This window comes from Momordica charantia (assembly GCF_013281855.1).
Source record: "Momordica charantia cultivar OHB3-1 chromosome 1 unlocalized genomic scaffold, Mcharantia_2.0 BLBB01000001.1, whole genome shotgun sequence".
NCBI classification, from domain to species: Eukaryota; Viridiplantae; Streptophyta; class Magnoliopsida; order Cucurbitales; family Cucurbitaceae; genus Momordica; species Momordica charantia.
The window spans coordinates 1,300,772-1,557,687 of NW_028275157.1; the positions used below are offsets into that span (position 1 = coordinate 1,300,772).

The window sequence follows — 256,916 nt, forward strand, 5'->3', positions numbered from 1 at the left end:
AGAAGGAAGAAACACACAAAAATACAGAGAGAAAAAATACGTGGAATTTTTTACCATATCTTTCCATCTCTCAAAATTCCATTTTTAACGAAATTTCTTTCTTTATTATCTCTCCAATTGGTACACTGTTAAGCCGTCCGTTCATTTTTTGGTTCAACTCAACATCTCCATTGCGAGGTATATGGAAAAAACACACGGGGAGAGTGGGGTCTCTATCAATTTTTGGCGGAATATCAAAATACAGAACGGACTCTATTCAAAATCTCTCTAATCACTACTCCCAATATAATCTTTTTTTTTTTTTCCAATCGGGGGAGGGGAGATGCAGAAGGTATTCTCCAGAAAATCTCTTCCTCGTAGGTGCCAGTCTCTAATCTACCAAATCCTATTGTAATCAACATTTATGGAAATGTTTGAAATTCTCTTTCGTTTCGTTTTCTTTATTTAATTATTGTTATTTTAAATTAGAATAGGAGGAAATGCAATTTTGTTGCACTTTTATTTTGTGGTTTTATTTTATGGAACATATTTTGACTTACACCACAATTTCAATTTCACATATTAGTTAATGTGTTTGAGATACTGACATCGTTTCTATCTTGTAATGTGTATCCATTGAACTACATTTTTACTGTTAGTTTCATTTAAATTTTCTATTGTTAGATAACATGGAAGATCTAATTTATTTTCTTGTTAATTATTATTTTATATGAATTAAAATCATGATGTTATGCCATTTATTGTTATATATATTTTTATATTCCTTACCTCCATGAAATTCAATGTATCTAAACATAAAATGCCAAAATAAAAATAGAAAATCAAGTGCATTCTTTTTCTAATATTTCAAAATAAATTAAAAAAATAAATATTTAATTTTTTAGATTGAGTAGTGTTCTTTTATGGATTTTTGATAAAATCACGGAAATACATGAAATTCCTTCCAAAAATTAATTTTTACAAAATTCTAAAAACCAATTTGTTGACAAACAATAGAAAACAAATTTGAGAATCAATACTGTTTGGATTTTCTTAAAATTCATGAATACATGAAAATTCTCTTGCAAATAAAAATATAAATTTCCACGAAGTAGTGTTCTATTTATGGATTTTATAAATTCCATAAATACATGAAATTTTCGTTTTAAAATGAAATTCAATAATTAAAAGCAAAAATTTTCATTAAACAATTAAAAATGAAATTAAAGTCACTCACAATTTTTCTAAACAAATAAAAGGGAGATTGAGTAGTGTTTTTTTTAAAGAATTTATTAAATTTCTTAAATACATGAAATTTTTCTTAAAATAAAATTTTATATTTTGAAGGGCATTTATGTCATTCATAGTCATTAATTCATGTTTTATTTCTAAAATGTGTATTAATAAACATGAGACATTTAAAATAAAATAAAATAAATCTTTGTGGATCTTTAATAATTTAATAAATTGGATAATAAAAAAATAAAATAATGGTAATTGTTTTCATGGGTGTTGTAGGGTTCTAACACCTTCCCTACACATCAAGGCAACACCTTCCCTATACACAAAGGACTTTTGAACTCAATCTGATATGCATAGACTAATTTACCTTTCTTCTAATTGGGTTACCAATCACACCTTCAACATGATTAGTGGCCACTTCAAATTCTTTTATTTTAAAATATCTAAATAAAAAAATATTCATTAAATTAAAATCTATTAACAAAATTTAAATAAGAGAACCATTATCAAAAGTTGTAAAAAAAGACAAATTTAAACAATAAAATCATTATTGAAAATGATACACATAAATATTAAAAAAGTATATAATAAATAAAGTATAATTAGAAATATAAATACTAAGAACGTGGAACAAAGAACTAATATGGTGAATACATGAACATATACGTGGACCACATGAACAAATATCGTGACCACATGAACAAATACGATGAGCAAATAACAAATATGATGAGCAGATGAATAAAAATAGTGAACAGATCAAATAAAGTGAACAGATAAATGAACAAATACGGTGAACCGATAAGTTCTATTTTTGTGACACAATTAATAAAAAAAAATAAAGCATTTCACATTACGCCTCTGCAAATTCTGTTTATACACGTATATATATTCAAATATATATTTGAAAGTGAGAAGGAAAAATTGAGAACCTAAGAGGAAAAGTAGTATTTTGAGTTTGAAAATAATAAAAAAAATAGAAAGGGTAAAATGGTAAAAAACAAACAAACCTGTGAAACAGCTGGAAAAATACAAATACACATTTTTTATTCACAAAAACCATTTGGCTATTTTTTAAAAGGAAGTGACAGATAGAGACGCCTACTATTAGCTGTATCATATTAGCTTTGGATAAGGTAATGATCTAGCGGTCATGTATTGGTATTCGATAAGGTAATGATTTTGTGGCCACACTTTTGCCCCATTGTGCACTCTAGTGGCTTTTAGTGACTTCAATTCTCAAGGAATCCTCTTACTTAACAACTACTGTTCTTAAGAAACAAACATGTGGGGATGGCAGTAGCAATTTCTTGATGACGCATAGGTGAGACAACGACGATCTTCGACAACCAAGAAGAGTGGCGACACTCGGCGCGGTGGGTTTTCGTTGGAGGAGGAAAAATGACGGGATCGGAGGAAATGAGAGAGAAAAAAGAAAGGAGGGGGAGTTATACAGTGAGGAAGAGAGGGGGAAGAGAGGGTGGCAATACACATTGTTAGCAATCTTTGAGGACAAAAAGAGAGAAAAATAGGAAAGCCAAGTAAGCCAAACAAATATTTACTCATTTTAACAAATATTTGCCCTAAAATATAATTACAAAAATGTTTTCCAGCAAAATTATAATTCAAATTTTTAGGCTGAGTTATTTTTATAATACCCTTGAATTAGATAAGTTTTAATTACACCCATATCGTTTAAATTGTTTCACTTATACTCTTAAAGTATAAAATTAATCCAAAGTGTGCTCTTGAAAAATTTTGTCATTGAAATGAGTAATGAAAACATAAACGATGGTAGAGTTGTAAATAGAATTGTCGCAAAAATAGCTTTTAAAAATGAACGACAAACTTGGTACCAATAATCGTTAGACAATCACTAATGTGAAGAGTAAACATGCCTTGAAAAGTGATTGTCTTAGTTGCTTCAGGAAAACAAAGAATTAAAAAAAAAAAAAGAAGAATAAGTCAATTCGAGCATAGTTCAGCTAGATAAAGATACATGTTACTATCATTTACTTTGACGGTTCAATCTCTCGTCATTGCAACTCTCGAACTCAATTGTTACTTGAAAACAAACAAAAAAAAATGTGACACCATACAAAAATTTACTTGACAACTCATTATGTCATAATATAATGGCGTAATAGCATCATCATACCTTTTACATGATGGGATGTGAACTTTTTCTAATTAGTTAACATAATACTAATGCCAATTTTCTAGTGTTTTTTTTTTTTTTAAGGATATCAACTTTTCATTCTAAACTAAAAAACACAATTAAAATTAGACTTAAGTCATTGTTATGAACAAACATAAATAAAAATAAATATCAATATATATTAACCAAACACAAAATTGAGTAAAATTGGAAGAGAAATTGACTAGCTCTAAAGGGTGTTGTTTGGTTTACACATGGCTTGAGTGAAAATGTACATTGTCGAAGCTCAAAGAAAAAAAAAAAGTGTGAGAGAGCAAAAATGACTTCTCCAACTTTGTATCATTGGAGTAAGTAAATTTTGCAACAATCAAAACTTTTGAATGATCTGCTATTGAAGTAAATGTTTTCTCCCTCATCCTATACTAAATACTTGTCAATGGGAAACCTAGGTTCCAGGTGATTTTCTTGATCTTCATCAATCTTTTGTGTGTTGTTGCACAACCAAGATTAAGGCATTGCCCATGAAATTTGAAGAGGCCAACACCTCCCCAATTGCCCCAAGTTCTGTATCTTCGTTCCAAAGTATCAACCCTTGAACTAGAGGTGAACTTAGGCAATGGCGTCTTCCTACCATTACAAGGTCGAAATTGTTCTCCATCGAACGGAGTATAGAGACCGTTCCAGTGCCGTTCGTAACCACCTCTTCTATGTACATTACTCTGTAGTTGCCTACCATAGTTTGTCGAAACTTGCTCACTGCCTCATCGTCAAGCCTCCTCTCTTCTAAGTTATAGCACGGGACATTTCCATCCTCCACTAGACGGATCATTGTCAAGTTGATATTGGGGTGTCCAGCCATTCTTGCCCCAATGAACATTGTCTCTCGGTCGTCTGGTCCACCTATGAAGACCACGACTATGTGAAAATAATGCAAGTTTGTTGTGATAGAGCTTGAGATTTTCAAGAGTCCGCGGTCAACAACAAGGGCGATAGAGCAGGGTGCCTTGTCAAGGATGTGATTGTTAACTGTTCTCATTTTACTTTTGCACAATGACAACACACCATTGGAATGAAATCTCTTGTGAAAAGGAACAAGAACCAAAGAAGTCTCTTTGTCAAATGCGAGCGAACAAACGTCGTGGTGCATAGTCGCAACACGAGATATAACAGTGAAGGGATAAATTTCAACTATGTCACGGTTGCTCTGTCCAAAGTATTTGAAGGCATTAACGATATGCTCAGAAGGGCAAGACCTTGAAGTACCTACCTTCGTACGCTTGTGGGCAATGAATTGTGGGTTAGCACGGCCAAGAAGCTCAACCAGATGAAGCATGTAAACAACAAGATGGCTTTGTCTCGTTGGATTCAAGGCCTCGAGAAGTTTAATGGCATTAGGAACATCGTCTTGGTCATGAATGCAAACTAATAAATGAAGATCAGAATTTGATCTCGAGTGCATCATCGTTCTTTCGTTGTAAACTACATACGTACTTGAATGATCATTGAGATATCTCATTATGGGAGTGATAACTGCAACCAAAATCACCATGCATATGCACATAACTGAAAATGTTTCGTTATCAAATACCTGCACAGATTTAGAGAACAAAATGTCAGTGAATATATTGATCCAATGCAATTAGATGATAATGATGATCAACGATGAAGGCTTGTTCCTACCTTTTCTTTCTTCCTCGAATAAAACAAACCAAGCTCCATAGCTCCTTGACTATTCACAATAAGGCCGAGCAATACGGCATCTCGCACACATAGTTTGAAGTACATTGAAATCATAAAGGTGCCTAAAAACTTTCCCAACGCAACAACAACGATAGTGCACGACAACACTATGAAATTTTTGAGTTTAATGATAAAGATATTGATAAACCAGCCTATTTTGACAAAGAAGATTGGCATGAAAACCCATGAGGTGATGAGATTAAGCCTTTCTACCAATGTTGATCCAATGGGAGGCCCCGGAGGTATTGCAATCCCAAGTGCAAGGGAACCAAAGTGTACATGCAAACCAGTGGCCTGGCAATAGAAGCTAGTCACCAATACCCCTAAAAGCAAGGTAATCACATAGCCCTCCGTCAATGACTGCCCGGCCGGATGCATCATCCGAAGAATGGCAGGACGAAACACGTAAATGATGATGAATATGAGAATGACAGAAGAAAAAAATATTGAGAACATCTCATATCTTTGAACATTGGGTGCATTCAAGATATCTCCTAGAAACATAATGCAATAGCCGTAGAAAGCAGAAGCCATAGAAGATGCCAAAGCGATTCTACCCAACTCAGAGTTCATTCTATGAAGCTCGGAAAGAAAGCAAGCAATCGTGGGAAAGTCGATAAAGGACTCTATTGCAGCAACAGTGGAAATGGTTTTTGGGATTTGAGAGTCTATAATGCAAATGGTGTTAAGAACCAAAGGTAAAGCCACAGTACAGGACCCAATAACAAATGCCCTCTTGTCAATCTTCTTTACTATGGAAGGATCTATTTGCACCCCAATGAGAAAGAAGTAAAATGTATATCCCATTGAAGCTACTATGTCAAGTAATATGAATCCCCTCATGGGGAAAAAGGTTTCTCTGAATCTCTCGAACTGGCCCAGAACCGAAGAACCTAGAACTAAGCCTCCCTGAAAAAAGCAAATTCAACAACAGGAATAGAAATCATTGCAAGTAATCAAGAGAAGAGAGTGAGATAGAAAGAGTTACCAAGATTTGAGAGACGATGAGGGGTTGGCCGAGGGGTTTGAGAAGCTTAGAAAACAACATAATGACCCCTCCAGAAATAACCAACTGAATTAGAAGAGAAGGTACAGAATACTCAAAAGGGTTTGATCCGCCGAAAACCCCATGGGAGCGAATTCGGTCACCATATATGCAGTTGGTGGTCAAGTTCTCGAGTGACTGCCCAAATTCACCGCCGATGTAGGTAGCAATTTCGTCTGGTTCCATTGCAACAAAACTCAGTTTTTCAAGTTGGAAAAATTGAGTGAAAACTGAAAAGATCCTTCCGACACAGAAGAAATCAAAAGGGGCGATGGAGAAACGGAAGAAAAATGTAATGGAACCACTCTCAGAACTCAAAAATCAAAAGGGACAAAAGAGAAATGGAAGAAAAACGGAATGGAAAGTGCTGAAATCAAGGAAGGATTGGGAATGGAATGGAAATGGGAATTGGGGATTGTTTTCTTTTAAACCCTTTTGTAAATACTAAATTGAGTGATTATGCTTAACTTGGAAGATGAACGGAAATCAATTCAAATTTGGAAGAAACCCAGCTTGTATTGTATTGGACCAAATCCCCCAATCTTCAATATTAGACGCTCCAGCTTTATTTTAAAATGTTCTGAGTTGAGAATTATTTGTTAATAATTTATGTTGTATTTATTTTTTTAAAAAAATTTACCATTTGACAACAAAAATACAACCAACAATAAATGTATAGAAATTTTAGAGCACTATTTTTACTTAATTAATATTATTATATTGTAATATCTCGAGGAAAAGAAATTGATAACACGTGGTATTTTTAGTTTTTATTTATTTTTTTAGTACAACATGTGGGGTGGGAGATTAATTACCACAGTGTTATGCTCGCTTTGATTTTTAGTTTTTATTTTAGTATATAGAAGATATCTTTCAAAATTTTATATTCTCTCATAGGTTGATCATATTATGTGAATTAGAAAATAGTAGATTTGATTTTAGCATCATCCTCCGCCGACCCCATCCTCCAAAAACACCACAAATTGAAATGATTGGACTCAAAGAAATTGAAAAATATGAATTCTTTTCTTTAAAGCAATATTTTTAAGGAAAGAAGAAGAAATAAATACAAAAATAAATCTCTATTTCATATCTAAAAAATGAAAATCTTTTTTGTATTTATTGATAAATCATACTTAGTTAAAAATAAATAAATAAATAAAAAGGTAAGAATTTTTTTTTTTCCTGTTTGCATGGACAATAATTTCCCAATGAAAAGAAAAACCAATCATGATATATCTTTTAAGTCAAAAAAAAAAAAAAATCATGATATGTTTTTCTTTATTTTTCTTTCAACCCATTGTAAAACAAAAAACAAAAAACAGGGAAAAAAATTATCTTTTAACTATTGCTTTCTTTTTTCTTCATCTTCTTTACGAAGCAATGCATTTTCCTAATAGAGTCTACTTCTCCTAACTTTGATTACTTATCATCTTATATTGCTTCTTGAGCTGCTTTCAACTCAATCTAATATACTTCCACGTAAACTTCCGCATGTTCAACAATGTGGATATGCAAAAGTGAAAAGATAAGAACATACATTTAATGGGTGCTGGAACCACGTAACTTAAGCAAATTGTAATTGTAGTTGATCTTTATGACGATGGTGAACTTATTATTGTTGGTAGCATGCAGTTGGACTGACAGTGAAAATATTGATAGGAAATAGAAAACATATGGTCCAAATTGTTGCATGAATAACTAATAATAGTATGTGTGTGTATATATATATATAAAGTAATTTTAGAGTTGCAGGAATGGAAAAGCGTCTAATATTTTTAAAATTCCAAAACTCTTGACATTATAAAATTGAATATACTTAAGGGTTATAATTATTGAATTAATTAATTTATGCAAGATACAAGGGTTCATATTACATTTTATGGTTTAAATTAAATTAACGTATTTTAATAGTTATTGATAATTAATTATAAGCAACATACTTTTTAAATTTTAAATTTTATGGAGAAAAAAAAGTTTACAAAAGTAGTTTTCAAAATATGGTAGTTTTTTAAGAGATAATATCATCGGAGGACTATTTTAGAAATTTATTTAGATAAATGTCTAAATTTTTTAAATTTACACTTTTAGATTTCAGGTATGATTTTATTTTAATTCCGAATGTACCCCTATTTATTGCATTTACATTTATTATAGTTATTTGCTTTTTTGAAATATAAAAGATTTAATTCCATAAATTAATATCACAATCGTTTAATTATTGTGGCCCATATTAATTTTCAATTCAAATTCCTTAATTCACTCCTTCAAATCCTTCAAAAAGATTGATTTTCTTTATTTACCAATATTATTAATTAGAAAAAATCCAAATCTTAATTATTGTTGGCACGTCTTCTCATGATCCCCATTTCTACTGATTTCTGCTACTCCTCATTCATACCTGTTCGTCCATTCACTCTCTATTGCTACGATTCTTCTTTATACCCATTCTTTGGGTTTTAGTTTTTTTTTTTATTGCTTCAATATTTCACATTGGTAGAGTTGCTTTAATACCCATATTGTTTGAAAAACTATTGCAGTTCACATTCTTTTATTGTGTTTTTGTTTTAAAGAAATCAATTTTATGATTACAGTTTAGCTATTTCTTCTATGTTCGAGGTCCAAATGTCTAACTAGTATTTTTTCTTTTGTGTTATTTATCCTTTAACATAAGATATTAACGGGAAGCACGTATTGATTGACGTCAATATTGAAAGGAGAAGAAAATCACAGTTTATTTATACATTGAAGGAAATATGGGTATGAATGAATTTACAGTTTAGCTATTTCTATATATGGGTATAAATTATGTTCATGTTTTTTCGTACTTATTATAAAATATAATTTATTTGTACTATTGAAATCTACTATTTACATTATGTATAAACGCCTTTTAAGTAAGATATAATTTATACCCAAGATGAAATTATATCCATGAAATTCTATAAGACAGGGTATTAAATATAACATATTGAATATACAATATATTTGGTATAACATAGACTAAACTTTCTGAGATATAAAATTTATTCGGATGTATTGATTTACATCAGAAAGCCAAGATGTAAATCACTAACGGTATATATCCACCAGATTCTTAATTTTAAATCACCAGCAGTATATATCCAGATACATAAAACTTGAGATATAATATATATCCTACTCTAAACACTATACTATATGTCGCAACGTCATCGCGACGAGGAGCGGCCGACGTCATCCCCTGATGGGTCTCTTTAGAGATAAGGGTTTGGAGTCGCCACCAATCATCTACGAGGTGTGATTGGTCACCTAAAAATAAAGACAAGATCTGCGAAAAAAGATTGTTGATCGGGAGTCGACTGAGCGTAGGGAAGATGTTAGCACCCTACGACACTTGTTCGAAAATGGTACCATATTTTGTCAAAAATTATCCTATTATTTTTATTGGTCCAAAAGAAAATATTTTTGTAATTTTATTTAAATGTCTCACGTTATATTAATTCAGACCTTGTTATAAGATTTGAATTAATAGGTATGAGTGGCACGAAGGCCATTAGAAAAATTTATCTCCTCAAGAATATTGGAAGGTTCCAATTTTCGTCATTGGAGTTTTCGAAATAATTATTTAGTAAAAAAACAATGAAAATAAAAAAAGAAATAAAACAAAATCATAGAACACATAAATACTCGAACTATTATTGTTGTCGTCAATACCCTAAGCTCTTGTCTGAATAATTGCTTTTTTAAACTACAAACGTTTTATTTTTTAATTTTGTTTAAAAAAAATAAACCAAAAAAAAATCATTTAAAAAGGAAAATAACATTTTATGTAAAATGATTATTTAGTAAAAACAATATTTAAAAACAAAAAATTTTTTAGACATGCAAGGATTCGATCTTGGGTTATGTATATTAAAACTTAAATGTCTTACCACTATGCCAAGACACTAAGATGCAAACATTGTATCCATTTACAATGACAAAACTTTTAATTTCTTTTTTTAAAACTAAAAAAAATTTACGAATTTTGTTAAATTAAAACAAAAAAAACAACATTTTATTTATTTCAAAATTAAAGAGATTTTTTAAAATAAAAAACTTTTATTTCAAAATTTAACAAAATAAGATCAAATTTACTCAAAATTGATTTTATGGGCTAAGATTCCTTTCAAAATCATAACCAGCAAACCATTAAAAGAAAATTTAAAAAAATGAGATTTTATTATAGAAAGACTCTATTTTTATCTCCTCTTTTTTTTAAAATCCTGCAGCATAAGGTGACTCTTTTTAATTAAAAAATAAAACAAAGTTGACAAAAAAAAAAGTAAACGTTGTTAAAAAATTTAAATTAAAAAACTAACTTTTAAACTTTGAATTGAAATTTAAAAGAATCCAAAAACTTTTTAAACAAGATTTATTTTATAAAACACCTTTTTTTTAAGGTATTTTAACCAAGATTTTAAAGTAATATCTTCTATTTAAACAAAATTAACTTTATATTTATTAAAAAAAAAAACTTAAAAAGAAAACCTTTTTATTTTAAAGCAAAATTTAAAATATCAAAATCTTTATTTTCTTTTCAAAAAACTTAGTTTAAAATTTCTTTTATGTTAAAAAAAGGTTTCTTATTATAAAAAGGTTCTTTCCAACGTATTTTTTACTCACTTAAAGCACATCATCAGGAAAGAGGTTACCGCAGTGCAGCGGGCTTGGAAGAAGTTGTGAAGAAGGCTGTTACTGCTGCGTACGTCGCCGGAGGCTGGAGTTCGTGGTTGGAGGTCTTGTCATTCGCTTGCATCGCCGGTGGTAGTCATGGGTATGAAGGAGAAAAGGTGGTGGTGGTGAGATATGAAAGAAGAAGAGATGGAGTGGTGGTTATGGAGGAAAAAGACTGTTTTAGAGGGGGAGAGAAGGAGAAAAGGTGAGGGGTTTGTAGTGATTATTTAAGAGGGGAGGTGATTCTCCCTAAAAAGAACTTAAAAAAAACTTTAACGAGGTTTCACTATTTTCTTTCTAACTTTCTCCACTGTGTCCTCTATGTGTCTCTGTGTGTGCACCCCTTTAAATACACAATACTCCAACAGTAACAATAGGATGGTTAGAGAAAAGAGGAGAAGGAAAGGAAGGAGAAGATGCACGTTACGTGCCTTTGAAGAGGAAAAAATCAAAGAGAAAAAAACGGTTAAAAATCAAACGTTTTGTTAAAATAAAATCTTTATTTAATTAAAACAAAATCTTTTTAAAATAAAATTATTTACTTTAAAACAAATCATTTTTATTTATCTATTTTTTATTTTAATATTAAAACAAAATCTAAACAAAACCATTTTTATTTTCTTATTAATAAAATTAAACATTTAAATAAATCTAACCTTTTTAATTTAAGTTAATTTAAACTTTATATTAAAACTAATAATAAAGTAAACTTATGTTATTTTTTAATTAAAATAAAACTTAATAAAGTAAAATACAATAATATAAATTAAAATTAAAAATGAGCCGGACCAAATACGGTGTCTACACTATATATCCCCACGTATACATTATTTAAAACAAACGAAATAAAAAATATATACTCTTATAAGCAAACTAATCTTTCGCAGCAGCAATAATAGATTTAATTTTTTTTTCTATTTAATTAAACAAAAAATAAAAACTATCGGATAATCCAAAATGAAGGAATGAAATGCTCATGTAATCGAAGGTTTCAGAGGAAATTAGAGCCGTCGGAGACGAAGGGAGACAGTGACGATGTCGGAGAAGATGAGCAGAAGTTTCAGAGGAAGAAGAAGCTCGACAATCGGAGGAATGAAAGAAAATCGAGGGAGAAGAACAGAGGTTATGAAAATTTGGGGGTTATGAGATTTTTCACTTTTGGAAAGCGTAATTAGCACAGTTTGAGGGATTTTCTCCCAATTTATCAATTTTGTATTTTGATAATGATTTAATATTGAGAATAGATAATATATCCATTTGTGTCATGGGTACCATCTAAGTGTAAATGATATAGTTTTCCATTATGTAATTAGAATTCCTAAATAGACCATCTATGTACTAATTTTTTTTAATCTATTCTCCTAAATTTTAAAATTAATTTTAGAAAATAAATTCACAAAAGTTTTTCATATTCAAAGGTTTTAGATTTTTTTTATTTCAATTTTATGAATGCGCCAATTATTAAATTTTAAATTTTGTAGAAAAATAAAATTATACAAAAAGTATTTTTTAAAAATATGATAGTTTTTTAATCTATTTTCCATAGTTGCGAATTTTTAAATTATTTTTAAAAAATAAATTCACAAAAGTCAACGATGTGAATTTTTTTTATTTTGTGAATGTACATATTATTAATTTCAATATATTTTATAACGTTTTCCTTTAAACATTATTTAACCCTTTTTTTAATATAATAAGATTATCTAACCAATAAAACACTATAACTTTTGAAGTTGCATTCTTGATTATACTTAAACATAAAATCATTAATTAATAAAGAAGCTTAAATGAAGGTATAAAAGGACAAAATAAAAAATAATAATAATTAATAATTAAAAAACTTAGATAAATGAGAGTGAAGAAGCAACGTGAGGGTGGGAGGGAAGCGGAGGATTTTAAATAAAAAATAATAATATAGTAAGGATAATTTAGGTATTAATTTTAAAATAAAGAACAAAATTGTCTAAAAAAAATTTCTTCGACATCGGTACCTTTCTATATACTAGTTTGTAACACGTGCCATGCCATACACATGATAGGTAGAAGTTGCAAAGTAGTAGTGTTATATTTTTGTTCTAAAATATACTTATATTAAAGAATTATAAACAAGCATTAAATTATATGACAAAAATAATTATAAAAATAGTTTTTTCAATTATAAAACAACTTTATAACCAGTAGACTTGGTACCTATGTTTGAGAATTGTTTTGTTGAAACATCTTTATCTACCATTTTAATACAATGTTATATAATTGGTAAACAACGCTTACTAAAGATATTAATTGGATGTTGGATATACATCGTCTTGCTTATTGTTCCAATCTCATCTCTTTTGAGCACATTAGTTGGCAAAATAAGCAGGTAGCTGATTTTCTTGCAAAAATAAAAAATGCTGCTAATATTTTGTCTTCGTATTTATTGTTGGACTCCCGACTCTTTTCCCTTTTGGTTATCTATCATGCTTGAAGATGAGAAACTTACCCATATAACCAATTTAGCAGTGTTCCTATTAGTATTTAATTGAAGCTGACTTTCGTGTAAAAAAAAAAAAATACTATCTTGCAATTCATAGGAAAAAATTAGTGTGCTATACTATTATATTCTACTCCACTAAATCTAGAAACTTTAGAAAAGTAAAATTATGAAAATAATTAAGATATACTAAGAATAGAAGGTAGAAACCTTTTCCGAAACAAAAGAATTAAAAATGAAGTAAAAAGATAGGGCTCCTAGGAGTGGAAGCAGATCTTAAAACTATTAAAATTTAATTATTAATTATAACAAAAGATGAACTCATATTAATCTTTCGGATAAAATGTCCAAAATATTTAATATTAATCTTCTAATGAGTATAAATTTTTTAAAATAAATTTGACAAAAATTTTCATATTCAAATCTTCTCTATTCCAAGTTTTTACATTTTTGTCCTTGATTAATTTTATGCATTTGAATTATTCATAATTTCAATTTACATTTATAATATTATTTTAAAAAATTATTTAACCGTTAAAATTATTAAACTTTTGAAATTTATCCTTTATTTATTATAATTAAAGAAAAGGTAATAAATTTTAGAGGTAAAATTAATAAATTATGGGAAGATGTAAAGAGAGTTTATTTTAAGTACAAAAGGGTGATAATTTATTTATAAAAACTCTATTTATGGTATTTATGTGAGAATGTAAAAGAGTGTAATTTGAGCGGAAAAAAACAATAGGTGAAGTGATATTTAAATTATTTACATGAATTAAATGTGAAATTAAATGTGAGAAATGATTTGAATGTGCAGTGACAATTGTGGAGAAGTTTGTGGCAGTAATAATCCAGAAGGTGAATGAGTGAAGGTTGAAGATGGAAAAATAGACCGGAGAGATTCATGGAGTTGATCTGCGCATAAGGCTTGAGCCATGGATAACACAAACATCTAAATACTCCGAAGTTTTTCATAATTTGGAATGGTACAAAAAAGTTTGAAAATGAGAGGTGATGGAAACAATTGGTGTCGGCATACGATTAATTAAATAAGCAGAGGTAAGAAAAGCATGAGATCAGAATGTGAGAGGCAGAGAGGCTTGACTGAGAAGTGTAAGACCAGTTTGAACAATGTGAGCATATCGACGTTCAGCAATCCCATTATGCTAAGGAGTGTGAGGAGGTGTGAGAAAGTGAGAGATGCCATGAGTTTCAAAGAAATTGTACATTTTTTGAAATTCACCTCCATTATCAAAGTAAAAAGATATAATTGATCGCTAAAAATATTTTTCCACGGCATATTTAAATTTGTTTCATGGGATATAACCAAATATATTTGGTAAAATGATCAACAAATATGAGAAAGTATTTGAAACCATCAGTGCATTGAATTGGTGACAGATCCCAAGAATCATAATAAATTAATTATGGAGGAGCTAAACTAGTCAATGAAGAGATTAAAAATGACAATTTTTGCAATTTATTGCCTTTGCCATAATTGCAGTGCACAAAATTCTTTAAAGATGAAGAAAGAGGAAGATTAAAGGTTTGAAGAACATGGTTCAAAATTTTGATGGATGGATGCTCGAGACGATTGTACCAATCTTGAGCAGAGGTTTCGAGAGCAGCAAGAGCGAGGATTGAAGGAGAAGAGGATGGTTCTTTGGTTGGCCATTCATAGACTCCATCTTTATTCAGCCCTTCTAGTAGACGTTTCCCGTATGAAGATCCTTCACCACAAAAGAAGGCGGTAAGAATTCTATTGAGACATGATGTTATTTTTCATGCGAGGAACACATAAGACATCTTGCAATAGAAACGTACAGGAAGGGGAAGGAAGATTAGCATTGCCTGTGTGTTTATTATCTCGAGAGTTTTATCATCACCAATTATAATGTCATATGAACCATCATAAACTGAATGTAGTGATAGATTTTGAAGATCTGAAGAGACATGGTGAGAAGCACCCGAATCAACATGTCGACCGCAAGAGGACTTGGCATACATAGTTTAAAGTTTGACCCAAGCTTCACGAGAAGATTTTGTCGGGGCTATAAAAGGATCAATAGACGGAGATGAAGTAAGAATTGCACTGCCAAGCAGATGATCTTGACGGATCCATAACGTACGTTTAGGATTGACAACTTCGACATCACTGGTTATGATTTTTGGTGGAGGAGGTTCGCTGGATCCATCAGCAGATATATCCCATGAGGTTGTATCCAATTAACAGAGAATAAAATTGGGCATGCCAGGAGGTGTAATTTTCTACATAAGTTTGAGAGGAATTTGGGCAGCAACCTTGATAGAGATAAGATTATTATCAATGTTAAATGGGTTTGAGAGAACAGAGTTGGCATTAGTAGATTCAGCCATTGGTGAGAAATAGAGGAGAAAAAAAAAATGAAGATGATCGAGATAGCAATTTCTCAAGATACCATAATATAACTAGAAAATATAGAAGAAGAAGATTATGATTCATTCGTCAATTGATGTATATATGGTACAGTTAAATTGTCTCGTAAAGAAATGATTTGGAGATCTCCTACATTATAAGAAATATAAAAGGAAAATCTAAACTACAAGAATGGATTGATTAGAGTATATTTTCCTAATAGCACTTACCTCCTAAGTTATCTCAAACCATAGAAAGAGAGGAGAGTTTATCTTTAGTTTTATCTTCCATCATTCTTCCTATTTAAGTTTCATATATGTATATTTCTTCTAATTTCCTCCAAGAATATCACTAAACAAATCTGAAAATTTTCTCTCTACCATCTATCATATTTTTGTAAATCACACCTTAGAGAAATTGTGATTGCTTTTCCAAGTCCCTTCAAAGACCACTCATCGATTCGCCTTTTCGGTAGGAAACAATTTCTTTTTAATCTATCTTTGGTGGTGGGTCTTTCTTAATAATTTTTATAGAACCTAAACGTGTTCATATCCATTTTTCTAAGGCTTCTATCATCATTTCAAGCTCTCATAGTTGCTGGAAATTTGGTTATTGTATCATTTACGGGAGAGAAGAAAGCACACTAACCGTAAGCATTATGTAAATTAGTTTTAGGGTTAGTTATTAAAAATTATTGTAAAAACAACAAAAAAATTATGGCTTTATGTATACATAATTTAATATTAGTTTGTTAAAAAAAACTATGATTAAATTGTCTATATAAATATAGAAAAACGATAATAAAATTTAAAATATTCAATAAAGTTTTTTTAGTAAAATTAAATTTGTTTTGATATAAATAGCTTACAGGAAGAAATAATATTAAAAACTATAATACTATATATTTGTCATTATTTCGTATTTTTATCTTCGGTATGAATTTGAATTCATTGAAGAAAATATGATTTACAATATAAATTTCTTAAATATAAAAGTCTAATTTATTTGTTCTAGTAGATTCTAAGGACGGGGGACATGGAAATTACGAACGTAGCAGTCTCTTTTTTAATAAAAGTCTAAATAGATAAAATTTATTTTAAAAATTAATTAAATAAAAGGATGAAAGATAGGAATCTTTTTTTTTCTTTTGCACCACACATTTAAATTGTATATTAACATAATATGTTGCGCCCTAATATTACAAATTTTTGATAATATAGATTAAAGTCTGCACTTGACCAAGTTCGGTCATTCTCCTCGGAGCCCAAAGTTGTAGGTCTATAAATTATAAGATAGATAGTGGTGATTATTTAATTTAGAATTAAAATGTTTAATTTGGCTTTTAAATAATAGATTAAGTTTATTATTAATTTAATGAAATATGACTTGGCTAGTCTCGTGATTGAAACCTATGAGTGACAGTTAAAAATGGTCATTAACATAATTCATGATAGTTTTTTTTATTAAGGCATTAAGAGAGAGGAGAAGATGACAAATTTGAAAAATTATCATTAATGCATTTACAACTACAGTTATACTTTGTCATGAATAGATCTTCCATAAAAACTTAATGACGACAGTTTATAAATGTTATGAAATATTTTTTAACGACAGTTTATAATTGTCATGAAATATTTTTTATCGACAGTTCAAAATTGACATGAAATATTTTTTAACGACTACTGATAAACGTCAAGAAAAACGTAACAATGATTATTTATAATTGTCATGAAAACTTTTACAGTGATAGTTTCAATGGTCAATATTGATAGTTTTAACGGTCAATATTCATAGTTTTAACTGTCATGAAAATCTTTATATTGAAAATTTTTAACTGTCATTGAAATCTTTATATTGACCATTTTAACTATCACGGAAATTTTATATATGACAATTGACTAATTGTGACAGTTTGTTTTGTCACAATTTGAGTTTAATAAAGATTTGTAATGTCAATAAAAGTTTATATATGACAATCTCATAACATCCATGAAATACATTTAATAACACCATACACGTTTCAAAAAAAATTATCTATATCTGTAAATTATAAAATGTAACAAAGTTGCATATAATAAGATCACAGTCTGATCAAATTTGTATATTAGGATATTTTATACAAATACTATACTATAAGTCTATGACTACAATAAGAGAATATGCCCAACGAACTATATTCACATTACATCAACCTCGTACATGTCAAAAATACGCCGAAACTCTTCCCTATACATTCTCCTTTCTCAAAATATTGCTCCCGCAAGCTACTCCTTCAACAAAATAAAACGAACAATTAAGAAAATATTAATATTAACTTCCATTATTTTCTTTCTAACTCCAACATGCATTATGTAATGACACATATAAACACTAAGTCTTAATTGGCTATCTTTGCTGCAGGATAGCCACACAATTATCCAACTAGATTTTAAACCATATGCATGACACAAATATAAACACTAAATCTTAATTGGCTATCTTTGCCTGCAGGATAGAAACATAATTGTCCAACTAAACCTTAAACCACACAATTATCCAACTAAACTTTATATTATATGCATGACACATATAAACATTAAGTCTTAATTGGCTATATTTGCTGCAGGATAGCCACACAATTATCCAACTAAATTTTAAACTATATGCATGACACAAATATAAATACCTTGTTGCAGGATAACCACACAATTATCCAACTAAACTTTAAACCACCAAATTATCCAACTAGATTTTAAACCATATGCATGACACAAATATAAACAATAAGTCTTAATTGGCTATCTTTGCCGCAGGATAGCCACACAATTATCCAATTGAAATAAGCGCAAAGGGAATGAATTCATTTTCATGAAGTTCATGTGCAAAACAGCTATACGCTCAGCTACATACTCAAACATATTAGTCCAGACTTCAGAATGTATCAGTGTTGAAAGAAAATAATCTAATAAAAAAGTTATATTTAACAGTGAACACACAAAGTATTAATTATTTACAAAAATTGATGTACTTATAAGTCGAAACATAAGCAAAATTTTATATGCACTTCACTAGAGGAACAAACCAACAGTTCCATTAAGTATTAAAGATGGATGAGAAGTAGGCTTAGCTAATAGTCCTAAAATAAGCGACCGCCAAAACATGAAAAATGAATCTATATAATTATAAATATCAAAGCACAACTACATCATGACATTGACTCATTACTTGTAACTTCCTTAGAAAGAAACATCCAAAATAAATAGATATTTGGTAGACAATACTAAAATAAATTTACAAACTGGAACGAATGGAGAAACGACACGATACCTTTCCAGTTGATTGTCCATAGCCAGAATAATCATACCTACATAAAATACAGAACAAAGGATCATGAGCCAATTCTGCAGTTGGGTGCAATGTGTATAATATTTCAAGAAATTCACGGTGTTATGAAGGTAGCAGAGCAACTTTCCTTGCTTTCAGCAATTACAAATGGTAAAGGGGTATTTTTTTTTATTTTGAAAAGTCGAGCTTTTATTGAGATGAATGAAAAAAAAAAACCAAAATAGCATAAAAAAACAGCTCAACAAAGGGGAGCCAAACTAAAAGCATATCTAAATGTTAAAGCATCCCTTACTCGAAGGGTTACGCACAAACAACACTCTTATCAAGAGAGTTAAAACGACATGCTTAACAAATCATCATGCTTTACATATAATAGGAATAAAAACATATCTAAACGTGCAACCTACATGCCAAAACCCAAGTCTCACACCATAAACCTTCCTAGAAGCTCTCTAACTCCTTCTAAACCTTCCTATTCCTCAAAGACTTACTCTTTCGAGTCATGCCGACCCCTGACCATTTTACCCAGAGCCTCGATACTACTCTACAACGCTTAGCATTCGACCCTTGACCATTTTACCCAAAGTCTCGAACTGTTGCATCGACTCTTGACCAATTTACCCAAGGCCTCGACGACTTTGCAATGTATTGGCCCTTGACTGTTTCTACCCAAGGCTCCAATACTTGCATACCAACTAGACTAATTACATCGATCCCCGACCATTTTACCTGAGGTCTTGACATGCAACTAGTGACGTATCAGCCCCTTGGCCCTAATACTCACCCATCACTTCAACAGAACAACTCTTACACACAAGTCCTGCAGCATGCCTTCTATGCCATGCCTCAAGCATCAAGCATCACACAATATTCCATTATGTAATATACCCAATACAAACATAGCTTCTTTCAACTTACCACAATTCAGCAACACATCCATATTTGTTTCTCAACATTTAGTATCTTCAGACTCAAACAAAGAAATCCAGCATCCATGTCCCAAACAACTTATAGTCTAAACATTAAGTTTTCAAGGGATCATTCCAAACATTAAACCACAACAACGCCAGCAGGATTTAATAAGACAATCAAAGCTTATAAACACATTCAGTCAAAGCACGTCAACAATCCCATGATACCAAACAATATTATATACGTCATATCCAACTACAACATATCCATATTAGAAATCAATACATTAGCTACCCTCGATAACACAGACTCGCAATCACATATAATCAAGTAACACACCTACTCATAATGACAAACACGAATTTCAAATAATTTATCATCCATTACCAATATTAATAGTAACAAGAACGTAAATCAACCAAGGCATATAGGCAAGAAAGCAACAACACATACACCATACAACAAACATCCCTCCAAGTAGGAATTACTTACAAAATGATCCTAACGCATCACTAACACCTTAACATTCAAGACCTAAACACAAGAGACCAAACTTGGGTTAGAATCCAATTAGAAACACCTAAATCCAATTGGAAAGAAGGTTTAGGCGATTCGTTACCTACTAAATCTCGTTGAAACAATTTGGGTCTTTGTTGGATCGATGTCGGATGGGTTCGGCACTGCAAAACTGAGTTCGAGAAGGCTCTAACTTGCTGGTCCGATGTCGAAAAGCGATGTGTAACTCTAGTTTGAGTCCGAATAGGGGTGGGTCAACGTCGAAACAAAGTTGTAGGGGTGGGTAACTCAAACCAAGCATCAAAAGAGTGTGGGTTAGCGCCTAAAGTGCTAGAATGCTACGTTCGTGTGCTAGCCATGGGTTCATGGGTCGCTGCGGGGTCATCTTATGCAGAACGAGCGCCGCCGTTGCAGCGAGGTCACGCTCCATCGTCGTTTGGGTCGGAATCAAACCGACGCCGGAGGACGAAGATAGTCCGCCACTCGTGGGCAGAGATCATGCTGCTGATTTGGTAGCGGGATCTCGCCGAAAACATGAGCGTTGCGTCGATTCGTCGATTTTTTGTTGCAGAACTCGCCGCCACTGCTGTTGTTTGTAGATTTCTACTGCAGGAACGTCGGAGGAACTCCGTCGCAGGTGTTGTCCTGGTAATCGGGTGGCCGAAAAACTGACAAGGGGCGGCGGCTCTAAAAGGAAGAAGGGAGGAAGAGGAAGAATGGGAGACCTAGGGTTTCCTTGTTTTTAATTTCCTTTTGTTTTGTTTTCTTATTATTTCAACTTCGTTGATTTTTGTTTTAAACTGAAAAACCCAAATTCTGAACTGTTATAGAAGGCCCAAAACAAAATCCTGAAAAAAACACTTTAGTAGTTAAATAAAAGAAATAACGTCTTTTGGATGACTGTTTTAAAAATTTATTTACACAAACGTCTAAAATTTTCTAATTTTACATTTTTAAATTTCTGCATGTATGATTTTATTTTAATTTTCGATTTTACCCTTATTTATTGCATTTACATTTATTATAGTTATTTGTTTTTTTGAAATATAAAATATTTGATTCCATTAATTATTATCATAATCTTTTAATTACTGCGGGCCCATACTAATTTTCAACTCAAATCCCTTAATTCACTCCTTCAAAACCTTAATTTACTCCTTCAAAAAGATTGATTTTCCCTTAATTCACTCCCACATTGGTACTCAATCTTCAAGGACAATTCAAAATCACACAAACATCTTTTGAAGTCTTAATAAACATATATCCGAATATTCAAAATTACAATATATATCCACTTATATATCTGCATATATACATTTAAAATCACTATAGTATATATCCGCATATCCACATATATACAAGTTGAGTTATAAGATATATCATAATCAAACTCACTGTAATATATATCCTCATATATACAATGGTTCACACGAAATCAGAAATCGAAAACAACCATTGGAATGCAAATCTTTCGATCGGGATAAACGGAAACGAACTGCTCTAGCGATGGAGAAAAACGGAGGCGACCGGAGATGAAGGTAGATAGACATCCGTGGAGACGAAGGCATGCGAATCCATCAGAGAATAAGGAAGGATGGAAATCTCCTTTCGAACGGGATGAACGGAGATGGGTGACGGAGAAAAATGGAGCCGGCCGGAGAGGAAGACAGATAGAGACGGACGATCAGAGATGAAGAACGGACGGTCGGAGGAAGAAAAGAAAAACGGAAGGTCGGAGGAAGAAGAGAGGGGGTTCGAAAATGGATGGTTTTGGAGATTTTTAGGGTTTTGGGATTTTTTTTATTTTGGAATGTATAATTAAATACATTTTAAGGATTTAAATTGTAACCTCCCAATTTAGATTTTAAAAATTATTTAATATTGAGGTGGATCTTTAAAAAGATATACTACTAATTTGTGTGATGGGTATCATCCTAATTAGTGTTTTTCATGACAAGAGTATAAAGTTTATACATTTCAATCCTTTTATGTAATTATGATTTTTAAATAGGCTATCAATGTATTAATTCCTAAATAAAACCCACAACAACCCAACATAAAATAATTAACTTAAATTCTAAAACCTAAGAATAGAATCCAAAAATTAAAAATCAAATTTCCCAACAACGGATTTAATTAAAAATCTCCCCCAAAGTTCGAAAACTTAATTTATCTTAATTTAACGAAAATAAACTTAAGTCTAATTTACTCAAAATTAGAACTACAAATTAAAAAAATAAATCCAAGAATTAAATTATCAGCTTAGGGGAAAAATTCAAAGGGACAAATTAAGTCTTAAAGTAAATTAGCAAGAGAACGCGGGGCGTTACAGAAAATGCCCGAGCTTGCTGGGTTCATGCCAAAAAGTGATGCGTAACGCAAATTAGGCTTGAATTGGGTGTGGGTAAGCACCGAAAAACCACCGAAAAGCTGATGTCCATGAAATCCAGCAAGGGAGACGAACTATCGACGCTATTGTGCGCGGTCTAGGTGACGGGGACGTCGCTGCCGCCGGAAAAACACCCCGAACTGCCTCGATTTCTGCTACAAATCGCCCCAAATCGTTGCAACTGCTTCTGGTTGACGAGTTCGATGACGAAAACTTCGAGCCTGCTTGAAGACACCATAGATCAACGCGTGGAGAAGCGGTGACGTCGGAAACCGTGCTTGGATGAGGTTGCGCTGTTGCCAAATATTTGCTATACGGGGGTTTCGCGAATCTGCCATGGTTGTGCCGCCGTACGTTCGTTGGATCTTAAGCATAAACTATCCATTCTGCTCGTAACACGCCAAAAGGAGCCGCACGCACTGCTGGGTCGTCGAAGAACGTCATATCTGGGCATTTGTTTCTATCGCGCCGGTGCCAAAAATGCTACAACCCGAGGGTCACGCCGCCACAGGGTTCGTTCACATCGCTGTCCGCTTGGAAATACTGTTGTGGAGTCGCCGCCGGTGATGAAGAAGAATGGAGGCTGCTATGGAGGAAGAAGAAGAAGAACAAGAATGTGGGTGGCTACACATGAAAGGAAGGGGAAAGAGATGGGGGCTAGGTTTCCTTCATTTTTTTTCCTTTTTATTTTCTTTCCCTTTCTCTTTTTATTTTATTTATTTCACCAAAAATAAATGGGCTCAATTAAACTAAAATAGTAACACAAAGTAATGTTTAAGGTCTTATAGAAAAAAAAAGAAGAACGTTCCATAGTCCTTTCCCACTAAGAACTCTCTCTAAAAATGATTTGGAAAATTTATCTAAAAGATTAACTAAATTTAAAACATAAAATTAGAACTCCAATTTAGAAAATGCATGAAATTAAATATCAGCTTAGAAGAAAAATCCAAGGGCACAAATAAGTCTTAAAATAAACGAGCCAGAGAACGCGGGCATTACAGAAAATGTAAAAATTTCAAAAAGTGAAAATTGTACGTCTACAAAGGCAACGACAATTTCTTGTAGTAAAAATGATATTTGAATAAAAAAATTTCGGTTGAGTTGAACTAGTTATTTTGTGTAAACCAAAAAATCAAACTCAATCATCCAACCAACATCCAAACAACTAAATTTAATTATATTCATTTCAAATTATTTTTGTTCCAAACAAGATATGATAAATAATAAAATTGAATTCTATTTATAGAGATGATCTCCGACAAGACTCCCGATAATGGCTTAACTGTCATCCGACCACTCGTAAAACGCGACGTGTTGTTTGATTAATGTGTTATTCAACACTCCTGCGGACATCTTCGCGTAGGTCGGTCGATAAAATATAATGAACAGTTTAGCTCAACAAAATATTCCGACCTGAAGAGACTTGCACACAGTATCATGATCAAAGATATTCTTAAATTGACAATACCTTTCTTTGGTCGACACGTAGCCGGCGATAAGTAGTCTCCAACAAACCTAACTAGTTCCAATTTAAACCCAAAATAATTCCTAAGCATTGGATTAAGTTGACTACCTTTCATTTCAATAAAAAAACTGGGGTATAATTTAAATATGAATATTTTGTTTACGAAATGCTTGGTGAAACTATAATTAACTTATATTATTTTTATAAAAATATATTAATAGAGGGTTGAAAAAATAATTTAAATTCATAGGGCTCAAACTTGGGACCGAAGAGAGGAATGACACAATTACGCAGGATAAACATACTACTATACGAAATACCATTTTCTACTTGTTCATGGAGTATTTGGAGAAACTACTAAGCATAAATCTATACTCGATGCGACCGGAGAATCCCGAAATAATTAATATCGTTAACAAAATTGCAGTTTTTCTGATAGAAATGAAACTCGCTCAAAATCATTTGTTTTTTTATGTCATAAATTCTCAAGATGATCTAGGTAATTGTTACGAAATACTTGAAATTTTTTTATTTTTCTTGACAATTATTAAATGTCATAAAAGCATGAAAATTTTTGTAAATTGCTGTTTTTTCCTGCCAAAATCGCGCCTCCACCATTTCGTGACAGTTTTCACTGTCATTGAAAATTCGGTTTTCGTGACAATTTTTAAATGTCATAAAACTTACAAATTCCGAAAAATAGCATTTTTTCCCGCCAAAAACGCGCCCCCATAATTTATGACAGTTTTTTTTCCTCCAAACTTTTTTAGTGTTCACAGGTGTCATGGAAGACTACTTTTCTACTAGTGATTTTTTTATTTTCATAATTAATTAACCTATTAAGATTTCAGAATTTAGTGAGCGGTGCCAAATCTTTCTATGGATGGCTTCTTTCGCCGTTGAAGTTTTGAGCCTGGCTCAAAGTTTATATAAAAAGACAGCCAAATCTTAGGGCATGCTAATGTTATCCTCACTTCCCTAGTAGCCAGTAAACGAGTGTTCTTCTCTTTGACTCCCAAGAAGTGCCCACATACCAATTTGTTATAGATCATAGAAGATCTCATGGAGTACACAAAATCTAAAAGGTAATGGATTCCATCCCACTTTATTACTTTCAAAAATGTTTTTAATTAAAAATTGTCATGGAGATCTGCTTGATCAATTTCTAGTGCGTGCTTCTACTACGTCCAGCGGCAAGATTCGTTACAACTTCCAACAATCAACAATCGCCACGGTCCAACCACATCAACAACATTTGTAGCCAACCTCAGCAAAATAGATCTGCACTGATAGCACAACTCTTTAGCTCATGGATAGCAGCAGCCATGCATTTAAACTGTATTACTTATATAGAAATGATATGAAAGATGTTGCATAAAGAAACTAATCAATGACTATGCATATTTATCCCCATTTGCAGCAATCACCTTGATTTCTGATTGCCCTCGAGTAAAATGCAGTTAAATTCATGAGTTTCGGCTTTGTTTTCCATAGGAAAAAAAAATTTGCCTTCTGAAGATTCAAAACCACCATCCTCCTTATTATAACATGGCCCAATAGAAAATTGACATTTGTTGATTTCATATTTTTCTATTATTTTGTTAAAATTCAAATTTCATGCATATCTCTTCGATATTTGTTTTTTTTCCAAATATCGTTTTTTTTTTCAGAATATACTTTTTTCTATGCTAAATATTGTTTAATTTTTTCTTATGTTGTTTAGTTTTGTCTTAATTGTCTTCTAAAAAACTAACTCACTTGTTCAAAATTAGTCGTTCATTATTCTCAATTATTGGAACTTGTTGATGCATTTCTCACGTTGTTGCTATGGACCTCCCAATGTAATCAAACGGCTGAAAACATATGTAGTATTTCATTTTTAAGATGACAAAAAATCATAAAAGAAAAATGAAAAGCAAATCAAAATTGTGTAGCGTTCAAAAGAGAGAAAAAAGTGGAAGGTGAGAGATTTTAGGGAGGGAGAGGAGGGAGGAGAAAGGTCAAATACGTTTTGAAAAAAGAAAAAAGTAAAAGAGATATGTATAAGATATGCATGAGATTTGAATTTTAATAAAATAATAGAAAAATATGAAAGCAACCAACGTGTCAATGGGTCATGTCATGATGGGAGGAGGGTGGTAGGAGGCAAGTCTTTCCCTTCCATGGGAATGAGTTTTTTTGTTTACTTTCCTGACTAATTGATGTTAAGTTATGTAAAGTTTTGGAAATAATTAGAGTTGAAAATATGATGAAAATTACATTTTCGTGTAGAAAACTACACCTAGGCGCCACGTTTCCCGGACCAATTCAACAACTAAATGAGTCGAAAAGTTGGAAAGTCAATGGTCGAGCACGAATTTCTCCACTGTTCAACCAATTTGGATTTTCCTATAAATTTCTGCTTGGTGCACTTTCATTATCATCAAACTTTATCATTTGATCATTTTACATAGCTTCCATCATTGCTTTCTCAACTTTTACTTAATTTTTAAGTTTTTCGTTTTTGAAACAAGCTTTTATTTTTACTTTGCTTAAACTAAATTTTTGTATTTCTTATTCATTTATAAAATTTCAGCACCTTTTATTTTCTTTCATCTTGATTCTTCATTGGTCCATCAAGAGAATCTTGTGATAACATACGAGTTCTCCCTCCCTTAAGCTCAAGTGAGAAAAGGGTAAAGTTCATTCGTATTACAAATTTCTTGATTTATAGCTTATCTTAAATTCCATTGAACTTTTATCATGTCTTTCAATTATCACTTCATTCAATCCTATTTTTCACCTAAAATTATGAACTAAACTTGTTTTCCAAACCCGGTTATGGATGATTAGCTATGTTTTTTTTAAAAAATATAGTAAGGCAAAATGTGTTTTATCACTTCTTTTATCACTTAAGTTGGTTTCTAAAAGTTAAGAATTTAATTTTGCCAATTAATGATTTAACAGAACTCCAATACCAAAAGGGTTGAGTTATTTTTATAATTAAATGATTTAACTTTGGAGAGAAAGGCTTTAAACATAAAGGTTTCACTCTGGTAGTCTAGATATAGGAACCTCAACCCAATGGTACGGTTGATTTTTATTAAGCTAAACTCCCTTTTTTCTAATACACATATTAGGAATGAATTTAGGCCTTCAAAATCATTTAGACATAAGAGATTGTGAAGCACAACCAATTTTTAACCAAGGGAACCACCGAAGCCTAACTATAAAAGCCCAAATCCATGGTTTAGTCCAAAATCACCCAAGCCCAAAGCCGACTATAGCTTGTGGCAAGCTCTATAAATAGGGGTGTCTCCCTTATTTTCAAGGGTTCATAAGTGAAGAATTGAGAGAATTCATACATCAAATTGAAGACTCCCTCTAAAGACTTGAAGATTTGAAGACCAACCTGAAGACTTTGATGACTTGAAGACTTTCGAAGCATATAGAACTTCAATCCCAATTCAAGAACAAGTATCTCAATCTTCACATCAAGTTCGAGAAGAAGAATCAAAAGATAAAGACTAGATATTAAATCCACTACACAAACATACAAAACCTAAAAGTTCAACTCTAGGAAATACAATTTCTTCGAAAACTCGAGTGAACAGATACCAATGTTGGGAAATTAATGGCCCTCAATAATTTCTCCTTCCACAGAAATATCCAAACACATACCACGATATGCAAATAAGGAAGAAAAAGTGTAAACACAAGAATACGACACAACAAAATTATACTGGTTCACCAACTAAGGGCTACGTCCAGCCTTCCACTCAGATGTGGGTAATTCACTAATATTATCAAGAACTGGTTACAATAAACTCACCCCAAAAATATCCCCTAGAAGTCCCAACAGAAGTCCCCTAGCTCCTAAGCAATCTAACACAATTACTTAAGTACAGGAATCAGAACTCACAAATATGATAAAGATACAATACCCCGAATAAGAAGATCTTGATCTCCCTAATCTGCTGCCAACAATCCTAAGTCACTGCCACAAAGACGCCACCAAACTGCTCTCAAGTTCGGCTGTACAAAAACCCAATTCGCAGCTGATCCTAAAACGAAGAAATAAGGTGTATTCAAACACCTTTGCCGCAACATTGAGACATTGTACACGGCGTCTCAACGCTACGGACATTGCAGCGGAAAAAGACGCCTCACGAGCATCTTTTTTTTCTGGATTTCGATGTAGCGTCGCGGTGCTGTGCCCGCGGGCAAGTGGCCTCTACAGCAGCTCATTCACCTACTTTCCATTCTTGCTTCGTCCCGACGCGTCCCGAATCGATCCTGACTCGACCCTAGCTCATTTTGACGTCGATTTGGCTCCACCAATCCCAATAATCTCTCACTTGGAGACAAAGCGACAATCATCTGCCTCCCACTACATCAAGTCACATTTCTAACTGCTCTGTCAACGAACTTATCCACAATGCTCGGCCCTACCCAAGCTTCATCTGACCCTACCCCGAGACTGGGCAACTCTACGTGGTCTTGTCCCCCAGACATAGAGACATAGCCACGTACTCCAACTTGATCTATGTAGTTCTCGCTGCTTGTTTCTTCGATCGAACCCACTAACCTTTGAAAGAAGATTTTCTCTCTGCATTAGGCTTGGCACTCCTACGCAAGCATGTCGCCACGCTAGAAACCGAACTCGTACCCTTCGATGCACTAATTCGCCTATGCGACTTCACTAGTTCGCCTGAACGTTTGACAGCTGAGGTATGAACTCGATGGCCTATCAAATTCCCACTTCCCTTTTTTGTACTTCCCAACTTTTTAACTTGAGCTTATGGCAGATCCTTATGATCTTTTCTGGTCATCAATGCTGCTAGTCCTCTAAGGTCTCGTCCTCAACCGTATGCAGCTCCTATGTGCATTCTCTATCTCAATGAACCCTTAGCAACCCCAAACTCTGACACATAAACGAAATCTCTTGCGGCATGTAGCCACTACCCTGGATTCCCTCTTGAGCTTCCAGCAAACCCCAACAAACTCACTATTGGGGCCATCATCATTTAGCTTTCATGTAGATAACAAATTCAATCTAAAGCTAGGAATATACCCGACGTCTCGCATCACCAACTCGGCCCCTTCACTTGTCTTCAAACAAACATCTCTAATTCCTCTCACCTCGGAGACACTCACATTCCCTATCCTCATTGAGCCATAATTACCTGCAGCAAAGGATGAGAACCAACATCTGTCTGAAGTAACATGCGTTGATGCTGCAGTGTTCACTACCCACTCTGAAGAATGGTATACAAATGAGTTCGTCTCAACACAAGCTAGAAACTCTTCAATCCATTCTTCTCCTTTTACAACATTTGTAGTGTTGTTCCCCTTCTCAAAATGTTCTTTAAACTTCCTGCAAAAAACGTTTAATGTGCCCCTTTTTGTGGCAGTAATAACACTCCACTATCCCTGTTATTTTTATGTTACTACTTCCCTAATTCATCTTGACCTTCCCTTTGTTCTGAACTACCATAGCTAATTCAACCACATTTCTGCCTCTGAAGTAGATGCAGGCATTTTACCCAATTTCCTCCTGGTTTCCTCAAATAAGGCAGCATCACAAATAGCTGAAAATCTCAGACTATTATCCCCCAATGAATTCGACACTGCGATCTTCATCGTCTCCCAACTGTCAGACAAAGATGTCAGCAGCCTCATAGCCTTGATCTCCTCATCAATTTTGATGCACATCCCTTTTAGTTTGTTCAATATATCAGTGAGCTCATTAATGTGGGAATTCATTGAGGTTCCCTCCTTCATTTGGATATGGAAATACTTCGTCCATAGAAGTATTTTAGTGTTGGCAGAAGGTTTCTCATACCTGTCTTGCAAGGCCTACAATAATTCTTTCGCAATTATCTCTTTCCCTGCGGTTTATGTAAAATTTTTATATTTCAATATTTCTTCGAAATATCGATCGAATATCGATATCTCAACAAAATATGGTGATATTACAATATATCGATGATATAAAAGGAAAATCGATTTTTTCCTTTGTAAATATATCGAGCACCTCGATATACCGAAATGTCGACATGTCGGTCGATATTTAGCACCAAAAATATCCCCTACCCCTAGCTCCTAAACAATCTAATACAATTACTTAGGTAAATGAATGAGAACTCACAAATATGATCAAGAAGAACTCACAAATATGATCACTACCCCGAATAAGATGAACTTGATCTCCCTAATATGCTGCCAACAATCTCGAGCCGCTGCCACAAAGATGTCAAATTCGACTGCACAAAAATTCAATTTACGGCTGACCCTAAAATAAAGAAATAAGGTGTATTTAAACACCTTTGCCGCAACCCCATTTTGTTGGAAAATTTTGGTTATGACAAAAAATCCAGTTTACTATTGACACGTTGTACATGCGTCTCAAGGCTACGGACATTGCAGTAGCTCGTGCGAATCCTTTTGTTTTTGGGATTTCAATGTAGCGTCGCGGTACTGTCCCTAGCGTTGTGGCACCATGCCCGCAACAAAGTGGCCTCTACAACAGCTCTTTCACTTGCTTTCCATGAAGAGATGTGAATCCCAGAGCAGAAGCAGATCTTCGTTGCTGATTTTCGAGATACAAAACCAAAATTGAAAGAAGGAAATAGAGGGGAAAAATCAAACCTTTGAAGAACGTTTCTTCAGTGAGTTCCCCTTGAACACCACCACCGGATCTTCCTCGCTATCCTCTTGGGTCTCGAGATCGTGCTTGTGGTAGCACCTTGATAAAAGAGAGGGAGAGATTGAGAGAATTTTGAGAGAGAATTGATGGATTTCTTCTTGGTTCTATTCTGTAAAAACCCTGCTCTTTCCATTCTCCAACACTTGGAGAAGAAGAAGAAGGGTGACGTGGGGTAACTCCCCACGTCACAAAACCTCCCAGTCCCCTCCAATTTTGCAGGGGAGTTTAATAATAATACATATTATTACTATATTAACATAATTAATATTAATAATATATATATATTTATAAATAATTAATATATATATATATATAATATATATATATAATAATTAAAATATAAAAATAATTTATTAATTAATCATATTAATTATTAATCCAATTAATAATTAATTAACATATATATATTAATCAAATAAATAATTAACACTTAATTATTTATCATAAAAATAGAATCATATTCTATAACATTTCTCTCGTATAACCTATAGTTCTAATGTACATCTTATGCACATTATTTTTAACCTATAGTTTTAACATGAATCTTATTCATATTAATTTTATTTGATTCTCATTCCAATAATTTCTCTCATAATATATAGTTTTAATTTATAATTAACTATATATTATAATGTATCAATATACATATAATCCCTTAAGTAATTTGAACATTTCAAATTCTTCCAAAAACTTGATCCTCGTTTTATCCATTATGAGCTAGTAAGGGGACCTAATGGACCTACAGATCAGAAGCTCCAACGATGCGAGATTAATCGGTCAAATTCATTGACCGAGTTAATCAAGATTCGTTAACTACGGGTCATTCCACTAAAGACCCGCAGTTGCACTATTCTCATTGTAGAACGTTTTCGTGTCCACGGATATACGACCATAAATGACGAGTCAATCCTTCACGAGTGCTCGTAATTCAAGTTGGGTCAAATTACCGTTTTACCCCTGAGTTACATCTTACTCCTTAAACACCACTGCTCCTCTAATGAACAACCCAGTTATGGTCCAACCAATAACCGGAAGTCCCTCTCGGCCAATGAGAGGGTGGGGCCCCTTGTTCAAGTTCCGGAGTCAGCATTTAAAGCAACAGTCATCTACTCCCCTAAAGTCGGGGATGAGTGAATTCCATCTTGTGAAGTTATGTTCCCAGCTCCTCATTTGGTCTCGTCCCCAAAATGGTAGGAATGTAGAGTCGGTGACTCGGGCCATTCTCACCCATACAGATCAAAAGACGAGCCCTCACGGGCAGGAGTCCATAACTCAGTCAGGATTGAGAATGAGTTGCCTGGTCATTCTAAGAAATAATAATCTATTAGTTAACGGTGTTACGTCTAAAGATTGTCTATTTCGCGGTCCGATCTTATACAAACTCATTGTACAGGATACCCCTACTCGCATGTCTACACACGAACGACCTGGATCAAGTCGTCTGTAACCTTTACAGAGTGGGCCGTATCCATAGTGTTGCCAGGATAAGGTACCCAGCCTTATCCATATACTATAGACCCTTTAGGTTATTCACGGGATATTATCCATTCATATATCAGGGGTATATCAAATATATACTCAGTATATATACTGTCCCGATTACATTCAAATAACCTTGGATGTTAAGTTTATTGGATTTGGACAATGCAATGCTATGTTTCAACAACAAATTTATTGAATAAAAATTTATTGATATACATTTGTTTTTACACAATACAAACTACAAGTTTAGGGCAACACACCCAACAAACTCCCACTAGAACTAAACTCGAGTGGGGTGTACAATATCATAAAGCAAAGGGAAAATACAATAAACTAGGGCATACACTATACCCATAGCATTTCTCCCACTTGCCCTAGACTAACTGTACAATGCTCGTAAACCTAGACTTTCTAGATGGCCCTCAAACCCTTTAGCCATGAGTGCCTTCGTAAAAGGATCAGCAATATTGTGCTCTGTAGCGATCTTTGTGACAATCACATCTCCTCGCTGCACTATCTCCCGTATAAGGTGGTACTTCCTTTCAATGTGTTTGCCTCTCTTATGGCTTAGAGGTTCTTTAGAATTTGCCACCGCACACTATTATCACAATAAAGTGTGATGGGCAAGTTCATGTTTGGAACGACTTCCAAATCTGTCAAGAACTTTCTAAGCCAAACCGCCTCTTTTGCTGCTTCACAAGCTGCAACATATTCAGCCTCCATGGTGGAGTCTGCAATACATCCTTGTTTGATGCTTCGCCAAACTACCGCTCCTCCGTTAAGGGTGAATACTGACCCCGACATGGATTTCCTTGAATCCTTGTCTGTTTGGAAGTCAGAGTCAGTGTATCTTGTAAGGATCAAATCCATAGCGCCATACACGAGCTTGTAATCCCTCGTTCTCCTTAGATACTTGAGGATTCCCTTAACAGCAGTCCAGTGATCATATCCTGGGTTGGATTGGTACCTACTGACTATCCCTACCGCATAGCAAATGTCAGGCCTCGTGCACAGCATAGCGTACATCAGGCTGCCCGCTGTTGAAGCATAGGGTATACGTCTCATATTCTAAACTTCTTGAGGTGTCTTAGGACACTGTTCCTTAGACAGATGAATTCCATGCCTGAAGGGTAATAAACCTTTCTTGGAATTCTGCATCGAATATCGAGCAAGAATCTTGTCGATATAAGTTGCTTGAGACAGGGCTAACGTTCTGTTCTTGCGATCCCTTAAAATTTGGATGCCAAGAACATACTGAGCTTCTCCCAAATCCTTCATTTGGAACTCAGTCGCTAGCCACTTCTTTATGTCAATAAGGTATCCTACATCATTCCCAATGAGTAGAATATCATCCACATCCAACACTAAGAAGGCTACGGTGTTGTTGACGATCTTCCTGTATACACAAGGTTCATCAACGTTTTAGTCAAAACCATAAGATTTGATCGCAGTATCGAACCTTGTGTTCCAAGATCGAGATGCTTGTTTTAGTCATATATGGACCGTTTAAGCTTGCAAACCTTTTGCTCTTGACCTTGTTCTATGAACCCTTCGGGTTGAGACATATAAATACTTTCTTCAAGATTGCCATTAAGAAAAGCAGTCTTGACGTCCATTTGCCATATCTCATTGTCATAATATGTGGCAATGGACAAAAGTATTCTAATAAACTTAAGCATAGCTACAGGGGAGAAGATTTCTTCATAGTCCACCCTTTCACTTTGTGTGTAGCCTTTTGCCACAAGTCTCGCCTTATAGGTCTGTACCTTTCCTTCGGCGTCTCGTTTTCGCTTGTAGATCCATTTGCACCCTATGGGTTTTACCCCATCAAGTTGATTTACAAGTTCCCAAATGGAATTGAAGTACATCGACCCCATTTCCAGGTCCATTGCTTTGACCCATTTGTCCTTGTCAGTATCTTCCATTGCCTTCTTATAGGTCAATGGATCCTCGACGCCGTCATCAGGTATGACAACTTGAGTTTCAGTTAAACCCACGTAGCGGTCAGGTTGTGACACAATTCTCCCACTACGTCGAGGCACCGTCAACACTTGAGGTGGATGTGACTGACGCGTTGTGCTGGCTTCATCAACAACTCTTGTTGTAGTGCCAGTTTGATCAACAACTCTTGTTGACGTGTTTGTAGCCTCTTCGGAAATCTCATTAATTATTACCTTACTCCGTGGTTTATGATCTCGAACATGGCCTTCTTCTAAGAAAGTAGCATTTGTCGATACAAACACTCTGTTTTCTTTATGATCGAAGAAGAGACCACCTCTCATCTCTTTAGGGTAACCTATGAATAGTCATACTTTTGAACGAGGTTCCAGTTTCTTCGGGTTAGTCATGAGCACGTGTGCCGGGCATCCCCAAATGCGAAAGTGACGTAAACTAGGTTTACGACCCTTCCACAGCTCAAAGGGTGTTTCAGAAACACTATTTGATGGAACTACGTTCAAAATATAAACTGTAGTCTCCACTTCATGACCCCAGAACGAGTTAGGCAACTGAGCATAGCTCATCATTGATCAAACCATGTCCAACAGGGTTCTGTTTTTCCTTTCTGATACACCGTTTTGTTGAGGTGTACCAGGGGCTGAGAGTTGGAACGTGATTCCATGTTCTATCATATAGTCCTGGAATCTCAAGTCCATATACTCTCCACCCCGATCTGATCGAAGTGTTTTAATGGTTTTACCTAATTGATTTTTAACTTCAGTCTTGTACTCCTTGAACTTTTCAAGGGCTTCAGACTTATGTTGCATTAGGTATAAATAACCATACCTTGAATAATCATCGATAAAAGAGATGAAGTATTCATACCCTCCTCGAGCTCTAACATTCATCGGACCACAAAGGTCTGAATGTATAAGTTCTAAGGGCTCTTTGGCTCTATAACCTTTTCCAGTAAAAGGTCTTTTAGTCATCTTGCCTTTAAGACAAGACTCACATGGTGGTAAAGAATCGTCTTCTAACTTACTTAGAATGCCATTCTTAACCAACCTCCCAATCCTATTGAGATTAATGTGACCTAATCTTAAATGCCAAAGATAGGTATCTTCCTTTTGAGAAACTTTTTGCCTTTTATTTTGAGTTCTAGCATTTTTAAACAACTCGGTATTTAAAACTGTTTTCGTTATGGTTGGTCTTAGCACATACAAGTTGTTTTCAAGTAAAGCTGAACAAATATTAACACCATTTCTTGAAATGAACGCTTCATTTAAATGAAATGAAATTGAATACATCTGTTCCAACAAACAAGAAATTGAAATTAAGTTCCTTTTAATTTTAGAAACAACGTACACATTATCTAATAATATATACATATTCTTGTTTGTAAACAACTTGAGCTCCCCTACCGCCACAGTTGAGACGACCTCTCCCGTTCCGACCTTGAGAGTCATCTCTCCGGCGTCAAGCTGCCTCCGTTCCACTCAGCCACATTGAAGTGAACCATCAGGTTGAGAACGTGTTCTCGCACTGAGAAGCCCTCCTTCATGCGGGAGTTGTAAATGAACTTAAGGGCTTCATGTCGAGCCTGTGAGGACGATTGTCCAAACATGCTTTGCAGCGAGTCCATGATCTCCTTAGCGGTGACCGTGTCCTCGTGCTTCTTGGCAAGCACATCAGATATGCTCGCCAAGATGTAGACCTTGGCCTTGTCATTGGCCTTGATCCACCTGTCATAGGCGTTGCGCACCGCCACAGTGGCGTTAGGCGCAGGAGCTTGAGGACAATCCTCTTGCAAGACGAACCTAAGATCATCTATCACGAGAATGTTTAGGTTTGACTTCTATTGTTTGTAATTTTCGCCATTAAGTCTTTGCGCGGCTAAGAGTGCAATAATAGAAGTAGACATGCTGAAAGTAAAAACAAATCTATACTAGTTTCATGCATTAGCCTTTTAAACCCAATCAAAATTTTAGCAAAAGTAATTAAGCACCCTAACAAAATTGTTTTGCAACGACGCTTCAGTGATTTAGAGCAACAGCCACCGTAGGGCGGACAGGTACTCCTTCACTGAATTGAGACATTCTCAACTAAATTTTACACCAGAATAACTCTTATTCCTATAAATTTTAGTCATCGTTTATTTGGTCAGGAAATTGCTAACTAACTTAACAACTCCTCGTAAGTGTGACCCAACATTTTCGGACCTCAGAGGTCCACCCCAATAATCCTGCCGTAGGGAAGGAAAATATTAGAGCAAAACCTAAGAGACTCCTATCCATTTCTGGAGTTTGCCTTGGTTTTGGTTTCCATACAATGAACCCTCCGTAGGGATGGTCGCTCCAGGACGACACGCAGGTCATGTATGAAACCTCACGATGCAAACCAATGGCGGAGACCGCAGGATGTGTTGTCACACGTCCTTCTCCCACTTACTATGAACACTATCTCCATTCACCTCAATATTGAACCATGCAAACACCTTCCGTAGGGAGGCCGCGCCCAAGGAGACACGAGGCCCAGCATGGAACTCACAGCGTGAATTTAAAAGAGAACGTGAGAGAAAGAGTAAAGTATGTTATATATACTTTATATATCAAATATATACGCTGTATATTATATATTCTCTTTTGCTCCCACATAGTATTCTAAGACTAGGGTATATTACTTAGATAAATCCCGGCTAAGTGAAATTAACTAAGTGAATTTTTAGTCGGCCCAATATAACTATTATATCGGAAGTTTTACAATAATGTTTTAGTTCGTTAAACACTTTAATAAACCAACGACATTATTGCTTGTATATAAAATATAGACTAATTCAACCCCCAGGTCGGTTCCCAGGTAGAGGTATTCCCTTACGGTCAGCTTAAATACCTCAACCTAGACAGAACCTTCCTTAGACAGGGTTCCCTTATAGACAACATTTTATATTTAGTCTTTTATTATCTCATTTTAAACATAGTTAAAACAAAATAAAAGACTACCCCCTAATCACATTAGAAGATATAACCTAAGGTCTAGTTAATTTTAAACCCCTTTAAAATTAATTAACTTAGACCTTATGTTTGCATGCAACTCTTTATTATAGATTTTAATTTCTATCTACCACATTTTATAACTCTTATAAAATTTAAGAAATTAAAACTATAAACATGCATTGAAAGCATACATTAATATAACAATTATATTATCCAAAACAATGTCATGCTCAATGCAACTTTATTTTCATCTAATTAATACAACACTTATATTAATTATGAAAATAAAACATGCATACATACATTATAACATTTACAACTATATGATGCATGACCATACATACATACTATATATCAAACATACATATTATGCATGTAACCTATGGTGGGATTTTAAAACTATATGGCATACAATATGCTATATGATTTTAATTAAAATATACGTTCATAATGCATAAAATAATTAAATAGCAAAGTTGGAACGGTTTTTGGCACCAAAGAAAACAAAATAATACAAAATAAGAAAACCGACTGCATCCGCCCTCGAACCGCGAACCGGAGCTTCGGAACCGGGTCGAAAGACACTCGGGACAGCGCCTCGGCGCCTAATGGCAGCAAAATGCTGCAGCAGCAGCGCCGCGGCGCCCTAGCATGGCGCCATGGTGCTACACAGCGCCGCGACGCGACAGTGCAGCGCCGTGGCGCTGTGTGCTGTCTGTGCAGTCTGCTTCGTCTTCTTTGCCGTTTTCTGCAACTTTTTGCCCAATCCGACGCCACGAACGACTTTCAAGCGACCCGAACTTACAGAAACAAAGCAGAAACATAATGCCCAAAACACCGGGCCCTTACATAATCGAATCACCGAGAAAAACGCTATCTAAGTGCCAAAAACCGGAAATTTTCCAACCCGCAAACCCATATTTCAAAAATATGAAATGACCCACCAAACACAGTGATTTTGATCCCAAAAAATCAGAACAGCAATCTGGCTCTAATACCAATTGAAGGGATGTGAATTCCGGAGCGGATGAGGATCTTCGTTGCTGATTTTCGGGATACAAAACCGAAATTGAAAGAAGGAAATACAGGGGAAAAATCAAACCTTTGAAGAACGTTTCTTCAGTGAGTTCCCCTCGAACACCACCACCGGATCTTCCTCGCTATCCTCTTGGGTCTCGGGATCGTGCTTGTGGTAGCACCTTGATAGAAGAGAGGGAGAGATTGAGATAATTTTGAGAGAGAATTGATGGGTTTCTTATTGGTTCTGTTCTGTAAAAATCCTGCTCTTCCCATTCTCCAACACTTGGACAAGAAGAAGGGTGACGTGGGATAACTCCCCACGTCACAAAACCTCCCACTCCCCTCCAATTTTGCAGGGGAGTTTAATAATAATACATATTATTATTATCTTAATATAATTAATATTAATAATATATATATATATATATATATTTATAAATAATTAATATATATATATATATAATAATTAAAATATAAAAATAATTTATTAATTATTAATCCAATTAATAATTAATTAACATATATATATTACAAATAAATAATTAACACTTAATTATTTATCATAAAAATAGAATCATATTCTATAACATTTTTCTCGTATAACCCATAGTTCTAATGTACATCTTATGCACATTATTTTTAACCTATAGTTTTAACATGAATCTTATTCATATTAATTTTATTTGAATCTCATTCCAATAATTTCTCTCATAATATATAGTTTTAATTTATAATTAACTATATATTATAAGGTATCAATATACATATAATCCCTTAAGTAATTTGAACATTTCAAATTCTTCCAAAAACTTGATCCTCGTTTTATCCGTTATGAGCTAGCAATGGGACCTAATGGACCTACAGATCAGAAGCTCCAACGATGCGAGATTAATGGGTCAAACTCATTGACCGAGTTAATCAAGATTCGTTAACTACGGGTTATTCTACTAAAGACCCGCAGTTGCACTCTTCTCACTGCAGAACGTTTTGTGTCCACGGATATACGACCATAAATGACGAGTCAATCCTTCACGAGTGCTCGTAATTCAAGTTGGGTCAAATTACCGTTTTACCTCTAAGTTACATCTTACTCCTTAAACACCACTGCTCCTGTAATGAACAACCCGGTTATGGTCCAACCAATAACCAGAAGTCTCTCTCAGCCAATGAGAGGGTGGGGCCCCTTGTTCTCCTAAAGTCAAGGAGGAGTGAATTTCATCTTGTGAAATTATGTTCCCAGCTCCCCACTCGGTCTCGTCCCCAAAATGGTAGGAATGTTGAGTCGACGGCTCGGGCCACTCTCACCCATACAGATCAAAGGACGAGCCCTCACGAGCAGGAGTCCATAACTCACTCAGGATTGAGAATGAGTTGCCTGGTCATCCTAAGAAATAACAATCTATTAGTTAACGGTGTTACATCTAAAGATTGTCTATTTCACAGTCCGGTTTTATACAAACTCATTGTACAGGATACCCCTACTCGCATGTCTCCACACGAACGACCTGGATTGAGTCATCTGTAACCTTTATAGAGTGGGCCGTATCCATAGTGTTGCCAGGATAAGGTACCCAGCCTTATCCATATACTATAGACCCTTTAGGTTATTCACGGGATATTATCCATTCATATATCAGGGGTGTATCAAATATATACTCCGTATATCAAATATATACCTAGTATATATACTGTCCCGATTACATTCAAATAACCTTGGATGTTTAGTTTATTGGATTTGGACAATGCAATGCTATGTTTCAACAACAAATTTATTGAATAAAACTTTATTGAATATACATTTGTTTTTACATAATACAAACTACGAGTTTAGGGCAACACACCCAACATTCCATTCCTGCTTCATCCCGACTAGCCCCTAGTTTGTTCCGACGTCGATTTGACTTCACCAATTCCAATAACCAAGTAGCCATGAACCAAGTGTCTGTCATTATTGATCCAATTGGAGTATGGATTTGGATCTGTGTTTCCATTCTTGTCTTCTACTTTTCATTTTCATTGGAGTTGCCAGCTTCAAGGTGATAGTCGATCTCTAGACTTCTCACTAGTGATAGTGAAAAACTTTGAGAGAATTGATTACAGATGTAAAGCTCAGAATATTGAGCCATTGGATTGTATTGACTTAAGTAGAACATTTACATCAAAGGAAATAATGTAGATAAAGGCAAATATCTGTACAATAGGAAATTATCCCAACAATTAAGCAGTGCAGTATTGACCCCCAATTCACTCAATCAATCTTGTTGTGCATTCCATAAATCACTTACATAGCTATCTTGACATTCCCTCTCAAACGAGTGGGGAAGGAAACCACACCGAGTTTGGTTCTGAGTTCTGTCACAACGTCATCGCGATGCGGAGCAGCCGACGTCATCCCCTGAAGGGTCTCTTTCGAGATAAGGGTTTGGAGTCGCCACCAATTATCTACGAGGTGTGATTGGTCACCTAAAAATAAGACAAGGTCTGCGAAAACAGATTGTTGGTTGGGGAGTCGACTGAGCGTAGGGAAGGTGTTAGCACCCTACGACACCCGTTCGAAAACGGTACCACATTTTATCATAAATTATCCTATTATTTTATTTGGTCCAAGAAAAAAAATATTTTTGTTTTGATCGAAATGTCCCATGTTATATTAATTCACACTTTATTATAAGGTATGAATTAATATGTATGAGTGACACGAAGGCCATTAGAAAAATTAAGCACCTTGAGTAAATTGGAGGGTTCCAATTCCCGTCATCGGAGTTTTCAAAATAATTATTTAGTAAAAAAAATAATAAAAAAAAATTTATTTTAAAGCACATTGAGACTTGAGCTTTGACATTTAAACATCTCATCAATGTTCTAACACATTGGAATATAAGCTATGACTCCTTTTACAATACAAAGTTTGTTTTTTTGAATTTTGTTTAAAAAAAAAACTCTAAACGAAATCTTTATTTAAAATAATTATTTAGTAGAGACAATGATAAAAAAAAAAGAAAATAAATAAAATAATTTTAATTTAAGGCCTGCAAAGACTTGAACTTGGGGTCATATATATTATAACCCAAAAATCTTACCACTATGCCAACACCATAAGATGTACACATTGTACACTTTTACAAAATCAAAGCTTTTAACGTTTTTTTTAAAACTAAAAAAAAACTTACGAATTTTGTTTAAAAACAACTTTTTATTTATTTCGAAATTAAAGAGATTCTTTAAAAGAAAAAAAAAATTATTTCAAAATAAAGTCAAATTTACTTTAAACAAAATTTATTTGCTAAAACTGATATTTTTGTTAAGATTCTTTTTCAAAAGATAACCATTTATAAAGTCTAAAAGATCGTCTTAAAATCCTATTTTTTATTTCCTCTCTTTAAATCTCTGCAGAAGATAATTAAAAAGAAACTCGATGTTAGGAGAAAAAGAAAAAGCCAGACTTTGAGAAAGAGAGAAATTTTTTTTTTACTTTTTACACTTTTTTAAAAACTTATTTAAAAAGAAAACTTGTTTTTTCAAGCTTTCTTTATTTACCTTAAAAAAATCATTAATTTTAAAATAAATTATATTTATTTAAAACTTTGATTTTGAAAGGCTTATTCTCTTCAAAACTTTACCTGCTATTAAACACAGTCTTTTTATTTTAATTATAAAACTAAAGAAAAAACATAAACGGTAAATTAAATTCAAAATCTACCAATTTAAAAAAGAACAAAAGAAAAATCTACCAATTTTAAATAAAAACTACCAAAAAATCTATACTCAAAATATGGTATTTGTAACAAAATACAACCCCTAAATTTGCTCCAAAAACTGCCATTTATAACAAAACACAGATCATAAACCTTCAAAAATCAACAATGAAAAACAACCTTAAATAATGGGGAAAAAGGGTTCCAAAAGCAATTGAAATCACAATGAAAGCAGTGATTATAAAAACACAAACACAATTTACTCACCTTGCTTACCAACGTAAGGGAAAATGGTGATTCTAGAGAGAGAATAAGTGAAAAAGAAAGGGAGAAGCATAGGGATGACTGAAAAAAAAAAAAACTCTTTTGTTTTGCTCTTTTCTACACTCCTCTATGCTTACTCTCTATATCCCTGCTCGTCCCTCTATATCCCTGCGTGTCCTCACTCTACAACTTCCCTCCCTCTTAAATAAGATTAAGTTGTAACGATAACATTTGGGAAAGTCAAGTAAAATTAAAGAAAACGAAGGAGGAAAATAAGGAGGGAGAATAGAGGGTTTGACAAAATAATTCAAACCGTTAAAACAAATAAAGAAAAAACAAAATCTTTTACTTAAAATAACTTTTTTCTATTTCTTATCTAAATTTAAGTAAATAAATTTGTAGTTATTTTCTTTTTCTTTTAAAATTAATAATTAAAAAAACAAATAAAAACTAAAATAAACATTTTTTAATAAATAATAAAAATATATAAAATAAAGTGAAAAATAAAATAATACGATAAAATAAATTTTGAGTCGGACCAAATTTGGTGTCTACAGCTTGCCCCCCTTTATGTATTCTTGCAGAATTAAAAGGATAGACAAAGGCAAAAAGACAGTATTTGGGCAGCGAAAATTTTATTAAAGCAAACTAAGATAGAGATAGACCCCACTTGACACTAGGTGGGATCCCAACATGCAAAGAACCTCGTACTTGATACAGGCTTTAACCTCGATCTTGGATCGGGTTTGATTTAATTGACATGATAAGTGCGATGGCTTGACACAGGCTTCGACCTTGATCTTGGATCGGGTTCGATTTAACCAAATGATAAAATGCAACAGACCTAGCTTTTAACACAGGTTTCGACCTCGACTTGGATCATGTTCTATTTAACCGAATGAGGAAATGCAGCGGACCTGGTTTTAACAACATGCTTCGACCTCGACTTGGATCCGGTACGATTTAACCGAAGATAAAATGCAACGGACCTGACTTTAACAACAGGCTTCGACCTCAACTTAAATCGGGTTCGATTTAACCGAAGATATAATGCAATGGACCCGGCTTTAACAACAGGCTTCAACCTCGACTTGGATCGGGTTCGATTTAACCGAATGAGAAAATGCAACGGACCTGGCTTCAACACAGGCTTCGACCTCGACTTGGATCGGGTTCAATTTAACCAAATGATAAAATGCAACGGACCTGGCTTTAACAACAGGCTTCGACCTCGACTTAGATCGGGTTCGATTTAACCGAAGATATAATGCAATGGACCTGACTTTAACAACAGGCTTCGACCTCGACTTGGATCGGGTTCGATTTAACCGATGAGAAAATGTAACGGACCTGACTTCAACACAGGTTTCGACCTCGACTTAGATCGGGTTCGATTTAACCGAAGATAAAATGCAACGGACTTGGCTTTCACAACAGGCTTCGACCTCGACTTGGATCGGGTTCGATTTAACCGAATGAGAAAATGCAATGAACTTGGCTTCAATATAGGCTTCAACCTCGACTTGGTTCGGGTTCGATTAAACCAAATGATAAAATACAACGGACCTGGCTTTAATAACAGTCTTCGACCTCGACTTAGATCGGGTTCGATTTAACCGAAGATATAATGCAATAGACCTGGCTTTAACAACAGGCTTCGACCTCGACTTGAATCGGGTTCGATTTAACCCAATGAGAAAATGCAACGGACCTAGCTTCAACACAGGCTTCGACCTCGACTTGGATCGGGTTCGATTTAACCGAAGATATAATGCAATGGACCTGGCTTTAACAACAGGCTTCGACCTCGACTTGGATCGGGTTCGATTTAACCGAATGAGAAAATGCAACGGACTTGGCTTCAACACAGGTTTCGACCTCGACTTGGATCGGGTTCGATTTAACCGAAGATAAATGTTTGATCACAAAAGAAACGTGTTGAGCAGGAGACCTGCAAAAGAAAATACTCCGACGCAAGTCTTGAAGAATCCAAGTTGTCTTTGAGAGAAAATACAATGGTAGCGTACCTGGGATAGAGGCAAATGATGTCTATATATAGGCAAGGTCTCTGATAGAATTCCCGACAAGGCCTAAACGACTCTTCAAGGTAAGCGCGAATCATGGCGTGCTGTCGTAGAGTTTGTCTGAATATGTGGCTAAACAAGAGAAATCTTGGTCGGTTCAAACAAGGAATGGGAATGAGACTAAAGGAGATCGTGTCGACTTGACCATAACGGGCGCTGGCTCGGTAGACAGTCGAAATACCTAGGTGATAAAATTTTTCTCTTCTAATAAGAATGTGCCACCTAAGTGTAGGGTGGTTTAGAGATTCTTTTAAACTTGCTAAGTGCATGAGATATGCATTTGACACATGACGATAAGACTAACAAAAACCACGTGTTCATGCTAATGGAACTTCCAATGGCAGTATGCAGTACTTATTGTAGTGGGACTTTGACATCTGTACGAGAGGTCAGACCAATTCAAATCATCCTGGCAACCGACACTACACTACGTAGGTAACTGTGCAGGTGAGGCGCCGATCGGTCCTAGAAATGACTGCACAATGTGAGGAGTTAACAATTGGAATGCCCAAAGATCATGGGATAAGAATGGCAGCGGTGGAAAGTTGTACTCATGGTAAATTGAGTCCCCTTATAAACGAAAGAGCTTCTGTCAGAAATAGCTAACGAAAAAAATCGGGTACCCTTTCACTGACAAATGAGCGTGGCCTATCAACTAGCTTTAAACTCTATAGGTCGAGGAAAAGCTAAAAAGATCTGCAGGAGGCTCCACGGGAAGCTGCTGCATGACCTCTAGTGCAACTATCTTATGATGGATGTGTGCATCTAAAAATGTGTATTGCTCCAATATCATGAATGACAAATGATGCTCTTTTTTTATTTTCCATTTATTTTTATCACTTGACAATGTGTGACCGTATATGATATGTTTTTTTTTATTTAGCTTAACCAATGAATTTGACCCTCCATACATGATGCAATAATGTACATGCATTCTAAAAGCTAAATGGTTGCAACATGTATGCATCAGACTCATTTTTATTTTTGTCAAACACTAGACTGTGACTATGAATGCCCAATGCATAATATTTAAAAATTTTCATAATTTACCCATGATGCAAAGGACATTGACAAATGATATGAATGCATGATTTGTGAAAATATGGTCGAGAGAATAAAAAGTTTTTTCATATTTTGCAAAGATGTTACTTTTTTTTTTCTTTTTTGCCTTCACTCGATAGGAGATATATATATCAAGGTAACTTCTCAACCATCTAAAGTTTGGTGGGAGATTCTTTTGTAGAGGTGGTAACTCACGTGCCAATTTAGAGAACTATCAAAAGTAATTCGTAGCATTGTACATATTGCTTGATTAAACTGCTTCATAAACTCAGCCTTGTAGTTGACAAGAATGTTGGATACAAGAAAATAGATCTGGCTTTATGAACAAACGAGGATGGAAATCATGATTTTCCATTAAGCTTAACGATGAGAAATGTCAGCGAGCTTCTTTTTTAAAGAAAAGGAAACCAAGAGTTCAAGGATATTTTGTCAAATCTCTCGAACAATAAGAGACTATAATATGATTTTAAAAGTTTTGGTGAGAGATTAGAGCATGATCAAATGAATAGAAGAGTAAAAATGATTCAATTTCTTTGGATAGATAACCTTGAGAAATGGTTGCGTAACTCCTACAAGAGTTCATCTCGTGTATCTTGCCTCTTTTTTTGGGTTTAGCTGAAGATCTTTGATAAAAATCTTCTTTCTCGCCTTTAGCTTCACTTTTTGGCCATGTTGTTGCAACCCACTTTTTGAATGTAAGGCTCCCTTTAAATCTTGGCTTCCAATTGTAGTTCTTCATGGGAAGTTCAATTTTTGAATGTAAATGACCTCTCTTTCCATCCTTCAACTTTAAAGTCTAGTTTTCTATGGAAATCTTGTCTTACAGCCCACTTTTTGAAGTGAAGGATCGAAAGATTTCCTGTGAGAGAAATGAGACCTTATCAATTTGAAGACGATCTTTGTTTCGAAGTTTTGTAAAATACAATTACAACTTTGCCTCAATGTAGCATTGCTTGATTTTGCCCCAATTTGAAGATTTGTAAAGAAGACCTTGAAGCCTTTGAAACTGACGTTCGTGATCTATATTGATTGCCCCAGTCGTTGAACTAAAGAATTGTCATGGTCTTAAACATTTCGTTTCTTTCTTTATTTTTCTTTTTCATTTTTTTCATTTTTTTTATTTTTCATTTTTTTTTGCTTTTATTATCCTTTTTTTTTGCCAGACATACTCTTTTTACAAGCAAAATAGGGTGCAATCACATATAAAAAAAAGTTGGTCATGCATAGTCGCCTCTGCTGCTGTTCCAAATTATGTATTTGTTGCTGCTCCAGTAAAAATTGCTCTCAAACGAAACTCATCAAAGGAGACTGAGATCTTGAGACTATTTGTCAGGTTGCCAATTTCCCAATTCTCAAAACTACTATCATCAATCTTGAAATCACTTTTACTCAAAAGAAGATAAGAGACCAAGAATTGAGATTGGAGAACAAGATGAAATAGAAAGTGAAAGAAGGAAGTCTTAGTAGGGAAATTTTTGAGCAACTACAAGTACCAAATCATGAAGTAGTAAATCATAAGAGCCTAATGTTATTTTATTACCCTCAAAGTTCTCAGGGTAATACTAGGTGGATAATTTTGGACATTTACCACACAATTAGATGTGGTAGTCTTGGTAAAAGACTTTTCTGGTAAGTAGGCAAATATGGATATTCATCACAAAAATTTTATGTGACGGGTTGAGCAAAAGATTTTTGCAGTAAATGGTCAACTCTCAATGTTGACAATATTTACCATATATCGGTAGGCTAGGCTCAAGGTAGATTAGACTTAAAGCAGGCTAGGCTCAAGGTTTTATAGGGAATGAGTAATTTTGGATTCTCACTTCAAAAAAGCATTCTTGCCCAAGAATGGAAATTTAGTGGCTTACTGGTCTGCACATGAGAGGAAATAAGGAGGCCAACATAAAGCTGCTTTGAGTTGGGGTTTAGCCCGAGAACAAAGCTTGGTAAAATGGTTGAGTTTTGAAAAAGATTATATCTCGTTGAGAACTTTGAAGGCATTCATTTTTTCATTTTTCATTCTTCATTTCTTTTTTCACTTTTATTTTTATTTTTTGTTTTTTTTTTGTTTCCTCCAAGTGACTTACTATGATTGTTTGATTCTTGCTAAATTCTCAACTAACAAGAATGATAAGAGTAGACCATCTTAAAACATGTCATTTTACTTTATGGAGAGTCTTTTCAAAGAAAACATTTTTTTTTTAACAAATGATATGCAGTGATGTATGTATGAATGAATGTATGACTTTGACTTTTCTTTTCAAAAAATAGCTCAATTTCCACATACTAAAATTATTTTTTACAAGTACTTAGCTAAATCATGGAAGACTAAAGCTTCATTGTGGTTTTAACATTAGCAAGCAATCTCAAAGATGACTTCAAATAAGAAATAGACTTTATTGATAGTGCAAAGCAATAGGTCAACATTGATTTTGATAATCTTGTGAACTCATGATTTTAGTGCTTCATGTGTGGGTCATCTCCCTTTGAAAACCTGAGCCACCTTGCTTTCATTAGAACTTGCACTTTATGCTTCAGTGAAGTACAATTCTCAGTTGAATGACCTACAACTCCTGCATGGTAAACACAACGGACTTGCGGGTCGTACCACTTTGGATAAGGTGGCTGCAATGGTTCTACAGGTACCGGAGCTAGTAGATGACTTTGAAATAATTGTGATAACAGCTCGGTATAGGATATTGGGATTGGATGAAAACACTCTTGCTTTAGTTGCCTCCGACTATTATGATTGTTAGGTAATGCTGAAAATCTTAGATGTGGGTCATTCTGCAGAGCCGATGAGTTTATGGGTACTGTAAACGGATTGTTTACCGCAGATCCTTGTTGGTACCTCCACTTGCGTTTCAAGATTACTGCCTGGACTTTATTTTTCCTTTTAATGAAGCTTTTATTTTGTGGCTCTTTATCAATTAAAGGCACTGTCAGTTGTTCGTTTGCCTCTCTCCATCTCCATGCAGTTTCTTTCCCTACAGTTTCTTCAGCATTTTATTGGTAGCATTTTCTTTTTCTTTACCTTTTAACTTCTCTGAGTATTTTGATGTTTGTCCATCTTGGAATGTGAATTTAACCTGACAGATTGTAGGAGCTTGTTGGCATTTCTTGAAAAACTGATCTTCATGTGATAAATTATGCTGAGGGAAGCGCTCTGTTGGTTGACAAAGAGGTGAGTCCACCTTAGGTGATGAATTATTATGAGGTTTGACTAAATTGTTAGGTTGAGAAATGTCCCCAACAATATTCTTCAAGACATTGAAAATTCCTGTGATTTGCCCCTGAATCTTATCAATGTTTTGTCTCATCTTCTTTAGCTCAACATCCTGCACCTTCATGATCTGTTCTTGAGTCTCGTCTCTTATTGTCTTTAGCTCAGCATTCAATTCTTCCATGATCCATTCGTGGATTTCGTCTCTAATATTCTTTAGCTCAACATTAAATTCTTCCATGTTATGCTGCTTTATGTACCTTGTATATAAAGAATAGTAAATATATGGTTCTTGAGCTATTTTTTCTAAGAGTTCGTGTTATTTATGATGTAGTGGAGAATGCACAAATTTTGATTTTTTTTATAAATAGAAATTGATATGTATGAGACGATGTGATGCAAATGTTGGATCACAAATTTAGGGGGAACTTTAAATGATTATGTGAAACAATGCCTGCGAAAATATTGCTTCTATATATATATATATATAAACGGATGAAATGATGCATGAGAACGATAGATGTTCTTTTTATTTAATTTATGTCATGGACATGCAAAATGATGCATGCATAAGGTGATATTTTTTAATTTATGCTATGGAATGCATAATTGGAAGAATAAATTATTTTTTTTTAAATTAATTTATGCCATGGACATGCAGAATGATGCATGCAAGATATATTCTTTTAGTTTATGACAGAGTTTTTTTTTAATTTTCCTTACGGGAAAAGAAAAAAAAAACTTATTTAAATATGCTACAAAGTGTCCTAATGACATGATACATATTTCATGCAATTATTTTTTTTAACAATATTTCACACAATTATTAGTGCATGACTACAATGCTAGACTCTAACTCACTCTAAGAGAGAGATATAAATATGCATGACATTTAATTCTAGGGGTTAAGACTTAACTCCTAAGTTTTGGATAAAAAATGAATGAATTTGAAAGTCTTCGGTGGGCCTACATAGGGACATTTATAATCCTTTTGAAAGGGAACGCTTCTACCGAAAACTTAAACAAATAGACAGGAAGAAGTAAGGTAAATGCTTTTTTTATTATTTTCCTTTATTTTTTTTAAAAAAGTGGTTCATTTAAAACCTTATGGTTAAAACTCCAAATCAACCCTAAAAAACAAAATGCCATGAATGACTAATGCATCTTATAGGATAATGGCCCTCAAATCTTCCATATGCTTTGACAATATAGTCGACTTAAGTGGAGAATTTCATGCGCCTGCACGGGAACCGAAATTCCACGAAGGTCACACTACTCAGTCTCCGATCTAATCCTAAAGGTAAAGCCCGAGTAGGAGGCTTGTGAATTTGTGTGATATGCATGAATAATGCAAACTTAAGAAACAAATAATTAAAACACAAAATGTGCAATAATAAAAAAAAGGAATGGACCAAAATATTTCTTAAACGGGATAGTAAATGACAAAAATAAATGGCTTGACTCTCAATAGTCCCCAGTGAAGTCGTCAAGCTGTCGCAACGTCATCGCGACGCAGATCGACCGACGTCATTCCCTGAAGGGTCTCTTTCTAGATAAGGGTTTGGAGTCGCCACCAATCATCTACGAGGTGTGGTTGGTCACCTAAAAATAAAGACAAGGTCTGCGAAAACAGATTGTTGGTTCAGGAGTCGACTGAGTGTAGGGAAGGTGTTAGCACCCTACGACACCCGTTAGAAAACGGTTCCACATTTTATCATAAATTATCCTATTATTTTATTTGGTCCAACAAAAAATATTTTTGTTTTGATCGAAATGTCCCATGTTATATTAATTCACACTTTGTTATAAGATATGAATTAATATGTATGAGTGACACGAAGGCCATTAGAAAAATTAAGCACCTCGAGTAAATTGGAGGGTTCCAATTCCCGTCATCGGAGTTTTCAAAATAATTATTTAGTAAAAAAAAATAATAACAAAAAAATTTTATTTTAAGGAACATTGAGACTTGAGCTCGTGACTTGAGCTTTGACATTTAAACATTTCAACAATGTGCTAACATAATGAAATATAAGCTATGACCGCTTTTAAAATACAAAGTTTGTATTTTTGAATTTTGTGTAAAAAAAAAATCTAAACGAAATCTTTATTTAAAATAATTATTTAGTAGAGACAATGATAAAAAAAAAGAAAATAAATAAAATATTTTTAAATTAAGGCCTGCAAAAACTTGAACTTGGGGTCATATATATTATAACCCAACATCTCACAACTATGCCAACACAATAAGATGTAGACATTGTACAATTTTACAAAATCAAAGCTTTTAACTTATTTTTTAAAACTAAAAACAAAACTTACGAATTTTGTTTAAAAATAACTTTTTATTTATTTCGAAATTAAAGAGATTCTGTAAAAGAAAAAAAAATTTATTTCAAAATAAAGTCGCATTTACTTTAAACAAAATTTATTTGCTAAAACTGATATTTTTGTTAAGATTCTTTTTGAAAAGATAACCATTTATAAAATCTAAAAGATCGTCTTGAAATCCTATTTTTTATTTCCTCTCTTTAAATCTCTGTAGAAGATAATTAAAAAGAAACTCGATGTCAGGAGAAAAAAAAAGTCAGACTTGGACAAACAGAGAATTTTTTTTTTACTTTTAGACTTTTTTAAAAAATTATTTAAAAAGAAAACATGTCTTTTCAAGCTTTCTTTATTTACCTTGAAAAAATCATTAATTTTAAAATAAATTCTATTTATTTAAAACTTTGATTTTGAAAGGCTTATTCTCTTTAAAACTTTAACTACTATTAAATACAGTCTTTTTATTTTAATTATAAAACTTAAAAAGAAAACATAAACGGTAAATTAAATTCAAAATCTACCAATTTAAAAAATAACAAAAGAAAAATCTACCAATTGTAAATAAAAACTGCCAAAAAATCTATACTCAAAATATGGAATTTTTAACAAAATACAACCCCTAAATTTGCTCCAAAAACTGCCATTTATAACAAAACACAGATCATAAACCTTCAAAAATCAACAATGAAAAACAACCTTAAATAATGGGGAAAAAGGGTTCCAAAAGCAATTGAAATCACAATGAAAGCAGTGATTATAAAAACACAAACACAATTTACTCACCTTGCTTACCAACGTGGGGGAAAATGGTGATTCTAGAGAGAGAATAAGTGAAAAAGAAAGGGAGAAGCATAGGGATGACTGAAAAAAAAAAAAAAAATACTCTTTGCTCTTTTCTGCACTCCTCTATGCTTACTCTCTATATCCCTGCTTCTTAAATAAGAAAAAGTTGTAACGATAACATTTGGGAAAGTCAAGTAAAATTAAAGAAAAAAAAGGAGGAAAATAAGTAGGGAGAATAGAGGGTTTGACAAAATAATTCAAACCGTTAAAACAAATAAAGAAAAAACAAAATCTTTTAGTTAAAATAATTTTTTACCATTTCTTATCTAAATTTAAGTAAATAAATTTGTAGTTATTTTCTTTTTCTTTTAAAATGAATAATTAAAAAAACAAATAAAAACTAAAATAAACATTTTTTAATAAATTAAAAAAATATATAAAATAAAGTGAAAAATAAAATAATACGATAAAATAGATTTTGAGTCGGACCAAATTTGGTATCTACAAGTTCCACGAACTTTGATTCGGTGAGTGCTTTGGTTAAACAATCTGTTAATTGATCATATCAAACATCTAATTGTTTAGCAAGTACTTTGTCACGTATAAAGTGAATATCGAGCTCAATATGCTTACTTCGAGAGTGGAAAACTGGATTGGCGGCCAAAGATAGAGCGCTAGTATTGTCACACCAAACTAAGGAAGTTTTGGATGGAGGAATCTGAATTTCTTTTAGAAGGGATTCAAGCCAACTTATTTTTGATGCAATAAGAGCAAGAGCTCTATATTCCGACTCCGTACTCGATCTTTCAACGACATGTTTTCTAGATGTCCAAGAAACAAGTGTATTGCAAAAGAAAACACAATATGCTGCCACTGATTTTCTATCATCCAGACAACAGGCCCAATCCACATCGCAATATCTGTTCGGGTTGACTTTTTACTGCAGAAACATGTGTCGGTAGCTCTGTTTGACCACGTTTTTTTACCCATTTCCCATTATTATTTGCCAAAAAGGACCACATATTCTTAAAGTAGAACATGCATAGATTATTGTTGCATAAAAGTCAAACTATGGTACTTTAGGAAAAATATGAGATAAATGGGGTCAAAGTTGGAAGAAAATAACATAATTTTGCTTTTTGCATAATTGCGCCTGGCGCATTTTTGGAGGGCAATTTGTCAAAACGCATGTTTTGATTAATGAAGGGCAAGGAGGACATTTCCCACATGTTCAAAACCGTGAGTCCAAGTCAAAGTGAGGTGGTTAGGTGAATCTCAACCCTTTTCCACCTAAAATGGAGGGGAGTTTCAACCAACCTATGATGCTATAAAAGGAAGTCATCCATCCCTTAGCAAATCATCCCTTTCAAGCTTCATTTCATCTTCTTCTAGATGCTCTCTAGTTGTAGAACACGTTTTTAGGGTTTATGTTCATGTTCTAGTTGTTCATTTCTTCGTTTTTGATGCTTTTACCTTTCGTATTGCTTTTAATTCAGTTTCTTACTTCTGTTCTTTGTTCATTCTGTTCTTTTAAAGTTCTTTAGCAAGTTTCAACTCCCCTCACGCTCGAGAGAGAAGAGGGTCAAGCTAGAACTCATTGTACGACTTATTTATTCATTTAAATTCAATGAAAAATACTTTCTTTATGTTTTCGTGCATTTACTTTCATTTAATTATGTTCTAAATTAGTTATCAACCTCCTTGTGGAATGCCTTAGTCAAATGATTTGATTTTCAACACGCTCGGGATTTTGGCCAGATTGCGCCTGGCAGTTTTTTGGGTTGGTTTCTAAAAACTTCTCTTTACATCTTTTTTCCATTTGGCCAGTGGGAACTTGATTTATACACCAAAACCCAACCTTCGGAAATGTGAGTTAGGTAAAATAATAGGAAACCAATATGGGATGTGACTTAGGAATAAGCGCATAAAACATGGTCCTAGGCATAGGCCCTCTGACCCATAATGCAAATGAGTTGGTAGATATTCTCTAGGATTGTAATCACACATAGGAATATGATTGTAGGCTACCCTAGCCTCTGCAGCAACCAAAAGCGGTAGTGAAAGAGTAGAACTCAAATCCCAAGAAAAGTTAGGAATTGCGCTTGGTGCATTTTCCCAACATAGTGTGTTTTCCATGTTTTGCATCAAAACTAAGGTAGGAGACAAGGAGGTTGAGTTTCATTAAATTGCTTGTTAGTTAAAACCCCAAACAACAACATTTCACCACTATTTTCTTCCTAAATCACAATTGCATATTTGAACCATTTCACTGCATTACTTGATTTTGAAAAGCAACAAGTCCCTGAGGATTCGACCTTGGATTACTTCCGAGTATTACTTGTGACCGTGTGCGCTTGCACGAGTCTCTAATCTTTTTAAAGGTAGAGAAAGTACCAATAATATCCTATCAAGCTTAAATTATTTGAAGGTTGAATAAGTAGAGCATGGTGAAGAGTACCTTTCAAGTATCTTAATACTCTTTTTGCTGCCTGCCAGTGTGTGGTTGTTGGGTTCTGCAAAAGTTGACTCAACCGATTTACTATGAAAGAAATTTCAGGTCTTGTGTTGGTGAGATATTGGAGAGCTCCAATAAGGCTTCTATATTCAGTTGGATTTTTAAGAGGATCACCATCATGAATTGAGAGAGCTTTACCAGAAACTGCAGGTGTTGGGCAAGGCTTTAAATGTTGTAGCTGCAACTTAAGTAACAAATCAGTAATGTACTTTCCTTGTTTAAGATAGATACCACTCTTGTCTCGATAAACCTCAATACCAAGGAAGAAATTTAGATCACCAATATCTTTCAATGCAAACTACTTATTCAACTCACTAATGAAGCGTTTAATCACTTCCATATCATTACCTGTCACCACTATGTCATCAACATAGATTAGAAGGAATAAAAGTGTGGTACCCGATCTAAAGTAGAACATAGATGTGTCGGCTTTTGAGTTAATGAATCCCCAATGAATGAGAGCACCTTTAAGTTTATCGTACCATGCCCTTGGTGCTTGTTTGAGTCCATATAATGCCTTGGTCAACTTGCACACATGATCAGGATGTTTTTTTGTCAATGAACCCTTTCGGTTGTGACATGTAAACCACTTCTTCCAATTGACCATTGAGAAAAGCATTATTTATATCTAATTGGCGTATACACCAATCATTTGTCACTGCCACTGTGAGTATAATACGTATAGTCGAAGCTTTAACTACAGGACTAAACGTTTCAGTGAAGTCTATACCTGGTGTTTGGTGGAAGCTCTTGGCAACCAATCTTGCTTTATATCTCTGAATGTTGCCATCTGGGTTATATTTCAAGTGAAATACCCACTTATTTCCGACTAGATTGTACGATTCTTTGTATGGAACAAGTGTCCAAGTGGAGTTTTTGTGTAGAGCCTCCATCTCCTCACTCATCGCTTGTTTCCATTCAGCTACTGTCAGTGCCTCATCGACATTCTTTGGTTCTGAAAAACTAATGCAGTTACTGTGAGGCAAATTAGAAACTTGTGACATGAAGTTCCAAATCTTTGGTTTAACTATGCCACTCTTAGCACGTGTCTGCATTGGATGTGAAGAAACCAAAGTTTGAGTTGCTTCTTGTACTGTGGAGGAGGTCTCATTTGCATCAGTAGAATGAGTTTCTTGTTCAATAGTTACTGCAACTTGTTCATTTGTAAGCTGATCATGGTCTGCTTGTTGCTCAACATAATTATCACTAATACCTTGCTGTGAGAACAATTGTGGTTGATTTTCAGAACCTTGGTTTGTACCAGTTGGACTTTGCATGGAATTTAAATTAGAACTATTGGTTGAAGGACTAGGACTTGGACTATTTGAAGATTTATCAACTGAAGGATTGATCCAAGTTATTATAGTTTCATAACAAGCTTGGTTCGTAGGACTTGCTTTTAGGAAACCATATTTGAAGGGGAACTCATTTTCATTAAACACCACACTTCTAGAGATATAGACTCTTCCACTTGAACTCAAACATTTGTAGCCTTTGTGGGATTCACTATAGCCTAAGAAGACACACTTTGTTGAGTGATATTGGAACTTATGAGATTGATAAGGGCGAAGACATGGAAAACAAGCACTACCAAATACTTTAAGGAAATTATAGTAAGGTGTTTGATGGTAGGCCATTTCCCAAGGAGAGAGATTATGCAACACTGGTGTAGGCAATCGATTTATAAGGTAAACAGCCGAATAAAAGGCATCCCACCAATATTGAAGAGGCATTGAGGCTTGAGCCAATAAGGTTAATCCCATTTCTACTATATGTCTATGCTTTCTTTCAACTATGCCATTTTGTTCACTAGTGTGAGGACATGGATGTCTAAACTCTATTCCTCTTTCTTTTAGATATGGAACAAACACTCTAAACTCTGCACCCCAATCGGATTGAACTATTTTTATTTTTCTCTCAAATTTATTTTCAGCAAGCTTTTGGTATTGGAGAAAAGCAGAAAAAGTATCAGATTTGTTTTTCAAGGGAAAAATGGAGGTTAAACGAGTATGGTTATCAACAAAACTGGCATAATATTTGTAACCATTAGTTGATGGAATTGGAGAAGGTCCCCACAAGTCACAATGTATGAGTTCAAGTGGTGTTTCAGTTTTGGATTTAGAATTGGTGAAAGGAAAAGAATAAGATTTGCCATATTGACAGGCATCACAAAAATCTATATCATCCTTGGTTGGAACTTTGACATTGCAAGAATTTAAAACAATACTCAAGACTCTTTTTAATAGATGACCCAATCTTTGATGCCACAAGGTATTCAAAGACTTACAGCTTTGAGCTACATGGACTTTGGACTAAAAGATTGAAATTGACACTGGTTAGCAACTTGGACAGTAGGTTGCTGACTTCTTTTATTGAAGGATGGTTCTGAACTTTTAGGTTGGGGAAGATTCAACTGGTACAAGCCTCGGTTAAGCCTCCCTTCCAATAATGTTCTCCCTGATTCCTTGTCCTTTACATAACAGCAATTAGAATCAAATTCAACAATAGTTTGGTTATCAGCCGTTAATTGTGATATACTAAGCAAGTTTCTTTTGATTCTTGGCACATGTAATACATTGTTCAAGAAAACAGGCAAGTTATCATGCTTCGAAGATCTAATAACAGAGGATCCAATGTGAGCAATAGCCAATTTAGAACCATTACCTACTGTCAAGGTCTCACTTCCATTGTATTCAGTTTTCTGACCAAGATTGGTACCATCATTTGTTGTGTGATTTGTAGCACCGCTGTCCATTAGCCAACTCGGGTTAGAAACAATATTTGGGCCGGCAACATATGCATTCGGCTCTTGATTTCCACCTCCTTGTGGTGCGCCTCCCATGTAAGCTTTGTTGTATCTGTGATAGCATTGATATGCAACATGACCGACCTGTCCACATACTTGACATGTGAGTCTTGGTCCACTATTTCTTTGGCCTTAAGATCTTCCTCCCCGACTTCTTCCTCTTGTATTTCCACCTTGTCCTCTCCATTGATTTTGATATTGTGGTTTCCAGTTTTGGTGTGTACCTTTATTATAGGCATAGTTTGCTGATGGATTTATTGATGGATCTGTAATATTGCCAATACTATTGAGATGGATCAATGTGTTCTCAAATGTGATGAGAGTTGCGTGAAGCTCCTGCCAAGACATTTCTCCCTTATTGGCATTTATCTGACATGCTACTGGTAGATACTCAACATCAAGTCGTGTGAGTACACTTGAAATTGAGGAGGTTTCACCAACCAGTTCTCCTGCAAGAGTTAAACAATCAGCAAGTTGTTTCATTGTTGAAAGATATTCACTCATCTTGAGTTGATTTCGTCTTGTTGTTTGTAGACTCGCTTTTAGTTGATTCACACAAGGCTTATTTTCAGATCCATATAGATTTTCTAAGGCTATCTAGACATCTCTTGAGGTTTCTAAGCTCAATATATCACAAGCTATCATTGGAGTCATTGAGCCATATAGCCATGCTAGTAGTGACTGATCTGTTGTTACCCAACTTTCATAAGATGGATTTGGAATTGGATGTCTAGTTTCTACATCTTGAATCGTCTGCAAGGGTGCAACTATCGTTCCCAGGATGTATCCTTCTAGTTTATGTCCTCTTAGTACTGCCGACACCATTGATTTCCATAGGAGGTAATTCTTTTCATCAAGCTTGACCGTGAGAACTGCATTGAGGGGATTTCCGAAAGGAGTTGCAATCATTACTGCAGAACCTGTTGCAGATTGGCTAACAGAAACATTTGTATTGGAGGTAGAGCCTTGGCTTGTCATGGTGAGCTATGAATCCTGCTCTGATACCAAGTGAAAAACTTTGAGAGAATTGATTACAGATGTAAAGCTCAGAATATTGAACCATTGGATTGTATTGACTTAAGTAGAACATGTACATCAAAGGAAATAATGTAGATAAAGGAAAGTATTTGTACAATAGGAAATTATCCCAACAGTTAAGCAGTGCAGTATTGACCCCCAATTCACTCAATCAATCTTGCTGTGCATTCCTTAAATCACTTACATAGCTGTCTTGACAGTGATACTACTTGAGATTTCTATAGGAGAGAGAGAGTTGGTGTTGCTCCACTTTATTAATATTAAGCTGAAGCACTAGTGAAAAACTTGGATTGTGAGTGTAGGTTCTGTTTTTGTCGTGTTTTTTGCGTGAAGCTTTCTGATACCTTAAGGTAGTTTTTTAGAACAAAATTATTTCAACCACATTACAGAAATATATTTCTATGATTTTATGGACCGGCTCGAAAAGAATAAGAAGGAAATGCTGAATTACATTTGACATAATTAGTAAAAAGAAGAAATCCTCCTACGATTGAGGACTAAATAATTTGCATAACAACAATTTTAAATAAAACAAAATAATAATGATTACGTGGATCAACATGAATAATGGTAAATGTTAATAATTTATGAGGGAAATTTAGGTTCATTTGATAGTATTCTCATTTCTTCTTTCTCCTCTTTTTTAATAAAGAAAAATATAAATTATTTGATAACTATTTCTTGTTCATTTTTATTTTTTAAATTGAAAAAAAAAGAAAGAAACTTGATTTTGGTTGAAATGAGAATAAGAAACAAGAAATTTGGGATTCATTTGGTAACGTTTTCGTTTTCGTTTCCTATTTCTCGTTTTTTGTTCCTAATTCTTTCAGAACTAGAAATAGGAATACATTTGAAAATCATTTATATATTTTATCTCAGAGGAAAAAGAAATAGAAACAAAAATATATTTTCAAAAATATGTTTTGAAAAATATGTTTCATGGTGTTTCTTATTTTTATTTTTAGTACTTTTTAGTATAAAAATATAAGATGTTAGGAAAATTTTGCACAAGTTATTCAACCAAGAAAAATTGTTGCATCTCTTAATGGGCCTAAAACCAGTAGCCCACGTTTGTTTTACTTCTAAATTTCTTCCACCGCCTTTGATTCTTTTGAACAAACCAATACACACAAGCGGAAAAAAACAAAGAAAGAAAGAAAGAAAGGAAACAAGTAGTAGGCGGCCATCTTTGGTAGAGAGAAGAGAGAAAGTGAGATCTTGTGTCGTGGAGCGTCGTTGGCAGCTCGTTCTTGCGATTATTGTGAGGTTTTCATTATGTATCCCTAAGTAGCTATTGTTGTAGTGCTTAGAAGCTAGGTGGCTATTGTTGTAGCATCTAGAGAGTGTTAGAACGAAGTGAGGCCGCTTGTAATCTTCTCATTATAGTGGAACCTGCATATTGCACAAGACTAGACGTAGCTCCAAGCTTGGAGTGAATCAATATATTTGCTAGTGTTTGCTTTTATATCCCTATCTCATATTTCCTTTATTACATTTATAGAATTATGACTTGCTCATAACTGTGGAAGGGGAAAAAATACTAGTTAGATCCTATTGGATTGTTCTTCCTTGAGAACCACCGATATTTTATTATACTACATATTTTTTCCCAACAACTGGTATCAAAGCTTTTGGTTCAGAGTCATTGGACTTGGTGACCAGTCAAGTTTCGAAGGAATTATAAGGTTCGATGGAGCCAACTTTCGGTATTGAAAAATGCAGATTAAGGATTACTTAACCTGCAAAAAGGTTCACAAAGCTTTGAAAGAATGACCAGCTAGAATGAAGGCTGAAGATTGGGAAAATATGGATGAACAGACAGTTGCAATTATTAGGTTGTGTCTATCAATGAATGTGGCGAGTCTTGTGGCAAATGAGACAACAGTGATAGGTCTGATGAATGCACTGACAAACGGGTATGAAAAACCATCTGTCAATTAATGGAACTTTAGACATGCGCAGCAGAAACTAAGGATCATAATACACTTAATGAAGCAATTTAAGTAAAATAAGTATGCTGGAAAATATGATGAAAAAGATAAAGAGGAAGTGATTAACTTTATACCTTTGAAGACCTCCACTATAACTTCTTCTCCTAACTGAATGAGACCACTAACGGCAAACCCGTGCTATCCTCGGGTTGATGAACACGGTTGTGGGACCGAATTATAAGTGAAAGTAAAGGGAAAGCACTAATGGCTAGGAGAAAACAATAGAAATTTGAGTGGAAAAATTATGCACTTATGCAAGGAAGCATTAGCCTTCTCCAAGTGATCTTCATTACCTATATAAAGACCAAATGCATGCAAGGACAAGCATTGCATGGAAAAGCCTTGCATGGCTTCCACTTCAAACCTCACTAGCATGTAAAAGATATGTGTCATTGACTTGAAGAAACACTTCAAAAACAACAAGTTTGTGGAAAAATCCAACTTCTTGATTTTTTAAATAAAACTTTTATAAAAGTAATTTTTATAAAAACAAAAATTGAAATATCAATTTTCTATTAAAACAAAAACCAAGCCAAATTAATATCTCATATTAATTGGTCTTTGGCACCTAAGCTTGATTAATCATTAATCAAATTACAACTCTTTTTCATGTTTTAAACTTATTTAAGATCATACTCTCCATAATAATTACTTCTCAATTAATTATTAAATTATATATTATATCTCATATAAAATACAATATTCCCTAAAAAACCGAATTTGAACTCTTCAAATTCTTGCTTCACCTAGTCATCAATTTTATCCTTTATGAGCTAGCGTGGAGACCCGATGGACCTACAGATCATGGGCTCCAATGATTCGAGACTAACCGATCAAACTCTTTAACTTAGTTAATCAACATTCATTAACTAACATGACTGTCCATTATAGCCTGTAGATGCACTCCCCTCACTATAGAGCCCTTAAGCGAACAACCTCTCTACTATCCCTAAATCGGGTAGGAGTGAATTCTGTCTTGCTAATTCTATGTCCCCAACTATCTACCTAGTCTTATCCCTGAAATGGGTGGCATATTGAGCAGTGCTGATGAGCTTACTCTCACTTATACAGATTAAGGGAGAATCTTGAATAAATAGGAGTTCATAGACGACTCAGAATTTAGATCAAGTTATCTAGATCATTGATAAACGAAATTAATCAGTGTTACACGTAAATGGTGTTAATACGTAACAATGATTATTTCAGGGCTAGTCTTACATAATCTCATTGTGTAGAACACCCCCGCTCACATGTTTCTACATGTACGAATTAGGATCACTTCGTTTATGACACCTTACAATATTTGTAACAATCATAAAATGGGTCGTATTCAATAGTGTCTCCAGGAAAAAGTACCCAACTTGATCCATGTACTATAGACTGTTTAGGCTATTTATTTGAAATTCATCCAGTTTATGTCTCCACATAAAGTCCAAGTACTCATTATAATAGTCAAGGGTTCCTAGTTTATTGGATTTAGAGTTATTAAAAAACAAATTCAGTTTCATTTAACAACACTTATCTGAATAACCTCACATTAATGTTCACTGTTTACAAAACTACGAGTTTTAGGACAAAATATCCAACAAAGTCCCACTTGGACTAAAACTCTTACTGGGGTTGCAACATGGTTGAGTTAAATGCGAGAAATGTAAATACAATAAACTAGGGCATCTCATACCCAATTTCTCCCACTTGCGCTATTTATTCTAATCGTGGTCCTAAACTCTTTAAGTGACTCTAAAAAACACTAGCCGGGAGGGCCTTCATAAACATATCAGCAATGTTCTGCTCAGACGCTATTTGTCTTACATTTACGTCTCCTCTCTACACAATTTCTCTTTGAGGGCCATCTAGAAAGTCTACGTTTACGAGCTTTGTACAGTTAGTCTAGGGCAAGTGGGAGAAATGTAATTGGGTATAGTGTATGCCCTAGTTTATTGTATTTTCCCTTTTCTTTATGATAATGTACACCCCACTCGAGTTTAGTTCAAGTGGGAGTTTGTTGGGTGTGTTGCCCTAAACTCGTAGTTTGTATTTTGTAAAAACAAAAGTCTATTTAATAAAGTTTTATTCAATAAATTTGTTGTTGAATCGTAGCTTTGCATTGTCCAAAATCCAATAAACTAAACATCCAAGGTTATTTATGATGTAATCGGGACAGTATATATACTGGGTATATAGTTGATATACGGGGTATATATTTGATATACCCCTCATATATGAATGGATAATGTCCCGTGAATAACCTAAAGGGTCTATAGTATATGGATAAGGCTGGGTGCCTTATCCTGGCAACACTATGAATACGGCCCACTCTGTAAAGGTTACAGACGACTCGATCCAGGTCGTTCGTGTGGAGACATGCGAGTGGGGGTATCCTATACAATGAGTTTGTATAAGACCGGACCACGAAATAGGCAATCTTTAGATGTAACACCGTTAACTAATAGATTGCCATTTCTTAGGATGACCAGGCAACTCATTCTCAATCCTGAGTGAGTTATGGACTCCTGCCCGTGAGGGCTCGTTCTTTGATCTGTATAGGTGAGAGTGGCCCGAGTCGCCGACTCAACATTCCTACCATTTTGGGGACGAGACCGAGTGGGGAGCTAGGAACATAACTTTACAAGATGGAATTCACTCCTCCCCGACTTTAGGGGAGTAGATGAGTGTTCCCTTAAATGCTGACTCCGGGACTTGAACAAGGGGCCCCACCCTCTCATTGGCCGAGACGGACTTCCGGTTATTGGTTGGACCATAACCGGGTTGTTCATTAGAGGAGCAGTGGTGTTTAAGGAGTAAGATGTAACTCAGGGGTAAAACGGTAATTTGACCCAACTTGAGTTACGAACACTCGTGAAGGATTGACTCGTCATTAATGGTCGTATATCCATGGTCACGAAAACATTCTGCAGTGAGAAGAGTGCAACTGCGGGTCTTTAGTGGAATGGCCCGTAGTTAACGAATCTAGATTAATTGGGTCAATGAGTTTGACCGATTAATCTTGCATCGTTGGAGCTTCGGATCTGTAGGTCCATTAGGTCCCGTTGCTAGCTCATAATGGGTAAGACGAGGATCAAGTTTTTTGGAAGAATTTGAATTGTTCAAATCACTTAAGAGATTATATGTATATTGATACATTATAATATAGTTAATTGTAAATTAAAACTATATATTATGAGAGATATTATTTCAATGAGATTCAAATAAAATTAAGATGAATAAGATTCATATTAAAACTATAGGTTAAAAATAATGTGCATAAGATGTACATTAAAACTATAGGTTATACGATAGAAATGTTTTAGAATATGATTCTAATTTTATGATAAATAATTAAGTGTTAATTATTTATGTATATATATATTTATTAATTATTAATTGGATTAATAATTAATTATATTAATTAATTTGATTAATTAATTATATATATATATTAATTATTATATATATTTTAATTATTTATATATATATTAATATTATTATTATTATTAATATTAATATTAACTACCCTGCAAAATTGCAGGGGAGTGGGAGGTTTTGTTACGTGGGGATTACCCCATGTCACCCTTCTTCTTCTTCTCCAAGTGTTGGAGAATTAGACAGAAAGTGTTACAGAACAGAAGGTAAAAAAAAAAACTCCCAGATCTCTCTCAAAAAATTCTCTCGATCTCTCCCTCTCTTCTATCAAGGTGCTACCATAAGCACGATCCCGAAACCCAAGAGCATAGCGAGGAAGATCCGGTGGTGGTGTTCGAGGGGAATTCACTGAAGAAAAGTTCTTCAAAGGTTTGTGTTTCCCCTGTATTTTTCTTCTGTAAAATTCGATTTTGTATCCCGAAAATCGGCAACGAAAATCCGTTTCAGCTCCGGGATTCACATCCCTTCAATTGGTATCAGAGACAGGTTGTAGTTATGATTTTTTGGGATCAAAATCGTTGAGTTTGGTGGGTGATTTCATATTTTCGAAATATGGGTTTGCGGGTTGGAAAATTTTCGGATTTTTGACACTTAGATAGCGTTTTTCTTCGTGATTTGATCATGTAAGGGCCCGTTGTTTTGGGCATTATGTTTCTGCTTAGTTTCTATAAGTCTGTGTCGCTCGAAAGTCGTTCGTGGCGTCGGATTGGGCGAAAATTGCAGAAAACAGCGAAGAAGACGAAGCAGACTGCGCAGACAGCGCCATGGCGCTATGCAGCAGCGCCACGGCGCTGCACTGTAGCATATCTTAAAGGTAGAAGACCTATCTTTTGGAATCCTGAATCTTATACTTAGACAACGCTTTATGTATATAAGATGTTTGAGACTTAGCTAGCGTTCTGTTCTTTCGGTTCCGAACTATTTGGATACCTAGAACATACTGTGCGTCTCCAAGATCTTTCATTTGAAATTGGGTTGCTAGCCAATTTTTTATGTCAGTTAAATATCCTACATTATTCCCAATAAGTAGGATGTAATCTACATACAGAACAAGAAATGCTACCGTGGAGTTGATGATCCTTTTGTAAACACAAGGTTCATCAATATTTTGTTCAAAACCGTAAGATTTGACTGCAACGTCAAATCTCATGTTCCAAGATCTGGATGCTTGTTTTAATCCATAAATGGATTTTATAAGTTTGCAAACTTTTTGCTCCTGATCCTGTTCTAAGAACCCTTGTGGTTGGACCATATAGATACTTTCATCAAGATTACCATTCAGAAATGCAATTTTGACATCCATTTGCCAAATTTCATAATCATAAAAAGTGGCAATTGATAAAAGTATCCTAATAGATTTAATCATAGCAACAGGTGAAAAGGTTTCTTCATAGTCTATCCCCTCCACCTGGGTGTAACCCTTTGCTACTAATCGGGCTTTATAGGTTTGTACCTTTCCCGAATGGTCTCTTTTACGCTTATAGATCGATTTGCAATCGATAGGTCTTACCTCATCTAGTTTGTCTACAATCTCCCATACCGAATTGAAGTACATAGACTCCATTTTGAGGTACATGGCTTTGATCCACTGATCTCGATCAACATCATACATTACCCTTTTATAGGTCAATGGATCCTCTAAGCCATCATCAGGTATGGTGACTTCGGTTTCAATTAAACCCATATAGCAGTCAGGCTGTTCCACAACTCTACCACTATGTCGAGGCTCTCTCATCTCTTAATAAGGATGTGACGGACCAGATGTGCTTAGTCTATTATCAACTCTTGTTAATGGACCAGCCTGATCAATAACTCTTGTTGATTTATCTGTAGCATCTTTTGAAATCTCTTCTAATACTAGTGTGCTGCGGGGTTCATGATCTCGTATGTGGTCTTCCTCTAAGAATGTGGCGTTTGTCGATACAACTACCTTTTCATCTTGAGGATCATAAAACATACTACCTCTCGTTCTTTTAGGGTATCCCACAAAAAGACACAATTTTGAACGATGTTCCAATTTCTTAGGATTTTGTACCAACACGTGTGCCGGACAACTCGAGATTCGAAAATGACGTAAACTAACTTTACGCCCGGTCCATCACTCATAAGGCATTTTTGAAATACTTTTAGAGGGAACGTTATTCAAAATGTAAGCTGTAGTCTCTACTGCAAACCCCCATAACGAGTTAGGCAACTAAGCAAAACTCATCATGGATCGAACCATGTCTAACAATGTTCTGTTTCTTCGTTCAGATACATCGTTCTGCTGAGGTGTTCCTGGTGCAGAGAGTTGTGACTGGATTCCATGTTCTATCATATAGTCTTGAAATCTCAAATCCATATACTCCCCACCTCGATCTGATCGAAGTGTCTTAATTGTTTTACCTAATTGGTTCTCAACCTCAGTCTTAAACTCCTTCAACTTTTCAAGGGCTTCAGGCTTGTGATGTATCAGGTAAATGTAACCGTACTTAGAATAATCATCGATAAAGCTGATGAAATATTCATACCCTCCCCGAGCTCTAACATTCATTGGTCCACAAAGGTCTGAATGTACGATTTCTAAGGGTTCTTTGGCTCGATTACCTTTTCCAGTAAAGGATCTCTTTGTCATTTTTCCCTCAATACATGACTCACATGGCTGAAAAGAATCATCTTCTAACTTGCTTAGAAGTCCGATCTTAACCAATCTCTCAATCCTATTGAGATTAATATGTCCAAGTCTTAAGTGCCAAAGATAGGTACTTTGAGAAACACGTTGCCTTTTAATTTGAGTTTCAGCTGTTTTATACATTTTAGTATTATAGACAACTTCAACTTTGGTTGGTTTTAACTTATATAAGTTGTTTTCTAGGTATGCAGAACATATTTGTACGCCTCTTTTCAAAATGAACGCTTCATTAAGATTGAAATTTACGATGTACAAATTTTCTAGCAAACATGAAATAGAAATCAAGTTCCTTTTGCAGGAAGGTACATAAAAAACATTTTCCAAATACAGATATCTATTTCCAAAAATCAACTTAATTCCTCCCACTGCTTTTGCTGAAATGAGCTCCCCTGATCCAATCCGGATAGTGACCTCATCTTCTTCAAGCTGTCTCCAGGAACTAGTTTCCTTAAAAGAAAAACAAACATGATTAGTGGCTCCTAAATCTAGTATCCAGGTAGAATCATCATTCTCAACTATACATGTTTCAATGACCAGTAAATCGAATTTACCTTGCTTTTCCTTCTCAGGTCTTTTCTCGGCGAGGTATTTGGGGCAATTTCTTTTTCAGTGCCCATTTTCATTGCAATGGAAACATTTTCCTTTTGCAATCTTTTCCTTGCCTTTTGCCGCAGCCAAAGCCTTCCCCTTCCCATTGTCCTTCTTATTCTTCTTCTGATAAGAAGGTCCAGATTTACTCCTAGAGGAAGATCCCTTGTGGAATTTCCTCTTTGAGATAATAGCAACATTTGACTCAGCCACAGAACCTTTGTTTTTCAACAAAGATTCGTAAATTTGGAGTTCATTAAGAAGGATTGTCAGTTTGTACTCAATTTTATTCATCATACCATTCGTTTTGAAATGAAAATAACTCTTCGGAAGAGATTGCATGATGAATCCAACCTGACTTATTTCATTCATGACTGCGTCGTTCACTTATGCAACATTGAAGTGAACCATCATGTTCAAAACATGCTCCCTTACGGAAGATCCTTCCTTCATTCTGCAGTTGTAAACATACTTAATCGCATCATGCATGATAGATGTTGATGGTTGTCCAAACAGAGCTTGTAGAGAGTTCATGATCTCTCTTGCAGTAGCTAATCTCTCATGTTTTTTAGACAATACATTTGATATAGTACTAAAATGTAGATACGAGCTTTTTCATTAGCTTTAACCCATCTATCATAAGCATCCCGAACCGTTCGGTTTGTATTAGGGACAGGGGCTCGAGGATGCCCCTCCGTTAAAACGAACCTCAGATCGTCAATTACTAGTATTGTGTTTAAATTCGACTTCCATATTCCGTAATTGTCTCCGTTAAGTTTATCGGAAGCTAGGAGTTGTAAAATTGATGTAGATATTGCTGAAAAGTGAACAAAACTATTAGTGAATTGTATAACTCTTAATTATTTCAACCAATTTTATTTAGCAAGAAATAATGTACCCATTCATTATTACTTTTGCAATGATACTTCAGTGAGTCAGAATAGCCCCCACCGAAGGGAAGTCGACTACTCCTTCACTTAATTAAGACATTCTTCACTAAATACAAACTCTGGAATAACTCTTATCCCTATAATACTTAGTTATCGTTAATTTGGTCAAGAACTTACTAACACTTAGCAAGTCTTGTAAGTGTAGACCCACCATTTTCGAATTACAGAGATCGGAATCAAACAAGCCCTCGAAGGGGAGACAATTGTTGAAAACGAACCTATGTAACCCAATCCATTTCAGGAGTTCACGGTGTTCCGAATCCTATGTTACAACCCTCCGAACGGATAGGTGCTTATAAACACCAAGCAGGTGCAACATAAGAATATCACGATGTGATCTAATGGAAGAGACCGTAGGACGTGTTGACACACACCCTTCGCCCACTTACTATGAACTACTTCCCCTATTCACCTTTTATTGACCCATGCAAATACTTTCCGAAGGGAGGTTGCCCAAATAGCAACTCGAAGCCGAGCATGAATCTCACGGTGTGAACTCTTAGGGATGTGAGATCTAGAAATAATGTATCTAATACACTATTAATCTCCCATTAAAGTGTTCTATTGTAAAAATTGGGTAATTACTAGGCTATATACCGGCTAATTATATACAACCTAAACGTAGGTGATTTTCTCGAGTATAACTCTTATACTGGTTATTGATTCAGACGCCGGTTTGATCTCCAGGTAGGAGGTGTTCTGTAAGCCGTCAACTTATGTATCCCCAACCTTAGACAAGATCTCATCGGGTGAGTAAACAACTTTTGTTTTACAAGTTATCGCTCTATTTTAACTATTAAACGGAACGAATTGCTCTGCACCGGTTAACCCTAGCTAAGCATGCAAGTTTATCTTTTTTATAAATTTTAAAAGTCTAAGTGATTTTATAACACTTATCACATCCTTCTAAAGAGATGAGAGAGCCTCGACGTAGTGGCAGAGTTGTGAGACAGCCTGACTGCTATATGGGTTTAATTGAAACCGAAGTCACCATACCTGATGATGGATTAGAGGATCCATGAACCTATAAAAGGGCAATGTATGATGTTGATCGAGATCAGTGGATCAAAGCCATTGGCCTCAAAATGGAGTCTATGTACTTCAATTCAATCTGGGAGCTTGTAGACAAACCAGATGAGGTAAGACCTATCGGTTGCAAATGGATATATAAGTGTAAAAGAGACCATTCGGGAAAGGTACAAACCTATAAAGCCCGATTAGTAGCAAAGGGTTACACCCAGGTGGAGGGGATAGATTATGAAGAAACCTTTTCACTAGTTGCTATGATTAAATCTATTAGGATACTTTTATCCATTGCCACTTTTTATGATTATGAAATTTGGAAAATGGATGTCAAAACTGCTTTTCTGAATGGTAATCTTAACGAAAGTATCTATATGGTCCAACCAGAAGGGTTCGTGGAACAGGGTCATGAGCAAAAAGTTTGCAAACTTAAAAAATCCATTTATGGGTTAAAACAAGCATCTAGAACCTGGAACATGAGATTTCACGCTGTGGTCAAATCTTACGGTTTTGACAAAATATTGATGAACCTTGTGTTTACGAAAGGATCATCAACTCCATGGTAGCATTTCTTGTTCTGTATGTAGATGACATCCTACTTATTGGGAATAATATAGGATATTTAACTGACATAAAAAATTGGGTAGCAATCCAATTTCAAAGGAAAGATCTTGGAGAGGCACGACATGTTCTAGGTATCCAAATAATTCGGAACCGAAAGAATAGAACGCTAGCTATGTCTCAAACATCTTATATAGACAAAGTGTTGTCTAAGTATAAGATGCAGGATTCCAAGAGAGGTTTTCTACCTTTCAGATATGGAATACATCTGTCGAAGGAACAATGTCCTAAGACACCTCAAGAAATTGAGGATATGAGATGTGTTCCCTATGCATCAGCAGTCGGGGGTTTGATGTATGCAATGCTATGTACCCGACCAGACATATGCTTTGCAGTAGGGATAGTCAGTAAGTATCAGTCCAATCCCAGTTATGCACATTGGACTACCATTAAGAATATCCTTAAGTATCTTAGGAGAACAAGGAACTATGTCGTGTATGGAAATAAGGATCTGATCCTTACTGGATACACTAACTTCGATCTTCAGACTGATATAGACTCAAGGAGATCTACTTCGAGATCAGTGTTCACTCTTAATGAAGGAGCAGTAGTATAGAGAAGTATAAAGCAGAGTTGCATGCCGACTCCACAATTGGGTATGAAATGCCCTAGTTTATTGTATTTACATTTCTCTCACTTAACTCAACCATGTTGCAAACCCATTACGAGTTTTAGTCCAAGTGGGAGTTTGTTGGGTATTTTGTCCTAGAACTAGTAGTTTGTAAACAGTTAACATTAATGTGAGCTTATTCAGACAAGTGTTGTTAAATGAAAGTGAATTTGTTTTTTAATAACTCTAAATCCAATAAACTACAAACTCTTGACTATTATAATGAGTACTTGAACTTTATGTAGAGACATAAACTGGATCAAGTTCAAGCAAATAGCCCGAATAGTCTATGGTACATGGATCAAGTTGGGTACTTTTCATGGAGACACTATTGAATACGGACCACTTTATGATTGTTATAAATGTTGTAAGGTGTCATAAACGAAGTGATCCTGATTCGTTCATGTAGAAACATGTGAGCGGGGGTGTTCAACACAATGAGATTGTGTAAGACTAACCCTGAAATAATCACTGTTACGTATTAACACCATTTACGAATAACACTGATTAATTTCGTTTATCGATTACCTAGATAACTTGATCTAAATTCTGAGCCGTCTATGAACTTCTATTTATTCAGGATTCTCCCTTAATCTGCATAGGTGAGAGTAAGTTCATCAGCGCTGCTCAATATGCCTCCCATTTTAGGGATAAGACTAGGTAGATAGCTGGGGACATTGAATTAGCAAGACAGAATTCACTCTTACCCGATTTAGGGATAGTAGAGAGGTTGTTCCCTTAAGGGCTGATCCCGGGTCTTGAACAAGGGGCCCCATCCTCTCACTGGCCCAAGAGGAATTAGATTTAGTGATTTGTTCATAAATCAATTATTCATTAGAGGGATAGTGGTACTTAAGGAGAAAAGATGTAACTTAAGGGTAAAACGGTTTTTTGACCTAGCTGAGGTTACGAACGGTCTGTGAAGGATCAACTTACCGATGATGGTTATATCGAAAGGACACAAATATATCTACAGTGAGGGGAGTGCATCTACAGGCTATAGTGGACAATCATGTTAGTTAATGAATGTTGATTAACTACGTTAAATGGTTTGATCGGTTAGTCTCGAATCGTTGGACCCCATGATCTGTAGGTCCATCAAGTCTCCATGCTAGCTCATAAAGGATAAAATTGATGAACTAGATGAAGCAAGAATTTGAAGTGTTCAAATTCGGTTTTTTAGGGAATATTGTATTTTATATGACATATAAGTTATAATTGAGAATTAATTATTATGGAGAGTATGAATTATTTAAATTAGTTTTAAATAAGTTTAAAGCATGAAAAAGAGTTTTAATTTGATTAATGTGATTAATCAAGCTTAGGTGTGAAAGACCAATTAATATGAGATATTAATTTGGCTTGGTTTTTGTTTTAATAGAAAATTGATATTTCAATTTTTGTTTTTATAAAAATTAGTTTTATAAAAGTTTTATTTAAAAAATCAAGTTAGTGGAAAAATCCAAAGTTGGATTTTCCCACTAACTAGTGGTTTTTGAAGTGTTTCTTCAAGGCAATGACACCTATCTTTTACATGCTAGTGGGGTTTGAAGTGGAAGGCATGCAAGGCTTGTCCTTGCATGCGTTTGGTCTTTATATAAGTGATGTAGATCACTTGGAGAAGGCTAATGCTTCCTTGTATAAGTGCATAATTTTTCCACTCAAATTTCTATTGTTTTCTCCTAGCCATTAGTGTTTTCCCTTTTCTTTCACTCACAATTCAGTTCCACAACCGTGTTCATCAACCCGAGGATAGCACGGATTTGCCGTTGGTGGTCCTATTGAGTTAGGAGAAGAAGTTATAGTGGAGGTCTTCAAAGGTATAAAGTTAATCACTTCCTCTTTACCTTTTTCATCATATTTTCCAGCATGCTTATTTTAGTTAAATTGTTTCATTAAGTGTATTATGATCGTTAGCTTCTGCTGTGCATGTCTAAAGTTCCATCACCCCTCTCAAGATGGAGTGTGTAAATTTCAAACAACAAAAAATTCTTCAAAACTGAAGCAGAAATTGCCTTTGTGAAGATATCAACGAGCTGTGAATGAGAACACATTGGAAGAAGCTTAAAAAAACCAGCAGTAATTTGATCACGAACGAAATGACAATCGATCTCGATATGTTTAGTTTGCTCATGAAAGGTAGGATTAGAAGCGATAGACACAATATCTTCATTATCACAATATACTAAGGCAATAAGTGGTGAAATAACTTGTAAGTCATTGAGAAGATGTGCTACCCAAACCAACTCACTGAAAACAACAGTTAGAGCTCAGTACTCAGCCTCGACAGATCGAGAAACGGTACCTTGTTTCTTCAATTTCTAGGAGACCAAAGAATCACCAAGGAATATACAAAAACCATATACATAATGTTGTTTATCTAAACAAGCTCCCCAATCTGCATCAACAAAGACTTTTAGTTGGAAAGAAGCACGAAGGTGTAAAATGCCTTGGCCAATAGTACCCTTAAGGTAACTGAGCAAATGATGAGCAGCATCCAAATGACCCATGCATGGTCGTTGAAGAAACTGCCTAAGGCGATGTACGACAAATGAAATATCAAGGCGAGAAATTTGAAGATATAATAAACGCCCAACTAATCTTCTATAAGAAGTAGCATCATCAGTGGAAAGTGGAATACCAGAAGAAGCACAAAGCTTACAATTGGATGTCATAGGAAAGGAAACAGATCCCTCACCAAGAAAACCAGAATCTTCAAAAATCTGAAGACAATATTTCCGTTGAGATAAGTAAACTCCACGTGAAGATCGCGATAGTTCAAGCCCGATAAAATATTTGGCAGTACCAAAGTCCTTCAACTTAAAATGAGAATGCAGAAGATGCTTAACAGAAGCAATAACTTCAAGAGAAGGAGCTGTAATAAGAATATTATCTACGTATACAAGCAAAGTAACAAATGAAGCACCAGAACCACGAGTAAAGAGGGAATAATCAACCTTAGATTGAGAAAAAAAGTGAAGCCAAAAGTGCAGCTGAAATTTTCGAAAACCATTGAAACCATTGACGAGAGTCCTGTTTGAAACCACATAGACTTATTAAACTGACAAACCAAAGACTGACACGAAGACTTTGAATCCCGATAATAGCCCAAAGGTATTATTTATATCAATTTGGGTTAGCCAAGCAAAGGAGGTTGAAATAGTTAAAAACACTTTAACTGTGACAATCTTAGCTACGGGAGAAAACATATCAAGAAAATCAATACCTTCCAATTGATTGTAACCTTTAGCAACGAGTCGTGCTTTGTACCGATCCATAGAGACATCAAGATTATATTTAACACAGTAAACCCACATGCATCCAATTGCATGATGACCAGCATGGAGAGAGACCAAATCCCAAGTTTCAGTTCTCTCCATAGCATGCCTCCAATGCGGTATAGTAATAGCCTGGTGAAAGAAACTTGGCTCATATTCGGTAGAAACAGCAAGTAGGAAGTGGCTATGAGCATGTTAAAAGCCATCATGAGAAATAAATTGAGCAAGCGGATAAGGTGTTATAGAATCCAACAAAGAATCATTTGAAGGTTGCAAAAGATTGCAATGGAAGTCACGCAAATATCTGGGTGGATAACGATGCCTCTGAGATAATGTGCAAGACATCAAATTTATGTTTCATCAAATAAACCCAAATAAACTGGAACAATCAACTATTGTCAGGACATATGAATAGCCATTATATGTAGACATATGAAAATGTCCCCATACATCATAGTGAACCAAATAAAAAATAGAGGCAACAACTTTATTATTCGAAGTTAAAGAAAGACAATGCTTCTTAGCTAAAGGACAAACCGAGCAGAGGTTCGAAACACAACAATTAGAAATATCCAAATGGTCCTTTAACAACATTAAACGGGCAGAAGACAAATGCCCTAAACGATTGGGCCATGTAGTAGGTGAAACCTAACAAACAGTAGATGCAACATGAACAAAAGTTGCCTCGAAAAGTAAGTATAACCCATTCGAACAATTAGCCTTGTCAATCATCCTCAATTGTAACTTTCCCAAAGAAGACAAGAATCAATAGAGAAAGTAATTGAGTATACACTAGATTGAAGCAAAGAACTGACAGAGAGTAAGTTGTATGTGAAGTCACGAACAAATAGAACATCATGAATCCTCTGAAATCCATATATCACCAATATAATCTACACGGACTCGTGCAAGTGTTGGAAGGACAATTGTAGTGTTGTGAGTACGACCATAGTTGTAAATAAGTCTTTGACATGACAAATATGAGTTGATGCACCAGAGTCAATCACCCAAATATTCGAAGCATTGGTTGTAAAAGAAGATAAAACCTAAAAACGTGTACCTGCTATATGAGAAATTGGTTTAGCAGTGATAGGTTCTGATTTGGGAGTCGATAAGTGCAAATTAAACATTTCCATCCATTGATCATATTGAATTGAATTTAGACTTGCAAAAAATGCTGGTTGATTGGAGGAAGCTAAGGAAGAATTAGCAAATGTGTTAGAAGCAGTATTTGGCCTGTCAACAAAAGGAGTAACAACTGAATTAGGTGCCATTGGAGAAAATTTTGTTGTTTGTAGCCTGGTCGATAACCATGAAGCTTATAGCAACAATCAATGGTATGTCCTTTGATGTCGTAATGAGTGCAATGAAGACGTTAGTATTCCTTTTTGCGAAAACAATCATTTCACATTCTTTTTAGAGGCTTCGACAGCAGCTAAAGCAATTGAATCTGAAGAAGAAATCAATTGGCGAACAGATGTTTTTCTTGAATAATGAGGGAGAAAATCTTGTTTATAGTTGGAATAAGATCCATAAGAAGAATTTGTACTCGTACACTAGCAAATGATTCATTAAAGCCCATTAAAAACACCATAACATACTCAGAGTTAAAATAGTCCCATGCTTTCCTTAATCTTCCACAAGTGCAAGAATTTGAGGGACGATACTCACATAATTCTTGCCAAATTGTTTTCAATTTGGTGTAGTAAGCCTCAACAGATAGGTTCTTGTGTGTTATGTATTGAACAATATAGTAGAAGATTGGGCTACATCAGAAAAGACAATCGGGATCATCGACAAGCAGAGCCGGACCAAGGCGTCAGGAAGGGTAATCGGGTCCATTGACAAGCAGAGCCGGCCCACCAAAGGGACGACCCCACCTCGGCGCCGACCCCTTCGGCCCTCGGCGCTCTCCTTTTCCCTCTCAGTCCTTATTTCAAGCGTATGACATTTTGACCCCAAAGTGGAGCCCTGTACCTGTTCCTCTACCGAAGCTGGAAGTCTTCTAGCCCAAAGCCCACGAATAATCCAACCTAGGGTTGACGTCCTGAGAAACCCTAGGGGGCAAATCGACTATAAATAGGGAATGAGGTCACCCCTTGAAGGTAAGCCAAGACTACACTTTCAAGTCTCTTACTTGTTTAAGTAATCTCTCCTTTTACTAACTTAGGCATGTCACACCGGGTTAGGGTTTTTGTTCAGTTTTGCAGGTATTTGGTCTTGAAGTATTCGAGTTGGTGCATGGAGCGGAGAGAATCGATCTACCAGAACCTAGTATCAACATTGAGTAGTAGTCACAAAATCCTTTCGCAATTGGTAGATTCACGATCCATTGCTTTGTTGGAAGCAATCTTTAAGTTCATCCCAAATATCTTTCGCAAAATCAAAATAGACCAAATTGGCAGCAATTTCCTTTGAAACAAAGTTCATTATCTGAGAAATTACTACGTCGTTGTTGCATTTCCAGGCAGGTAAAAGGCTTCCGCTCGGTTTGTGAATAGTTTCATCAACAAAAAAACAGCTTTGTTCTTAGACGATAATGCAATCATCATTGCTCGGCTCCAAGAATTGTAAGTATTTGTTCCTGTCAACTGCTGAGTGACAAGAACTGTTGCCAGTCCTAAGGAATGATGAAGAAGAAACATATTCAATTGATTCATCTGTGAATCAATAGTTGGAGATAATTGATCTTGAATTTGCGGTTGAGGAATAATTTGTGTTTCCGATGGTTCTTGGGAAGTATCAGATTGATTTGCCATGAGATTGATTACAGAGAATCAAGATGTTCACAATCTAGAACAAATTACAAATCAGCAGAAGAGAAGAATTTGAAATCGATAACATATTACACAGTATAAGAGAGAGAAAGTATTATTCTAATAATCAACTATTCAGTCGGTCGGTGGAACAGCAGCAACAAAGATCGGTCGGTTACCATTTCCGTAAACCGACCATCCGTCGCTCAGCATCGATTTACGCCTGAAAATCGAGCCGACCGATCGATGTTCACCCCTAATTTAAACGAAGAGAAACATCGTTTTTCCTCTTATGTCATCGACATTTAAAAATGTCGATAACAGTGCAAAATATCAACCAATATCGACAAATTGTCGTTCAAAATATTTATTTTACTAATGGGCCCGTAAAAGCAAGCCCATGTACCAGCACAAGTGAAAAGAACCTACACATCTACGAGATATTTTGGTCATGAGAGTCGAGATTTTATAGAAGAGCCACTAACACTCCTCTAGATGCATTTCCAATGTGGGACGAAGGTATTCCATTTGTTTCCTTCATTCCTTCTTTCTAGGTTAAGTTTTTATTTTTCTTTTTTTTAAGAAATATATTTATTTCTTAAATAATGGGATGTGTTCGTGAGTTTTAATTTATATATATATTATAGCGCTATTATCTATATTTTTTATAACTTTTTTTCTTTTGGTTGAGTGCAACCATAGTGAATCGAACCATCAAAATTTCAGATGATAATAGATATCTTATTTATCATAAATATTGTTATGGATGAGAAAATTCATATTCCTTAGGGAAGATATATCTTGATGGCTTTATGATTCAAGAGAAGATATCCTATATTCAAAAGGAGAAGATATCCTGATTGCCTCAAGATTCTCCCTAGATTCAGATAACCAGATTTCCTAGATGTATCAGGATTCGAATTCCACAATTCCTAGAGGGATCAGGATTCAACTTCTATAAATAGGTAAGTAAGTCAAACCCTAAAAAAGGGCGACAAATCTCTACTCTTTGGTATGCCAAACAACCCTACTCTTTATACCCGACTACTTCGATACTAACTTAGGCATCGGAGCCTGTGTGGCAAAGGCCACACCAATCTTAGTGTTGTTCTGTTTTGCAGGTCTCATCAATCCCTTTGTTCTAGAAGATTGGTGCGAATTCAGGGAAATCCCAAGAAGCAGAATTCTAGCATCAACAATTGGCGCCGTCTGTAGGAACGACTAGATATTGCAGACTTGTCGACATGAGTTCGGGAAGGAGTCCACAACATTCTGATGAAGAATGCCGCCACAGGAGGAAAGTTCATAAGGGTACACTCCGCCCGAGACAGTCGAAGGAGAGAGTGACCGATCAGTTCTCAGACCGAAGGATACTGACCAACCAGATGACGGACAGAAGGGTACTGGCTGACCAATTCTCGGACAGAAAGACAAACCGATCAAGATTCTGGATCAACAGCGTGACAAGATGGCTGTCTTACAAAAGAAGGTTGAAGGAATGCACCAGAGCATGTCCCTACTTCTGCAAAAACTTGAGCAACATGAGATGGAGCAACTAGTGCTTTTTCACGATCCACGAAAGGGTAAAGCTCTGATGATTGAAGGAGTTGGGGAGACAACCAGCAATGCATGGAGCACACTGAAGATTGGAGGAAACGACAAACCTCGAACCGACGTCCTCAACCGGTCAGGTCGGCAAGCAGCTGATCAAGAAACTCGAACTGGGACAGACCTAGGAGCAGGTCGATAAGCAAGAAGCCAGTCAATGAAACTAGGGAAGAGAATCTTGAGGTGCTGAAAAAGGCATGCGTACAGGCCCAGCAAGGTTAAAACAGAAAGCAGGCAAGCTTAACCAATCAATGAAACCTACGGGTAAAAAACCATGTGGCTAAAGCCAAAATAGGTTAAAAACCCGAGGGTGTTGATTTAACTTGGGGTAAAAAACCGGCAGAAGCCAAATATGTTAGAAACCCAAGGGTGCCGACTAAACTCAGGGTATAAAAGTCATTGGCAAAAGCCAAATGGGTTAGAAACTCGATAGTAAACCCTGAGGTATAAAACATGGGCAAAAGCCAAAGAGGTTAGAAACCCAAAGGAAGTACTATCGGCTCTGTTGAAAGTTAGATCCCAAGGCCAAAATCTAACTGTTAAAATTAATCGTATAACAGTGCCTAAGAGACTTGATTGCAACCAACTACAACAGAAGAGAATGGGGACTATGACAGCCAGCCCATAAAACGACAACCGACAACAACAAAAGGGTATCGACTGGACTCATGGTATAAAAGCATTGGCAAAAGCCAAGTAGGTTGGAAACCCAAGAGTAAACAAAGAGACTTGACTACAGCCAACTAAGACAAAAGGGGATGGGGCTACAACAGGCCAGCCCATAAAAACGATAACTGATAATGACAAATACTCTCAACACTAATGGACTCGATTGCAGCAAACTATAACAAAAGAAAATGGGGGCTATGACAGTCAGCCCATAAAAAGCGACAACTGCCAATGACAAGTACTCTCAATGCTAAGAGACTTGATGGTAGACAACCACAACAAAAAAGAATGGGGGCTAGGAAAGTCAGCTTAATTAAGATGACAATCAATAGCGACCAAAAAGAGTCTATTCCACAAAAATAGTCAACCAATGAATGACAAAATACTCTCAAAGTGGAACTTTGACAATTTTTAACTTTGAGAGTGGGGGCTATTGTTATCGATGAGAAAATTTCTATTGATTTAAGGAATAGGAAAGGGAAGATATATCTTGATGGTCTTATGATTCAGAGAAGATATCCTGATTGCCTCAAGATTCTCCCTAGATTCAGATAACCAGATTTCCTAGATGTATTAGGATTCGAATTCCACAATCTTTAGAGGGATCAGAATTCAACTTCTATAAATAGGGAAGTAAGTCAAACCCTAAAAGGGGGCGACAAATCTCTACTCTTTGGTATGCCTAACAACCCTACTTACTATACCCGACTAGTTCCATACTAACTTAGGCATTGGAGCCTGTGTGGTAAAGGTCACACCGGTTTTAGTATTGTTCTGTTTTGCAGGTCTCATCAATCCCTTTATTCTAGAAGATTGGTATAAATTCGGCGAAATCCCAGGAGGTAGAATTCTAACATCAACAAATATTATCATGATTACTAAACGTTCTAAGAATATTTCCTACATTTTTTATTACTAAACATTCTAGGAATATTTCCTACATTTTTTTAATTATGTAACAAATATTTCATATTTTCTTAGGTATGAATGTGGATTCTAAGTGGTCAATTATATTCTCATTAAACTATGAATAAATCTTAGATCAAACCATTTTAACCAATTTCTATGATTCTTTCCAAGTTTCTTTTTTCAAATTTTCATCAAGTTGGGAATAAATCATCAAACCATCAACTTTTATTTAGAAGTTTAAATTCACATAATATCTAAATCTATTTATAAATCCCTCATCAAATTTTTTTTTCCAATCAAACTTACAGTTACACAACTTTTAAAACTATTTTTCAATCACTCAAATTACTTTTTCCTTATTTTATATTTAAAATTTTCTATGATTATTTCATCTATATGTCCATATTTCAAATCTTGTTTGTTCAATTATGTAACTAAAAACGGATTTGATTTACACAATTTTTAAATATATTTCTAAATCACTTAAATAATTAACCAACTAAAAACTATATCTGATTCTGAATTATCACTAAAACATAGTTAAGCAACATTTAACTTTATTTTACTAGTTCGAATAGTTTTTATCAATTTCTCGACATATACACCGACGACATGGACATTTCCATAGGTAAGTTAATCATATTTTACATATGATGGTTAAAGGTAATTAATTATAGCCTAATTAAGTTACTCATAATATTTTATTTACAAAATTAGAACAATTTCCATCAATTTGCACGATTTCCATAATTTTTCTCGAAATATCCGTCGACATCGACATGTTCATAAAATCGGGACCTCAACATTTCCATCGACATCGGCATTTCGAAACTTTTTTTATTATTATTATTTTTTAATTCTATTTATGTTTTTAATATTGTTTTGTTGTTTTTATCGTTCTGTCTTTTTCGTAATGTTTTGGGTGTTTTGAGATTTTTTTTCACTGGTTTTTTTTTCTGGGATATATTTTTTTTTCTCATTTTTTTTTGCTGATTTTTTTCTATTATGTCAAGGACAGGTCCCCACAGGAACCGTCCTTGTTCAGGAAATCGTCGGCCCCAAAAATTTGGGGACGGGGTGAGGATGGGGGCAAATACTCCCACAGGGCGGGACGGGGATTTCTTATAATTGTCCCCACCTCGTTACCAACCCTAATTGCAAGAACCACCATGCATTACATCCTCAAACTTTTAGTTGTGAAAATATGAATTTTACACCATTATGAAAATTTAATAGGGTTTTGGCCCAATTTTTCCATCATTTTTAATTAAAAGTTGTCATTGCAATCTGTTTTATCAATTTAAAGCGCAATATGACTTTCAAATTCAGCTTTGAATTAGTGGAGCGAGTTCAAGACCAAAGAAAGCCAAGACATCTCTTTCTTTTCGCCTTGCCTCGAGGGGCTTACGGGTCTATGGGTGAAATTCCTGCTGAATCAGTTTCAAAGATCAATGAATACCTTCTAGCAGTTCAAACTTGGTGAAATTAATTCTCAAAGGTCCTGTTTACCTACCATGAATTGGAATGGAAATGAGTCAGAATGAAAATCAATCGGAATGAGAATGTTATTCCTTTGATGTTGTTTACTAAAACTAAATGGAATCGAAATCAGATATATGACAATTACTAGTATACCTCTATCTTTTTTCTAACTAAACACAAATGACTTGAACTCAAGACCTCAAGCATATTTCTTGAAGCCTTAAGCTACCCAAGCTATCCCTGGGGGAATCGTCTGTCAATTAACTTTTCTTTAACATCTATTTTGTTTATTACATCAATTTATTCTCTCATCCAAATTGATATAATTCACTCAATAAAATTTAGCGATTGTAAAATATGATATTTAAGTGAGCTAGGAAACAAGATCTAGAAGATAAGACATTATTATTTACTTATCATTATATTAAAACTTAACTCATACACTTGCAGTAAACAAATTTTGCTACATCATTCCATCAGCAAGCTCAAAAGTGACATAGTCTTCAAAACTTGGAGGAGTGGAAATTAAAGGTTGAGGTCCTCCAACAAATGCGGTTCCCAATATTGTTGGAGTAGGCACGATAGCAAATGTGGCTTTGGAAGTTGCTGGATTAGGTGCTAGAATGGATGTAGTTGGAGCGGATACTTCAGCAGATGTGTTCAAAACATGTTTCACATCGAGCATGGCTCGAGAAGTTACCATGAGCGTGGAAGGAGAAGACATAATAAGGACGGAGAAGTAGATAAAAAGAAAAGGGCTACGTCGTAAAGCCATTTACAGGGAATGAAAAATTGCCAAGAAAAGAGAAATGAAAATGACAGTCAAGGTTTTGGGCTTTTTATATATTGAGGGATTGATGAGTTGTGAGGGTGTGGAGTAGGTCTTAAATAGGATGGTAGATAAAAAGAAGAGAGAGAGTTTATTGTAGAAATTTAGAAAATGCAACTGTTTTATTGGTTTTTTATTTTTCTTATTTCTATATTTGTGTATTTCATAACTGCATTTCTCCTAAATTTGAAAAAAAAAAGAAGCTAGTTACCTTTAACCGGAAACATTCCCATTTCTTGTTTTTTTCGTTTCTAAACTTTATTAAGAAATCGAAGTATTTGACAACTATTTATGTTTCTTGTTTCTCATCTTTTATAAACATTCTTAAAATTGTATGAAATTTTAGGAACAACAAAAACAAGTTATTGTTTATTGTTCCCGTTTTCATCTTGTTCCAAAACATAAAGAAAAATATTTTTTTATCATTCTGGTGTTGAGGCCATGCAATTCTATTTTTTTATCTTTATTAAAAACGAGGAAATAGAAACAAGAAACGAAAACATTATCAAATAAGCTCATAATGTTCAAACTTATGGTTTATTGTTTGTAGTTTTATTGAGAAACTTAAACATTTAACAACTATTTATGGGCCCATTTGGCAACATTGTCTTTTGTTTCCAATTTTATTAAAAAACCTAAACACTTAGCAACTATTTCTGTTTCTTGTTTCTCATTTTTTTAGATACATCCCTACAATTGTATAGATATTTTGGAAATAATAAAAAAAAGTTTTTTCTTTTGTTTCTATTTCCTATTTTCAATTTATTCCAAAATATAAATAAAAATATTGTTTTATCATTTCAAAATTCATGAAGGTTAAGTCATGCGATTATATTTTTTTTATTAAAAAGAAAAACAATGTCACCAGAAAGGCTCTATATTTCTTTATTTATTTTTTTTAGTAACGTTAAAAAATTATATAGAAATTTTCGAAACAAAAAAAAAGAAAGCTCTTTGGTAATGTTCCCATTTAATGTTTCTTGTTCTTGTTTCTCATTTTTTTTGAAAAACAAACAAGTTTGGTAACCCATCCAATTTTTCTTTTCTAAAATTTTAGAAAAGTTTCCAAAAAAGATGTTAAATTTTGGAAATGACAAAAATTAGATTCATTTTCGTTGTTTCCGTTTCTTAGTTTTAGGTTATGTAATAAATTGTGTAATTGTAAGCAAAACACCAATATTGCTTTGTTGGTCCAGGCGCAGCTAGTTTTAATTTTAATTTTTTATGTTGGGAAAAAATATATATGTAGTAATAATAAAAAATCTCTAGTTCTCCAGCAAGAGCAATCCAACAGGATTTAACTGGTATTTTTTCCCCTTCCACAGTTATGAGTAAGTCACAATTCTATCAATGCAATAAAGGAAATACGAGATAGGAATAGAAAAGCAAACACCAGAAGATATACTGGTTCACTCCAAGTTTGGAGCTATGTCCAGTCTTCTGCAATATGCAGGTTCCACTATAATGGGAAGATTACAACGGGCCTCATTTCGTTCTAACACTCTCTAGATGCTACAACAATAACCATCTAGCTTTTGAGCACTACAACAATAGCTACTTAGGGATACAGAATGAAAAATCTCACAAAAATCATGAGAACAAGCTGTCGACGACGCTCCACAGCACAAGATCTCACTTTCTCTCTCTACCGAAGATGGCCTTCGTCTTCTTCTTCTTCTTCGTTTTCTTCTTCTTCTTCTTCTTATTTCTTCTTCTTCTTCTTTCATCGTAGTCGTCGTCGTCGTCGTCGTCATCATCCTCGTCGTCCTCTTCTGCTTCTTCTTCTTCCTCGTCCTCTTCTGCTTCCTCCTCCTCCTCCTCCTCATCTTCGTCTTCGTCCCTCCTCCTCGTCGTCCTCGTCTTCATCCTCGTCTTCGTCCTCTTCATTTTCCTCCTCTTCCTCCTCCTCCTCGCCGTCGTCGTCCTCCTCTTCCTCTTCCTCTTCCTCCTCGTTGTCCTCCTCTTCTCCTCCTCCTCTTCCTCCTCTTCTTCCTCCTTTTCTTCTTCTTCCTTCTCTTCTTCTTTTTCCTTATCTTCCTCTTTTTCTTCCTCTTCTTCTTCCTTCTCTTCCTCTTCTTCTTCTTCCCTCCTCCTTTCCTCTTCCTCTTCCTCCTCCTCTTCTTCAACCACCAGCTCGGATCCACTACTGAGTTTCCACATATTTCCAGCAAACTCACTTCTATAACCATCGTCATCTAACTTACCTGTAGATATCAGATTCATTTTAATGCTGGGTACGTACCTGACATCATGCAGAACCAACTCAGTCCCACCGTCGGTGTTTAGACCAATATCTTCAATTCCTCTAGTATTGGAGAGTCTACCATTTCCCATCCCCACCATGTCATGATTGCCTGCAATGAAAGATGTGAACAATCTCCTTTCTGAAGATATGTGTGCTGAAGCTGCATTGTCTACTACCCATTATAATGACTGACCTACTGGTGTTGTGTTACTATCAACACAAACAAGAGCATCATGCACAACTACATTTGCATTTGCATCAAGCTTTTTTAGAACCTCTTTCAATTTTCTATAGCGCCTTTTATAGTGGCCCTTCTTGTGGAAGTAATAACATTCGATTTCACCACTCTCATTCCTCCTGCTATTTCTATGTTGTCTATCATCATACTAAACATTTTTTTACCTTTCTGAACAGCCAATATTGAGCTAGATTCAGAACCAGAAGTGGATTCTTTTCCACTCTCTTCAATGCGAATTTCCTCAGCAGTTGCAGCATCACAAATTTCTATAAATTTTCAACTCCAATCTCCTAACGAATTAGACACAGTTGTCTTCACCATTTCCCAGCTTTCAGGAAAAGAAGTCAACAATAAAATAGCATTCACCTCATCACTAAATATAATCTTCAGAGAAGCTAACTGATTGATTAAATTAGTGACTTCATTTATATGGTAATTAACAGAAGCATTCTCAGCCATCCGAATATTAAAATATCTTATAACAAGATATATCCTATTATTGGTGTTGGAAATTTTGTCCGAAAACTCGTAGTTTGGTAAACAGTGAACATTAATGTGAGGTTATTCAGACAAGTGTTGTAAAATGAAAGTGAATTTGCTTTTTAATAACTCTAAATCCAATAAACTACGAACCCTTGGCTATTATAATGAGTACTTGGACTTTATATGGAGACATAAACTGGATCAAGTTCAAATAAATAGCTTAAACAGTCTATAGTCTATGGATCAAGTTGGGTACTTTTTCCTAGAGACACTATTAAATACGGCCCGCTTTATGATTGTTACAAATGTTGTAAGGTGCCGTAAACGAAGTGATCCTGATTCGTTCATGTAGAAACATGTGAGCGGGGGTGTTCTACACAATGAGATTGCGTAAGACTGACCCTGAAATAATCACTGTTACGTATTAACACCGTTTATGTCTAACACTGATTAATTTCATTTATTGATGACCTAAATAACTTGATCTAAATCCTGAGTCGTCTAAGAACTCCTATTTATTCAGGATTCTCCCTTGACCTGCATAAGTGAGATTAAGCTCATCAGCACTGCTCAATATGCCTCTCATTTCAAGGATAAGATTGGGTAGATAGCTGGGGACATAGAATTAGCAAGACGAAATTCACTCCTACCCGATTTAGGGATAGTAGAGAGGTTGTTCCCTTAAGGGCTGATATCAGGTCTTGAACAAGGGGCCACATCCTCTCACTGGCCCGAGAGGAATTGGATTTAGTGATTCGTTCATAAATCAATTGTTCATTAGAGGGATAATGGTACTTAAGGAGAAAATATATAACTCAAGGGTAAAACAGTTTTTTTGACCTAGCTGAGGTTACGAACGGCCTGTGAAGGATTAACTTACCGATAACGGTTATATCAAATGGATACAAATATATCTACAATGAGGGGAGTGCATCTACATGTTATAGTGACAGTCCTGTTAGTTAACGAATGTTGATTAACTAAGTTAGAGAGTTTGACCGATTAGTCTCGAATCGTTGGAGCTCGTGATCTGTAGATCTATTAGGTCGCCATGCTAGCTCATAAAGGATAAAATTGATGAACTAGGTGAAGCAAGAATTTGAAGTGTTCAAATTCAGTTTTTTAGGGAATATTGTATTTTATATGAGATATAATATATAATTTAATAATTAATTGAGAATTAATTATTATGGAGAGTTGTCATTTGATTAATGTGATTAATCAAGCTTAAGTGTGAAAGACCAATAAATATAAGATATTAATTTGGCTTGATTTTTGTTTTAATAGAAAATTGATATTTCAATTTTTGTTTTTATAAAAATTAGTTTTATAAAAGTTTTATTTAAAAAATCAAGGTAGTGGAAAAATCCAACTTCAAAGTTGGATTTTCCCACTAACTAGTGGTTTTTGAAGTGTTTCTTCAAGGCAATGACACATATCTTTTAAATTCTAGTGGGGTTTGAAGTGGAAGGCATGCAAGGTTTGTCCTTGCATGCATTTGGTCTTTATATAGGTGATGAAGATCACTTGGAGAAGGCTAATGCTTCCTTGCATAAGTGGAGAATTTTTCCACTCAAATTTCTATTTTTTTCTCCTAGCCATTAGTACTTTCCCTTTGCTTTCACTCATAATTTCGTCCCACAACCGTATTCATTAACTCGAGGATAGCACGGATTAGCCATTGGTGGTCCCATTGAGTTAGGAGAAGAAGTTATAGTGGAGGTCTTCAAATGTATAAAGTTAATCACTTCCTCTTTACCTTTTTCATCCTATTTTCTAGCATGCTTATTTTAGTTAAATTGCTTCATTAAGTGTATTATAATCCTTAGCTTCCGCTGTGCATGTCTAAAGTTCCATCATGTGGTATCAGAGCATGCCTTTTACACATATTTAGCTTGGTGGGGTTTAATTCATAACATGAATTGTTGCATGTATTAAAATGGTTTTTGGTTTTGGCATCCCTTCTTTTAGCTTGCTTTTGGTTATTTAATTATTGTAATTAAGTCCTCATTTTGGGCCTCGTTGTGCTTGATCAAGTCTGTAATTTACTTGAGTCATTTCGAGTTAATCAAAGGTTGTAAACGAAGCTAGTTCAAGCTCAAAAACATGCTGTCTTTTCCGTTACTGCTGCTGTTTTTTGAATTTTCAGCACTTATTCACATTTTGGAGGCCGATTCGAGCACCTTGGAAGGTGGTTTGGGTACGGTTCGAGGCTACTTCAATCTTATTAATGTAATAGTGCAGTTTGTGTGTGTTTGGGATACTAAAATCAACTAATTTTAGTAGTTGTTCAATTATTTATGCATGTTTGATGTTTTTTTTTTTTTTGAAAAAGAGATTCATTCAGAGCCACTTGGGCAGTAATTGATGGGTAATCAACCCGTACAACTTCAAAAAGCCAAAAGGGAAAAGAAGAAAACCAAGCACACGTGTTCTGTGTGGAAGCCCCCCATTTTGCCAAAATATAAGCGCATCGATTACATGAACGAGGGGCATAAATGAAAGAAATGGATTGAAAAAATAGGGCCAGAGATTTGAAAATCCAACTCAATTCATCTCCTCTGGTCTGCATCTCTCATTGAATCAAACTGATTGCTATCAAAGAGTTGGATTCTACCTCTAATTTCAAGCAATTCGTGGATCTTACAAGCTTCAAGAATACCCCATATTTCAACGAGAAGAGGAGGGAAGGGCTGCAGGATGTTTTCTGCCATTGCTACAACCACCAACCCACTTGAATCTTGAAGAACCATCCCTAACCCGGTAGAAAAGTTTCTACATGCAACGTCGGTGTTTAATTTCAAGTAATCCGCTGAAGGGGTGCAGTAGCGATCTGGAGCCGGTGAAGAAGAGGTAACTTGAGCATGCCTCATAGGAAGGTTCTGGGCCATTGCCTGAAGGAAATTTTGGGTGTAAGAGCTAATCCAGTCAGATTTGATTTCTGGAGGCGAGATGACTGAGCCATGAAGGGTTGCATTTCGGTCTCCCCAAATCGACCAACAGGTAATGGCCGCCAGACTTCTTTCTGTCGAATTTAAAGTCGTGATGAAGTTCTGCCAGTAATCTAGAAACCTGAAATTTGTATCTGTAGACAAAATGGTAGACATAGAGAATAATAAACGCCAGATCTTCCGAGCCCTGTGACAATGGAAAAGTGCATTGTGCTTTCTGGTTTTTGCGATCATGTAGTACACAACGCTAAGACATCAAGACCTCTTCTGTTTAAGTTATGTGTTGTGGGTAAATGCTCATGAGCTGCTTTCCATAGAAATAATTTGGCTTTTTGAGGAACAGATAGCTCCCAAATTGTTTGCCATTGATCTCCGCTGTTGCCATTACTTGTAGTTGCTTAATTACAATATTGGTTCATGAATAACTTATATCCACTTTTAACACTATAGTTCCCTCTTTTATTGAAATGCCACAACCATGAATCCTTAGTGTTACTTAGGCTTATAGGCAAAGAGGTAATAAGGTCCCTGTCCTCAGCACAGAAGAAATTAGATAAAGAATTAACATCCCATTGTCCATCTGAAATAATGAAATATGTCACTCTAGTATCACTAAACCCCATAGGAACAATAATTGGCTGAAAGGTGTGAGGCCTTGGAATCCATGGATCGGAGAAAGCCTCAATAGATGAGCCATTTCCAACCCGAATTCGCAAGCCTTTAAGGAGAAGAGTTCTTCCCCACAAAAGCCCTTTCCAAAAATGCGATGATGCTCTGATAGAAGAATCTTGGAGCACAGAAGAGGCAGGGAAATATTTAGCCTTCAAAACTTTTTTAACAAGAAGGTTTGGATTATGAAGGACACGTCAGACCTGTTTGACAATCAGAGCTTGGTTGAAACCTTCAAGATCCCTAAAATTGAAGCCTTATAGCTCTTTAGGTAGACACATTCGTTCCCATTTCATCCAGTGGATCTTACGATGTTCATTTGTTGATCCCCACCAAAATCGAGCCAACATTTGAGATACATCCATACAAAAACCTTTAGGGAGTTGAAAGACACTCATAGCATAAGATGGTATCGCTTAGCCAACAATTTTAATGAGAACTTCCTTTCCTCCTACAGAATATAATGCATGTTTCCAACCTTGCATGGCTTTCCAAATCCTATCTTTTAGAAAAGACCAATCTAAACCTTTCCTTCTAGTGAAGTACGAGGGAAGTCCTAGATAGTGCCCAAAACTTTTCACCAAATTAACCTGAAGAATATTTTGGATATATCTCTACCTCTCAGAGTGCACATTTGGGGAGAAAAGAAGAGCAAACTTCGAATAATTAATGCACTAGCCAGAAGCTCTTCCATAGGTTTCTAAAAGCCTTTTAAGAGTGAGACATTCAGTTTCCAATGACTTAAAGAAAACAATGTTGTCGTCAGCAAAAAGGAGGTGAGAAATGCACAAATTATTATGATCAAATTGGATACTTGTGAGATGACCCATTCTATTTGCTGGAGCGATCAAGGCGGATAGACCCTCAGCACAAAAAAGGAACAGATAAGGGGAGAGTGGGTCTCTTTACCTAATCCCTCTTGAAGAAGAAAAAAATATTCCAGGTGAACCATTTAGAAGTATAGAGAATGAAATCGTGGAGATACATCACATAATAACTGAAATCCAGCGAGAATCAAAGCCCATTTTCCTCATGATGTAATCCAGATAGATCCATTCCACTCGATCAAAAGTTTTGCTTAAATCCAATTTAAGAGCTGCCATCCCATTCAAACCTATTTTACATTGACTAATAGTGTGGAGGTATTCATGGCCAAGTATGATCGAAATGGTCCTAAATGGAACAAAAGCTGATTGGGCGTCCGAGATTACTAGACCAATCATTCCTTTAAGTCTGTTCGCAATTACTTTGGAAATGATCTTATAAGAAACATTGCAAAGACTTATGGGTCTATAATCAGTGACTAACCTTGGATTTTTTTGTCTTTGAAATAAGAGCAATGTAAGTGTTGTTTAGTTGCGTGATATCAACATTATCATTAAGAACTTTGATACAAATATCCACTGTCTTAGGACCCACAATACTCCAGTAATTTTGATAGAAAAGAGTTGGAAAACCATCAGGTCCAGGAGCTTTCGTGGGAAACATTTGCCTTATGGCAATCTCAATTTCCTCTTCCCTGTATGGAGCCAAAAGTCTCACATTGAGCTGTGGAGTGATAGTTGTGGGGATTAAAGTCTGTGATAGCTTCAATATTCGAAAGAGATGGAAATGAAGAAGTGAAGATAGCATTGAAACAATTGGCAAAAATAGATTCCACTTCACACATGTCCTCTATCCAAGAACCATTCTCAGTCTGAATGCCCCGGACGTAAGTTGCAAGCTTTCCGAATGGCTGCCTTTTTTGTGGAACCATTTGGTGTTAGAATCACCCCATTTAAGCCAATCCTCTCTTCAGCGTTGCTTCCAGTAAATCTCTTCAAGCTCAAGGAGACCGCCTAGATCATCTTGAAGGGCATGAATCACATTAAAATCGAGGGGCAGTGGCTGATTATAAGCTACATCAAGAGTAGCTTTTCGAGATTTAATCTGTCGAAACAGCTGTCGGATGTTGCTTCGACCCCAGATTCGGAGAGCCAATGCTGAAGCATGAATGCTATCAAAAAAAGAGTAGATAGCCGCCCTATCATCCCAACGCCCATGGTCTAGAAGAACTTTCTCACAATCCTAATTCCTGGCCCAGCATTCTTCATAGCGGAAAGGCTTAGATCCCCTTTTATTTAGGTTCTGATTGTGAGGAAATAAGTTAAGAGCAATTGCCCTATGATCCGACTTTGACCATTGAAGATGAGAAATATGAACATTAGGGAAGATAGAGTAGAAAGATTCATTGCAAAGGAATCTATCCAAATGCTTCCAAAGTTGAGCATCTGAAAATCTGTTATTGCACCAAGTATATTTGTCTCCATTGAAACCCATATCTAGCAGTGAACAATCATCCATTAGACTTTGAAGAGCCAAAATATTTGATGAATCATAACTGGATAAATAAGATGCTTCATGTGACCAAACAATGGCATTGAAATCACCCCCAATCAACCAGGGAGATTCATCAGAATTATATATTCGTCGAAGAAGTTCCCATGTTAAATGTCGATGATGTATAGTTGGGTGACCATAGAAACTAGTGAACCTCCAAGAAATATTATCAAAAGTAATGATGCAATCAATATGAATATGATTTGAGGAGTAGGTGCAAATTGAAATATCAATATTATCCTTCAAAAGTAAACAACGACCGCCACTTAGTACCTGGCTAGAAACTGTAAAACAACCATGAAAATTGAGCGCAAGTTTAAGTTTAAGAGTTAAACGCTAATTACATTTTGTTTCCATGAGAAAAAGCGCTTGTGGGTTTTCGTGACGTAGAAAGTCACATAAAACTGGGAAAGCCCGAGGGTCCCCCAAACCTCGAACATTCCAGCATAGGGTCTCCATGATGCCTGGCGAGGTTGCTCAGCAACCTTCGCCAATTCTTGTTTTCCATTCAGAGATAAATTTGGGTCAAGAACTGTTCGAAGCTTGTGCTTCTTTGGGGGTGCTGAGTTTCCTTTGAAAGAGAGCTTCCTCTTGGGGGAAACCCAGCATCAAAGCTTGCGAGGGCTACGGAAGGACCAGATGGAAAAGATGGACCAACAGCACGAGGCTTCTGCTTCCATTTGCATACATTGCCTTTGAAAGCTGGGCTCATATCCATTTGTGTGGTTGAGGGGGATGAGTTGGGCTGCAATAATGGTGAATGATTTTGCATTGAATGAGGTTGTTTGTCCAAAGCTTGCTTCATGGAGGAAATAATGTTATTAATTGGCCCTACATTTAAAACATTCAAAACATCCAAGGAAATGGGTGAGTGATTTCCAGCATTTAAACTTGCCATAAAATCCTCATTGGAATTAAATACACCAGAATTTGAAACCGTATTAGCTGTTGGAATATTTGTAACTGCCTTAGTTGCAGCAATATCTGTAACAGTTGTTTCGGCCGTTGAAGGTTCAGTCGGTGGGGTGGAAATCGGTGGAAAAATTTCTGTTGTAGCCTCAGCGACAGATTTGGCATTGCTCTTCGAGCTACTATGAGACGTCGCATTACTTTGTTTTAGTTTTGAAAGAGGCTTCAACGGACCTTGATAATAGAGCCATTGGCCATAAGGATGCTTTGCACGAGAGGCAATGAACCCTGAATCAGTGTGTGTTTCATCACAGTCCTTTAGAATATGATCAATCTTCCCACAGTGAAAACAGAAATCAGGTAGTCGCTCCTATTCAATTGGAATCCAGCATCCACCCATTGGACCATCAAGATTTAGCTTGATGCCTCGACGAAGAGGTTTTGTGATATGGAGAGAGATCCAAACCGCAAACTTGAGTCCCAAGACAGATTAGTGACATCACCATCCACTTCTTCAAAAATTCCTAGAGTATTCCCAAGCTTTACCGCCATAGCTTTAGTCATACAGGCGAGAGGGAGATCGAAAAAGTGTACCCAAATAGATAATTTAGAGAAATCCAGCTCAGATGGCCGAATCATGGAAGCTGGTTTGATGAGGATTACCACTGATTTGTCAAAATTCCAGGGCCAGCACGAAAAACCCTGTTCCTATCCACCGAACGTGTGAAGGTAAAAAGGAAAATATTCCAACCAATGCTTTCTATCTCAAACGAGTTATTTTCTAACTTCCATGCACTCTTCATGGTGGTTTTCAAAACATTGCAAGAGATAAGGCGCTTGAGATGTAGTTTCCCGACTAAACTTTGCTTAATTTTCGATCTAACATCGACGGAAGCAAAGGAATCAATATCAACAGCGATATCTTCCTCTTCCGAGGTGAGTTTAAAGTTTCTCCATTCTTCCAGAAGGTCAAAGGCTGCCATTGGAGAAATGAAGAGGACAATTGGGAGAAGAAAAGAGGCAGAATCAAGCCTAATTCTGAGTTTTCCGTCGGAGACAGACCAGAGCTCTCATTCCATAGAGAAAAAAAGTTTCAATGTCTTTCAACATGCATGTTTGATGTATGTTTTAATTAAAGTTAAATATTTTATGCATAAAGTCTGTCATATAGATTTAAAACTCCACCATAGGATAAGCATGATTGTATGTATGTTATAAGAGTTATAATGTATGTGAATTCATGGAATTAATTTCATAAATTAGATATAAATGTTATATTAGTTTATGACTTTAATTAGTGAATGCATGAAATTAATTTCATAAATTAGATATAAATGTTATATTAGTTTATGACGTAAACAAGTGGATGCTTGTTTTAGATTTTTGTCAATCATATAATTGTTATGTCTAGATTTTATAAGTGTTATAAAATCACTTAGACTTTTAAAATCTATAACAAAGACAAACTTGCATGCTTACCTAGGGTTAATCGGTGCAAAGCAATTTGTTCCGTTTAATAGTTAAAATAAGGTGATAACTTGTAAAACAAAATTTGTTTACTCACCCGGTGAGATCTTATCTAAGGTTGGGGGTACTTAGGTTGACGGTTTACAGAACACCTCCTACCTGGAGATCAAACCGGCGTCTGAGTCAATAACCCTAATTTTATGAGCATGCATGAGAGATGTGAGGTAATAAAATTGGTTTATCACCTAGACATCGTAGGTTAATCCCAATATAAGAGTTATACTGGGGAAAATCACCTAGACTTAGGTTGTATATAATTATCCGGTATATAGCCTAGTAATTACCCAATTTTTATAATAGAACACTTTAGTGGGAGATTAATAGTGTATGAGATACATTATTTCTAGCTCTCACGTCCCTAAGAGTTCACACCATGAGATTCATGCTTGGCTTTGAGTTACTATTTGAGCAACCTCCCTTCGAAAAGTATTTTCATGGGTCAATAACAAGGTGAATAGGGGAAGTAGTTCATAGTAAGTGGGTGAAGGGTGTGTGTCAACACGTCCTATGGTCTCTTCCATTAGGTCACACCGTGAGATTCTTATATTGCACCTGCTTGGCGTTTATAAGCGCCTATCCCTTTGGAGGGTTGTAACAGAGGATTCGGAACACCGTGAACTTCAGAAATGGATAGGGTTACTTAGGTCCGTTTTCAGCAATTGTCTCTCCTTCGAGGGCTTGTTTGATTCGGATCTCTATAATTCGAAAATGGCGGGTCTACACTTACAAGACTTGCTAAGTGTTAGTAAGTTCTTGACCAAATTAACGATAACTAAGTACTATAGGGATAAGAGTTATTCCAAAGTTAGTATTTAGTCAAGAATGTCTTGATTCAGTGAAGGAGTAGTCGACTGCCCTTCGGTGGGGGCTATTCTGACTCACTGAAGTATCGTTGCAAAAGTAATAATGAATAGGTACATTATTTATTGCTAAATAAAATTGGTTGAAATAATTAAGAGTTGTACAATTCACTAATAGTTTTGTTCACTTTTACTTCAATTTTACAACTCCTAGCTTCCGATAAACTTAACGGAGACAATTATGGAATATGGAAATCGAATTTAAACACAATACTAGTATTTGACAATATGAGGTTCGTTTTAATGGAGTGTCCTTCGGTCCTTGCCCCTAATGCAAACCGAATAGTTCGGGATTCATATGATATATGGGTTAAAGCTAATGAAAAAGCTCGTATCTACATTTTAGCAGTATATCAGATGTATTGTCTAAAAAGCACGAGAGATTAGCTACTGCAAGAGAGATCATGGACTCTCTACAAGCCCTGTTTGGACAACCATAAACATCTATCATGCATGATGCAATTAAGTATGTTTACAACTGCATAATGAAGGAAGGATCTTCCGTAAGGGAGCATGTTTTGAACATGATGGTTCACTTCAACGTTGCAGAAGTGAACAATGCAGTCATGAACAAAATAAGTCAGGTTGGATTCATATGCAATCTCTTCCGAAGAGTTATTTTCAATTCAGAACGAATGTTATGATGAATAAGACCGAATATAACCTGACAACCCTTCTTAACGAACTCCAAATTTACAAATCTTTGTTGAAAAACAAAGGTTCTGTGGCTGAGGCAAATGTTGCTACTACCTAAAGAAGAAATTCCACAAGGGATCTTCCTCTGGGAGTAAATCTGGACCTTCTTCTCAGAAGAAAGGAATTCAGAAGAAGAAGAAGGACAATGGGAAGGGGAAGGCTTCGGCTGATGCAAAAGACAAGGAAAAGATTGCAAAAGGAAAATGTTTCCATTGCAATGAAAATGGGCACTGGAAAAGAAATTGCCCCAAATACCTCACCGAGAAAAGAGCTGAGAAGGAAAAGCAAGGTAAATTCGATTTACTAGTCATTGAAACATGTATAGTGGAGAATGATGATACTACCTTGATACTAGATTTAGGAGCCATTAATCATGTTTGTTCTTCTATTAAGGAAACTTGTTCCTGGAGACAACTTGAAGAAGATGAGGTCACTATCTGGGTTGGATCAGGGGAGCTCATCTCAGCAAAAGCAGTGGGAGGAATAAAGTTGATTTTTGGAAATAGATATCTGTATTTGGAAAATGTTCTTTATGTACCTTTCTGAAAAAGGAACTTGATATCTATTTCATGTTTGCTATAAAATTTGTACATCGTAAATTTCAATCTTAATGAAGCGTTCATTTTGAAAAGAGACATACAAATATGTTCTGCATACCTAGAAAACAACTTATATAAGTTAAAACCAACCAAAGTTGAAGCTGTCTATAATACTAAAATGTTTAAAACAACTGAAACTCAAATTAAAAGGCAACGTGTTTCTCAAAGTACCTATCTTTGGCACTTAAGACTTGGACACATTAATCTCAATAGGATTGAGAGATTGGATAAGATCGGACTTTTAAGCAAGCTAGAAGATGATTCTTTGCTGCCATGTGAGTCATGTCTTGAGGGAAAAATGACAAAGAGATCATTTACTGGAAAAGGTCATCGAGCCAAAAAACCCTTAGAACTCGTACATTCAGATCTTTGTGGGACCAATAAATGTTAGAGCTCGGGGAGGGTATGAATATTTCATCAGCTTTATCGATGATTATTCTATGTACGGTTACATTTACCTGATACATCACAAGCCTGAAGCCCTTGAAAAGTTAAAGGAGTTTAAGACTGAGGTTGAGAACCAATTAGGTAAAACAATTAAGACACTTCGATCAGATCGAGGTGGGGAGTATATGGACTTGAGATTTCAAAACTATATGATAGAACATGGAATCCAGTCACAGCTCTCTGCACTAGGAACGCCTCAACAGAACGGTGTATCTGAACGAAGAAACAGAACATTGTTAGACATGGTTCGATCCATGATGAGTTTTGCTCAGTTGCCTAACTTGTTCTGAGGGTTTGCAGTAGAGACTGCAGCTTACATTTTGAATAACGTTCCCTCTAAAAGTGTTTCAAAAACGCCTTATGAGTGATGGACCGGGCGTAAAGCTAGTTTACCTCATTTTCGAATTTGGAGTTGTCCGGTGTCTCAACCCTACTATAAGAGAGTGGGTTGGGTTAAGACCCTCACCAAGTGTGCAAGCGGTGGCAATATGCATATGTCGCCCGTTGGGCCATGTTGATGGCCGAGAGAGAAGTGCCGTGATGCGACCAAGGAGGATGATGCATCACTATCACACCCCATGGATGTGCACAAGAATGCCTAGAGAAGTCATATGCAGAATGCAAGGCGAAAGCGATGTCAGTGGTGTCGGTGACAAGCTCAACGGGGGCTAGTTGGGGCCCCAGGCTATGACTTTAGAAGTTGAGGTTCTGTCGAGAGTTTGGACGAGCAGCTTTAGAGTTAGATGCATATAAATAAGATATGCAAGCACGCCAAGTTTCGTGTCAATCGGAGTTTAGACGTGCGCTCTACGTTGGTGAATGACTCCTCGCCACTTTGCACGTACACGCCTACCAGACCAAGAATACCTTAGAATGTACCTTAGGGGAAGGCATGGTGTCAGCTCTCCACCACCCCTGGGCCCTGTGGCCTGAGTGAGCTACCCCATGGCACTTGCGTGTGTCATGGCGTGGGCGAGCGTTGCAAGACCAACTTGGGTGTCTTCATTCGAGAATGGGAATCTCAAGGAGTGTGTCGGACGGCATGGGTGTGCCGGCATTGCACCTCGTCCCATGGGTTGGAGGCTGAACATAGGGGTCGTTATGCGGTACGGTATGCTCGAACGACACGGCACGGGCACAAGAGTCGTCGTGCCTCGATGGTGTCCGGATGGCTGGATGTCCGAAAGGCCTCGATCATAAATACAAGTCCATGGGTTGGTTCTCGATATGCGTGCCAAAGTGAGCAGTTCAATGACATCCTGATGCTCGGGGTGGCATCCTACAGTACCGGTGGGCACTCGGTAAGTGAGAAAAAGCTAGTTTTAGCCCGATAAACGGCAAGGCTCATCCCGGTTGCCAAGTTTAGTCATTCCTTGTCCGGATATTGGTAGGAATCATCCTGGCAATACCTGGTAAGGCGTTTAGCCCGTTATTGACTAGTTTCTCGGCAGGAATAGTCTTAGAGGCGTCCGATGGACTCGATAAGCTAGTTTTTACATGGTTAAGCGGTAGGAATCTCCCTGTTGTACCCGATTGTCGTTTTAAGCTCGTTCTGACCCCGTTATGGGTTAGAACTTATCCCGGTAAGGTCCTGGCTCATCATAGGAGCGGAACGACCGAGTGTCTGAGAACCAAGATGATTGGAAATGAGTTGCGACGTCAGGTTTAAAAGACCTTGGCCTAGGGTAGAGGCAAGGTAGAGCTGTGGGGCTTGGCTTAGTGTAAAGGCAAGCTGGCTAAAGTCACGATAGAGTTCAAATGCACGTACGGACGACGTGCATTGCCGAGACATGTTAGAATTCCACTGCAAGTGAAGCTCGATCGAGGAAGAAAGAACCTCGCCTAAGGTCTGACGAAGCCACAAAGGGCACGAAAAGTGGATTGGGGCTAGATTTTCCTGTAAGGCTAGCCATGGTCGAGATTAGATCATAGCGCCACACGGTTGAAAAATGTAGGACCGTGACATTTGGTATCAGAGCAGGTTGACTCTGCGAATAGAGACCAAGGCCCAAATCACAAAGTGTGATTTGTTATCAGAGCCATTCTTTGTGCGTTTAGTTGGACAGTTTGTCAAAACCAAGTGCAGATTGAAGACTCCGCAATTATGTCAAGAGTGCTAGTTCGGCAGGGCGGTTACGTTAGTCAGTATCAGAGGTAGAAAGAAGGGTTGAAGCCTGACTTTTTGAGACTCAATGATGTCAAAAGTAGACATTCGATTGGGGGAAGTCCATCCCGTCAAAAAGCAAGACCCAAGTCCCTTGCCTAAGGCTTGGCGGTTCCGTAGTGAGCGGAAGCGATCAGAAGGCAACGTTTTATGATGCTCCCAAAAGTTGTGGAGTTATCTTGAAGCCAAATGCGGAGTGAGCCGCAAGAAGAAAGAGTTGCACGTCAGTGGTCTTAGAGTAGGCATGGACTGAGTACACAAGAGCAAACAAGTGAAGAAACCAAAGGCGAACCAGGTAGGGTATCTTCAAAGGGATAGTGTCAATGGCTGCAAGCAGACAAGCCGGGGGCAGTGTGACATGTGTTGGTCAAGTGCAAGACATGCATCAAGTAAATCTACAAATGGTGGATGGAGTGGCTGAACAGAGAGCCAGATCAAGAGGGGGAAGTTACTCCAGTTAATGTGTTGCTTTTCCCCAAGTTTGCTCAAGACGTGAGCACGTGTGTCCCTTAAGTTGAAACACTCTATAGTGCGGGCTTGCAGATGCGCTGAAGAGAATGGGCCAGGTTGCATGACGAGCTTAGAGTGGACGACTTCGAAGAGAAGTTAAGAGGCCAGTGTTTGCTCAACAAGGAGCGTCAGCCTGGTGCGATTGTGTTCACAAGAAGCTGCAGGCAGAGAAGAGTCGTGCAGCGTATTCGCCACATGAAGGTGGCGTGAAGGCAGCCATGTGAGGTTGTCCATTTGTCGCAAGAGGTGGCATGAGAGCGTTACCATGAAAGGTAGCGTGAGAGAAACTGAGTTGCAGCTAGTTGGGCACGAAAGAGTGGCGTGTTTGTGGTTGCCACATGAAGGTGGCTAGTTGAAGCCTTGTTGCTGTTTGTTTGCTTGCCACAGCAGGTGGCTTGAGAAAAGGCTTGTTGCAGTTGTGCATCCCACGACAAGTGGCCTGTCGAAGACGTTGGCTGAAGGGTAAGGCCAACTTGAAGCGAGTCTCAGAGTAAAGTGTTAGCTGCCTCATCAAAGTGTCAATTGTTCAGAGAACTTAAGAGTTGAAGCCAAGTGTGCTTGAAGCAACGACCAAAATGTGCCCAAGTTTAGTACAATGTTTCGAAGCATGTCTTGGGCCAAGTCCGAAAGCAGGGCGCGAGAAGGTCCGCGAGAAGAGACTGTTTCATGAGCATTGTACCAAGTTCATGTTTTGTTGCAACACTGAGAAAGAGTCGGGTCAGTTAGCCAGTTTGAAGAAGACGTCATCGAGAGCAATGACGAGTTTAAGTGGGGGAGAGTGTCACAATCGCATGAATTATATGTGGATTGTACCCCGGAGTATGTCATCGAGGACGATGATAGATTAAGTGGGGGAGAATGTCTCAACCCTACTATAAGAGAGTGGGTTGAGACCCTCACCAAGTGTGCAAGCGATAGCGACATGCATATGTCGCCCGTCGGACCATGTTGAGGGTTGAGAGAGAAGTGTCGTGATGCGACCAAGGAGGATAGTGCATCACCTATCACACCCCATGGATGTGCACAAGAATGCGTAGATAAGGCATATGCAGAATGCAAGGCGAAGGCGATGTCAGTGGTGTCAGTGACAAGCTCAGGCCCCAGGCCATGACCCTAGAAGTTGGGCTTCCGTCGAGAGTTTGGACAAGTGGCTTTAGAGTTAGATGCATATAAGTGAGATATGCAAGCACACCAAGTTTCGTGTCAATTGGAGTTCAGATGTGCGCTCTATGTTGACAAGTGACTCCTCGCCAGTTTGCACGTACACGCTTGTCAGACCAAGAATGCCTTAGAATGTACCTTAAGGGAGGCACCGATGTCAGCTCTCTACCACCCCTGGGCCCTGTGGCCTGAGTGAGCTACCTCATGGCACATGCATGTGTCATGGTGTGGGCGAGCGTTGCAAGACCAAGGTCTTAGGCATCTTCCTTCGAGAATGGGAATCTCAAGGACAGTGTCGGACGGCACGAGTGTGCCGGCATTGCGCCTCGTCCCATGGGCTGGAGGTTGCACATAGGGGACGTTATGTGATACGGTATGCTCGAACGACACAGCACGGGCGCAAGAGTTGTCGTGCCTCGATGGTGTCCGGATGGCTGGATGTCCGAAAGGCCCCGATCATAAATATAAATTCATGGGTCGATTCTTGGTATGCTGCCTATGTGAGCAGCGAAGCCCGATGACATCCCGATGCTCGGGGTGGCATCCTACAGTACCGGTGGGCACCCGGTAAGTGAGAAAAAACTAGTCTTGACCTGGTAAGCGGCAAGACTCATCCCGGTTGCCAAGTTTAGTCATTCCTTCTCTAGATGTCAGTAGGAATCATCCCAACAGTACCCGATAAGGCCATTTAGCTCGTTATTGACTAGTTTCTCGGCAGAAATGGTCATAGAGGCGTCCGATGGGCCCGATAAGCTAGTTTTGACATAGTTAAGCGGTAGGAATCTCCGGTTGTACCCAATTGGTGTTTTAAGCTCGTTCTGACCCCGTTATAGGTTAGAACTCATCCCGGTAAGGTCCTGGCTCATCGTAGAAGCGGGACGACCGAGTGGCCGAGAACCAAGATGGTTGGAGATCAGTTGCGATGTCGCGTTTAGAAGACCTTGGCCTAGGGTAGAGGCAAGGTAGAGCCGTGGGGCTTGGCCTAGTCTAGAGGCAAGTTGGCTAGAGTCGCGATAGAGTTTAAATACACGTACGGGCGACGTGCATTGCCAAGACAAGTTAGAATTCCGCTGCAAGCGATGCTCGATCGAGGAAGAAAGAACCTCGCCTAAGGTCCGATGAAGCCACAAAGGCCGCAAAAAGTGGATTGGGGCTAGAGTTCCCCGTAAGGCTGGCCATGGTCGAGCTTAGATCATGGCTCCGCACGGTTGAAAAATGTAGGACCGTGACATCCGACCCATGTGTTGGTATAAAATCCTAAGAAATTGGAACATCGTTCAAGATTGTGTCTTTTTATAGGATACCCTAAAGGAACGTGAGGTGATCTATTTTATGATCCTCAGGATGAAAAGGTAGTTTTATCGACAAACGTCACATTCCTAGAGGAAGACCACATACGAGATCATAAACCCCGCAGCAAACTAGTATTATAAGAGATTTCAAAAGATGCTACAGATAAATCAACCAGAGTTGTTGATCAGGATGGTCCATTAATAAGAGTTGATAATAGACAAGCACATCTAATCTGTCACATCCTTCTTAAGAGATGAGAGAACCTCGACGTAGTGGTAGAGTTGTGAGACAACCTGATCGTTATATGGGTTTAATTGAAACCGAAGTTACCATACCTAATGATTGCTTAGAGGATCCATTCACCTATAAAAGGACAATGTATGATGTTGATCGAGATCAGTGGATCAAAGCCATGGACCTCGAAATGGAGTTTATGTACTTCAATTCGGTCTGGGAGCTTATAGACAAACCAGATGAGGCAAGACCTATCGGTTGCAAATGGATCTATAAGCGTAAAAGAGACCATTAGAGAAAGGTACAAACCTATAAAGCCCGATTAATAGCAAAGGGTTACACCTAGGTGGAGGGGATAGACGATGAAGAAACATGTTCACCTATTGCTATGATTAAATCTATTAGGATACTTTTATCCATTGCCACTTTTTATGATTATGAAATTTGGTAAATGGATGTCAAAACTGTCTTTCTGAATGGTAATCTTGACGAAAGTATCTATACGGTCCAACCAAAAGGGTTCGTAGAACATGGTCAAGAGAAGAAAGTTTGCAAACTTAAAAAATCCATTTATGGATTAAAACGAGCATCCAGATCCTAGAACATGAAATTTGACGCTGCAGTCAAAACTTACGGTTTTGAACAAAATATTGATGAACCTTGTGTTTACAAAAGGATCATCAACTCCACGGTAGCATTTCTTGTTCTGTATGTAGATAACATCCTACTTATTGGGAATAATGTAGGATATTTAACTGACATAAAAAATTGGCTAGCAACCCAGTTTCAAATGAAAGATCTTGGAGAGGCACAGTATGTTCTAAGTATCCAAATAGTTCGAAACCGAAAGAACAGAACGCTAGCTATGTCTCAAACATCTTATATAGGCAAAGTGTTGTCTAAGTATAAGATGCAAGATTCCAAGCAGGTCTTCTACCTTTCAGATATGGAATACATTTGTCGAAGGAACAATGTCCTAAGACACCTCAAAAAATTGAGGATATGAGACATGTTCCCTATGCATCAGCAGTCGGGAGTTTGATGTATTCAATGTTATATACCCGACCAGACATATGCTTTGCAGTAGGGATAGTCAGTAGGTATCAGTCCAATCCCGGTTATGCACATTGGACTGTCATTAAGAATATCCTTAAGTATCTTAGGAGAACAAGGAACTACGTGCTCGTGTATGAAAATAAGAATCTGATCCTTACTGGATATACTGACTCTGATCTTCAAACTGATATAGACTCAAGGAGATCTACTTCGAGATCAGTGTTCACTCTTAATGAAGGAGCAGTAGTATAGAGAAGTATAAAGCAGAGTTGCATGCCGACTCCACAATGGAAGCAAAATACATTGCTGCATACGAAGCAGCCAAGGAAGTAGTATGGATGAGGAAGTTCCTAAATGATATGGAAGTTGTTCCAGACATACATTTGTCCATCACTTTGTATTGTGATAACAGTGGGGCAGTGGCGAACTCCAAAGAACCGAGAAGCCGTAAGCGCGGAAAGCATATTGAGCGCAAATACCATCTCATCAGAGAAATTGTGCAGAGAGGAGACATTAATGTAAGACAAATAGTTGCTGAGCACAACATTGCTGATTCATTTACGAAGGCCCTCCCAGCTAGTATTTTTTAGAGTCACCTAAAGAGTTTAGGACTACGATTAGAATAAATAAAGCAAGTGGGAGAAATTGGGTATGAGATGCCCTAGTTTATTGTATTTACATTTCTTGCACTTAACCCAATCATGTTGCAAACCCACTAGGAGTTTTAGTCCAAGTGGGAGTTTGTTTGGTATTTTGTCCTAAAACTCGTAGTTTTGTAAACAGTGAACATTAATGTGAGGTTATTTAGACAAGTGTTGTTAAATGAAAGTGAATTTGTTTTTTAATAACTCTAAATCCAATAAACTACAAACTCTTGGCTATTATAATGAGTACTTGGACTTTATGTGGAGACATAAACTTGATCAAGTTCAAATAAATAGCCTAAACAGTCTATAGTACGTGGATCAAGTTGGGTACTTCTTCCTGGAGACACTATTGAATACGGCCCGCTTTATGATTGTTACAAATGTTGTAAGGTGTCATAAACGAAGTGATCCTGATTCGTTCATGTAGAAACATGTGAGCGGGGTTGTTCTACACAATGAGATTGTGTAAGACTGACCGTAAAATAATCACGGTTACATATTAACACCGTTTTCGGATAACACTGATTAATTTCGTTAATCGATGACCTAGATAACTTGATCTAAATCTCGAGTCGTCTACGAACTACTATTTATTCAGGATTCTCCCTTCATCTGCATAGGTGAGAGTAAGCTCATTAGCGTTGATCCTGTGGTACTCTAGGAGAAAAGATGTAAATCAAGGGTAAAACGGTTTTTTTTAACCTAGCTGGGGTTACGAACGACCTATGAAGTATTAACTTACCGATGACGGTTATATCAAATGGACACAAATATATCTATAGTGGGGAGTGCATCTAAAGGTTATAGTGGATAGTCATGTTAGTTAACGAATGTTGATTAACTAAGTTAAAGAGTTTGACGATTAGTCTCGAATCGTTGGAGCCCATGATCTGTAAGTCCATCGGGTCTCCATGTTAGCTCATAAAGGATAAAATTGATAAACTAGGTGAAGCAAGAATTTGAAGTGTTCCAATTCGATTTTTATAGAATATTGTATTTTATAGGAGATATAATATCCAATTTAATAATTAATTGAGAATTAATTATATTGGAGGGTACGACTTATTTAAATTAGTTTTAAATAAGTTTAAAACGTGAAAAGGAGTTCTAATTCGATTAACGTGCTTAATCAAACTTAGGTATCAAAGACCAATCAATATGAGATATTAATTTAGTGGAAAAATCCAACTTCAAAGTTGGATTTTCCCAAGTGGAAGGCATGCAAAACTTGTCCTTGCATACATTTGGTCTTTATATAGGTGACGAAAATCACTCGGAGAAGGCTAATGCTTCTTTGCATAAGTGCAGAATTTTTCTACTCAAATTTCTATCGTTTTCTCCTAACCATTAGTGCTTTCCCTTTGCTTTCACTCATAAATCAGTCCCACAACCGTGTTCATCAACCCGAGGATAGCACGGATTTGCTGCTGGTGGTCCCATTGAGTTATGAGAAGAAGTTATAGTGGAAGTCTTCAAAAGTATAAAGTTAATCACTTCATCTTTACCTTTTTCATCATATTAACGAATTGCTTTACACCGGGTAACCCTAGGTAAGCATGCAAGTTTGTCTTTGTTATAGATTTAGTCTAAGTGATTTTATAACACTTATGAAATCTAGACATAACAATTATATGATTGACATAAACCTAAAACAAGCATCCACTTTCATAAAATAATATAACATTTCTATCTAATTTATGAAATTAATTTCATGCATTCACTAATTAAAGTCGTAAACCAATATAACATTTATATCTAATTTATGAAATTAATTTCATGCATTCACATACATTATAACTCTTATAACATAAATGTAACAATGCTTATCCTATGGTGGGGTTTTAAATCTATATCATACTTTATGCATAGAAGATTTAACTTCAATTAAAACATACATAAAAAATGCATAAATAATTGAACTACTAAAAATGGTTCATTTTAGCATCCCAAGCACACACAAACTAAGCTATTACATTAATACGCTTGAAGTAGTCTCGAACCGCACCCAAACCGCCTTCTAAGTGCTGGAAATTCAAAAAACAGCAGCAGTAACGGAAAAGACAGCATGCTTTTGAGCTTGAACCCGCTTCGTTTACAACCTTTATTTAACTCTAAATGACTCAAGTAAATTACAGACTCGATCAAGCACAACGAGCCCCAAAACGAGGGCTTAATTACAATAATTAAATAACCAAAAGCAAGCTAAAAGAAGGGATGCCAAAAACAGAAACCATTTTAGTACATGTAACAATTCATCTTATGAATTAAACCCCACCAAGCTAAATAAGTGTAAAAGGTTACATGCTCTGATACCACATGATGAAACTTTAGACATGCACAGCGGGAGCTAAGGATCATAATACACTTAATGAAGCAACTTAACTAAAATAAGCATGCTGAAAAATATGATGAAAAAGGTAAAGAGGAAGTGATTAACTTTATACCTTTAAAGACCTCCACCATAACTTCTTCTCCTAACTCAATGGGACCACCAGCAGAAAATCCGTGCTATCCTCGGGTTGATGAACACGATTGTGGGACCGAATTATAAGTGAAAGCAAAGGGAAAGCACTAATGACTAGGAGAAAACAATAGAAATTATAGAAATTTGAGTGGAAAAATTCTGCATTTATGCAAGGAAGCATTAGCCTTCTCCAAGTGATCTTCATCACCTATATAAAGACCAAATGCATTCCACTTCAAACCCCCCTAGCATGTTAAAGAATAGGTGTCATTGCCTTGAAGAAAAGCTTTAAAAACCACTAGTTAGTGGGAAAATCTAGATTTTTCCACTAACTTGATTTTTTAAATAAAACTTTTATAAAACTAATTTTTATAAAAACAAAAATTAAAATATCAATTTTCTATTAAAACAAAAATCAAGTCAAATTAATATCTCATATTAATTGGTCTTTGACACCTAAGCTTGATTAATCACATTAATCAAATTACAACTCTTTTTCATGCTTTAAACTTATTTAAAACTAATTTAAATAAGCATATTGTCCAACATAATTAATTCTCAATTAATTATTAAATTATATATTATATCTCATATAAAATACAATATTCCCTAAAAACTAAATTTGAACACTTCAAATTCTTGCTTCAGCTAGTTCATCATTCATAAATTTTATCCTTTCCGAGCTAGTATGGAGACTCGATGAAATCATGGGCTCCAACGATTCGAGACTAACCGATCAAACTCTGAACGATCTTAGAAGGGATATAATTAAATTCCTTGATTGGTTCTTTCCTGAAAAATGATCCCTTTTATTTGATTTGACCGATGAGGACAACAAACAATTATAACAAACATCAAAATATCAAAATTTCTAACTAATACTAGCTACATATGATAGCTATATATTTATACAAAATATGAAAAATTCATTCATATTTGAAAATATTTATCAAAAGAAAAGTTTAATAATAGCATAGCAATTAATAATTAAAATAAAGAAAAAAAATAAACAGGGTTCTCTTATTTGAAACGCCATTAACTACTTAGTTAATCAACATTGGACTGTCTACTATAGCCTGTAGATGCACCCCCTCACTACAACAATTGATTTAAGGTCAAATCACTAAATCCAATTCATCCTTATCCCTTCACTATTCACTATTAAATAGGATTTGGCTACACAGTTAGAGAAAACAGCTAACTCAACCTTGACTTCATCCTTCAACACACACAAATTGGGCCTTTAGTACATTCATATTCCTTAAAGGGCCTGCTAAGAGTTCAAAACTGATATCAAAAGTCATGCACAATCCATAGTTGTCATTGCAAACCCATAAGTTCCTTACACGGTAGTTTCTTGGGCTAAATTGAACCAAGACTAAATAGTCTGCATCGAAACTATGCTAGAATTAAGGATGTACAATCTATAGACCAAGAGCAGTCTAATGAAATAAGCGATCAGACAACTCTTGAAAGATGAAAATGAAAGAAAAGTAAACTCTAATAGTTCGAACCCCAACTCCAACTACTTCTTCGGGTCAGGATCCAATGTCACACATTCTCATCAATCTTAAATTGTTAATAAACTTCAAACATAAATCAGACCCAGATAATAAATATTACACAAAAAAACTGGACTGCATACTGGCCCAATAGACAACAAATTCAGCCTATGCCACTCAACATAATGTGGCATAAAATTCTTAACTTAATATCAATGTGGCATAAAATTCTTAACTTAATATCAAAGTGTTAATTACATTTCCCTATTTAACATATTACTTCTATTAAATTTCTAATATTTTTGTTGTAGGAAAGAGAGAATTAGTAACATTCTTAATTTAAGGGAAAAAAAAGAAAAGAAATTTAAAACTTATAAAAGAGCCAACCAAAAAAGTGCTGTTACGATGGATAATTTCTTTCGGGCTCCTCCATGGACTAAACTAAGTTGTAATCATTAAATAAATCCTTGTCTATTACAATTATAATTACAATTTCAGCCCCCATTCACAATGCCTTGGTACCCCCGTTCAGTGCCCATTTCAGTCCTACAAATCCAAAGAAAGGATTATGAACTTTCATTAGATTACTCTCAATGCCCATTTGTCAATGTACGTAAAGAAGAATTTTGATCATATAATCTCCCTTAAGAGTCTGCTATCAGATTTTTAGTCACGTAATTAAATGTGATCATAATTAATTAAGAAGCGAACTTAATTTTAGCTGAACGAGACTGACATGAGTAACTAACCTTGAAAGGACTTAGACTTGTAGGATGATTTGAGATGTTGCCTGTGGTACGCTGCATGGAACTTATTTTGAATTCGATATTCTTTAGTCGAAGAGATTATCAAACTCTCTCTTTCAAAAGAATTCGACAAAAGAAATATCGAACACGAAAAAAGTTCCAAGAAGAGTAGAGATTGAGTCAAACAGCAGAGGAAGTGCTCTTGTCAATTTCAACTGCAAATTACGCCGGGCATTAATCAGAGATCAAATCAATTTGTAAATAAATTTAGGACTCGAATTCAAATATCAGTGTATTACGCAATAACAGTGTATCTACATCAGAGATTATATATAATTTAACTAAACTAAACGCACAAATTTCTAACAGAAATTATACAAATAATAATAAATCGCAATATGATTATCCGAATTCAAACCGAAAGATGTATCAGATCACAAAAACAAGAAAGAAAAACCAAAACAGAGATTGACGTAGATAGAGAATTACAAAGCAATCAGAAGAAACAGACAAAGGAATTAGCTATCGAATTAAAGGGAGAAACTGACCTGACGGCTGAATCGGCAAATTAGAAGACGCAGCCAAAGAAGAACTTGAAAGGTTGTGGGGAAATTGGGGTTTTTGACCCCAACAATAGTTCAAATTGGATAAATGAACCCCTTTCAAAAAAACCTAATTTTTTGACCCCACCTCTACTTAATTTTGAACCTCTCCCCAAGCCAATTTACCATAGTACCCTCATGCTTAAAAATGAAGGGAACTCCCTCCAAGTAAATAAGTAAAATCCTAAACTCCATCTCCGACGTTTCCTGGCCCAACGAAAATTTTCACCCTTTCTCGAACGTTTCATTTGTCCTAAAACCCTAAAACCCATCTCGAACGTTATCTCGGACAAAGGACGTTGGACGATTCATCCATCTCGGACCTTACGAAGTTATCTCAGACGTTTCTCTTCCATTGTTTCGCCCTATGAAGTCATCGATTGCAAGGTTAGTGGTCGGGTAGATTATAACAAAATTTTTAGAAACGTTTGTTGTTCTGATTTCATTATTGGCGCTATCTGAAGCAGCCATGTAGATCTAGGGTCATTTTCATGTTGTGCTTGTAGGACTGAGAAATTTGGGAAAAAAATCAATCTCTGATTCAATCCCGGATGATTTTGGTCCGGGATAGAGTCCGGGATTGAATCCGGGATCGAATTCGAAGTGGCTGCATAAGCCTTCCATCCCAGACCTTATCCCGGACCATTTCGCCTCCGGGATGAAAGGCAGAAAATGGGGTTTCATTCTCTGCCTTTCATCCCGGAACGAAACGGTCCGGGATAAGGTCTGGGATGGAAGGCAGAATGCATTACATTGTGAAAGCCTTCCATCCCGGACCTTATCCCGGACCGTTTCGTTCCGGGATGAATGGGGTTTCATTTTCTACCTTTCATCCCGAAGGCGAAATGGTCCGGGATAAGGTCCGGGATGGGAGGCTTTCTAAACATAATGCATTCTGCCTTCCATCCCGGACCTTATCCCGGACCGTTTCGTTCCGGGATGAAAGGCAGAGAATGAAACCCCATTTTCTGCCTTTCATCCCGGAGGCGAAATGGTCCGGGATACGGTCTGGGATGGAAGGCAGAATGCAGACACTTCAAAATTTTTTTTTTTAAGTTGGTATGCACTGAACGTTTTTTTTTTAATTTCCTTGCTACTTTATGTAATTTTTTTTTTTACCTTTGTATAGGACATATAATGGATTTGAGACTAATTCTAAATCGTGATGACTGGTTTCCGGCCACGTTGACCAACCTTGCCCATGTAGATAAAACCACTTCTAGGCTGAAGGTTAGGTTAATCCCAACCCAGTTAGACATGTTTAGGCAAACGTGTTTCGGTCCTATTTTGGACATGGACGTAGTTTTTAACGGTCCATTAATACATCATCTATTGTTGAGAGAGGTTGAAGAGCCTAGGCAGGACATCATTAATTTCGACCTGTTTGGGAAAAGGGTCTCCTTTGGTAAGCGGGAGTTTGACCTAATCACCGGCCTCAGTCATAGGATGATTATGGTAGATAACGATATTCCTGGCCGACGACTTCGAGCACGTTACTTTAAGGATAGTGTCAGGGTTAAGTGTAGTGAGTTAGAGAAGATTTTTGTGGAGGCAGTTTTTGACGATGATGAGGATGTTGTCAAGGTTGGCATAGTTTACTTCGTCGAACTTGCCATGATGGGGAAGGAGAGGAAGCAGTTTATAGATACGACCCTTTTAAGGGTTGTGGATAGGTGGGAGCAGTTCTGCAATCACGACTGGAGTTCGTTGATTTTCGAAAGAACACTTTGGAGCCTGAAGAATGCCCAAAAGGATAAACTACCGGCGTACCAACAGAGGCGAGAAATGACCCCACACACCAAGAGACTTATAATCTCTACGGGTTTCCGTACGCATTTCAGGTTAGCGAGCTTTAAGTCAACTATATAATCGTAGATCGTATTCGAAAATAGCACCTGGGTTCATGATTTTTAATGCTTCACCATAAGCTGGTAGTAGACCGTATGACGATGTTGGATCCCCTCTAATAAGTCGAAGTGTTTCTTCACTGGACCGCCAAGCTTTGTCATAACTTAAATTCACACCATACTCCTTCCTCATGTCTTGTATTATGTCCTTCGGTCTATACGTGCGGGAGACGTCTGTAAACTTCGCTTGGACAAGATGTCCGACCACCCAACTCTTGGCTGCCTATGATCCTATTTCAAAACTCCACCGTTGCATGTATGGATGCTATAGTATTTTTTTATCTTGAACAGATTGCAGTCCCTCAGCTTTGTAGCTCGAAGTCTCCAGGTGCAACTAGTATCAACGCAGCGTAGTATATATAGTTCCGGTGTCGACTTTTTTACTTTAAACTGAAAATTCAACCGCATTGCAACTAAATGCATTCTCAAACTCAACTCCTTCTTCGTATCAAATACTTCGCCCTCCTTAACATCATTTGTTCCAGAAGACTGTACTATGAGTTGCAATTTCTCATCATTAGGCTGTCCAGTGAGACCATCACACCCCATTTGTTGGACCGCTGCTTCATCCCTACGAATCTCAGCATGTACCTGTTCCACATCGGGCTCAGACTCTTCATCAAGTGCATCGTCATAGTCATCATTCACAAATTCTGCTTCATAGTCTCCTTCTTCTGACTCTCCCAACGGGTCATATGATTCATCACTTTCATCTTGATTATCATTCAATAATCCCGGCACATTCCAATCACATACCCTGTCATCTCCTAGGTTACATGGAACAACATCTGATTCCAATGGTGTTAAACCCGTTATATCATGACCTAAATGCCCGTAAAAGGGGTGTGGTTGTTGGGAAGAAGAGGGGTTCGATGATGAGGAAGGAAATGAATGTACCGAATCTGTGGGTCTCTGGAATGGGGGAATACAAGCTATGGGCATACAACTCGAGGACACGTTTTGGCCTACATGATATGGGAAAGAAGGCATGTACGTTTCATTCTCATGTACCTGCTTTGGCGTAGTAGATATGTATATAGGCAATTCAGAAACATCTTCACCAGTTAAAAAAAATTCAGGTCATCGTCATCAGTTATCTCCATTACACAAACTTTAGTTTTAAAATGATATACACGTCTAATTATAATATCGAACTGAAGGGGGTTTATATTACTCAATCTATACACGTGACCTAGAAATTCTCTGTATGTGGTTGTACTATCCACTGTCAATCCTCTCGTGCGACCACCAACGTAATCTTTTTCACTATCGTTCCATTCTCCACCAAATGTTATGAAAACACAAGGCATCCTGCAAATAGATAAAATCAAGTGAGATAAGAATATCGTCCAAAAAAAGTGGTAAAAAAATAACAAAATACATGTCATCCTGGACCGTCCCGGACCAGTCTTGGTTCGAGACATATCCCGGACCGGTCCGAGACATATCCCGGACCAGTCTTGGTCCGAGACATATCCCGGACCACAGTGCTTCGAGATTGGTCCGGGATGTATCCCGGTTCACTCCCGAACCATCTTTCGATCCGGGATTGAACATTCAATCCCGGATCTCGAAGCTTCAATCTCGGAACAATACTTGGTCCGGGATACCGACTGCATTTTTTTTCTTTTTCCAAGAAGCCAAGTGAAAATGTATGAATGAAAAATATTTCAAATCATTTCAGAAATTTTTATGTTAACGTACCTCTAACTCTTCAAATGTGAAAATTTGGGGACAACGATTTTAGATAGTGTGGGGACAATGATCAAACACGTGGCAATGTTTCTTTCCCAGATTTTAAAAAACGTGATCTGTGAGGAGTTTGGATGGTGTGAAAATTTTGGATTGTTTCAAACTCAAAACATAAGTAAAATATGAGGTTAAAAGTTTGGTGAAATGGTTGGGTGGAAGTTAATGTATCATAAATAAGGGTATATTTGTCTTTTCACTAAAGGTGGGTTCAAAATTAAGTAGAGGTGGGGTAAAAAATTAGGTTTTTTTGAAAGGGGTTCATTTATCCAATTTGAACTATTGGTGGGGTCAAAAACCCCAATTTCCCAAAGGTTGTGGGGGTGGTTTTATGGGAGATGTTTTTGGGTTTTAGGGTTTCTCATTTAATTACTCAAATACCCTTTCTTTCCTCTTCCAATTACAATACTGCCCCTACGGCCCTGCCTAATTTTCCCATTTTTCCTTTTGGCATGTAATTTCGGGCTAATTTTAAGAAATTTCAAAGGAAGGTTGGTTTTAAAACTATGGACAAAAATGGGGAGAAATTTGGTCAAAGTAAATGGAGCTGCGATTTTATATGATAGGATTATGATGTTTTAAAACAAATTCAAATTTTTCGAAAAAAAAATATAAGTTTTGGTTTTATTGTAATTTATTACGACAAATTACAAATAAAAATAATAAAGTTTCGAATAAATTTTGGTTAGAATTCTTGTAAATATGTATTATTGTCATATTTAATGAAGCCATCTTTTAAAGATTTTTACAAAAAGATAAAATGTATTTTCGAACTGTTTTTGCTAATTTTTCTCTCTTTTATCATTTTTTCTTTTTTCTTCGTCTAACCTCATTTTTTTCTCTCTTTATAATTTCTATTTTTATCTTTAACTTTTCTCTCACTAAATTTTTTTTAACTTTTCTGTATATGAATTTTGTTTCTTTATCTCTCTAAAATTTCCAAAAGTTTATTTTTATCCCTCTAAATTTCCCCGCTCTAAGAATAGGGAATGCATTTACCACTGTTGTGGGCCTAATTTCGAAGACCGACCTATTCTCAAGAATTGGCTAAGCCTACTTGTCGGGTCATCTCCAGATACACGGGTGCAATCGAGGACCCCTCAACATGGACCCACGGTCTTTGGCAGGTCACCACCCCGAACAGCGAAATATCTTGATGGGACAGGTAGCTACTCCTTTGACTATTATAAATACACCCCCAGTCCACCATACCAGGTATGAAAAGTCTGTTTGAAGCTGATTTGTCTAAGCTCAGATCTTAAATTGACTTGAGCGTCGGAGTGGCTTGCCTATTTGGAGGTACCTCAAAAAAGCTCGCTCCGGATAGTTCACATCGACCTAGCAAGTCTCTCTACGGGACTTAGGTAGATTTTGGCATCAATAGTTGGCGCCATCTGTGGGGATTGCCGTCGTTGCCAGATCGCTCTACATCTTCAAGCTATGACAGAGGGTCCCCAAGGTTCGAGTAACTGAGAGCACGAAGGTTGGGGACGATCCCTAGGTCCATAAAATCCAAAAGCACGATTGGGCAAACACAAGCCACCTGTCACTAGAAAACCAAGGTCGGGGCGGACTCACAGAGGTCGAGGTCCTAGACCAGGTCGAGCTAATCACGACCCCCAAGACAAAGTGATATGAGAGCTCAAGTAGCAGCCCTGACCGAAGCCTTGCAAACGGTCGGGTCTTGCTCTCGAGCTACCCAAGCTAGAGATCCAACGAGAACCGAGAAGGGGAAAGGCAAAAGTAAACGAGCAAGACCAGGTGAGATTTGTAGGCCTGAACCTTTCCAAGTTGATTTTGGGAGGAAACGGCCGGACTCAATGCCACGACGACCTCTGCTCGCACCTCTCATCACCAAAACGACATAGACCTTCAGAAGCACTTAGACCCATGTTAGAGTCAATCAATAATGAAGAGCTGCAGATGTAGTTCGAACAATTCAAAAGAGAGTTGCAGGGGGAGATCAAGAATGACCTCAAAAAGGCCTATGAGAGACCTTTTTTTGACGATGAGAAGCCTGAAGAACCGCCTTTTACACAAGCCATCTTGACCGTGCCGATCTCCTCCAAGTGGAAGCTCCTAACTTGGACAAATACGACGAGTTTGCTGACCCGGTTGACCACGTGGAGACGTACGAATCCTTGGTGGACTTCCACGCACATCTAGACGCCATGAAGTGTTGCACGTACTGAAGGGATCGAATGCCCAGTGGAAGCAGTTGATTGCTTGTGATTCGGCTCGATTTAGAAAACAATACATTACTGGTTTTAAAACAGAACCGTTCTATTCTAAGTTAGAGGTTAAGCCTCTTGAGGAAGAAAAACAACTTACATTTGAAGATCATTGTCAAACCTTCTTCGCCGAGCATGGAATTTGATTCGGTACGAACAAAAATAACACACAATCATGACGAACACCACCACAAAACAAGGTTGCTATGTCTCTAGGATTAAGAACCCGAATTGTGGGATATTGGTTCTTGAAGAAGGAAAAACTGGGAATTGTGATCGTGAGAGAGATAGGTCATCTTTTGTTTGTAGAGAAAGACAACCAACCAACAAAACACAGAGAGGAACTCTCTGTTTTTAAGCCATGAGGGAAGAGAAAGATTGGGAGTAACCTCTCACTCTCCACCTCACCATTTCCAAACAAAAATGTTTGGAAGTGGTGGGTTTGTTAAGTATGGTAAAAATCATAATTAAAAAGACTAATATATATAATTTAATAAATAAATTAAATAATTAAGTAAATTAAAACTATTTTAATTTAATTAATAATTAATTAAGTCTTAATTAATTAATTAAACGTAATTTAATTAATATTTGAACACCAAGTCCCCCTCCTTACCCTCAGCGGTTGCAAAAGAAAAACCAAGATGTGCAGTTTGATCGTTTTCTAGAGGTGTTGAAACAACTCCATATCAACATACCCTTGGTAGAAGCATTGGAGCAGATGTCAAATTACGTCAAATTCCTCAAGGATATATTGGCAAAGAAGAGAAGGCTAGGGTAATTTGAAACGGTGGCCTTTACAAAAGAATGCAGTGCCATTCTGATAGGAAAACTCCCTCAGAAAATGGGTGATCTTGGAAGTTTTACCATTCCTGTTTTGTGAATTGGAGGGAATAATGTAGGGCATGTGTTGTGTGACTTGGGCGCTAGCATCAACCTGATGCCTCTATCAGTGTATCAGAAGCTAAGGATAGGCGAAGCAAGACCAACAACCGTCACCTTACAGTTGGCAGATAGATCCATTACACATCCGGAGGGTAAGATAGATGATGTTTTGGTTCAAGTAGACAAATTCATTTTTCCTGCAGATTTCATCATATTGGATTACGAAGCTGACAAGTAAATTCCAATCATTTTTGGAAGACCATTTTTATCCACGGGGAGAGCGTTGATTGATGTACACAATGGAGAGCTCACTATGAGAGTCAATGACCAGCAAGTGACATTCTCTGTTTTTAACTCCATTAAATACCCTGCTAATGTGGAAGAATATTCTTTGTTAAAGATTGCAGATGATTTGATGAGTGATGAAATACAAACGGAAGAGCTGTTGAGCAAACTGGAGGACGAGCTAACAAAAATTCTCAAGGCAGGAGACAAGGAAGCCAAGTTGATCCAAGGCCAGTCGCATGAACCTGAATCCGATAGAACCTATAAGAAGACATTCGAGCCGCTGGAATTGAAGGACTGGGTGCAAGCACCGCTGCAGCCATCTATTGTGAAAGCACCCAAGTTAGAGCTGAAGGTCTTACCTTCACACCTCAAGTATGCTTATCTGGGAAAAGCAGAAACACTGCCAGTCATCATCGCAGCAGACTTAGCCGAAGAAAAAGAGTATCAGTTAATAGAGATGTTGGGAAATAACAAGAAGGCCACTGACTGGACTTTAGCTGATATAAAAGGGATTAATCCAAGTTACTGCATGCATAAGATCAATCTAGAAGAGGGATGTAAGAATTCGATTGAACACCAGAGGAGGTTGAACCCAGCCATGAAGGAAGTTGTCAAGAAGGAATTCATCAAATGGCTTGATGTTGGAATAATTTACCCAATAGCCGACAATGATTGGATAAGTCCAGTCCAATGTGTACCCAAAAAGAGAGGGATCACCGTGGTGTCCAATGACAACAATGAGCTAATTCCCACAAGAACCATAACCGTTTGGCGCATTTGTATGGACTATAGGAAGTTGAACAAGGCAACTAAGAAGGATCATTTTCCATTGCCATTCATTGATCAGATGTTAGATCGGTTGGCCGGGCAAGAATACTACTGTTTCTTGGATGGGTACAGTGGATACAACCAAATCACTATCGATCCTCAAGACCAGCAAAAGACTACATTCACGTGTTCATATGGTACGTTTGCATTTAGGAGAATGCCCTTTGGACTGTGCAATGCTCCAGCAACATTCCAGCGATGTATGATGGCGATATTCTCAGACTTAATAGAGACTATGGTTGAGGTCTTCATGGATGACTTCCCAGTCTTTGGAAGGGACTTCAACGAGTGTCTGAGCAACCTGTATCAAGTGTTGAGGAGGTGTGAAGACACCAACTTAGTGCTTAATTGGGAAAAATGTCACTTTATGGTAAATGAAGGGATTGTGTTGAGCCACAGAGTATCCAAGAAAGGGATAGGGTAGATCGTGCCAAGATTGAAGTCATAGAGAAGCTGCCCTCTCCCACCTCAATCAGAGGAGTTAGAAGTTTCCTTGGACACGCAGGGTTCTACATGAGATTCATTAAGGACTTTTCTAAAATCTCTAAGCATTTATGCTCTCTCTTAGAAAATGAACGCATGTTTGACTTTTCTTCTGACTGTATGCAGGCTTTTACCACGTTGAAAACAGCTCTCATCGAGGCTCCTATCATGACTGCACCAATTTGGAAGGAACCATTCGAAGTCATGTGTGACGCTTGTAATTATGCGGTAGGAGCTGTGTTGGGACAAAGGAAAGGGAAGCTAATTCACCCAATTTACTACGCCATCAGAACATTGGTGGAAGCTCAACTAAATTACACCACCACTGAGAAAGAGCTATTAGCGGTGGTCTTTGCATTTGAAAAATTCAGAGCCTACCCATTGGAACGAAGGTAGTGGTGTACACTGACCATGCAGCCATCAAGTATTTGCTTTCCAAAAAGGATGCCAAGCCAAGGCTGATTCGATAGGTGTTGTTGTTGCAAGAATTTGATTTAGAGATCAAAGATAAAAAAGGATAAGAGAACCAAGTAGCAGACCATTTATCAATAGTAGAGCTAGAGGGAGTAGTGAAAGGACAACAAGCAGCAATCAAAGACGCATTTCCTGATAAGCAGTTGCTGGTGGTGGCAGAACAGAGAAAAGACTTGGAGCCATGGTTTGCTGATATGGCCAATTATGTAGCTAGTGGAATTTTGCCATCAAACATGAATAGACAGCAACCTAAACGATTCATCTATGACAGCAACTTTTACTACTGGGACGATCCTTATCTATACAAATTGTGTAAGGATCAAATTATACGCAGATGTGTTGATAGTGCGGAAGCATCAATAGTGCTGGAGCATTGTCACTCCGCCCCTTACGGTGGACATTTTAGGGGACAGTGAACTCCAGCCAAAATCTTCCAAAGTGGCTACTATTGGCCAACTGTCTTCCAAGATTCACACTCGTACGCAAGGAACTGTGACAAATGCCAGAGAGTGGGAAACATCTCAAACAAGGTGGAAATGCCTCTGAATTTTATCCTTGAGCTAGAACTCTTTGATGTATGGGGGATAGATTTCATGGGACCTTTCCCTCCATCAAATGGTAACCTCTACATCCTTTTGGCAGTGAATTATGTTTCTAAATGGGTGGAAGCAATAGCTTGTGTAACATGCGATGCGAAAACAGTCTTAAAGTTCCTACACAAGAACATATTCACCAGATTTAGAACCCCTAGGGTAGTTATAAGTGATGAGGGATCCCATTTCGTTAACAAAGCCATGAGTTCCTTGTTGGCAATATACAATATCAAACATAAGGTGTCCATTGCATACCACCCTTAGACAAACAGACAAGCAAAGGAATTTTGGAAAAGGTAGTGCATATAAGTAGAAAAGATTAGTCTTACAAGTTAGATGATGCATTGTGGGCATATATAACCGCCTACAAGACTCCAATAGGAACATCCCCTTATAAGCTAGTCTTTGGGAAAGCATGTCATCTCCCACTTGAGCTGGAACATAAGGCATTTTGGGCTATGAAGAAGTTGAATATGGATCTAGCGACAGCAGGAGAAGCGAGAAAATTTCAGCTACTGGAATTGGATGAATTCAGAAAAGAAGCTTACGAGAACGCAAAGGTTTACAAAGAAAAAACCAAGGTGTGGCATGACAGAAGAATAAAGCCAAGAACATTTTAGGAAGGACAGAGGGTGTTGTTATTCAACTCAAGGCTGAAGTTGTTTCCTGAAAAGTCAAAGTCAAGGTGGTCAGGACCATTCACAGTGGTGAAGGTATATCCGTTTGGAGCTATAACAGTCAAGGAAGATCACACTGAAAGGGAGTTCACAGTGAATGGGCAAAGATTGAAGCATTATTGGAGAGGAGAAGTGGTGAGGAAGATGGATTCCCACCAGTTGAGGTCAACATAAAGGGCTACCAAGACAGAATAAAAAATGGAAGAATTCTTTATCTCTTCTCTCTCTAGTTTAATTCTTGTTAATTCAATTAAAATTTCTTAGTGTTAGTAGGAAGATTTTTAATTAGAAGCATTTCTTGTGTTTTGTTTGAATTTTTTTTTTGTTGTTTCAGACAAAGGAAAGACTCTACCAGTTTGTTGTTATAATTGTTAGAGTAGAATTGAGGGAAGTTGAGAAAGTGTGGTCAACCTTGTCGATGCTAGAGCATAAACAAGGGATACGAAAATGAAGATGGAATTTAAAAAGGGAAAAGCAGTTAAAGATAGAGAAAAGCAATTAGTGCTTACAGCAGAAAAATCTGTCAGAATAAAATCGTGGGTCAGAAGTTTTAAAACCGAATTATTTTAGACATCCCTTTCCCACATTTTATTATTTTAAGATAAAAAGTGCGCTTTTCAAGGAAAGGTACAAAAGACGGGGAATTTTTTTGAATTCGAATTTTTTTAGAACAAAAAAGGGAAAAGGCAATTAGGGGGTAGTTGTCCTTTTTCTGAGCATTAATGTGATAAGGCCAAGCCTATTTAAGAGAAGACAAGGAAAGAGGTTATCGTCCAAACCCTAATTTTGCGCTAGCACCTTTTCGTTCCCTTCCTTTTCCTTCGCTTCCCTCTATCTAGTCGCTTTCCCTTAACCCTAGGTCGCCTGCAGCATTGACAAACCGTCAGCCTCGTCATCCAATTATGCCTCGAGTTAAAGCGAAAGCAAGGGAAGGTAAGAAAGCCATTCCCCCTCAAGAACTGACACCATCTCCTTCACCGGAAAAGACGTCAGAGCCGGCTCAAGCGAAAGCCCCACCCCAACCCAACCCGTTACCCGAAAACACAGCCCCAGAAAGAGAAACCTCTTCCCAGCCTAAAAAGAAACCCGCTGCCAAGAGGGGTAAGAGAGCCGCGAAGGGAAAGAAGCAGCCGCCTGTTCCAGTCGAAGAAGAAGAGCAGCTGGCTCAAGACAGCCAAACCAAAGCAGTCGGTCAGAATGATGAGCACGAAGAAGTACCACCTGCAGAAACAGAGGCAGAAAGAGAACCAGAGCTGTTGCCTGAAGCTAGGCGAAGAGTCGAGAATTTTATGTAAGAGCTCGTCCAAGCGGACAGTAGCAAAGAGCAAGCGGGCAGTGGTGAGGATAACCTGGGAGAAGGTGGCGCAACCGCAAAGGCAGCCAGAGAAGGAGAAGCTCTGTCTGACAAAGAGCAAGAAGAAATAAAAGAAGAGGTAGAAGCAGCTCCGGTGCCCGTTAGAAAATCACAAAGAAAGAGAAAGCTTTCCCCAATTGCTGAGCCCGAAAAAGGGAAGAGGCCCAAGCAGAAGGTAGACATGCAAGCTAAAAAAAAAGGAGAGGAGAAGGTTACTGCAGAGCCCACAGAATTTCTGCGATTTGGCGATGCTGCAGCATCATAACGGTTTGAAAGCTTCAAGGACCGAAATCTACTAGGAGAAAGGGGCTTTCCATCTGACTCATCCATGACCTCCTTTGTCTCCACCACCATCAATAAGCATGAGTGGCACACATTCTGGGCATAGCCCAAACCTACAGTCATCCAAATTGTTCAAGAATTCTCTGCCAACCTCAACCCGTGAGACCCATCTAATGTGATTGTAAGGGGTAAGAAAGTCTGCTGGAACGCAGAGGCCATCAACGAGGTATATAATCTCCCCAACTATTCCCATGCCACTTGTAATGAAATTATGGTTGCTCCATTTGAGGAACAACTAAATAGGGCCATCAAATGTGTTAGGGTAGAAGGGTCACGACGGCAGCTTTCAGCTAGAGGAGCGCAGACTTTCCTCCCAGCTTACCTTAAGCCTGAAGTCGCCCTCTGGTATGATCTTGTTAAAAGCAAGCTCATGCCCACAATGCATGACACCTCCATCATGAAGGAACGGGTTCTCCTCCTGTTTTGCATTCTGGAAGGTTTCAGCATCGATGTGGGGTAACTCATTGAAAGAGAGATTGCAGGGGTTGAGAAGAGGAAGCAGGGCAACTTATATTTCCCCAATCTGATCACAAAGCTTTGTATCCTCTCGGGAGTCAAGATGGAGGAGGCAGATCAACCGCTGAAGGATAAGGGTGTCTCATCAATGAGTGGCAGTTGAGAGGTTGAACGTCGTTGATCACAGCAAGCGTGGAGGAAATGTTGTCTTTGCGCTTAAAGAAGTCTCAAACACGCAGGCCAGCTTGTTGCAGCAGCTCGGCTCCATTTCAGGAGTAGTAGCAGCCATGGTGAGAAGACAACAGGCCTACATGTGCTATGCCAAAGAGAAAGACGTCGTGATCCGTAAGGCCCTCATGCGAAATTTCTCCTGCCCTTTTCCTCATTTCTCAAGATTTCCAGAAGACAGTATCGATGAAGATGAATAAGTAGATGGTGCTGGAGCATCTCAGCCTCGGGTGGCTCTAGTGAAGAGGATGAAGAAGCTGAACAGGGGAGTTGATTTCCCCGCCTGAAATCTGTTTTTACCTTTAATTTCTTCTTTTCAGCAATTTACTTTTCTGCAATTTTCATTCTAGTTAGGTTAGTTTATGAAGTTTACATGTTTAGTTTTTGCATTTTTAAATTCTAGTTTTTAGGTTGTTATGATTTCAATTCAGTCCAGTAAATGAAAATGCAAATGAATGAATGATTGTACAAGATGTTGTTAGATCTGCTAGCTTGTGTATTTCTGGCTGTTTTTCTATATGGTCTAAGGTGACTGATCATTGGACATATTTAGGATGCTTGCTTTGGCTAGGTTTAGAAAAGGAAAAATTTAGTTATTGCCCTTTTTCTAGTGTGTTGTTAAGTAACATTTGACAGCCTTGCCTTGTTTAGTATCCCCTGCCAGCCTTAGAAACTTCGCCAAAGCTGAATTTCAGTGGCTGATTTTCTCGTCACTTGCACCGTTAGCAAGCTAATGTCTTTAGAAAATATGCACCTACTTACCCATCTAGAACCAATTCAGATAGGAAGTCACTCAAATCCAATTTTCATCCATCCTATCTTCATTATCAGTTTGGGGGAGCTTTGTCCTTAGTTCTCAAAAGCCATTCTTTAAGCATTGAGGACAATGCTTCTTTTTAAGTTTAGGGGTGAGGGATTCTCATTTACAAGAATAATATTCAATAGTATAGTCCCTGTCATAGTAGCATCTTGTAAAGCTATGAAAAATTCTTGGCCTTGTAATTCAGCTATGAAAAAAAAAAAACATTCTCAAGAGTTGCAGGGTCTGGAATGGCTAGTAGCCCATAGCTATCTTAGAAGGCTTCAGTTAGCTAGCAGTGAGGTGTAGGGAAATCAGTTTCTTTGAAAGGAGGTTGAAGGGATTTTTCTTAGGCGAGCAAGGGAGAAGGTGAAGTGGGGCATTCAAATGTGAATAGAACACCTTAGTTTTAGTTTAATGTCTGTTTGTGACCAATCTAAGCTAATGCTAGAGCAAGCTGAGAAACACTTACCATAGTAATGAATCTTTGGCAGTGGAAAGAGCAGCCGGTAGGCATAGTTAGCACAATCTAACTTTCAAAATGATGAATATTAGTGTCGCTTGAGGACCAGCAACTGTAGAAGTTTGAGGGTGTGATAACTCTCCAAATAGAGAGTTATTTGGGTATAATGTTGATATAAATTAGCTAAAGATAGTCTTACTTGCACTTCTATTCACTGGTTTTGTACTTAAAATGCCATAAAAACTAGCTTTCTACATTTTAATATTATCAATCTACAATGGAACTAATTTTGGTGCATGTTGTTATAGCTTTGACTATGCTGCAGCATCAAGATCCAGATTCAGAGAGCAGCAGAAAACGACAAGCTGACAATGAAAGGGCTGCACAACAGGATTTACCACAGTAATTGGAGGTTTTACCCAAAAGTGAGAGCTGAGTCCCTCAAGGTCCGCATTATTGCCCTAGTATCTGAAGGGGGTATAAATACAACGAATAGGAGAAGCCTCCAAGGACACACACCTCAAGAAACATTCTCCTTCACTCATTCTTACAAGAAGTTACATTTTGCTTAACTTTTCTTATGGCTTTGCATAGCTAACGACTTGTGTAATAGGGAGATGTTGTAGACTTGTTTTCTGGGCTGTAAACGTGATGTTTGTTTTAATGGAAGTGTGCTTTGAGTTGAAGTTGTTTTATAAATTTATTTTCAATATGCTTGATCACCATGTTGGAGTACCTTCTTTTTAACTTTTGGAAAATCATAATAGGGAGCGAAATACTTCATCTTGAGCTAGAGTCTACTTGAGTTTAGCGTGTGGTGACTTAGGGATAAGCATCACCTAGCTTGGTAATGAAAACTGTGCATATATGCTTTTATTGTTTGTCTATGAATGTTAGCAGTAGAAAATCTGGGGTGTTTGGAAAAGCATCTTGTCTGTTTGACCACTGCACTTACTCCATTAATGCTACAGCATAGTTAGGGTGGCCGAGAAGAGTCGACTTACTCTCCCCCTTGTGCCTTTATTTTACAAGATACTACTAAGTGATTGTGGATGCTTGGTACTTTTAATGAACTTATACCGTGTGGTTGCATTAAGATACTTATTTCAAGGTTTTCATCTCATCACTGTTTAGTAGTATTTGGAAGAAAATCTCATTGCTTGTTGTAGTACTTTCTTGAGTGAATATCGAGTGTTTAAGCATTTAGTGTCTGTGGATTCGAACTTTTATTATTTGCTGCGACGATTGTGTACACTTGCACATAGAAGAATTGGTAACACAATTAGTGGACAACAATAGTGCAAACACACACAAATTAAATCTTATCAACAAAACAGTAACCTTTGCGGCAAGAGGGGTAGCTTTAGGTGAGGGATGCGTGCTGTGTATGGCTCGGATGGGGCTCAAACCAGTGGCAAATAAAAGTATAAGAAGTGTACTCAATGTATGTGGGCTGCCAATAGGTTTAGAAAACGTTAGAGGGGGCTGCTCTCTCAAAGAAGTCTGGGCTACACAAAAACAGGCTCTCTCGGGTGGCCCAGTGGGCCAGTCAGCTGTCCTTCTTTTAGGCTTCCAAAGTGGTCAAAATATTCTAAGAATATTTTTAAATCAAAGCATAAACAATATTACGATTACTTGCCAAAAATAAATCGATTCGGACAAGATTTGATGGCCTAAAGATTTTCTCCAAATCGTCCAGCTTCAAATATGGCAAGTTTTCTGCCTGAACATCTTCTCTTCTAATGCTGATAACTTTCGCTGCAGACCTTGGATGGCTGCGATCTTTATGTTCCTGAAAAATTCTTTTAAAGACCTTCAATTTGGCACCTGATTTGACTATATTAAAGAAAAGGTCAGCAAGATATGAATCGTCGAAGTTGGGACTCTGTTTTCTCGGTGGCTGCAGGATTTTCTAGAAAATGGTATTCACGAAAAACTCGATAACTTCCAAACGACAATCGAAAATTACTGATCCTGAGCTCTCTAGAAAGCTAACTCAGAGATCTTTCGAATGACATCAATTTCACTTTATTTATACTTCGGAGCAAAAAGTTATAAATTTTTGAAATCGGCTCCCGATTTGTACTCTCTACAGGTTTCTCTCAAACTCTGGGGTTCGAAGAAAAATTTATAACTTTGGCTATAGGACTTGGATTAAAGTGAAACTTGGCTTTTTGGAAAGCTTTTGAGTTGTTGACAACAAACAAATAAGTTTCATACACTTTAAAGCAATTTTTGAAATAAAAAATTCTCATGCAAGACAGATAGATCAAAAGGCACGCGGAAGACAAGAACAATGAATGATAATTTTTTTTGTGAGATTTTTCGAATAAGGAAAAGTAAAGACAAAGACAAGAAATTTATACACAGAAAAATAACATATATCCCGGTCTAGAGCCTAAGCTCTGATACCAAATGATACGCGACAACCCAAACGTATTGAGCTACTCGAGCCACAAGCCATTTGAATCCAATCGTAGAGATAGTTCAACCCGAAAGGCTAAGAGTTAGAGGGATTACCTTTGCAGTCGTTACCTTGAGCATATAGAATACTCACTATGCTCGAGGCCGGAAGCACTTCACGAGTTTGATGATCAATCAAACAAGCATGCTCCGATGGTAAAAATAAAGGTTCCTAAGTTCAACCACACAAAGGAATGAATATTTGGGGGGGGGGGGATTTGCACACTGCCAGGTGAAAAACACTCAAAGTTTTTATTCAATTCAACATTCAAAAGATGCCTCAACATGGAGGGGGTACATGCCTATATATAGGCTAAGACCTTTGACCTTTTAAGGAAAATAACAAAATTAAATAATTTGATAAATTTCTAAAAGGTGATTAACTTGCCTAAAGATGAAATTAAAATTGTTAAATAAAAAAGAAATACACCAAAACAAATCCCACAATATAATCTAATAAAATAATAAGGAAATCTTTTCCTTAGGTGGGATTGAGTGGGTGGCAAAGCAAGGTTGGGGGAGGCATTGGCGCGTGCGGGAGTAGGCTTGGTGCTGGTGGGCGCACGCATAGGCTGCGGTGCAGGGCGCTGGGCACTGATAGGCGTGCAAGGGCGTACGGGCGCTGGGCTGGGTGCTAATGGCATGCAGGGGCGCACGGGTGTTTGGGGAAGTGAGGCGCGCGGACAAGCAGGGGTGGCACGCATGGACGCTAGACGGACAATGGGTGTGTGAGCGTTGGAGGTAGGCGTGGGCACACGGCGTATGCGACAGGTGCGGGCGTGGGTGGCATGCGAGGGCGTTTGGGCAGGCAACACGTGTAGGGGGCGTGCGCTGTGAGGTTAGCGGGGCTGAGATGCGTGTGGCAGGGGGCGCGGTGTGATGTTCGCGCGGCATGGTGATACGTGCGGTAGGGCCACGCGCGGTGGCATGCGTCTGGCTGTACGTGCGTGCGGGCCTATACGTATGGCAAGACATGCCCTTGCCATCAGTTCTTCACTTGACCTAACTTCAATCAGGCACTTATGTTGGACCTCTTGGTGTCTTCATTCTCTTCCTCTCGTATGGAGCCAATTTGGTGTTGCACATATTTCGCCATGGCTCCTTGAAGCTTTTTGGTCCAAGCTCTTGTAATTGGTTAACTACGGGTTACTCCACTAAAAAACCCGCAGCTGAACTCTTCTCACTATAGAATATTTCTGTTTCCATGGATATCGATCGTTAATGGCAAGTTAATCCTTCATGAGCGTTCGTAACCACAGATGGGTCAAATTACTATTTTACCCCTGAATTACATCTTGCTCCTTAAATACCAATGCTCTATTAATGGACAACCCGTTTATGGTCCGACCAATAACCATAAGTCCCTCTAGGACCGTGAGAGGGTGGGGCTCCTTATTCAAGTCCTGGAGTCAGCACTTAAGGGAACACTCACCTACTCCCCTAAAGTCGGGAAGAAGTAAATTCCGTCTTGTGTAGTTATGTCCCAACTCCCTACTTGGTCTCGTCCCCAAAATGGTAGGAATGTTGAGTCAGCGACTCAGGCCACTCTCACCAATACAGATTAAAGGACGAGTCTTCACGGGTAGGAGTCCATAACTCACCCAGGATTGAGAATGAGTTACCTGGTCATCCTATGAAATAGCAATCTATTAGTCAACGATGTTACATCTAAAGATTGGCTATTTTGTGATCCGGTCTTATACAAACTCATTGTATAGGATACCCCCACTCGCGTGTCTCCACACGAATGGCCTGGATCAGGTCGTTTGTAACATTTACAAAGTTGGCCGTATCCATAGTGCTGCCAAGATAAGGTATCCAGCTTTATTCATATACATAAACCCTTTAGGTTATTCCCGGGAAATTATTCACTTTTATATTGAGGAAATATCAAATATATACCCAATATATATATTGTCCTGGTTATAGAAAATAACCTTGGATGTTTAGTTTATTGGTTTTTGGACAATAAATTCAACAACAATTTGATTGAATATGAAAACATAACTTTATTGAATATAAATCTATTTTTACATAATTACAAACTACGAGTTTAGGGCAATACACCCAACAAGTATATAGTCTTAAGGTTCTAGGACTATATGATAGAGCATGAAATTATGTCTCAACTCTCAGCACCTAATACACCTCAACATAACGATTATTAGAATGGAGAAATATAACCCTGTTAGACATGGCTTGATCCATGATGAGCTATGCTAAATTGCGTTACTCGTTTTAGGGTTATGCAGTAGAGACACCGTTCCTGAAATACCCTTTAAACTATGGAAAGGACGTAGAACCAGTTTATGTCACTCTAGGATTTGGGGGTGTCCAGCATATGTGCTAGTGTCAAACCTGAAAAAACTGGAACCTCATTCAAAAGTGTCTATTTGTAGGCTACCTCAAGGAAACGAGAGGTGGATTCTTCTTCGATGCACAAGAGAACAAAGTGTTTTTATCGACAAATGCTACTTTCTTGGAAGAAGACCACACTGTTGGGTTTTATGCCCTAAACTCGTGGTTTGTAAACATAAAACAAATATTCATTCAATAAAGTTGTTATTGATGTTTCTCTTAGAATTGTATTAACCCAAATCCAATAAACTAACATTCGAGGTTATGTCATGTAACTGGAATACATTTAATATACAACGTATATATTTGATATTTAGTGTATATATATACAGTATATATTCGATATACAGGTGGATAATGTTCAAGTAGTAACCTAAAAAGTCTATAGTATATGGATAAAGTTGGATACCTTATCCTGATAATACTATGTATACAACCCACTTTGTAATAGTTACAAACGATTTGATCCAGGTCGTTCGTGTGGAGACATGTGAGTGGGGGTATCCTATAAATGAGTTTGTATAGGACCGGACCGTGAAATAATTAATCTTTAGTTGTAACACCATTAGCTAATAGATTCATAATTTCAATAGGATGATCGGTAACTCGATCTCAATCCTGAGTGAGTTATGGACTCCTCCCTGTTAGGATTCGTCCTTTGATTTGTATGGGTGAGAGTGGCCCAAGTCGCCAACTCAAGATTCCTACGATTTTGGGGATGAGACCGAGTGGGGAGCTGGGAACATAACTACACAAGATGAAATTCACTCATTCCCGGCTTTAGGGTATGTAGATGAGTGTTCTCTTAAATGTTGACTCTGGGATTTAAACAAGGGGTCCCACCCTCTCACTGGCTCGAGAGGGACTTTCGGTTATTGGTTGGACCATAACAGGTTGTTCATTAGAGGATCAGCAGTACTTAAGGTCCAAGATGTAACACAGGAGTAAAACGATAATTTGACCCAACAGTGGTTACAAGCACTCGTGAAGGATTGACTCATCGTTAATGGTCAAAATCCATGGACGCAAAAATATTCTACAGTGAGAAGAGTGCAACTGTGGGTCTTTAGTGGAGTGACCAACAGTTAATGAATGTTGATTAATATAGTTAATGAGTTTAATCAATTAGTCTCGTATCGTTGGAACTTCCAATATGTAGGTCCATTAAGTCCCTTTGCTAGCTCGTAAAGGATAGTTAAGAACATTTAGTCTTGAAAAGAATTTGAATTGTTAAAATTTGTTAATGTGAATTAGAGTTAATTGTATCAGATGCAATTGACATAATGTATATTGATACAATTATAATATAAAGTTAATTTTGAATTAGATCCAAAATTATGAGAGATAGATATTAGAATTTGATTCTAATATGGTTTATTAATTTAAGTTTAATTTGATTAAATATGATTTAATTAAATTAATGAGATATGTTAATTTTGTTGAATTAAATTAGATTTAATTAATAATTTATTTGTGTGATTAATTAAATCTAATTTAATTAATTATTATTTTAATTAAAATTGTTTAAATTAAATTAAAATAAAACGAAAAAGAAAAGAAAAGAAAAGGAAAATGGGAGAAACCTCCCCCTTTCCACCATTAATGGTGGATAGTGGGGAGGTTTTCCCACTTCCCACCATTAATGGTGGGAATTGGGGAAGTGAGTGGGGAAGCGGTGACTTCCCCCTCACTTCTCCTTCCTATAAATGGGAGGTTCCCCCAATTTCTTCTCGATCACTTGAATGTTGGTTGAACGAGTTTTCAAAACTCCAACGAGAAAATCTCTCTCTCGATTTCTCAATTTCCCTTTCAATTATAAGATGGTTTCCACAAACTGAGTTCTTAACATCCAGAGGATAGCGAGGAAGACTTTGTGGTGGCGTTGGTGTCTACGTTGAAGAGATATCATCAAAAGTATGTATCACTAACTTTCTTTTACTCATGCTTATGTCTTTTCTTTGTTGTAATTCTAAAACAGGTTCGAAACACACGCGTTCGAGCGCTTCCGCTACAGGATCCAATCCCTTCACAACGAGAGATCACAAACCACGAAGTAAGGTTGTTTTAAATAAGATTTCCAATGAAGCTACAAAGACATTAATAAGAGTTGTTGATGATGTTAGTACATCACGTAAGTCACATACATTTCAAGAGTTGGGAGTGCTAAAGTCTGGTTTAATAATCTATCTTTTAAATAAATTGGACCACACAAAATCAATATCTCTCATTTTTATTATTATTATTTTTTAATTTTCTTAAATACATGTGGCTTAGGGTCTCAAGGAATATCCTTGAAATCTTGGGTTCAAGTCATATAGGTATCCGTACCCCAGGGTTTAGGGTTTAAAAATCTAACAAAATAATCTTTTTTATTTTATTTTTAAATATAATTACCAAATTTAATTTAATAATATATCTTTCAAATAAGTTGTAAATTTTGCAAAATTAATTTTCTTTATGAAATATAGTTTACCAAATTTAATTTTATAAATTATTTTTCAAGTAAATTATGAACCCTACAAAATTAATCTCTTTAAAAAAACTAAAATGAAAATTAATCTCTTTAACAAAATTAATTTCTAGGTATATATATATATATATATATATATATATATATATATATATATATATATAAACTAAATTTTAAAATATTATATTCGTAGTATAACAAATTATTGTATATATTTTTATAATAATAGATGATATACAAGTTATAACCTAGTATAAAGAGATATACATAGGTTAGTTATATCACTAATGATAGCACATAACATGTATGTTGTAACCAATAATAAGTAAGTGTATACAACATTAACATAAAATGGAATTAATAAAAAAGTATGAATAAAATTGATTGCATAATAAGGAAAATATATTTAAAAAAACAATGGGTATCGAATATTGTAGTAAAATTAATGCAGTCGGAACTTGAGATGCCGAATTTGTTGTGAAACGAAACTTTTATTGCCGAAAACTTAAGTTACTAGACAAAATTTCTCAGACAAAAGAATTAATACTCATAGAAAGGGAAAATCAAAATGGATGAAGTATGGGAACTCAATTGGTTTCCATGTTGGCGAGAAATGAAAATGTATGCGATAAACAGGGAAAAAAAAAGTGCACGAGAGAAATGAAAATGACGAAACCTCATTTTACCTCATCATGCCGATAAGTTTAGTCTCCTAAAATGTAGTGCTCTCCGACAAATATTAGTGAAATTGAATCAAAAATTACATTTTAAATATATTGAAATTGAGAAAAAAAAATTGAATGTAATGAAAAAATATTTTGTAATAAATTTCATTATTTAGTAGAATATATCAATGAGTAAATTATGGGATAATGAGAATTATTGATTTGAGCCCGGGATAATTTATTGTTTTGAAAAATCAAATTTAGAACGTAAAATATTTTAGATTTAAATAAAAACAAATTATAGTAAATATAAATGTGATAAGTAAAAGGCAAACAAATTATCTTGCAAATTCTGTCTCTCCCATTTCTTCTTTGGCTGCGCCGTCTTTCTCGCTTAGTACACTTCAGATCTGTTTGGGGAAGGGAATACCCTGGACACGTGGAGGACCCCCATCGGTGCTCCAAGACGACTCATGAATGATGCCTAGCTCGGAAGGCCGAGATGGCCGCCACCAACGCCGACAAATGCCGAGTGTGAGGGCCGAGGTGAGCTCGGCTCGGGTCCGACCCACCGGGGAGCTCGGTATGGGCCGAGATGCGCAACTGTCTGCGGCGTGATTATCGGGCGTAACCGTCGGTCCCGAGATTACCGGATGTAACCGACGGTCCCGAGATTACCGAATGTAACAGTCACGAGATTAGCGGGACCACCACCTATAAGTGGAGGACCTCACTCCCCGATCAGGTACGATGATTTCTGGCCTCGAACTAGACTTGGAATCCGACCTATACTGACTTGATCGTCGGAGTGCTCACCTTTTCGTGCAGGTTCGCCCAAGCTTTCAGATCGGTCCGGAGGCCGGGTTCGAGCTGCAACCAGGAACACACTGTAGTGCAAACCTTTGCATAAACATTTGGCGCCGTCTGTGGGGAACAAAAAAAAAACTGACAATCTAAGTCATCCCAATTCCTTTAAACCAACACGCGAGCAAACATGGTTCAACCAGCGCATTCGACCAATACGACGGATCGAAGGACTCTAGCTGCCAGCGATGCCCACCAGAGGGAGGTCGGAGCTGCGGCGGTAGAGGGGCAAGGTCACGACGGCCCAGCAATGGAACCCCTCCGCAGGTCGACACGAATCACCGCGCCTCCCCTACCGCTTGCACACCCGAGGACGTCCAAGGCCACCCGTGGCCGAGGTGGGACCTCTAAGAAGGGCGCCCGGGGTCCAGCCCTGGCTCCAACAAGCGAGAATTTTGATGCGCTCCAGAGAGAGATGGAGGCAATGCGCACACAAATGCGCTCCATGGAGGCAATGTATAACGAAATGGTGCTAGCTGCAGGCGCAGGGTCCCGATCTGAAAATCGGGCGACGCGCATGGACGTACGCGAGCAAAGGGGTTCCCACCTCGGCCCGGCCGAGGAGGAACGTCCCGAAGACAACGAGAGTGAGGGGTACACTCTCCAGAGGGGAGACCTCCGCGAGCATCTCAACAGAAAGAGAGGCTCGTCTCTCCGAAAAGGGCAGTCGCCATCCCGCTCCCACAGGAGCTCCAACCAGCAGGCTGAATCCTCTCACAACCCCGCAGGGATAATCACAAGGGAGGTGTTCGACCAGCGAGGGGGGTGCTCGATGCTCAAGTGGAGGCCTTGAAGGCCAAATGTGAGCAAAAAGACGATTCACTGAACGATGGCGACTTGGGAGAGTCGCCTTTCACCTCGGACGTTTTGGAAGCACCAATCCCTCCGAAGTTCAAAGCTCCTACCGTGAAGCCTTATGACGGGACGAAGGACCCCAAGGACTATGTTGAAGTCTTTGAAGGCCTCATGGACTTCCAGGCGGCATCAGATGCGATCAAATGCCGCGCCCTTCAGATCGCGCTTACCGGCAGCGCGCGATTGTGGTACCGAAGACTGCCAGCCAGGTCGATCTCGACCTACTCTCAGCTGAGAAGGGAGTTCCTCGCTCAGTTCTCTTCTCGGCACTACGACAAAAAGACAGCGACCCATCTCGCCACCATCAGGCAGAAGGAGGGGGAGACGCTGCGGGAGTATGTCACCAGATTCCAGGAGGAGCAGTTGAAGGTCACTCACTGCTCCGATGACTCGGCCATGTGCTATTTCCTCACCAGTATAGCCGATGAGGCCCTCACAGTGAAACTCGGAGAGGAGGCCCCAACCACCTTCGCCGAGGTGCTCCAGAAGGCGAAGAAGGTCATCGATGGACAGGAGCTCCTCCGAACCAAAACCGGCCGACCTGAACGAAAGATCGGCCGGGGCAGAAGTGGAAAAGATGAAAGGGCAGATCCGAAGTCCAAGGACAGAGGATCCTTCTCCAGCGGCCGAGCTGAGTATCGAAGGGCGGAGAACGAACCTACCAGAAGCCGACCCTACGAGCGCTTCACCCCAACCACGATTCCAATTTCCGAGATCCTAACGAACATCGAGGATTCTGGAATGGAAAAACTACTCAAGCGTCCGGAGAAACTTCGGGGAGCCCCGGAGAGGCGCAGCAAGGACAAGTATTGCCGCTTCCATCGGGAGCACGGCCACAACACGTCGGACTGCTGGGAATTGAAGCGCCAAATTGAAGATCTAATTCAAGACGGCTACTTCAAGAAGTTTGTGGGAAAGCCCGGGACCAGCTCAGCAGAGAAAATGGAGTAGCGAAAGCGTTCAAGGACGCCACCTCGGCGCACCGACCGACCTGCGGTCATCAATACCATTTTTGGAGGGCCAAACGGGGGTCAATCCGGACATAAAAGAAAGGAACTCGCCCGCGCAGCCAGACGCGAGGTATGCATCATCAGGGAGCAGGGGCCGACCTGCCCAATCACCTTTGACGATGCAGACTTGGAGGAGGTCCACCTGCCCCACAATGATGCCCTTGTGATTGCTCCTTTGATTGATCATGTGGTGGTTAGAAGAGTGCTGGTAGACGGGGGCGCGTCCGCTAACATCCTGTCCTTACCGACCTACATCGCCTTAGGCTGGACGAAGTCGCAATTGAAGAGAAGCCCAACGCCGCAGGTGGGGTTCTCTAGAGAATCGGTCATCCCAGAGGGTTGCATCGACTTGCCGGTCACGCTGGGGCAGGACCAAATTCGGATCACTCAAATGGCCGAGTTCGTGGTAGTCGACGGGAGGTCGGCCTATAACGCCATCTTCGGGAGACCCATCATCCACTCATTTCGGGCCATTCCTTCAACACTTCACCAAGTTTTGAAGTATCCCACCCCCAATGGCGTGGGCACGGTCCGAGGAGAGCAAACCGCTTCGAGGGAGTGCTATGCCGCCGCACTCAAAGGCACATCGGTCTGCGCCCTCGAAACTCTCAGGGATGGGGCGCTCGAGTTCGAAGCCGACCTGCCGAGGAAGGAGTTTGCCGCGCCCACTGAGGAGCTCGAGCTTGTTCCTCTGCTTAGTCCCGAGAAGCAGGTAAGCATAGGAACCAAGCTGGGGGCCACCGACAGAGAAGAGTTAATCCACTTCCTCAGATCCAACTCGGACGTCTTCGCGTGGTCCCATGAGGACATGCCTGGCATTGACCCGCGAATTATGACGCATCGCCTCAGCATAGATCCATCATTCCGACCTGTGAAACAGAAGAGAAGACCTGTAAACAAGGAAAGGAGTGATGTAATTGTTGAGCAAGTTAACAAACTCTTGAAAGCTGAATATATAAGAGAAATTTCGTATCCCGAGTGGCTCTCCAATGTTGTATTAGTTAAAAAATCTAACGGCAAGTGGAGAATGTGCGTAGATTTTACGAACTTAAATAAGGCATACCCGAAAGATTGCTTCCCACTGCCGAGGATCGATCAGCTCGTGGACGCCACAGCCGGGCACGAACTGCTCACTTTCATGGACTCCTACTCTGGGTACAACCAAATCAAGATGCATGTCCCGGATGAAGGTCATACCGCTTTCATAACGGACCAAGGTCTGTATTGCTACAAGGTCATGCCCTTCGGGTTAAAGAACGCAGCAGCGACCTACCAGAGAATGGTGAACAAAATGTTCGCCAAGCAGATCGGCCGGAATATGGAAGTGTATGTGGACGACATGCTTGTCAAGAGCAAGCAGTCTAAGTCGCATCTCTCCGACCTGGCCGAAGCCTTCGAGGTTCTGAGAGCATATCAAATGAAGCTCAACCCTGCTAACTGTGCCTTTGGAGTCTCCTCGGGAAAATTCCTTGGCTTCATGGTAAACAACCGGGGAATCGAGGCCAACCCCGAAAAGATTAAAGCCGTGGTCGAGATGGAGGCACCTAAAACGCTGAAACAGCTTCAGTGCCTCAATGGCAGGATTGCGGCCCTGAACCGGTTTGTGTCAAGGTCCACGGACAAGTGCCTCCCTTTCTTCAAGGTCTTACGAAAGAAAGGGCCGTTTGAATGGACGGCGGAGTGCGAGCAAGCGTTTCAGCAATTGAAGAACTACCTCTGTTCGGCACCCTTGCTTGCCAAGCCTATGCCGGGGGACAAGCTCCAATTGTACCTAGCAGTGTCTGACAGTGCCGTCAGCTCGGCCCTAATCAGGCAAGAGGAAGCGCGGCAAAACCCGGTCTACTACACAAGCAAGGCTATGACCGAAGCCGAGACTAGATACCCTCGGATGGAGAAGTTGGCTCTCGCTTTGGTCACCTCGGCCCGACGACTTAGACCATACTTCCAAGCCCATACGGTGGTGGTGTTCACTAACTCGCCCCTTAAAAGTATCTTCCACAAGCCGGAAGCTTCCGGACGACTAATGAAGTGGGCAATAGAGCTAAGGGAGTACGACATCCAATTCGAACCCAGAACTGCGTTGAAGGGCAAGCAGCGGCAGATTTCATAGCCGAGCTCACACCACCTTCCGAGCTGAGCAGGTCCGACCTGCCTTGGACAGTCTATGTCGACGGATCCTCCAATGAGAAGGGGAGCGGAGCCGGGGTCCTCTTGCTTAGACCAGGGGGTGAACGATTTGAGTATGCCTTGCGGTTCGGCTTCCGGACTTCTAACAACGAGGCTGAGTATGAAGCATTTATCGCCGGCCTGCGAATCGCTCAAGCATTGGGGGCCTCTTGTGTTAAGGTCTTCAGTGACTCCCAGCTGGTTGTGAGCCAGATCAAGGATGAATACTGAGCCAAAGACACCCGAATGGAGAAATATTTGGGCAAGGTCAGATCGTACCTCACCCAGTTTCGAACTTACGAGGTAAGCCGGATTCCGCGAGCAGAAAACTCTAATGCTGACGCCTTGGCCAAGTTAGCATCGGCGTACGAGACCGACCTCGCCAGGTCGGTCCCCGTCGAGATCCTAGATAATCCCTCGATCTTAGAGCCAGATCTGATGGAGATCGGCGCTCCAGAACCCTCATGGATGGACCCGATAGCGGACTTCATTAGGGGCAACTCACCACAAGACCCCAAGGAGCGCAGAAAGATGGCAAGGCGGGCAGCTCGGTTCGTGGTCCGAGATGGGGCATTGTACCGACGTGGTTTTTCCTTGCCTCTGTTGAGATGCCTAACCCCTGAAGAGGGCCAGTACGTCCTCAGAGAGATCCACGAAGGAGTGTGCGGCAATCACTCAGGCGCCCGGTCGCTGTCAGCCAAAGTGATCCGACAAGGATACTATTGGCCGACCCTCAGCCAGGACGCCAAGAAGTTCGTTAGAACTTGCGACAATTGCCAACGCTACGGAACCATAATCCACCAACCTCCCGAGCTGCTCACCCCCATCTCGGCCCTGTGGCCATTCGCGCAGTGGGGGGTAGATATCATTGGTCCTTTCCCTTTGGGCAAGGGCCAGACCAAGTTCGCTGTGGTTGCTGTGGATTACTTCACCAAGTGGGCCGAGGCCGAAGCGCTCTCCCACATAACGGAATCCAGGGTCACGTCCTTCGTATGGACGAATATCATATGTCGCTTTGGTATACCACGGGCCATAGTGACAGACAATGGGAAGCAGTTTGACAACGCCAAGTTCAAAGCCTTTTGCAGCGAACTTGGCATAAGTCATCTCAGCTCGTCCCCCGCACATCCACAAGCAAATGGGCAGGTGGAGGCGGTCAACAAGATCATCAAGCGAGGCATCAAACTCAGACTGGACTCCAAGAAAGGCAGGTGGGCCGAGGAGCTACCAGAAGCTCTATGGTCGTACCGGACCACCCGACGGGGGTCGACGGGTGAGACCCCGTTCTCCCTGGCCTTCGACTCAGAAGCTGTAATCCCGGTTGAGATCGGCATGCCATCCGACAGAGTAGAGCATTACGAGCCTTCGACGAATGAGGAAGAGCTGCTCCTCAACCTCGACTTGTTGGAAGAAAGAAGAGCAATGGCCCAGCTACGCCTGGCGGAATATCAGGGCAGGATGGCCAGACATTACAATGCCCGCATTCGACCTCGGGCCTTTTAGGTCGGACATCTGGTCTTGAGGAGGGTCCAAACGCATGTGGGTGCCCTTGATCCGGCCTGGGAAGGCCCCTTTGAGATCAAGGGCATAGTCCGACCTGGGACGTACGTGTTGGCCGATCTGAAAGGAGATGTCCTCGCGCACCCGTGGAACGCGGAACACCTGAAGCGTTATTATCCTTGAAATACCAAAAGAGTTTTCAATGAATTTGTAACGACTGTTCCGAAAGTATTATGATCGGAATAAATGTGGTGATTTAATTTCGTGCTTCCGAGTTCGACCAGAAATTAAATGGGGGCCACGGACTCCCACGCGTTCGCATTCCAGCAGTTGGTTCAAATTCAATCCTTCGAAGCCTAAGGATACGAGGAACGATATGAAGAATAGCTACGGATTTTAGCCTTTTTACCTTTTTAAGTTAAGGATGAAATGTTAAAAATCCGGAGTTGGTGCAATGTGTTGAACATTAAGAGATTCAAATTCAAACTTTCAAATTATTTTAACTAAAGGCGCGACCTCAAAAGTAAAGAGGTGCGATGTGACACTGGTTGCAGTTCAAAGGAAAAGCAAAGAAAAGAGGTCACTAACAACAAAGTAGAAGCGAATGAGAGTCTCTTTATTGAATGAGGAGCAGAGCCAAGGCTTATAGACCTTGCAGCTCTGCCCTGACACTTACAAAACAAAAGAAAAGGGAGGAAGAACAGCGAAAAGCCTCGTGAAGGGCGGTCGCCTAAGAGCCTGCTGGGGGAGCTCCCTCTTGAGTGGAGCCGACCTGGTCCTCTTCGGGATCGGAGTAATCAGAGTCCAGATCCCTGGCATACTGATCCACCAACGCTTGGGGGCCAGGGGTGCCGCCAGGCCTAGACGCCCACTTCTCGGCATACCTCCTTTTCAGACCGCTGAGATCGATCTGAAGGTCGGGCATGTCGGAAGCAATGCCCTTCATGAGGAACTTGAAGCCCGCGTCAGAAAAGTCTTTGGCAAATCCATCGAAGTCAGGATGTTGCCTAAACGCTTCCTCCAGCAGGACTCCATTGCTGAGGCGCTCCTTCGCCGTCTCCAGCTCGGAAGTCGCATGCTCCAGCTCCTTATCCTTCGCTTCAAGCGCCTGGAGCATGTCGTCCTTCTCCTTCAGGAGCTGGAACTTCTCCCTCTCCAAGCCCCTGGTGATGGCGTGGGCAGCTCGGAGTTGGGCCTTGCGCCTGTCCTCCTCCTTCTTCAGTAGCTCGGCCTGAGACTCCACCTCGGCCTTCAAAGTCTCCACCTCGGAGTGAGCCTTCAGCAGCTCATCCTTCACGGTGGAGGAAGCAGCCTCCAAGGCAGCGGAGAACTCCTCTTTCTCCCTCGCTGCCAAAGCCTCCCTCCCATCCAGCTCGGCCTTTATAACCAGAGCCGATTGAATGGAAGCAACAAACGCCTGAGAAATGGTACAAGGAAAAAGTTAGATCGAACAACCTGTTGGGCGGAAATCAAGCAAAAAATGGGGCACTGGTCTTACCTCGGCGGCGTAATCAATGGTCCTCTGCAGAACGGACCCAGGGGCGCTCACGAATTTGGACGCCCTCCTTAGGCAGCGGTCCAAACTCGCAGCTGAGATGCGGGTCACCTGCTCCCTCACCCCGACACTCGACGGCTCGATTCTGAACCGCGCCGTCACATCGGAAGTCCCGCCCATCCTGGCCGCAGGATCGTCCACCCGATCAGCCCAACTTGCAGGCAGGACCCTGCAAGCTCCGACCTCCGAGGGAGAGATCGCCTTCTTTTTCTTCCTTCTTCGCTTTAGAGGGGCTTCCCCCCTCGCCTCCTCGCCCAAAGGCGGGGCATCTGCCGCCTCGGTCTGAGCGTCTGCCGCCTCGGCCTGGGCGTCCACCGCCTCGGTCTGATCCCTGGGGCGCTTCTCCCTCGAGGGACCCCCAGAAGACTCCAGCTCGATCACCGGGGCCGGATCTTCCGAGGCGGGCCCAACCTCGGTAGGGGTGGGTGGTTTCGAACTCTGGGCAGCCTCAAGAGCATGGGCTCGGCCCTTAGACTTGCGCTTCACGCCGCTTGCAAATCCGCAAACCATGGCTACACGATAAAAACAAGGGTCAACACAAGGTTAGAGGAAAAAGGGGGAAGGCAAGTTCGGCATACCAAGTTGAGAGTTCGGCCTTGAGGATTCGATGGGCGAACTGCCGGGTTGTAATCTAGTAGCCCGGACTCAAGCAGCAGTTCGTCAGTCACCAGGGTTCCGACCTTCCTACCCCTCGGGAAGCGCTCCTTGTAGTATTTCAGAGTATCGAAGGAGGCCTGCGTAAGCTCGGGGACTGGTCTGATTGAAACTGCGCGAAGACAAAATCCGAGTTAGACCTGAATGACGGAAGAAAATTACGAAAAGAAAGAACTACTCCGTACCTAGGTTCCCAAACCTAGTGGGGACGTCGAAGAAGGAACGACCTGACTCGTCCTTTGCGAGCCGTTCCCCGGAAGCGTAGAACCACTTCCTCACCCATCCCTTGATGGAGGTCGGCCCCTTAACTATACCGCCTGCGTCTTTCCTTGCGCACATATAGAACCGACCAGGCTTCTTAGCTATCATTTTCGCCTCGAAGCACGCGAGGAGCTGGTCTACGTCCAACAGCTCGGCCTCCTCACTATCCCGAGCTCGAAGTCAAAAGAGGATGGCCAAAGCGAAAATGACACCCCACCCATTGGGGGCCACTTGAGCCGGAGCTAACTCAGTCCGGAAGAGGAATTCTTGGACAAAAGGGTGAAGGGGAAGTCTGAGGCCGTACTCAAACATTTTGAAATAGAGAGTGACCCACCCCTCTGGAGGATGGTCAGCTCTCTCCCCCTCCTCCGGAAGCCTGAAGAGGATGTTCTCGGGGATGGCGAACCCCTTACGGAGGGATCTGAGGTAGTGCTCAGGTATCCTAGAAGGGTACTCCAAACCCTTACCTGAAGTGGAGGCATCGCTATCCTCCCCGTCATCGGAGATTCTAAAGTGTTCTATCTCCTCGAGCTCGGACTCTAACCTACGAGCTAGATCAGATCCTAGGTTGCTGCTAATAGAGGACGACATGACAATTATGTTCGAAAGAGAGAAGGAAGAGACCGACCTACCAAGGGTTCGAGCTGCCTTCAGATCGAACTCCAAGAATTCAAGGAACGTAAGGTATGATCTGAAGGGTTGGGGGCATTTATAGCCCGTCGGAGGAACTTCCCCACCGTACACGTGTAATCAACGAGCGGCTAGGATCCTCTCTGAGATCCGAAGCGTCGGAATATTTGAATATTCCGACGATAAATCTTCTGCGACGGTTGCATTTTCTCACGAATAGGAAGCCGCCACGTGTCCAAAGCAAGACGAATGAACTTCTCTGCCAGGTCGAGATCGGACCAGACAGAGAGGGGGTCAATGTTTGGGGAAGGGAATACCCTGGACACGTGGAGGACCCCCATCGGTGCTCCAAGACGACTCATGAATCATGCCCAGCTCGGAAGGCCGAGATGGCCGCCACCAACGCCGACAAATGCCGAGTGTGAGGGCCGAGGTGAGCTCGGCTCGGGTCCGACCCACCGGGGAGCTCGATATGGGCCGAGATGCGCAACTGTCTGTGGCGTGATTATCGGGCGTAACCGTCGGTCCCGAGATTACCGGATGTAACCGACGGTCCCGAGATTACCGAATGTAACAGTCACGAGATTAGCGGGACCACCACCTATAAGTGGAGGGCCTCACTCCCCGATCAGGTACGATGATTTCTGGCCTCGAACTAGACTTGGAATCCGACCTATACTGACTTGATCGTCGGAGTGCTCACCTTTTCGTGCAGGTTCGCCCAAGCTTTCAGATCGGTCCGGAGGCCGGGTTCGAGCTGCAACCAGGAACACACTGTAGTGCAAACCTTTGCATAAACAAGATCTACATGAGTCGATTTGGAAGCAGGTGAGCTATAATCTCAAACACATGATAAACGTGAAGGAATCGGGGTTTCTGCCATTCATTCATTCAATTACTGACTTTTTCTTTTTTAATTCTGGAAACTGTTCTTTCATCGTATAAATCATAATCTTCTATAGTAGTGATGCTTCAAACGACGGCACTTGAAGTCGATGTTCAAAGAAATATTGAACTCGAAAATAAAGAAAGCAAGGTGAGTGTCATATAGTTAATTTTTTTTGTTGGTGGGTCAATTTTATAAATTCTCTTTCTCCTGCGAAAATTATTAGAAACTTAATAAACCTTAAGATAATTACTATGTTCAACAACTTAATTAAAATAGTAATGTATACGTTACTGCACATTAATTTGTAGTTAATGGAATTATCATGTTAAACAACTTAAATTAAAGTAGAGATATCATTACATTACTACTCGCATAGACTGAATTTGTTGTTTTTTCTTTATCTTTTACTAGACTTTGTGGTATTTTTACTTATGATAATCAACAATGATGTGTTAAGTGCAGAAAGAATAAGAGGGAGACGAAAAATTTTAGTGAAATCGAAGACGAGATACTCTTATGTTAAAGGTTGGGTCGAAGGCGCGGGGACAGCTTACGTAAGTGTACTACTCTTATAATAATTAACTTCAAATTACGCTTCAAATTATATGTGTAAATATTTTGTAGTTTTTTTTATTATGTATGCAGTGAGAGACAAAGACAAACCGATGCGAAACAGTGCTTGGGCATCAATCAAGGTACGTTAAAAGCGCTGGTTGGGGCCCAAAACCAAAATCTGGTAAAGGTTAAGGTTATGCTTCAAGTGTAGCTTTTTCACAGTGGGACCAAGGGCTAGCTGGAAAAATACATACCCTAAGAGAAGAATTTGACAGATAGACAAAGAGTTTGACGAGCGTCTCTCACAGAAAGACAAAGAGTTAGAGGAGCATCTCTCATAAAGTTTGTGTGCATGTTTTCAAGACTTAGTGAAAGTTGGTTTTAATAAGTTTTTATTGACTTTAAATGAAAGCGTTTGGGGGAGGGGGCGCTCTAATTTAGATTAAGTTTGAATGAGTTATATAAAATTGAAATTTGAATGCTTAGTTTGAGTTCATGACATGTGGAGTGAGTTAGAATGGAAGTTTGTTAACTTTGAATGGAAGTGGTGAGTTCATGTCATGTGTTAACTTTGAATGCTTAGTTTGAATTCATGGCATTCTTTAAATTAGTTTTGAGAAATAAGTTAACTATTTTGTTCACATAAGTTTATTTGTCATTTGTTTTTTCAGGTTCGTTCGATTTCTTTATCGAAAGCTTTTGGAAATTTGATAAAGTTTCATGAAGAACTTGATGATGGGACTTCTTGGAATATGTTTAGGTTGTTGATATTGAGACTTTGGTTTAGATGGTAGAATTTTATTTTGTATTTACTTTTTGTACTCTTGTAAAACCAATGTTTGTTTAATATTATTAATCTTTATATGAAATTTGAGAAAGTTTATGGCATGTTTAGGTTGTTAAAGAAAAATAATATGAATATTGCAGAAAAAAAAAGAACCTATGGCGACGAAATCTAGGTTTTGTTGCCAAAGCAAGCTATGGCGACAAGCCTTAAGTCGCCACTAAAGCAGGCTGAGGCGACGACCTAGACTTCCTTGCCAAAGTTGTCGTCATCAAAACCCTGTCGCAACAGGGCAATGGTGACGATATTTTCTTGTTTTGGCGACAAATTTCTACCCTTTAGCAATGAATTTTGTCATCGCAAAATCCTAAAATTCTTGTAGTGGAGGTCGAATTTTCTTATCGGGCAATTTCTTTCTCTAATCTCTTTTCTAGTTTTATTGTTCTGATTGTTTTTGTTAGGACTTTTTCTACCTTAAAAGATAAGAGACACGTGGAAGCATACAGGATCACAAATAATACTTGAGAGTAATTCCAAGGTCGAATTCTTAGGGATTTGTGCTTTCAAAGTGAACTTATCAACTGAAATGGTTCAAAAATGCGTAGTTTATGATAAAAATGGTGACAAATGTTGTTGTTTAGGGTTGTAAATATCAAGCAATTTTATGAAACACAATCTGTTTACTTCCTACCTTAGTTTTGATGGAAAATATGGAAGTTACACACTCAGGGGAAAAAAGCGCCAACCACTATTTGACTTATTATGGCAATCTGAGTTCTAGTGTTTCATGAACTGCTTTTGGTTGCTGCAGAGGCTATGGTAACCTACAATTATATTTCTATGTGTGGTTACAATCCTATAATGTATTTATCGACTCATTTTCATTTATGGGTCAGATGGCCTATGTCTAGAACTGTAGTTTATATGCTTATGTTTAACTCACATCCCATATTGGTTTCCTATTATTTTACCTAACCTTCTCAGAGTTGGGCAATAAATTAAATCATTTTAGCTAAGGCATTCCACAGAGAGGTTGAAAACTAAATTAGTGAATAATTAAAGGAAAGAAATCACACGAAAATATAAGAAAAATAATTTTCATTAAATTAAAATAAATAATAACAACGTACAAGGAGTTCTAGCTTAACCTTATTCTCTTTCGAGTTTGAAGGGAATTTAAACTCGCTACTTTAAAGAAATATAATGAATGAAGAACAAAGAAAAGAACTAATAACAACTAGAAAAGTAACTCCAACGATTCTCTAAGCTAAAAATGAAAAGTACAACTGAGAATGAATGAATTTGAGATAAAATGAGATTCAAGAGCCGGGGAAATGCTCACTTAAATAGGACTTCAAAGTGGTTGAACTCTCCACCAAAATAGGAGGAAATTGGTTGAGATCTTCCAAAATTGTCTTGGACTGTGCTGTTTTCGACCACTTGTGATTTGATTCCCGTGTCCTCCATAAGTAAAACGCACATTTTCGGAAAAGTTGCAAAAAAGCACCAGACGCTTTTTTCTGCACGTGGGAAAATTATGAGTTTCTTCCAACTTTGAACACGTTTTTCTTGAGAAATGTTGTACGCAAGTTCTATTTTAAGAATATGTAAACATTTTTAATTAAAAATGAAGGGAAAAAGTTCGTTTTCATGAGCAAACAGGCCTAGACAGTCACATTTCTACCCCAAAAAGTTTCCATCTTTTGATTTTATTTTCATTGGACAATGGGGTGTAGAATAATTCTGGGTCGTAATCATTTATTTTTACTTTTATTTGGTCTGTGATAATTTTGGTTATTTTTTATGTGGATCTACATGGAGTGATAGGTTGTTACATTTTTTAATTAATAGGATGACATGTTGCTCTAATTCATATGAATATTTTTTTTTTATTCCTTGAATTCTAATTGATACCCTTGAATATTGGATAAGTTATGAATGCAAATTTAGGTTGATTTCTTATGGAGGAAAAATATAAACATGATTGTTTTTCTTAAAAAATTATATGAGGATATCTTATTGAAATTTTTTATTAAAAAAACACTTGATTTGATGCAATTTATACACCAAAGTGAGTTTTTTTTATAGCTTATGAGCAACCCATTACATCTTGTCCTACTTATTTTCATTATCGTTTGTGATTAAACTTAGCATATTATTATTTCAAAAAAGTCAATCAATTTTATTAGTCAAAATTAAATTAGTTCTCGAAGATATGGGTGGACAGTTCAAGATGTCTGGAATACGATGAACTTCATGTTATTATGTAATTTAATATCTCTACGGTCTAGATTATTGAGCCTATAAATTTCCTCTTATCCCACCTTCACCTAAGCTCCCTTCCAACCATTATTAAAGTCTCATTTGCAAGTTTATGGTAATAACATGCTATATTTGGTTTTAAGAGTAAAAAGAACCCTAGATCATATTGAGAGATCGGAGTGATTCCCGTGAGGGTGTCAAGTCTTTTGCATTGTATCTAAAGGAATTGATTAGGTGCTTGAGTTTTTCTACAAATTACATCTTACTGTTGCTTATTTCCTCATTCTCATTTTGATTGATCTCATAGATGCATGTTAACTTTACTCGTATTTTTGGTATTGAGAGGAAGGAAAGAGAGTAGAAAGGGGAGTTGGTACAGTGAATAAGATGTAGATGAGCATGACTTAGAAGAATTTGCTATGAAAAATGTACACCCATATTTATCCTTGATTTTTTTTATATTAAATTATTATATTTGCTTGAAGACAAGCAAAATGTTAAGTTTGGATTAATATTTATCTTTTAATTTTCGATATGGGCTATATTTTATAATCATTATAGTGGAATTAATTGCTAGTTTTCGATTCCTTATGATAAATATACGCTTAGAAATGTTGTTTTGTAGAAATAAGGCATCAAGAAGAATCGAGAAATCAAATTGATAAAGATAAAAAGAAAAACAATAGTCCAAACGAGTCAAAGGAGTGCTGCAACATAATCTAGAGCCAAAAGGCCCCAGGCGGTAGCATTGAGATGCTATCATGCTCTAAGAGGAAGCCAAGCCAAATGACCTTACAAATAAATTTGTAAAGGTAGAATTAGTTATTTAAAAAAGAAAAAAGATATAAGTATCATTGATTTTCTAAAATTACTATGATACCTAAAAAATAAATTTAAAGTGAATTTAAAATTTTCTAAAATCAATTTTTAATTTACCAAATATGACTAATGAAAAGAAAATTGATTTTGATTTTGGGCGACCTCAAACACACTTAAGAGTTTAAAATTGAAAAATTAAAAAGGAACAGAAGAAAAATGAAGAAAGAAAAGGAGTTTGCAAAGCCCAGCCCCGAGCGGCAAACCCTAATTTATTTAGTTTTCAAATTCTCTCTTCAATTTCTTCGGCTGCGTCGTCTTTCTCTCTCAGTGATCATCTCTCTCTTACAGTTCACTAATTTGGAAGCAGGTGAGCTCTAATCTCAAACACATTTCCTTCATCAATCACTGATTTCATCTTCTATTTTATCAGAATATTACCCATCATTTTTCTCATTCTCTCTTTTCCTTTGCTCTGCATCACAGAACAAGACATACTTGTTTGTTGTTTGTTGATCATCTTGATGCTTTCTTTTAGTTCTGTGTACTGTTCTTCATGATCTTAATGCTTTCTGGAAAATCTTATCCATCTAATTCTTCTGGGGGAATATATCTGTTATTATATGCTCTTTACTGTTTATTAAAGACATTACATAATTCGCAGTTAATATGTAATGGAAAAGACGAATATGCTTCAAATGATACCACTTGAAGTGGATGCTCTTTGTCAAAGAAATATCAAACTCGAAAAAAAGAGTTGATTCTTTTGTTGGTGGGTGAATTTGATAAATTCTCTTTATCCTACAAAAAAGATATTAGAAATGTAATAGAATTACTATGTTAAACAAACTTAATTAAAGTACAGATGTCACCGCACATTAATTTGTAGAGTCGCATAAACTGAAATTTGGGAAATTGAGCCCAATAACCCATTACAAGTTTATGCCACACACAACTGTAAAATATTATTATTTGAATCGATTATATTTATTATTTTAATAGATTATATCTTCTTTTAGTTTGTAGGTAGCTTCATGACCATGTAGTATATTCCATTGTTTTATGTAGGTATATATTACAGCAGTACATTAACGACTACCTAAACTCCAAAGGAAACAAGAAGTAATAGGATACTTAACAAATCATACAACAAGTCCACCTGTATTTCTTAATCTTAAGCTTAGAGGTATGCAATATTTTCCTTATACTAATTGTAATTTTCCAATCGGTGTACCCAATAGAGAGCGGTGACGAAGAAAAAATTGAAAATGATGCTGACACTGAAGTTGTCCTTTTACAAAAAGTTGTTTGGAAAAAAAAAATGGTATAGGAAGACCACGCGGATAGTCAATTTACCACAACAAGATGAAAAAAATTGAGACTGAAGTTATTAGATGTGAACCAACCGTGGAATTTCTAGATGAAGATGAAGTCATTGGAACTCAATTAGTTTCTTGTTCGGTAATACATACACCTTTAAATATTTTTTATTCTTTAAAAAGATACATAATTAATAACGATAAAATATGCTAAGGTGTATGCCAATATTGCTCATATCGAGAAAATAATAGAAGAAGAAGTAAGAAAAAGGAAAGCGAGAGAAGAATCTGAGTTATTAAAAGGGTCATTAGTCATTTTTTTTAAATAGTATTTGAATTGTGCATGAGGATCAGATTCTAATAGTTGGAAGATTGAATAAATTAAAAAGTGGGAAATCCTAATATATTGGTGACTTTCTCACAAGGAATGGGCTTGAAATCGAGAAAACCATAAAAATCTTTAATGGTATACTCGTCTGCCTTATTTTGCAGAGCAAAAACCCCATTCATCCGAAGTAGTATTTTAGTATAGAACAAAGGCATTTTGAGCCGACTACTACGACTACATGCGCATCTAGTGCAGTGGCTTGGAAGCAAGCTACCTTGACCATCTTCCGAAGAAAAAAAGAATCATTGATCAAATGCTGTAGGGGCGGACTGCTCTACATTCAGCCACACCACTATGACCCCCGAAGCGATCTTCTTCTAGTTGCGGGACGAAATCCGGCAGCCAATTGTTGGCTCTGAGTACAAAACGAAAAGAATATGTCAAAATTTAAGGCGAAGAAGAAGGAAGATGAAATAATCAAAGAAAATGTGATTATGGCTTTTTTAGGTAGAAGTATATTTTTTAGGGATATTGATTATCTAATCTTTATTGAATTACAAAAGGTTAAAAAATTTGGACGTTGTCAAGATAGAAGAAAAGAAGGAAAATATGATAAAGGAAATTTTATTGGATATAACAGGCCTTGAGGTATGTATTATATAATCTATGGACTATGTTATATTTTAAAATATATTATAGGTATATAATTACATGGAGATTTAAATTATATTAAGGATGCTCTATTGTTACTTCTAATGGACAAGTAGTTAAATAGCATGAAACTTCAAATATATTCAAAATTAGAAGTGTTGGAGACCATTAAAGACGTTCTCTTAGAAAAACATCTAAGAAAATTTAGAAATACTTGTTTTGGTAAATTCTTAGATGTGAAGATTAAAAAATATCTATCCCACCTATTCCATGTTTTAAAAGGCTTTTGAGGCTTACACCTTGAGGTTAGCCTCGAGGCAAGGCTCAAACTTTTAGCCTCGAGACTTACACCTCTCATGGAAGAGGTTTACGCCTCTTTAAAGACTGACTGAGGCTTAAAGTCTTTACGCCTTGTGTAATGATTAGAATAATATTAGTAATTTGCCCAATTCTTACAAATATAAAAGTTTCATTGCATATGGAATGCATGTAGTTGACCATTCAATCTATCTCTAATTATACTACCTAGACTTTAAAAACATTGGAGACAAATTTTATAGAATAAGTCAATCTTATTATTGATAATAGTACTAGTGATAATAGTAGCGATATTAAGATCTTCTTTTAGGATTTTTATTTAAGTGGCAATTAATAGGTGATTTTTTTTATACTTTTATATAACTATTATGTTTAGCATTACTTGATCATACAAATTTTGGATTTGTATAATTCTTTTAATTAAAATTGAGGTTTACGCCTCATACCGCCTCGAAGCTTATGTCTTGCCTCTTCAAGAGGAAAAGTCTCGAGGCCACCTTTAGCCTTTTAAAACATTGCCCCTACTTAGCCACATAATTAGAAGACAATGTAGTCCTTCATTAGGAGATGAAATTAATTTTAACTTTAGAGTAAGGTGATACAGTTTGGGTTAAGAGAGTCCGAAACTATTACTGTTACTGGTCTAAAATGTGAAGAACTATCTTGTGTAGACTGCAAAAAACTTAGTGGAGTTTATTCGAGAAAAATTTCAACAACTCAAAATTTTCTGTGAAGAGACCAACAATAAACACTTTGTTTACTTCAATGGATGGAGCGATGAAGAAAGACATGGTTAAGATGACCCAATTATTTATGTTGTCTAATTTTTTGTTGGGTAAAGAAAGAGTATTAGGAATTGAAGTAGAATATATTAAGTTTCTTGATGAAACTGAACAATTTGAGAACTATTTGTGGGGATGTGTTTGCTTTAAGGCAACAATTGAGTCTATAAACAAAACAATTAAAAGCCTTAGATGCATCTATTGTGGGATTATTTGGAATGCTATTAGTATTGCTTATTTGAGCCTAAGAATGCATACCATTGCTTTCTTCAGAGGAAACCAAATATGCGAAACACGTATCTTAATACCACTAATGGTAAATTGGGAAACTAGCACACAATCAGAATGGAAAGATATAGCAATCAAAGTTTTTGAGAATGAAGAGGTAATCTTTTTATTGATTAGCTTTTAGTTATATTTTAACTTTAGATATTAATGACTATAATATTGTTATGTTAATTTTAATGCAGTTTGAATTTGAAAATATGTTCGAAGAAGATGAGGAGACACAAGTTACAGGAAAAACAACAGTTTTTAACCGTTAAATAGCAAGTCATCTTCTTTTGAATCAAAAGAAAACTATATTCCTCCATTTTTGGAGGAATTTAAAGAGATGATATAAAATAGTCTGGAGATCATGAATTGCAAGATCGATATACTATTCTATGAGATTGATAATGTTAAACGAATGGTGAATGAGAATATAACTGTTAATGAAAAAGAGGATGATGACGGTGAAGAAGGTGGGGAGGAAAGGATAGTAACAATGATGGTAATGAAGGTGGTGAACGACATGTGGAAGAAGATCACTAGAAGAACAAAAGTCGCTATACCATTCTTTGATGCATTTTCCTTCTGGTGATCTTCAGCATGTCATGTTCTTCTGGTGATCTTCTTCTGCATGTCGTTCACCACCCTCATAACCATCATTGTTACTATCCTTTCCTCCCCCATATTCATCACCGTCACTATTCTTTTTTTTCGTTAACAGTTATATTCTCATTCATCATTCGTTTAACGCTATCTTCCCAATTTACCATTAGTGGTATATTAATAGATACGTGTTTCGCATATTTGGTTTCCCTCGAGGAGGTAATGGTATGCATTCGTAGGCTCAAATAAGCAATACTAATAGCATTCCAGATAATCCCACAAGAGATGTATTAGAGCTTTTAATTGCTTTCTTTATTATACTCAATTGTTGCCTTGAAGCAATCACGTCCCCACGGATAGTTCTCAAACTGTTCAATGTCATCAAGAAGCTTAATATAATCTACTTCAATTCCTATTGCTCTTTGTTTATCCAACAGAAATAATTGAGTCATCTTAATCCTGTCTTTCTTTTTCACTCCATCCATTGAAATAAACATATTGCTCATTGTTGCTCTATTCACAGGGATTTTTGAATTATTGAAATATTTTTCCAATAAACTCACACTAAGTTTTTTGCAGTCTACACAAGGTAGTTCTTCACATTTTAGATCAGTAATAGTCTTAGACTCTCTTAATCCAAAGTCTACTACCTTGCTCTCAAAGTTAAAATTAATTTCATCTCGTGGGTAAGGACTACATTATCTTCTAATTATGTGGCTAAGTAGGTAGAGTTGATATTTTTTAATCTTCACATCTAAAATCTTACCAAAATAAGTATTTCTAAGTTTTATGAGATGTTTTTCTGACAAAACGTCCTTAATGATCTTCAACACTTCTAATTTTGAATATATTGAAGTTTTATGCCCTATTTAAGGACTTGTCCTTTAAAAGTAACAATGAAGCATTCTGAACATAATTTAAACCTCCTATGTAATTATATACATATAATATATTTTAAAAATATAATATACTCCATTGATATATAATACATACCTCAAGGTCTGTATTGTCCAATAAAGTTCTTTTTATCATATTTTCTCTCTTTTCTTCTATCTTGACGAGGTCCAGATTTTTTAACCTTTAGTAATTCAATAAATATTAAGATAATGAATATTTCTGAAAAATATACTCCTACCTAAAAAACCATAATCACCTTTTCTTTGATTATATCATCTCTGTCTTAAAATTTGACTCATTCTATTTTTTTAAACCACTTTTTAATTTATTCAATCTTTCAATTATTGGAATATCATCCTCCTACACAATTCAAAATTAAAATAAATAAAATGACTAATAACACTTTAATAACTCAGATTCTTCTCTAGCTTTCCTTCTCCCTCTTCCATTGTTTACAGTATCGAGTATTACTTCTTTTATTATTTATTATTTTCTGGATATGAGGAATATCGACACTTACCTGATCATAACATATTTTATCATTATTAATTATGTATCTTTTTAAAGAATAAAAAATATTTAAATGTATATGTATTACCGTACAAGAAACTAGTTAAGTTCTTATGACTTCATCTTCATCTAGAAACTCCACTGTTGGTTCACATCTAATAACTTCAGTCTCAACTTTTTCGGCTTGTTGTGGTAAACAAATTTTTGTACCATGACATATTTCCAAACAACTTTTTGTAAACGGACGACTTTAATGTCAGCATCATTTTTAATTGTTTCTTCCTCACCGCTCTTTAATGGGTACACCGATTGGAAAATTTGTACTTATAACCTATATAAATATTAATAATAGTATAAGGAAAATATTACATACCTCTGAGCTAAGATTAAGAAATACAGGTTTAGTATCCTATTACTTCTTACCATGTTAATGTACTACTGTAATATATACCTACATAAAACAATGGAACATACTACATGGTCATCAAGCTAACTACAAACTAAAAGAACATATAATTGATTCAAATAATAATACTCTTTATAATTCTATATCCCAATAGATGATACAAACAATTAATTTAATAAAATATCCTCTATAATCAAATAACTTCTTATCAAATGCTCAATACGGACACAATTTAAGACAAGAATCAATCTTAACTCACATCAACATAAAATAGATTAACATAACTTACTTATATTTAGATGTAAACTACATCCGGATGTTTGATAGACATATATGATAAATATAAAATATATCATATTATCAGACTGATACTACATAAGTCTTCCTATAAACTAATTTTCGGTGGACGTTCAATTTATGAAGTCCAATTCATCTTAAACTGTGACCAACATTTCTTAACCATGAAATATGAAATTAAAACTGAACTCCAGATATAGCTCTGGATATTTAACCAAAATCTGCAAAAATCTTCCCACTTTGATCATGTTATTTTATAGCTTCAAATCAAATATAAATCAATATTTGGACATTTTGTTTGCTGTTTCAATTGTCCCCTTCTATGTTTCTGGGAATTTGTGACTAAAATTTGAACATTGTTGTTTGGTTATCAGCTCGTCTAACATTCTTTGTTGAAATACAAAAATTGATGCATATAAGAACATAGTCCAGTTCGAATATGTCGCCTAAGAATCTTTACTAAAATAGGTTCCTCAAACACGTTTTTAATACAATAGAGAGTGTTTATGCAAAGATGTGCACAACAATGTGTTCCTGATTGTAGCTCGAACTCGGCCTCCGGACCGGCCTGAACACTTGGGCGGACCTGCACAAAAAGGTGAGCACTCCGACGATCAAGTCAGTATAGGTCGGATTCCAAGTTTAGTTCGAAGCCAGAAATCCTCGTACCTGATCGGGGAGTGAGGTCCTCTACTTATGGGTGGTGGTCCCGCTAATCTAGCGACGGTTACATTCGGTAATCTCGGGACCGTCGGTTACACCCGGTAATCTCCGGAGACGGTTACGCCCGATAATCACGCCGCAGACAGTTGCTCATCTCGGCCCATACCGAGCTCCCCGGTAGGTCAGACCTGGGCCAGGTCCACCTCGGCCCTCATACTTAGCATTTGTCGGCGTTGGTGGCGGTCATCTCGGCTATCCGAGCTGGGCATGACTCATGAGCCATCTTGGAGCACCAATAGGGGTCCTCCACGTGTCCAGGGTATTCCCTTCCCCAAACATTGACCCCCTCTCTGTCTGGTCCGATCTCGACCTGACAGAGAAGTTCATTCGACTTGCTTTGGACACGTGGCGACTTCCTATTCGTGGGAAAATACAACCGTCGCGGAAGATTTATCGTCGGAATATTCAAATATTCCGACGCTTCGGATCTCATAGAGGATCCTAGCCGCTCGTTGATTACACGTGTACGGTGGGGAAATTCTTCCGACAGGCTATAAATGCCCCCAATCCTTCAGATCATACCTTACGTTCCTTGAGTTCTTGGAGTTCGATCTGGAGGCAGCTCGAACCCTTGGTAGGTCGGTCTCTTCCCTCTCTCTTTCGAACGTAATTGCCATGTCGTCCTCTATTAGCAGCAACCTAGGATCCGATTTAGCTCGTAGGTTAGAGTCCGGGCTCGAGGAGATAGAAAACTTTAGAATCTCCGATGACGGGGAGGATAGTGACGCCTCCACTTCAGGTCGGGTTTGGAATACCCTTCTAGGATACCTGAGCACTACCTCGGATCCCTTCGTAGGGGGTTCGCTATCCCTGAGAACATCCTCCTCAGGCTTCCAGAGGAGGGGAGAGAGTTGACAATCCTCCAGAGGGATGGGTCACTCTCTACTTCAAAATGTTTGAGTACGGCCTCAGACTTCCCCTTCACCCTTTTGTCCAAGAATTTCTCTTCCGGACTGGGTTGGCTCCGGCTCAAGTGGCCCCGAATGGGTGGGGTGTCATTTTCGCTTTGGCCATCCTCTTTTGGCTACGAGCTCGGGATAGTGAGGAGGTCGAGCTGTTGGATGTAGACCAGCTCCTCGCGTGCTTCGAGGCGAAAAGGATAGCTAAGAAGCCTGGTCGGTTCTATATGTGCGCAAGGAAAGGCGCAGGCGGTATAGTTAAGGGGCCGACCTCCATCAAGGGATGGGTGAGGAAGTGGTTCCACGCTTCCGGGGAATGGCTCGCAAAGGACGAGTCAGGTCGTTCCTTCTTTGACGTCCCCACTAGGTTTGGGAACCTAGGTACGGAGTAGTTCTTACTTTTCGTAATTTTCTTCTGTCATTCAGGTCTAACTCGAATTTTGTCTTCGTGCAGTTTCAATCCGACCAGTCCCCGAGCTTACGCAAGCCTCCTTCGATACGCTGAAATACTACAAGGAGCGCTTTCCGAGGGGTAGGAAGGTCGGAACCCTGGTGACTGACGAACTGCTGCTTGAGTCCGGGCTGCTAGATTACAACCCTGCAGTTCGTCCCATTGAATCCTCAAGGCCGAACTCTGAACTTGGTATGCCAAGCTTGCCTCCCCCCTTTTTCCTCTAACCTTGTGTTGACCCCTGTTTTTATTTCGCAGCCATAGTTTGTGGATTTACAAGCGGCGTGAAGCGCAAGTCTAAGGGCCGAGCCCATGCTCTTGAGGCTGCCCAGAGTTCGAAACCTGCCACCCCTGCCGTGGTAGGGCCTGCCTCGGAAGATCCAGCCCCGGTGATCGAGCTGGAGTCTTCTGGGGGTCCCTCGAGGGAGAAGCGCCCCAGGGATCAGACCGAGGCGGTGGACGCCCAGACCGAGGCGGCGGACGCCCTGCCTTTGGGCGAGGAGGCGAGGGAGGAAGCCCCTCCGAAGCGAAGAAGGAAGAAAAAGAAGGCGATCTCCCCCTCGGAGGTCGGAGCTTGCAGGGTCTGGCCTGCAAGTTTCGCAGATCGGGTGGACGATCCTGCGGCCAGGATGGGCGGGACGTCCGACGTGACGTCACGGTTCAGAATTGAGCCATAAAGTTCCGGGGTGAGGGACCAGGTGTCCCGCATCTCAGCTGCAAGTTTGGACCGCTGCCTAAGGAGGGCGTCCAAATTTGTGAGACCCTGGGTCCGTTCTGCAGAGGACCATCGACTACGCCGCCGAGGTAAGACTAGTGCCCCATTTTTGCTTGATTTCGCCCAACAGGTAGTTCGATCTAACTTTTTCCTTGTATCATTTCTCAGACGTTCGTTGCTTCCATTCAATCGGCTCTGGCTGTAAAGGCCGAGCTGGATTGGAGGGAAGTTCTGGCAGCGAGGGAGAAAGAGGAGTTCTCTGCTGCCTTGGAGGCTGCTTCCTCCACCATGAAGGATGAGCTGCTGAAGGCTCACTCTGAGGTGGAGACTTTGAAGGCCGAGGTGGAGTCCTAGGCCGAGCTGCTGAAGAAGGAAGAGGACAGGCGCAAGGCCCAACTCCGAGCTGCCCACGCTATTACCAGGGGCCTGGAGAGGGAGAAGTTCCAGCTCCTGAAGGAGAAGGACGACATGCTCTAGGCGCTCGAAGCGAAGGATAAGGAGCTGGAGCATGCGACTGCCGAGCTGGAGACGGCGAAGGAGCGCCTCAGCAATGGAGTCCTACTAGAGGAATCGTTTAGGCAACATCCTGACTTCGATGGATTTGCCAAAGATTTTTCTGACGCGGGCTTCAAGTTCCTCATGAAGGACATTGCTTCCGACATGCCCGACCTTCAGATCGATCTCAGCGGTCTGAAAAGGAGGTATGCCGAGAAGTGGGCGTCTGGTCCTGGCGGCACCCCTGGCCCCCAAGCGTTGGTGGAACAGTATGTCAGAGATCTGGACTCTGACTACTCCGATCCCGAAGAGGACCAGGTCGGCTCCACTCAAGAGGGCGCTCCTCAAGCGGACTCTTAGGCGACCACCCTTCACGAGGCTTTTCGCTGTTCTTCCTCCCTTTTCTTTGGTTTTGTAAGTGTCAGGACAGAGCTGCAAGGTCTATAAGCCTTGGCTCTGCTCTTCATTCAATAAAGAGACTCCCATTTGCTTCTACTTTGTTGTTGGCAACCTCTTTTCTTTGCTTTTCCTTTGAACTGCAGCTAATGTCACCTCGCACCTCTTACTTTTGAGGTCGCGCCTTTAATTAAAATAATTTGAAAGTTTGAGTTTGAATCTCTTAATGTTCAATACATTGCACCAACTCTGGATTTTTAACATTTCACCCTTAACTTAAAAAGGTAAAAAGGCTAAAATCCTAAGTCCGTAGCTATTCTTCATATCGTTCCTCGTACCCCCAAGTTCGGAGGCTTGATCATTTTGAAATTTCCACATCGCCCCCTTTGCCTTGAAGGTTTGAATTTTAAGTTCGTCAGTGGTTTTGGCATCGCACCTCGTACCCTTAGGCTTCGAAGGATTGAATTTGAACCAACTGCTGGAATGCGATCGCGTGGGAATCCGTGGCCCCCATTTAATTTCTTGTCGAACTCGGAAGCATGAAATTAAATCATCACATTTATTTCGATCATAATTCTTTGGAACAGTCTTTACAGATGCATTGAAAATCCTTTTGTCATTTCAAGGATAATAACGCTTCAGGTGCTCCGCGTTCCACGGGTGCGCGAGGACGTCTCTTTTCAGATCGGCCAATATGTACGTCCCAGGTCGGACTATGCCCTTGATCTCAAACGGGCCCTCCCAGGCCGGGTCAAGGGCACCCACATGCGTTTGGACCCTCCTTAAGACCAGATGTCCGACTTGAAAGGACCGAGGTCGAACGCGGGCATTGTAATGTCTGGCCATTCTGCCCTGATATTCCGTCAGGCGTAGCTGGGCCATTGCTCTTCTTTCTTCCAACAAGTCGAGGTTGAGGAGCAGCCCATCCTCATTCGTCGCAGGCTCATAATGCTCTACTCTGTCAGATGGCATGCCGATCTCAACCGGGACTACAGCTTCGGAGCCGAAGGCCAGGGAGAACGGGGTCTCACCCGTCGACTCTCGTTGGGTGGTCCGGTACGACCATAGAACCTCTGGTAGCTCCTCGGCCCACCTGCCTTTCTTGGAGTCCAGTCTAAGTTTGATGTCTCGCTTGATGATCTTGTTAACCGCCTCCACCTGCCCATTTGCTTGCGGATGTGCGGGGGACGAGCTGAGATGACTTATGCCAAGTTTGCTGCAAAAGTCTTTGAACTTGGCGTTGTCAAACTGCTTCCCATTGTCTGTCACTATGGCCTGCGGTATACCAAAGCGACATATGATATTCGTCCATACAAAGGACGTGACCCTGGATTCCGTTATGTGGGAGAGTGCCTCGGCCTCGGCCCACTTGGTGAAGTAATCCACAACAACCACAGCGAACTTGGTCTGGCCCTTGCCCAAAGGGAAAGGACCAATGATATCTACCCCCCACTGCGCGAATGGCTTTGGGGCCGAGATGGGGGTGAGCAGCTCGGGAGGTTGGTGCATTATGGCCCCGTAGCGTTGGCAATTGTCGCAAGTTCTAACGAACTTCTTGGCGTCCTGGCTGAGGGTCGGCCAATAGTATCCTTGCCGGATCACTTTGGCTGACAGCGACCGGGCGCCTGAGTGATTGCCGCACACTCCTTCGTGGATCTCTCTGAGGACGAACATGCCCTCTTCAGGGGTTAGGCATTTCAATAGAGGCAGGGAAAAGCCACGTCGGTACAATGCACCATCTCGGACCACGAACCGAGCTGCCCGCCTTGCCAACTTTCTGCGCTCCTTGGGATCTTGTGGTGAGTTACCCCTAATGAAGTCCGTGATCGGGTCCATCCATGAGGATTCTGGAGCGCCGATCTCCATCAGATCTGGCTCTAAGATCGAGGGATTATCTAGGATCTCGACGGGGACCGACCTGGCGAGGTCGGTCTCGTACGCCGATGCTAACTTGGCCAAGGCGTCAGCATTAGAGTTTTCTGCTCGCGGAATCCGGCTTACCTCGTAAGTTTGAAACTGGGCGAGGTAGGATCTGACCTTGCCCAAATACTTCTCCATTCGGGTGTCTTTGGCTTGGTATTCGTCCTTGATCTGGCTCACAACCAGCTGGGAGTCACTGAAGACCTTAACACAAGAGGCCCCCAATGCTCGAGCGATTCGCAGGCCGGAAATAAATGCTTCATACTCAGCCTCGTTGTTAGAAGTCCGGAAGCTGAACCGCAAGGCATACTCAAATCGCTCACCCCCTGGTCTGAGCAAGAGGACCCCGGCTCCGCACCCCTTCTCATTGGAGGATCCGTCGACATAGACTGTCCAAGGTAGGTCGGACTCGCTCAGCTCGGAAGGTGGTGTGAGCTCGACTATGAAATCTGCCGCTGCTTGTCCTTTCAACGCAGTTCTGGGTTCGAACTGGATGTCGTACTCACTTAGCTCTATTGCCCACTTCATTAGGCGTCCGGAAGCTTCCAGCTTGTGGAAGATACTTTTAAGGGGCAAGTTAGTGAGCACCACCACCGTATGGGCTTGGAAGTATGGTCTAAGTCGTCGGGCCGAGGTGACCAAAGCGAGAGCCAACCTCTCCATCTGAGGGTATCTAGTCTCGGCTTCGGTCATAGCCTTGCTTGTGTAGTAGACCGGGTTTTGCCGCGCTTCCTCTTGCCTGATTAGGGCCGAGCTGACGGCACTGTCAGACACTGCTAGGTACAATTGGAGCCTGTCCCCCGGCATGGGCTTGGCAAGCAAGGGTGCCGAACAGAGGTAGCTCTTCAATTGCTGAAACGCTTGCTCGCACTCCGCTGTCCATTCAAACGGCCCTTTCTTTCGTAAGACCTTGAAGAAAGGGAGGCACTTATCTGTCGACCTTGAAACAAACCGGTTCAGGGCCGCAATCCTGCCATTGAGGCATTGAAGCTGCTTCAGCGTTTTAGGTGCCTCCATCTCGATCACTGCTTTAATCTTTTCAGGGTTGGCCTCGATTCCCCGGTTGTTTACCATGAAGCCAAGGAATTTTCCCGAGGAGACTCCAAAGGCACACTTAGCAGGGTTGAGCTTCATTTGATATGCCCTCAGAACCTCGAAGGCTTCGGCCAGGTCGGAGAGATGCGACTTAGACTGCTTGCTCTTGACAAGCATGTCGTCCACATACACTTCCATATTCCGGCCGATCTGCTTGGCGAACATTTTGTTCACCATTCTCTGGTAGGTCGCTCCTGCGTTCTTTAACCCGAAGGGCATGACCTTGTAGCAGTACAGACCTTGGTCTGTTATGAAAGCGGTATGACCTTCATCTGGGACATGCATCTTGATTTGGTTGTACCCAGAGTAGGCGTCCATGAAGGTGAGCAGTTCGTGCCCGGCTGTGGCGTCCACGAGCTGATCAATCCTCGGCAGTGGGAAGCAATCTTTCGGACATGCCTTATTTAAGTTCGTAAAATCTACGCACATTCTCCACTTGCCGTTAGATTTTTTAACTAATACAACATTGGAGAGCCACTCGGGATATGAAATTTCTCTTATGTATTCAGCTTTCAAAAGTTTGTTAACTTCCTCAACAATTACATCACTCCTCTCCCTGTTTATAGGTCTTCTCTTTTGTTTCACAGGTCAGAATGATGGATCTATGCTGAGGCGATGCGTCCTAATTCGCGGGTCAATGCCAGGCATGTCCTCATGGGACCACGCAAAGACGTCCGAGTTGGATCTGAGGAAGTGGATTAGCTCCTCTCTGTCGGTGGCCCCCAGCTTGGTTCTTATGCTTATCTGCTTCTCGGGACTAAGCAAAGGAACAAGCTCGAGCTCCTCAGTGGGTGCGGCAAACTCCTTCCTCGGCAGGTCGGCCTCGAACTCGAGCGTCCCATCCCTGAGAATTTCGAGGGCGCAGACCGATGAGCCTTTGAGTGCGGCGGCATAGCACTCCCTCGAAGCGGTCTGTTCTCCTCGGACCATGCCCACGCCATTGGGGGTGGAATACTTCAAAATTTGATGAAGTGTTGAGGGAATGGCCCGAAATGAGTGGATGATGGGTCTCCCAAAGATGGCGTTATAGGCCGATCTACCGTCAACTACCACGAACTCGGCCATTTGAGTGACCCGAGTTTGGTCCTGCCCCAGCGTGATCGGCAAGTCGATGCAACCCTCTGGGATGACCGATTCTCCAGAGAACCCAACCAGCGGCGTCGGGCTTCTCTTCAATTGCGACCTCGTCCAGCCCAAGGCGAGGTAGGTCGGTAAGGACAGGATGTTAGCGGATGCGCCCCCGTCTACCAGCACTCTCCTGACCACCACATGATCAATCAAGGGAGCAATCACAAGGGCATCATTGTGGGGCAGGTGGACCTCCTCCAAGTCTGCACCTTCGAAGGTGATTGGGCAGGTCGGTCCCTGCTCCCTGATGATGCACACCTCACGCCTGGCTGCACGGGCTAACTCCTTTCTTTTATGTCCGGATTGACCCCCGCTTGGCCCTCCAAAAATGGTATTGATGACCGCAGGTCGGTCGGTGTGCCGGGGTGGCATCCTTGAACGCTTTCGCTCTTCCTTTTTCTCTGCTGAGCTGGTCTTGGGCTTTCCCACAAACTTCTTGAAGTAGCCGTCTTGAATTAGATCTTCAATTTGGCGCTTCAATTCCCAGCAGTCCGACGTGTTGTGGCCGTGCTCTCGATGGAAGCGGCAATACTTGTCCTTGCTGCGCCTCTCCGGGGCTCCCCGAAGTTTCTCCGGACGCTTGAGTAATTTTTCCATTCCAAAATCCTCGATGTTCGTTAGGATCTCGGAAATTGGAATCGTGGTTGGGGTGAAGCGCTCGTAAGGTCGGCTCCTGGTAGGTCCGTTCTCCGCCCTTCGATACTCAACTCGGCCGTTGGAAAAGGATCCCTTGTCCTTGGACTTGGGATCTGCCCTTTCATCCTTTCCACTTCTGCCCCGGCCGATCTTTCGTTCAGGTCGGCCGGTTTTGGTTCGGAGGAGCTCCTGTCCATCGATGACTTTCTTCGCCTTCTGGAGCACCTCGGCGAAGGTGGCCGGGGCCTCCTCTCCAAGTTTCACCGTGAGGGCTTCGTCGGCTAGACCGGTGAGGAAATAGCACATGGCCGAGTCATCGGAGCAGTGTGCAACCTTCAACTGCTCCTCCTGGAATCTGGTGACATACTCCCGCAGCGTCTCACCCTCCTTCTGCCTGATGGTGGCGAGATGGGTCGCTGTCTTTTTGTCATAGTGCCGAGAAGAGAACTGGGCGAGGAACTCCCTTCTCAGCTGAGAGTAGGTCGAGATCGACCTGGCTGGCAGTCTCCGGTACCACAATCGCGCGCTGCCGGTAAGCGCGATCTGAAAGGCGCAGCATTTGATTGCGTCTGATGCCGCTTGGAAGTCCATGAGGCCTTCAAAGACCTCAACATAGTCCCTCGGGTCCTTCGTCCCGTCATAAGGCTTCACGGTAGGAGCTTTGAACTTCGGAGGGATTGGTGCTTCCAAAACGTCCGAGGTGAAAGGCGATTCTCCCAAGTCGCCGTTGTTCAGTGAATCGTCTTTCTGCTCACATTTGGCCTTTAAGGCCTCCACCTGAGCATCGAGCTCCCCCCTCAGCTGGTCGAACTCCTCCCTTGTGATTATCCCTACGGGATTGTGAGAGGATTCAGCTTGCTGGTTGGAGCTCCTGTGGGAGCGGGATGGTGACTGCCCTTTTCGGAGAGACGAGCCTCTCTTTCTGTTGAGATGCTCGCGGAGATCTCCCCTCTGGCGAGTGTACCCCTCACTCTCGTTGTCTTCGGGACGTTCTTCCTCGGTTGGGCCGAGGTGGGAACCCCTTTGCTCGCGTACGTCCATGCGCGTCACTCGATTTTCAGATCGGGACCCTGCGCCTGCAGCTAGCACCATTTCGTTATACATTGCCTCCATGGAGCGCATTTGTGTGCGCATTGCCTCCATCTCTCTCTGGAGCGCATCAAAGTTCTCGCTTGTTGGAGCCGGGGCTGGACCCCGGGCGCCCTTCTTAGAGGTCCCACCTCGGCCACGGGTGGCCTTGGACGTCCTCGGGTGTGCAGGCGGTAGGGCAGGCGCGGTGATCCGTGCCGACCTGCGGAGGGGTTCCGTTGCTAGGCCGTCGTGACCTTGCCCCTCTACCGCCGCTGCTCCGACCTCCCTCTGGTGGGCATCGCTGGCAGCTAGAGTCCTTCGATCTGTCGTATTGGTCGAATTCGCTGGTTGAACCATGTTCGCTCGCGTGTTGGTTTAAAGAAATTGGGATGACTTAGATATTCAGTCGTCCCCACAGACGGCGCCAAATGTTTATGCAAAGATGTGCACAACAATGTGTTCCTAATTGTAGCTCGAACTCGGCCTCCGGACCGACCTGAACACTTGGGCGGACCTGCACAAAAAGGTGAGCACTCCGACGATCAAGTCAGTATAGGTCGGATTCCAAGTTTAGTTCGAAGCCAGAAATCCTCGTACCTGATCGGGGAGTGAGGTCCTCTACTTATGGGTGGTGGTCCCGCTAATCTAGCGACGGTTACATTCGGTAATCTCGGGACCGACGGTTACGCTCGATAATCACGCTGCAGATAGTTGCTCATCTCGGCCCATACCGAGCTCCCCGGTAGGTCAGACCTGGGCCAGGTCCACCTCGGCCCTCATACTTAGCATTTGTCGGCGTTGGTGGCGGCCATCTCGGCTATCCGAGCTGGGCATGACTCATGAGCCATCTTGGAGCACCAATAGGGGTCCTCCACGTGTCCAGGGTATTCCCTTCCCCAAACAGAGAGCAATTGCAACACCGATGAAGCACATGTCCAATTGGGAAGAATGCTTATATACTAAAAGGCAATGGGCAAAGAGGAGAAATAGCCCGATAAAGTTCTAAGGAATTTCTATTTGTGTGGCACGGAAGGTTCTTTTTTGTTATTGTTTTTGTGCTTGTCTGAGATGCCTCCACTTATCCCATTGAATTTTGTTATCTTCGAATAAAGTTCTGTTTCCTACTAAAAATCTCAAGAAAGTTAAAAACCCACCATTAATGCCCACTTCCTCAGTAGGTACTTAGGTTTTATATTAGATTATTGAGTTCTTATAACCAAAGAATCCTACAAAATCAGTTACCATTCAACTATCCACTTGGTACTGGTGGATATAAATTACATCCGGATATAGTCAATAAGTATTGAAAAGTGAATATCACATAAACTTATATACTATTATATCAAACCACATTTAACAAACAAGATCAATTTTTTAATGTGACGAACAAGATCATGCATGGAAGGGAAGAATGGACCGTTGCTGTGTTAGTAAAAGAGTGGACAAACCAATTGTTGAATATATGGATAGGTACTTGCAACTTTGGATATTGGAAACATATGGGAAAGAAAGAGATTTATTTTTTAAAATTAAAATAAAAAAAAAAAAGAATGCAACAGCAAGATCTCTCTGTTGCAGAAGAATGAATCTTTTTATGAAATTATAATCTCTAAAAATTCTAATTCCTTTAGAAAAATGGAGTCATTTGAGCAAACCCATAACTTTAATGGGTTATTTGAGTCAATTTCCCCAAATTCAGTCTCGACTCAATATTAACAACAGATTAATGTGTAGTAATGTAATGACAGCTCTACTTTAATTAAGTTGTTCAACATAGTAATTCTATTAAATTTCTAATAATTTTTGTAGGAGAGAAATAATTTATAAAATTCACCGACCAACAAAATAATTAACTTTATAACACTTACATTGCTTTCTTTTTTTCGAGTTCGATATTTATTTGACGAAGAGCATCCACTTCAAGTGCTATCATTTGAAGCATATTCGTCTTTTCCATTTCATATCAACTATGAAGTATGCAATGCTTTAATAAACAGTAAAGAGCATACAGTAACAGATATATTCCCCCCACAAAAAACAAGAATAATTGAATGGATAAGATTTCCGATTCTTGCTCGTGACTTATCATCTCTTAAAGCATTTATACAAAAAAAAACATAAATCCATATATCTGCATACTGAAATCATGGGGAAGAATCTTCTTCACATGTGAAAAGCATTTCTCACAGCATGGAAAAGAATCTTCTTCATTGTTGATATTATGTTAAATAAGCATTTGTCACAAAAAAACATAAATCCATAAACCCCTTCACCTTTCACATGTGAGCAGCCGCCATAATCTTCTTCAATTGGCAATTTTGTCATGGGTGAATCATTTTGTAATTAATTTTATTCTTTAGTATAATATATCATGAAGTAAATTAAGAGATTATGAAAAAGTTGATTGGGAGCCCACAATAATTAAAAGTTTAGAAAATCAAATCAGGATTTAAATTTTTTACATTTGAATAAAAAAGCTAACAATAATAAATATAAATGTCATAAATAAGGGTAGAAGTATTAATTAAAATTTCTAAATGCAAAAATCTTAAAGCGTAAAATTAGAAAACTTTAGACATTTGTGAAAATAAGTTTCTAAAATAGTCCGTCCAAGATATTAACTCTTTTCAAAATGTCTTCTGGTGACCCACTTTAATATTTAATTGAATCTAAAAGGTAGTGAAATTACAATATTACCCCTCAATTCAAAAAAGAAAACACTCGCCTTTCCCTCTTTCTCATCTCCGTTTTTGTGCCTTCAATTGTCTTCTCCGTTCATCATCTTCTCCCTTCAATCGTCTTCTCTGTTTTCTCTCTTGCTAATTCCTCTTGCAACAAAGTAAATATGAAGATTAAAACTTCGAGGTAAGCTCGATTTCTGTTAACAGTGTTTGCTCGATTTGAAGATTAGGGCTTGGTCTTTCATGGCGTCTGAGGAGTTAAATGGTCTTTTTTTCCCGTCGATTTTGTTTTTCGTTATTTAGATGAACGAATACATGAATGATATTGCATTGATTTAGGTTTCCATTGTCGTGGATTTCATTTTTTGGAAAATAGGAAAAAACTGCTTTCTTTTCGATCCTTGATCGCGTGTCTTTGTGGTTCTTCTATTTTGTGGTGGTGGAATGTTGCTTGAAATGGTGGAGTTGAAGAAGGCTAAACTCGAGCGAAGTGGGAGGAACCTCGAGTGAAGTTTGAGAAAATTACAAACTTCGCTCGGGGTTTTGCACACTCTGGAAAAAATATTTGGGCTCAACCTCGACCAATGTTGTCCCAAGAATTTTTCTAGAATGTGCAAAACCTCGAGCAAAGTCTGTAATTTTCTCAAACTTTGCTGGAGATTCTTGTCTTGAAAAATCCTCCGGCTTAACTTCGGCCAAGGTTGTGCTTGGGAATTTTTCCAGAGTCTTAAAAATCTCGAGTGAAGTTTGAAAATTCTTCCAACTTCGCTAAGTTCACTGTGCCTGCTGTGAAATTTCCCTAGCTTGTGGTGGCGCTTGAGAAATATTACAGAAGGTACAATAAAATTGAAAAAAATGGATCTCAATAGAAGTTAATTTGACCTATGTTTGCTTGTGACTCTGCTTGTTTGATTTTGAGTGGGCATGATTGTGTTTCTTTATTCATAGGTTGTAGGATGGAAATGTTACCGAAGATCCATCCCTCAATGTACACCTCGTCCCAATTGACCTATCTATCTCATAGCAAACACAACCAAGATTTTTAAGAAGAAACTTACCTCCACTCAGCTTTGTCTGTTTAGGAAAATTATTTGTATTGGGTGTGTTGCCCTAAACTCGTAGTTTGTATTTTGTGTAAAAACAAATATATTCAATAAAGTTTTATTCAATAAATTTGTTGTTGAATTCATAGCATTGCATTGTCCAAAATCCAATAAACTAAACATCCGAGGTTATTTTAGGTAACCGATACAGTATATGTACTGGGTATATATTTAATATACTGGGTATATAATTGATATACCACTGATATACGAGGTATATGTTTGATATACCCTTGATATACAAGTGGATAATGTCCCGTGAATAACCTAAAAGGTCTATAGTATATGGATAAGGCTGGGTACCTTATCCTGGCACCACTATGGATACGACCCACTCTGTAAAGGTTACAGATGACTCGATCCAGGTCGTTCGTGTGGAAACATGCGAGTGAGGGTATCCTATACAATGAGTTTGTATAAGACCGGACTACGAAATAGCCAATCTTTAGATGTAACACCATTAACTAATAGATTGTTGTTTCTTAGGATGACCAAGCAACTCATTCTCAATCTTGAGTGAGTTATGGACTCCTGCCCGTGAGGGCTCGTCCTTTGATCTGTATGGGTGAGAGTGGCCCGAGTCGCCGACTCAACATTCCTATCATTTTGGGGATGAGACTGAGTGGGTAGCTGGGAACATAACTTCACGAGATGGAATTCATTCTTCCCCGACTTTAGGGGAGTAGATGAGTGTTCTCTTAAATGCTGACTCTGGAACTTGAACAAGGGGCCCCACCCTCTCATTGGCCCGAGAGGGACTTCCGGTTATTAGTCGGACCATAACCGGGTTGTTCATTAGAGGAGCAGCGATATTTAAGGAGTAAGATGTAACTCAGGGGTAAAACGGTAATTTGACCCAACTTGAGTTACGAGCACTCGTGAAGGATTGACTTATCATTTATGGTCGTATATCCGTGGACACGAAAACATTCTGTAGTGAGAAGAGTGCAACTACGGGTCTTTGTGGAGTGACCCGTAGTTAACGAATGTTGATTAACTCGGTAAATGAGTTTGACCGATTAATCACGTATCGTTGGAGCTTCTGATCTGTAGGTCCATTTGGTCCCCTTGCTAGCTCATAACAGGTAAAACATGGATCTAGGTTTTGGAAGAATTTGAACTGTTCAAATTGTTCAAGGGAAAATATGTATATAGATACATTGTAATATATAGTTAATTCTAAACTGAAACTATATATTATGAGAGAAATTATTTGAATAAGATTCAAATAAAATTAATATGAATATGATTCATATTAAAACTATATGTTAAAATTTAATGCACATAAGATGTACATTAAATCTATAGGTTATACAAGAGAGAATATGGTTTAATTAAATATGAGATATTTAATTAATTGTTAATTATTTAATATTACATTTAATTAATTAATTATTAATATTAATTAATTATTAATTTGATTAATAATTATTTAATATATTAATTATATTAATATTAATTAATTAATACAATTAATTATTAACTCCCCTGCATTATTGTAGGGGAGTGGGGAGTTAAGTGACGTGGGGCACTGTGTTTCTGGTAAATTGCAGAAAGGTTCTGCAAAATGAGACAGATCAAGAAAATACAGAACTCCCAATCTCTCTCAAGCTCTCTCTCAATACTCCCTCTCATTCCAAACGAGGTGCTCCCACAAGCACAGTCTCGAGACCCAAGAGGATAGCAAGGAAGATTCGGTGGTGGTGTTCAAGGGGAAATCGTTGAAGAAAAGTTCTTCAAAGGTAAATATTTTCCCCTGTGTTTTTCTTCTTTGAACTGAGATTTTGTTTTCCCAAAAATCATCAACGAAGATCCTCTTCTGCTCCTTCAATTTGGTCATCCTTTTGATGTGAATCTTTTATTTAACGGCCCACTGATACATAGCTTATTTCTTAGGGAGGTAGAGGATAGTAGTATTGACACTATTAGTTTAAACTTGTCCGGGACTAAGGTGTCGTTCGGTTGGAGAGAATTTGACCTCATTAACAGCCTAAAATATTCAAGAAATCTCATAAGGAAAGACACGTTTTGTCGGAGGCTCAGGACCTTGTACTTTGATGATAAGGTCAACCTGATGTTGTCTGAGTTCGAGAAAAAGTATGAAGTTTTATGATTTGAGGATGACTTTGATGCGGTGAAGGTCTCAATCGTCTACTTCGTGGAACTAGTACTGTTTGGGCAGGAGAGAAGCTTGAAGTATGATAGTAGTTTGCTCAGAATAGTAGACGATTGGGAAGTTTGTTGCAACTATGACTGGGGAACACTTTCATTTGAGAAGACAATAAGAAGTCTTAAGTGAGCATTGTTCAAGAAGGCGACTGATGGTCATTGAGGAAATCATACAGTCTGTATGGTTTTCCGTAGGGATCCCAAGTAAAAAAAAATCATACTTCCATAGTTATTAAGAACCCACTAATGGTTACTAACATTCTTTGTAATTTAAACAGGTGTAGGGGTATGAGATGATATATTCCCCGACTGAACGTGTTGCTAGGAAGGTTAATGATGACGTGGTACCCCACATTTCTCAGTGAAGGTGTGGTCATTCGACGAGATGGCTTATGCTGGAAAGAGAAATCTTTCAGTCTACAATGGTAAGTTACTAACTATATCTTGCACTTGTTCAAATCGTACCTCATTAATACCATATTTCCTGTAGGCCACAATTAGGAGCTTGGAACAAACTGAAGTGGAGACGACGTTTCTGAATAGGAAATTCGAACCACCAGCATAAGATGAGGTGGAAAGTGAGGAAGATGGCCTTGAACGTCCATGACTTGCATGCGAGTGTCAGGACGTGTCATCGAACGTCCACTTGCTAATGTTGATGCTCCTGCTGATGTCGATGATACCGAAGAAGAAGAAGCCTCAAAGAAGAAGTATAAGAAAAAGAAAAGAAGAGCAACAAGAATGTGGATAAGCGGTTGAGAAGTTTGGATATGCGTATGGAAACTACGGAAAAGGGGTTGGAAAGTCTGGAAGGTCAGTTGAAGTCCATTCGAAAGTATTGCGACGGATTGCCAGGGTAAGTTTTTTAATAATTAAAGTTTGTATTCCCATACACTTTCACTATTGGGATTGTGTAATATGTCATATGATGTATAGGATCAACCAGTCGATCAAACCGACATGCGAAGAGACAAAGTAGGCGATGATGCTGGTGGAGCGGGGAGTACGGGTAATGGAGGATGTACTCGTGGAGATGCAACGGACAATGATCGTGAAGGAGATGGACGTGGTGACAGAGATATTGGGTTTTATGCTCTAAACTCGTGGTTTGTAAATGTAAAACAAATTATTTGTTCAATGAATTTATTTTTGAAGTTTTAGAATTGCATTGACCCAAATCTAATAAACTAACATCCAAAGTTATTTAATGTAATTGGAATAGTATATAATTGATATATATGGTATATAGTGGATATACAGTCGGATCAGGATAAAGTAATAACCTAAATGGTCTATAGTATATGAATAAAGTTGGGTATCTCATCTCAGTGACACTATGGATACGGTCCACTTTATAAAAGTTACAAATGACTCAATCTAAGTCGTTCATATAAAGACATGCGAGTGTGAGTATCCTATACAATGAGTTTGTATAAGATCGGATCACGAAATTATTAATCTTTAGTTGTAACACCGTTAAATAATAAGATTAATATTTTACAGGAAGACCATGCAACTCGATCTCAATCCTGAGTGAGCTATGGACTCCTGCCTATGAAACATTGTCATTTGATTTGTATGGGTGAGAGTGGTCGAGACGTTGACTCAATATGCCTAGAATTTTTGGGACGAGTCCGAGTGGGGAGTTGGGAACATAACTTCGCAAGATGGATTCACTCATTCCCGACTTTATGGAAGTAGATGAGTTGTTCTCTTAAGTACTGACTTCGGGTCTTGAACAAGGCCCCACCTCACTAGCCCGAAAGGGACCTTGTTTTATGGTTGGATCATAAACGATTGTTCATTAGAAGATTAGTGGTACTTAAGGAGCAAGAAGTAACTACAGGAGTAAAACAGTAATTTGACTCAGCTGTAGTCACAGACGACTCGTGAAGGATTGACTTATTCATTATGGTTATATCTATACACGCAAAATATTTTACAGTGTGAAGAATGCAGCTATGAGTCTTTAGTGGAGTGACCCACAGTTAATGAATGTTGATTAATTTAATTAATGAGTTTAATTAATTAATCTCATATCATTGAAACTTCTAATCTGTAGGTCTATTACGTCCTCTTGCTAGCTCACAACAGGTAAAACGAGGATAAAAAAATTTCAAAGAATTTGAAATGTTCAAATTTGATAAGGGAATGTATATAACACGTACACCATTTATATAATGTATATATTGATACGTTATCTAATTAATTTTGAATAACGATTTGAAATTAATACTATATTGTTATGAGAGAATTATTTGAATAAAATTAATATGAATTTGATTCATATTAAAACTATAAGTTAAAATTAATGTGCATGAGATACACATCAAAACTATAAGTTATGGGAGAGATATGCATTTGAATAAAGTTCTAAATTTATGTTATTTAATTTAAACAAAAACATAATTAATTAGTTAAACAAGTCAATTATGTTTATTATTTAGTTTAATTCAATTATTTTAATGAACTAAATAATCCACGTCCTTGCAAAATGCAAGAAGTGGGATTATGGTGGGTTAGGGAGTTAACTTGCTTCTCACTCCTAACTTTTCTTTAAATGCAAAGATTTTGCATCATGGAAGTATTAATGCTTTCTGAAGAACTCTCTCAAATTAGCTTATCTCAAAATATCTCTAAAAAATTCCCTATTTCAAAGGCGGTTCCCACAAACCGGTTCTTGTCTAGAGGATAGCAAGGAAGACTTTTTGGTGGCGTTGGTGGTATTGTTTAATTAAATTAGTTTTAATTAACTAAATAACTCATATCCATGCAAAATGCAAAGGGAGTGGGACTATGGTGAGGTGAGGAATTAACTTGCTCCCCATTCCTCACTCTTATTTAAATGCAAAGAGTTTGCATTATGGAAGTGTTGATGCTCTTTGAAAAACTCTCTCAAATTAGCTTCTCTCACAATATCTCTAAAAGCTACACTGTTTCAAAGGTGGTTCCCACAAACCCGTTCTTGTCCAGAGGATAGCGAGGAAGGCTTTTTGGTGGCGTTTGTGCTATTGTTTAAGAACAGTCTTCAAAGGTAGGTTTTCTTTATTTATGTTGCTAATTTATTTTCTTTGTAGTTTTTCCTAAAACAAAACTGAAGGACAAGCATTCACACATTTCCATTGCGGGATTTGATCTCTTCAAGAGCAAGCATGGACCATATGGATGTCATGGACCATATGAACGTCATGGTCCAAAATGCATCAGATGTCCATAGAGATGTAGAAGTGCAAAATGTTCAAAAAGAACCAAAGGTCCAGACAAGAGTGGATGTCGAGGAAAAACCAGTGGAACATGAAGTAGTAGAGGTTCTTGAAAGAGCGCTTCATGATGATCCCAAGGACATCTAGAGTACGATCGTGTTGGAAAGTACAAAGGTAAACATGTATCCTCATTGAGTATGATTACATTTAGTTTGTTTGCTAACAGAGCTTCGTTCAGGACATATTGGTCGCTGATGCATACAAGAATCTAGAAGAGGTTGAGTCTGACTCTATTTAGTAATAGACACCGATATAACGAAAACATACACAACATCGTCCAGAGTTCATCGGAAACAAACATCGAGATACAAGACAAATCATAGGATGCAGACCCAAATGATGTATGTGTGCTATCACAACCATTGCCACCTCCACAACATCGTCGCCCACAACAGAAAATGAAATTGCCATGGAAGCTACACGAACTATTTGAAGTGAAGGTAGATGGGGAAACAATAGAAGATCATACAATACAATCCTGTTGTGGATATCCTGATTGATCAGATGCCAAATTTCAAGCGTGGCTAGAGGACTATAAGAATAACCGTTCAATGCAGAAGACCTCATATTTTGTCAGAAATAAAGAATGGTTTCACGACCTACTGAGACCAGGGAACTTGTGCAGAGTCGAGGTACGAGCTCAGAACCACATTTAATATATTAAACATGTGTACGTCGATGTTTATAAATTGGGAACAATTAACAGGTCGTTGTGTTGGGTGTGTTGCCCTAAACTCGTAGTTTGTATTTATGTAAAAACAAATTTATTCAATAAAGTTATATTCAATCAATTTGTTGCTGAATTCATAACATTGCAATTATCTAATCCAATAAACTAAACATCCAAGGTTATTGTCATGTAACTGGGACAGTATATATACTGGATATATATTTGATATAACCTCGATATACACGTGGATAATGCCTCGGGAATAACCTGAATGGTCTATGGTATATGGATAAGGCTGGGTACTTTATCCTGGCAACACTATGGATACGACCCACTTTGTAAACATTATAGACGACCTGATCCAGGTCGTTTGTGCGGAGACATGCGAGTGGGGGTATCCTATATAATGAGTTTGTATAAGACCAGACCGCGAAATAACCAATCTTTAGATGTAACGTCGTTAACTAACAGATTGCTATCTCATAGGATGACCAAGTAACTCATTCTCAATCCTGAGTGAGTTATGGACTTCTGCCCGTGAGGGCTCGTCCTTTGATCTGTATGGGTGAGAGTGGCCTGAGTCGCCAACTCAACATTCCTACCATTTTGGGGACGAGACCGAGTGGGGAGCTGAGAACAAACTTCACAAGATGGAATTCACGTCTCCTTGACTTTAGGGGAGTAGATGAGTGTCCTCTTAAAGGCTGACTCTGGGACTTGAACAAGGGGCCCCACCCTCTCACTGGTCTGAGAGTGACTTCTGATTATTGGTCGGACCATAATCGGGTTGTTCATTAGAGGAGCAGTGGTGTTTAAGGAGTAAGATGTTACTCAGGGGTAAAACGGTAATTTGACCCAGCTTGAGTTACGAGCACTCATGAATGCTTCGTAGGAGCACTCATGAGTGCAGCGAGAACATTATGCAGTGAGAAGAGTGCAGTTGCAGGTATTTAGTGGAATGCTTCGTAGTTAACGAATGCTGATTAACTCGGTTAATGAGTTTGACCAATTAACTTGTATTTTTGGAGCTTCTGATCTGTAGGTCCATCAAGTCCCCTTGCTAGCTCACAACGGGTAAAATTATGATAAAGAAGTATGAAATAATTTGAAATGTTCAAATTATACAAGGGAATATATATAATGTATATTAATACACCCTGGCCCTGGCGACGACACCACCACAAAACACCCTAGCCTACACAAAAAAACGGGAGGGGAGAAAAGCAGCAGAATCAGGGCATTGGTGCATGACGCACCATTCTCCTCTCCAAGCGCTTGACCCTGCGAAAGAGCGACTGGTAGGCCTGCTCCGTTTCTCCATCCCCAGAGGACTTCCCAAACCGACTCCATAGCGAAACAGCGGCCGTTCTCAGCGTCAACACACTCCTCCCACATCTTACCAAGGTCCCGCTCCAGTTCGCAAACTCGCGCAATGAGTTCACTCCTCAGTTAGTTGCGCAAGGTTCGGAGGAGCGCAAGAGGGTACGACCCCAAATTCCAGAATGCCCGCCACTACGTTTGAGGGTTCACCCTCCTCTCCTCCACTAGGACCATCCTTTGCTCCTTCCTCATTTGCGTCGTCCTCCTCCTCCCAAGGGTACTCGCCATTTGAGAAGAGGTAGTACTATTCCTCCGAAGAAGTATCCTCTCCATTGGAGAGGAGGTAGTCCTCATTCCCATCGAGAGGTGTCCTTATGGGATAACAGGATCATTTGCCGAATGAGTGTCCACTTCGATGCTGTTGGAAGATCCATGCATTTTTTGTTCGTAGGAGGACTAAATGAGGGTAAAAGGAGAAAGAACGATGACGATAGAAGTGGGGGCAAACCTCGAATTTATAAGGGAAGGAGAGGATCCCTAACCGTTGGATCGAGTGTCTAGGTGTCATTTTGACAAAGGCGTGTTGGTTCGTATTCCTAAACAAGCGAAGCAATGTGTTGCACGACTCAACAGGGACACCTCGAAGCGCACACGATGTAATTACAAAATACCGAACTGGTGACGGTTGAGGGAACGCAGTCCAAAGACGATCCCCAATGCCTCCGAATAACGTAATAAGTACGCTGACATGTATGAAATCGATATGGAGCATCGTGCCACCACCAACCTGTCGAGACACTCAAAGTTCCAAGGCTACCCCTGAGTCCAGATAGCCCATATGGAACCACTCAGCCGCGTGCAAGCCTCTGAAGAACTGATGTTTCAAGGCATTTCCTCGAGTAGATGACCCGAATAAGGCTCCCACTCGGACGTATTCCTGTCTTAACAGGAATACTTAAAGTTCCAACGCTGCCACCGAGTCTGGATAGCCCTCGTGGTGAAGGGATGTGAATCCCGGAGCGGAAGCGGACCGTTGTTCGTGACATTTGGGAAACAAAATTAAAACTGTTAAAGATGAAAATATAGAGGAAAACCATTACCTTTGAAGAACTTTTCTTCAACGGTTTCCACCCGAACACCACCACCGAGTCTTCCTTGCTATCCTCTTGGGTTTCGAGAACACGCTTGTAGGAACGTTTTGTTTGGAAGAGGAGGGGATTTTTGAGAGCGATCGATTGAGAGAGAAGAATGGAGTTATATTTTTTTTTTCTGTTCCTCTGTGTTTCTTTTTTTTTTTTTTTTTTGCAGAACTGCAAAAAAGGAAGAACAAAAAACAGTGACGTGGGGAGTTACCCCACGTCACTTAACTGCCCACTCCCCTGCAATTTTGCAGGTGAGTTAATTATTATATATTAATATTATTAATTAATATATATATATAATAATTAATATATATATATATAATTTATTAATTAATCATATTAATTGATAAATATAATTAATTATTAATCCAATTAATAATTAATTAATAAATATATATATTAATCAAATAAATAATTAACACTTAATTATTTATTATAAAATTAGAATCATATTCTAAAACATTTCTCTCGCACAACCTATAGTTGTAATGTACATCTTATGCACATTATTTTTAACCTATAGTTTTAATATGAATCATATTCATATTAATTTTATTTGAATCTCATTCAAATAATTTCTCTTATAATGTATATTATAATGTATCAATATACATATAATCCCTTAATTAATTTGAACAATTCAAATTCTTCCAAAAACTTGATTCTCGTTTTACCTGTTATGAGCTAGCAAAGGGACCTAATGGACCTACAGATCAGAAGCTCCAACGATAAAAGATTAATCGGTCAAACTCATTGACCGAGTTAATCAAGATTCGTTAACTACGGGTCATTCCAGTAAAGACCCGCAATTGTACTCTTTTCACTGCAGAATGTTTTCGTGTCCATGGATACACGACCATTAATGACGAGTTAATCCTTCATGAGTGCTCGTAACTCAAGTTGGGTCAAATTACTGTTTTACCCCTGAATTACATCTTACTCCTTAAATACCACTACTCCTCTAATGAACAACCCAGTTATGATCCGACCAATAACCGGAAGTTCCTCTTGGGCCAATGAGAGGGTGGGGCCCCTTGTTCAAGTCCCGGAGTCAGCATTTAAGAGAACACTCTTCTACTCCCCTAAAGTCGGAGAGGAGTGAATTTCATCTTGTGATGTTATGTTCTCAGCTCCCCACTCGGTCTCGTCCCCAAAATGATAGTAATATTGAGTCGGCAACTCGAGCCACTCTCACCCATACAGATCAAAGGACGAGCCCTCACGGGCAGGAGTCCATAACTCACTCAAGATTGAGAATGAGTTGTCTGGTCATCCTAAAAAATAGCAATCTATTAGCTAACGGTGTTACATCTTAAGATTGGCTATTTCGTGGTCCGGTCTTATACAAACTTATTGTATAGGATACCCCCACTCGCATGTCTCCACACGAACGACCTGGATCGAGTCGTCTGTAACCTTTACAAAGTGGGCCGTATCCATAGTGTTGACAGGATAAGGTACCCAGCCTTATCCATATACTATAGACCCTTTAGGTTATTCACGGGACATTCTCCACTTGTATATCAGGGTATATCAAATATATATATCTCGTATATCAGGGGTATATCAAATATATACCCAGTACATACATTATCCCGGTTACACTAAAATAACCTCGGATGTTTAGTTTATTGGATTTTGGACAATGCAATGCTATGAATTCAACAACAAATTTATTGAATATACATTTGTTTTTACACAAAATACAAACTACGAGTTTAGGGCAACACACCCAACACGTGGCACCACTCGGCTGCATGCAAACCTCTGGAGAACTGATGTGCCAGGCATTTCCCCAAGGTGAGGACCCGAATAGGACTCCCACTCAGACGTATTCCTGCCTTAACAGGAACACTCAAAGTTCCAAGGTTGCCCCACGTGGCACAACATGATTGTGAGGAAGCCTCAGGAGAATTGATGTTTCGAAGCATTTCATCGAGTAGAGGACCCGAATAAGGCTCCCACTCGAATGCATTCCTGACTTAACAGGAACACTCAAAGTTCTATGGCTACCCTCAAGTCCAGAAAGCCCATGTGGCACCACTCGGCTGCATGCAAGCCTCTGGAGAACTCATGTGTCGAGGCATTTCCCCCAGTAGAGGACCCGAATAAGGTTCCCACTTGGACGCATTCCTGCCTTAATAGGAACACACTCAAAGTTCCAAGGTTGCCCACGAGCCCGGATAGTCCACGTTATGGGTGTTCATCGGTCTGTCGAGTCGATTTTTAGATCGAAATCCCAACCGACCGACATGTTGTCGGTTTCCAAAAATGGAAATCAACCAACCGCTTATTTAACATATAACCGACCGACTAAATAGTGGGTTCGGTCGGTCGGTTTTCGCCAAAATTGACTTTTTTTTATCAGTGTTTTATTATCAGGGGTTGGGTCTCGACAGACGATGGATGCGGCGACAGGGTTGTTGGTTATGAAAGGAAATGAAACTAAGAAGTAGAAATAACTAATAAGAATAACTAAGCTACTGTAAAGAGAGAAGAAGAGAAAAGAGAGAGAATAGAAGAGAAATAGCTCACCAGCGGGCGATAGGCGACGAAGCGTCACGGCGGCAGAGAGGAGGGAAAGTGTGAAGGGCTGCGGTGGAAGAGAGGGAGAGTGTGACGAATAGCGGCGGCGAGGCAGTGGCTGGTGGTGGTGTGGATCGAGAGAGAGATAAGGGAGAGAGAGAGACGAGGGAGATGAAAAAATCAAAATGGGGAGGCGACTATTCTATAGGGGTTGGGGAAAAAACTAAAAGAAAACCTAACCCTAATTATAATATATTATATATATAAAAATTATATTTTTTTAATAGCTATATCGGTCGAGTCGGTCGGTTTTAAGGGGGTTTTCTTTGCCAACCGATCGATCGACCATCCCTTTTAATTCCCAACCGACCGACCGCCCATCTATCTTCAAAACTGACTGATCGAGGTCAGTTTTGGTCGGTCAAGTCGGTTTTGCCTACCATAATGTGCACGCCTAGCCCACGTGGCACCACTCGGTCGCTTGCAAGCCTCTGGAGAACTGATGTTCTGAGGCATTTCTCCAAGTAGAGGACCCGAATAGGGCTCCCACTTGGACGCATTCCTTCCGTAACTGGAACACTGAAAGTTCCAAGGCTGCCCCCGTGTTTGGATGGCCCACGTGGCACCACTCAGCCACGTGCAAGCCTCTGGAGAACTTATGTTCCCGGCATTTTCCTGAGCAGAGGACTTGAATAGTGCTTCCACGCGGACGTATTCCTGTCTTAACAGGAACACTAAAAGTTCCAAGGTTGCCCTCGACTCCGGATAGCCCACATGGCACCACTCGACTGCATGCAAGACTTTGGAGAAATGATGTGCCGAGGCATTTCCCTAAGTAGATGACCCGAATAAGGCTCCCACTCAGACGTATTCCTACTTTAACAGGAACACTCAAAGTTTCAAGGCTGCTTCCAAGTTCGGATAGCCTAACATTTCTCCGTGTAAAGGATCATAATAGGGCTTCCACTCGGACGCATTGCTTCCTTAATGATTACGCTTGTTTACATGCGTAAAAAGAAGGTTTTAGATGCTGTTTTTACAATGCTTCAGCTTTGTTTCGGATTTTTCTCGATCGTTTGAGTTCCAACTCATGCAAAATTCATATATTATGGTTTGTGGTTGGCTTATATTGTATTTATGACATTTTAGGATCATTTGGGAGTGCAAATTAATCAAAAGAAGCAAAAAGACGGAAAAACTTACATGGGAGGCGCCAGGCGCCTGGGAAGCCTGCAGAAAAACAGGTTTTCTTCCAACTTTGCCCTTAATGAAATGCGTCTTCCAATGCGTTTTGGTGGTTCCAACCGATGCATACGTGTAGAAGAAGTGTTCCACTATCAGTTTGAGCACGATTTGGTCAGTCAAAAGAGTTGGAAATGGGTGATTCACCATCGTTTTAGGACCTACCTAACCAATTCTGCACAGTTATAAATTCCAGCAACTTCTCCACCAAAATCATCAAGCCTTGCTTCCTTCTCTTGATCATTTTTAGTGTTTCTTTGTTGCTTTCTAAGTACTTTTGAGTTGCTTTCATTAGTTGCTTTTGGTTTTTAAATCCCGAGTACTTTACATTCTTTTATTGAGCTTTGTTTTGTTTCCATTTGTACTTAGTTATTTTCTACTTATTCAAATATATAAAAATCTAGCACTTTGCTTATCTTCTCTTTGCCTTTACTTTATTTTTAGTTAAGAGAGTTGTGTTTTTGGAGGAAAGAGCACGTGACACTCTCCCTTGCTTGAAAGAGAAGGGCGAAGCTCTCAATCCCGATAAAAACTCTCCGTTAGTTAACTTTTGTTTTTCACACATGCATTCCACATTCAACCATTTTACTTGCTGTATTTTCTTCAATATGTCTTTCTAAATTCCCGTCTCTAGCCCGGTTATGGATAGTTAGCCTTTTATGTCTAAAAAGGGTTGCTAAGAAGTAGTGTTTTTACTTTCCATTCATTGCTCAACATGTTTTCCCAAAAAGTTAGGATTTAGAGAAGGCCATTGTAAGTCTTAACAAGTCAATACTGAAAAGGTTGCTTATTTGCATTGTTGAGTGGTTAAACCGAGGAGAGGAGCTCCTTAGACATAAGGGTTCCGCTTAAGTAGCCTAGACATAGGACCTTAACCCGAGGTTGCGACTATTTCCATCCTAAAACTAAGATATATCTCATAATAGACATATTAGGGAATGTCTTAGGACTTTGAACTTGCTTAGACATAAGTAAAGTGAGAAGCGTAGTCGTTAGTTTCTAAAGTAAAATGCATATTATCCTTAGCATGTCCTTGATTCTTTGTTGGCTAACTTGAAGTAAATCGGGCTAGGTTTTATTATTATAAGTCCAAATCCCAAATCCAAAACCATTATTTGTGACCACTTCCCATTTTACAAGAATCACTCATTTCAACATTCACTATTCTTTAAAACTTCAGAGTTTGGAAATTATTTAGAAGTCCTTGAGGATCGATACTTGGATACTCCATCCATTTTATATTACTCTGACAGGTGTGCACTTGCATCTATATAATTGTTACCACGCTTAACGCGTGCGTTCAGCATAAACACCCAGTCAAGTTTTTGGCGCCGTTGCCGGGGACTTTAGTTTTAAAATTATTTTCAAATTCTTTTAGTTTTTATTTTTGTGAATTGTTGTTGGGTGTAATTTCCATCCACCGTTTTTGTTCTATATTTTTGGTCGTTTATCTCACAAGGGTAAGTTAAAGTGCATGAGCACAAGATCTTTTCTTCTACCCCTTGACCCTGAGATTGAGCGGACCCTTCGAAAAACTCGAAAGGAGCAAAGACTTCGAAAACAACTAGAAAAGCAAAAAGAGAGACAAGGTGAAATCAGTCCTGAAAGTGAGGTAGAGAGTACGAGCACATCAATGGCAGATATTCCACCTCGTGATCCGGTTGATCCACCTGCTGTTAACGGTAATATGAGGGATCATGCGAGAAATGATGAATTCAACCATATCCAGATGGCAGACAACAGAGACGTGGCAATGCGAGAATATGCCGCCACGGCTTTTCAGAACTTTGATTCAGGGATAGTCAACCCTATTCCAACCCACGCAAACTTTGAGCTTAAACCAATGATGTTCCAAATGTTGCAGACAATTGGACATTTTGGAGGGCAGGAACATGAGGATCCACATGATCATCTGAAATTATTCATTCAAATTGCAAATGCATTTCGATTACCTGGTATAACAGACGATGCTCTGAGACTAACACTTTTTCCATTTTCTTTGAAGGACCAAGCTAGAGCATGGCTCAATGCATTTCCACCGGGATCCATCACCACATGGGGGTCGTTAGTGGAGAAGTTCTTAACAAAATTCTTCCCACCTACTCGCCACGCTGATATCAGAGAGGAGATCATCTCCTTTAGACAGTATGATCGTGAACCTGTTTACGAGGCGTGGGAGAGATTTAAAGAACTAATCAGGAAATGTCCGAACCATGGCTTGCCGGCATGCATCCAGATAGAACATTTCTTTAGAGGCTTAGATCATCCTACTAAGATGGTGCTAAACAATGCTGCCAACGGAGCCTTTACAAAGAAGACATTCAACGAGATAGTTGACATCCTAAATGACTTAGCTTCACACAACGAACTATGGTGTTCGCAAAGATCTAGGGCAGCACCAAAGAAGCAAGATCCAGCTGGAGTTTTGGCTCTGGACATTGCGACCTCGATGCAAAAAGAGATGGTTACAATGAACCAGAGGCTGAAAGAGATGGCATTGGGAATAAAAAATCCATTAGCCACGCCGATACAACCTGTGCAGTCGGATTATTGCACTCCTGCCCCTGTTTGCCAAGTCAACGATCTCATTTGTTCATTTTGCAATGAAAACCATATTTATGATAATTGTCCACATAACCCTGCTTCCGTTTTTTATGTAGGACATGGGAACAATAGGAACTTTAACCCATATTCGAACACCTACAACCCAGGTTGGAGGCACCACCCTAATTTCTCATGGGGAGGACAAGGAGGTTCGAGCGGTTTTAATCAAGGGCAGAGCCAACAGAACAAGCAGCCCTATGTTCCACCTACACAGTAATACATCCCACCACCGCAACAGCAGTACAATCAGAGAACACAGACTCCACCAGTTCAAAATAACAACTCAAATCTTGAGAATATGATGAAGGAGTACATGGCCCGAACCGACGCAGTGATACAATCCCAAGCGGCATCAATGAGGAATTTCGAGACCCAATTGGGACAACTCGCCAATGAATTGAAGAATAGACCACAAGGTTCTTTTCCAGGCCATACTGAATTACCAAGACGAGAAGGGAAAGAACAGTGCAAAGCTGTCACCCTTAGGAGTGGACTGGCATATGATGGACCAACAATGCCAACAACAGATGTACAGATTCCGTCCACTGAACCAATTGTAAAGATACCAGAAAATCCAACAACACCAGAAAAAGAAAATATTAAAAAAGGTAATGAGGACACCCCGAGTGTTCCTCCACAGGTACAGCCTTCTTTTACCCCTACTCCCCCGTTTCCACAAAGATTAGTTAAGAAAAATAATGATTCCCAGTTTAGAAAATTTTTAGATATTTTAAAACAATTGCATATAAATATACCATTAGTAGATGCTCTAGAACAAATGCCAAATTATGCTAAGTTTTTGAAAGATATAGTTTCTAGGAAGAAAAAAATAGGAGAGCATGAACTGGTAGCCATGACAAAATGTAGTAGTGAAGCTGTAGGCAGCCCGCTACCCATGAAATGTAACGATCCTGGCAGTTTTACCATTCCATGTTCCATAGGAGGAAAAAACTTAGGTAGGGCGTTATGTGATCTAGGCGCTAGCATTAATCTTATGCCATTATCAGTTTTCAAATCTTTAGGCATAGGAGAAGCTAGACCTACTACGGTTACCCTCCAACTAGCAGATAGATCTATCATAAGACCTGAGGGAAAGATAGAAGATGTTTTAGTCCAGGTGGACAAATTCATTTTCCCTGCGGACTTTATCATTCTAGATTGCGAGGCGGACTTAGACGTTCCCATTATTTTGGGAAGACCATTTCTAGCCACTGGGGATACAGTTTTTAATGTGAGGAAGGGAGAAATTACAATGAGGGTAAATAATGAAGAAGTTAAATTTAACGTTCTAGACGCCATGAAATTACCAGGAGACTTTGAAGAGTGCTCTGCTATAAATAGCTTGAATCCTATTATGTTTGATGAGTTTTATGACTTATTAGTTACAGAGATTGAAGAAGAGCTTGATAAGATAGCAGAAGGACCAGAAGATGTGGCTAGTCATATTGAAAAAATACAAAAAGAAGAATGCAAGTCGTTACTTCTGTCCATAGTGGAACCACTCACGTTGGAGCAGAAGTCATTGCCGTCGCATTTGAAATATGCGTATCTAGGGGATAATGACACTTTACCAGTTATTATAGCTTCCAATTTATCACCTACTAATGAATATTCTTTATTGCAGATTTTGGAGAAGCACAAAAAGGCCATTGGATGGACGATAGCAGATATCCGAGGGATAAGCCCAGCCTTTTGCATGCACAAAATTCTATTGGAAGAAGATGCTAAGAACTCTATTGAGAGTCAAAGGCGGTTGAACCCGAAGATGAAAGAGGTTGAAAGGAAAGAAATTCTTAAATGGCTTGACGCCGGTGTTATATACCCAATATCTGACAGCAGCTGGGTAAGCCCAGTACAGTGTGTACCAAAGAAAGGGGGTATAACCGTGGTGGCCAACGAGGAGAATGAGCTCATCTCAACCCGAACTGTGAGTGGGTGGAGAGTTTGCATTGACTATCGCAAACTCAACAAGGTAACAAAGAAAGACCATTTTCCTCTCCCGTTTATTGACCAGATGCTCGACCGTCTGGCAGGTAAGGATTTCTATTGTTTTTTAGATGGATATTTGGGTTATAATCAAATTACTATTGCTCCAGAAGACCAAGAGAAGACAACATTTACGTGTCCGTATGGTACGTTCGCTTTTAGGCGAATGCCCTTTGGACTATGCAATGCACCCGCGACTTTTCAGAGGTGTATGATGGCCATCTTCTCTGACATGGTAGAAAATATTCTAGAAGTTTTTATGGATGACTTTTCTGTTTTTGGAAATTCTTTCGACGCTTGTTTAGTTAATTTGGAGAGAGTATTGGAGAGATGTGAACAAACAAACCTAGTCCTAAATTGGGAGAAGTGTCATTTCATGGTACAAGAGGGTATTGTTTTGGGTCACAAAATTTCCAAGCAAGGAATAGAGGTAGACCACGCTAAGATAGACATCATTTCAAAGCTACCTCCTCCTACAAATGTCAAAGGGATTAGAAGTTTTTTAGGGCATGGGGGATTTTACCGCCGCTTTATAAAAGACTTTGCTAAAATTTCTAAACCCTTGTGTCAATTGTTAGAACATGATAGACCATTTGTTTTTTATGATGACTGTTTAAAATCATTTGAAATGTTGAAAGTTGCTCTAAGTTCAGCTCCTATAATTATCGAACCTAATTGGGATTTACCTTTTGAGCTCATGTGTGATGCTAGTGATTATGCAATAGGAGCTATGTTCGGACAACGTAAAAACAAGATCTTGCATCCTGTGTATTATGCTAGTAAGACTCTGACCGGTGCACAACTCAATTACACTACTACTGAAAAGGAACTGTTAGCAGTTGTGTTCGCCTTTGATAAGTTTAGGTCTTACTTGATAGGCACAAAAGTCATTGTTTTTACTGACCATTCTGCTTTAAAATATTTATTTGCTAAAAAAGATGCTAAACCACGTTTGATACGGTGGATTTTGTTACTTCAAGAGTTTGATATTGAAGTTAGGGACAGGAAGGGTACTGAAAACCAAGTTGCTGATCACCTGTCTAGATTGGAATCCCCGCTCTGTGATGATGGAACTGTTATACGTGAACAGTTTATTGACGAGCAACTCTTGCGAGTTGATTCAGTTCCGTGGTATGCCGATATAGCAAATTATTTGGTAAGTCGAATAGTTCCTTATGAGTTCAACAAGCAACAGGTAAAGAAATTTCTAAATGAAGTTCGATGTTATCGTTGGGATGAGCCTTTTTTATATAAGCTAGGACCTGACAATATCTTACGCAGGTGTGTCGCAGAAGAAGAGCACGAGGCGATATTAGACGCTTGTCATATGTCTCCATATGGAGGACATTTTGCAGGACACAAAACCGCAGCCAAAGTTTTGCAAAGTGGGTTCTTTTGGCCCACTCTGTTCAAAGATACACATAAGTTTGCCCAGGTTTGTGACAAATGCCAACGGACAGGTAATATATCTAAACGCCACGAAATGCCTCAAACCCCGATCCTGGAGATTGAAATATTTGATGTGTGGGGTATAGATTTTATGGGTCCATTTCCATCTTCTAATGGTAAGCTTTATATATTGTTAGCAGTAGATTATTTTTCGAAATGGATAGAAGCCATTGCAACTGCTACCAATGATTCCAAAGTTGTCATTCGTTTTCTGCAAAAGCACATTTTTACGCGTTATGGAATCCCGCGTTGTCTGATAAGCGATGGGGGGGCTCATTTTGTGAATAGGTCTATGCAAAAGTTGCTGACTAGATACAATGTGCGTCATAGGGTTGCAACAGCATATCATCCTCAGTCGAATGGGTTAGCCGAAATATCTAATAGGGAGATAAAAAATATTTTAGAAAAAACTGTAAATCTTAACCGTAGGGATTGGTCTTTTAAGCTTGATGATTCACTTTAGGCATATAGGACAGCATTTAAGACTCCCCTCGGCATGTCCCCCTATAGGCTAGTTTTTGGAAAAGCATGTCATTTGCCTCTTGAGCTAGAATATAAAGCATTTTGGGCTACTAAGAAATTAAATTTTGATTTGTTGGCTGCAGGTGAAGCGAGGAAGTTACAATTGTTGGAATTAGAAGAACACAGGCACTTTTCTTATGAGAATGCTAAGTTGTTTAAGGAAAAAACTAAACAGTGGCATGATAGGCGTCTTCGGCCGAACAATCTTCAAGAAGGTGATCTGGTTCTGTTATTCAACTCTAGGTTGAAACTTTTCCCTGGAAAACTTAAGTCTAGATGGTCTGGTCCCTTTCAAATTTTTAAAGTCTACCCATATGGGGCAGTGGATCTAGTTGACTCTAAGGGAAATGTTTTTAAAGTAAATGGGCAGAGACTTAAGCCGTATTTTGGAGAACCAGTGGATAGAGGAAAAACCTCTATTCAACTTTCAGGTCAATAAATTTTTGCGAAAAATGTTTTTTCCTTCTTATCCGTTTTTGAAAGAACAAAAGTAAAGGAAGGAAGTCTTTGTATCTTGTATTTTCTCTTTGTTTCATTATAAAGTTTTTCTTATTAAGAGAATGTTTTTGAAAACGTTGAAAAAAAAGAAAAAAAGAAAAAAAAAGGAAAGAAAAAAAAAACGTTGAAAAAAAAAAAGAATTACGCAGGCGCCTGGCGCCTGCCCTTTGCGAAAATAAATCACGCAGGCGCCTGGCGCCTGCCCTGTTTTCCAGCAGTTCGAATTTCGTTTTCCTTCACGGTTTGGGTTTTAATTTTCGATAGCATGGGCTTTATTTTGGGTCAAACATTAATCCTCTATGATTTAGCTTTAAAAACTTCTCTTCAAACTCAAATTTTGTTTCCCTAATCCTATTTTGTATTCAAATTTGTTTTCTTTTCCTTTTAGGTTTAGGAAACTTAGTTGAACTTAAATGTCAATCCCTTTCCATTTAGGATTTAGTTTGAGGAAAGCTTTAAATAGACTCATTGCCTAAGCTTTACTACTCAAGCTCCAAATGCCACAAGCATTCCTTTTCCACCATTGGAGAACTTCCAACACCACATGGGTTCAGATTCTAGGCTAGCTGCTGTTAGGGGAGGAAACCCGCTTCAAACATTTGAATGTCCTCCATCCCAAGCTCCTACACAACATCCTATAATGAGCCCACATGGTTATGTTAATTTTCAGCAACTACCCACCTTTAATATACCTCAAAACAGTTAGTTTAGGGCTGAAAATCCTCAACAACTTCCTCCAATGATCAATCCGGGTATGTACCAACCGTTTATGTTTAACCCGGTTCCTTCCTATCATTTTCCCTTGTCTCAAATGCAAATTCCAGCTAGTGTTCATCCTTATGGAATGCCAAACCCATCTACTCTATTTCCTAGCCTTCCACCTTATTATGGAATGGGTCATTGGGTACCTCCACATAATTATGGTATGATTTCACCTAGAGTTTCCCCACCACCTCAACTTCCATTCCTAGAAAGAGGACCTCAAGCACCCCAATTGAACCCTAACATATCGAGTACCTTCAACATGGGACAACTAAAACCCTTAGAGCCTCCTAGGTTGCCAACCCCAACCAATATGCCAATGGATGCAGGAGATGAGCATGGAGGAGAGCAAGAGAAGAGCCATAGCCATAGGCTAGAGCCCGGGGTTTCGATAGGGCAAAAGAGGAAGGGCAAGGAGGTGCTGATAGACCCAGAAATTGAGGAAGATGGGAGTAGTAGGCGTCTGACGCCTAAGGATTCATCTATGGAGAACAGGGACGAGGAGCAGTTTTATTCATCTCCATTGATTATTACACCAGAAGATGGTAATGATGATTTTCTACTGGTTTCACGAGGACATTGTTCAAATATGCCGGAAACAGAGGATACCGAGAACGAAGTGGTGAGAACAGATACTCAGGAACCTTCCCCATTGGATACACCTACAGAAGGAGCGTTTTGTAGTCACCTAGAGTTGCCTACTGGGGCAACTGGATCTACTCCGTTGGCAACGGATGAGTATGTCACACCGATGGCCACTCTACCAGGGGTAAGGGATGCTCACACTATTCCTTCTAATACAGTTAACCCGCTTGGGTGTGATACAGGTAGATCCAAGGTTGGGGAGAATAGTACTCAAGAACCTACCAGCGAAGAAGATCTTGAGGACACGCAGACGATAAGGGAAATGTTCTAATACAAGAGGCGGGAGAGAAAGAGTTCAAAACGTCGTGCAGTTCAGGCTAAGAAGCAAACAGTGCCCGCGAATGAACCTAAAACGAGAGCTGCGAAAGCTAAAGCAGCTGAAGCTAAGAAGAAGGTAGTGGCACCTGGGCCAGTTGATACAATTGAACTAGACTTGTCTGAGGGAGAGGAGGTCGAGACGAAATGGAACGCGGCAAATTTAGCCACTCGAACTTCATTAATGAAATCCCGTAAGATTATGACAGAATTGGGATTCGATCTCACTCTAGGAGATGTGCCTGATGATTGGAGGGAGACCGCTAGAGACAAAGAGTGGAGACCACTTATTCAGCCCATACAATGTGAGGCTTTGGAGTTAGTCAGAGAGTTCTATGCTGCTGTCCATCCCCAGTCACATATAGCCATAGTGCGCGGGAAGGAAATACGGTTTGATGCCACTCAGATCAACTACACCTTTAACATTAAGAATATCAGAGATGCTGTGGGCAATAAGATGTTAGTGACTCCGACTCTAGCACAGCTTGATGAGGCTTTAGAATGTGTTGGGAAGCCCTCTGCCACTTGGGATTTGACTACTCATGGCAAGGTACGACTAAAACCCGAGGATGTTTCCCTAACTGCTGCAGGATGGTTATACATAGTCAAAAACAGAATTCTGCCAACGGAGCATGATGAGCATGTCACTCAGGATAGGGCACTGCTGGTTTATGCCATGCTAAAGGGCATAGATGTGAATTATGGAGAAATGATCAATACTAGTATCCATGAGTATGCCCACCGAACACGTGGTAAGCTTTATCACCCACGTTTGGTCACTTCTTTATGCTTGCGACAAGGTGTACAGCTCCCTGAGGATCAAATTAAGAGAGATGCCCCAATTGTGGAAGAGAAGAATATTCGGCGTATTATCGCCCATGCGTTACAAAGAAGGGAAGGTACTGGGATGTCTCCTACATCGGAGATCCGTCGTCTTCGAGAGGAGAACCAACAGCTGCGAGATCAGGTTCGAGAAGTCGTGCAACATATCTACAACTTAAGGGCTTCATTGGATTTTGCGGTTTTACCTTCATGGCCTCCAGCGCTAGCTGCTATCCTTGGTCATCCATCTCCCAGTATTGACACTGATCCTAGTCCACAACCTCCGACTTCATGAAGGGGAGGTTCCTTCTTTGCTATTTTTTGTGTTTTCTTCTTTTGGTTAATGACGTAGTTTGCATATTCTAGCATTACTACGCATGTTTTTTTTGTATTGATTATGTTTCGAGCTCAGTTGAAGCATGAATAAATTAGTATCGTTTATCTTCTGATCACTTAAAGTATGCCTTCACTTAACCTTAGTTTAGCTTTTCACATGCCTATTTTGAAGCATCTGTGCTGTGCATGTGATTTCATGTCGATGATGATTATAAGAGATTGTTGAGTTTTCTGTTCTATGCCTGACTAAGCTTTGAGCTATTTCCTTTGTTTATGTGATACACTCATTTTTTTTTATGTCTTTTTGATCTTTACAAACTTTAAGCTTTTTCTTTGCCCCTATATAGGAAGTCCTTGTCCTTTTTACTGTTAAGCCTTTTTCATTCGATGCAAAAGTCTTTTCCCAGTGAGGACACTGTCTCTCTTAAGTTTGGGGGGGACAGTCGTTGTGTCAGTTGTTGTTTCAGAAAGATAAAGTGTTAGTTATATTTGAAAAATCATGCTATTTTATTTTGAAAAAGAGTCAGTTGGAAAAACAAATGCTATTAAAAAAAGAAAGTGTTGAAAAGGAAAAAAAAAACACAAAACAGAACAAAAAAAAAAATTTTGCAAAAGAGTAAAAAGAGTCTTGTTGAGAGAAAATAAGAGTGGGGAAAAGACTTGTGTTAGAAAGAAAAGAGTGGTAAAAACAATGAGAGTTAAAGAAAATGTAGTTATGATTTCCGAGTCCTACTGTAGACACCCATTTAGTTTTAGGTTGGGTGTTGACTTTGAAAATAGCAGTAAGGATGGTGATAAGTGACTTCGTGTTTCTCATTGTCGTCGTTTTATGACCTAGCTGTTAGTTTCAAAGTCTTTCTACGAGTAGCTGTGGTTGAAACCGATGTTAGTGTGTGGAAACCTCAGGGGCTAGTAGCCGGTCTTTCAGATGTAAAAGTCTTAGTGTAAGGAGGGAGTGTGCAGATTCCTTAGGGGTATTTGAAAACGTTTTCTGTTTTTGAAAGAGAAAAAAGATTTTGAAAGAAAAAGTTTTTATCATTTCAAACTTGGTTTATAGTGACTAAGTTTACAAAGGCAATAGAATGGTAGGCTTTGACATCTTTTCCCTGAGACAATTTATGATTGAACATCTCGGTTGCTTTTGCTTTTCCTTGTCCATGTGTTAGAAAGCTGATTAAAGAAGCTAAGTTTTGCATGAGGACAAGCAAAAAGTTAAGTTTGGGGGTGTGATTACGCTTGTTTACATGCGTAAAAAGAAGGTTTTAGATGCTGTTTTTACAATGTTTCAGCTTTGTTTCGGATTTTTCTCGATCGTTTGAGTTCCAATTCATGCAAAATTCATATATTATGGTTTCTGGTTGGCTTATATTGTATTTATGACATTTTAGGACCATTTGGGAGTGCAAATTAATCAAAAGAAGCAAAAAGACGGAAAAACTTACATGGGAGGCGCCAGGCGCCTGGGAAGCCTGCAGAAAAACAGGTTTTCTTCCAACTTTGCCCTTAATGAAACGCGTTTTCCAATGCGTTTTGGTGGTTCCAACCGATGCATACGTGTAGAAGAAGTGTTCCACTATCAGTTTGAGCACGATTTGGTCAGTCAAAAGAGTTGGAAATGGGTGATTCACCATCGTTTTAGGACCTACCTAACCAATTCTGCACAGTTATAAATTCCAGCAACTTCTCCACCAAAATCATCAAGCCTTGCTTCCTTCTCTTGATCATTTTTAGTGTTTCTTTGTTGCTTTCTAAGTACTTTTGAGTTGCTTTCATTAGTTGCTTTTGGTTTTTAAATCCCGAGTACTTTACATTCTTTTATTAAGCTTTGTTTTGTTTCCATTTGTACTTAGTTATTTTCTACTTATTCAAATATATAAAAATCTAGCACTTTGCTTATCTTCTCTTTGCCTTTACTTTATTTTTAGTTAAGAGAGTTGTGTTTTTGGAGGAAAGAGCACGTGACACTCTCCCTTGCTTGAAAGAGAAGGGCGAAGCTCTCAATCCCGATAAAAACTCTCTGTTAGTTAACTTTTGTTTTTCACACATGCATTCCACATTCAACCATTTTACTTGCTGTATTTTCTTCAATATGTCTTTCTAAATTCCCGTCTCTAGCCCGGTTATGGATAGTTAGCCTTTTATGTCTAAAAAGGGTTGCTAAGAAGTAGTGTTTTTACTTTCCATTCATTGCTCAACATGTTTTCCCAAAAAGTTAGGATTTAGAGAAGGCCACTGTAAGTCTTAACAAGTCAATACTGAAAAGGTTGCTTATTTGCATTGTTGAGTGGTTAAACCGAGGAGAGGAGCGCCTTAGACATAAGGGTTCCGCTTAAGTAGCCTAGACATAGGACCTTAACCCGAGGTTGCGACTATTTCCATCCTAAAACTAAGATATATCTCATAATAGACATATTAGGGAATGTCTTAGGACTTTGAACTTGCTTAGACATAAGTAAAGTGAGAAGCGTAGTCGTTAGTTTCTAAAGTAAAATGCATATTATCCTTAGCATGTCCTTGATTCTTTGTTGGCTAACTTGAAGTAAATCGGGCTAGGTTTTATTATTATAAGTCCAAATCCCAAATCCAAAACCATTATTTGTGACCACTTCCCATTTTACAAGAATCACTCATTTCAACATTCACTATTCTTTAAAACTTCAGAGTTTGGAAATTATTTAGAAGTCCTTGAGGATCGATACTTGGATACTCCATCCATTTTATATTACTCTGACAGGTGTGCGCTTGCATCTATATAATTGTTACCACGCTTAGTGCGTGCGTTCAGCATAAACACCCAGTCACTTAACAGGAATGCTCAAAGTTCCAAGGCTGCCCCCATGTTCGGATAGTCCACCTGGTACCACTCGGCCACGTGTAAGCCTCTGCAGAACCTATGTTCCTAGAAGTTTTCCCGAGTAGAGGACCCGAATAGTGCTCACACTCGAACGTATTCTTGCCTTATCAGGAACACTCAAAGTTCCGATGTTGCTCTTAAGTTTGGATAGCCCATGTGGCACCACTCGGCTGTGTGCAAGCCTCTAGAAAACTGATGTTCCGAGGTATTTCCCCGAGTATAGGACCCGAATAGGGCTCCCACTTGGATGCATTCGTGCCCTAACAGGAACACTCAAAGTTTCAAGGTTGCCCCTGAGTCCGAATAGCCCACGTGGCACCACTTGGTCGCTTGCAAGGCTCTGGAGAACTGATGTTCCGAGGTATTTCCCCAAGTAGAGAACCCGAATAGGGCTCTCACTCGGACGTATTTCTGCCTTAACAAGAACGCTCACATTTGCAAGGCTGCCCCCAAGTCTAGATAGCCCACGTGGCACCACTCGGCCGTGTGCAAGCCTCTGGAGAACTGATGTTCCGAGGCATTTACCTAAATAGAGAACCCGAATAGGGCTCCCAGTCGAACGCATTCCTGCCTTAACAGGAACACTCAAAGTTCCAAGGCTGCCCCCATGTTCGATAGCCCACGTGGCACCACTCGGTCTCATTCAAGCCTTTGGTGATCTGATGTGTCGAGGCATTTCCTCAAGTAGAGAACCCGAATAGGGCTCCAACTCGGACGTATCCCTACCTTAACAATAACACTCAAAGTCCTAAGGCTGTCCCTGCGTCCGAACAGCCCACATAGCATCACTTGGTTAAAGGGCCTATATGGAATCAATTTAACTTCCACAATCTTCGAGGTTAGGCAGTAACTTCCCTCCCATGGAAACGATTAAGGAAGCCATTGGGGGAGGGATCCATTGGAGAAAACAAGAAGGCAAAAATAAAGCGAGAATGGTAAAACAAACGGCAGCAAAATCTAACCTTGCGTTCATTCAACAGAAAGACAAGCAAAAATTACAAGAATCAGCAGACGGGGAGACAAATGTAAATCCCCTCACACAAAAGCAGTAAAAACAAAGTTGATAAATATAAGAAAGTGGAGGAGCAAAGTGAGCGGTCGTTGCAACCAGAGCATCATGATAGCTGCAGCCTTCGGAGATGAGACGTTGAAGGTGTTCCTCAGACTTGCGACTATCCGGTATCAACCAGAAATGCTCAAAGGCATCGAGGACACGCTTCAATTCCCCATTTGAACACCGCCCCAGCAGGCGAACCCTCACGAAGTCTACCCTCACCTGTTGAAGATCTCACTCCAACATACGGTAGCCGTCTGAGCCGCGAAAGTGGGACTCAAAGAGTTTGGGTTCTTCCAAAATCGCCCTAGCCTGAGCAAGGGAGCGCTGAGTATCGGCCAAGCACCTCAAGGCTGGCAACGAAGGCAAACTCTCGTTGCAAGGAGTCCATGGCAGTCCCCTCGGCCTCCTTAGCTAACGACAGATTAGACTCAGCTACTGCTTTTCCTTCTTTCGCTTTAAGCAACCCGTCTTCAACTTCCTTAAGACGTCACTCCAGCTCGGCGATCCGACTATCACGAGAAATGGCCTCACTCGAGCCATCTCAAGATCTTCCTCAGCCTTCTTGGCACGGGACTCTGATGCGCCCACTTGCGCCAGACGAGATCGCATCTCCACCTCAAACTGCTGCCACGTGCCTCAGCTGCAGCTACTCTACGTTGAATGCGGTCTATCTCGATATGGAGAAGGGCTGCCCTCTATTTCGCTCGTGAAGCATCCTCTCGGACGATTCGCTTCTCCACCTGAATTTGCTCGTCTTGGGCATGGGGGATGGTGGAGCGATCGACAGAACAAAACAGAGCCTAGAGACGTTGAACCTTAGCCTGGTGCTCCTCTACCCTAACTCTCTTTGCCGCCAGCTCGTGTCGCAAGGCCAGAAGAAGTATCTCCACTAAGGGGCTCCCCTCGTCAGTCCTGGCAGGCGAAGCCAGAGAAACGATGAGCGACACTAGTTGACGCGACGCTCTCATCGCTGTCGAAGCCGCGGGAAGAAGCATTCCCAATTGGGATGAGGGGACGGACAACGAGCTCGTGCCATGCAGACAAGATTGACGGCGGCCTCGCTGAACCTACACAAATGTTTCGATTAGAAATAGTAAATGAGAAATCCGCAGAAGAAAAGCAGTAACATTCTCACATGTCGCCGCCCTGCTAGGGTTAGGACGATCGTCGCTGCCTCTGGTCGGACCATTGGATATCCCCAATCAGACGGTGCTGGGCCAACCTTTTGTATGTGGCAATAAGCGTAGGGACCCTCTCGACCCAGGGAATCGCTAGAATTTTCTTCAATACGTCTTTCGACTCGGATGAAAGAGGGTGGCCCCACTCGGAAAACACTACAACAAAAGAAGCGAAGCCCAAGGATCGCAGTAGGGGAAGCAAAAAAGAAGAACGAGAGTACCTACCATTCTCCCTGAAGCGGCAAGTCACACGACCGATGAACGGATCTCCACCGACCAACCACCTCCCGACGACGAAGAACCAATGGTCTTTCTAGTTCTTGTTTGAAGACAGGATGTTGAAGAGCGTCCCACGACGAGAACTCAAGCTTTAGAACCCAAAAAGCCCCTGATTGACTTGATCAAGGTCATGGTAGACAGCAGGGCTACGATCATCCTCTCGCCTCCCCTGAACTCCGGCCAAAGGATGGCCAGCGCCATCAAGATTCCCTATGCGTTAGAGGCCTATTGTACTGGTGCCACGCCAACAAAGGACAAAAAAGACTAGGCCAAAAGAGAAAGGGTCAGTCTAACCCCATTCTAGAACATATGTGCGTAAAAACTTACCCACACAGGCTTAGGTTCACCCATTCCCTGGTCGGACTGTTTGTTCGAGCGACACATGGCTTGCAACCAGAATTCGTCGCCGACAAATTTGATTATAATTATTCATCTAATTAATAATTAATCAATAAAATTCAAATATTAAATAAATAAATAATTAATTAATTAACAATTAATTATCTATCTTTTAATTAAATATCTCATATTTAATTAAAGCTATATATATTTGAATCGTATTAAAAAACTTCTCTTGTATATCCTATAGTTGTAATGAATCTTATGTAGATTATTTTTAACCTATGGTTTTAATATGAATTCTATTCATATTAATTATTGGAATCCTATTCAAACATTTCTCTCATAATATATAATATTAATTTTGAATATTTATCCAAAATTAATATATATTTATATTCAATGTATCAATATACATTATATAAATTCCCTTATATAATTTGAAGACTTCAAATTATTTCGTAATTCTTGATCCTCGTTTTACTCGTTGTGAGCTAGTAAGGGATCTAATGGACCTACAGATCGGAAGCTCCAACGATACGAGATTAATCGGTCAAACTCATTAATCGAGCTACTCAACATTCGTTAACTGTGGGTCACTCCACTAAAGACCCGCAGCTGCACTCTTCTCACTGCATAATATTTTCATGTCCACAGATAAACAACCATCAATGGCAAGTCAATCCTTCACGAGTGCTCGTAACTCAAGCTGGGTATAATTACCATTTTACCCCTGAGTTACATCTTACTCTTTAAATACCACTGTTACTTTAATGAAAAACCCGGTTATGGTCCAACCAATAACCGGAAGTCGCTCTTGTCTGGCCCCTCGACATCCATTTTTAATTCAATTCCTCATCCTCCTCTGATGGACGAGCTACCGGTATCCTGGAAGGTCTTCGTGTGTCGTTGTCTTTGGGGTGTAAGCGTTTAATTGTGGAATCGGATTCCCTATAGGCAATCTCTCTTCTTAAGAGCTCTTCAGTGTCTTTGGGTTCGGAAGGGGAATGGATTCATGACACTCACCTTCTCACTAGCCATTTGGAGTCTATTGTTGGATCGGTATGGAAACACTAGAGGGGGTGAATAGTGTGGAAGATCAATTTACTAAACTTTTTCAATTTTAAGCCCAAATCAAATGACTAAGTAAACTTTTTAACCAAAACAAATTTATAAAATATTTATAGCAACTCAAAATGTCATGACACAAATATTCAAGATTAGCACAATATATATTTGCAATAAAATAAAATATACTTAAACGATAAATTGCAATAAATAAAAAGTAAGGGATAGAGAAATCTTCATGCAAGAGATTTATAATGGTTCGGCAAACTCCGACCTACTCCACTCCCCGAGCACCTCTCGAGATTTTTCACTAAGCACGATTCTTTTACGGGTTCAAGATCGTAAACCCAGTCATTTTGCAGGATCAAGACCAAACCGCTCTTTTTACGGGATCTATAACTAAACACAACCTTTTTCTTGGGACAAAGATCAAAACCCACACTCTGTTCCTTTTACCGGGCTCAAGAATGAAACCCAACTAAGTGTGGAAATAAGAATTTTTCACACACTAAAACTCTCCAATAGAGTAGATTTACAAGTTTAAGCTCACAAATACATCAATCCTCACAACAAGAAAATCTCTCATATGAATAAAAACGGAAGTAGAATTGAGAGCTTTGAGAGAGCAATAATGGATTATAAACGATTTAAAAATAAGAAAATTGGTGTTTTAATTTGGGAGAGGAGAGGGGTTTAAATAACAGAGGAAAATGAGTAAAAATTGATTTGAAACTAAAATCAATTTAGGTCACTGGATCTCAGTGATGAAGAATGAAATGTGGAGATTGGATTTGAAAAAGTAATGATTATATTATATTATAATATAATATATTTTCTTCCAGCTTGTTTCGATCGTGATTTCTCCATTTGAACTCCGATTTTAGCAACTCAAATTGCGTTGGATTCGTCTTTTCAAGCTCTATACTATGAACACTTTGAAATGTCAAAATCATTAATATATTAAGTTTGTTATCATCAAGACATATAGTATGATTGAAGCTCGGAAAGCCAATAATCTCCCCCTTTTTTATGATGACAAATCACATCAGAAAAATACATTCAAAATGGCATTAGAAATATATTCAATAATATAAATTTCATTTTTCTCCTACTTTCTCCCCCTTTTGGAATCAATCAAAAAGGATAAATTAATATTTCATATATGAATTTAATACCAATTGAAATAAACACAAATAATCAAAACATATAAATTCAAAAGTTCACTTTCCATAAAAAAAAATGCAATCAATAAATATTTCTTTACGAAATAATAAAGTACGAAACTCTCCTTAAATAAAAGAATTATATAATAAATGCACAAAATTTTCAAAAGACCTAACTCCCCCTAAAACTAAGCATACTAAAAATATGTATCAAGATGTTTCAAAATTTTCATAATAATGCTAAAATGCAAATATTATTCGATAACTCAAACAATCATAATAAATATGATATAATCCAAAGATGTCAATTTTAAGAGAGAAAATTTCTAAGGTCATAACAAATGTTAGAAACTCAAATGACTTTAAACAAGTTACAAATTTGGTTCCATTCAAGAGAATATCAATTTCAATCCAATTATACCAATTGTTAAAAAAATATACCAATTGTTCTAAGAAATAAACAAATTTGTTGAGATAAAAAGATGTATTAATTTTAAGCAAGGAAAACAACAATTTCATCAATAGAGGTCTTTCATAAAATTTCGAACAAATCAAATAATTTCTTCAAGATCATACATCAGTATAAATCTAAAAATAATCGTTCCACAAAAAAAATCAATTCTTCAAATAATCACTACCAAACAAACTCCTCCAAGAACAAGACAAATTTATTTTAGAATTTTAACTTAAACTCCAAAAATAACTCAAAAAATATTAAATATATCCATCAAAGAAATATCACAAGAACATTTTCAATATCACAATGTATTAAAAAAAAATTCAATGCTCATTTAGAAATAACAAAGTTACCAAATAAAGTGATTTTCCACTTAAAGCATGTTGTGCCTCTGCTTAATAGCTAGAGGGTAAGTGCAAGTGCACACTGTCACAAGTAATAATTTGGAAATATTCCAAGTTCGTCTCCACAGGGACTAGTTTTCTTTTAAAATTGATTTTGTAAACTTCTTGAATGAGCAATCGAGTTTGTGAATAAAAATTGGTGGAATTGTTGGGAACACAAAAAACACACGAAAATAATAGAATTTAAAAGGCCAACCCCCTACTACTATTTAGTTCTAAAATGATGAATTACCCCTATCAAATGTGCCCGTAATTACACTCAATTTATGCAAACTGGTTCAACACCTATTCCATACCGCTTTTGGTTTGTTTAGAAGCTTAGGCTAGTGTTTACATATGTCTATGCAACTCTAGAATCCTAAATAAATCAAGTGTCAACTTACGTTTAATGGGTAAGAGAGTCTATGTCTAGGATCTTGTTTTAGTTCTTATTTCTAAGCAACTTCCCGTTTTACCTTGATGAGATCCGTTTGACTCTAACCTTTTTAGAATTAAATTCAAACTAATGTGATTTAAGCAAGTGGCCAACAAGAAAATCAACTGGATAAATTGTATCAATCAAGATAAGCAAAGAGAGTGTAATACGCCGTGCTCACTGATACATGTAATTTAAATAGATGAACTAAACTCGTAGGAGGGTTGAAGAAACAATTTACCTACTCATGGAATTAAAAGAAAGTAAAACACCAGAGAAGATAACAAAAGAAAACATTTTAATTTGAATTGGAAAGAAAGTACAAAATGGAATAAATTGAATTCCAATAAAATAAACAAGAGTAATTGTAGAAAAATAATTGAAAACAAAATTTAAATAAAAACTACAAAACTAAAGTAGAAAGGAAAACAAAAGTATGGAAAATGAGATGTCTTGAAGTGATATTTGGGAGCTCCTTTTATAGGCCATGGAGGTAACAAGATGTTGAGAAATACATGGGAGGTTGGAACCAAATGAGGTTGTAGAGATTTTAGGAACTAATAACAAATCTTGGACCAATTACTTGGTCAGAAGTTGTTATTCCCGTTTTGACAATCTAGGCATCGAATGTGGCTGAAGCATTGTGAAGCTGGAACTTTCAAAGTAACTTGGCTGACTCATTCCTCTAGTAAGCTGGTCCTGCAATGTGCCTGACGTATTTTGATCATCAATCTTCACTTTTCCTTACAAAATAAGTATATTTACACAAATTAGCCTTCATTTAGCTATAACTGAATTCCAAAGTCCCTAATCACAAATTATGCACATTTTCCCTAAATTATATGCGTGAACATACATTTTTCATCATAATTAATTCCCAACTAAGCATACAAACCTACCATTTTTAGCCTTTAATCAAGGCTTATCAAAGCACCAAAAGAGAGATAGAATTACTTTTGTGATCATTTTCTTTTTGAACCAAGCAACCATTTCAAATTTGAATTTTGGAGCCAACCTACAAAAAAATTTCAAGAATATTTGGGTACCCATACTTCCTTGGGTCCATGTAGGTTAGTACAATTAATTTTTGGAAACCATTACTTTTTAGTTCAATTTTTCATAACATTCAATATGGGCAAATAACAAGCATAAGATTTATGTCCAAATTTGCCATAAGAAAAATACATAATATTATGCATGAATTTTTCGCTTACAAGAAATAATTTATGTATATTTTTTTTCACGTAAGAATTCTTTCTATAAGTATGAAAATATTTTGGTCTATGGCATATATTTCTTTTTCCATAAAAATTAGGATCATTTTTCAATTTATAGCAATTTGGTCTAATATGACCTTTAACTCCACAATAATGACATGTAGGCACAAATTTAGCATTATGCACAAATTTAGATTTAACATGAAAATGATTAGGCACACATTTAAGTACATCGTGCTTATGCACATCACGCTTTGGCACAAAATTAGGCACATTTTCATTATGCACATTAGAGGAAGCTTTCACAAAAATAGTTTTTGAAGTATATGGAGTAGAACTCTCATCAACATAACCTAATTATCTTTTATCATTACAAGATTTTCCAATGTCAATAATTTGATTGAATTTTTTCGCACCTATTGTCAATTTCTTAATACTTTCTTTAGCACATTCAAGCTCATTTACAAGATTTGACTCTTTCTCTCTAAGAGCTTTAACAGGTTCATCTCTATCAAAGATATCATGCTCGAGAAATTTAATTTTATCTAATAAAGCAAGCTTCTCATCACATGAAATTTCAATAACATCATGCTTCAAAACATCATTTTTCAAGCATGCATTTTCATCAACTAAAGAATTATTTTCAATATTCAAAGCATCTATTTCACCTTTTAAAGATTTAATCTCATTAGACATGCTAGAATATTTCTTTTTTAGAGCTAAATATTTTGAACATACTTTTTCAAATTCAACTCTAATTTCTTCATATGCATCCATAAGCTCATCATAAGAGGGTTTTTCAATACTTACCTCATTGTTGTCATCCTTTTCATTTCCAAATGCCATAAATCACATAGTATCAATTTCTTCATTATCTCTGTTACTACTCTCATCCAAGTCATCCCAAGTAGCTTCAAACACCTTCCTTTTGCATTTCTTTGAAGAAAACTTTAGTTGAGGACAATCGTACTTTACGTGTCTCGCTTTCTTATACCCATAGCAAATAATATCTTCATACTTATTGCTCTTTTCTCCTCTTGATTCTTGGTGGGAATTTCTTCTTGAGAAATGCCTCTTCTTAAAATGATTTTTGAATTTCCTCGTGAGATAAGAAAGTTCATCTTTGTTGAGCTCAAACTCATCATTGGACTCTTCTTGGGTGGATGTGGACTTTAAAGCAATACTTTTCTTCTTTTTGAAATCATTCTCCAAGTGCTCCTTCATTGTAATCTCATGAGTCATGAGTGATCCAATAAGTTCCTCCAAAGGAAGTTTCGTGAGATCCTTGGCTTCTTGGATTGCCGTCACCTTTGCTTCCCAAGTCTTAGGACTACCTAAGAATTTTCCTAACATTTTCCGACGTTCTATACTCTTTACCAAGACCCTTCAAGGCATTTATAATGTTAGTAAATCGAGTAAACATATCGGTAATTGACTCATTAGCATCCATCTTAAATAATTCATAATTATGAACAAACATGCTAATTTTAGACTCTTTAACTTGGTTTGTTTCCTGAGTAACTTCAAGAATATTCCAAATTTCTTTAGCCGAAGTACACATGGATATTCTATTAAATAATTCAGCGGGTCGTCCCCCAAGCGCAATTTAAACAATTCATAGCTTTAGCATTAAAATAACACTTTTTCATTTTATTTTCATCATACTCATATTCTAATTTAGGCACATCTTTACCATCTATTTTCTTCATGGGAATAAAAGAACATTTAGTAACATTTAACCATAAATTAAAGTCAATAGATTGTAAATAGATTTTCATTATAGCTTTCCAATATGCATAATTTGAGCCATCAAAGAAAGGAGGTCTAGAGGGAGATTGGTGTTCAACAATTCTATTTACCAAAAAGTTTGCCATAATGCTTTATCAATTAAGTTTTTCAAACTTTTCAAAAAATATATTTTCAAAGATAATTTAAAAAATTTTACAAATAATTTTCTAAATATTTTATGAAATAAATTTTACAAAGAATAGTGATATTGCTACAATATCACTTGTTGGAGAGAAACTCAAACAATAGATATCAAACAAAATAATTTTTGAAATATATTTCAAAATAAAAAAAAAGAGCAACCCGCTCTGATACCAATTGTTAATTAGATCGGTATGGGAACACTAGAGGGGGGTGAATAGTGTTGAAGATCAATTTACTAAAATTTTTCGATTTTAAGCACAAATCAAATAACTAAGTAAATTTTTTAACAAAAACAAATTTATGCAATATTTATAGCAACTCAAAATGTCATGAAACAAATATTCAAGATTAGCACAATATATATTTGCGATAAAATAAAATATACTTAAACGATAAATTGCAATAAATAAAAAGTAAGAGATATAGAAAATGTCACGCAAGAGATTTATAGTGGTTCGACAAACTTCGACCTACTCCACTCCTCGTGCACCTCTCAAGATTTTAAGCACGAATCTCCTTACGGGTTCAAGATCGTAAACCCAGTCCTTTTGCGGGATCAAGACCAAACCACTCTTTTTACGGGATCTAGAACTAAACCCAACATTTTTCTCAAGACAAAAATCAAAACCCACACTCGGTTCCTTTTACCGGGCTCAAGAACGAAACCCAACTAAGTGTGGAAATAAGACAAACACTAAAACTTTCCAATAGAGTAGATTTACAAATTTAAACTCACAAATACATCAATCCTCACAATAAGAAAATCTCTCACAAGAATAAAAACGGAAGTAGAATTGAGAGTTTGGAGAGAGCAACAATGGATTATAAAAGATTTGAAAATAAGAAAATTGGTGTTTTAATTGGGGGGAGGAAAGTGAGTAAAAATTGATTTGAAACTAAAATCAATTTGGGTCATTGGATCTAATGATGAAGAATGAAATGTGGAGATTGGATTTGAAAAAGTAATGATTACATTATATTATAATAATAATAATTATTATTATTATAAAATCACAACTACTCCAATGGCTTTTTTTTCAAAAATGGTTACTTTTTATTATTATTATTTTTTTTAATTTCCTTTCAATTTCTTTTCTTTTTAATTTTCTTTCTTTTCGATCTTTCTTTCTTTTTCTTTCTTTTCTTTTTCTTTCTTTTTTTTTTCAACAATACAGCTCGCCATGTATCAACATAAAATTCACTCATGTTATCCTCTTAGGTATTTTTCTTCCAGCTTGTCTCGATCATAATTTCTCCATTTGAACTGCGGTTTGAGCAACTCAAATTGCGTTGGATTCGTCTTTTCAAGCTCTACACTATTGACACTTTGAAACACCAAAATCATCAATATATTAAGTTTGTTATCATCAAAGCATATGGTATGATTGAAGCTCGGAAAGCCAACATCTATTTTGTTTGTGCATGTTCGCTGGCACCTGAATCGGCCGGCCGATTTCCTAGCTAGATGTTCTTTGCAATTTCGTACTTCAAGTATCTGGCTTCAAAACTTCCTTCCTTGGCTTCTTCGTCTGGGAGTGGAAAATTTATGTTCAAATTTTGCTCTCGTGGCTTAATGAAGTTTTCTTTATTCTAAAAAAAACAATTAATTAATAAGATTAATTAATTATATATAATTTATTAATATAATTATTATTAATTATTATTAATATTAACACTCCTACTTAATTGCAGGGGAGTGGGAGGTTGGTTATGACGTGGGGAGTTACCCCACATCATCCTTGTTTTATCTGTAGAATAGTTCTGCAAAAAAAAACAAGTTGACGAAATTTCCCCTGTGATTATTTCTCTCAAGCTCTCTCTCTCAATTCCCTTGGCTTTCAAGATCGTTGCTCCCACGAGCACATTCTCGTACCCAGAGAATAGCAAGGAAGATAATTTGGTGGTGTCAATTAGGTTTGTTGAAGAACTGTTCGTCGAAGGTAATACCCAATTCCCCTGTATTTTCCTTTTGATTTGTGGTTTTGTTCCTCAAAATTCAAGAATAAAGATCGTCGTTTCCGCTGCGGGATTTACGTCCATCAATTGGTATCAGAGCAATGTTTACGTTCTGAGTTTTTTAGGATCAAAATCACGTTTATTGGTGGCGGCACTGCACTGTAGCGCAATGGCTCTGTGCTACTGTTGTTTGTTGTAGGTAGAGGGCGGCGCCGCGACTTCGAAACTCCCTTCGGCAGTCGTCGACGGCAGCAGCGGCACGTTTCCAGCCAATTCCAGCGTCTCCCATGGTGTCTTGAACCCAAACCCACGGCGGTTTAGGCGTTTTTGCAGTGACAGTGGCGCTTCTGCGACATCGGCGTCCCGGCGACGACCCTTGGCCGTGTGTACTCCGACAACCATAAACAACTCCGATTTGTGGCCTTTGTTCCCCTCTGACGACGTTAGACACTTACCCACACCTAACCAGAGTTCGATTCGTGGTACCCACCCCTATTTGGACTCAAACCAGCATTACCCATTGCTTTTTGACATCGGACCAGCAAGCCTAAAGCCATTCAAACTCGGTTTTGGGAGCCCGAACCTCCTCGGTGTTGACTCACTCCTTTTCCAAAAGGTTTTAGTGTGAGTTAGTAGGTAAAGACTCACCTAAACTTAGTTTTGATTCGATTAGAGTGGTTTTAGTTAGTTGCTAACTCATGCTTGGTGGCCTTTGATTTAGGGAATCCTTCGGCGAGCTTAGTAGCGTGTTAGGACTTTGTTGGTAAGTAGTTCTTACTTGTGGGGATGTTTATTGTTTGAATATGCGTGAATTGTTGGGCGTGTTTTATGTGTTTTATTATATCTAGCAATGCTTATTGAATATTGATGTTGGATGTTTTTCTACGAATGTTGGATATTAAATGCTCTGGATGAACTATGCTAGGCTCTGATTGTTTAAAATTTGTTTGACTATGCTTTGTTATGACTAAACTCACTATGGGGCTGTTATTAAGAAGTGATGTGTTGTGAAAGCATGATTGGTTTATTGTTTAATTATTAGAATGTTGTTTATGTTGTGGAAGCATGCTGAATTATATTTGTGAGCTGAATGATGCATGGGTCATGGCTTAAGAAAGCATATAGTAGGACTCTGGTGAGATTTGGTTATGTTATGAAGTGAATGGATGAGTGTCAGGGCCAGAGGACTGACACGTCACTAGTTGGGTATCGAGGCTTCGAATAAATGGTCGGTGGTCGATACGTAAACTTTAGACAAAGATGAGCATCGAGGCTTCGAAAAGATAGTCGGGAGTCGATGCGATGAATCTTAGAGGGAAGGCAAGTATTGGGGCCTTGTGGGAAAAGGACAAGGACCAATATGTTGCAAAGTCATCGAGGCCTTGAATAGATGGTCAAGGGTCGATGCGACTCGAAGGAGTAAGCCTTGGAGGAACATAAGAGAGAATGAGTGAGTCGTGATGTGAGGATTGGGTTTTGGCATGTAGAATGCATGTTTAGACAAGCTCGTCTATAAATTGTTCATTTTTATCTAAAACATGTTGTTAATGACAAGCATGACGTTTTACTGATGTGTAAGTATGTTGTTTGTGCGTGACCCTTCAGGTAAGGGCTGCTTACTGAGTACTAGTTGTTCTACTCACCCCCTTCTTCCCCCCCCCCCCCCCCCCAAAATTTTGCACGTAACAAAACAACGCGCGGGAATGGTGATGGCGAGGAGGAGACTTGATTAGAAGGACCATATAGCACTGCGTCATTTTATTTTAGAGAGTATAGTGGAGTTGATTTTTTTATAGATTTGTTAGATGGACAGCAGGTTAATTTGTTTCAGTTTTATGGTTAAAGATGTTTTAGGATATTGGTTCGTCATTCTTTTGAGAACTCTAGATAAGTTGAGTTATTTTGGTTGTGGTATTGGAACTTTTAGAGTTAATAAAGCTTTCTTTTATGATAATGTTGCGAAAACTGTAGATATTTCATTTTGTTGATGGTAAGCTAAATAGGTTGTTTTAATAACATGCCCCATATGAGTTGCTTGAAATTTTAGGGGCATTTCAGGTTGTGTGTAAGTAGCACCAAGGGGCGGGTATGTGTGTTAATGGGTGTTATTGATATGATGTCGTGCTGAACTTTGTTATGCTTGTGTATCTCAGGTATTTAGAATTTGTTGGGCCTGGATTGAGGGCTTCCAGTTATTACAGTTAGGTTGCATTGGTGATGTTTCTTTTGTTCCTTTTCTATATTATGAAAATGTTGTGTATCATGACTAATGGATATGATTTGGAAGTTGCCGAATTGTATGGTTGGAAGTGATTAAGCTTTGATGTCTGAAAGTATGTTCTGAGATTAAAATGCACGTGTTAGCTTTATTTTATTTAGTTTTATGTTCGCGTAGTTGGAAGCTATTGGGTTGTTTCTTTGTTATGTACGATGAAAAGTATATTGAAAAATTTTGTTGTGATTAGAAGTGTGAATGACTTGTCATTGCCTTGGAGGGATTGGTTGAGTGGTCTGAAGTGATGGGAAGGACTAGAGGTTTGTCATTATGTTATTTGTCTGTGGTGATAACGCCAACTAGTCATTTGGTTGTTCGGAGTCGTTACAGTGGGTGACTTGGCAATAATATGATAGAATCTTAGTAGAGGACCATGATTCGAATGTGTGGTCTATCGTGTAACGAAAAGTGGGTACACGAGTGGAATGGCCTCGGGGGCAAGTAGTCAAGGCTGTTACGTCACTACTGGGTGTCGAGGCTTCGGGTACAAAAGGTCAGGGGTTGATAGGCCAGTCTTGGTAGAGATGAGTGTCCAAACTCCCGGTACAAAATGTCGGGGGTCGGCATGATGAGTCTATTTGATGATGAGTATTGGGTCTTGACGTGGCGGCGGTCAAGGACCAATATGCTGAGTAGTCGTTGGGATCTTGGGGATAAATGTCAAGGGCCAATGCACAGTTCGAAGCCTTGGGGATATATGTCAAGGTCGAACGCCAAGCTTTTGTAAAGGAGTGTCAAGCCTTGGAGATAAATGGCAAAGGCCGATACGATTCGAAGAGTTAGACTTTTAGGACTAACAAATCGTGATAGGTTAGAACTAGCCTAGAGGAACACAGTTTGAAGCCTTGGGAATAAATGTCAAGGTCGAACGCCAAACTTCTGTAAAGGAGTGTCAGGGCCTTGGGGATAAATGTCAAGGGTCGATACAGATCGAAGAGTTAGACTTGAAGGACTAACATAGTGTGATTGTTTAGAGTCAACTTGAAGGAGTTAGACACCAGCAGACCTTGTGGTTGAAGTTACGTGAGTCTCGATATCTTGGATGCTTGTGTGTGTGTGTGTTGATTAACCGTTATGATCTATCGATGCATAATTACTTGTTATCGTATTTTGATGACTGTTGCAATTTCGAGCACGTTGTTTTGTTATCGATGCATGTTGTTGCGATTACGTTGATTGCATACGTGTGTTAATGAGCGTTGTGATTTATTGATGTGTGAATGGCAGTTTAATATTTTGTGACGAATGTTTTTTGTCGAGCATGTTGTTTTGTTATCGATGCATGTTGTTGCGATTACGTTGATTGCATGCGTGTGTTAATGAGCGTTGTGATTTATTGATGTGTGAATGACAGTTTAATATTTTGTGACGAATGTTTTTTGTTGAGCATGTTGTTTGTGCGTAGTATAAGGTGTATTTTTATACTCACCCCCGCCTCTCTGCAATTATTGTTTTCAGGTGAGGATTCAGGTTACATTCATGGTGATGGTGTGGAGGAGACTCGAGAAGAAAGAACATGGCTAGTTTTGTGTAGTTTCATTGGGATTAGAATAGGTTGTTATGAGTTTGTTTCTTTTGGTTATGTATTCTATTAGAACTGTGGTCGTGCAAAGTTTAGGCAGTTAGCAAAGGCTTTAGTTTATGTTGTTACTGAGTTTGGCTTCTCTTTAAAAGTTAGGTCGTTGTATCAATTGAAAGTATGTTAAGTTTGTTTAATTTAGAAGTTGAAGCTTGGATAAACTCTTTAGATGGATGTTTTTTTTTTGTGGGTTTTTCTTTTATTGTTGTTATCAGTGCAGCGGAAGCGTGGTAGATTTAGGCGTTTAGTTGATTGCTATTTTTTTGCATGGTTGCGTTACTGTCGAATAGGTTGTTGGACTATTGTCGTTTACTCAAGTTCGTTTAGATTGAACTCGAGTAGAACAAAATTGTATTACTTGTATACGGAGGACAAGTTATTTTGTTTGTATGTCAGGTTAGGAATTCACAGGTTTATGTCGAGCAATTAAAATGGTTGAATTTTTGCTTAGTCTGAGTGGCTAGTGGTTTTACTCTCTTGTATAAGCAGAACTTTTTAGGTTGTTTTAGTAACGTGCCCCAGTCTCAGTTGTTTGAAATTTGGGGGTGTTACAGTTGGTATCAGAGAGGAGTTGTTCCTGTAGATTGACCTAGAACCTAGGTCGTTTAGAGTTATGGTCTTTCTTCGTGTCTTCTCCATCGCCAGGTACGTGGACTTGTTCTCTTATAGTTGTTTGACTTATGGACTTAGTATCCTCTTATGTTGACTTTATTTACTTATGTTTGACATGTTTGTTTTATGTTAGAATACTTAGGTTTCTACCTTTGATTAAGGGCTAGTAGTTTTAGTCCTAGGTGGTTAGTAGCTTAGTTAAGTAATCTTAGTATACTTCTTTCAGTCGATGACACCTCTTAGAGTTAGGAGTCGATCAAGCATGCTAGTTATTATGGAAAGTAGCACCAAGAGACCGGTGTGTGTGTAAGTAGCACCAAGGGGCAGGTGTGTGTATTAATAGGTGTTATTGATATGATTTCGTGCTGAACTTTGTTATGCTTGTGTATCTCATGTATTTAGAATTTGTTGGGCATGGATTGAGGGCTTCTAGTTATTACAGTAGGGTTGCATTGGTGATGTTTCTTTTGTTCTTTTTATATATTATGAAAATGTTGTGTATCATGACTAATGGATATGATTTGGAAGTTGTCAAATTGTATGGTTGGAAGTGATTAAGTTTTGATGTCTGAAAGCATATTCTGAGGTTAAAATGCACGTGTTAGCTTTATGTTATTTAGTTTTATGTTCGCTTAGTTGGAAGCTATTGGGTTGTTTCTTTGTTCTGTACGATGAAAAGCATACTGAAAAATTTTGTTGTGATTAGAAGTGTGAATGACTTGTCGATGCCTTGGAAGGATTGGTTTGAGTGGTCTAAAGTGATGGGATAGACTAGAGGTTTGTCATTATGTGATTTGTTCATGGTGATAACGCCAACTAGTCGTTTGGTTGTTCGGAGTCGTTATTGTGGGTACTTGGAAATGATATGATAGAATCCTAGCAGAGAATCATGATTCGAATGTGTGGTCTATCGTGTAATGAAAGTGGGTACACGAGTGGAATGGCCTCAGGGGCAAGTAGTCGAGGTTGTTACATCACTACTGGGTGTCGAGGCTCCGAGTACAAAAAGTCGGGGTTGGCATGATGAGTCTATTTGATGATGAGTATTGGGTCTTGACATGGTGGCGGTCAAGGACCAATACGCTGAGTAGTGGTCGAGGCGTTGGGGATAAATGTGAAGGGCCGATGTACAGTTCGAAGCCTTGGGGATATATGTCAAGGTCCAACGCTAAGCTTCTGTAAAGGAGTGTTGGGACCTTGGGGATAAATGGCAAGGGTCGATACGATTCGAAGAGTTAGACTTTGAGGACTAACAAGGCGTGATGTGTTAGAACTAGCCTGGAGGAGCTCAGTTTGAAGCCTTAGGGATACATGTCAAGGTCGAACGCCAAACTTCTGTAGAAGAGTGTCGGGGCCTTAGGGATAAATGTCAAGGGCCGATACAAATCGAAGAGTTAGACTTGGAGGACTAACATAATGTGACGGTTTAGAGTCAGCTTGAAGGAGTTAGAGACCAGCGGGCCTTGTGGATGAAGTTACGTGAGTCTCGATATCTTGGATGCTTGTGTGTGTGTGTTGATTAACCGTTATGATCTATCGATGCATGATTACTTGTTATCATATTGTGATGACTGTTGCGATTTCGAGCATGTTGTTTTGTTATCGATGCATGTTGTTGCGATTACGTTGATTGCATGTGTGTGTTAACGAGCGTTGTGATTTATTGATGTATGAATGCCAGTTTAATATTTTGTGACGAATGTTTTGTGCTCAGCATGTTGTTTGTGCGTAGTTAGAGAGAGCTAGTTTCGGTGTATTTTTATACTCACGCCCCCCCCACAGGATTCGGGTTACGTTCATGGTGATAGTGTGGAGGAGACTCGAGAAGAAAGACCATGGCTAGTTTTGTGTAGTTTCATTGGGATTAGAATAGGTTGTTATGAGTCTATTTGTTTTGATTATGTATTCTATTAGAACCCTGGTGGTGCAAAGTTCAGGCGGTTAGCAAAAGCTTTAGCTTGTTGTTACTGAGTTTGGCTTCTCGTTAAAAGTTAGGTTGTTGTATCCATTGAAAGTCGATGTATTTCGGGGACGAACCAAGCGGAAGTTGGTGGGCATGTGATTCCCGAGTAGATAAGAGGGGTACATGAATGAATCGATACCACATCCAAATGAGAGGGATCCTGAGATCATGAAAGAATGGTCAAGAAAGGCTTAAAAGAAATAATAGTCACTACCTATACTAACAAGGTGCACCTTCATTTTCGGTAACTCAATCGTAAGAACTCTAAAGTTAACCGTGTTTTACTTGGAGCAATCTTGGGTTGGGTGACCTCCTAGTTGCTTTACTATATGAAGCATGCGATTGAGGACAAAGCATGCTGGAAGGACTTGTGTTAGTATGTATGTATAGTCTACGCTCTTCTAAGTAGTTCAGAACTAGATGGTAGCACAGCCGGGTCGTAGGGGAATGCTAGGGTAAAAAGGTGCCAAATCCTGGTCCGAAATCATTGAAGCATCATTGCAAAACAATTTTGTTAGGGTACTTAATTACTTTTGCTAAAATTTGTAGGGTTTAAAGGATAATGCATGAAACTAATATAGGTTTGTTTTTTATTTTCAACATGTCTATTTCTATTATTGCCTTGTTAGCTGTAAAAAAGCTTAACGGCGAAAACTACAAACAATGGAAATCAAACCTAAACACTATATTAGTGATAGATGATCTTAGGTTCGTCTTGCAAGAGGATTGTCCTCAAGCTCCTACGCTTAATACCATTGTTGCTGTACGCAACGTCTATGACCAATGGATTAAGGCCAATGTCTACATCTTGGCGAGCATATTTGATGTGCTTGCTAAGAAGCACGAGGACACGGTCACCACTAAGGAGATCATGGACTCGCTGCAGAGCATGTTTGGACAACCGTCCTCACAGGCTCGACATGAAGCCCTTAAGTTCATTTACAACTCCCGTATGAAGGAGGACTCCTCAGTGCGAGAACATTTTCTCAACTTGATGGTCCACTTCAACGTGGCAGAGTTGAACGGGTCGTCATAGACGAGCAGAGTCAGGTAAGCTTCATTTTAGAATCTCTTCCGAAGAGTTTCCTGCCATTCCGCAGCAATGCGGTTATGAATAAGCTGGAGTACACTCTTACTACGCTCCTAAACGAGCTGCAGACCTACCAGTCACTTATGAAAAATAAAAGATAGGAAGGAGAGACAAATGTTGCTACCTCAAAGAGGTTCCACCAAGGTTCGTCTTCTGGAACCAAGTCTGCACCCTCTTCTTTTGGAAGTAAGACTTTCAAGAAGAAGAAGGCTGCTGGTAAGAGGTCTAAACCCGACTCCACTGTTGCCGCTGCCAAGAAAGGCAAGGCCAAGGCTACAGACAAAGGAAAATATTTCCACTGCAACGTGGACGGGCATTGGAAGTGCACTTGCTCGAAATACCCGGCCGAGAAGAATAGAGCCAATGAAGGTAAATATGATTTACTAGTTTTGGAAACTTGTTTAGTGGAGAATAATTACTCTGCCTGGATACTTGATTCAGGAGCCATTAACTATGTTTGTTCTTCAGTTCAGGGAATTAGTTCCTGGAGGCAGCTTGAAGCATGTAAGATGACTCTCAATGTCGAAACGGGAGAAGTCGTCTCTGCTATGGCAGTAGGAGAGCTTAAGTTGTTTTTAGACCATAAATCATATATTTCATTAGATAATGTATATGTTGTTCCTAAAATTAAGAGGAACCTGATTTTTATTTCTTGTCTATTAGAACAATTGTACTCTGTTTATTTTTCTATGAATGAAGTGTTCATTTCCATAAATGGTGTTAATATTTATTCTGTCAAATTAGAAAACAACTTGTATGTGCTAAGACCAACCGTAACTAAAGCAGTTTTAAATACTGAGTTATTTAAAAATATGTCAAGAGACGACCAAGCCCCGCTTCGATTTTACCCACATTATTTCTGGAATAAGTTTGAAAATATGCATTTTTTTTCTTTTTTCGATTAAAACAGCATTATTTTAAAAATAAGTTTAATTTAAAATATTATTAAAAAAATATGAATTTATACACCCAAGTGAGTTTTTTTTTAGTCTATGAGCAACTCATTACATTTTGCCCTACTTATTTTCATTCTTGTGTGTGACTAAACTTAGCATATCATTGTTTCAAAAATGTCAATCAATTTTATTATTCCAAAATAGTTCTCCAAGATATGAGTGGATAGTTCAAGATGTCTAGAATACAATGTACTTTATGTTATTATGTAATTTTATATCTCAACTGTCTTGATTATTGAGCCTATAATTTCATCTTTTCCCACCTTCACCTTATAAGCTCTGTTCCAACTATTAAAGTCTCATTTGCAGGTTATGGTAATAACATGCTATGTTTAGGATTGAGAGTAAAAAAAACCCTAGATCATGTTGAGAGATTGAAGTGATTCCCATGAGAGTGTCAAGTCTTTTGCATTGGATCTAAAGGAATTGATGAGATGCTTGAGTTTTCTACAAATTACATCATATCATTACTTATTTCCTCATTCTCATTCTGATCCATCTCATAGATGTATGTTAACTTTACTCGTATTTTTGGTATTGAGAAGAAGGAAAGGGAGTTGGTATAGTGAATAAGGTGTATGTGAGCATGACATAGAAGAATTTGCTATGAAAAATCTGCACCCATATTTATCTTTTATTTTTTATATTAAATTGTCATATTTTCTTGAGGACAAGCAAAATGTTAAGTTTGGAGGTGTGATAGTTTTCGATATAGGCTATATTTTATAATCGTTATAGTGGAATTAATTGCTAGCTTTCAATTCTTTATGATAAATATACGCTAAAAAATGTTGTTGTGTAGAAATAAGGTATCAATAAGAATCAAAACATCAAATTGCTAAAGATAAGAAGAAAAACAATAACCCAAGTTAGTCAATGGAGCACTGCAACATAATCTAGAGCCAAAAGACCTGAGGGGTAGTGTTGAGACGCTATCACACTCTAAGAGAAAGCTCAGCCACAAAACTTTAAAAATAAATTTGTAAGGGTACCTTTGAGAGTGATGATAGAATTAGTGATTTAAAAAAGAAAAGATTTAAGTGTAATTGATTTTCTAAAATTACTATAATACCTTAAAAATAAATTTAGAGTGATTTTAAACCGTCCTAGAAGCATTTTTTAATTTACCAAATATGATTAATGGAAAAAGAAATTGATTTTGGCAAGTCAAAAAAGTGATTTTGGATCCCCAAACACGTTTAAATTAAAAAAGAAGAGAAGAAAAAAATGAAAAAAGAAAAGGTAGTTTAATTTCATTTCTTACGTTTCATCGGTCCCAAAGCCCAGCCCAGAGCGGCAAACCCTAATTTATCTATTTTGCAAATTCTGTCTCTTCCATTTCTTCTTCGGCTGCGTCGTCTTTCTCTCTCAGTGATCATCTCTTTCTCTTACAGTTCACTAATTTGGAAGCAGGTGAGCTCTAATCTCAAACACATTTCCTTCATCAATCACTGATTTCATCTTCTATTATATCAGAATATTACCCATCATTTTTCTCATTCTCTCTTTTCCTTTGCTCTATATCACAGAACAAGACATACTTGTTTGTTGTTTGTTTATCATCTTGATGCTTTCTTGCTAAAATCACAATCTTCTATAATCTTAATGCTTTCAGGAAAATGTTGTCCATTTAATTTTTATTGTTTTTGTGGGGGAATATATCTGTTATTGCATGCTCTTTACTCTTTATTCAAGAAATTGAATAATTCGCAGTTGAAATGAAATGGAAAAGACGGATATGCTTAGCACTTGAAGTGGATGCTCTTCGTAAAGAAATATTGAACTCGAAAAAACGAAAGCAAGGTGAGTGTATAAAGTTAATTCTTTTGTTGGTTGGTGAATTTTATAAATTCTCTTTCTCCTATGGCAATTATTAGAAATTTAATAGAATTACTACGTTAAACAACTTAATTAAAGTAGAGTTGTTGTTACATTACTAAACTTAATTTGATAAACAACTCATCAATAATTTATCAATATATCATTTTTTATTATATTATTAAATTATGGAAATTCAAAATTGTTGAATTTAAATCCTAATTTTATGCCACTTAACACTCCCCTAAAATTAAAAAAAAAACTTTTTGTCTTCATTCGAAAAACTGTTCGCCTGTTTTTTAAAAATCTTTTCATCTTCAACCATTTTTCACAACAATATTATGCTTTTCCGTTCCCTCCCCTTGAGGTACGTCTCGTTCATCTCCTTTCCTCGAAGCTCGTCTCATTTCTCACCATTTGAAACTTGAGGTTTGTTTCTGATTTTAGAACACCAAAGCACCATAGTTGATATAGACTCCATGACATAGTGTTCATACCTATATATCTTTATACTTTCCGACTTCAAAGTTTTCGATTCTCATTTTGTGTGTGTTTTAAAAATAGGGGACTTTAAAGTTTTCGATTGTGCAATAGAGAGGTCTCTTATTGACACTACAACAAATATAGGATTCAGCAACGAATTTAAGCGACGAAAACAATTTCGTCACATAGAAAGCGACGTAAATGTATTTTCGTCGCATTTATGAGCAACGAAAACCATTTTTCGTCGCTTAGAAATGCGACGAAATGTGTTTTCGTCGCTTTTCGTAGCGATGAAACGCGTTTGTGTCGCTCTTAAAGGACGACGTTGGGTTATTAGCCCTAGCCCTAAATCTAATTATGGGTATTTTTAGTGTGGAAGAGATTAAAGAGAGTTGGGGGAATAGTTTTTGAGTTGTTTTGTGTGCGTCCTTTGATAGAGGGGACGGTACAGTACTAAAATTTGGTCGCCTTCCTCATTTCTTATCTTTTTTACTCTTTAATTAACCACAGTTTATCAGGGGTTTTGTATAAAGTGTGGTTGAATTAATTCGGTCTATCTTTTCAAGACCTTCACAATGTTTGTGGGGTTTTGGAGTTTTGAAGTTTTAAGAATATATGGGAATGTTTTGGGATGAAGCTTTTTAACAAAAGCATTTCAAAATGCTGCTTGTGAAAGGAAATTTTTGAAATTTGACTTGATCTCCTTTTCAAGAGTTGGGTTTGATTGTATATGTTTTTGTTGTTTTGGGATGAAGCGGAGGTTACTTAGGTTTCATTAACGAGGTAAGTTTATTACCTTTAAACATTTCTTTAGTCCGATTTGACCCAAATGTTATACTTCTTTTTGTGTTGATTTGTTATATATTTTTTCATTTGTTGAATCTTGCATTCCCAATATTTGATAAATGCTTGCATATTTGTGGAATGGGCTAATAACAATTTGTGTTCTCTCATTTTCATTTTTTCAGACATAATGTCATCGGACAGCGAAAGTGAGGATACCATTGCTGGAATCACACGAGCTCGGGGGAAACTCCTGGCGAATTTTTGTTACGAGTCGTAAATCGTGTTGGAAAAATCAAGCTCGAATGGACTGAGCAACAAGGGAGACCGATTGGACTTGGGTCAGCTTCGTTTAATAGTGAAACAGAGACTAACAAAATCATTCGGATATTACTGGTACCATTTTTTTTCTGTTGTATTTGTTGGCCACTAATCGAATATCTTGTTAACTAGTTTTACTGACTACGTTTTGTAGGAAAAGTTTGTTGTCGATATATCTTAGCCACATGTTCATAGATATATTTTATACGAGATTGAAACTCGATTCAAGGATTATCGAGCGAAACTACATCGACATTATAAAAAAGTACGTGATCCGACACGTGCTCGCGAAAAGCCGTATAAAGACATTAAACAACAAGACTGGAACATATTATGTCATAGATGGGAATCTCCAGCATGGAAGGTAACTAATATATGAGCTTAATTATGCTTTAGTAAGGATAAGGATTTCAATAACCTTAACTGCCTTCTAGGTTTTTTCGAAGTGACATCGTGTCTTAAGATCAATAGAGGCAAAAGTTTTATTTTGGGCGTCACAGGGGGTCAATTGTGACGCTGATAAGCTTAGCGAACATGCAACCTTGGTTGGGTGTGAAGTAGGTTAGTTCCCTTCCTTTTATCTTGGTCTTCCTTTAGGTCATAATCTTAGAAGTGTGTCTTTTTGGTCGCTGGTTCTTGAAAAATTTCTGAAGTGCCTTTCTGCTTGGAAGAAAACATTTTTCTCCAAAGGAGGGAGACTTACTTTAATCCAGGCTGTTCTAAGGGTATTTTGACTTAATTTCTTTCCCTCCTAAAGATCGTGGTGGCTGTCAGCGAGGGATTTTTTTTTGGGAAGGTGGGGGGGGGGGGGGGGGGGGGTGGAGCTCATTTAGTTAGTTGGAAAGAGGTCTACCAAGCCCCTGGAAGCAGGGAGCTTGGGCCTTGGGAACTTGAGGCTTAGGAATGAGGCTTTCTTGGCTAAGTGGTTTTATTGTTTCTTCCATGAATATAGCGCCATAAGGATTATTGTGAGCAAGTATGGGTCACACCCGTTCGATTGGGTCTCGACAGGTGGGTCTAAGGTGAACAATAACAACCCTTGGAAGGGTATTGCTTTGTGTTTCCCCATTTTTTCTCAATCTCTTTGTTCTATTGTGGAGGATGGTCGTAACACTTATTTCTGGGAGGATTCTTGGGGTAGGAGATAAATCTCTGTGCATAGCATTCCCTCGGCTCTATCATCTTTCTGATAAAGAACTTTTTTCGATGGCTTAAGTTATAAGTTAGAGGGGGTGGGTCCTTCCATTTCCTTGGGTCTTTCTCATTCTTTGACGAATCGAGAAGCTTTAGAGGTTTCTGCTTTACTTGCTTTGTTGTCTGAGGTGCCCTCCTATTCTAGGAGGGAAGACGTGAGGATGTGGACCACAACCCTTCAAAAGGTTTTTCTTGTAGCTCATTTTTTCATATCTTGAATTCCCCGTTCTCCTTTTCCCCTTCGCCCCCTTGGTTTACCTCCCTTTGGAAGATTAAAATTCCAAAGAAGATTAAGTTTTTCGTGTGGCAAGTCTTTCTTGGAAAATTCAATACCTTGGATCATATCCAGATGATGTTTTTCTCTTGTCTAGGCCCGTAGTATGTTCTCTGTAGGAGTGTCTCGGAAGACCTTGAACATTTGTTGTGGACTTGTCAGTTTGCGCAAGATCTTTGGCATCGTTTCTTTAGGTGTTTTGGGATGATATGGCTCTGTGCAAGGGATTGTAGGACGATGATGGATGTGTTGTTACACCTTCATTTTCGGGATAGGGAGTGTTTCTTGTTGCAAGCTTGTTTTTTGGCTACTCTTTGGGGTATTTGGTTGGAGCGGAATCACAGATTGTTTAGAGGGTGGAGAAATATGTGGATTATATATAGGAGCTCATTAGATTTAATACTTCATTATGAGGCTCTGTTTCCAAGGCCTTTTGTAATTATCCGTTAGGATTCATTCGTTTGGATTTGCGCTCTTTTCTTTAGGGGCTCCCTTCTTCAGGGCTGTCTTTTTGTAGGCCCTCTTTGTATTTCTTGTTTCATTTTTCTCAATGAAGCGTAGTTTCTTATTAAAAAAAAAGAGTTTAATTCTTTGTTATCATTTTATAAGTATCGTTTCTTAACTAAACATGTAATTTTGTAGGAAAAATCTGCAAAAAATAAAGTGGCATGTAGTAAATTGAGGTTCAATCATCGAGGTGGACCAAAATCATTCAATGTCATCGAGAAGATTTGGTATGAATCCAATAATTTATTTGAATTGTATCGTGACTTTAGATTTTAGGTTCTTATTATTCTTACTATAACTTAATAATGTCTTTGAATTGAGAAAAGAAGATGAGACATATTTCAGTCTCATTCATATATTCTTCAATACGCTTAGGAAAAAAAATTGGATTAATGAGGAAACGAGGGAAGCATATGTGAGTATTCGTTTAATGTTTTAATATGTAAAGTGTTGATGTAAGATATAACTCAAAGTCTTTAACGACACCTTTATTTTTTTAGGAATAAATGATTACATTAAAAGCATATTATGCTTCTCAATAAGACCAAAAAACAGAAGAAATAATTGAGATGGTCATTGGGAAAAGATCAAACTATCTAATAGGAACGGGATATGGACCGAAGCCCACAAAAAGTCAAGGATCGTCAAAATACTTGACGAATATGTGCAGTCATTAGAGTCTCATCTTGAAAGGACTGAGGAAGCATTGGCAAAAGGCGATCCAAGACCATCAAAAGGCTACCCAAGAACAAATAAAGAAAGCATTGGAGGCTCAAAGCCAGGAATTTAACAGGAAACATCTCAAAATGCAACAAATGTTTCTTACGAGGGGAGGAAGTACATCGAATAGTATCTTGGTGTTTTGATTATGTGCTCAATTGTTAAAACTTTACGTATGTTTTGTGAGTATGTTTTCTAGATTATGTTTGTCTGGATTTATTGCTAGAGGAATATGTTTTCCCTATTGTATTAAAAACATGTTTGAGGAACCTATCTTAGTAAAGATTCTTAGGCGAACTATTCGAACAGGACTGTGTTCTTATATGCATCAACTTTTGTATTTCAACAAAGAACCCTGTTCTTATATGCATCAACTTTTGTATTTCACAAAGAACCTTTGACAAGCTGATAACCAAACAACAATACTCAAATTTTAGTCACAAATTACCAGAAATAGAAGTTGGCAATTGAAACAGCAAACAAAATATCCAGATTTTGATTTATATCTGATTTGAAGCTCATTTTGGTTAAATATCCAGCTATATCTGGAGTTCAGTTTTAAATTCATATTTCATGGTTATGAAATGTTGGTTACAGTTTAAGATGGTTTGGACTTCATAAATTGAACGTCCACCAAAAATTAGTTTATGTGAAGACTTTTAACTTTTAATTGTCAGAGTCTTATCTAGTATCGATCCGTGAAGTAAAATAAAATTACTCAAGTTGAGTATGATATATTTTATATTTATCATATAGGTCTATCTAAGTGTGAGATTGATTATTTAATACTTATTGTTCACATCCAGACGTAGTTTATATCTAAAAATAAGTAATTTATGTTAATGTGAGTTAAGATTGATTCTGTCTTAAGTCGTGCCCGTATTGAGCACTTGATAAGGATTTATTTGATTATAGAGGATATTTTATTAGATTAGTTGTCTGTATTGTCTATTGGGATATATAATTATATAGTTTATAGTTGACACATAAGTACTGACGTATATAGTTTATACCACACACAATCGTACAATATTATTATTTGAATTGATTATATGTTCTTTTAGTTTGTAGTTAGTTTGATGACAATGTGGTATGTTCTATTGTTTTATGTAGGTATATATTACAACAGTACATTAACATGATCAAGTTCAAAAGGCTACCTAAACGAAAGGAAAGAATAATAAGTAATCAGATACTTAAAAAATCATACAACAAGTCGAACAAATAAAGAACATGTATTTCTTAATCTTAGCACATATGTATGCAATATTTTCCTTATATTATTATTAATATTTATATAGGTTATATAGTTCATAACACACACAATCGTACAATGTAACCTATATAAATATTAAAATTTCCAAGGGGGGTTCGACATTTGGGACTAAGTCTGAGGTCTCTTCTTCTAAAAAGTTCGAGAAGAGGACGGGTGGAAAGGGGAATAAAGTTGTCCCTGTTGCTGCCCAAAAGAGCAAGGAAGCCAAGGTTTCAGACAAAGGAAAGTGTTTTCACTACAACGTTGACGAGCATTGGAAAACAAACTGCTCGAAGTACTTGGCTGAGAAGAAGAAAGCCAAAGAAGGTAAATTCGATTTACTCGTTCTGGAAAGTTGTTTAGTGGAGAACGATGATTCTGCCTGGATAATACATTCGAGAGCCACTAATCACGTTTGTTTTTCTTTGTAGGGAATTAGTTCCTGGAGGCAGCTGGAGGCTAGAGAGATGACTCTCAGAGTTGGATTCGGGGAGGTCGTCTCTACTGTTGCAGTTGGCAGCATCAAGCTATATTTTAGAAATAGATACATGTTATTAGATAATATGTATATAGTTCCTAAAATTAAGAGGAACTTAATTTCTATATCTTGTATGCTGGAACAATCTAATTCTATTTATTTCAATTTAAACGAAGCATTCATTTGAAGAAATAGTGTTGAGATTTGTTCAGCTAAATTACAAAATAGCTTGTATGTTTTATGACCGACTTTAACTAAAACAATTCTAAACACCAAGTTGTTTAAAATTGCAACAACATTGACCAAAAGACAAATTTTCTCTTAAAGAATATGCCCATCTTTGGCACCTTAGGTTGGGCCACATCAATCTCGATAGTATTGAGAAATTGGTTAAGAGTGGTCTTCTATGCGAGTTAGAAGACAATTCTTTACCAGTATGTGATTCTTGCTTAGAGGGAAAAATGGCTAAAAGATCTATTACAGCAAAGGGTCTTAGAGCCAAATAACCCTTAGAACTTGTGCATTCAAATTTTTGTGATTCGATGAATTTTCAGAAGTGGGTATGAATATTTCATCTTGTTAATAGATGATTATTCAAGATTTGAGTATCTTTACCTAATGCAACGTTTGTTTGAAGCTTTTGAAAAATTCAAAGAGTATAAGACTGAAGTTTAAAATTTATTAGATAAAACAATTAAAACACTTCGATCAGATCGTGGTGAGAGTACATGAATTTGAGATTCTAGGATTATATGATAGAACATGGAATCACTTTCCAGCTCACAGCACCTGGTACACCTCAGTGAAATGGTGTATCGGAAGGGAGAATAGAACCTTGTTAGACACGGATCGGTCAATGATGAGCTATGCTCTGTTACATAACTCGTTTTAGGGTTATGTAATAGAGACTGCAGTTTATGTCCTGAATAATGTTCCGTAAAAAAGTGTTTCTGAAACAACTTTTGAACTCTGGAGAGGTCGCAAACCTAGTTTAAGACACTTAGAGTTTTGGGATGTCCAGCACATGTGCTTACCACAAACCCAAAGAAATTGAAACCATGTTAAAGGGTATGCCTATTTGTAGGTTATCCCAAAGAAATGAGAGGTGGTTATTTCTTCGACCCCAAAGATAATTAGGTATTTTTATCGACAAATGCTATTTTCTTAGAAGAATACCATATTTGGGATCATAAACCACGAAGTAAAATGGTATTCAATGAAGCTATCATTACGACAACACGAGTTACGGACATTGCTGGTCCATCAATAAGGATTGTTGTTGAAGCCAGTACATTGAATCGACATAATTCATCTTAAGATCAGAGAGGGCCTCGAAGTAGTGGGAGGGTTGTGAGCCAACCTGACCATTACGTGGGATTAATAGAATCCCAAGTCGTCATACCTAATGATGACATTGAGGATCCATTGTCTTACAAACAAGTAATGAAGGATGTTGACAAAGATGAATGAATCAAAGCTACAGATTAAGAAATAGTCTCTGTACTCTAATTATGTATGAGAGCTTATGGATCAACCTGATGGTGTAAAACCTGTAGGTTGTAAATGAATCTACAAGTGGAGGAGGGATGCCAACGGGAAGGTACAGACTTTCAAGGCTAGACTCGTGGCAAAGGGTTACACCCAATAAGAGGGGGTTGATTATGAAGAAACTTTCTCCCTTGCTGCCATGCTGAAGTCTATCCGTATTCTCTTGTTCATTACAACATTTTATGACTATGAAATATGACAAATGAATGTCAAGACTGCTTTTCTGAATGAATATCTTCATGAGAGGATCTACATTACTCAACCAGAAGAATTCATAAAGAAGGTAAGAGCAAAAAGTTTGCAAGCTTAAAAGATCAATTTATGAGTTGAAACAAGCTTCAAGATATTGGAACATAAGATTTAACGTCGCGGTCAAATCTTATGGTTTTGACCAAAATGTTGATGAACCTTGTGTATATAAGAAGGTCATCAATAGTACTGTAGTATTCTTGGTATTATACATGGACAATATCTTACTCATTGTGAATGAGGTAGGCTTTCTGACTGACGTTAAAAAATGGTTAGCAACTCAATTCCAAATGAAAGATTTACGAGAAGCTCAGTTTGTTCTTGGGATTCAAAATTTCAAGAATTGCAAAAACAAAATGCTAGCCTTGTCTCAGGCATCATATATTGACAAAATATAGGTAAGATATTCAATGCAAAACTCCAAGAAAGAGCTTTCAGCTTTCAGGCATGGAGTTGCTTTGTCTAAGGGAACAATGTCTTAAGGTACCTCAAGAAGTCGAGGATACGAGATGTATTCCCTATGTGTCAGCTATGTCCAGCCTTATGTATGCCAAGCTGTGTACAAGGCCTGACATATGTTATGCAATCAAGGGCTTGGTCATTGAACTGCACTCAAAACAATCCTCAAGTATCTTCGGAGAACGAGGACAACTTGCTTGTGTATGGTGCTAGGGATTTGATCCTTATAGGATACATTGACTCTGATTTTCAGACTATCAAGGATTTGAGGAAATCCACGTCAAGATCAGTGTTCACTTTGAATGGAAGGGCTGTAGTTTGGTGGAGTGTTAAGCAAGGGTGCATTGCAGACTCCACGATGGAAGATGAGTATATAGCAGCTTGCAAAGCTGCTAATGAAGCTATTTGGCTTCGAAAAAGTTCATGACGGACTTGGAAGTCTATTGTGATAATAGTAGTGCAGTGGCAAATTTAAAGCAACCTCGAAGCCACAAGAGAGACAAGCACATAGAGAAGACGTATCACTCGATAAGATAAATTGTACCACGAGGAGATGTGATCGTCATGAAGATTGCTTCAGAGCACAATATTACTGATCCGTTTACAGAGGCCCTCACGGCTAAAGTGTTTGAAGGTCATATAGAGAGTCTAGGTTTACGAGACGTGTCATTTAGTCTAGGGCAAGTGGGAAATGTTATTGGGTATATTCTATGCCCTAGTTCTTTGTAATACTTGTACGTCTCACTCACTTTCGGACAAGTGGGAGATTGTTGGGTTTGGTCCCTTAGCTCGTGTATTTGTAATGAATGAACAAATTATTTATTTATTCAATACAAAGATATTTTATTATTCTTTTGCATTACTCGTATTCCAATAAACTAAAATCCAAGGTTATTTAATGTAATTGGAACAATATATATTTGAAATACAATGTATATATTTAATATACAATGTATATAGTTTCTTTGCATTACTCGTATTCCAATAAACTAAGAAGATTAATATTTCATAGGATGACCAGGTAACTCAATCTTAATCCTAAGCGAGTTATGAACTCTTGCATATAAGGGATTGTCCTTTGATTTGTATGGGTGAGAGTGGCCCGAGTTGCCGACTCAATAATCCTACCATTTTGGGTATAAGACCGAGTAGGGAGATAACTACGCTAGATGGAGTTCACTCCTTCCCGACTTTAGGGTAAGTAGATGAGTGTTCCCTTAAATGTTGACTCAGGGACTTGAACAAGGGTCCCCACTATTTCACTAGCTCGAAAGAGACTTATGTTTAATGGTCGGACCATAAACAGATTGTTCATTAGAGAATCAGTGGTACTTAAGGTGAAAAAGGTGCTTAGGGGTAAAATGGTAATTTGACCCAGCTAAAGTTGTGAACACTCGTGAAGAATTGACTTACTGTTAATAGTCAATATTCATGGATGAAAAATATTATACAGTGCAAATAGTGCAACTATGTGTCTTTAGTGGAGTAACTCACAGTTAACGAATGTTGGTTATTTTGGTTAATGAGTTTAATCACTTAATCTCGTATCGTTGGAGCTTCTAATATATAGATCCATTATTCTCCCTGCTAGCTCACAACGGGTAAAATAAAGATTATTACTTATGAAAGAATTTTAGGGATACAAATTATTTAGCGGAATGTAGGTTAATTGTATAAGATATAATGAATATAATTTATATAGATACATTATAATATAAATTTCATTATGAATGACATTCATAATTGAACTATATATTATGATAGTTATATTTGTATAAGATTTAAATAATGACTAATATGAATTGTATTATTGATAAGTCTTGAATTTTAGGAAAAAGTGTTTAAAAATTGTGCATGTTTAATGTCTTCTGAAATTAAATACGTGTGTTTCATGTATTGAATCTGGTATAAATGGGACTATTTCTTAGGAAAGACTTGTACACTTGGTTTTTGATAAATACATGGAATTATCAGGAAATATATATGTTTTATAGGGAAACAGGAAGGAAAAAAGCAGCAATGCACCTGCTGCAGATGACACAGAGGCTATCTTAAAGCTAGCAGCGATGCGTCTGGCGCATCGCCAACACTCCAGAAACTTCAGCAATGCGTCTGGCGCATTCTCCACCTACAAATAAGGGCTTTTGTTGACCGGGCAGTTGGAAGAAATCTCAACCCATCCCTTGATCCGTGCAACCAAATGCTATTAAGCCCCACTGTAGCTTCTCCACTCAAATACCCAAGATTTTCTCCACCAACTTGCAAGGTTTAGCTTATAAATACCAAGTTCCATCAAGCTTCAATGGGGGAGCTCACTTGACATTTAAAATTCCAGCTTGCTTTCTTTCTAGAATTTACGCTTTTATAATTTGTGTTGTCTTTAATTGTGTTCAACATTATTGGAGTTATTTTTATTGCAATCCCTTTTTGTTGTTACCATTTTCTTTAGATTTTGGTTCTCGATTTTAATTTAGCTATTGTAATTACTTCTTAACTTAATATGATATTTTATTTCAATCCACTTCTTATTATTTCTATTTTTCATGTTTCTATGAGTAGCTAATTTTCTTTTCCAACCCTCTTACGAATGACTTAGTTCCCATCATTTTAATTACATCTATCAGATAGCACAGCGTTTATGCTCAAATTGCTTATCTTGATTGAGTTAGTTAATCTAGTTGATTTTACTTGCTGGCCACTTGTTTAAATCACAACAGTTGAGTTTGATTCTGAAAAGGTTAGAGTCAACGGAGTTCATCAAGATAAAATGGGAAGTTACTTAGACATAAGAACTTAAACAAGATCCTAGACATAGGCTCTCTTACCCATTAAACGTAAGTTGAAGTTTTAATTACTTAGGATTCTTCTAGTATTTTACAGACATGTTTTAAATACTAGCCTAATCTTCTAAACAAACCAAAAGCGGTATGGAATAGGAGTTGAATCAGTTTGCAATTAAAGAGTAAATTTAGTGTGAGATTCTGATTGGTGTAATTCATTTCTCTTCGAACTAGTCAGTAGTATGAGGGTTGGTTTCAAAATTCTATTTTATTAAATTATAAAACGTGCATTTCAACCAATCAATTATTTTTATTCCCAAACTCGATTGATCATTCCAACAACTTGTAAAATCAATTTTAAAAGAAATCTAGTCCATGTGGAGACGAACTTGGAATATTTCCAGATTATTACTTGTGACAGTGTGCACTTGCACTCGTCCCTCTTGCTATTAAGCAGAGGCGCAACAATTATGATGTGATCATATTTGAACTAACGCTCCAAAATGTCACCTACACAATAATGAAGAGAAGCTTGAAGAAAGACCAACCAAACGAAGGACATTTCATTGGACCCATCAACAAAATTTTATTATATTGAAGGCCAATGAAGAACCTACAAGGGTCAACAGGAAGCATGAAAGGGAAGAGAAGCCGAGCGAGTGGGCCCACTTTAAGGACAAGCCCATTGGGAGACCACTTGCACGCACGCAAAGCCAGGCACACTCCATTGCGCACGCCCCACCTGAAGGGATGTGAATCCCAGAGCGGAAGCGAATCGTTGTTCGTGACATTTGGGAAACAAAACATAAAGTGCAAGAAGAAAACCACAGGGAAAAATTACCTTTGAAGAACTTTTCTTCAATGAATTTCCCGACACTACCAATGCGTCTTCCGTGCTATCCTCTTGGGTCTCAAGAACACGCTTGTGGGAGAGTTTCGTTTGGAAGAAGAGGGGATTTTTGAGAGAGATCAATTGAGAGAATTGGGGAAGATGCTTTTTTCTCTGTTCTTTTCTTTTCTATGCAGAACAGTTCTGCAATCCAAAAAAAAACCAGTGACGTAGGGAGTTACCCCACGTCACATAACTCCCCACTCCCCTGCAATAATGCAGGGGAGTTAATAATTAATTATATTAATTAATATAATTAATATAATTAATAAATTAAATAATTATTAATAAAATTAATAATTAATTAATTAAATGTAATATTAAATAATTAACAATTAATTATTTAACATTTAATTAAATATCTCATATTTAATTAAACCATATTCTCTCGTATAACCTATAGTTCTAATGTACATCTTATGCACATTATTTTTAACCTATAGTTTTAATATGAATAAGATTCATATTAATTTTACTTGAATCTTATTCAAATAATTCCTCTCATAATATATAGTTTTAATTTATAATTAACTATATATTATAATGTATCAATATACATATAATCCCTTAAGTAATTTGAACAATTCAAATTCTTCCAAAACCTGATCCTCGTTTTACCCGTTATGAGATAGCAAGGGGACCTAATGGATCTACAGATCCGAAGCTCCAACGATACGAGATTAATCAATCAAACTCATTTATCGAGTAAATCAACATTCGTTAACTACGGGTCATTCAACTAAAGACCCGCAGTTGCACTCTTCTCACTGCAGAATGTTTTCATGTCCACGGATATACGACCATTAATGACAAGTCAATCCTTCACGAGTGCTCGTAACTCAAGTTGGGTCAAATTACCGTTTTACCCCTGAGTTACATCTTACTCCTTAAATACCACTGCTCCTCTAATGAACAACCCGGTTATGGTCCGACCAATAATCGGAAGTCCTTCTCGGGCCAATGAGAGGGTGGGGCCCCTTTTTCAAGTCCCGGAGTCAACATTTAAGGGAACACATATCTACTCCCCTAAAGTCGGAGAGGAGTGAATTCCATCTTGTGAAGTTATGTTCCCAGCTCCCCACTCGGTCTCGTCTCCAAAATGGTAGGAATGTTGAGTCGGCAACTCGGGCCACTCTCACCCATACAGATCAAAGGACGAGCCCTCATGGGCAGGAGTCCATAACTCACTCAGGGTTGAGAATGAGTTGCTTGGTCATCCTAAGACACAGTAATCTATTAGTTAACGGTGTTACATCTAAAGATTTGCTATTTCGTGGTCCAGTCTTGTAGAAACTCATTGTATAGGATACCCCCACTTGCATGTCTCCACATGAACGACCTGGATCGAGTTGTCTGTAACCTTTACAGAGTGGGCCGTATCCATAGTATTGCCAGGATAAGGTAGCCAGCCTTATCCATATACTATAGACCCTTTAGGTTATTCACAGGACTTTATCCACTTGTATATCAGAGTATATCAAATATATACCTCGTATATCAGAGGTATATCAAATATATACCCAGTATATCAAATATATACCCAGTATATATACTGTCCCGGTTACACTAAAATAACCACGGATGTTTAGTTTATTGGATTTTGGACAATGCAATGCTATGAATTCAACAACAAATTTATTGAATATACATTTGTTTTTACAAAATACAAACTACGAGTTTAGGGCAAGACACCCAACAAACTCCCACTTGAACTAAACTCGAGTGGGGTGTACATTATCATAAAGCAAAGGGAAAATACAATAAACAAGGGCATACACTATACCCATTACATTTCTCCCACTTGCCCTGGACTAATCGTACAAAGCTCGTAGATCTAGACTTTCTAGATGGCTCTCAAACACTTTACCCGTGAGTGCCTTCGTAAAAGGATCAACAATGTTGTGCTCCAAAGCAATCTTTGTGACAATCACATCTCCTCGTTGCACTATCTCCCGTATAAGGTGGTACTTCCTTTCGATGTGTTTGCCTCTCTTGTGGCTTCGAGGTTCTTTAGAATTTGCCACAGCACCACTGTTATCACAATAAAGTGTGATGGGCAAGTTCATGTTTGGAACGACGTCCAAATCTGTCAAGAACTTTCTAAGCCAAAACGCCTCTTTGGTGCTTCACAAGCTGCAACATACTCAGCCTCCATCGTGGAGTCTGTGATGCATCCTTGTTTGATGCTTCGCCAAACTACCGCTCCTCCGTTAAGAGTGAATACTGACCCCGACGTGGATTTTCTTGAATCCTTGTCTATTTGGAAGTCAGAGTCAGTGTATCCTGTAAGGATCAAATCGTTAGCGCCATACACGAGCTTGTAGTCCCTTGTTCTCCTAAGATACTTGAAGATTCCCTTAACAGCAGTCCAGTGATCATATCCTGAGTTGGATTGGTACCTACTGACCATCCCTACAGCATAGCAAATGTCAGGCCTCGTGCACAGCATAGCGTACATCAGGCTGCCCACTGCTGAAGAATAGGGTATACGTCTCATATCCTCAAGAGATGTCTTAAGACATTGTTCCTTAGACAGATGAATTCCATGCCTGAAGGGTAATAAACATTTCTTGGAATTCTGCATCGAATATCGAACAAGCATCTTGTCGATATAAGTTGCTTGAGACAAGGCTAACGTTCTGTTCTTACGATCCCTTAAAATTTGGATGCCAAGAACATACTGAGCTTCTCCCAAATCTTTCATTTGGAACTCAGTCGCTAGCCACTTCTTTATGTCAGTGAGGTATCCTACATCATTCCCAATGAGTAGAATATCATCCATGTACAACACTAAGAAGGCTACAGTGTTGTTGACGACCTTCTTGTATACACAAGGCTCATCAATGTTTTGGTCAAAACCATAAGATTTGATCGCAGTATCGAACCTTATGTTCCAAGATCGAGATGCTTGTTTCAGTCCATATATGGACTGTTTAAGCTTGCAAACCTTTTGCTCTTGATCATGAGCTATGAACCCTTCGGGTTGAGACATATAAATACTTTCTTCAAGATTGCTATTCAGAAAAGCAGTCTTGACGTCCATTTGCCATATTTCATAGTCATAATATGTGGCAATGGACAAAAGTATTCTAATGGACTTAAGCATAGCTACAGGGAGAAGGTTTCTTCATAGTCCACCCCTTCCTTTTGTGTGTAGCCTTTTGCCACAAGTCTCGCCTTATTAGTCTATACTTTTCCTTCGGTGTCTCATTTTCTCTTATAGATCCATTTGCATCCTATGGGTTTTATCCCGTCAGGTTCATCTACAAGTTCCCAAATGGAATTGAAGTACATCGACTCCATTTCCAAGTCCATTGCTTTGACCCATTTGTCCTTGTCAGTATCTTCCATTGCCTTTTTGTAGATCAATGGATCCTCGACGCCGTCATCAGGTATGACAACTTGGGTTCAGTTAAACCCACGTAGCGATCAGGTTGTGACACAATCCTCCCACTACGTCGAGACACCCTCAACACTTGAGGTGGATGTGACTGACGTGATGTACTGGCTTCATCAACAACTCTTGTTGTAGTGCTAGTTTGATCAACAACTCTTGTTGACGTGTTTGTAGCCTCTTCGGAAATCTCGTTAATCACTACCTTACTTCGTGGTTTATGATCTTGAATATGGTCTTCTTCCAAGAAAGCAACATTTGTCGATACACACTCTGTTTTCTTGAGGATCGAAGAATAGACCACCTCTCGCCTCTTTAGGGTAACCTACAAATAGGCATACTTTTGAACGAGGTTCCAATTTCTTTGGGTTAGTCATGAGCACGTGTGTCGGGCATCCCCAAATGCGGAAGTGACGTAAACTAGCTTTACGACCCTTCCATAGTTCAAAAGGTGTTTTAGAAACACTTTTTGATGGAACTACGTTTAAAATATAAACCGCAGTCTTCACTGCGTAACCCCAAAACGAGTTAGGCAATTGAACATAGCTCATCATTGATCGAAGCATGTCCAACATGGTTCTGTTTCTCCTTTCTGATACACCGTTTTGTTGAGGTGTACTAGGGGCTAAGAGTTGGGACGTAATTCCATGTTCTATCATATAGTCCTGGAATCTCAAGTCCATATACTCTCCACCCCGATCTAATCAAAGTGTTTTAATGGTTTTACCTAATTGATTTTCAACTTCAGTCTTGTACTCCTTGAACTTTTCAAGGGCTTCAGACTTATGTTGCATTAGGTATAAATAACCATACCTTGAATAATCATCTATACAAGAGATGAAGTATTCATACCCTCCTCGAGCTTTAACATTCATCGGACCACAAAGGTCTGAATGTATAAGTTGTAAGGCTCGATAACCTTTTCCAATAAAAGGTCTTTTAGTCATTTTGCCTTCAAGACAAGACTCACATGGTGGTAAAGAATCATCTTCTAACTCACTTTGAATGTCATTCTTAACCAACCTCCCAATCCTATTGAGATTAATGTGACCTAATCTTAAGTGCCAAAGATAGGTATTTTCTTTTTGAGAAACTTTTTGCCTTTTATTTTGAGTTCTAGAATTTTTAAACAACTCGGTATTTAAAACTGCTTTAGTTATGGTTGGTCTTAGCACATATAAGTTGTTTTCAAGCAAAGCAGAACAAATATTAACACCATTTCTCGAAATGAACGCTTCATTCAATTGAAATGAAATGTAATACATATGTTCTAACAAACAAGAAACTGAAATTAACTTCCTTTTAATTTGAGGAACCACGTACACATTATCTAATAATATATACATATTCTTGTTTGTAAACAACTTGAGCTCCCCCACCGCCACAGCTGAGACGACTTCTCCTGTTCCGACCTTGAGAGTCATCTCTCCAGCGTCAAGCTGCCTCCAGGAACTAATTCCCTGAAATGAAGAACAAACGTGATTAATGGCTCCTGAATCCAATATCCAGGCGGAGTCATCGTTCTCTACTAAACATGTTTCCAAAACAAGTAAATCGTATTTACCTTCGTTGGCTTTCTTCTTTTCGGCCAAGTACTTTAGGCAGTTGCGCTTCCAATGCCCGTCCATATTGCAGTGGAAACACTTTCCTTTCTCTGCAACCTTGGCCTTGCCTTTCTTGGCAGCGGCAGCAGCGGAGTCAGGTTTAAACCCCTTACCAGTAGCCTTATTCTTCTTAATAGTCTTACTTCTAGAAGAAGAGGGCGCAGACTTGGTTCCAGATGACAAATCTCGGTTGAACCTTTTTTAGGTGGCAACGTTTGCCTCCCCTTCTTGTCCCTTACTCTTCATAAGAGACTGGTAGGTCTGCAGCTCGTTTAAGAGCGTGGTAAGAGTGTACTCTAGCTTATTTCATAACCCCATTGCTGCGGAATGGAAGGAAACTCTTCGGAAGAGATTCCAGAATAAAGCTGACCTGACTCTGCTCGTCTATGACGACCCCGTTCGACTCTGCCACGTTGAAGTGGACCATCAGGTTGAGAACGTGTTCTCGCACTGAGGAGCCCTCCTTCATGCGGGAGTTGTAAACGAACTTAAGGGCTTCATGTCGAGCTTGTGAGGACGGTTGTCTAAACATGCTCTGCAGTGAGTCCATGATTTCCTTAGCGGTGACCGTGTCCTCGTGCTTCTTGGCAAGCACATCAGATATGCTCGCCAAGATGTAGACCTTGGCCTTGTCATTGGCCTTGATCCACCTGTCATAGCCGTTGCGCACCGCCACAGTGGCGTTGGGCGCAGGAGCTTGAGGACAATCCTCTTGCAAGATAAACCTAAGATCATCTATCACGAGAATAGTATTCAGGTTTGATTTCCATTGTTTGTAATTCCCGCCGTTAAGTTTTTAACTGGCTAGGAGTGCAATAATGGAAGCAGACATGCTGAAAGTAAAAACAACCTATATCAGTTTCATGCATTAGCCTTTAAACCCAATCAGATTTTAGCAAAAGTAATTAAGTACCCTAACAAAATTGTTTTGCAACGACGCTTCAGTGATTTAGAGCAACAACTACCATAGGGCAGACATGTACTCCTTCACTGAATTGAGACTTTCTCAACAAAATTTTACACTAGAATAACTCTTATTCCTATAAACTTTAGTCATCGTTTATTTGGTCAGGAAATTGCTAACTAACTTAACAACTCCCCGTAAGTGTGACCCGTCATTTTCGGACCTCAGAGATCCACCCCAATAATCCCGCCGTAGGGAAGGAAAATATTGGAGCAAAATCTAAGAGACCCTTATCCATTTCTAGAGTTTGCCTTGGTTTTGATTCCATACAATGAACCCTCCGTAGAGATGGTCGCTCTAGGACGACACGCAGGTTATGTATGAAACCTCACGGTTCAAACCAATGGCGGAGACCGCAGGATGTGTTGTCACACGTCCTTCTCCCACTTACTATGAACACTATCTCCATTCACCTCGATATTGAACCATGCAAACACCTTCCGTAGGGAGGCCGCGCCCAGGGCGACACGAGGCCGAGCATGGAACTAACAGTGTGAATACAAAGGAGAACGTGATAGAGAGAGAACAGTATGTTATATATAGTTTGTATATCAAATATATACGCTATATATTACATATTCTCTTTAGCTCCCACTTAGTATTTTAAGACTAGGGTATATTACTTAGATAAATCCCGGCTAAGTGAAAATAACTAAGTGAATTTTTAGTCGGCCCAATATAACTCTTATATTGGTAGTTGTACAATAATGTTTTAGTTCATTAAACACTTTAATAAACCAACGACATTATTGCATGTGTATAAAATATTGACTAATTCAACCCCCAGGTCGGTTCCTAGGTACAGGTGTTCCCTTACGGTCAGCTTAAATACCTCAACCTAGACAGAACCTTCCTTAGACAGGGTTCCCTTGTAGGCAATATTTTATATTTAGTCTTTTATCATTTCATTTTAAACCTAGTTAAAATAAAATAAAAGACTACCCCCTAATCATATTAGAAGATATAACCTAAGGTCTAATTAATTTTAAACCCCTTTAAAATTAATTTAACTTAGACCCTATGTTTGCATGTAATTCTTTATTATAGATTTTAATTTCTTTCTACCACATTTTATAACTCTTATAAAATTTAAGAAATTAAAACTATAATCATGCATTGTAAGCATACATTAATATAAAAATTATATTAACCAAAGTAATGTCATGCTCAATGCAACTTTATTTTCATCTAATTAATACAATACTTATATTAATTATGAAAATAAAACATGCATCCATACATTATAACATTTATAACTATATGATGCATGACCATACATACATACTATATATCAAACATACATATTATGCATGTAACCTATGGTGGGATTTTAAAACTATATGGCATACAATATGCAATATGCTTTTAATTAAAATATACATTCATAATTCATAAAATAATTAAATAGCAAAGTTGGAACAGTTTTTGGCACCCTAAGAAAGCAAAATAATACAAAAATAAGAAAGTGACTGCAACCGCCCTCGAACCGCGAACCAGAGCCACGAAAATGCACCAAAAAACACCCGGGACAGCACCTAGGCGCCTAAGGACAGCGCCGCGGCGCTACAGTGCAGTGCCGTAGTGCTGTGTGCTGTCCCTGCAGCGCCATGGGGCTGCTGCATAGCGCCACAGCGCTGTCTGCTTCGTCTTCTTCGCTGTTTTCTGCAATTTTTGGCAAATCTGACACCACAAACGACTTTTGAGCAACCCGGACTTACAGAAACAATACAGAAACACAATGCTCAAAACACCGGGCCCTTACATGATCAAATAAAGAAGAAAAACGCTATCTAAATGCCAAAAACCGGAAATTTTCCAACCTGCAAACCCATATTTCGAAACTATGAAAACACCCACCATAAATACCGATTTTGCTCCCAAAAAATCAGAACAACAACCTTGCTCTGATACCAATTGAAGGGATGTGAATCCCGGAGTGGAGGCGGACCGTTGTTCGTGACATTTGGGAAAGAAAATCACAAAGTGCAAGAAGAAAACCACAGGGGAAAAATTACCTTTGAAGAACTTTTCTTCAATGAATTTCCCGACACTACCAATGAGTCTTCCGTGCTATTCTCTTGGGTCTCAAGAACACGCTTGTGGGAGCGTTTCGTTTGGAAGAATAGGGGATTTTTGAGATAGATCGATTGAGAGAATTGGGGAAGATACTTTTTTCTCTATTATTTTCTTTTCTATGCAGAACAGTTCTGCAATCCCAGAAAAAACCAGTGACGTCGGGAGTTACCCCACGTCACATAACTGCCCACTTCCCTGCAATAATGCGGGGAGTTAATAATTAATTATATTAATATAATTAATAAATTAAATAATTATTAATCAAATTAATAATTAATTAATTAAATGTAATATTAAATAATTATTAATAATATTAATAATTAATTAATATTAATAATTAATTAATTAAATGTAATATGAAATAATTAACAATTAATTATTTAACATTTAATTAAATATCTCATATATAATTAAACCATATTTTCTCGTATAACCTATAGTTCTAATGTACATCTTATGCACATTATTTTTAACCTATAGTTTTAATATGAATCTTATTGATATTAATTTTATTTGAATCTTATTCAAATAATTTCTCTCATAATATATAGTTTTAATTTATAATTAACTATATATTATAATGTATCAATATACATCTAATCCCTTAAGTAATTTGAACAATTCAAATTCTTCCAAAACTTGATCCTCGTTTTACCCGTTTTGAGCTAGCAAGGGGATCTAATGGACCTACAGATCCGAAGCTCCAACGATACGAGATTAATCGGTCAGACTTATATACCGAGTAAATCAACATTCGTTAACTACGGGTCATTCCACTAAAGACCCGCAGTTGCACTCTTCTCACTGCAGAATGTTTTCGTGTCCACGAATATACGACCATTAATGACAAGTCAATCCTTCACGAGTGCTCTTAACTCAAGTTGGGTCAAATTACCGTTTTACCTTTGAGTTACATCTTACTCCTTAAATACCACTGCTCCTCTAATGAACAACCCGGTTATGGTCCGACCAATAACCGGAAGTCCCTCTCGGACCAATGAGAGGGTGGGGCCCCTTATTCAAGTCCCGGAGTCAGCATTTAAGGGAACACACATCTACTCCCCTAAAGTCGGAGATGAGTGAATTCAATCTTGTGAAGTTATGTTCGCAGCTCCCCACTTGGTCTCGTCCCCAAAATGGTAGGAATGTTAAGTTGGCTACTCGGGCCACTCTCACCTATACAGATCAAAGGACGAGCCCTAACGGGCAGGTGTCCATAACTCACTCAAGATTGAAAATGAGTTATCTGGTCGTCCTAAGAAACAGCAATCTATTAGTTAACAGTGTTACATCTAAAGATTGGCTATTTCGTGGTCCGGTCTTATAGAAACTCATTGTATAGGATACCCCCACTCGCATGTCTTCACATGAACGACCTGGATCGAGTCGTTTGTAACCTTTACAGAGTGGGCCGTATCCATAGTGTTGCCAGGATAAGGTACCCAGCCTTATCCATATACTATAAACCCTTTAGGTTATTCACGGGACATTATCCACTTGTATATCAGGGTATATCAAATATATATCTCGTACATCAGGGGTATATCAAACATATACCTAGTATATCAAATGTATACCCAGTACATATACTGTCCCGGTTACACTAAAATAACCTCGGATGTTTAGTTTATTGGATTTTGGACAATGCAATGCTATGAATTCAACAACAAATTTATTGAATAAAACTTTATTGAATATACATTTGTTTTTACCTAAATACAAACTACGCGTTTAGGGTAACACACCCAACATTGGATTCATCTCAGATAAAAATTCAGAACAAAATTCCACAGCTTCTTCTACAATGTAACATTCTCCAATACATCCTTCTGGTCGATTTTGATTTCTCACATAACCTTTTAAAACCTTCGTGTATCGCTCAAAAGGATACATGCATCATAAATAGACAGGCCCACACAGTTGTACTTCTCTCACTAGGTGCACAGTAAGGTGAACCATGATGGTGAAGAATGATGGTGAAAAATATTTTTCTAGTAAACATTAAGTGAGCACTATTTCATCTTGCGACTTCTGAAGCTTGGAGGGATCGATCACTTTACTACGTATAGCATTGAAGAAAAAACAGAATCAGATGATGACATATCTCACATGTGTTGGTAAGACCCCACGAATTATCACATGTAGCAACTGTTGCATGAGAACATGATTGTCATGAAATTTGAAACCATAAAGCTTCAAGATAGTGAGTGACACAAGATTTCGTACATTGGATGAGTATCCATCAGGGACCTTAATTTCGGCTAGTGATTTACACATACTCAGTTTCTCCGGACGTGATAATGTATAACATACTGGAGGTATGAAAGTTCATTTACTTGCGGGGCCAATTCTGTCCTTATGTTTAGCTCCACCAAATCTTGTCGAGACTTCAATCGATATTTTGTTTTTCTAGGAATATCCAGTAGTGTGCCAATTATATTTGTGCACACATTTTTTTCAATGTACATTACATCTAGACAATGTCGTACATGAAGACTTTTCCAATATTCTAACTAAAAAAATATTGAATTTTTCTTCCAATAACTACTAGAAATATCTTCTGTTTTTTTTTGCTTTCTATTCATTTTACCTAATACAGTTTCAAGTTTACTTGCTCTAACAAAAATGTCATATCCACTAAATGTCTCTGGTGCTAGTTCAAATTCTTGTTTACCATTGAAAGTCTTCTTCTCATTTCTATATGGATGATATAGGGGTAAAAAACGATGATGTCCGAGGTATGCCATTTTGTTTCCATGTTTCAATCGAATGGAAGACGTCTTTTCTCCATAAATCGAACATGCATGATACCGTTTTATACTGAAACCACACAAATTTCCATATGCTGGAAAATCGTTTATAATCCACAATAAGATAGCTTTTAAGACAAATCTTTGATGTCGATACGCATCATAACATGCAATCCCCTCAGTCCATAGTTGTTTTAGATCATTAACCAAAGGACCGAGGTATACATCTATATCATTTTCAGGTTGTTTAGGACAAGATATTAATGTAGTTAACATCATAAACTTTCGTTTCATGCACAACCATGGTGGGAGGTTATAAATAACCAATATAACTGGCCAACAACTATACCTACTACTAAGATCACCATGTGGATTAATTCCATCGGTAGGCAAAACGAAGATTTCTTGGCTCAGAACCAAACTCTGGCCAAAGATTGTCAATTAATTTCCAAGAAGGAGAGTCCATAGGGTGTCTTAGAAGCTCATCATTTTCCCCACCTCTAGCATGCCAATTTAACAATTTAGATATTTCAACAGTTCGAAACATTCTTTGGAATCGAGTAATTGGAGAAAAGTACCACATAACCTTGGCCGGAACACCTTTTTTCTCTTCTTTGGAGTTCTTACGAAGCTTCCATCTCGATGTTTTGCAAATTGGACATGCATCTACATCGAAAAGGTCTTTCCTAAACAGGCAACTATTGTTGAAAGAGGCATGAATCTTCTCAAACTTCATTCCAAGAGTAGACAATGTCTTTTTAGCTTTATACGTAGAAGTTAGAATTTCATTCGACTGTGGTAGGATATCATGTACTAAAGTTAACAATTTAGTGAAACTTTTATCACTCCATCCATATTTAGTCTTCAAGTTATATAATTTTAGCAGTGTAGACTTTAGTGAAATTTTTATTGCATGAATACAATGGTTTCTGTGCATCAATCAATAGTTGTTCAAAGTTTTAGACTTATTTGAAAAATAGTCTTGTGGAGCTTCAAATATATTAGTTGTATTCTTTATGTCATAATCATCATAATCTTCTTTTCCCTTAGTAGTACCACTTTCATCCTTATCCTTCATAGGTAATTGCTCACCATGCCAAATCCGTATCTTATAACTCTTATCAATACCATAAATAAACAAGTGTTCTATAACTATGTTCAACTCTTGTAGAACTGCATTTGCATAGTTCAAGCAAGACACCATATGCGGTTTGACCCTTTTGAATGTTGTAGTCCATTTTCAATGAAGTTCTCAACACCTAAGTTATATTCCACTGATATTCTATCTCTGTTCATCCATGACTTATCCATATATAATAACTTAACTAAAAAAATTATCTACAAAGAAAAAAGGAAAACAAAAACTATATGAAACAAAAATAAACCTAAGCATAAGCAACAGTTTATAGTACATAAGCCTATAATAGATTTAGAAAAAATTATCTACAAAACAAAAAGGGAAAAAAAATACCATATCAAACAATAATAAACATAACATAAGCAACAGTTTATAGTACATAAACCTATAATAGACCTAGCTAACATAAGGAAGTAAAAGATCATTAACATTATTTAAAATTAACTACATGCCAACATATGGGCAAATTAAGACAAAGCCTTATTTTTCTGTCATTATCTTCCAAACCACTTTTGTGAACTCTTATATTTTCATTTTCTACAGCAAGTTATCAGAGCTATCCTCCTACTGCCTCCTACCATCATTTTCAAAGGGTAAAAAATTATAGTTCATAACCATATTTAATTCCCCTCTCTTTAACCTATTTGTTGGCTTTCCTTTTCCACGGATTATTATTAGTGTAGAAAAAGAAGTAAGATGTTTATCAGTTGGGGATGTGTGCAAGATTTTCATGTTGGCCTTGCCGGGGTTTGTACAAATTTTTTAAGTATTTTTATTCTCTGAATTAAACATCTTTTTAAGGTCTAATCTATTTTATATAGTGTTTATGATTACAAAAATTGCAGAAGGACGCTGACTTTGAATGCTAATGGAATATGAGTTAATTACACATCTTCAACTTTGGGCTCAACATCATTTAATTGTGTTCCTGTCACCACATTCTTCTTTGCTTTTATTTCTAGGTACTAAAATTAAATTGAAATCAATAGTGATATGAAATATATCTGAATATTTGCTTAACTATTTTGTTTTTAATGTGACTTTTAGAGAGCATTGAACTCAAACTAAAGTAGTTTTAAATACTGACTTATTTAAAAATGCTAAAACTCAAACTAAAAGGCAAAAAGTTTCTCCCAAAGAAAATACCTATCTTTGGCACTTAAGATTAGGTCACATTAATCTCAATAGGATTGGGAGGTCCGTTAAGAATGACATTCTAAGTGAGTTAGAAGATGATTCTTTACCACCATGTGAATCTTGTCTCGAAGGCAAGATGACTAAAAAACCTTTTACTGGAAAAGGTTATAGAGCCAAAGAGTCCTTAGAACTTATACATTTAGACCTTTGTGGTCCAATGAATGTTAAATCTCGAGGAGGGTATGAATACTTCATCTCTTTTATAGATGATTATTCAAGGTATGGTTATCTATACTTGATGCAACACAAGTCCGAAGCTCTTGAAAAATTCAAGTGGTACAAGACCGAAGTTGAAAATCAATTAGGTAAAACCATTAAGACACTTCGATCTGATTGGGGTGGAGAGTATATGGATTTGAGATTCCAAGAATATATGATAGAACATGAAATTGTTGGATATGTATGACAACCATAGAGGGGGGTGAATAGGGTTTAATTAAACTTTATAAACTTTTTACTACGGTGGACCCAAATTTAAACAAATAAGTAAACTTTTTAGGAACAATTAATTTTATCACAAATTAAACAATAAATTGGAAATACAAACACCCTAATTAATTTCACCACCCAAATAATTCAAATATAAACATTGAGCATAAATATGAATAACAAATTCGAACAATTAATTTTATGCAATTTGTAATAAAGAAAATTAATTGCAAAAATTAAATAGAGTAGGGTTAAAGAAAATGACATCGGAAATTTTATAGTGGTTCGGCAACAACCGACCTACTCCACTCCCCAAGCGCCTCTTGGGTATTCGATTAAGAAACTTTGACTCTTTCCACGGTAGGAGTCAAACCGGTATAAAACCTTCTTTTTCCAGGAGCAAGAAGAAACTTGATCCTTTCCACGGTTCAGGATCAAACCGTTACAAATGCTCTTTTTAGGGCTCAAGAGAAACCCTTACAAAGGATATGAAATTTGATAACGAACTTACAAACTCTCTCAAAGAGTGGGTATACAAATATTTGCTCACAAATTTGTAAGAAAAATTCTTACAAATAAAAGCCATCAAATTGGCTAAAAGAAATAAAATTGGAAGCTCAAATATCTCTCAAATAAAAAATCTCCTGAAGAATATAGAACAAAAATTGAAGCTTTGAAGAGAGATTAACAATGTAGAAATTGGAGAGAAAATTAGGAGAGAATGAGTTGTCTAAAATGTTGAAGGAAGTGAGGTTTAAATAGGTGAGAAAAAGTTGAAAATAAATTTGAAATCGAAATTGAATTTGAGCCATTAGATCTTTAATGATTGAAAATCAAAGGTTGAGATTTAATTGAATAAAATAATAATTGATTTTGAAAATATAATATAATAAAATAATAATAATAAATATTTTTTTTCTTTCTCTCTAACGGCTCTTCAACGCTTTTTTTCTTCTTCTTCTTTCTTTCTTTCTTTCCAGTTACCGTTGTAACTTAATTTTTTTTATTTCTTTTCTTCTCTTTTTCTTTATCTTTTCATTCTTTCTATAAACTAAAAAAAAATTTCTTCTTTTCATTTTCATTTGTAAACTAAGATTTTTGACTCGCCACATGTCCTCCTCTATTTGTCCATGTAGGATTTAATTGCCACGTCATTCACTTCGGGAATTTATCCTTTCCACTTGATTTGGCAATAACATCTTCGTTTGAGCTCCGATTTGGGTAATTCAAAAACTGTTGGAATCCTTATTTCGAGCTCTACACTGTGGATACTTCAAAACACTAAAATTGCCAAATAACAAAATTAAGTTTGTTATCATCAAAACATTAATTAATTAATTTGAGATTAAGGGCCAAAAAGCCAACAGGAATCACGTCCCAACTCTCAACCCTTTGTACACCACAACAGAACGGTGTATCAGAAAGGAGAAACCGAACCCTGTTAGACATGGTTCGCTCAATGATGAGCTATGCTCAGTTGCCTAACTCATTTTCGGGTTACGCAGTGGAGACTGCGGTTTATATTTTGAATGTAGTTCCATCGAAGAGTGTTTCTGAAACACCCTTTCAGCTATCGAAGGGTCGTAAAGCTAGTTTATGTCACTTCCATATTTGGGGATGTCTAGCACACGTGCTCGTGACTAACCCAAAGAAATTGGAATCTCGTTAAAAGTATGCCTATTTGTAGGTTACCCTAAAGAGACGAGAGGTGATCTCTTCTTCCATCCACAAGAAAACATGGTGTTTGTATCGACAAATGCCACTTTCTTAGAAGAAAACCACGTTAGAGATCATAAACCACAAAGTAAGATAGTGATAGACGAGATTTTCGAAGAGACTACATATACTCAACAAGAGTTGTTGATCAAGGTGACATTTCAACAAAAGTTGTTGATGAAGCTAGTACATCATGTTAGTCAAATCCACCTCAAGAATTGAGGGTGCCTCGACGTAGTGGGAGGATTGTGTCACAACCTGACCACTACGTGGGTTTAACAAAAACCCAAGTTGTCATACCTAATGATGGCGTCGAGGATCCATTGACATATAAACATGCAATGTCAGATGTGGAAAATGACAAAATGGGTCAAAGCCATGTACCTGGAAATGGAGTCTATGTATTCCGTTTGGGAACTTGTAGACCAACCTGACGGGGTAAGACCTGACTGGTGGTTTGCTGAACGCACGCACTAAGCGTGGTAACAATTATATAGATGCAAGCGAACACCTGTCAGAGTAATATAAAATGGATGGAGTATCCAAGTATCGATCCTCAAGGACTTCTAAATAATTTCCAAACTCTAAAGTTTTAAAGAATAGTGAATGTTGAAATGAGTGATTCTTGTAAAATGGGAAGTGGTCACAAATAATGGTTTTGGATTTGGGATTTGGACTTATAATGATAAAACCTAGCCCGAATTACTTCAAGTTAGCCAACAAAGAATCAAGGACATGCTAAGGACAATATGCATTTTACTTTAGAAACCAACGACTACGCTTCTCACTTGACTTATGTCTAAGCAAGTTCAAAGTCCTAAGACATTCCCTAATATGTCTATTATGAGAGATATCTTAGTTTTAGGATGGAAATAGTCGCAACCTCGGGTTAAGGTCCTATGTCTAGGCTACTTAAGCGGAACCCTTATGTCTAAGGCACTCCTCTCCTCGGTTTAACCACTCAACAATGCAAATAAGCAACCTTTTCAGTATTGACTTGTTAAGACGTACAGTGACCTTTTCTAAATCCTAACTTTTTGGGAAAACATGTTGAGCAATGAATGGAAAGCAAAAACACTACTTCTTAGCAACCCTTATTAGAAATAAAAGGCTAACTATCCATAACCGGGCTAGAGACGGGAATTTAGAAAGACATATTGAAGAAAATACAGCAAGTAAAATGGTTGAATGTGGAATGCATGTGTGAAAAACAAAAGTTAACTAACGGAGAGTTTTTATCGGGATTGAGAGCTTCGCCCTTCTCTTTCAAGCAAGGGGGAGTGTCAGGTGCTCTTTCCTCCAAAAACGCAACTCTCTTAACTAAAAATAAAGTAAAGGCAAAGGGAAGATAAGCAAAGTGCTGGATTTTTATAAATTTGAATAAGTAGAAAATAACTAAGTACAAATGGAAACAAAACAAAGCTCAATAAAGGAATGTAAAGTGCTCGGGATTTAAAAACCAAAAGCAACTAATGAAAGCAACTCAAAAGTACTTAGAAAGCAATAAAGAAACACTAAAAATGATCAAGAGAAGGAAGCAAGGCTTGATGAATTTGGTGGAGAAGCTGCTGGAATTTATAGCTGTGCAGAATTGGTTAGGTAGGTCCTAAAACGATGGTGAATCACCCATTTCCAACTCTTTTGACTGACCAAATCGTGCTCAAACTGATAGTGGAACACTTCTTCTACACGTATGCATCGGTTGGAACCATCAAAACGCATGGGAAGACGCGTTCCATTAAGGGCAAAGTTGGAAGAAAAACTGTTTTCTGCAGCCTTCCCAGGCGCCTGACGCCTCCCATGTAAGTATTTCCGACTTTTTGCTTCTTTTGATTAATTTTCACTCTCAAATGGTCCTAAAATGTCATAAATACAATATAAGCCAACCACAAACCATAATATATGAATTTTGCATGAATTGGAACTCAAACGACCGAGAAAAATCCGAAACAAAGCTGAAACATAGTAAAAACAGCATCTAAAACCTTCTTTTTACGCATGTAAACAAGCGTAATCAAGACCCATAGGGTGCAAATAGATTTACAAGAAGACCCATAGGGTGCAAATAGATTTACAAGAGAAAATGAGACGCTGAAGGAAAGCTACAGACCTATAAGGCGAGACTTGTTGCGAAAGGCTACACACAAAGGGAATGAGAGGACTATGAAGAAACCTTCTCCCCTGTAGCTATGCTCAAGTCCATCAGAATACTTTTGTCCATTGCCACATATTATGGCTATGAGATTTGGCAAATGGACGTCAAGACTGCCTTTCTGAATGACAATCTTGAAGAAAGTATTTATATGTCTCAACCTAAGGGGTTCATAGCTCAAGGTCAAGAGCAAAAGGTTTGCAAGCTTAAACGGTCCATATATAGATTGAAACAATCATCTCGATGTTGGAACATAAGGTTTGATATTGTGATCAAATCTTATGGTTTTGACCAAAATGTTAATGAGCCTTATATGTACAAGAAGATCGTCAACAACACCGTAGCCTTCTTAGTTTTGTATGTGGATGATATCCTACTCATTGGGAATGATGTAGGATACCTCACTAACATAAATAAGTGGCTAACTACTGAGTTCCAAATGAAGGATTTGGGAGAAGATCAGTATGTTCTTGGCATCCAAATTCTAAGGGATCGCAAGAACAAAACGCTAGCCCAGTCTCAAGCAACTTATATCGATAAGATGCTTGTTCGATATTCGATGCAAAATTCTAAGAATGGCTTATTGCCTTTCAGACATGAAATTCATCTGTCTAAGGAACAATGTCCTAAGAAACCTCAAGAAGTTGAGGATATGAGATGCATACCCTATGCTTCAGTAGTGGGCAGTCTGATGTACGCTATGTTGTGCACTAGGCCTGACATTTGCTACGCAGTAGAGATCGTCAGTAGGTATCAATCCAACCCAAGATATGATCACTGGACTACTGTTTAGGGAATCCTCAAGTATCTTATGAGAACGAGGGACAACAAGCTCGTGTATGACTCTAAGGATTTGATCCTTACATGATACACTGACTCTGACTTTCAAATAAACGAGGATTCTAGGAAATCCACGTCGGGGTCAATATTCACTCTTAACGGAGGAGCAGTAGTTTAGCGAAGCATCAAACAAGGATGCATCGCAGACTCCACGATGGAGGCTGAGTACGTTGCAACTCTTGAAGCAACAAAAGAAGTAGTTTGACTTAGGAAGTTCTTGACCGATTTGGAAGTTGTTCCAAATATGAACTTGCCCATCACACTTTACTGTGATAACAGTGGTGCTGTAGCAAATTCTAAAGAACCTCGAAGCCACAAGAGAGGAAAGCACATAGAAAGAAAGTACCACCTCATACGAGAGATAGTGCAATTAGGAGATGTGATCGTCACAAAGATCGCTTCGGAGCTCAACATTGCTGATCCTTTTAGAAGGCACTCACGGCTAAAGTGTTTGAGGGTCATCTAGAATGTCTAGGTCTACGAGCATTGTACAGTTATTTTAGGGCAAGTGGGAGAAAGTGTAATGGGTATAGTGTATGCCCTAGTTTATTATATTTTCCCTTTGCTTTATGATTATGTACACCCCACTAGAGTTTAGTTCAAGTGGGAGCTTGTTGGGTGTGTTGCCCTAAACTCGTAGTTTGTAATTAATGTAAAAACAAATTTATATTCAATTAAGTTTTATTCAATCAATTTGTTGTTGAATTCATAGCAATGCATTGTCTAAATCCAATAAACTAATCATCCAATATTATTGTTATGTAACCGGGACTGTATATATAATGGGTATATATTTGATATACTGTCGATATACAAGTGGATAATGTCCCGGGAATAACCTAAACGGTCTATAGTATATGGATAAGGCTGGGTACCTTATCATGGAAACACTATGGATACGACACACTTTGTAAATGTTACAGACGACCCGATCACGTTCGTGTGGAGACATGCGAGTGGGAGTATCCTATACAATAAGTTTGTATAAGATCGGACCATGAAATAGCCGATGTTTATATGTAACACCGTTGACTAATAGTTTACTATTTCATAAGATTATCAGACAACTCATTTTCTATCTCGACTGAGTTATGGACTCCTGCCCGTGAGGGCTCGTCCTTTAATCTGTATGGGTGAGTGTGGCCCGAGTTGCTGACTCAATATTTCTACCATTTTGGGGACGAGATCGAGTGGGGAGCTGGGAACATAACTCACGAGATGAAATTCTCTCTTCCCCAACTCTCGGGGAGTAGATGAGTGTTCTCTTAAATGCTGACTCTGGGCCCTACCCTCTCACTGGCTCGAGAGGGACTTTCGGTTATTGGTTGGACCATAACTGGGTTGTTCATTAGAGGAGCAGTGGTATTTATGGAGCAAGATGTAACACAGGGGTAAAACAGTAATTTGATCCATCTGTGGTAACGAACACTCGTGAAGGATTAACTTGTCATTAATGGTCGTATATCCGTTGACATGAAAACATTCTGCAGTGAGAAGAGTGTAGCTGCGGGTCTTTAGTGGAGTGACCCGTAGTTAACGAATGTTGATTAACTCGGTTAATGAGTTTGACCGATTAATTTCGTATCGTTAGAGCTTCTGATTTGTAGGTCTATTAGGTCTCCTTGCTAGCTCACAACAGGTAGAGCGAGGATCAAGGTTTTGGAAAAATTTGAAATGTTCAAATGCTCCAGAGATTATATATGTATGTTGATATATTATTATAGTTAATTAAAATTAATGCTATATATTATAAGAGAAATTGTTTGAATGAGATTCAAATAAAATTATTATGAATATGATTCAGATTAAGACTATAGGTTAAAAATACATATTCATATTAAAACTATAGGTTAAAAATAATATGCATAAGATGTACATTACAACTATAGATTATACAGGAGAAATGCTTTAGAATATGATTCTATTATGAAAATAAATAATTAAAGTTAATTTTTTATTCAATAAATATATATACATAATTAATTAATTGTTAATTAGATTAATAATTAATTAATAAGATTAATTAATTGTTAATTAGATTTATGATTAATTAATTATATATATTAATTATTAATATTAATTTAATTAATATTAAATTAAATTAAATTAAATTAAGCTCACTATGTTCAAATTGCTCCATGACATTTCTCAACCGAAATTAATTGGAACTTTTTAATGTCGGCTATAAACCGACATCAAACATGAAATTTCTAGAAAATAAAGCGTCTCACCATAAAACCAACATTGTTTATAATGACCAACTGACATTGAAGGTGACAATTGTTGTAGTGCGTGTTCCCCTTATTTGTAAAATAAGTTTAGATGAATAAAATTTAAGTGTTTCTCTCATTGCCGTGTGCAAACCCCCCCCCCCCCAAATATCGAATTGCTTTGTGTGGTTAAACTTAGGTTTTCATATTTTACCCCTCGGAGCATACTTATTTGATTGGTCATCAAATTCGTGGAGTGTTTTCGGCCTCAAGCATAGTGAGTATTATGTCTGTTCAAGGTAACAACTAAAAAGGTAATCCCCTCTAACTCTTAGCCTTTTGGGTTGAACCATCTCTCCGATTGGATTCAAGTGGCTTGTGGCTCGAGTAGTTCAATACGCTTGAGTTACCGCACATCATTTGGTATTAGAGCTTAGGCTCTAGACCGGGATATATGTTATTTTTCTGTCTTTAAATTTATTGTCTTGTCTTTACTTTTTCTTATTCGAAAATCTCATAAAAGTTTCTTTGCTTGTTCTTGTTTTTCCGTGTGCCAACTTTTTCTATCATTCTTGCAAGAGAATTTTTTATTTTCAAAATTGCTTTGAAGTGTATTAAACTTGTATGTTTGTGTTCACCACCTCAAAAGCTTTCCAACAAACCAAGTTTCACTTTAATCCGAGCCATATAGCGAAAGTTATCAATTTTTCTTCGAACCCCAGAATTTGAGAAAAACCTGTAGAGAACACAAAACGAGAGCCGACTTAAAAAATCCATAACTTTTTGTTCTAAAGTCTAAATTGAGTGAAATTAGTGTCATCCGAAAAATCTCTGAGTTAGCTTTCCAGAGAGCTCACAATCGATAATTTTTGATCTGTGGTTTGGGAGTTATCGAATTTTTCAACCGGACTATTTTCTGGAAAATCCTGCAGCCGCCGAGAGAACATAATTCCAACTTTGACGATTTATATCTCTCTGACATTTTTGTTGTTTATAGTAAAATCAGATGCTAAATTGAAGGTCTTTGAAAGAGATTTCCAGAAACATAAAGATCATAGCCATCCGAGGTCTGCATCGAAAGTTATCGATATTAGAAGAAAAGGTGTTCAGGCCAAAAACTTTCTATATTTGAAGCTCGACGATTTTGGAGAAAATCTTTGGGCCATCAAATCTCGTCTAAATCGAATTTTTTTTGGCAACTAATCCTAATATTGTTTATTCTTTGATTTAAAAATATTTTTGGATTATTTTGACCACTTTAGAAAGCCCGAAAGAAGGAGGATAGCCACCTAGCCCACTGCACCACCTGAGAGAGACTTTTCTGGGCAGCCCCAGATTTTTTTAGACAGCAGCACCTCCAAACGATTTCCAAACCTTTTGGCAGCCAACATACATTCAATATAGTCATTGTACTTCAGTTTGCCACGCACCCCTCACCCAAAGTTACCCCTCTTGCCGCAAAGATTACTGTTTTGTTGGTAAGACATCTTTTTGTGTGTGTTTGCACTACTTTGCATCTTTTAAAGTTTATTTTTGATTTCATTGATTTTTATTGCATAGTTTTTCTTTGGTTAGCTTTTACATCAATTTTCATATTGTTGTTGAGTCCTTAGTACCAAGAGCATTAGGCTCAAGGTTTGCATCTTTTCTTTCCTTGTTTATATATTTGTTTCAATTTTTTTGTGTTATATCATTTGGTAATTGTTTGCCACCATTTAATTCTTGTCTTTGGTATCATCTATACCATTGAACCTTAGTTAAAAAAAAAAAAGTATTTTTGCATAGTTGCTTGTAGGCTTGTGTTTGCTTGTTCAAGAGCCGATTCACCATAAGCAATCAAGTGAGCATCTCCAAAAGGGTAACCACACCGACATCCACCCTACCAAAGGAGAGGAAGCCGAGAGGTCAAGTAAGGGAGTGAGTGAGAAATATAAATTGTTATTTTCTAACATTTACTTGTGTAGTGATGTCAACAAGAGACAAACTTCAAGGATAAGAAATAAGTCAACAATGCACGAATTATAATAACCATGTATTTAATGTAGCTCATCAAAGGAAGAAAGATCACCACACTAGTGGCTACCTTGGACACTCAACCCCTACACTTCCTAAGTTTCATGGAAGTACCAAGCCACACGAATATCTTCATTGGGAAGACCAAGTTGAAAGCATCTTTGCTAAACACCATTGAAGTGAAAGCATCAAGGTAAATCTTATTATCACTTGTTTTAAAGATTATGCTATAACATGGTGGGATGCTTTGTTTTTTAGTAGGAAAAGGAATCGAAAAAGTCGAATCACCTCATGGAGAGAACTCAAGTAAATAATGAGGAGACAATTTGTTCCTAAGTCATTAATCAAGTTGAAAAACTTGAGACAAAGGGACAAAAGTGTTGAAGCTTACTACAATGAAATGTGCTCATTGCTTAAGGAGCTCAACATATATGAAGATGAGGAAATCACCATGGATCGGTTCTACAATGGACTCAATGGAGAAATTGTCAAGGTGATTGCGGAAAGAGAAGAAATTCGACCTTGTACTAGGTTGGAATAAATGTTGCACCTTGCCAAAAGAGTTGAAAGAAGACAACGAGGAGAATCTTCAAGGTATACTAATCCTAAACCTATTATTCATGAAAGTCTAACTTTAGGGAAGGTTAGTTTGCCTACTTTAGTCCCAATAATAGAAAATAAAGAGCATGACATACTTTGTGATACTGTTGTTAAGGAAGAAAGTATTAAGATTGATAATGAACTACTTTGTGATACTATGCATGTTGATCCAATTACCTTAGATTGCAAAGTATTACATGTATGCCTAGTGTTGAAAAGGAAGGTAATGTAATTGAAAATGAAACACTTTGTAAATCAATGCATGAAAATCCTATTCCAATTGATTACAAGATGTTGCATGAGACATTACCTATTATTGAGGAAAAATGTCGTGAGAAAGAAGAAAACATGCTTTGTGAAACCATGCATGAAATTTATATTCCCATTGGTAACAAAGTAGTGCACGAAGTTGATGAGAAGGAGAGTAGTATCGTAGAGAAAGTGATTTTTAGTGATTCTATGCATAAAAATCTTAGTTCTTTAGATCACAGAGTTTCTTTTGATTGTGAAATACCTACTCTTGAACCATTAATGCACGGAGAAATATTTTTGGATGCACGTGAGCCAATGCAAGAAAAAGAAGAAGAAGAAGAGTTGAGAAACGAGTATGAAAAGAAGGAAGAAAAGAAAGAGAGTGGGATCCAACATATTTGGACTTACAAGTCAAATCTCGTGGAAGTATTGCATAAGGATCAATACTTACAAGCTAACATGTTTTACCCAGTGCTTCTACTCTTTTGAGACTTTTGTAGGAACTTTCAACTCTTAAACTCAATCATGATCGAATACAAGTAGAGTTGAAAGCTATGGAGAGTCAAGACAACATGGTGCTTAATGGACTCACCCTACCATCTTCACATGATCTTAAGATCACCTTACAAGGTATGTATAAGAAAATTTTAATTTTGAAGATGCTAACTTGTTTCATTTTTGTGTAGCTGATCATAAACAAGTAGAATTATGGCCAAGAATCATGGAAAAATGCTTGTTCAAAAAGTCATCTAAACAACACCATGTCCGAGAATACCTATGCTAATGTTTTGAAGAACAAAAATGCCAAGCACCAAAAGGATGGAAAAGAGATTCAAGCATGATGTCAACAAACCAAGTGATTGAGTTTGGAAACATTTTTGGAAAGAACAAAGATGTTTGAAAAGAAAATTCAGAGGAAGGCTGACGAAAGCATCATTACCAAAAGATTTCAAGAGAGCTCTACAAGGTAAGTATCATGTATATTTTGATTTTGAAGTTACTAACTTGCTTCCTTTATGTGTAGGAGAAAAGATTGATTCGAGGACGAATCCTTTTCAAGGAGGAGATGATGTGATCATATTTGACCCAACACTCCAAAATGCCACCTACACCAACAATGAAGAGAAGCTTGAAGAAAGACCCACAAAACGAAGGAAACTTCATTGGACCCGTCAACAAATTTTTACCATATTGAAGGCCAATGAAGAACTTACTAGGGTCAAGAAGAAGCATGAAAGGGAAGAGAAGCCGAGCGAGTGGCCCCACTTCAAGGACAAGCCCATCGAGAGGCCATCTACACACACGCACAGCCAGGCTCATGCCACCACGGGTGCGCGTCCCTATCGCGTGTCATGGTCATGCTCATCCAGTGCATGTCGCCCATGGCCGCAGGCCCATGATAGCCTCTTCCCTCCTACTTTTATGCCATGTATTTACTTTTGCATGTTATTTACTTTTCATTGTACTTTTGGTGGCGAGTGACTCCTCGCCACTTTGCATGTTCACGCCTGCCAAAGGCAAAATGCTTTATAATATACCTTAGAGGGGTACACCTAGTCTCCTCCCTACATCGAGTTGTATTCTTGTCTTGCCGCTAATCTATTCTCTTGCATTCAAGCATACAAGAAGCTTTCTAAAATGTCTTCAAACATTTTCCAAACCTTTTTTCTCTAACCCCGTTTTCCAAAATCGTTTTCTCGAGAACGGGGGTGGAGGTTGCGATATATAGTCGTAGTGCCGCTAGCTATCTGATTCTAGTTGGCTGACTTGCTCGTGGGCAAGAGCAAGTGCCGCACAATCGTTTTGCGAGTCCTTTGAAAAGTGCGATTGTGATAGTTGGTATCAGAGACTAGTTGGCTCCTCGGATCGAGATCAGTAATCATGTCGGCAGTGAAACAATTGAACAAGACACATGTCGAACGACTCGTGGAAATTGAGGAACAGCTGTTGTTCCTGAGGGAAGTCCCTGATCGTGTTCGGTTCCTAGAAAATCGGCTAGAAGAGTTGGGTAGTAAAGCCGATGGAATCGACGCAGCAAATGGTCGAATTGACGCATTGCCAGTGAAAGAGTTATTGGTTAGGGTTGAGACCCTAGAAAGTAAAGCCGGGAAAACGGCTAGTTTTGAGCGAGGGGACAGCTCGACGAGCTCTGTTGCTCGTGTAGAGGAGCGTGTCGAAGAGTTAGACAGCTCCCAGAAGGTGATCATGCAGATGGTCAGCGATCTTTCCGACGACTTTCGAGATGCTATAGAAGTCGTGTGGGCAGAAGTCGCCGAGATAAACACGAAGGTGAACCTCACTATGAGAACGGTGGGAAACCATGGCTCAGTAGGGGGCAACGTCCAGTTTAACAAGGTGAAGATTCCGGAGCCTAAGCCCTTCGGCGGGGCTCGCGATGCCAAGGCCCTCGAGAACTTTATCTTTAACGTCGAACAATACTTTCGAGCTACGAGTACAACGATAGAAGAAACCAAGATCACTTTGTCAACCATGCATCTAACTGAACATGCAAAGCTTTGGTGGAGGTCCAAGTATATGGACTTCCAAGAGGGACGATGCACTATAAACACATGGGATGAGTTGAAGAAAGCTCTCAGGGCGCAGTTTTTTCCGAAAAATGTTGAGATTCTAGCGAGACGTAAATTGCGAGAGTTGCAACACACTTGGTACATCAGAGACTATGTGAAACAGTTTGCGGGACTGATGTTGGACATATGAGACATGTCAGAGAAAGACAAAGTCTTCTACTTCGTGGAAGGCTTGAAACCATGGGCCAAGTCTAAGTTGTACAATCAAGGGGTTCAAGACCTCGGCTCTGCTTATGCTGCGGCTGGATGCCTGTTTGATCTTGGTAACGAGTAGTCTCAAGATTACAGAAGGAACCAACCCTCCTCGAGTAGTGGGAACAAAACCACCAGAACAACCTCACCCAAAAGTGGAGGAGGAGACAGAAATGGAGGAGCAGATCACAAACCCTATCAGACGGGTGGAACCAACTAGCGCTGGCCAAACCAACAGAACAACTTCAATCGAGGGCCCCTTGTTTGCTTTATGTGTAAAGGGGCTCATCGCCTAAGTGACTTCCCACATCGAGCTGCCCTAAAGGCACTCCAAGCTACAATAGCCAATGGCCCTGAGGTCGAGACAGAAACCGCTGAGATAGATATACCGACCAAAGAGCCTATTGATATCCCCCACATGGGGGCACTAAAAGTCCTGTCGGCTCTCAAGAAGAAAGTAAGGGCAGCAAAAGAACCACTAGAGAGAGGGCTCATATATGTAGACGTGTTGGTTCACGGTAAGGCTGCCAAGAGTACTATGGTGGATTCTGGAGCCACACATAATTTCATGACTGAAACTGAGGCTCGCCGTCTTAATCTGCAATGGGATAAAGATCCAGGGAAGATGAAAGCCGTTAACTCCGCGACTCTCCCCATCGTAGGGATAGCAAAAAGGGTCCAATTGAAGATCGGGACATGGACCGGCAAAGTGGACTTTGTAATTGTTAGAATGGATGACTTCGACGTCGTGCTCGGAATGTATTCCTTCTAGAGCATAAAGTAATCCCCATGCCCCTGGCGAAGTGTCTAGTTGTTACTAGATCCGATCCCACCGTTGTTCCGACGAGTATAAAACAACCAAGTGGGGTTAAGATGATATCAGCTCTACACCTGAAAAGGGGTGTTGCTCATGACGAACCAACATTTATGGCCATCCAAGTGATCAAAGAAGAGAGCAATAAAGAAGTAATTCCTAGTGAGATCCAACAAGTCTTAAACTATGCAGACGTTATGCCCGATAGTTTGCCAAAGTCCCTACCGCCGCGTAGGGGAATCGACCATGAAATCGAGCTGGTCCTAGGGCCGAAACTGCCCGCTAAGAATGTTTACCGCATGGCCCTTCCTGAATTAGCCGAACTCAGGAAGCAACTGGATGAATTGTTGAATGCAGGATTCATCTGCCCAGCAAAGGCTCCCTATGAGGCCCCAGACCTTTTTCAAAAGAAGAAGGATGGCAGTCTCCACCTGTGTATCGACTACCGCGCCTTGAATAAGCTCACGGTACGCAATAAGTACTCATTGCCCATCATCATCGATCGATTCGATCGCCTCCATGGGGCCAAGTACTTTTCCAAGCTAGACTTGAGGTCTGGATATTACCAAGTGCGCATTGCAGTGGGAGTTGAGCCCAAGACGACCTGTGTCACGAGATATGGGGCCTTCGAATTCCTTGTTATGCCCTTTGGCCTTACCAACGCCCCAGCGACGTTTTGCACCTTGATGAATTAGGTGTTCTATGAGTATCTCGACAAATTTGTGGTAGTCTACCTCGACGACATAGTAGTCTACAGTTCTTCCATGGCGAAACACCAGACCCACTTGCAGCTGGTCTGTGAGAAGTTGAGACAGAATGAATTATATGTGAAGAGAGAGGAATGTGCGTTCGCGCAAAAACGCATCAACTTCCTAGGCCATGTGATCGATTATGGCCGAATTGGCATGGAAGACGGAAAGGTCAAGGCTATCCAAAGATTGGAAAGTTCTGAGTTCCATCATAGAACTGCGGTCTTTTCTCGGGCTAGCAAACTATTATCGAAGATTTGTCGAAGGATTCTCGAAGAAGGCAGGACCATTAACTGAACTCTTGAAGAAGAGTAATACTTGGAGTTGGACTCCGGAGTTTCAAGCGGTTTCGATAAACTAAAGAAAGTCATGATGGAAGGACCAATGCTTGGTATCGCAGATGTCACCAAGCCGTTCGAGGTAGAAACTGATGCCTCAGACTTTGCCCTAGGCAGTGTTCTCCTACAAGATGAACACCCAGTAGCGTACGAAAGCCGAAAGTTGAACGATGCAGAAAAGAGGTATGTGGCTTCTGAATAAGAGATGTTGGCTGTAGTCCACTGCCTAAGGGCCTGGAGACAATATCTCTTAGGCTCCAGTTCGTTGTCAAACCGACAACAGTTCGATATGTCATTTCTTCAATCAGCCGAAGTTGTCCTCGAAATAAGCTCGATGGCAAAAGTACCTCACCGAATTCGACTTCCAATTCGAACATCGGCCTAGTCGGTCAAACCAAGCAGCAGACGCCCTTAGTCGAAAGAGCGAACATGCGACCCTATGCATGTTAGCTCATCTGAAAGCAAGCAAGTTGACGGGGTCGGTTCGTGAAGCCATCAAGGCACACCTGAAAAACGATCCAACAGTGCAAACAATCATTCAGCTAGCAAAAGACGGAAGACCCGTTAGTTTTGGGTCGAAGACGACCTTCTTTTTACCAAAGGTAATCTTCTCTATGTTCCGCGAGCAGGAAACCTGAGGAAACTCCTGATAGGAGAATGCTATGACACTATGTGGGCCGGCCACGCTGGGTGGCAGAGAACTTATGCCCTACTGAAGAAAGGGAACTACTGGCTGAACTTGTGAGACGACGTTATACAATACACCAAGACGTGTCTCATCTGCCAACAAGACAAAGTCAAGAGGACTAAAAGTTCGGGCTTACTGGAGCCCCTTCCAGTGCCATCAAGGTCTTGGGAGAGCGTATCTCTGGACTTCATCACCCACCTGCCCAAGGTTGGAGAATCCAAAGCTATCCTTGTTATTGTAGACAGATTCTCCAAATACACAACCTTTGTCCCAACTCCGAAGATGTGTTCCACAGAGATGATAGCACAACTATTCTTCAAGAACATAGTGAAACTATGGGGTGTCTCCAAAAGCATCGTGAGTGATAGAGATGGAAGATTCACTGGAACCTTTTGGACGGAACTCTTCCGGCTACTTGGCTCCAACTTGAAAATATCCTCAAGCTACCACCCGCAAACTGACGGTCAAACAGAACGCTTCAACAGTATGTTAGAGGAATACCTTCGCCACTTCATTGACGCTTGACAGAAAAATTGGATACAGATGCTTGATGTAGCCCAATTTTGTTTCAACTGCTAAAAGAGCACGACTACAGGGAAGACTCCTTTTGAAATAGTATGCTGGCACTTACCTGTGTTACCTCACATCATCGACCATCCTTATGCAGGAAAGAGCCTCCAAGCTTACAACTTCACCAAAGAATGGCGACAATCCATGGATGTTGCCCGAGCATACCTTGAGAAGGTGTCTAAGTACATGAAGAAGTGGGCCGACAAGAAGCGTAGACCGTTGGAATTTCAAGCAGGAGATCAAGTGCTCATTAAATTACACCCGAACAGCTCCGATTCCGGGATAACAAAGACCAACGTCTTGTGTGAAAATACGAAGGTCCAGTCAACATCATTCAGAAGGTCGGGAAGACGTCATACAGGGTCCAATTTCCCTCATAGATGAAAAATTCATGTGAGCAACTTGAAATCTTATCACCCGGACACCATTGATCCCGCACGTAACGAAGTGATCCGACCAACGGTCACCTTGAAAAACAAGATGGAAAAAGAAGTTGAAGAAATCTTAGTTGAAAGAGCTCGTCGAGTCGGACAACCGAGAAGGGACGTACTAGAATTCTTAGTCAAATGGACAGGGCTTCCAAATGAAGAAATTAGTTGGGAGCGTGCAGAAGATCTGAAATCAGCATCAACCCAGATCGCAGAGTTCGAGCAACGTCAGTTGACAGGGACGTCAACCATTTAAGTGGGGGAGGATGTCATGATCATGCTCGTCCAGTGCATGTCACCCATGGCAGCATGCCCATAATAGCCTCTTCCCTCCTACTTTTAAGTCATGTATTTACTTTTGCATGTTATTTACTTTTCATTGCACTTTTGGTGGCGAGTGACTCCTCGCCACTTTACATGGTCACGCCTGCCAAAGGCAAAATGCTTTATAATATACCTTAGGGGGGTACACCTAGTCTCCTCCCTACATCGAGTTGTATTCTTGCCTTGCCGCTAATCTATTCTCTTCCATTCAAGCATACAACAAGCTTTCTAAAATGTCTTCAAACGTTTTCCAAAGCTTTTTTCTCTAACCCCGTTTTCCAAAACCGTTTTCTCGAGAACGGGGGTGGAGGTTGCGATATATAGTCGTAGTGCCATCGGCTATCTGATTCTCGTTGGCTGACTTGCTCGTGGGCAAGAGCAAGTGCCGCACAATCGCTTTGCGAGTCCTTTGAAAAGTGAGACTGTGACACCGCACGCACCACCATGCCACGTGAACCTCACAGCACGCCCCCTGTCGCGCGCGTTCTTGCCTTGCTATGCTCACAACGCACGCCCCCTGCTTGCTGTCTGTCCATGCGCGCCCCATCAACCGCACACGTCTGCTCGCACATGCTAGCCTCGGGGCCCCTGTGCTCCCCTGACTGCCGCAAACGCTCGCGTCCCTACACCTGCCCCAGCGCCCATGCGCGCCCCTACCTGTCGCATACGTCTGCACACTCTCACCTGCCCCAACGCAGATACGCGCCCCCTGCCTGTCCGCGCGCGCCTCACTCCACCAGCGTTTGCGTGCCCTTACATGCCCGCCAATGCCCACTCGCGCACCCGCCACACGCCCAACGCAGATACGCACCCCCTGCACCGCCGGCCATTCACGCGCCTGCCTAGTGCCAGCCTTCCCCCGCACGTGCCACCAGCCTCCTAGCTTGCCTTGCCGCCCACTCCATCACATTTAAGGAAAATATTTCCTTTTTATTTTCTTGGATTATCTTGTGGGATTTTATTTTGGTTTATTTCTTTTAATTTATTGAATTTAAATTCAGTTTTAGGCAAGTTCTTTTCATTTTAGAAACTTATCATTTTAAATTTTGTTATTTTTCCTCAAAAGGCTATGGGCCTTGGCCTATAAATAGGCGTATTCTTCTTCTTTGTAAAACAAGTTTAGAGGAATAAAATTTTAGTGTTTCTCTCATTGCAGTGTGCAAACCCCCCCCCCCCTCAAATATCGAATTCCTTTATGTCGTTGAACTTAGGTTTTTATATTTTACCCCTCGGAACATGATTGTTTGATTGGTCATCAAACTCGGCCTCGAGCATAGTGAGTATTATGTCTGCTCAAGGTAACAACTGTAAAGGTAATCTCTCTAACTCTTAGCCTTTCGGGTTGAACTATCTCTACGATTGGATTCAAGTGGTTTGTGGCTTGAGTAGCTCAATACACTTGGGTTGTCGCATATCATATTCATATTAAAACTATAGGATAAGATTAATGTGAATGAGATTCACAATAAAACTATAGATTATGAGATAAATATACATTTGAATATGATTCAAATAAAACTTTAATTAAATATATGATATTTAATTACTATTAGTTTAATAATTAATTAATTAATTTAAAATTATAATTATAATTAAATTGGTTTTAATTTAATTAACAACCCACCTCGTTGCATTTTGCAAGGAAATGGGAAGATGGTGGGTGGGGAGGTTGCTTCTTCTCTCCACTCCTCTCCCTCTCTATAAATTGAGAGTGGAGGTTTTGTTCAAAGGTTGAACATCTCATCTCAAAAAGCTCTCTCTCGAAAACTCCTTCACTTTCAAAACGCGGTTCCCACAAACCGACCATTTCAAAAAGAATATCAGGGAAGACTTTTTGGTGGTGTTGGTGTCTACGTTGAAGAATGATCTTCAAATGTAGGTTCTCATTCTTTGCATTTCTTTATTTTCTTAGTAGTTTTTCTAAAACCAAATCGAAGCATAAGCATTCACTCACTTCCACTGTGGGATTCGATCCCTTCACCATAAATATTCGTTTATCTGATGAAAAGAAAGTTACACGCCTATTGCTGTACAAAATTGTGTAAACAAGTCTGTATTATTAGGATATATGAGGATAAAGATGTGACGTGGGTTCTAACAATTCTGTCGAATGAGTTGGGGACCGATTGTAGCATCATTGAGGACACTGCCTCAGTAAATGCAGATATTGACCCTATAAATGGGAGTGTGACACCACCATTGTAAGTACTAACATTAATCCCAAAAATAAATCGCACTGCGCACCATTGTAGATACTGACATTGACCAAAAAAAATGGGTGTGTGACACTAGTGCAAACTACTATAGATACTGCAGTTGACCTAAAAAATGAAACTGTGACACTAGTGCATACCACTGTAGATACTGGCATTGACCCCATAAATGGAAGTGCAATACCAATGACAACCACAACTCACCATTAATGAAAGGAATTCAAAGTAATGCATCCAATTCACATTCATTATTTTCCATCAAACTTTGCACTAAAGAAAGTATGTGCTTTACCAAGTATGGTGAGGAAGAGAGAAGGCCTTAGAATCAAATATGGATTACCCTAACAGTCATATGCACTCATTTCGTCCTAAGTTACAAAGTTGATTGAGAAGAATCTAGGTACCTATATATATATTCATTGATACTTTATAATTTTGATATATGAATGTATTTACCTAACATTATCTTTCAGGGACGTATACAACCCGCGGAGTTGACAGCAAAGACATATTCAAATAATTTTTAATGGGAGCTGCTCTTTGTATCACAAAGAGTTGTAGTGCAAAAAGAAGAATGAGAAGAGTAGGAAGAAAGCCTTCAACTGACAAGGTTAGGGACCCAACAATCATTTTTATCCGTCAAACCTAGGAATTTTAAATTTTAAAGTTTATAAGCTATTAAATTTAAAAATCTACATTAACAAAATTTTAATAATCTTTTATTTATCTACTCTCAAAAATTGATTTCCAAATATAGAGTATATATCAAATTTTAAATTAGATTTCATTTGTTTACGTTCTCGATTATTTGATTAGTTACAATTGATTCCATACAACTAAGGTTTGTTTTTGCTCATCTAGTTTTTAAATTAGATTTTAGTTGTTTAAAATCCACAGAATTAAGTATATATACCTAATTTTCTAAGAGGTATACTTGTCTATAATATTATTTAGGATTCTAAACACTCTCAATTTAGCCATTTGTGCAATATGTGATATATTTGACTATTTTTTTTAAACGTTTATTTATTTTTGTCATTCCTGTAGTTGCCCTAATTCGAAAACACAATGAATGGTAATTTTGGCCTAAATCTTCAATTAGCCCAATACCATTGTAGTAAATTCATGGGGTAATTGCAGGAATGACTAAAATTAATAATGCGTTTTAAAAAATGTCCAAACCTATGAAATATTGCAATAATGGCTAATTGATTTTTTCCGTTAAATTCTAAAATATTTTGTAGACAAATATAACCTTGTAACCAATTAAGTATATACGCATAATTGTAGGGATTTAGTATTGTTAACTAATAGATAAAAACAACAGACTTCATTTTAGGGAATCAATTCTATCTAATCAAATGAATGAAATTTAAATAATTAACTTAAATCTAATTTAAAATTGATAATCAGAATTTGAAAGTTGATTTAAGAAAAAATATTAAAAATGTGTTGGGGGTAGATTTTGAAATTTACCCCTCTAAAATTCCAAAATAAGGGGATAAATAAAATTATTACTAGGTAAATGACAAAATTTGCTTCTCACCTTTGACTTGAGTTAGAAAAGTTAGGGTTTTAGGAGTCCCACATTCTTCCTACCT

The 256,916-nt window shown here is 38.2% G+C and overlaps 2 protein-coding genes, 5 long non-coding RNA genes, 1 other non-coding gene and 2 pseudogenes across 11 annotated transcripts; 5 read left to right on the forward strand and 5 right to left on the reverse strand.

Moving 5' to 3' along the window:
• Positions 1 to 3,576: 3,576 nt before the first annotated feature.
• Positions 3,577 to 6,699, reverse strand: LOC111017799 (cation/H(+) antiporter 15-like). The gene is given in 4 exon segments (XM_022293672.2): positions 3,577 to 3,860; positions 3,862 to 4,967; positions 5,060 to 6,028; positions 6,108 to 6,699. Coding segments are annotated over 4 exon segments (2,382 nt in total). The 5' UTR covers positions 6,351 to 6,699; the 3' UTR covers positions 3,577 to 3,796.
• Positions 6,700 to 17,748: 11,049 nt separating this feature from the next.
• Positions 17,749 to 21,266, reverse strand: LOC111017823 (uncharacterized). 2 transcript variants are annotated; one of them, XR_002602328.2, is made up of 4 exons: positions 20,586 to 21,266; positions 20,459 to 20,500; positions 19,037 to 19,073; positions 17,749 to 17,994 (listed from the first exon to the last, which is right to left on the reverse strand). It is a non-coding gene; the product is annotated as an uncharacterized LOC111017823 (long non-coding RNA). The 2 variants fall into 2 exon arrangements; XR_002602327.2 differs by having other exon boundaries at positions 17,749 to 18,000.
• A 47,649-nt stretch (positions 21,267 to 68,915) lies between these two features.
• On the forward strand, positions 68,916 to 70,078 carry LOC148213055 (secreted RxLR effector protein 161-like). The gene is made up of 2 exons (XM_088120090.1): positions 68,916 to 69,017; positions 69,689 to 70,078. Exons 1-2 carry the CDS (start codon positions 68,916 to 68,918, stop codon positions 70,076 to 70,078), a joined length of 492 nt encoding a protein of 163 aa, XP_087976216.1.
• Positions 70,079 to 86,176: 16,098 nt separating this feature from the next.
• Positions 86,177 to 122,488, forward strand: LOC148213056 (uncharacterized). Its single transcript, XR_015789096.1, has 2 exons — positions 86,177 to 87,632; positions 122,111 to 122,488. It is a non-coding gene; the product is annotated as an uncharacterized LOC148213056 (long non-coding RNA).
• LOC148213057 (uncharacterized) lies at positions 106,292 to 108,469 on the reverse strand. The gene is made up of 3 exons (XR_015791944.1): positions 107,992 to 108,469; positions 107,447 to 107,658; positions 106,292 to 107,243 (listed from the first exon to the last, which is right to left on the reverse strand). It is a non-coding gene; the product is annotated as an uncharacterized LOC148213057 (long non-coding RNA).
• On the forward strand, positions 109,006 to 109,939 carry LOC148213058 (uncharacterized; annotated as a pseudogene).
• Positions 122,489 to 140,405: 17,917 nt separating the features above from the next.
• Positions 140,406 to 141,518, forward strand: LOC148213059 (uncharacterized). The gene is made up of 3 exons (XR_015791427.1): positions 140,406 to 140,696; positions 140,788 to 140,837; positions 141,369 to 141,518. It is a non-coding gene; the product is annotated as an uncharacterized LOC148213059 (long non-coding RNA).
• A 3,366-nt stretch (positions 141,519 to 144,884) lies between these two features.
• On the forward strand, positions 144,885 to 215,726 carry LOC111019513 (uncharacterized). Of its 3 annotated transcripts, none has more exons than XR_015792256.1 (6): positions 144,885 to 144,929; positions 211,032 to 211,121; positions 212,588 to 212,798; positions 212,878 to 213,087; positions 214,834 to 214,925; positions 215,199 to 215,726. It is a non-coding gene; the product is annotated as an uncharacterized LOC111019513 (long non-coding RNA). The 3 variants fall into 3 exon arrangements; XR_015792257.1 differs by lacking the exon at positions 144,885 to 144,929 and adding an exon at positions 210,575 to 210,731 and having other exon boundaries at positions 214,834 to 215,113; XR_002602556.2 differs by lacking the exon at positions 144,885 to 144,929 and adding an exon at positions 210,575 to 210,731.
• On the reverse strand, positions 178,699 to 178,805 carry LOC148213060 (small nucleolar RNA R71). The gene has a single exon (XR_015793185.1). It is a non-coding gene; the product is annotated as a small nucleolar RNA R71 (small nucleolar RNA).
• A 17,119-nt stretch (positions 215,727 to 232,845) lies between the features above and the next one.
• On the reverse strand, positions 232,846 to 234,140 carry LOC148213061 (uncharacterized; annotated as a pseudogene).
• Positions 234,141 to 256,916: the final 22,776 nt, after the last annotated feature.

Excerpts from the sequence above, each read along its gene's own strand:
- LOC148213055 (XM_088120090.1), top strand. The coding sequence starts at position 68,916 with ATGTATGATGTTGATCGAGATCAGTGGATCAAAGCCATTGGCCTCAAA. Across the intron at positions 69,018-69,688 it reads TTGTAGACAAACCAGATGAG|GATTCCAAGAGAGGTTTTCT; the intron begins GTAAGACCTATC and ends TATAAGATGCAG.